Genomic DNA, 288,358 nt, shown 5'->3' with positions numbered 1-288,358 from the left:
TATGGCAAAATGTGGCATTCCTTTCACTTTCAGTCAGAATAAGCCGTAAAGTATCACCTCCCTATTCTGGCAATATAAAATGATAGATTTTTATTTTCCTGTTGGGGGCTGGGTGGTCTTGTGGCCTTGGGACCCCTGTAGATTGTTTTTTTTTTCTTCTCCAGCTGCCTGGAGTTTTTTTTTTTTTTTGTTTTCTGTCCTCCTGGCCATCGGACCTTACTTTATTCTTTGTTACTTAGTATCGCCTAATCTTATTTTTATATTTTTCTTTTTTCTTTCTTCATCTTGTAAAGCACTTTGAGCTGCTTCATTTATATGAAAACGTGCTATTGAAATAAATGTTGTTGTTGCTATTACTAACCTCTGCTCCCAAAGTAATATAGTTGTATATTTGACTTCAATAATCTTAACAGATTCAAAGGTCTCTAGGACGACAAATTTGTTAATGTTAATTCAAAACGAATGTGTTAATCACTGAACATCCATTATTGTTTTGAGGAACCTCAATTCACCTGGTTAACAAATGAAAATTAAATGTCCGGTAAAGCAGTTGACTCCATTCATGAATACTGAATAAATCGCACAAAAGGAAAGTCTGAAGGCTGCTGTTTTTATTTCTGCTTGTAGCGTTTCAGTATAAGAGTAGAGGATGGATGAGAGCTTACATTGTGTGGACATTTCATTTCTGCTATGATGAGAATTGGCAGTTAGTGTAGTTGACAATTGACAATTTTTAGGGTGCGGGTCATGAGGTCGCTGGAAAGGAGTGTGTGGCGCTCCCGATATCTATGCAAAAGGACGAAGGTCCAAGTCTTTAGAGTTCTGGTGCTTCCTGTCTTGCTATATGACCGCGAGACATGGATGCTATCCAGTGACCTGAGACGAAGATTGGACTCCTTTGGTACTGTGTGTCTCTGCAAAATCCTTGGGTACCGTTGGCTTGACTTTGTGTCGAATGAGAGGTTTCTCACGGAGTCCTGAATGAGGCACATGACCTGCATTGTGAGAGAGCGTCAGTTACGGCACTATGGCCATGTGGTGCGTTTCCCCGAGGGAGATCCGGATTGTAAGATCCTCATTGTTGGGGACCCGAGTGGCTGGACCAGACCAAGGAGTCACCCACGTATCACCTGGCTGCTGCAGGTAGGGGGTTCACTTCCGGAAGCTGGGACTGGACCGCATGTCTGCCTAGGGGGGGATGCCAACCGGGATCCTGAGCTGTTTCGTCATGTAGTGGGTGCGGCAACGCACTGTAGTAGTGCATGCTCCCCGACTTGACTTGGGTTAAGTAGGTGAACGACTGCGCAATGCATAAAATTATTCAACTAAAAATTATGTATCGAGCTCATCTGTCTCACTTAAAACTGTCCAAAATGTTTCCAGGGCAAGATCCAACCTGCGAACGCTGCAACCAAGCTCCTGCCTCACTGGGTCACATGTTCTGGGTCTGCACCAAATTAGCATCATTTTGGACAAAAATTTTCAAGTGCCTTTCAGACAGCCTTGGGGTCACAATCCCTCCTAACCCACTAACATCTGTGTTCGGTGTTCTTCCAGACGGACTTGAAGTGGAAAAGGACAAGCAAACGGTGATTGCATTCACTACACTTTTGGCACGCAGACTTATTTTGTTAAATTGGAAGAATCCTAACTCTCCTCTGATAAGTCAGTGGGAAACCGATGTTTTATATTATTTGAAATTGGAAAAAATCACATTCTCAGTTAGAGGATCTGTACAAAATTTTTTCAAAACCTGGCAGGATCTGATTATATCATTTTAGAATAAGAGAAATAACTATTACCGCATTTAATTCCCTTCTCCATCTCTTATTTACAGATGTATTTATTTCTCCTTTTCCTTTGCTTATTGTTGTCTTATTAAAAAGCCCTAAGCAATTATCCTTTAGCTAAGCTCTCCTTCTCAGGGGTGGGGTTTGATTTGTCTTTAATTTGTTTGGTTATAAATTGATCTATTTGTATGGAATGATTACAATAAAAATTAATAAAAATATAAAAAAAAAAAAAAAAGTAGCTGAAAGACGGTAAGTCACTGCACCAGTACCTTTTGTCCTAATACGGTTTGTCCATTCTTACTGTATGCATGCGGAGCAGAAAACACTTTATGAAACTTAACTTTGCTTAGAAGGATCAGTTTTGCCGGGGACGCTGGAGGGTACTTTGCAGGTTTCTCAGGTGTCTGGTTGGCCTCTTCATATATATTAAATGTGTTTTATTTGTAGATGTGGTACTGCTTGAACTGTCATCCCAAGTAAAACCAACCCATTTGCAGACAGCAGAGAAAGCTTGACCTGTTCTAAAGTCTTCGTTTTCTGATCCTCACTCAGAAAGGGAATGTGGATAGAGCTGACGTAAACAAACTTAGAAAGAGTGTTTTGTGGATTTTATTTAATGTTCAGAGGACATTGTGGAAAATCAAATAAAACTGCTAAACATTGCAATGTTGGCTTTTGCATATTGATTTCTTTTTAATATCGAGTCCAGTATGTGATGGCACAGTGGCTAGTGCTGGGCCCACTTGTTGTCTGGCAGTGGAGTTTCCATGCTTTCCCCACATCTCTCTGGGTTTTCCTCCCACATCTCCAACAATGTGCAGGTTAGGTTAACTGGCAATTCACTACTCTCCCAATGTAAATATCATTAGTGGGATGGGCCGTTGTGCTGTCCCTGCCTAGCCTCCTGCTGCTTTCAGTTGATTTGAGAATGTAATGTTCTTCTGCTTGAAGGCCACCTTGTTCCTGTGATGCTTGTGTCTTTTGTTCTCAGTTCTGCTACTTCCCATAAAACTCCTTTGTGTTAACATGACTCCTGTTTTTTTTTTTTTTTTTGTTACAGGTGCCATTTGGATTGTGTAGCACCGGTGCACCATGTATTCGGAGTGGCGGTCTCTGCACCTGGTGATTCAGAATGATCAGGGCCATATGAGCGTTCTGCACAGCTATCCTGAGAATGTTGGTCGGGATGTGGCAAATGCTGTGGTGCGACCACTCGGGCAGATCTTAAATACACCCTCTGCTGTGGGAACTGAGAGTATCCTTAAAACGGATAAAGAGGTACGTACTGTCAGCGAGTGCAGGCATTAGCGGGGCTCAATCAATCAGGCAAACTTCAATGTCAAGCCAAAAAGTATTGTTTTCAGGTTTTGTGTAGATGATAAAATAATGAAGTATGTTTGTTTTATAAAGCTGCTTCTTACATTTCTTTATTGACTACCGCCAGAGTCTATTGTGTTGACAGTTTAAAATACCTGATTTGTGTAAGCCATGTTTAAGGATTTAAAGCCCTAATAAAGCATAAGGCTCATGGTAAGGCAGAGTTTTCACTTATTTATTACATAAGGTAATCAGATACAGGAGGAAGAATTAAAAATATGAGTGTCATGTACATTCAAATTATTTAAATGTGACATATAACACAAATATTTTAAAAGTTCCTTTTACATCTTAATGTTGTTATTCAATTAAATAAAGTAATTGAAGGCTATTTGGATGATATAATTGTGTTTTGCTGTTACTGTGTTTCGAATTAGATAGGATCACCATTTTTTAAAATTGGAGGTCCTCAATAACTTGCTACTATTTAATCTGTTTTTTATATATTCGATATATACTTAATGTGCACCAGAATGTTCTAATTACAGGTCATGTTAGCTTCCTGTAGTCTGGTTAACCATAATATTTTCATTTATATATTCACTTATAAGTATTAGGCTAACTGGTTGTGTATAAAGTCTATTCATCCATTTTCTAATCTCATTTATAATCTCTCAAAATGCAATTATCCCTTGTGTCCTATTCCCCTCACCCATGATATTGCAAAAGTCTACAAATTTGTTTTGGGCACCCCACCTCACCTCCTAATACTGTACTGTTGATTATTTAACATACTTTTTCTGGTGTTCTATATATATTTATATAGTAAAATATGCAATTACTGTACTCTACTGCAACAGTAACATGGAGTCTTGCACCTTCTGGTATAGCGGCAGCAATGGCTTCATGGATGGGAAACGGGGACAGTTATTGGAGTTCACGGGCATCACTGCAGATCTCTGTAGTATTATAGGAGACAGGGTCACTGGTGATATTCGATAATGTTATAAAGCTCATTCAAAGTTGATTTAAAATTGTTACAAATCACGACACTGTATTTGCATAAAAAGTTAAATTATAACTGTTTCATGATAAAAGTAAAACTAGACTAAATATTTACTCTAAAGAAACATTAAGAGATGATTAATGCTATCCTTAGTCATTCCTTTTCTGCCATATTCTGAACATATTTTTAACATATGCCCAATAATTACATTTCATTTTGTTTTTCGTCATGGCCTATCTCATCGCTTTGACTTTTTCAAAAATATAAGTTTTACTTTGATAAACAAATGTAGTGTCATCAGTTCATTTTAGAGTTATTGTCACACGTACACAGTAAGGTGAAATTCCAACATGACCAACATGGAGCAGGCCACCAGTGTCTTTGTCCAGTCTTGCTGCATTAGTTATGTAATATATCCATCCATCCATCCATTTTCAAAATCCACTTTTAACATCACAAAATCATAGGCAGTGCGAAACAGCAGAGTTTCCTGTCACATACAGGTTCATAAAATTGATGCTGACCTGTTTTACATGTGATTTTGCAACTAATTTTTTTAAGGGGTTAAAAGAGAGGTACATTACTAGTTAAGAGTTTAGCAGCACCAAAAGCCCCTTTTGAACCGGAATATCTCTCATTAAAGGGCCTAAGAGAAAATACCTGGAAAGCCACAATGAAACCAAAATGAGATACTCTTAAGACAGCACACTCCTGCTGCCTGATGGGAATTGTAGTCCACACATTTGCACTGGTGTTTTGTGCTGTCCCACTCCATAATAACCCCCCTCCCTGATACATCATATAGACTGTATTTTAAGTTGGTCCCATGACAACCCATGTCAAATCTTGCGAAAATAAGTTCAGCCATTATTGTGTGATTGACAAACAAATAGATTATGATTTTATTTATATTTACTGCAACATTAGTGTTTTTAGTGTAATAAAAATTAAAAATCCAGTTTTATTGTAGTCTGTTAATTATGTTATAAAATATTAACAATGAAAAAAAATAACTAAAACTTTACATTTTTGAATGTGTAATATTAGATAGAGTACAGACAATAGATTTATTTTTAATGTTTTCCACTATAAAAACTCCAGTAGGATTATGAGAAGTCTACCAAGAAATCTATTGTGTGCTGTGGGGATTACATGCATTTTAAACTCAAACGGTTTACATCTGTTTTACCATGTAATTGCTCTCCCGTGGTTAGCTGCAGTTAGGTTTATACTGAATTGGCTTCTGGCTGGCTTGTACTTTGATAAATATTAACATTGGCACAGGATCATCTGGCATTTGTTCATCTTGGAGTCTGTTGTTAGTCCACCACTTAGACTCCTACCAAGAATAGGTGGTACGTGCTACAGTGAATGGATAGATTAAATGGCTTTGCAGGCTTTGTTTAAGTATATTTACTCAAAACTGTGTCCTCTTTTTCTTTTTGTATAGGTTAAGTGGACAATGGAGGTTCTGTGTTATGGCTTGACTTTGCCGCTCGATGGGGACACAGTAAAGCATTGTGTGGACGTGTATACTGACTGGATCATGGCACTGGTGGCTCCCCGAGAGTCAATTCCTCCTCCGGTTATCAAGGAACCAAACCTTTATGTGCAGACTATTCTGAAAAATCTCCAAAACCTCTTTGTGCCCAGGTAAGTTACAATAAGTAGAACAACTTGGATTTATTTGAGGAGAACTTGGAGAGCTTCTGTGTTAAATCTTGTATTAGTTTACACTGCCAAAAAATCTTGTAATTCTTGTCTCCACTATGATAATTTAGGACATGGCTGCACTGTTGTTGTTCATTGTTGGACAGGAGCCTATAGTTCCTTCTTCACTACATTATTTTGGGGATTCCACTTTATATTGTGGAGACTTTCATTGAGTTATAACAATTACAGTAATATAAATGTTTTGTATCTTTAACTAGCTGAAGTAATACAAGATTACTTTTTGTTTAGAGCTGTTCAGTGAGTGCAGGCACAGAGCGGCGTGACAATTTCTCAGGTATAATACAAATCTAGATTATACAAATGACTAAATACGAAGGGGCTTTGCCCCCTGCTCACTTCGCTCGAAGGGGGGCAGGGGGGCTGAACACCCGCTATGGAGATGCGGTCGGATCAGCTGCTGTCTTGCTGTTCTGCTTGTTGCGCTGCACGTCGATCATTTAAAAGCCTGTACAGCAGCTGTCCTTTTGTCACACTGCCTTGTCTCGCAGGACGTTAGTCTCACCGAGAAAATCACGTATCGTCTCTTTTCAAGCCTTCTAAGATTTTTTTTTTTTTATAATAGAGAGACGGAATTACTTCATATAAAAATACAGGTCTGTTAAAACACTCAGAAAACATAGTAGAAACTGATTAACAAAAATGGGCCTGGCATTTAACTTGTTATATCTGTACAGTGGTTTAAGGTACAAAAGCAAATAATTAGGGTTAGGGTTAGGGCAAATATTCTTTTGGTGTATGATAGGTTCCCCTAATTGGCTTGACTCCTTGTGGGGTTGAAACCATGAATGATACTGTTTTGTGTTTGTTTTCTGTGTTTTTACAAAGAGCTGTTTAATCTCACTGTAATAAAATGGATACCTTGAATAAAAGAAGACACTGACATGTAAACTTGGAAAAACTATTTGTTTTTTGTTTTTTTTTTCCTCTGTTGAACCCCTATTCATGATGAGACTATTGAAGCTCTCTACATTCTGTATATTAAGTTGGGTTAATTGTAATATACATACAAATGTCATGAACATCCACAGTAATGTGAAGTTTTTGTGGTGTTTACTCTCTCAGTATGACTCCCCAATGAAACTCAATGAAGCCTGTATTTTAAATTGCATAAAGAGTAATTTAAATATATAATTTTGTGAAATTTGACATAGCCGTTTATTAGTGATTCATGAGTTTTGTGTTGATCACCACACCCTCCACCATCATTTCCATTGCAACTTTGTTGTAAACTATAACCATCACTGTAAGTAAAACCACACTTAAACATTATGCCTCATTCATCACCATCAGCTCAAGTGTTTTGGTGTGATAACATAGTTTTCTCAATTTCTCGACAGTCTTTGAAAGATCTTAAAGTCTAAATTTTAAGTTGTATCAACAGTAATGTGCTTGTAAAATTTCATGAACGTTGACTCTGCTGTTTTGAAGTGATTCATTTTTTGTCCCCAGTCTCACCTCCCCCTTTACTAACCACTGAAATTCTTGGAACGGCTTGTTTTCTGGGTTTTTAGAACATTAGGACACTCTAAACGAGAACAGGCCATTCGGCCCAACAAAGCTCGCCAGTCCCATCCACTTTTTTCTTCTAAAGAAACATCAAGTTTTTCTGTCTACCACACTTCTTGGTCGCTTATTCCAAGTGTCTGTTGTTCTTTGTGTAAAGAAAAACTTCCTAATGTTTGTGCGAAATTTACCCTTAACAAGTTTCCAGCTGTGTCCTTGATGAACTCATTTTAAAGTCACCATCTTGATCCACTGCACTAATTCCCTTCATAATTTTAAACACTTCAGTCAGGTCTCCTCTTAATCTTCTTTTGCTTAAACTGTAAAGGCTCAGCTCTTTGAATCTTTCTTCATCACTCATCATTTGTAGCCCTGGAATCAGCCTCGTCGCTCTTCTCTGGACCTTCTCTAGTGCTGCTATGTCCTTTATGATGCCTGGAGACCAAAACTGCACACAGGACTCCAGATGAGGCCTCACCATTTTGTTATAAAGCTTGAGCAGAACCTCCTGTGACTTGTACTCCACACATCAAGGCGCTATATAACCTGACATTCTTAATGGCTTCTGAACACTGTCTGGAAGTCGATAGCTTAGAGTCCACTAAGACTCCTAAATCCTTCTCATAAGGTGTACTCTCGATTTTCTGACCGCCCATTCTGTATTCAAACCTCACATTTTTACTTCCTATGTGTAATTCTTTACATTTACTGACATAAAATTTCATCTGCCACCAATCTGCCCAAGCCTGTATGCTATCCAAGTCCTTCTGCAATGATATAACGGATTCCAAATTATCTGCTAATCCACCTATCTTGGTATCATCTGCAAACTTAACCAGCTTGTTCTTTATATTCCTATCTAAATCATTTATAGATATTAAAAATAGCAGCGGTCCCAGCACTAACCCCTGCTGGTCACCACTCTTAACATCGGCCAATTCTGATGAGGTTCCTCACACCATCACCCTGTGCTTCCTGTGGCTGAGCCAATTCTGCATCCATCTAAAGACATCACCCTGAACTGCCACTTCTTTTAGTTTGATGCCCAACCTCTCACGTGGCACCTTATCAAAGGCTTAATCTTATCCTTAATAATTCCTTCCATTAATTTCCCTGTGATGCATGTTAAGCTTACTGGCCTGTAGTTGCTTGGATCTGCCCTGTCACCCTTTTTATATAACAGGATGATATTTGCCATTTTCCAGTCCTTCATAATCTCTCCAGTGCGCAGTGGCTTCCTAAAAATATGTGTCAATGGTTTATATCTGTACTCTCCAGCCTCCTGAAGAACTCGAGGGTAAATATTATCTGGTCCTGGTGATTTGTTTGATTTCAGCCTAAGTCATTTTTTCTTTATTATACCTGCAAAATTTCATTAAAATTGATCTCAGCTGTTTAAAATAATGCAGTTTTTTGGTAGCCCCTTTCCCAAATGCAATTTTTGGAATGTCATGTAGCCTGTACTTTAACCTGGAATAAAAACAACTTAATATTTGTGAAAATCAGTCCATCCATTTTTGCGTACTTGGCAGACTAGCAGATGATGCAATCTAAGGGTTGAAGCGAGGTCCTTAGTGAGCAAAAAGGATAAACAACATCCAATGAAGCCAAAAAAATTCACAAGACAGGCCATAGGAATTAGAATTTCTATAGACTAGTAAAACATAACGGTAGTTGATATTGAGCAAGCTGAACTTTTCCATTTTGGCCTCACATTTTGTGTTCACCATGAAAACTTGCCGCTTCATAGTGACCACAATGGTTATCTAAATTTCCAAAGTAGTGTTTGTTACAAGCATCATTAAAAGCAATGCTTTTATATAGTTGGAATTTTTATGTAATTGACGATCTCCTCATTTGCCAGCATGCATTTCTGTCTTGTTCTTGCTCTTGCGTTCTGAATCCTGAACATTTTCTTGCCTGCTTATGAGCCATTGTGTTTGCCTGCTGCTCAGTCGCTCTACATTTAGGATTACTTCTTACTTGGCCAAGTGCTTTAGTGTATCTTCTTCTTATTGGTTCTCATTCTCCACATCTTAAGCAACTTCTGTCATGTGCTTGACTGTCAGTAGATGTCACAGCTCTTCTTCTTCCTGCCATTTTTGGTGGGTAGCAGTTTATTTTGCGAACATTTTGGTTTAAAAAAAAAAAAAACACACGAGCACAGGTCACATTCCCTACCTTGCTGGACATTTTACAAAGTTCGATGAACGCTGATTAACAAATACAAAATGTTTCCAAATAGTATGTTTTTGTTTTTAGAAGGTAAAGGAAGGAGCCCTTCAAGTTAGGGACGGCATTGCATGTCAGAACCAAAGGGCAGTTATAAAGCAGTTGTTTACACAAGTAAGAACTGACACTTGATTGTGAATCCTGAACCCGTGTTTGACGATGTTCTTGATTGTCACCACCCATGGCGGAGTGGTGGCTCTGAGGCTAGGGATGAGGCTAGGGATCTGCACTGGCAATCGGAAGGTCGCCAGTTTGAATCCCGTAAATGCCAATAGGGACTCTGCTCTTTTGGGCCCTTGAGCAAGGCCCTTAACCTGTAATTGCTGAGCACTTTGAGTAGTGGGAAAAGTGCTATATAAATGCAAAGAATTTTTATTATTATTATTATCTTTGTTGTTCTTATGTTCTGTGTTCTGCACTTGTACTCGGCAGATACCATTGTTACTCTTTCTCTTCCTATTATGGTGGTGTTTGCTTGATGCTCATTCTATTTTTTCCTCACCATGTCACTTGGTTTAGTGCTCACTTTGCTCTAATAAACACACAAACACAGGTCACTTTGCTGAGATTGACACTACCTCCAACGTTTCGAATTTCCAAAATATATCCTGTCGGACGTTTTCTATTAAGACCGAGATCAAGGTTCTAGCCCCAGTAGTTAGTGAGTAATCGCGTGACTGGCAGTCAGACTGACCTTATGATTTTATTATATATGATTATAAAAGTTTACACAGTCAATCTGTGAGTTATGACCTCTGTAGTATTTTGAAGGAGACTTGTCACAAGGCCACTTACAAAGCAACAAAATACATGATTTTCAAATATTGGGGAATAATCTAGCCGGAAAAAGTTGGAAGGGTGTCGAGGTTATTAAAGTTAAATTTTTAGATGAACATGCAGCAAGTCACTAACCCAAATCACATGAACTTGAAACTTGTAGGCATGAAATATATTAGTCAAGTTCAATTTCCTAAAATTTCGAATTGCAGCATTTTGGATTCCTGTGAATGTTTTTTATATTCAAGTTTTCCTTCATTTTTGGCAGAGTAAACGGTCTGAGCTTCTCCTTTTTAAGCTAAAGATTTTCCAATACTTTGAAACACTGCATACCACACAGCAATTTTAGCAGCCGGGCTGCTTCTTTGGGATTTCAGTAGTGGTTAATTTTTGTTTGAGGAGTGATTTCAAATTTAAATAACTCTTTTATTTAATATTTTGTTTACAATTTTATATGCATCATTAATGCTCTTGTGTTTTTCATTTTTTTAAGGCAAGATCATGCCCCCAATCAATTCAGGCTATGTCAACAGGTGCTGACAGCAGTGCAGAAGCTGGCCAGGGAGTCTGTCACAATGATAAGAGAGACCTGGGAGGTGCTGTTGCTTTTTCTGTTGCAGATCTGCGATACGCTTTTGGCGCCTCCTACCATGCCAGGTGAGTCTGTCTGTTGTAATAATACACTAAAATAAACTAAGCAATCTCTGGCTTCCTTCTGCTGCCAGCTATACCTATACGTTTTTTTTTCACTGTTATCTGGGATGTTATTGTCACTCAAACAGCTCCCAGGCTCCCTTTTGCTGTCTTGATCCAGCTAAGAAATTAAGCCTATTCTCCTATGACCACGACTCAACTTTCTTCCGTATCCTCTTTTGTAACTCTCTTGTTTCCTCCCCTTCATTTTCTTTATAGTACAACCCCTGCCCTGCCATTCTCCACCTTTTGCTCAGCCTTCCTACACAACTTCAGCCACGTTCTCCTTACTAAATGCTTTCATGTCTCCACATCACTCCTTTATTTATACTCCGGTTTCTCTTACAGAAACCACAAGTGTCTCCCTGATTTATTCCCAGCTGATTCCATCCATCCATTTTCCAACCCACTGAATCCGAACACAGGGTCACGGGTGGTCTGCTGGAGCCAATCCCAGCCAACACAGGGCACAAGGCAGGAACCAATCCCAGGCAGGGTGCCAGCCTACTTCATCTGATTCCTTTCCTTGATATTCGGCCATGTTTTGCTCATCATGTAAATTTATAAACCTTACACTTCAGTGCCCAAGATGTTACTTTAGAAGTTGAAATGTCGAAAGCTCAAGAGCTTATTTATTGCTTCCACCACAGAATCTCCCTCCATTTGTGTTCATCATGTTACCTAACCCTATCTGTTATGTATATTTCCTCTACATTTGATGAAAAATAGTTAAATGCTTCCCTTAAAGCATGACTTTGAAAGCTTGATTAGTTTTAAGTACTACGTAGGTGATTAATCAAGTCTACAAATATTTATGGATGAGAATATGTTGGAGCTCTGAAGAACGGCATCTGCATTACAGATGGAAACTTAGGAACAGCGCCTTTTCAGTGTTTATTAGAGTCCCTGGCTGATTTTAAGCAGTTAAGTCAGAACCAACACCAGCAAGAAGCATCATAAATCGTAGAGAGATGTAATCGTGTCTAATTTGGACGTTTTTCTGATGGTATAACACATTGAACATGTTATACGGTTTCAGTTGAGCTGTGAGCACCACAATTAGCACTAAATAAAGCACAAATATTTTCCAGTCTATAAAAGAACACAGCTCATTTCAGATTGATTGATGTAAAGTGGGCAAGCGTGATTATGTATTCAGGAAAATTCATGACATGGTAAAAATGGAATGTTGAAACTAAAAAAAAATGCTGTCTAGGGCTACTTGCTGTGAAAAATGTTTTGAGTTGTGACAAGCCAGACACGGTCACACACAGGCGGGACACAGGTTCAAGCACAACACAAATCACCAACACTGCAACACACAGTTCAGTCCCTTCCTTGCCGCCAGTCCATCCGCCTCCACTCCCCCTCAGGCTTTGTCTTCTTCCTCCTGACTCTGGCCCTCGGAATGGAGTGATGCGGCCCCTTTTATATTGTCCCCGGATGGGCTCCAGGTGCTCCTTGATGATCTTCTGGCAGCACTTCCTGGTGTGGCGGAAGTGCTGCAGTCCATGGCTCCAGAATCATCCAAGCGCCCTCTTGTGTCCCGAGGGATGTTTTGCCCCTCTCCCAGTCTTCTCATCCTCCAGGCGTCCTGGATGGGCATAGAGCCCCAGCCATCTGCCACAGTTGTCTGACTTTTCTTTGAAGACCAGGTTTGTTGCATTTGTATTGACACATTTTACTGCCTAAACAAATCTTGTGCTACTCAAATGTCTTGAGTTGATCACTCAGTACTGTAAGTACTTTTTAGTAAAACATGTGAGCTTCACAAGCCTCCCCCAAAAAACACTTAGCAGTCTTCTTACAAGATCTGTGTTGTATAAAGATGGCTTTTTTTTTTTTTTTAATTTATTTTATTGAAATCACACAACATTCCATACAAATAAATCAATTTTTACAAAAATAGGATCGAAAATAAATCAACCCCCTGTGGTGTAGCGGGTCCAGAGCTCATGTCAAAGGCCACCTTTTAAATAAATAATTGCAGCACTCGCGGCTTAGAAAGGTAGTGTGGCGGAAGCGGTTCCTGGGGGAGTTTGTGATGCGTCCGGTCCTTGGTTAAGTGCACAGGTGAGGAGTCGTCCGTATCCGTAATTGTTCCCGGGGTCTGCTGATTGCCACAGCTGATCCATGTCCCCGTGATAAATAGAAGCGCGAGGCGGGTAGCAGGAGGAACAAACGGAGGTTGCAGAGGAAGAAGGTTGCTGGAAGGGAGGGAGAGAGAGAGAGAGAGAAGGCAGCTGGGCAGTGAGCCCTAGTGGGGTGTTTGGCTGACACCTAGGGCAGTTGGTAGTGCTTGCTCCCGCTGAGCACTGTGAGGAGCGGGAGTGACCAGAAGAAGGATGGCTCGCCTCGGGATGCTTGGAAGGTGGATTCCCCAACGTGAGTGTCCTGGCCGTTGGGGGAAGCCAAGTCTCGGTCTGGAGAGAGCGGAACCAAAGCCAGGGATCGGGAAGCCTCCAGACCAGTCGAGTAGAGAGAAGGTCCGCTGCATGTAGGTTGGCTCCCCTGGTGCATAGCCTGGAAGGGAGAAGCAGGGGAGTCACCAGTTAAAAAACGCACCGGGCTTTGTGGTACAAAGGACGGCTTCCAGCCATTGTTTTAACCTCGTTGTTTTTAAAGGGATTGTTTTTTTCTGATGGATTTTAACCTCCACTATTTCACCTCTGTTTTTATTGGATTATTTATTTAAAAGATTTTGATACACTGCACTTGTTGTTGGTTTTAATAAAAGCACTTGGCATTTTTTGCACCATCCCCTTGTTTCACTGTTATGCCTCACTGCCAAGCTCATCGGTGACATCACTGACGGTGTCAGTTTCGGGGCTCACAGAAGGACGATGGGAGCGTGGAGCGAACCCGCATCATCACACCCCCACCCCTAAAGATGCCGTATTTTTTTGGTCTTATGAAATTACATTGTGCTGTTTAAGTAGATGCCATTTGATTTGCCACATACAGTGTGTCTGTCCTGATTTCCCGTATTGTTTTGCTTGTTCATAACATTTAATTGTTTCTGCTCTCCAAATAAATTTAGTATAATACAAAACAAAACCTGAATAAACGCAGTGCACACTTTTTTTTAAAAGAACATTTGATTTATTGAAGGAGTAAAAAAACACCCTTATCTCCCATGTCATGTGTTCTGTGTCCTGGGCCTGGCTTGTTCCTGGGGTTTCATTGGTTTGGAAGTCGTTGTCAGAGTAAGAGACGTCAACTCGTCAACTGCCTCTGGTGAATTCAGCCCCAGCGACAACTTTGAGTCCAACTGTGTAATCTGTAGTTTTTTTTTTTTTCTCTACCCCCCCCCACCAAAGAAACCAAATGATTGAACACATTTCTGTTTTCAGTTTATATCTGTAGTAATTCTTGTCTGCCGTATACTCTGTAAGTTAAAGTGTAATCAAACCATTTTCGTGCAATTGTAGTTCAGCTTTAAATGAGGACAGGTAGTTCAGAAATATTTTTTGGCACGTCTAGAGAAAGCGGAAGAGGAATGGCCTTTGATAGCCTAAAAAAAAACCTAAACCTGCCTCCTTTATAATTTGTTCATCATAAGCTACCAGTTTTTCCATAGTTCATATTCTGGCAAAATTCTCCCATCTCTGTGCGACTTACACAGCTTTGTCCTCCTTGCTGTCCTGCTGCACTCTTTGCTGTAAATAACACCGGTTGTGACTTTTTTTTCTGTGTGTTTTAAAGAACTTCAGCTCCCAGATGTTTTCTTTGCAGGTGGAATTGCTGAGAGTTTGGCAGAAAAGCTGATAAGTGTTCTATTTGAAGTGTGGTTTTTGGCTTGCACAAGATGTTTTCCCACACCTCCTTACTGGAAGACTGCCAGAGAGATGCTAGCCAACTGGAGACATCATCCAGCTGTGGTGGAGCAGTGGAGCAAAGTCATCTGTGCTTTGACCTCCAGGTTAGTGAGCTGAAATTTAACAGAGACCTGTAAGGCTTAGATTCAGTGCTGTTAATGTTTTAAGACTGTACTGAGGCTCCACACCCCCAACATAAAAAGATGCACAGATACTTTTATTGTTAACTATATATGAGACACTTCTTCAGCCAGACTTGCACAGTTAATTGAGCAGCCAAACACCCATTTTTATGTTTTATAATTGTAAGTCATATGCTCTGTGTCAATATATTGGCTATTTAAGTTAAACTGGGTAAGGGTGGCGTTTTCCTCCTTCTCTTTAAAACACAACTCTTTGCCTCTAACCCACTCAGTACAATTTAAGTGGAAAAATCGTCACTACATCTGAACTGTTAGTACACGCCTTGAAGCAACTGAAAGTAAAGGGAATTACAGTTAAGATTCAGTTGTGTTACTTAACATGCTAATGCCTTGGATCCTTCTTTGTAATACATTGTTGCAACAAATAAATGTGCCTGCTATACAGTCATCTGGACCAGCTAAGCAGCCTCTGGCATGTCAGAACAATGTAGGAAAGGCGAGTCAACGAGACACATCCATAACTTGAGGATATGGATTAGCTCTGAGACTTAAGGGAGTTCTCCACCGAAAAATTATATTTTTTTAATATGTTACTTAACACGTGTAGTTCATAGTGATGGGCAAGCAAAATATTTAACCTCAACGGAGATAACAAAGTTTCTGATAGAATAGGAGTTTATGGTGAGCAACACCAAACAACAGGAAATAATATTAAAAAAAAAAACTATCATTACTCGTGTTGCCTAATCCACAGTGCCCAATGCCCCTTTTTACTAAAATATTGTTTAATAATAATTAAATAAATGTTCTGGAGTACAATTCCAGAAAGTGTACTCGTGAGCAAAAATGAAATATGCTCAAAATGCAGCTCCACATCCTTGCTGTTTCACAGACTGCCGTTAAGTAATCCCAAGGTACTCCACTTGTGGATGTGTCTGGAAGTGTAACGATGCAAACGAGTCTACAGTTCCAATGCTTGTTTGCGTTTGGTCACATTTAGTTTTTGTTCATGAGATCACTTTACAGAAGTGGTTGACTTAATGGTATCTTTGTAAAAAGTTTATGTGTTTGGGAACTTGTGAGCATTCAACTGGATACCTCGACATGTGAATTATGCAACATTTACATGCATTTATATACGTGTGTGTATAATATATATAATATAACATATATATATATATATGTGTGTGTATCTGTATGTGTGTGTGTATGTATATATATATATATATATATATATATAAATATATACAGTATGTATATGTATATTTGTATATTATATATATTATAGAGTATATATGTATATTTGTATTTATATATGGCCATTGGACCTTACTCCTTTTCTATGTTAACTAATGTTGTCTTATTTTAATTTCTTATTTTGTCTTTTATTTTTCTTTTCTTCATTATGTAAAGCACTTTGAGCTACTTTTTGTATGAAAATGTGCTATATAAATAAATGTTGTTGTATATGTATTTATCTATGTATTGTAACAAAGGCGATATATTGCGGCCGACCCGACACAGATTGGACACGGGAGGCACATATAAAAATAAATGTTTATTTTCTTCAGTTGGAGGGCACGTCTTCCCCGTGTCCCTCAGCCACAACACAGTCCCAAGCACAAACTTAAAACACCAAACCACTCCTCCCAGGCAACCTTGTCCTCCTCCACCCTACTCTGGCCCCTGAGTGGTGGTCGCTGGCTCCTTTTATTGGGTACCCGGAAGTGCTCCAGGTGCTTGATTGCTGACATCCGGCTGCACTTCCGGGTGTGGCGAAACCAGTGCCTAAAAGGGGCCAGCAGCTCCTGCTGCATCTCCCCTGGCAGCGCCTGCGGAACCCAATAGGGCTGCACAGAACTCCAACCCCCATGATGCCCTGGGGCAGTCCGATGCACCACTGCAACCCATGGAGGCTGCCATCTAGCATCTGGGGGGGTAGGATACTGGGTTTCCCAACCTTGTCTCCCTTGTATATATGTATATGTATATGTATATATATATATATATATATATATATATATATATATATATACAGTGCATCCGGAAAGTATTCACAGTGCATCACTTTTTCCACATTTTGTTATGTTACAGCCTTATTCCAAAATGGATTAAATTCATTTTTTTCCTCAGAATTCTACACACAACACCCCATAATGACAACATGAAAAAAGTTTACTTGAGATTTTTGCAAATTTATTAAAAATAAAAAAATTGAGAAAGCAAATGTACGTAAGTATTCACAGCCTTTGCCATGAAGCTCAAAATTGAGCTCAGGTGCATCCTGTTTCCCCTGATCATCCTTGAGATGTTTCTGCAGCTTCATTGGAGTCCACCTGTGGTAAATTCGGTTGATTGGACATGATTTGGAAAGGCACACACCTGTCTATATAAGGTCCCACAGTTGACAGTTCATGTCAGAGCACAAACCAAGGATGAAGTCAAAGGAATTGTCTGAAGACCTCCAAGACAGGATTGTCTTGAGGCACAAATCTGGGGAAGGTTACAGAAAAATTTCTGCTGCTTTGAAGGTCCCAATGAGCACAGTGGCCTCCATCATCTGTAAGTGGAAGAAATTCGAAACTACCAGGACTCTTCCTAGAGCTGGCCGGCCATCTAAAATGAGCAATAGGGGGAGAAGGGCCTTAGTCAGGGAGGTGACCAAGAACCTGATAGTCACTCTGTCAGAGCTCCAGAGGTCCTCTGTGGAGAGAGGAGAACCTTCCAGAAGGACAACCATCTCTGCAGCAATCCCACCAATCAGGCCTGTATGGTAGAGTGGCCAAATAAAAGCCACTCCTTAGTAAAAGGCACATGGCAGCCCGCCTGGAGTTTGCCAAAAGGCACCTGAAGGACTCTCAGACCTTGAGAAAAAAAATTCTCTGGTATGATGACACAAAGATTGAACTCTGTGGTGTGAATGCCAGGCGTCACGTTTGGAGGAAACCAGGCACCGCTCATCACCAGGCCAATACCATCCCTGCAGTGAAGCATGGTGGTGGCAGCATCATGCTGTGGGGACTGGGAGACTAGTCAGGATAAAGGGAAAGATGACTGCAGCAATGTAGAGAGACATCCTGGATGAAAACCTGCTCCAGAGCACTCTTGACCTCAGACTGGGGCGACGGTTCATCTTTCAGCAGGACAACGACCCTAAGCACACAGCCAAGATATCAAAGGAGTGGCTTCAGGACAACTCTGTGAATGTCCTTGAGTGGCCCAGCCAGAGCCCAGACTTGAATCCGATTGAACATCTCTGGAGAGATCTTAAAATAGCTGTGCACTGACGCTTCCCATCCAACCTGATGGAGCTTGAGAGGTGCTGCAAAGAGGAATGGGCGAAACTGGCCAAGGATAGGTGTACCAAGCTTTTGTATACGTGTTGCGATTCTTTTTGAAGTTTGTCCTATGTATACCGTTGAGCAAGAACTGCATAGAGTGCTAAAAACTGTGTTTCGTGTTTCTGCTGTCTGTTTCTTGTTTTTAGCATTAAAGAGGAAAAGAATCGCAACACGTATACAGGAACATCTCCACGCCATCAGAAGAAAGGACTCGCTATCATTGATCTATACGCATACTAAATCAACAGGACATACATTTAACTGGGACAATGTACAAGTAAAATTTAAGGCCAGTACTAAAATTGCCAGAGAGCTGGCCGAATCCTGGTTATCAAATGAAAACGCCATCAACAGACACTTGGACATAAATCCAGCATATGCAAACTTAAGAAGAAAATGTTCATAATAAATAATCTGTACACCCAATACCCCCCCCGACCACACTGACGTAGCCACGTTTCTCAAACGTAATTTTTTGCTATATATTGCCTTTGATTCTTGTATGTCTAAGCATTATCCTCTGATGAAGACCCCTGGCAGGGGTTGAAAGCTCAGGAATAAAAACTACTTAATGATACGTGATTCGTTTTTCTCCCTTTTGTGGATCTCCAGCTGCAAATATGCAAACCGTATCACAGACCTTCTCTTCCATGTATATATGTGTATGTGTGTATGTATACGTGTGTATGTATACGTATATATGTGTATGTGTGTATGTATATGTACATATGTGTATGTGTATGTATACGTGTATGTGTGTATGTATACGTATATATGTGTATGTGTGTATGTATATGTATATATGCATGCATACAGGTTGGCACACAAACATCGTTTGATTTTCCTTTACAGTACATTCCATGGTAGCACCATTTATCTCTCTCATCAGTGGCAAAGTCCAGCCAGATCATTGTCCACAAACATCCTGCCATGACAGAGCTCTGCAGTCCATCTGATGACTGTGGCACATGAAGGAGAGTTGGCCTAGTACATATTGGTTAGATGTGAAATCTCGGGTGGCTTATTGTTTTCTCACATGCATAAACTAATCAAAGGGACCAGTTTTTATTTCTTTTCAGAAGCTCTTCTTTTTTCTGCAATATTTTTCTCACTTGTAGTGTTTTTTGAGTTTTACCTCCTATTGAACAAACCAGTGAATAAACATAGATAAGTTCTGCCTGTAAAAACCCTATTCTTGTTATCAGAGCAAGTGTGAAAGTTACACCCAGCAAGTTATTTGCATTACTGATAAGTCTCAAAGGAATCCATTCTTTTCACAATCTGCAGTGGTCCAGAGAGGAACGAGTGGCCAGTGTGTAAAGGAGTCATATGTCCGCTTAACCCATATTTAGACATCGGTGTCAACTCAGACACGTTTGTCTCAGTTAGTTAGCTTTGTGGGATTGGTCAACATTCAGTGTGCTTAAGCAAATAAAAAAACGGATATTTTGACCTTTTAAAATTTTATTCAGTCAACTTGTAAGTGTAGTTTTGAATTCAAATTATGTTGTGTTTTACCTTCTACTGATTAATATTTGCTCTTTTCAGATTATTGAGATTTACATATGGTCCCTCATTTCCTCCCTTCAAAGTTCCAGATGAAGATGCAAATCTAATTCCTGCAGAAATGGACAACGACTGCATTGCCCAGACGTGGTTTCGCTTTTTGCACATGCTCAGGTAGGATGAAATGTCAGCCTCTCCTGTTTGTTATCACTTTTGTGTTGATGGGGAGGACTCTGTGTTTTGAGGTGCACAAGGGGCAAGGCAGGGCCTCCCGTTTAAAGGTATGGTAAAGTGTGATGCCTGTGCCCTGCTGTTAAAAGGCTTTGGTCTTATTTTTACAAGTTAGGGTGTTCGGTTATTGCCTTCCTGACACTTTGTGATCATAAGTAAGCAGGAAAATTAATATCAATGCACGTAAAAAGCTATTTGTGTATCCTACCCCTTCTGCACATCACCATCAGTGTTTTCTTCTGACCTTCCTTGGCTGTTTTCTGATTCAGGTTTCTGCTTTTTCCCCTGCTAACTTGCAGTTATCAGAGTTTCTTGTGAATAGAAAAACTGAAACATCTCTGCAGAGCTTACTTTCTTCTCATTTAAATTCAGGATTCAGAGCTTAACTGTTTTTGTAAAAGTTATGAAAGGAGAGGAGTTAAAAGGTTTCGTGTAGATTATGGCTACAGGAAAACTGAGTCAGGCCTGTGCTGCCACAGGCACTTTGTTTCATATTGTGTATTTTATAATGGCAGCCACTGGTTTGTATCCCTCTAGCTAGATATGTAAAACTCCAGAATTATTGGTGCCCCTTTCAGCAATGGGTACAAACAAGCATAGGAAAGAGCAGTTCAGATATTCCTTATAATCTTTGGTGAAATTGCTTGCCGGTTATCTAATGAAAACCATTCTTAGAACATTGTTTTATTTTGAGAGCAGTATATTATTTCAAGAACATATAGAGCACCGTTATTGTCCTCTATTATTGCACTGGGAGTTTATCAAGCAGAAATAAAAAAAAAAAAGTGGAAGGCTCCATGTTTACGTTCTTATTCTTCTTTTCCAGTAACCCTGTGGATCTCAGTAATCCGGCCATCATCAGCTCAACACCCAAATTTCAAGAGCAGCTGTTGAATGTCAGTGGTGTTCCTCATGAAGTCATTCAGCATCCCTGCCTCAAACAGTTGCCTCAGATATTCTTCCGTGCAATGCGTGGGATCAGCTGCCTAGTGGATGCTTTCCTAGGTAAACTTTGAGAAGTGTGGAGCCTTACTCTGGCTTGCTGCAGGGCTGGTTAAAAACAGAAGTAGGAAAGAAAGCAACATACTGCTCATTCAAGTCAAAAACATGAAAAATAAAAGTGCTTAATGGGGATTCTTATCTTCCCATAATACTTGGCTGCTGCTGGTTGTAGTGATGGGTTTGGGTACAAAATGGCCATGCTGAATGGATAATGCTTATGCCTGTGGTGTGTGGAGCAAAAAGTCTCCTCCTCAAAGTGAAGCACTTGACATCGGTTTTGTGTGGTTTTAAAACACACTAAAGCAGGGCACCAGTGTATCCTTTTATGTCGAAGAGGAAGAGTTAGAAATTGACGTTTGACCCCCATTTGAATGTAGAAGATGGAGCCCATTCACAAGAATGTAAGGCGTGGATAATTTGTGCACCTTTGCAAGTCCATCCATTTCAATCACACTGATTGTGGTTGAATGGCAGCACACACAAGTGTCCGTCATAGAGAGCGGTGTCAGGCTGGGTCTCTGGGTGTAGAGCCTCAGTTAAATTCAGTGCACAGTAGGCTGTGACCAAAACGTTATTGGGACATTGAAGTTTTGCCAAATGGCATTGTAGCACGCTGCATCAGCTTGTGATGTGTTTGGTGACTCTCCAAAGCATAGAAACTGATGACACCCCAATCATTGAATTAGTATTATATTAAACATGCATTGTCTGGTATGATTTGTTCAACAAAAAAATCAACAATTTTATTAATCTTACATTTGGTGGATTCTTTTGCATGATTACTTCACTCAATTTTATATTATTAAACAAAAATATTAGTGGGAGATACATCTGCCGAGTATGGCATATGGAGGAGAGCCGAGTGCTCAGCAAAATTTTCTGAAACTGGAAAGCATAGTGGGTATCAGGGAATTGTAACAATGCCAATATTAATACAAGAATCGCATCTTCTGAGCCTGCTGTTTAGTTGTGTGGAATTTTATCTGATGAGCATCACATCTGTTTGGCTCAGGTTTGGCTTTGGCCTAGACAGAACAAGAGCAGATTCACGTTGTCTATAGTGCCTGCTGAGAAATACACTTATGGCAATGCTCATTGTCACTCTTTAGCATTTACTGTATATATAAATTGTGTCAGTTTGGCCTTTTTGCTATATTGACCAGATATTCCCAATTATAGTGGCCCATCACTACTCACATTGATAATAAATTTTAGTGTCATAATTTAACCAGTCGTCCCCCAATATGCTGGCTTAAATCAGGTGATGAGAAACCCCTCAGTTTAGCCAGGCTTAGTTCAGAATCCGGGTTTATGGAATGGCTCCTATGTACCTAATGCCAGAATATGTGCGTTGACTTGGCTTTCAGGTGTAGAGTAAGTTAGAGTAACATGGCTGCCTGAGGTGTTGGTCCTGAGACATTGTGTGTCATTTGAATTGCGTAAAGGGTCGTGGGAATCTGAAACAAACTGTTGAGCAATGTGCTTGAAGCATAAACCTTGACAACCTTTAAGAAGTATCTGCATGAAATATTCATGACAGCTTAGCTATTCACTAAGCAAAAGAGCTTGATGGACCGAGTTGTCCCCTCTTGTTTGTCAAATGTCTTATGTTCTAATACAGTTAGTATACACTGGGGAGAATGGGCCTGACCCCTCTGTCATTGGTGGGCAAGAACTCCAAGAGGTTATGAGAATTTGGCACAGTTATGCTGTTTTTTGTTTGTTCATTTACAGTGGCTATAGAAAAGAATCCCCCCCCCCCCTTCGAAATATTCCCATTTTTTTTTGCTATACAGCCTGAAATGAAAACACACACCAATATTTTTTCCAGCTTTACTTACTCAAGACTTCCAATGGCCACTTTGAAGGAGTTACAGGATTTTATGGCAAAGAGTGGTCATATAATTACCGTATTTTTCACTCCATAAGACGCACTTTTATTTCCCCAAAAGAAGGGTGGAAATGTCTGTGCGTCTTATGGAGCGAATATTGCGTCACAGACCGTGATGTGTATTACCTTACAGAAGTCGACATCCAGGGGTAGAGGGCGACAATCAGCTGTTAATGGCAACAAAATGGTACGTTACGTTACAGGCATTCCCTCTCTGCTTGGAGGAATGTTAGACTCATTGACTCGCCATCTAAATCTTGCGTAGTGCATGAGTTATAAAATGTAAACAAATGTAAGCAAAGGCAAGATGGCATCAACATCTCACAAGGGAGTGAAGCGAGTGCAGAAAACAAAATACTCGGCAGACGATGTTTTGCGCATTATTGCTGAGTCGGACTGATTTTTCAGAATCTAATTTTGTTGAGAGTGATCAGGAGATAAAGCAAGCGAGTGAGGAACTGGAATCAGCTGATCGGACAGCAGCCGATGCCGCTCCTGCTGAGCACATTCGCACAGCCGATGCACCTACGGCAAGGTTCGTGTGGGAGGAATACCAAGACATTGATCCGTGGGAGCCAAACTGGCTACCGGACTTCACAAGACAGCATGGCTTGCTGTTGGACACGACAGATTACCAGCCGCTGGACTACTTCAGGCTGTTCTTTCCTGAGGCTGCCTTTCAGCTACTTTCAGACGAGACAAACAGGTAGGCAGAGCAATTTTTTGGAATCGCGGGCTGCACTTGAATCGACTTCTCATTTTGTCAAAGTGGGAACCCACAACAAAAGACGAGATGAAGGGCTTTGTGGCATTACAAATATAGATGGGACAAGACTGGCAATATTACACCCAGGCATGAATGCCAGAAGTTTTGGTCCAAACGTGTTTTGTCCCCTGGTGGCTTTGGACAGGTTATGCCACGCGATGATAGGTACGTGCTCCTGCAAAGTGATCGTGAGCAGCTGAGCTTCATAAATTCTGACACTAGTGATGAGGAGTTCTTGGGGTTTCCAGAAAACTAGAAGAGTGCTTGAACCTTGAAGTCTCTCCTCATTTGTTAGTGGCAGTGATGATGGTTCTTAATACCACTGTTGACTTTACATGGTTGAAATATTCTGCTATATTTTGTTAAATATAGTAGTACACCATTTGTTTCAGTATATTTTTTTTCTTGTTTTCCTCCTCTAAACCTTGATGTGTCTAATGGTCAGGTGCGTCTTAAGGAGCAAAAAATATGGTAATCTATTAATCTCCGTTTGTCTTGCTTTTGATTTTTATATAATTCTTCTGAACTGTAGCTGTGATATCTTTCACCTGGATGTTACAGGTTGCATTGAGTAAGTAAAGCTGGGAAGAAATATTTTTTGTGTGTGTTTTCATTTAGGGCTGTTAAGCAAAAAAAAAAAAGGGAATATTTCGGGGGGGGGGGTCGGGGGGGATTCTTTTCTATGCCCTCTGTATCTCTTAATCCGAGTTTGGGAACATTTTTACTCATATTAGCTTTTTTAACATTAGCTTTCCTATATGCTTTAATATGGTATTTTTGACCATTTGTATTCAGTTGTTTTTATGGAGCTGTTTTGTGCCTTGTGCCTACTACCCCTTAGCAGTTCCACCTGCCTCTAGTTATTTGTGTGTCTAAAATGCCTGTGAACTTGTTCTCTCCATAGGCGTTACCGTCGCTCGGAGCAGTATACGCGAAAGGCTGCCATCTTATGGTATACAAAGCTAATTTCAGCCCCAGATGTAATCAGACGGGAGCGACTCAAAATGATTTGGGCAGAAGGGCTTATAAACCAATGCATTGATTCCACATGGAAAAAGGCAACTGAGAGTCGGCAACAACAGCATTCTGTTTGCGACCCTAAATAATTTAATTTCAGACAAAAATGCCTTAGGTTATTATTTTTTTTCTTTTTCAAGGAGATATTAGTTTCTGAACATTCTGGAAAGAAACAAAATGTGAATTTTTAAATCTGTGAAGCAGTATAAGGGGGAATTCAGGTGCTCAGATTATGTCAAATAGAATGCTGTGAATTTCAAATAGAATGCTGTGAATTGCTCATACTTCTCTAGTTGTGTATACTGACACTTTGGGCTCTTCATTCTTTTTCACAAATAAAACGAGTAATTGCATGCTGACTATTTGAAAACAACTTTTTATAATTGGGAGCACGGAATTGATACCCACTCTAAGTAAGAACTTGTATACATTTTTCCTTACGAATCATCTTCATCACACATGCATGGAAAATTGTTGTTTTTAAGAAAACTAATAATCATATCACTATTTTCACACTTATGGGCACATCATCTAAAATTAATTGTTGGGATTAGATAATCTGGAGAGGAAAAAAGCTTTTCAGCTCTAATGTCATTTACAGAGGTAGCTATTATAATGTAATATAATATAGTCATGTGCACCACGTAGGCTGTGGTTTTGTATTTTTATTTTTTTGCTTTTTTCATTCTTGCATAGTTTTTTTGTGTCTTCTTTTTTCTTTCCCTCCTTCCTTCCTTTCTTTATAGGAATTTCTCGGCCCAGGTCAGACAGCGCTCCACCGACACCAGTAAACAGACTCACCATGCCTCAAACCACTTCTACAGCCAACACTACCCCACCGCACAGCCGGAGACATCGGGCTGTCACTGGTAACAAGACGACCATGAAAACCACTTCAGTAAGTTTCACTTTAGAGATAATCTGACCCCTAGCGTGGGTAGCATCGTCTTTAAAAGTTGATTTTATAAGTTTTTGCTTCTGAATTGGAAACCAAGATTGCACCCACACATTACAGAAAAGTCTTTCAAGGTCTGACTTAGTTTGATCATTTATTTTGGTAACTGAAGTACAATGTAATATATATTTTTTTATTTGAAGAAATTAACATTGCATTCAATGAAGTTACACTTATGCAACAAGTGACTTCATAAAATTAGGAAAACAATAATGAAAAGAAAAAAAAATGGAAAGCAACAGAACAGAATTCAACTTCTACCCAAGAGAAAGTGAGGAGAGCCGACAGCAATGTGCAAATATAGTTAGAAAAAGACAAAAAATGAAGAAGGGAAAATGTCCCCCCGATATAAATGCTTATTCTAAAATCAAATTTGTTAAATCTTGCAATGTTTCAAAAAGGTTTTGAACAGACCGTCTGGAATATTTAGAAACTGGAGTCTGCTCAGGTGGTGTCTTAAAATCTGTCAATGTGCTAATCAGTAAGCAGAGTGCTCCATCTAAATAAACAGCATATAAGCATGTCGACAATAAATTATAAAGGGCCCCCATTTTTGTAATTGGTTTTGGCACGTAGTCAGGTGGCAGTGAGACACACAATGTGCAGTGCAGGGGTCAGATTTAAATAGAAGTGATATCAAAAGAGTGTGTTTAGATTTCTTGTTTTTTATTTTTGGTCATTGTGTTTTTTAAGGGGATTAATAACAGTACAATAAGGGTTTTGCCATTTGACTCTGTAATGTACTAATTGAACTGGGCCTAGCCACCTGTGGTAGTCAGAGGCAGTGTTTTTCAACCGATGGGTCGTGTTTGGTCATCGCAGGGTCTCAAGCACATGAGAACAGAAGGACAAAAAAGCCATTGCATAACCAAAACCAAGTTCTGCCAAAGGAATCGACAGTACTGTGTGTTGTTTCATTTTCTAATCCTGCATATTTCATCGGGCGGGGGGGAGACCACTCTTTGATTTTTATTTCCCTTTTGTAACCATGGTCATCTCTCAAAGGCAGAGCCCAACCTGCTCTTCTGATCGTCACATGTTTCACCAAAGGGAAAAATACCCTCCTACACCCACCCACTCTTCAGATCACACTCCTTTCAACCAAGGGGAACCCTCCCTACTTCTTTAATTTCAGCCTGTGTGTCGTCAGGAAATTGCATTTAAAACTGGATCCTGAAGATGTAAAAGATTGAGAAACACTGATCTAAGGGGGGGGACTGAGATGCTTTAGCCTTGAAACAAGAAGACTGTGTTGGGGTCTTGACACTTATACCAGGTTTTCGCTAATCCAGCAAATCTTAATCTTAATATAAATATACTCGATGCCGGTGAAGTATAAGGTTAACTTGCCACTGATGCTGACCAAATAGGTTCTCTTCACACAAAAGGTCGTAGGATTCTGTATTAAACTGCCAAACTATAAATGGAGTTTGAGGCCTGATGACTATTAAGAACTGTCTGGAAGTTCAGCAGCTAGTTACCTCAGTGAATGTGTATCCTGAATTTCCTTGTAAAATTCTTATCGTTTTGATTGGAGTTATGTAATGAAATTGTTATCCTATTCTTTCATTCATAATTGTACATTTTTGATTGCAACCTTAGTTTAGTTAATAAGCCTTTTTTTTCTAACAGCATTAGACCTTCTTGCTCCACAGATGATGCCTGTTGCAGTTAAGTCTTTCACACCTGGCAAATTTCTCTGTGAATCAATATATTTTTTTTCCCGTCTGCAGGGCAACACCACCCACATTCCAAAAGTTCAGCATCAGACATCAACCAGTTCACCACTGTCTAGTCCAAATCAGACTTGCTCAGAGCCACGTCCACTGCCAGCACCAACAAGGCCAAAGGTCAACAGCATCCTCAACCTCTTTGGCCAGTGGTTGTTTGATGCAGCGTTGGTTCACTGTAAGCTGCATAATGGAATGAACAGGGACAGCAGCATGACTGGTAAGAAAAGGTGCCAAAGTATGTTGTATTGTGCGTGTTTATCCTCTTTCAAATTTCCTACCTGCAAGATTAAATAGTTACATTTACTCAAACGCTTCACAGTGACTTTCCTGCTTTTGCAAATGCTTTTTAGCTTAACCCCGTTCAGCTCAGTTACAATCAACTTTTAATTGGAGAACCAGCATGCCCAAAGCCTTTCTCAAGTCAAAGCACTCCTGGCAGTCCGAACTGCTAATGAAACACTAAATTGTAGTGAGAGGGGGCTCAGAGTATGGGAGGTAAGAGTGTTCAGCCGACCTTGGTGGTGTCTATTGTGGTCCTGGTTACTGATTGCAGGCCCTCATTGTTCTGTTGTCAGTATTATTTGTGTATTTCCTACAAAAAAGTACTTTGCTTTTAAGTGTGTGTCTTTCTAGTTACCTGCGTTCTGACTCTGAAAATGCACGGTTAAATAGCTTTAAGCATGTTTTAAAACTGTTCTGGAATACCAATCAAATTAGATTGACAATTCTTTCAAAACAGTAAAGGTACTGTACTTCCATCACATAGCGATCAGCTACAACATTAAAACCACTCACCGGTGAGGTGAATAACATTGATTATCTCAATACAGTGGCACCTCTGCAGGGGTGGGATAGATTAGGCAGCAAGTGTATGATGGGTTATTGAAGGTGATGCATTGGAAGCAGGAAAAATAAGCAAGCATAAGCATCTGAGAGACTCTGACAAGTCTGTGTCAAGTCAAGTGAGACTCTGTGTAAGGCGGAGCGGTGGCTCTGAGGCTAGGGATCTGCAATGGCAATCTGAAGGTTGCTGGTTCGAATCCCATAAATGCCAAAAAGGGACTCTGCTCTGTTGGGCCCTTAAGCGAGGCCCATAACCTGCAATTGCTGAGCACTTTGAGTAGCGAGAAAAGCGCTATATAAATGCAAAGATTTAACATGGCTAGGCGACTGGGTTAGAGCAGGGTTAGTTTTCCCAGCATGCAGTGATTAATATCTACCAAAAATGGTCTAAGGAAAGACAACTGGCGAACATGTGACAGGGTTGTGGGTGTCCTAGGCTCATTAATGTGCAATGGGAGCAAGGACTAACCCATCTGGCCCAGTCCCACACAGTATTGCAGCTTGCTACCTATAGGGCTGCAGACTTGGCGAGTGCCCATGCTGACACCTGTCCACTGCCCAAAGCGCTTACTGTGGGCACATGAGCATCAGAACTTGAGCTTGTAGCAATGGAAGGAGATGGCCAGGCCTGATGACTCACGTTTTCTTACAGATTGTGTGGACTGCCAGGCTCATGTGCATTGTTTACCTGTGGAAGAGATAGCAGCAGGATGCACTATGGGATAAAGGCAAGCCAACTGAGGCAGTGTGATGCTGGGAAACCTTGGGTCCTGGCATTCATGTGGATGTTACTTTGACACATACCACCTGCCTAATGATTGTTGCAGACCGTGCACACCCCTTCATGACAACACTATACCAAAGGACACCTTCAGAGGTCATGTGGAGTCCCTGTCTCGAAGGGCCAGAGTTGTTTTGATGGCACGAGGGGGGGGGGGGGCAACACTATATTAGGCAGGGGGTTTTAATGTTGTGGCTGATCAGTGTGTTATGTCATACGGATTCAGATAAACTCCAGTAGCACTAAATGTCAGAATATAAGGAGTGCTCCTTGTTTATTAAAAAAGAAGGTAAATGTTAAGTTTCTTTTCTTTGTAACAGTGTTAAAGATTTCAGTTCTGTCCTTCATTTTGCTCCGTAGCTTGATATTCAGACAACTTAGGCACACCAGTCCACTTAAGGAGATTGTGGGTTCGATTCCCAGGTCCTCCCTGTGTGGAGAGCGCTTTGAGTAGTGAGAAAAGCGCTATATAAATGTAAAGAGTTATTATTATTATTATTAACTCTTCACTACAGCACTTGAAAAAAATGATTCTAAAATCAAAGCATTAAAATTGCTCTTTAGCGCGCTGTTTATTTAATTTTAAGGTTCTGAAAGGATTGCCATTTTACAGACTTAACATCAATCGTAAAATTAGCTTAAAATAAATTGTGTAGTTTTTAAGCATTCAAAGACCCTTGCCATCTTAACTAAAAACTCAACTGCCTTGCAATTTCTTATTTAGCATTCATATTGTGATTAGCATGAAAAACTTTATCTCAAAAATAAGGCATACTAAATGAAACGTAAGGTATGTCAGTACACCTGTAGATGTCATTTGTTAGTGTCTCAACACAGGCAGTCCCACCAGGAATTGTCTAATTTGTGTATTGAGCAAAGCATTAATCTGGAAAGTGTTGTGGCAACAATGCAACATGTAAGTCAAGGTAGAAGGCAGGCCAAGAGACACCCTGCGTCACTAAGCCCACTTACCACCTCAATCACATTTTTACGTTTTCCAGACCAGGCTCCATCCAGGAATGGAAGCATCTCGACTGCTGTTATAGTCCTGAATTATTCCTTTCCGTCAGCCCAGGGGATTTTTCTCAGTTGTTCAAGGCATAGCGTCAAGACGTACAGAATGTTTCACACCATATGTCATTGGTGAAAATGGACACTGTGAGGCCTGTGACACTGCTCCGCACAGGACATCACATGTCTAGAATTGATATAAAAAATTTGTAATAGAAGAGTTCTGGTTAGGCTCACTTTGGTGTTTCTGTTAGTTGAGGATGACACCATATTCTAATTTAAGTTAAGAATCATTGAAAAAAATGAGGTTTCAAAATCTTGTGTCACTTTAGTTAGTTGTATGTTTAGAGAAAATTATCAAAAACGCATTTTACTATCCATTTGGAAGCTATTTGTTGCTTTACACCATTTCTGGCTCGAAAAGTGTAACATGCCTGTGATTTCTGCAATGGCAACAATGACTTCCTTTCTTCTAAGTGGTCAGTATTGCAGATAAATCCAACACATAATGTTATTCATATACTTACCACATGACAAAAGTCTAGCAATGCCGCACTCTTCTTAGAGGCTGACACGTAGTGTTAGGATTTGCCTCTTCCAGCACACCACTGTCACACCATGATGTGATGCTATTTATCTACCTGGGATAGGGAAGTGTGCTCATCGTCAATCTCACTAACACCAGTGTTACTCGGTACAGACACTGCTGCTAATAAATGAGAGTTTAAATTAGGAGAAGTTTTGTACATTTTAACATAAACAATGAGAGGATGTGTGAACAATCCTGAACTGACTGATATTCTTGGAACCTGATCCTAGAATTTCCTCAGCCAAGAGTTCGTTTGATGATAGAAAATTGAATTCCTGTCCATGTGTAAGCCATTGTTTCATTGTGAAATCACACCATGACCATTCCTAGCTTGGACATTTGCAATGTGATCACTGCCGGTGGCCAACCTCCTATCGCTCCGCATTAAAGGAGTTGCTTCTGATGTCCTTTGTATTCCAGACATTGCAAGTTCGCAGCTGGGCACTGAGAAGGATTGTGGTGTGATTCCCTGATGAGCCAGCAATGCTGCTAAGCGTCAAAGAGAAGCAAATAAAACTTGTTGTTTGAATAAACCAATCATAAGAGACTTCAGTTCACAACTAGTTGCTTGCTTTTACATGCAATCCCACATGTCAATTATTTTTTACCAGGCCCAACTGAGTGCTATCCACTTTCATTGCTAATAAAGTGAAGTTTTCTTTTAAAGCAATAAAAGAGTTGGCCGTTAAACACTTCATGTGCTTGACTTCTGTCATTCAGTGGCCTTTTGTTGTAGACAAAGCAAAGACATTTGTGATTCTGGGAATTGCAGAATTTCTGCAGATTTCAGGATCTTTATTACTTAGTCTAGGACTGTCATGAAATATAATTAGAAGGAGGGTAGATGTATTTGTAAAGCAGCTATTGAAAGAAGTTGGAATAAGCAGAAATTAATAGCTTAAAACAGGAGCACAATGAATTTGTCGTGAACGAGAATTTCACAGTCCTCCTAATACTTGTCAATGGCAACTACAGACCCCAAAGGGTAGAAGCAAGCCAATATCTTATGAAGCAATGAAACCCGCCTGAGGAATCACAAACACCTGGGACACCAATTGTTCCAAACATTGTGGTGCCCTGAAATGGGGGGGACAAAGTAGAAAAAGTTTTTTGTGACCGAAATGTCCGCAAATCCCCTTAAATGAAAGTCTGCAATGTGCACTTTAATCACGATGTCTGAGTTGTTTAATTTGTCATTTTAAATTGTGAAGCAGAGAGAGAATCAAGGAAAAACATGTCTGTCCCACACATTTTGGAGGGCACTGCATTTCCACATTAGTGTAATTTATTTGCCAGACCCATCTTTCTTCAAAGCTACTTACAAAAAAAATAAAATCTATAAAATGAGTTTTAGTGATTATTAAAAACAAACTATCAAGTGAGCAATACAGAACAAAACCTTAATGTAATGCACATAATCAGACTCGACAAAAAGTTCTATTATATTACAAAAGAAAAAAGAATGGCACTGGTGGGTGATATACCAGATCAGTGCCATTGGCAAGAGCAAGTGCTCACAGAGTAATGTACAGAACTAAACTAAATGCAGTCTCTCTTTTTCTATATACAATTGAAGCAAAAATATAGTACACATGACCTTAACATATTTTTTTTCTTTAAGCCTTATTATTATTTTTATTATAAGGATTGTGGCTTAAGTCAACTAAGAAGCAAACTGCATCTGAAGTAACTAAAATTAGCACTGTCGATACTCAAAATGTTCTTTAAGACCCTTCAAAATGGGGATTTCTTAAGGTAAGACACTCAGTAAAGTGGCGGCATTTTTCCATCATCTTTAATGAGCAAAGGAAGGTAGGTTTTGCTTGCCGTCACGGATACTTGACAGTCCTAACATAAAACGGCAGTAATTCATGCATTTCCAATGAAGAGTGTGTAGCAGTAGAGGCTATTATCGACCTCTTGAACCCTCAGGTACCACGCCAAACACCAGGTAAAAGTCCAAGACTTATTTATTTTATAATAATTACGTGCACAAAGCACCCTCCACTCCACACTACACGTACAATAATCAATACTCTCTACAAATACCAATCCTCTTCTCCCAGACACTTCGCCAGCCTTCCTCCCAGCTCAGCTCAGTGTCTGGGCTTTCCCACAGTCCTTTTATACCCCCCTGACCCGGAAGTGGTTACTGTCCAACAATCCACAAGTCCTCATTAATTCCGGGTCAGAGTCAAAGTCCTTTTCTTCAACCTGGAAGTACGTCATTTCTCCTGTTCATGTGACCAGGATGTACTTCCAGGTTATAGGGCACATAACAGTCTGACAGCCTCCCTACAGCGACTCCCGGTGGCCCCCATGGTATCCAGCAGGGCTGCACATACAAACTACAAGGTCCATGAGGCCCTGCTGGAATTCGGGGAACCTCCATGCTGTCGGGAGAGCTCCACCTGGCGGCCTGGAGGTGTGGGCTGGAATATTTAGCCGGCCATCCATCACAAGTGACTTTCCAGATGCTGGAGAATTATTACTGGAACTGTGTATCAGTGAAGTAGAAACATCCAAGTGTGCTGTGCAGGGCTGTGTTTTAGAAGCAGAAGCCTGTTCATTTTAGTCAATAACATACATGCTAGCCATTCAAAAACACAAGTAGGCTGTTCTTTGAGGTGATGTGCAAAAACACTGCAATAGTGTGTAGTGTGTCCGTATCAAAACAAATCTGAAAGCAGCCTGAGGTAAAACGAACAACCATTCGTCTACATTCAAGTGTCAGTTTTTGCCTTTTTGTTGTATACACAAATTCAAACTACACTCAGATAGCGTCACTCGATCTGACAGCCCTAATGCATATACGTCTTCCTCTGTACAAATAATGTAACACGTCATGTGCTTTGTTTTGTGGTTTCAAGTTATCCCAAGAGTCTGCCCACTTTTTACCATTTTACTTAAAATTCCTATCTACTAAGCTTAATGAGGAGATGGGGAAAAGGCAAAGTGTGACATGAGAAAGAGGCATAGGGAAGCCAGACTAAAAAAACATAGATGTCTGAGCTGAAGGGGTTAATAAGGTAACTCTGTCCAAGCAAGGCGTAAATGCCAATAGCAGCCTACTGTGTGTTTCTCTTCTTCACTGTTCACATTTCTGCATGGAAATGGTGTCCTTGTCCCAGCTGTTCTAACCTGACTGCCAACCTTTGTGTGTGGTTAGACATCCTGCTCCCCCCCCCCCCCCCATAACACTGATCTAATTAATCTAAAAGCTGAAAGACAGCTGCTTTTTTCTTTTGCATAGTGAAACAAAATCTTTTAAAGATATTTATAACTACTGCTCTCCTTTGATTTGTTTCCATTTTTATTTCTGTTATCTTGCAGCATCTTTTATCCAAATTCTTCTTTCTTATAAATCTTGTAAGTAGGAACAGTAGCTTCTCTTTCAACGCAGTCAGTTTCTTATCATTTGTCATCACCCCCTCCCCTTCATTTTTCCTCTTTTAATTTTTATCATTGCTGTCATCTAGTCTTTGTTACTGTTGCACTGTTTCTGAGGAAAGAGACTCCACTTCCTTCCTCTGTTTTTGAATGGGAAAGATTGCTTCTAGTATGTGATCAAACCATAAATCCCAAGACTGCACTAATCATGTTTTTATTTTTCTTTGTAATTATTTAATTTAAAGTTGTCTTTCCCCCAGTTTGTTTAATTTTGTGTGTTTTTCCTAATGCATGAAGTGGATGTCTGTCTAGCAAAATGTTTATGAAAAGGCTCATGGGAAGTGACAGAGAGACTTTGCTGTAATCCTTCAGGCATTAAGTGTTTGCACGTTAGAAACGGCTGAGGTATTACTTTATCTACGCCATCTGAATGCAGGAAGCACAAAGAAACTGTGCAGAAGAATTTTGAAGGTGGGAGGGAAATTGGGGCTATTCATTATGTTGATTTGCTTCCCTGCCAGCTCAGTGAGTCTATGGACATTGTAGATGTTGTGCCAGTCCTGTTACCACTATAGGATTATGATCCATTTAAAACAACCAGTTTGATTTTTTTTGTGCTGACCAGTTAGGCCTAATGCTGTTGGCTTCTCATTTACTGCTTGCACAGCCAACAAAAAAAAAAAGAAAAGTAATGCTGTGTTTAATGGCCAATTGCCCTCCTAGTGAAGGTTACTGCTTGACACCAATATTCACTTTATGGTTGAGTGACTCGACCAAACTGACAGGTTACCTTCAAGTTTATTGTCTTGTGTACAAAGTACAATGAAATTCTTGCATGACTTGTCAGAATAGTAACAGTAACATAGCAAAAAGACACTGTTGATAGCATAAAGGTTTGAAAGGCAAATCCTTATAACACAAATGAAAACAAACACGCAAAACAAACGGCATTGAGGAAAAACGTCTCTTCGGATGCAAGTCTGCATTTTCACTGCTCTAAGATGGCGGATCTTCCAGCTTTGAGGATTTCCAGCAGGAAAAGGTGGGTCCAGGTGGACGGATACCAGAGGTGACGTCAGTTAGTCTCCGGTCTGCCGAGGGGAGGACAAGAAGAGATGTTAGTACATAGCCTCAACCTCTGAAACGGCAGGGTGTTACCATTACTAGAGCCCTTAAGCTGCCCCCGAAGCACACACTTGACCACACACACACGCTAAACATGCATCGAAAGAAACAAATGTGGTATGCTAAAGTAAATACAATGTACACATTTAATTATTTTATCTTAAATTATATTTACACAGTGGAGTTCAGAAAGTATTCAGACACCTTCACTCTTTTCACATTTTGCTATGTTGCAGCCTTGTGCTAAAATCAATTACATTTTACCCCACATCAAGGAACACAGAATTTCCCCAGAATAACAAAGCAAAAACAGGATTTTAGAATTTTTTGCAAATTTATTAAAAAAATGAAATATCAAATTGACACAAGTATTCAGACCTTTTACTCAGTACTAGGTTGAAGCTCCTTTTTCAGTGATTCCAACCTGCAGTCGTCTTGGGTCTGACGCAGCAAGCTTCATGCACCTGCACTTGGGGATTTTCTGCCATTTCTTCTCTGCAGATCCCTTCACGCTCTGTCAGGCTCTGTGGAGGGCACCAGAGGACAGCTATTTTCAAGTCTCTCCATAGATGTTTGGATTCAAGTCCAAGCTCTGCCTCAGAACTCAAGGGCCCTGAGGTCCAGAGCACTCTAAGAGCAAATTTTCATTAAGGGTATCTCTGTACTTTGCTCCATTCAGCCTTTTCTCAAACCTGACTAGTCTCCCGGTCCCTGCTGCTGCTGAAAAACCACCCCACTGAATGCTGCTATCCTTCATGCTTCACTGTTGGAATGGTATTGAACAGGTGACAAGCAGTGCCTGGTTTCCTCCAGATGTGACGCTAATCTTGGTTTCATTAGGCCAAAGGATCATTTTTCTTGCCTTTAAATGCCATTTTTGCAAACTCCAAGTGGGTTTCTATATATATTTTTTTTTTACTGAAGAGAGGCTTCAGTCTCACCACTCTGTCATAAAGTCCAGATCAAAGGAGTGTTGCAGTGGTGATTGTCCTTCCCACATCCACACAGGTTCTCCGCAGCCCAGACAGAGTCTCCATAAGGTTCTTGGTCATGTCTCTTACCATGGACATTCTCCTCTGACTGCTCAGTTTGGCCTGGTGACCAGGTAATAGAGAAGTTGTGGCTGTTCCAAAGTTCACCTGTTTAAGAATTATTGAGGTGACTGTGTTCTTAGGAACCTTCAGTGTAGCAGGAATTTTTTTTTGTACCCCAAAATCTGTGCTTTGACCAAATCCTGTCTTTAAGCTTTGCAGGTAATTCCTTTGACCTCGTGGCTTGGTTTTGCTCAACTGTGGGGCCTTCTGTAGACAGGTGTGTACCTTTTCTGATCAATCCAGACAAGAAGTAGAAACCTATCAATGATGATCAATAGAAATGGGATGCACCGTAGTCAGATTTCAAGTGTCATAGCAAAGGGTCTGAGTACTTGTGTCGATGTGATTATTTAGTTTTTTATTTTTAATAACTTTGCAAACATTTCTAAAACCTTATTTTGTTTTCTCATTCTGGTGTATTGAGTGTTGCTTGCTGAGGAGAAAAAATAATTTAAATGATTTTAGCTCAAGGCTACAATACAGAAAAGTGTGAAAAAGGTGAAGGAATCTAAATATGTTCTGAACCCACTAAATATGCACAAATACACGAACACGTGCATTACAAGAACACCTACAGTATGTGTGAGTATGACTGGCTGCCCCGTGTGTGAAATGTAGAAACACACTCGCCTGTCGCCATTGCAGAAGTTTTCTTCCCTTGGTCTCCGGTGTCCACAACTTACACAGCCATTAAAGAAAAACTAGCCCGGACATTCCGGTTTTCAGTTTAGTTCAAGCTATGTCAGTGTTCAGTAATAGGTGTTATGTTCGAGGAAGCACAAGATGAAGGTGGTTTGTCTGTCTTGCTAAGAAGTGCAGTAATAATTCATCCCATTAGAGCAGGGGTCCTCAATCACAGTCCTGGAGGGCCACAGTGGCTGCAGGTTTTTGTTCTAACCCGGTTGCTTAATTAGAAGGCAATTCTTGCCAATAATTTCATTTCATGGCTGGTTGGTGCTTTAACTCTGCTGTGTCAGGTAATTCTCATATCCTAGATTGTTGTCCCCTTTCTAAGGATATCATCCAAATGATTTGAAGGCTAAAATGGATGACTTAATTCTCAGTCCTTCACTTAATTCTCTTCACTTTCCTTCCAAGTATTTAATTAAACCCAATAGTGCATGATGAATGCACACAGGTGTAAATTGTAACAAGCTTAATGGAGAAATGCTGGTCTCTTTTGTCATTTGCATGTTATTGCTAATTAGGAGCAATTAAAAACCAAGAATACAGCTGTTTAAGACTAAAATAAGCGATAAGGCTTCAAAATCTTAAAGAGCGAGACAACTAAAGTGAAGCAGAAATGTTACTTGAACAATAAGCGCTTCTTATTAAGCAACTGGGTTGGAGCAAACACCTGCAGCCACTGCGGCCCTCCAGGACCGTGATTGGGGACCCCTGCATTAGAGAGAGAGAATCCTCAATTAATGGTGAGAGAGATATCACTTTAATACTGAAGTTGTTTCCATATAATTTTTTTAACACACAGCTATTGCATGCTGAATCAACATCATTAAGGTTATGTGTTCACAAGTGCAAATAAATGCAGTCACAGTAATGACAGGGGTTTGGAGTGGAGTGGTACAGGAGCTGCTTAAATTATGTTTCTGAATGTAATTGAACCCTGTCTTGTGCAAGGATATATTCCTGTATACCCCCTTATGATACGTCTACATTGTAACAGATTTGGGTGTATCCATTCTCTCAGTCTGAGAGTCCTATGTATCTGTCTTGCACCATGTACAATATGCATATACAACAGTGGTTTGAAACACAGTGCACTTGTGTACAATAATGTTGTTTTGTGGGCAACTCAGTCTCCTCACTTAAGCAGAGGCAGTCATAGCGCCTTGTGTAAGTCCAATACAGCCAGAGTTAGGACAGAGCACAGTTTCACAAAAATAAGTCACTCTGGCAAGAGCTACACAATTGAAAATTGGAGGCATACGTCCCATTTCCTCTAAGACTGCAGTGGGTCAGATGGAGTGATTATGTCGAAGGACAGCAGGTCATTCTTTGTAGTACCACAGTGCACAATGATGAGTCTGAAAGAGCAAGAGTACTGGAGGCAGTTGTGCCCCTTTTTGTGTCGTTGCATGCTAGTGCACATGAGACAGAACTGGGAAAGCGGAGAGGAGCACATCTCGCCCTTTTTCATGCCTTTGTTTCAAACAGAGTCGCTTGTTGTATGCCAATACTCATTTAGACAAGCCATATTAATTTTAGAACAAAGTGCTTTGGACTGATGAGACAAAAATGGAGTTATTTGGTCAGAACAAAAAGCACTTTGCATGGCGGAAGAAGAACACCACACTCCATGAAAAACACCTGCTACCTACTGTCAAATTTGGTGGAGGTTCCATCATGCTGTGTGGCTAGTTCAGGGACTGGGGCCCTTGTTAAAGTTGAGGGTCGGATGAATTCAACCCAATATCAACAAATTCTTCAGGATAATGTTCAAGTGTCAGTCACAAAGTTGAAGTTACTTATGCAGGGGTTGGATATTCCAACAAGACAATGAGCCAAAACTCATGCAGAGGGAGAAGTACAATGTTCTGGAATGGTCGTCTCAGTCCCCTGACTTGAATATCATCGAAAATCTATGGGATGATTTGAAGTAGGCTCTCCATCAAATTGAACTGAAGTGGAGAGATTTTATATGGAAGAATGGTCAACAATACCTCCATCCAGAATCCAGACACTCATCAAAGGCTATAGGAGGACAGCGTCTAGAGGCTGTTAGATTTGGAAAGGAGGCTCAACTAAGTATTGATGTCATATCTCTGTCGGGGTGCCCAAATTTATGCACCGGTCTAATTTTGTTATGATGCATATTGCATATTTTCTGTTAATCCAATAAACGTAATGTCACTGCTGAAATGCTACTGTTACCATAAGGCATGTCAGATATTAAAAGGAAGTTCAGCCAATGAGAAAGAAAAATCCAAAGAATTAAGAGGGGTTCCCAAACTTTCATATGACTGTATATGTATATACAGTATATATATATGTATATTTATATACAGTATATATATATGTATATGTATATACAGTATATATATGTATATACAGTATATATATTTGGAAGTTCGGCCATATATTAGTGCATAGAGAGAGATGAAATGACGTTAACTCTAGAATCTTGATACAAGACACACAAGGCCATGAGCACAGACAAAGTTTATAGAGTGTGTTCAGTTTTAATTTACATTCATTCATAGCACGTTATATGAGAGGGTGATGTGACTCAGTACTGAGTGGAGCACACCACACTAGCCCACCTCTGTAATGTTTTGTCTGAGCTGACCTGGTCACCCATCACAGTTTCAGCCTGGGCTGTGGTGGGGAGCTCCACTTGCTCACTCTGTACTCTCAGAGCAGTCTTATTCACTATTTCTTCTCGACACACTCTATTCTTACTGATGCTGAACTGTGCTGTTGTAGCTTTGGCTGAGAGAAAGGAATTGGGGTGGAACTTGGAGGCATTCACTTTTACCACTTCCACAATCCCCCTAAATTTAATTCTGGTGGTGGTTTAGATATTTTGACCTTGATAGTACATATTCAATCCTACAGTAAGCGCAGGTGTGGGGATTTGGTACACTTCGCCATCAGTGTTCATCTGAGAAAAGGTAATCCATACAATTCTCATCTACCATGAAGTGTGAAGGAGAGCATGGTATATATTTGGGACGTTTGGTCATACTGTCACATTGCACCATTGGCCATATCCATGCCCAAGTCCACCCGTCCTAACTTTGCACTATTTTTGAGGCACACTGTCACAGCTGTAAACAAGAGAATGCTGCCATCCCAAGGATGAACAAAGGGCAGTTTGTGGTTATTTTTGCATCTGCCTGGCACTAATTGAAAGAGGAATGTAGGATGGCTTTTCTTAGAGACACACACAGTCCTTAAGCAGCTGCTACTAGATCTAAAGTATTAAAGATTGACAGAGTCTGGTGATAGTGCATACATTTTTAAAATTAAAGACTACATGTGATACCATAGCACTCCCACTGCGTGCAACTAAACCTGCTCACAACATGTAAAACTAGAGACAATGTTCATTTTCAGACAGTCTTCTCATGTTGCCAAGGCAATGGACATTTAACCACAAGGTCGTGGTCCAGTTGTCACTATTATGTGATTTGTCACTATGCACAAGTCACTTAACCTGACAGATGCTAACATAAATAAAATCCATACAAGCAAACACATGTGTTTTAGCTGTGTGCTTGTAAACTGTCATTAAGTGGTGTTGTTCACTAAGTAGATTTGCTATATAAAATACAAGTTAGTAGGCCTTGTGGAGGTTTGACTGTCTCACCACAAAGACATGGCCCTTTTTCTTTCTAACCTGACTTGCCAAGTTGTTTTTTTGGGGGACGGGGTACTGGAAAATATCCATTGGTAGAAGGAAATCTGGCTGAAGCAGTTAAAATGTAAATTTCAAAAATGAGTAGGCATATAAAAAAATAAATGTATAAGGAACACTACAGCAACATATCTGTGTCACCAAAGCTACCTGGATGGACCAATCAGGACGAGCAAATTTGAACCCACATACTCTGCAAACTTTCCAAAGTTTTAAGGATCATTTTCATTGGATGTTGCTCTTCCTAGAAATAATTGGACAGTTTCTGCCCTAGTCAGTTTTCATTCTTTTTATTGGAACAACTGCCTTGGGATAAAGATGCTGCCTTGTTAGTGAATTTTAGGTTAAGAATAATTAAAAGGAGTAGTGTTGAAGATTGAAAGTATTCTGTGGCTGGACGTAACTTCTATGGTTCGGACTCATTTTGTTTTCAGAATAAGCAATGAAGGAAAAACAGAAAAGCTAAAAGATGCTATTAGCCAGCATTTCTTTGAAAGATAACTGTTAAATTCTCAGATAGGAGCAATCTGCTGACACACTTCAAACACAGTCGCCGGTGCCTTTGCCCAGTTGATTTCCTTTGCCGCTGCTTTGTCAGACTCATCTTCCACATCTGGGGCACGATATTTATAAGTAACTAGCTGAAATACCCAGCGTTGCCTGGGAGGAAAATGAAGTGTTTTTTCTCAAAAAAAAAAATATGTAATTAAAAAAACACAACTTTAAAAACAAAAAAAAATTAACAAACAATGAAGACTCACTGTTGTGCTTGTCTTGCGGTCTTGTATGTATGTTATCACCCATTTGACGCTCAGAACCAGCCAACTCTAATTAATTTCAAAAGCAACAGGCGGCCGGTGTGGTGGGGCTCAAACATAAAGAATGCTGGCAGTCACTGCCAGTTCGCCCTCTGGTGGTCGTTCCGAGTGTCAGCTGGATGATAACATGCATACAATAGCGCAAGATCACTCCCCAACCCTATCCAGAAAGGGGGTGAGTTAGGGTTGATTTCACCCTACGGTATTTTTAGTCGACCAATGAGAAACATATACAAACATATTTCATGAATATCGCTCCAGGTGTTCAGAAGTGATGCTGGAACATACATACATACATACATACATACATGCATGCATGCATGCATTAACTTTTATTTATATATATATATATATATATATATATATATATATATATAATACAGTGCATCCAGAAAGTATTCACAGCACATCACGTTATTCACATTTTGTTATGTTACAGCCTTATTCCAAAATGGATTAAATTCATTTTTTTCCTCAGAATTCTACACACAACACCCCATAATGACAACGTGAAAAAAGTTTACTTGAGGTTTTTTATTAAAAATAAAAAAACTGAGAAGCACATGTACATAAGTATTCACAGCCTTTGCTCAATACTTTGTTGATGCACCTTTGCCACCAATTACAGCCTCAAGTCTTTTTGAATATGATGCCACAAGCTTGGCACACCTATCCTTGGCCAGTTTCGCCCATTCCTCTTTGCAGCACCTCTCAAGCTCCATCAGGTTGGATGGGAAGCGTCGGTGCACAGCCATTTTAAGATCTCTCCAGAGATGTTCAATGGGATTCAAGTCTGGGCTCTGGCTGGGCCACTCAAGGACATTCACAGAGTTGTCCTGAAGCCACTCCTTTGATATCTTGGCTGTGTGCCAATTGTTTTATTTTTAATAAATTTGCAAAAACCTCAAGTAAACTTTTTTCACGTTCTCATTATGGGGTGTTGTGTGTAGAATTCTGAGGAAAAAAATGAATTTAATCCATTTTGGAATAAGGCTGTAACATAACAAAATGTGGAAAAACTGATGCGCTGTGAATACTTTCCGGATGCACTTTGTGTGTGTGTGTATATATATATATATATATATATATATGTATGTGTATATATATATATATATATATATATATATATATATATATATATATATATATATATATATATAAGCAGTTACAATTTATATTCTTCAGTTCACTTTTTTTAATAGGCCAACATTTGACGTATACTGTTCATTTAAATATTTTTCACGATCTAAATAAAAACACACTGTTTCTTTAAATAGAAAATAGTACCTTTTGCTTTTTCATATTCAGTCTGCTGCAATTGGTAATAAAGTAATTTAGTATCTATCTATCTATCTATCTATCTATACAGGTTTTAAATTAAAAATGTATTTAAACTCCTTTTTAAATGAAATAAAAATTGATAGTAACAAGACCTCATCCAAACACCCACCCCAACCATGAACATCATTTGTATTATTTGTTTATTTTTTGGCTGGATAATTAAATAAGAGAAACAGACTGCTGACACACCCCAAGTTGATTGCTAGGCTGATCACTGCCAAATCACTTTAACAATTTTAACTTCTAGTTTCCTCTGATTAAAAAGAAGTTTGAAAGCAAGACCAGATCATTTGGTTAATTAGTGATTAGAAGAAGCTTCAAAAAAGCAGGAGTAAACTAACATGTGGTACAAAGTCTGCATACACCTCCCAGCACATAGAACGCTGTCTCCCTGTTCTGTTTTAGTAGTTATCTGTACATTCAGGGGACGGAGGCTGAGTTAGCTGATGAAGTGCCTGCATTTATCAGTGTTCAGTGACTCAGTGTAAATGGAAGTTGGTAGAAGCACATTCACTGTCATTATTTCTGAAGGTTTCTGCCAGTTTCTCCTGGGAAGTTCGATTGTTAGCACTCAACATCTTATGGTCCATAAATCTTCGTAAGCATCAGCTTTTCTATTTGCCAATTCTCAGTGATGTAGAATTAAAATAAAGTTACGTTTTTTTTCTCAGTTGTGCAACATACCTAATCAGGGACGTTCTTTATTAACAGGTCCCTTCAGCCTGTATTCCTAATTATGATATTTAGGGTTTGGTTCAATTAAACAGTGTAGAATTTTGCAAAATCTTTGTGTCAAAGGTCCCATGAGCCATTTTTGGATACTGGCATATCTGATTTAGAGATGCTTTTCTCCCCCTTTTTTTCCAGCTTTAGCAGCCCAGGCTACTGCAGAATTCCGTCGAAAAGGATCACAGATGTCCACTGACACCATGGTCTCAAATCCCATGTTTGATGCCAATGAATTCCCAGACAATTATGAAGCTGGAAGGGCAGAAGCCTGTGGTACACTGTGTAGAATATTCTGCAGTAAGAAGACTGGAGAGGAAATACTGCCTGTATATCTCTCGAGGTAAGTTAGGGGGATGCTTCTCGTTAGCATTAGCTCACCTGGCTGTTTTACTTTCCAAGTCAAGTAAATGATGAATATGAACATACATCCAAGTGTTTGGAGGTTCTATGATCAGCTGAAATGAAATCAAGTTGCTCCGCCATGCATTATCTGCATTGGATTTTCCAGTCACTGGAAGGCAGTGTGTGTGTAGATAATAGACTGTGGCGGACGACTGGGGATCCTAGAAGGACCGGGAGAGGGCAGCTGCCCTGGTTAGCATCGGGGCCATGGGATCAGAGCTTAGAAGCTTAACCCTTTTGGGGCCCCGTGGCCACTGCCAGGGGGCGCCTAGAGGATTATGGAGCCTCAAATGGAAGCGCTGCCAGAAGAAATTTCAGGCACACCCGGAGTGCTTCCAGGTGCTCCTGCGGCACTTCCGCCACACCAGGAAATCATTTACGAAGCACATGGAGCAAATCCGGGGTGTTACAAAAAGGGCTCCCTCACTCCATTAGTTGAGCCGGAGTCGAGAATCAGAGGACAGAGCTTGCAAGAGAGGAGTGGAAGCAGCAGTAAAGGAAAAAAGAGGCAGACAAAGGGACTGAATAAAATTGAGCTGATGGGAGCATTGTGTACATGCAGGAAGAAGCTGAAACTTGGCTGCAAATCTAAGTTTTAATGAGGTATTAGGGGAAAACATAATAGTATCAATTCAGGATCTAAAACAAATAATTTTGTCATAGTGGTCTGAGATTAAAGGGTATGAAAATTTGGAATGGTTTGTGTGAAGGAATGGGTAACATCTCTCCTAGTCTTTTTAATTTGTTCATACTTTTAATAAATATGAACAAAAGAGCCTGTATTAGATTTTTTCTTAGTGAGTGCATTTTCTTGTGCATTTCTGGCTTTTTGCAACCCTTCATACGATGAAAGTCCTCATTATTAAAAGAGAGGGTGAACTCTTGTATAATTAAACTAGATGTGCCACCCGTCTTAGACTGGTTGAAATCTATCTAATCAACGTAGACCTCCCCATGGTCAGCATTAATATTTGCAGTTCAGTATCTATTGAAATACATTTTGTAATGTACTACAAATGTTTGTGATGTGCCATCTGTTGTAATAAGAAATGTGATGCATTTTATTACTACAGATGTTTATAATGCTAGAGACATAGCAACCGGACAGACACATTTTTTTTGTTATGGTGGATTAACCTGCATATAGCTGAGTGCAGTTCGTCACAGTGTAGACCTACTTTGACCAAAGCCATCTTTAAAGCATATAAATATAAACGATCGTAATTCACTAGAGTTGTTACAAAAGTTAACAGTACCACTTTAGTGTAATTACTAAAAAATGCATCTATTAATCATATACTGTTATGTAATAATACCTTAACAAGGACTTCTTTTGGTCTTAATATCACTTACAAAGCCTCAGTAAAGTGGTTATTCATCTCTGTGCAGGGTGGTGTAATGAGAGCCTTTGATATGCTGGTAAGATTACTTGTGAATATAAAGAATTAATGGGCATTATGCTGAGGTATGCAATATCAAGAGACATATGTCTCACTTAAGCCACCCCTGACCATTCCAAACTGAATTTATTTTAGTAGGCCACATTGCAATGATGAATAACCACTTTGATGCTTTGCAAGTGTTATTAAAACTGAAAAAAGCTTTTGTTCAGGTGTTCTTACATCAATAGGACTTTATATGTGTGAATCCCTCCTCAATAGATAGAACTTTATTTGTGTATAGCCTCCTCAGTTGTGTCTGTATATGGTCATCAGTTATGGATGGCCCACGCTGATGGTCTGGGTGGATTTGTCACAGGCTATGCTATTTAAATGGTACATTTTGGTGATGCAGTAGGGATGGTGGTAGGAGAAAGAATGGACAATCTATTAAATTGGTTTAGGGTTTTGGCCTTGCTCACATTTCTTTCTGCCACCTGAGAACTGGATTGCTTGAGATCACTAATTATGCCCAGTCCATTCCAAACATCCTTCATGTTGTTCTGTGTGAGTTTGTTTTCTATTATAGCTCTGTATATTTCCTTCCTTTCACTTACCTTTTTTCTGCATTCTCCATTTGCCCTTTAGAGACTCTCTATCGCCTGATTTGTATGATCTGTTCTTCTCATTCAGATTAGTTTTTTTTGGCTCCTTAGTAATCCAGGGCTTTTGTTTGGAAATCTGCATATTGTAACCATGTGACCGACACACTGTTTAAAGGGCTGTCCTTCGGAAGCCATTTAGAGCCATTTCAGCCTCCTTCCTCACAGTCCTGGTGGTAACAGGCTAGTAGATGAGAATGAGTTGGATCAGGTCAGATCTGCCCAGAGGTGTCACAGGTTTATGTTTAAAAGTGTCTATCATTTGAATAGAGCAGGTCCACCTTAGTTTTCCTTAAGTAAAAAATGAAACCTAGTGATGGAAGTTGTCATAGTTCCTTCCTAGGTCACTACATATTATAACTGCAAGATAAAACAATATAGTGTTATTTTAACAAAGGAAAAAACAGAAACATTTTTAAAAATAGTAAAAGCTTGATGTACAAAAAAATATGGTAGTTGGTGAAGGACCAGAAGTAGTATAGTTTATCGGTTTAGTCTAAACAAAGATTCTTGGGCAGTCTCCAGATCAGCATCCCTTATGTGAGACACTCACTGTGCAGGAAGCAGTCCTCTTACATGATCTTCATCTCTGTGTTTCCCAGAAGTAGCTGGTAATAATATTTTTGAAAAAACTGCACTCAATTTGGACATTTCTACCATACAAATAGATAACGGACATATGGATTAAGTGACAGGAGTTATGGGAGTTTTTTTTTTTTTTTTCTTTTTTCCTTTGATTTCACATCATTTGTCTTCATCCGAAATTGGTCCCTGCTGCATCCCATTGAATTTGATTCTTTGTTATATACTTTATCCACTAAAACATTAATTTAAATTTTTTTCTCCGCTACCACTACAAATTACATATGATTTAGTATTCTTAATAATATCCATTCATCCAGTTTCCAACCCGCTGAATCCGAACACAGGGTCACGGGGGTCTGCTGGAGCCAATCCCAGCCAACACAGGGCACAAGGCAGGAACCAATCCCGGGCAGGGTGCCAACCCACCGCAGAACACACACAAACACACCCACACACCAAGCACACACTAGGGCCAATTTAGAATCGCCAATCCACCTAACCAGCATGTCTTTGGACTGTGGGAGGAAACCGGAGCGCCCGGAGGAAACCCACGCAGACACGGGGAGAACATGCAAACTCCACGCAGGGAGGACCCGGGAAGCGAACCTGGGTCCCCAGGTCTCCCAACAGCGAGGCAGCAGCGCTACCCACTGCGCCACCGTGCCGCCCATTCTTAATAATATGAATAATAATAATGATAATTCTCATGAACAATCTTATATGCTTTGTTAATTGCCTTTATCTTTGCTTAATGATAAGAAAAATATTCACAGCAGTCATTACGTTTCCAACTGATTCTCACATTCACATACAATTGAGCCAAGTTTCTGTGTTAGTCACAGTGGAATACAAAAATTATATTTAAGACATTAGTTGTTTTTGTTTCAAACACATAGTGTTACATTTTAAACATGTTGTCTGTCTGGTACTGTTTGAAAATACATTTTCCACTGCATTGTTTTAAAATATCATGTTAGTTAAAATAATTCTCAGTAAAATAGTATTAATATTGAATTTTTCATCCTGCAAGTATAACTTTATTTATAGTGCTTTTATTACAGTAATTACTGTTTAGAATTCACATTTGTATTCTTATTTTTCAAATGAAAGGTATTTTCTGATGACAGATGTTGCCAGGGTCAAGTTGGTATTCATACTGACCTTGAAAATGAGCCAATGAAAGGCAAAACACAATTTGCGGCAGGAGATGTAATATTTTAGGCTGCCTCTCATTGTTTTGTTCCTGTAAATAGAAAATATTTAAACTGATCCCAACTGCTGCCCACAATCCAGAGCCTGCATTTCATCCACTTAGAACTGTTAATTTTAGAAAACATGACGTCTCCTTCAGACACCGATTTGACATACGGGCAGGCAGTTATCCATTCTAACCTCTTCAGTAGAGGAATAGGTTTGTGGTAAGAGACAAAAAAAAAGCAGCCAAAGGCATGAAGTAAAGATGTCTGTGCTCAATCATTAGTTAATAGATTTTGTGCACAGTATTGGTTTATAACACGCTGCTTGTCTGTAAGGATTCAGCAGCTCACAGTTCAGTAGCCCAATGAGCGTTTCTTCTACACTACTGGACACACACCATTCAATGCACCATACAAGTAATGAGACTGTGAAGTTCACTTTCATTCTTGTGCAGATAATCTGAGTATTAAGGTGAAAAGATGATTAAGAAATGTCCCCTTATTTTTCTGAGTATTACTGACTGTATATGCAGTCTTAGAATTCCAGCTTCTTATGAACTGGAGTCTGCACAATGGCAGAGTGGTCTGTGAGGCTTCCAAAAGGCTTCAGTGGCCAAGCCAGGCCTCCTTTGCCAGCCTGAAAAAGACTTCACCCCAGTGTATGTAAATCCACTTCCATTGACCTGCTTCAGGCTTTGCAGGTCCAGAAAGGAAATAAACCCTTAAAAATAAACTCAATTGTCCTATAAAGAATAAAAACTCCACAAGAAGAGGGATAATCATAAACCCTTGGCCTGTATAAGGAGGACAAACAAACAAATCTTTATAAATAAAATATTTATTAGCAAAAGCAGCAAATAAGGCCAACATGTTAAACAGAACAAGAAAAAGACAAAATGACTTACCCAGAAGGCCATTCACTGCAAACAAGTCCCAATACATGATATCATCTGTCACTCTTGTCTTTTAAATGTCCCTGGCACTTTTCTCCTTATATTTTGGGGCTACCCTCCAGTGTCTGCATTTTGGAACAATGTTTCCGATTGTCTCTCCAATATTCCCCTTTTTGTCTCATAAAATTCTTCTTCTGGACTTCTGATCTCTTACCCTTACTTGTATCCAGCAGAGGTTATTTTTACTGGGTACCCTCTCTGCTAAATTCATCATAGCCTCTTGCAGGATGTCTCCTCACTTACTCTTTGTAAAACTCTGGGAGTCCTTTTTCTTAATCTAACCTTATTTGAACTTTTGGCTGCATGGATCAATGGATCATGTGACTTCTAGGTAAAGAAGTGGCGAGCTGCTGTGCACTTGACTCGGAGCTGGCTGGTGAGGGGTCCGTGCCATGCCACTAATCGTAATCCTTAATGTTTCCTTTTTCTTACTCCTTTTTCCTCTCGGGCTCCTGCTGTCTGTCTGACCTCTCTTGCCGGTCAGTTAGGGCATCAGTGGTTTTAATCCTTTATGGAATTCTTTTTACAGGGCATTTTCAGGAGGATTGGGTCGGTTTATTGTTGCTTAGTTAGTTGTTTACCAGCAAATCTTAAATATGTTTTTGTTCTTATTAAACTTGAAATAAAAAAAACTGTAATCACATAAAAAGTACCAATCAATACACGTTCTAGAAAATTAGAATCCCTAAAACATAGCAAGAAAGTAACAGAAAGCAGTAAAGCCAACAAAAGCAGTAATACTCCGGGGGAAAAAAACAGAAAAACAACTTCACCAAAACCCTAAAGAGTCGTGATATCATGGTGGCCCCGCCACCTTGGGCACCACTCACAAGGAACATTGCGCAAGAGAAACTGTGGCTTCTGCCCATACAGTGGCACCTCAGTGTGTCCGTGATGGCACATATGCACCATTTCTAGGTCAGTTGGGATTTCATGTCAGAATGAAATGCATTCATCAGCGTTGTGATGTCGCGGAGGGCTTTTTGTGCACGGAATTCCGGTATTCATGCTAATACCTTGACTTGATATGGTGGTTATCATCATTTATTTCTTGCAAAGTTTTGCTCATGAAGTAATATCTCTTGCAATGTGTGGTGTGACTAGTCTTTCCGTTTTCTCTTTTCCAGGTTTTACATGGTGTTAATTCAAGGTCTGCAGATAAGTGACTTCATTTGTCGTCCTGTACTTGCCAGTATCATTATGAACTCTTCTGCTCTCTTTTGCACTGACTTGAAAGGAATTGATGTGGTTGTTCCTTACTTCATTTCATCTTTGGAAATAATTCTGCCTGACAGGTGAGTGAACACTGTGTGTGTGTGTGTATATACAAAATAGGAAAAAGTATGTGGATCTAATTATACCAAGTTGCTGCAGTGAGAAATTAAACATTTTACATGGTGCAGCACTTTAATGAGTCTTAGCTATTTTCAAAGACAGCTGTTGGATTTACTACCAGACTATTACAAAGCCTGACTGACTCCACTTCTGTCCTGGATGCTGTGCTTTAAACTTAAAAAACAAGGTAGCAACAACACAATGATAGCTGGGCAAGACTTGTATGATGTAGCTGAATGCAATGCACGTTTCATTTGTAATATTCAGAACTTCAGCAATCTTTCCTAGTACTCTGCGGTTTATTTACTTTTAACGCATCCTGCTGAAACATTTGGCTGGCTGTGGGATTCTGAACAATTGGAACCCTTCGCTTCAATGACTTTGAAGTCACTCATATTTCTTCTAGAAGCAAAGAGAAGGTTACTAAAGGTTCCTTTCATTTAATTTGCATTGTGACTGCGCCAACATGAGCTTTTGCTTTGTGGTTGATTGTTCATAACATGCTGTACTATAATGTGTTGCAACTGTTGTTCATTTTGGAGATTTTCCACGTCTTACTGTATGGGTTGTGCAGTTAAGCTCCTCTTAATATGTGCCGAGCCACTTTAAATTTATTTTTTTTTTTCTGTATTACAGGGAGCTTTCTAAATTTAAGGCTTATGTGAACCCCACAGAGCTAAGAAGATCCTCCATCCTTCTTCTTTTGTCAATGCTTCCACTTCCACATCATTTTGGGAATGTTAAATCAGAGGTAACTGCAAATTCACGCAGCTAATTTTGCAATTGAAGGTCATAATAAAAAAAAAATTAGTGGTTGATACACTTGTTTTTTTTGTTGGGCTTTTGCGTTAACAGTTTTTTTTTTTTTTTTTATAAAGATGTTAATCGATTTTTTACAGACAACACACATTGTTACATGATGTTCAGTCAAATCCAACATTCTCTTCCTTACCCTTCAAGAGAGCAAAGTAATCTGAAAATGTAATATGAAGTAATCATTCAATGACATTTCATTCTAAATCTTAGCAGAGGTTAAGCATACGTACTTTAGGACCGCACTAATAAGTGTCAACCAAATTGTACAGAATGTGTGAAATTTTCTGTTCTGCTATTTTTAGAATTTTTCTTCCTAATCCACCTTAAACAAGGACAAGTGTCTATCTGTGTGCCCATCTAGTTTCTATGTCTCTGTAATTCCTAAAGATGGAGCATCATAAACATTTGTATTAATAAAATGCATTGCATTTGGTATTCCAGCAGATGACACATCACAACCATTAACACTGCATTTATGAATTCCATACCAAATGGCATATAACAGAGAACTACTTACTGCAAATGTTAACATTGAGGTCTGTGTTGATTATTTAGATTTCAACCCGTCTTAGATTGGTTGCATACAGTAGCTAGTTTTAAGCTTAAAAAGACATTTTTTCCCCCATTGCATTATGGTGGATGTGTTAAGATTATAGAAGCAAAGTCTCCAGAGTAAGATAAGGAGACATGTTAACAATGTAATGTACAATACCACAATTGTTCATAATTGTTCATTGTTTATTGTTCATAATAAAGTACCCTAAGTTCTTGTCAATAAGCCGCGGCTTATCTAAGGAAAAAAGTTGTGAAAATGAAAAAATAGAATATCGGCTTATACATAAGTCCGGCTTATACATCCATCGCGGGGGTTGCGTTCCAGAGCCACCCGCGAAATAAGAATATCCGCGAAGTAGAAACCATATGTTTATATGGTTATTTTTATATTGTCATGCTTGGGTCACAGATTTGCGCAGAAACACAGGAGGTTGTAGAGAGACAGGAACGTTATTCAAACACTGCAAACAAACATTTGTCTCTTTTTCAAAAGTTTAAACTGTGCTCCATGACAAGACAGAGATGACAGTTCCGTCTCACAATTAAAAGAATGCAAACATATCTTCCTCTTCAAAGCAGTGAAGCAAACAAATCAATATGTCTGTTTGGCTTTTAAGTATGCGAAGCACCGCGGCACAAAGCTGTTGAAGGCGGCAGCTCACACCCCCTCCGTCAGGAGCAGACAAAGAGAGAGAGAGGGAGAGTTTGTTTTTCAGTCAAAAATCAATACGTGCCCTTCGAGCTTTTAAGTATGCGAAGCACTGTGCAGCATGTCTTTTCAGGAATCAGCTTTACAAAAGATAGCAACGTGAAGATAATCTTTCAGCATTTTTAGACGAGCGTCCGTATCGTCTAGGTGTGCAAACAGCCCCCCTGCTCAATCCCCATACGTCAGGATCACAGATAGTCAGCGCAAGAGAGAGAGAACAGTAAGCCGGGGTAGCTTCTCAGCCATCTGCCAATAGCGTCCCTTGTATGAAATCAACTGGGCAAACCAACTGAGGAAGCATGTACCAGAAATTAAAAGACCCATTGTCCGCAGAAATCCGCGATATATATTTAAATATGCTTACATATAAAATCACAATTTAAATGCCCGCTACGCGCATCGTGTTGACTCGGCGACGCCCAGAGCAGAAAGAACGCGCTCCGGCCGCTCCAACCACGCCATGCGGGGAGTGAGAGAGACGGCAATATCTCACACTCTCTCCCCCCTTAAAGAAATTAAATGGGCACGAGTGAGACCACTGACCTCCCTCCCTTCTATTAGTTATAGGTTATAGTACGTTCGGCTTATCCATGAGTCCGGCTTATCTATGATACGATTTTATTTTAAAAATTCGTATGATTTTTGGTCTCCGGCTAATACATGAGTCCGGCTTATAGACAAGAACTTAGGGTAGTAGTGCCTCGTTGATTATTAATAACAAATAGTGCAGTTTCAAGGTTAGGGATTATTGTGAACTTGACATTGTCTGATAAATAAGCAAAAAAGTTTATTCCAAAGGGGTCTAAGCACAAAATATTCCCAAAGCCTGCTACCCACTGATGGAGGTACCTGATAGCATCGACCATAATTAGAATTTTGACCTGGGTACATTTTACATCATTAAAGTCAGGATGCATGATGTTCAATTCTGAGTTAACTTTCACCCTGTTTCGCACAAATGTATGAGGGGTGTATCAATAGCTTGTGCCCAATCTCTTATCTGTGATTAATATATCTGTTGTTTCTCTAGGTGCTTTTGGAAGGAAAGTTCAGCAACGACGAAAACTCCTCACATGACAAGCCCGTCACCTTTTTGTCACTAAAGCTTAGGCTGGTTAATATTTTGATAGGAGCATTGCAAACTGAAACGGACCCCAGTAATACCCAGATGATTTTAGGTTTGTCCTTTACTTTTTGATTGGCCCAGCATGTTCCCAAAACAATTATATGTGTTATACTTAGACTTGTATAGCATTAAGTAGTTAAAATTTCACTTCCTAATATTCTTGGGGGCAGATAACAAAACACGTAACTGTAAAATTGGAAAATACAAACTTTTGTTGTATTATTAATTTAGTTTGTTGCTTTTAACTGCTGTGCTTAACTTTGAAAATTTAATTTCAGGTGCAATGTTAAACATTGTTCAAGATTCAGCACTCTTGGAGGCGATAGGAGCCCAGGCAGAAATGGTAAGACATCCTGATTTTCTACATTGTGTGGTAGTTTTATTAAAGGTCAGAACAATGTGCTGAAAGAGAAGAAAAACAAGAGAAAAGGCAAATGGTATGGCATTTGGAGGAAATGGGGTGGTGAAAGGTTGCTGCTTGCGGCTACTCCTGGGATTGGGCGTATATATGATGTTATGGAGAAATTAGGTGGGTCCAATTGGTGAACTTTTTTGTACTAATTGGCCTGTTCTTTTCAAATCTTTTCTAGTATTTCTAATATGAGGATGACACCAGCAGTGGGACAAATTTAAGTCAGGCCATTTGCTGTGACTGGCTGAAACTAAAATTTGGCCTTTGAAGGCTAAAATTTTAAAATGAATAGTCATTAAAGATGAGGCCGGTTTGTTTTTTCCCTTCTCTTTTGTTTGTGAAGTAAATGGCAGTGGTCACATACAAATGTGTGCAAAACCTGAACACTCCTGGTGAACACAATATGTCAGTTTGAATGAATCTCTTAAGTGATCAGCAGTTGACCCAGCCTCTTCATGGTACAAAATTAAACATGACTAATAGCTGAAGATTGTTATGCATGTTTACCATTTACATTTTTTACAAACACAAAATAGTTAAACAGAGTCTACAGAAGTTTGGACACTTTAGCAATTCCTGACACCTTTTTATGCTTCCAATTTTAAGATTTTGGATTCCATTTAAGATTTTGCTCCACTTCTCCTTATGTCTTTGTTATCTCATGTGCTTGGTGTTTGTTTCTCTTGTATGCACAAGTATATTTTTTACTAGCTGAAATGCCCAACTTTGCCCAGTAGGAAAATATATATATTTTTTTAATTGTTTGAGAAAGATATAATTTAAAAAAAAAATAAAAATAAATTAACAAACAATGAAGACTCAGCAATGTGCTTGTCTTGCGGTCTTGTATGCATGTTATCATCCAGTTGACGCTCGGAACCGGCCAACACCCTACCCAGAAGGGGGTGGGTTAGAGTTGATTTCACCCTACAGTATTTTTAGTCGACCAATGAGAAACATGTGCACCAAGTTTCATGAAAATCGCTCAAGCCGTTCGGAAATGATGCTGGAACATACATACATAAATACATACACACATTGACTTTTTTATATATATAATATATATATATATATATATATATATATATATACACACACACACACACACACACACACACAGTGGAACCTTGGTTTGCGAGTAACTTGGTTTATGAGTGTTTTGCAAGACGAGCAAAAATTTTTAATAAATTTTGACTTGATAAACCAGCGAGGTCTTGCTGTACGAGTAGTATGTATACACTTTGTCTGCTGAGCGTCATGTGATCACAACTGAGCTGATGGTTCTTCTCTCTCTCTCTGCGGGATTGTGGGCAATCGTCTCCTATTCTTTGTCTGAGTCGGCGTGCCTCACTCATATAGTCAACATCCGTACGAGCGTGTACTGTTTACTGCAGCATTAGCATTGTGACTGTGTGTGCGCGTGTGTGTGTGCTCGCTCGCTTGCTCTCGTGTGTGTGTGTGCTGTGACATGCGAGTCCCCGTGTTGCACCCTAAAACACGAAGCTGAGTCTCAGTACTTTAGCAACACCAGCTTTATTCAGCTTGAAACAGCAACAGCGCAGTTATTTATTGTAGCAGGATCTGCCGCTCTCCTATACACTGACACAGCAGTCAGGCAGGGCCCTGCCAATTTATAATGTTCCTTGTATCACCCATCGATGGCAGGTGCTTATAGCATGTTCGCGACCTTTTTGGATTCGCTTTTACGGCAAACTGCTGCAGCGCTGGGAGACTGTGATTGCTTTGGGATGCTCTTCCGCGTGTCGTCTCGATGGGTGCCATCCCACAAGAGTTTAGAAACTCACTCACACCAGCCATGATTCTTTTCAAAGGTAAAGTGCAGGTTGATTTGTTTTATGTATTTTTACTTTATATTTTGTATTAATCCTTTTTATATGAATAGTTTTGGGTTGTGGAACAAATCATCTGAGTTTCCATTATTTCTTATGAGGAAATTCACTTTGATATATGAGTGCTTTGGACTACGAGCACGAATTATGCTCGCAAACCGAGGTTCCACTGTATGTGTGTGTGTGTGTGTGTATATATATATATATATATATATATATATATATATATATAATCAAGTCTGAGGACCCTCTTGGCTTGACCTAACTCTTTATCCTTCTTTATTGTATCTTGGTGTTGGTGCACATCTATATTTCAGTTATCATCTTGCCGTTTTATCAAACCTTACCTACTTCAGTAGCTCATTATATTCATATCTACAGTTGATATCCATCTGCACAGTTTTACCTGTGGCTTTGCTGGCCACATAACCGCCAAAGTGTTCAAGGCTGTCGCTGTCCATGGACTCTCCAGACTTTGGGCTGCAGCTGCCCGTCTGGTGTTGTACAACTACACTGACACATTTCTAGTTTCTCTTGATGTATATGTTTTGTGTTTAAATACATTAGCAAGTATTTTTGACCACTACTGGGGTTAGCATTACGTATGCCTGGTGGCGGTGGGGGGTTGTTGGGTTTAGGGCTGTCCCGTCAAATATTGGCTGCTACAGCTTTGTGATGTCATGCTGGCCTTGCAAAGCATCATGAGGCTTGGGGTGGAGTATTTAAAGGTTTATTGGTTTGATAGATTGTCTGAGCCCCCTGCATGGCAAATCTCCAAGGAAAATTACTTGGCCAACAAGGTCACTGACAATCAAAGCATATTCACTTGGAAAAACGCTTTAGTGAATTTTGCAAATCAACACTAATTTTGACTGTGGCTGCCCTAATGCTTGTTATCCGCTGTGTCACTGCATTAGCAAAGATAAGGAAACGAGTCCTGAAATTCTCAGATTTATTTACTGGCTAGATAAGACCACTCGTGTTTCCACTTACATGTCTTACCTGTTGAGATGGTTGACATCTTATGTTACCTACTGTGACAGATAGGGGCATTCTCGCTCCCTTGAACCCTCGGACAATACGTCAGACACCGGATAAAAGTCCAAATTATGAATTTATTTGAATAATACAGTGCACAAAGCACCCTCCTCTCCACAATACTCATAAATCACCAATAATACACAATCCTCCACTCTCCCAGACGCGTTGCCACCCTTCCACCCAGCTCAGCTCACTGCTGGAATTTCCCACAGTCCTTTTAAAGTCTTTGACCCGGAAGTGCTTCTGATCCCCCCCAGTCCATGTGATTCCTGGCACTTCCGGGTCAGAGCAAAACTCTTTTCTTTAGCCCGGAAGTATATCATTTCTTCCATTTCCGCGACTGTGAATTACTTCCGTGCTAGTTAGAAAGTATAAGTCCCTGGGCCTCCCTGCAGCGTCCTCTGGTGGCCCCCATGGTATCCAGCAAGGCTGTGACGAAAGACGCCAAGTTCCATGATGCCCTGCTGGAATTCGGGGCCCTTCCATGTTGCAGGGATGGCTCCATCTGGCAGCTTGTTGTTGTATATCCCAGCCGACAACCCCAACAACAACATTTATTTCTATAGCACATTTTCATACAAAAAGTAGCTCAAAGTGCTTTACATAGTGAAGAAAAGAAAAATAAAAGACAAAATAAGAAATTAAAATAAGACAACATTAGTTAACATAGAAAAAGAGTAAGGTCCGATGGCCAGGGTGGACAGAAAAAACAAAAAAAAAACTCCAGACGGCTGGAGAAAAAAATAAAATCTGCAGGGGTTCCAGGCCACGAGACCACCCAGTCCCCTCTGGGCATTCTACCTAACATAAATGAAGTAGTCCTCTTTGTAATTAGGGTTCTCACGGAAGGACTTGATGATGATGATGGTCATGCAGACTTCTGGCTTTTAATCCATCATTGTTGGAACATCACGGTGCTTTGAGTAGATGGTGGTGGCACAAGTCACCACCAAAAGGACACCGGAAAAGGAAACAGAAGAGAGAGTAGGGGTTAGTACAGATACGGCCGGCAATCCCTCACACTACAGAATATTAACATATTTTTATTGGAGGATGGAGCTAGTTAGCAAGAATAAGCTCTTTCAGATGTTTATGTCTGTTCAGGTTGAGCTTACTGTATGTATTTAGTATGCTGTGTGGCTTCTCAGGCTGTCCTGAGAATTTGATTATTTTTTTATGTGTTTGACCTCAATAAGCCGCACTCCTTGTGAAAGCTGCAGCTAAGTCCAGAAAGAAATTTGGGTATCCAAGCAGGAAGGCACCTAATGGTCCAAGTGCTTCACCAGCATTTTAAAACTGAAAGTTTATGAAATGATCCCAAGTGGACTTTTTTTTTTCTTTGTGGTCATTTTAGGGCAGCAGTGATGGAAGCCACGGGACCTCAAAGAGTCACAGCCGCAACAACAGTGGGATCAGTACGGCCAGTGGAAGCAGCTTGGAGGCCATGACTCCAGACAGTGAGAGACCTGCCCAGGCGCTGCTCAGAGATTATGGTAAGTCATTGTAGTCTGCAATCCTGCACTTTTATCTGGCACGTTGTGGTGGCCGAAGGCAATGAAATGCTAGACTGCTCTGGGCTGTAATAGAACCTGTCATCTTGTGAATGCCATCAGCAGATTTGGTATTCTGCTGAATTTTTTATGTGTTTTGACCTAGTAAGATGTGTTGGTGAAAGAAGGAATCAAACTTCAGCTGGGAAGCAAAGAACAGTGTTTGTGAGCACGTAATGTCCTGCTCTGTTCTCATTGTTAACAGCAACATTTGTGCATATGTGTATATGTCTGTCTTATATAACTAAGCTCTCCTTCCAAGTGAGAAATCATTTCAGAATTAAATGTGGTCCGAGACTGCACCTGAAACGCACAGTATTCTGGAAGCATTTGAGTCCTCCTACCTTCCTAAAGTCCTGACTTGAATGCTCTAGCTCTGGTAGGTGTGTAGGGCATTTGCGCAGTATCTGGCTTGTCACCTTACAGCTTCCCACTGAGATTTAAGTATTTTGCTTTTGCTTTTTTATGCATGTTGAGTGCAGTGCAGTGGGAGTAGTGAGTTGTTTTTGAGGTCAGAAACGTGGGCTGCTGGGAACACATCTGATTCAATTGTTCTTTACATCCCGCAGTATTAGAAGAACATTTATGACTAATACATTCTAAAGTGGTACACAAGGAGGCCGGCTAATGGCTGATCAGAGTTCTGGGGGATAAGCTTTTATAAAAGAGAGAGATCTTGGTTATTAAGTTAGCCGAGATCTGTCCTTTGTGATGGCCCCTTATATGCAGGTATTGCAGTGCTTGAGCTTTGCCCCTCAATAACATCACCAGAAGTCTCCCTCCCATGTGTTGTAACATTTCTTGCTCACACTTTGCCCAGGTGGTGTTTCTCCCAAATTGTTGGCCCAGGGATCTGAAACACTGATAGAGATGGTCAGTACTTCATTATTGCAGTTGTTTTCAAACCCCAGAATTTTATTTATTTTTTTATGCCAAAATCAGTTGTCACAAGAGCTGAGCCGATGGTTGTTGATATTCCTCCATTGTCAATTGGCTGCCAATGTGGCAAGTTTTAGCAATCTGTGAGAGAACAAAACTACTGCGTCCCGACCAGAAATGTGCACCATAGTAGATGCTTTCTATGGTGCGTTGGCAGAACAGCTGATTATTCATAATCCAAAAGCATCATTGATTGTAAATGGTCAATGTTTTGAAATAACGATGTGAAATTTTGAGACATCTCACAGACCCCCTGGAATTATACTATCTACTTTGAAAGCATTTGGGTGCCTCAAGATCAACATACAGGGCGTAGCCACTGTGTGATAATTTCTCACGAGTGATTCCTCCTCATCTTGTATTTGGTGTTCTGTACTGGAGACATGACGCGAGCCCCATGGCTGCATCCTTATGTAACGCTTGCTTTATTCATGCACTGGATTCCCGGAGATCTAGAGCTTGCAGTTGACCAGTAGATCTAAAGCAGAGATGAAGAGTGTGACTCTTGACCCACCTTGTGCATCCTGTGGAACAAATCCACAGGAGGTTTCCTGCTGTAGGATCCATGGCAGAGAGAAGCTTCAGCTTCAAAAGTAGTTTATAGAATGAGGTTGGAATTTCCTGCATGGATATTTCTTAAGTGTGAATAGCTATCAATGTTAGTGCAGTTTAGCATAGTTTGCTTAGTTTCTTTTTAAAATAAAAGTCAAAAGGAATTTAGGAACGTTTGTGTTGGTACTGTGTGGTTCAGCTGTGCGGTTCACTGATTCAATGGGTTTTACCCTCAAATCTTTTCACAGAGAGCCATGTTGTTTTCAATGTTTGCTAATACTGTATATTTGCATGAGTGTTAACATTGTGAGCCATGGGCCAGTTGAAAACCTGTCCAGACAGCAATCCCCTTCTTCCTTGCTTGCATTTTGTAGTGCATTCTTGAAAAGAAAAAAAAAAAATAAACAGAAGGCTTGTGACAGTGGATATAAGCTTTTACACTGTAAAAGTATATTGCTACAGAGACCCATGGCTGCATATGACCCTCTCCTGTAGGCTGCATGCATGAAGGGATTGCTGCTGGCAGGGGAGCCTCTGTGTTTGCTGCCTGTCTGTCTTCCTGTTGGACTGCTTTGCTTGTAGTTACTAATGCCTAGTTGTTTTCCCCTCTCTGTGGTGCGTGGTATTGGGGTTATATCCTAGCTCTTCATACAGATACGGCCGCGGGACTGCTGATCCGCAGCATCCATCTGGTAACGCAGCGACTCAACGTGCAATGGAGGTCGGACATGAGCATCTCACTGGCTGCGCTGGAGCTTCTGGCGGGCTTAGCCAAGGTAAGGCTTTAGTTGCACTGCTACTCTTGAATAAACTTGTGGATGCCGGCATGGCTCTGCTTCATTCAGTCTGCTTTTTTCCATCCACATACTTCCCTGCTGTCTTGGGATAAGTGGGGGAGTCCAGAGACATCAGTCTACGTACATTGACTTGATTGTATTTATTAACACACAGACTGACAGTTGTGTTGAAGCACTGAATGCTGCTCATTTTTCTGCGATGTTCAGTGTTATTTTGTTATATGCATTGTTCTATACGCTTATCTATATCATATGATTGAAATTCCCCATTTCATTTATTTTTGCTTTATTTTTTAATGTGTGATAAAGTGTAACTATGGAATTTCAATGAACTTAGTCACACTTGTCTGTTGAAATTTAAAGCTGATCTGTAGCCATCTTCTAAAGGTGAAAAGATAGAAGAGCAGCCCAAAGTAATGACAAGAACGATAGGCAGTGAGTTCAGGGTGTAAGAGGATGAAGCCTGTGATCATTTTCTTGTGTTTTATAGAAATGTTTAGTCCTTCTTTTGCTCTGAAGTTAATAACATCAAATCTGAAAACTGAGCCACCAATGAATCGCAGTATGAACACAGGCCTCTACATTACCCAACTACTGTTTCAACATATCTGTAGAAAATAATTGGATGAAAACAAAACCGACACTTTATTAATATGTTTGCTTTACTGGATTGCACACAGCACATTCTTTTCTACTTGGCTGTAAAACTTAACTGGTATTGAAAGTACTGGAGAAAAATAAATAAAAATCCTTACAATGCTGCCAGCTTTGTCCAGGTGAGAATACATTTTGTGGAGAAAAAGATAATTGCACCATAAATGCCTTGCATGAAAAGTAAGAAGATAAAAACACAGCTATAATGAAAATAACTGAAAAAACTTTGAGCGCTGTTTAAAAACACAAGATTTAAAATGTGCATGTAAAAATACTAAATCTTTACCGCATTCAGGGTCTCTAGTGACCCTATACATTTTAAGCAAGTAAACAATCAATGAAATAATTAAACTATTTTGGCATATTTTTGGTAGTAAATTCTTGCAGACGAAATGTGGAACTGCATCCACACTGTCTCATAGCAATAAGCATGACATCACGGGTCACTAGCCACCTGAGATATGTATTCAAGGGTTAAAAAATTCACAATCCATTCTTCCTATCTTTATCAATCCTGATAGCCATCCTGGTTTTATTGGGTGCACAGCAAGGTTGTTCTCTGGAAGGGGCACCAGTACTGGAGCTGTGAGGTAGCCACACTACTGCACCAGCCAGATGTAAGATGTGTAAAAATTGGCTTTTTTTCCAGCAGTATAAATACGGCCTTTCTTTATCCATGTGATATGTGTAGAATATAGCCATTTGATTTAGTCATAATCTATACTTCATATAATTTTTTTTTCTCTTCATATGTTTCTCTTTTTTTTGCTTCTAATTCCCTTGTAATGCATGAAGCACTCATGACATGCTCTGTATGTGAAAAGTACAGCTTTTGTGAATACACACCAGTGTGTTCTACATACAAAACTCAAGGAAAAGGCTGAATGGGACACACTTTGCGCTGCCTCTTTCTGTCTGCAATGCATAAAATAAAGTAAGGGAAAATGACTTGCATTTGTTTGAACGCAATAAACACTTTTGCTCTGAGAAGACATTAAGTGCCTGTCCTACTCGCTTTTTTTTATGAGGCAGCGCGAGTCTTTGTTCAAATTCAAGATCAAGAGTTTTTATTGTCATTTCATCCATATACAGTAGCACTGCATACAGTGAAACCAAACGGCGTTCCTCCAGGACCATGGTGCTACATAAAACACAGGACAACAAAGAATCCACGACACAACATAAAGACACATAATATTTGTGTTTCACAAACGAAACAACTAAATGTACCAAATGTTGCAGTGATCAGCAAGTATTGTTTATTATGTCGTCATAGTGGCTTAAACAATCACTACATGTTAAACGTCGGAAAGTAATATGTTAAGTAAAATGTATGAAATTTTAAAGCAAAGCACAAAAACATTTGCTATATTTAGATCAAAACTATTCGGCAAAAAAAAAATCCATTGAAATTAGAAGCTTTTAGAGAGCTGAGCTGTGAGTGGCAGTAGGCAGTCAAGAATTAATATGCAGGTTTAAACTGAACCAAGTTGGTCAAAATACCATCCATCCATTCCTCCCTCCCTCCCTCCATCCACTCATTCAACAATCCTTGTATTTGCCTAGCCTGCTGTGTCCAGCAGGGGGCACATGTTCCCTGGGAATGTATTCTTTTCAGAAATTTCAGCTCATAGTTTGAATGTGTTTATATACTCCTTCAGTAAGTACGATGGAAATATTAAGGAAAGAGAAATATGGTTCAAAAGAAAGGGTATATTTAACTTGCTGTACCTTGTAGTGTAATCATTTATTCATACAAATATAGCTGAAGAAAAACCATTGGAACATGCAGTCGTTATTCAGTTCTTCCATGGAAGCATTTGATGACTGCTGTCCATTTGGTAGGAGCGGAGACATTGTCCTTGGCACAGAGTTGATGTCACATCTGTGCTGAGAGGCTTCTGGCTTGAGGCATCTTGAGAGGCCACAATTTTAGCGCGTTCACTGAGCTATTTTTGATCAATACCAGGTATGGATAACTACCAACTGAGCTTTTTGCATATGCTGTGTATAGATTTGGGCCTCTAAGAGCCCATTGTTTCATTATTTGTGAACAGTGTATCTGCTGTTATCACTTAAGGTCCCTGCCTGACAGAACTGTTCCTGCTTCAGCTGAAAATGTATGTATGCTAACATAATTAGGCTCACAAATCATAATATCAAATAGTTACAGTGCCCCCCATAATGTTTTGGACAAAGACACATTTATTCCTTGATTCCCCTTCGGCTCCTCAGTTTAAAAAGTAAAAATCTAATAATTCAGACATGATTGAGGTGCACATTGCCGACTTTACTTTAAGGGGATTTGTGTACGTTGCAGTCCTACAACACAAAAGCTGTGCTAATGAAAGTCCAAGCAAGCCATTATGAGGCAGAAAAACAAGAATAAAACCAGTAGGTACATCAGTAAAACCTTAGGAAGACCTAAAACAATGGTTTGGAATATCATGAAGTAGAAGAAGAAGAACACTCTGGTGAGCTCAGTAATCACAAAGGGACTGATAGGCCAAGGAAGACCTCCACAGCTGATGACAGAAGAATCCTCACTATGGTCAAGAAAAAGACCCAAATGCCTGTCTGACACATCAGTAACAGTCTTCAGGGGGCAGATTTGGATATGTCAGAGACGACTATCAGCAGAAGACTTCATTAACAGAAACATAGAGGCCACATAGCAAGATGCAAATCACAGAAACACGATGGTCAGGTTGCAATCTGCAAAAAAGGACATAAAGAGCCAGCAGAATTCTGGATAAAGGTCACATGGACAGAGGAGATAAAGATGAACTTGCGTCAGAGTGATGTCGAGAGCAAAGTGTGGAGACAACAAGAAACTGCCCAAGATCCAAAGCAGACCACCTCATCTGTTAAACATGGTATTACTGAGGGTGTTATGGCATGGGCATGTACGGCTGCCACAGATCCTGGCACACTTCTCTTCATTGATGTTGGAACTACTGACGGCACAAGGAATTCTGAGGTGTATAGAAACATCTGATCTGCTCAAGGTCCAGTCAGTGCCTCCAAACTCATTGAACGATGCTTCATCCTACAAGAAGGTGATGAGCCAAGCACACTGCTGAGGAAACAAAGAGTTTTTTATCAAAGGTCAAAAATGGAAAATTCTTGAATGGCCAAGCCAGTTCCCTGCTTTAAATCCAATTGAGCAGACCCTCCATATGCTGAAGAGAAATCTTAAGGGGACAGACCACCCCAATAAAGGCAGGAGCTGAAGAAGGCTGCATTTAGAGGCTTGGCAGAGCATCAGCAGAGAAGACCCTCAGCACCTGGTGATGTCTATGAATTGCAGACTTCAAGTAGTCGTTGCTTGCAAGGGATACACAACAAAGTCCTAAAGATGACAGTTTTAATAGACCTGCCATTGCTGTCCCAAATATTATGGGGCCCTGAAATGGGGGGTGCCATGTAGAACAAGTGTTGTGTGATCGCAATGTATGCAGATCTCCTTCAAAGAAAGTCTGAAATGTGCCCTTGAATCAAGTTTGGATTGTTTGATTTCTTATTTTAAACTGTATGTGAATTTCCCCTTGGGATTAATAAAGTTTATCTATCTATCTATCTATCTATCTATCTATCTATCTATCTATCTATCTATCTATCTATCTATCTATCTATCTATCTATCTATCTATCTATCTATCTATCTATCTATCTATCTATCTATCTATCTATCTATCTATCGTGCTTTTCAAATCTATCTGTCTGTCTGTCTGTCTAGAGCAGAGGGGGAAATCAAGGAAAAAAATGTGTCATTGTCCCAATTCTGGTTACACCTGTGTGTTCAGTGATGGGTTGCTGGGAAGCTGAACCCTATCCCATGAAGTAGCAGGCACAAAGATGAGACAGTCTCTGGACAGGGTGGTAGTGCATGTGACCCAAATAATTGCTTTTAGTTAAGTTTTAAGTTTTTAGGCAAGTTTGAAGATAACTAATGCAGACTGTGCGTGAAACTGTGCTCTAGCTGGGGCAGTCAAAATGAGGCTCTTTAAATGGCAATTTTAAAGCAGTTAAAATAACAACAGGAAAAAGCAAATGCAGAATGCAGAAGTGATTCTCTGTTGCCTTTATTGAAGAAAAGAAACCAGCTACCATTTGCCTGCTGTAGTGAATATTTAAAATTTTAGTGTAATGTAGCGATAAGTCAGGAACCTCATGCTGAACTGAGATAAGGAGCGGGATAACACTTTTAGGGTACAGCAGAAGTATTTAAAAATCACTGTAGACCTGAAAAAAGAGCCATGTGGCAGATAAATTTAGGCCATGATGGATTTTGGGGTTGTGTTTTGATTAACTTTTTAGAAAGTTGCGTTTTTTCTAATGGTGATGGAAACTAACCATTCAAATATAGACTGATCTTTCTGTAAAATACTGCAGCAGTGCATGTTGTGTCTGGGCTAACACAGTGCTGAAATTACCCAAAAAAAAGAAACGTTTTTACATTCAGTTTGTTTTTCTTTTCTTTGTATCACCTTTAGCACTTTTGACTTTAATACATCTGATGCCTTTAGTGCTCAGGAGTGTAAGAAGATTTGAGGACACTGTAGCATACCATAAAAGAAGAAACTTACTGTAAATGGCAATGCCTAAATTGAATAGTTTAATGGGAAGAGATGAATGTTAGTTAAATCAGTGATTCTAAATCACTGCTGCCACAAGTAGGTCACAGGTTGCCATCGTTGGGTGCAGCAAAACCCCCCAATGGGTCGTCGGTAGCCTTGCTAAGGTATAACTGGGTCAGGAGGCCATAAAGGTTGTGAAACGTTGAGTTAAATGGTAGTCAGGCAAGTTGAGATGGGCAGTGTCCAAACATCGTGTAGCATCACCTTGGCTGAATGTCTGCTTGGCAAACATCTGCAGTGCTATCTTAGTTGTGTGCCTGAAAATAGTCACCAGTGCCCCACCAGAAGAATTTGTAAAGAAAATGAGCAGGAGGTAAATGACAGATTAAAAAAAAAAAAATGAAGAGTGATGGCTTCTATGTAGACGCCGCATGTAGATTTTTGTTACACTGACTCATATTATTGAAGATCAGCACCACTGGAGTGCAATCTGGGGGTGCCACACTCAGACTGAAAACACAGAAAGCTGTAGGAACATTGTTCTGTCTCTGGTAGTTCTAGTGGTCGAATGACACTGTGGCTTTATTTAATCCTCCTGCCTGTAATGGGCGGAGCCAGAAGCAAAGTGGAAGTGATGCCAGGCATCGTCCTGTTGGTGCTCCTCCATTCTGTAGTTCGGGGTGTCCAACTCCAGTCTCGGAGGGAAATGGTGGCACCGGTTTTCATTCTAAGCCATTCCTTAATTAGTGACCCTTTTATGCTACTAATTGACTCATTTCACTTAATTTTAATTGTTTCTTTTTTCCTTAATTAACAGCCAAGCAATAATTAGATGCAAAACGAGCCAACACATGAGCAGCTAGCCGGTATCCATCATACAGTATATGAAAATAAAGAAAGGTAAAGGTCTCAGGAATGTTGATCTGCTCAGGTCCACAAAGCATCCGTTTTTCTTTCCTTGTCAGCATCTGATGACCAGTTCGCATTGTCGTCACTATCACCCAGTTGAAGCAATGGTTCATGTTCAGTTTGTTCTAATACTACCTTTACAGCTTTTTGTTTGCCATTGTGTTTTTATTTGGAGGCTCCGCCCCACTCATGAATATTGATGCTCATTTAGATTTTCAGAATGAATTCCCTCTGTCAGTTTTGTGTGTCATTTGTTCAAGTATATCATCTTTATTTGCTGGCACTGTTTGCATGAAGATGTAATGTTTGCCTGTCTAAGTATGCTGAAAAAGTGAACAATTTCCATCGAGAGTACGTACTTTTCACATGACTGTATTCCATATGTACAAACATAACACACATCTCCCTGTCCTTTACAGCCTTCTATTCCAGATGGATTAGACCGCGGACTCACTAGCCTGTCCCCATTGCCCCCGACCGCTCACTAATTAATTAGAAAGTCGCTCCATCAAACACTTACTTCAAATACTGCTTAGGCCTCTTCTCTATGCACAGTGCTGCTTGTCTCTTTGTAGTGCTCCTTAGGACTATTCATAAGTGCACTCCATTTTGCAGCATGGGCTGATTAATTTGGTTAATTACGAAGTTCAAAGGGATTTGTTTGGTTATCTTGAAAATATTTTCTTTGTCAAGTTCTATGGTTTCATTATCACTGAGTGGCTGAAATGTCATTTATATCCATCTGTCCTGTCTGTGTCACTGCTCATCAGAATTACAAAACCCAGCTCAGCTCAACATGCACACGCAGAAAGTTGTGTTTCAGTGGCTTCCTCTCTGCCCCTCTGCTCAGCTTGGCACCCTGGCACTTTTGTGTTTTTTCTCGCTGTTCGTCTTTGGTTGCCTGCATTTCTTTCATAGCCAGTAAAAAAAACCAAAGCTGCAAACTTACAGACGCCTGTCTTTGTTTCCTCTCCTAGGTGAAGGTCATCGTTGAGTCTGCAGACCGCAAGCGAGCTGTCAGTTCAATCTGCAGTTATATTGTGTATCAGTGCAGCCGTCCAGCTCCTCTACACTCCAGGGATCTTCACTCCATGATTGTGGGAGCATTCCAGTGCCTGTGCATCTGGCTGACCGAGCATCCTGATCTGCTGAATGAGAAGGCAACTCTTTATTTTCACTTCATTGACTATGCTGGGTGACATTTAAAGAAATGGTTGCCTTTCATGTGCTTAGCATGCCCCTCAACATGTCTGACACATTTGTTTCCTCCTGGCGCTCTTAAGATCCCACTCTCCCATCTTGCACATAACCCTCTTTACATTCTCCAGCAACCCTGAGTTTTAGACCCCACAGTTCAGTTAAGGCATAAACTCGTCCTGACACGAATGTCCTACTAGTATTGACCCACATGCTGCTTGGGCAGCAAGACACAACTGCTTTCTAGCCCCCTCCTATTTGCAGTGTAATTGTAAAGACGTAATATAACATTTTTAGTTTTTAGAAAACTACATTGTTATCATTTAGATCCACAGATTTGCTAAACTCCAAGCTTTGGTTTAACTGAGCTTTTGGCTTTAGGTTATTTAGAACTTACTATGAGTGGATTGGGGTGGAAATCGGTCAATCTCTTGTTAGTTTTTTTCCCAGTCTTTCTTATCCTGTTACGCCAAACTTTAGGACTTTGTGTTTCTGATGGCCACTTTATCTTTATTTCTGTAGCTCCCCCCTCTTGTATACTATTTGCTGTTCTGTGCTGCATTAACAAATATCTTTGAAGTCTTGCGTGCCTGTGGTTTGTACTAACTAACATTTTACTTTTTTTCAGGATTGCCTTATTGAAGTGCTGGAAATTGTAGAGCTAGGAATTTCAGGCAGCAAATCCAAGGTTGGCGACCAAGAGGTGCGCTACAAAAGCGATAAAGAGCACAATCCTGCCTCGATGAGAGTGAAGGATGCAGCAGAAGCTACCCTGACCTGGTAAAGACAGTTAACTGTGTACTCGGCTTAGTCTTAGTGCAAGGTAGCCAATCTGTTTCTCTTTTCCATACTTGAGTAGGTTGCAAGGCAAGCTGCTTTAAGCAAACCCCCACTAGGTATTAATATATCATAAGATAATGTCAATGCTACTTGCCTTATATGTGGCTGACTTAGAAAGATACAGTATAAAATGAGAATTGACACACTACTTGCCACCCTGTCCTTCAGTGATCCTGAAATTTCCTTGCATGTCTTTCTCAGGAATAGGAAACTTCAAGCTAAAGCAAATGAGGTTCTAGGTGCTCACTTGTCAGCGACTGGTCAGAAACAATTGCAGAACAAACCTGTACTCTTTAGTGCCCTCCAGCCCATCAAGTGCATTTTTGTGCCTTGCCTCAGATTGGTTGGTGTCTGGAAATCAATAATTCACTGTGCCCTAGTATGTAAAGTTTACCATTGCTGAGAAGACACAGACAGGACCTTCCCATATGAGACTTGTCAGGTCTCACTGGAGGAGAATTGACACTTCTGGTCAATCCAGAAGCTCTTCAGGTTCCTATCAATTATGGAGAATCCACTGCATCCACTAAACAGTGTCATCTCCAGACAGAGGAGCAGCTTCAGCGACAGACTGCTGTCAATGTCCTGCTCCACTGACAGACTGAGGAGATCGTTCCTCCCCCAAATTATGTGACTCTTCAATTCCACCTCGGGGGGTAAACGTTAACATTATACAAAGATATTGTCTGTTATACCTGCATTGTTATCAGTCTTTAATTTAATATTGTTTTTTGTATGAGTATGCTGCTGCTGGAATATGTGAATTTCCCCTTGGGATTAATAAAGTATCCTATCCATCCATCCATCCATCCATCCATCCATCCATCCATCCATCCATCCATCCATCCATCCATCCATCATCCATCCATCCATCCATCCATCCATCCATCTTCATTGATTATCTTGATTTTCTTGCCAGTATTATGCAGCAGCTGGGAGCCTTTCCTTCACCCAGTGGGCCAGCTTCACCGTGTAGCCTGTTAAATGAGGACACTTTAATCAAGTACTCCAGGCTGGGCTCAACGAGCCGTAGCAACTTCCGCTATTTTGTGCTGGACAGCTCTGTCATCTTAGCCATGCTGGAGCAGCCACTGGGCAATGAACAGAGTGAGTACATTAGAGCCATTGTAGTCCGTGCCTGGGGTTTTCTGCCTTCTTACCATCTTCTCTACTGACACCCTGTTTTATACAGACCCCTGTCCTTCCCTAACTGTGCTAATACGAGGAATGTCAGGGAGACACGCCTGGACTATGCAGCTGTACCACCAGCCCAGAGGAGCTCGAGCCAACCAGAAGGTAGGAGCTACAGGACTTGGTCCTCGTCTGTCTTCCTAGTCTGAAATTGCCTGCCTTCTAACCAGTGCTGTCCACAAACCTGAAAAGTGAAGTTAATGCTCACTGTATAAAGAAACTTTAATCCATGTGAATATTTGGTACCTCATCTCCTGCTGTATTTACTTTTGCAGCAGGTCTTCGTTCCAGAGGGTCGACCAACTCCAAACAACAGTGTTGGCACAAAGTTTAATGTGAAACACAGGCCATTCCCAGAAGAGGTTGATAAAATTCCATTTGTAAAAGCAGATCTGAGCATCCCTGATTTGCATGAGATTGTCAGCACTGAGGTAAGTGGTGCTGCGTTGTCCACATTAGGGCCAAGTGAAAGGTACGCTACAAAGCAGTGACTTGTTTATACTACAGGTACCATGATGCCTGCTGCCTGTCAGCTTTTGTACTACTTCTGCACTAGGGTTTAAATGCATGATCTGATACCTCCACTCACACAGTTCAGAAGTGCACAGCATGGTCAACAAAGACCCCATGTAGTGTGTGTGTATAGCACAGCGCAAACACAGTGAGGTGAGGACTGTTGGGCACAAAACCTTCAGAGCACAAGGCTGGTTCACCTGATCAGCTAAAGTGACAAAGTAGCACAATATTTGCACATTCTACTAGAAGTGATTTGGGATATTCCCATGATGACATGGTCTTATAATATATAGTGTACAATCTTTAAAGAAACTTCTTTTTCTGCACAGTAAAGACTAATTAGACAATCAGAAAGACAGAACATTGAGTACGGTGCGCTTTGCTAGAGTTACTTTTGCATCAACACATGCCTGTTGTTATCGGTCATTTAGGCTTAGCATATATGTCAATTTCTGAGAAGATCTTTTATTATTGGTCATTTGTGTTTTGCAGCTGGAAGCCCAGCATGAGAAACTGAGGAACGTAATGGTGAAGCAGATCGAGTACGAGGTAGCTCTGGAGCAACAGACTGATGAACTTTGGAAAGCCAAAACCTTCCCTGACCCACTGACAGACTGCAAACCACCTGCTCCAGCACAGGAATTCCAGACAGCTCGGTTATTTCTCTCCCACTTTGGCTTTCTCTCCCTCGAAGCACTCAAGGTAAATCCCGTGAAGCCTCTTTGGGTCAGGTGGCACAGTGGGTAGTGCTGCCGGATCACAGATCCAACTTTATGGGTTTGAACCCCAAGACCAAATGTTGCCCGTGTGGAGCTTGCACATTCTCTGTCTGCATGGGATTTACTCCCACTTCTCCAAAAACGTGCAGGTGAGGCTAAGTGGCAAATCCATCTAAGATCTTGTGTGAGTATCTGGGTGGAATGCATTTGTGTGTGAGAGCGTCAATGCACTGGTGCCCTGGCTCTCTCCCAGTATCATCATAAATTGGTTTAAGTGGATTTGAAAATGAGATGACATAAGGTAATGTCTTTGGGACAGTGTGGTTCACAAGGGAGTTCATAGGGGGCACTGAAGGACTGCTTTACTGATGCCACTACAGTCTGGAAGACACTCTCTGTGGTTGAGATCCTGTCATCGGAGTAAGCCAGCTGTCAATCAAAAGACTTGCTTGCAAATACTAAGCTGCAGGTATCAAGTTATTAATTTAACTGAACACCTGATCAGTGGCTGAACCCTTTAAGTACGTGGTGTCAAAGTTTGATTCCTGAGGACCACAGTGGTTGTAGGTTTTCGTTTCAGCCATTTACTTAATTCGTAATCAATGACTGTTGCTAATGGAACTTACTTTGACTTGCTTTTTAAGATTTTTTTACACTTTAACCATCATTGAAATAATAATGAGATGTAAAGTAATCCAACAAATGACCAGCGAACATAGGGTCTCAAAGCCCGTTCCACTATTTGCTCTCTAACCCATTTTGTAATTAGATGTCAGTAGAATTAGTTTAATTGATTTAATCAATAATTAATTTAATTTGTTTAATTGGTACTCTTTCTGGCACGATATATTTTCAAAACTGTCGATTCTTTTGTTTTCTGAAGTCACCATCCAGATGTTTTACATTTCCTCAGCAGAAGCTTGTATCCAAATCGACCTGCTTAAGAGGTCCGCATAATCGAGTAAACCTCAGTCCTGTAGTCTTATAGTACAAGAGTACAAAATGGATCATCTCAAGTGAAGAGCTCAAACCAAAATGTAAGCTGGTAACATTTCCATAGTTACAAGAACTTATCAAAGCCAGTATCAATTAGACAGGAACTCAAAAGACAAGAGATTGTACAAACACGATTTAAACACACTAAGGGGAATGAAGTGGGCAGCTCATTCCACCAGCCAGGAGCTACATGTGAACAGAAGGTCTGCATTAAGATTGGATGTTATGTAGAGGTGGTGTCACCAGACGCTGCTCACTAGAAGACATAAGTAGGAAAGAAAGAGCATAAGACATCATGAGTGTCACCATAAACTTAAGGTCTAACCCACTGACTACTCTGTAGGCATGCATCAAGGAAGCTTGGAGCTGCTGCTGTGTCTTTTGTCAGCATTACTCAGACATTCACTTTTTTATTTCAAATATTTTATTGAAGTGGACACAGTAATGCGAAAAAGTAAGTACATGTGGACACATCAAGAATTTTGATAAAAGGTGATATAACAAACATCCGGCCATATTTACATTTTATAGTCCATTGTATAACTGAAATAAATATAAATTTCACATGTTGAAAAAGTAATAACATCCCTATGTTTATCACAGCATCAAATACATAAAAATAGAATTGGGTGCAAATGATTAGAACATCATTAGAAGGGGGTCTTGTCTTAACCTGTCTAATTTAAACCTCAAGACATTTTGTTTGGTTTACTGCTTGTTGTTGAAGTGTACGTGATCACCTTTCCTAGATCGAGAGGGCTAAGAGTATATGGCAAGGATTTTCAAAAGATCTCCAAACAATTGCAAATCAACCATTCCCCTGTCTGAAAGATCATCTACAAGTGGAAAAGTGTTTAAACAACTGACGACTTGGCCAGGCTAGCATCAGTAAGTTCAGCCTCAGAGCAGAACACAAGATGCTGAAATAAGTTTTTAAGAATCCCACAATTTCATCACAGGACCTTCAGGTAGGTTAATGTCAAAGTGCATAAGTCTGCGATTATAAACGAGACTGTACAACGACAACTACATGGGAGGTATTCCAGGAGGATACGTTTGTTGTCCAGAATGTCTAATGTTTGCCCTTGAACACACTTCTGAGTCAATGTACTCTGGACAGACGAGGCAAAGATAGTTATTTGGCCACAGTACCCAAAGACCTGTTTGGCTTCTGACCGCAGTTGTAAAGCGTGGTGGTGAGAATGTGTTGGGACTACTTAGCTGCATCAGAGCCTGGGCACCTCACTGTCATAGAATCCAGTAGGAAGTCTTCATTGTACCTGAGGGTGCTTGAGGATAGCGTGAGACCATCTGTCAGGAGGTTGAAGCTCAGTCAAAAGTGGACCTTGCAACATGACAATGGCCCCAAACATTCTAGTAAATCCACCGAGGAATGGCTGAAAAGAAAGAAACGGAGAGTTCTGGAATGGCCAAGTTAAAAGCCTGGATCTGAATTCCATTAAATTGCTATGAGGGGATTTGAAACCCCTCGGAACATTGCACAGCTGTAAGAATTCTGCATGGAGGAGTGGTGATGCCAGAGAGTGTTGACTGATCTAGGAAACACCTACTTTGAGGGGGCAAGAGCATCTATGAGAGCCAAGGGTGGAGTTGCTCTTTCCATAGATGGAAATGGCCTATCTGTTGATTTTTCATTGAATACATTTTTTAGTTACATCACTTTATGAACAAGTATATTTTCAAGATCAAATCTTGATATGCTGTATCTACATGTGTTAAAAAAATAAACATTGCATGGGGTGGTCTTACTTTTTCAAATGACTGTATGGTGTGATGGACACACAAGAATAAATGGGGTCGAGTTTATTGTCATGTGTTGGCTAGATCTGCATGTCTGTATTGCATTGTGGCTGGCTAAGAAAAAATGAAATAATTAAGGGTTTTAAGTCGTAAAAAGCAAGTCAATTAAAGTAAAAGAAGTGAGATACATTAGCAATACTAAATAGCTACTAATTAAGAATGTGGCTGAGATGAGAATCTGCGGCAACCGCGGCCGTCCAGCATTTGAGTTTGAAACCCAGTGTTTTAAGCCAGTGTGTCCCAACCTTTTTGGTGTCAGAATCCAGTTTATCACATGCCAGTGTGTTGGCGGTCCACTGGGTTGAGTGAAGGGGAAGGGGGCAGGGTCTCTTCTCTATGTGTTTAGCATGACCCACAATTCCCCCTGTGAATTTAATGCAATCGGTAAAGTGGGATGGTCCCTCTTCATGAATCGAGCCCAATAGTCAAAATGGGGGTGAGGACTTGTCCCGTGCGAAGACCCAGAGCATTAGATAATTCAAGCACAATCAACAATGCTTTTCCTTCTTGCTGATTTTACACGATCGTCAGAGCGGGAGTTCGGTGGCAGGGTTAGGTTTGGGGGCGAGGAGGATGGGTTAGGGTAGATGATGGGTGTTTGCCAAGGATCATCTGTGATCCACCTGTATTGCTGCCACTGCAAATAGAGTATGATAATCAGAGCAGGGGATGGGGGAAGGGATTACATCTGGGGTCAGCCCCAGCCCACCAGTGGAGAAACGATAATTTAAGCAGTCGAAGTCTATCAAAAGCAAGTCACTAAATGGTGATGCTGCCTCATGGACATAGACAACTTTGCTGTGGCTCCATATCATTCTCACAGACTTCTGTTCTCTTCAGGACCCTGGAAACAGCCGCTTACCACCTCATTTAATTGCCCTGGACTCTTCCATCCTTGGCTTCAATGATGATATTGACTACCTGGATATGCTGCCTTGCCGTCCATTTGATACTGTCTTCATATTCTACATGCGAGCGGGACAGAAGAGCAGTCAAGAGGTAAGGGAATGATGGCATCGCTTCGCCTTTGTGAGGCAGTGAGTTGGGTCCATGGGGTCAGAGCCTGAAGATCTAGTGGCCTGTCAGTGGGTCTTGACAGAATAGAATATCATCTGTCTACTTTCAGGTCACACGTATCAGTGCCTCTATGCTTAATAGATCCTTGAGAATTCTAGTTTATTTAGTACAAGTCATTGTATTGGTGATGGCTACTCTGTGCCTTTACAAAATTTGACAGTCGTTACTACAAAATGTAAACCCCAGAATTTCCTAAACTCAACATCCCTTACCCTACCTGGGATTATAACTCACAGCTATGCCATCCACTCTAGTTTCATAACCGCACCTGCCTTTTTCAGACTCTTCGTTTTATTCTTTACTGCACCTTGTTGTCACTAAACCTTTCCCTGATCTTGGTACTCAACTTGGGTAAGTTACGAGAGGAAATAATTAATTGTCATTGAATTGCCAGTTGCAGAGAATCTGATTTGGAGAAACTTGGTATATATTTTGCAGGGGCAAGTGCTCTGTAAAAATTTGTTCTTTTTATGTTACTGCCCGAATGCTGAACCATCACATGCACTTGAACATTAGAGGAAAAATTCCTTTCTAGTCAGAGGGGATATCAAACCTGACCACTGCAGTTGCTGATCTGTTGCCTGGCGATTTCAATTTAAACAAATAGAAATAACGGAGATGACACATTAGATGACCCCGAGATGACTATCTAGCAAAGTTTCACATTTACAGTGTTTCCAAAGCTTGCCCATTTTCCTGATAGTCAATAACTTGCTATATGACGTGTCTAGAGTTGTGGTTAGTCCAACTGGAATTCCTTCTCTTTTTTTAATAGTTATTTCAGGAAAATAACAGTATACAATCAAGCAAATAAAATTTGCAGAACTTATTAAACAAATAACTTCAAAATCAATCTAGAAAAAACATCAGATTAGCAAAGAAAACAGGAAAAATAACAACCCAACAAAGCAAAAATGAAGCCCCTACCCGAGAGAAAGAGAGGAGAGCCAAGAGCACATGAGAAAAAAGTAAAGCATCCTTATTAAAGATTGCTTATTGTAATTTGTTTTCTATTAAGTCTTGTTTTAAAAATTGGGAATTAGATTTTTTACCAATTTCAAATAATCTAGTTACCCACTGAGTTACAGGAGGTGGGCTGGGATTCTTCCAGGTGAGCAAGATAAGTCCATGAGCTAGTAGTGTGGTGTACGAGATGAGACACAAAAATAACTGGACTGGGCTTGGGGCTTTCCTGGAAAACCATCTGGAGGTGGTCCTGACGTGAATCATAGAATTATATCCCCAACTACACGCCCTCTCAAACCGCCGACCGGCTAGGTATATCCTGTAAATAGCCCAGTCAGTATTTGCACAACAATCACTACACGAGTTGCTGCAGTAATGTCGGGTGAAAAAAATCGAACAGCAAGTCAACATCAAATTTCTTGTGAATTTTCTCCTTTTCCGTAAAGCATTTTTTGACTGACAGAAACATTCCTGTCCTCAATCATCCTCTTTATTCGCCCGATTTAGCTCCCTGTGATTTTTTACTTGTTCCCGAAAATCAAAAGTGACCTGAAGGGAACGCATTTTTCTTCAGTGGATGAAGTGAAGACAGAAACGGCGAGCCTATTGAAGAGCCTCAAGCAAGAAGTCTTCCAGCGCTGTTTCAATCAATGGAAAATACGTATGGAGCGGTGTAGAGATTGGGAGGGGGCGTACATAGAAGGTGACAATGTTTAGAATGCTGGAATTCATCAATAAATATATATATTTTTTTTTTTACCAATCTGGTTATTTTTGTGTGTCACCTCGTACATACTCTTAATACAGTAAATTTGTCTCTCATCCACTTTAAGCCCATCTGGGAAGTCCACCAAAATATTATTATTAATTGGTTTGAATGATCGTGACACCAAGGCTGTTTGACTAGTATTCAAAGATCTCTGTCTTAAATTAATGTTACTTCCTGACAGCAAATAACAAGCCATATGAAGGGTTTCTAGTTGTGGTTAGTTCAGTTGGAGACTCTGTCCTTTCTTTTTATCCATTCTGTCATGGTAAGTAAAACTTGAGACAGATGAGCCTCTATCCATTGTACTTCCAGCTGAGCATTCTTTGGTTGTCAGCTCATGCACATGCAAGCCCACCCCTATGACATAAGACAAAGTCAAACATGTTGGACAAATCATGGAGTAGTTGAGAGAGCCGCCCGGTATGCCACACTACATGACCACTGGTCACAGAAGCACACCGCGACTGCACCCAGCTTGCTAAGATAATGTAAATGAAGTCTGCAACTGAAATCATTAGAAAAGTCGCATAATGTGACAGGGATATTTTGCCAAATTTAGTTCCACCCCTGATTACTTTTAATTATGTTTAATTCCGTATTATTAAGGCCACATCATTTGACCAGTTTATATTACCTGATAATTTAAGAAAAGACCCATAATGTTGGTGTCATCGGTAAACAGTGGCCATTCTTAGAGAATCTGCATGTGAATTACAGTCATTTATGTTTACTAAATTAAGGAGTGGTATACTTCTGTAGGACACCAGACTTGGGCTGAGGGCCTTAAAGATGCTGTCCTCAGCGTCACCACCTGCTTCCTGTCACTAAAAAAAAAAAAAAATCCAACAGCCAATAACACAACACTTGACTGACATTCTTATGTGTCAAGGAGTTTAAGAGATAACAGTGCGATAAGTGCAGAGCTGTAGGCAGTAAAGGGGATCTGAACGCACATGCACCGCAATTTTAGATCTTCAGGTTTAATAATATATTTTAAGTAGGTACAGTGGGGGGAAATAATGAAATAATTAAAAATCCTTCCTGAGATGTGTGCATACCTGGTGACCAACTACAAGACACCTCTTACCGCTGTGCTTGCCAACAAGGGTTTCTCTACCATTTTAAACTTGGGTATCAAATACTTATTTCACTCAATGACATGCAAATCAATTTATAACTTTGATGTAATGTGTTTTTTTCTGGATTTTTAGTTGCTATTCTGTCTCTCTCCATGAAAAATGAAACTACCATAAATATGAGAGACTCTTCATTTCTTTGTAAGTGAGCAAACTTACAAATTCAGCAAGGGATCAAATAATTATTTTGCCCCCACTGTAAAACACAATAAAGAGAAAAATCTCATACAGTCACAAAAGCCATAAAAAGTATTTGTACTGAACTTTGTGAATGAACAAATAGCAGATTTTGAAGTGATTGTTGTCAGTTACTTTTTTAAAGCATTTTCTCTTAATGTGTTGCCTTTGATTGTTTTTGACTCATTATAAAGTAAGTAACCATTTGTGACTTTGCCTGCCTTATGTAGTAAGATGGCTGTAGTTTGGCTTCTGGTTCCGGTCTTGGATGGCACTTCAAATTGTGCAAAGCTGAAGTGCATAAAGGCCATGTCACATTATACAACCTTTCCAGTGAATTTTCAGTCATGGGTTTTATTTACATAATGTTACCAAGTCGAGGCAGTTGGCGGTGTGCTCCTGTAATTTTTTGTCATCAAGTTTGAGATACCCATTGACTTGGTGTAACCCAATCAAAATCTTTTCTCATATGGCTGGGCTGTGTGGATGGGAAAGCGGGCAATCAATGTGCACTCACCAAGAAATACAATGCATGCTAAGCAGCTGTGAAGAATTAGGAACACAGGTGGTTTGGACATCACAGACAGAAAAGAGCGTTGTCCTCTGCCTGTTTCATGTTTAACATGCCACCACAGAATGGAAGAAAGAAGAAAATGGACAGAGAATACAGCTGAACTCTTTGTACCTAGCAACCCTTCACACGACCACCGGCTCTGTCAGACCGCACGCTATTAGCTTTCAGATAAAGGGAAGAATTCACAATACTGTGAAAATGTAAAAGTGCTGGCAATTCATTAAGCAGTTGTTTAATTTGACATCATGTCTTGTAATCTGACGTACTCCGGCAACAAGATCAGCAACTTCAGTTGTCAAGTTTGACATCCCCTTCGATTAGACGTTGTGTAATGCGACACCTCCTTAAGTAAGCAACACTGCTGCCTGGTGTCGGAGTCTTGGGCAGATAGGAGCAGGCATCATTGACATCTCATGTGGTGCTCATCAATATTTGAAATGCCTGTTCTGACTTTGTGTCTTTCGTTCCTTTGTAGATTATGAGGAATGTGGAGAGGTCATCAAACGTCCAGAATCATTTCTTGGAGTTCTTGATGTCCCTTGGATGGCCTGTTGATGTGGGGAGACATCCTGGCTGGACAGGCCATGTTGATACTAGCTGGTCAATAAACTCCTGTAATAATGGCAGCGAATCTCAGGTGGCAGGTGAGAAGACACCAAGTACAGGTAGTGTTTTTTGTTTTTTTAGCAAGTGCCAGTTGTATCTGCTTGATTGTTTCCACTTTTTCAGCCAAGGGGTAAAAACACAAGTGTGGTCATCATTGTGATGAAGATGGAACTCAAGCAATTAACAGCTGATAAGTTGCACAGAACAGAATCATAAAAGGCCATTGGTGCAGGATGATGTGCCCTGTTGTTTGTGGGCTTCTCTGTCCTTTTTGGGACTCCCTATAGCCTGTTTACTTAGAATAGCTTCTCCATTTTCTTACAAGTTCTGACAAGAACAAACTCCATGGTCATGTCCAGGAGCAACAAGCCTGTTGTTCTCCCTCTCTCCCAGTCCAGCCTGTAATGGCATTCACTACATAAACCAACATCAGCTTTCAGTCTTTGGGCAATGGAGTGTTTATGCCTTTACTCCTCCTGACCCTCCGCCATACTGTTTGTGGCCGCATAAGAATTGTTTGCTTAGTTCTCTCTTGTAATGATTAGAGGGAAGCTGAATGGTCCCCATTTTGCTTTGGAAATCTGTTCTGGCTGGGCTGTGGTTGCATTTGTGGGCCTTGTGTTGTGTATAGGCCCAGAGCCCCATGGATTGAGAACAATTTTGACAACTTATTGTGCTTTTGCCAGCAGATGATTCTGTCACCTTTGATGACACAGGGGGTGGCATCTTCAATGGAGAACGGAAAGTGCTCTACTATGCTGATGCCCTGACAGAGATTGCTTTTGTTGTCCCAACAATATTGGAGACCTTTCGTAAGTGTTTGAACATAGCAATTGCTGTTCATTTGGGGGATACTTTTAAGCTTAGTCGACATTTTTATTATTTTCTTTCTGCAGCTTATGAAACTATATCTGATGGAGCTCACCTGCTGCTGTGTAAGTGCCACACTTTTACACTTGACATGTCTCTCATCTCATTTTCTTCAACTGCTTTTCCTCGTGAGGGTCACTGTGACAGGAGACCAAGAAGGTCATTCCAGACTCGCTGGGGACTTCCTCTGTGTTCCCAGCCAGCTGAGAGATCTATTCCCTCCAGTGTGTCCAAGGTCTGACCACAGTATCGCCACCCAGTGGGATGTGCCGGGAGCCACCTGCGGGGGGCATTCTTAAGAAATAACCAAACCTCTTCAACTGACTCCTCTAGTGACTTTATTCTGTGGCTCTCTTGAACTGCTGAGCTTCTCCTCCTATCACGGAGTGTCAGCCCAGTCACCGTGTAATTTCTGCCACTTGTACTCAAAATCTAAACCTAAGGCCTTACTCCAGAAGTGGGCCCCATTAACTCTGGCCGCACACCGTACACTGAATGTTTTTTAATTAGTATCTTCATGAGGGTCATTGTGAACCATTCCTTGTCTGGCGTTTAAGCCCAAACATGTATGTCAAGGGATGACCCTACCAGAAGAGTACTTAGCTCCAGACAACCTAGCTGCGAGCATCAGTAATGTGCACAAGCCTCTCCACCATGGCGAGGTGGTGGTCCAGGGTGGGGCACTTCACATGTGTGACTCATTATTTGGCAGCGGCTACTTTTTTGGCTCCCTTTTTTATGAGTTCTTATCCTGTTTCTGGTGAACGGAATGTTTTCCGGTCGGAGTGGACATCAGTGGCATTCAGTATGTGTGGTAATTTGAACTGCCTGTCATTATCGCCTTTTCTGCACATGACACAGCTGTGTAATTCAGGTTACCCCGATGAATGTTTAGCTGTTTCTGCTGTCATGATTGCCATTATAATGAGCAAAGTGGACATCACACTGCCAGAACAACCACAAAACACATCACACCCTTCAATGTAATGTCTGTAAGTGACAGGAAATGATTCTGCTGATCGCCACTGGAGTAAAACTTTATTTAAACACAGTGCCTATAAAAGTATTCATTCCCTTGGAAGTTTTCACACTTTGTTAGACAACTTTGAATTATAGTGGATTTTAACTTGGATTTTTTGACACTAACCAACAGGAAAAATACTCATTAATATTAAAGTGCAAACAGTACTCAGTAAGGTGACCCAAGTTAATTACAGATATAAAACACAAAATTCACTCCATTTTAATATGACACGCCTAAATCATCACTGATGCACCCAGTTGGTTTCAGAAGTTGCTGAATTATTTCAGGGCCAATCACTTGTCTGGGGAGTTTTACACTTGTAATTAATTTAGACCACTTTGCCGAGATCTGTGATCTCTTTGGCATTAGTCTTAAAGTGTCAAAAAACTCCAAATAAACCCAGTGTGATGCAGCGTTGTATAACAAAATGTGAAAAAATTGCTCAGTGACGGCATATGGTTCCTACCAGTGCATCATTAGTTGATTTCGTCATTAAGCGCATTGACGTATATTAAGGGGTTGGGGACATGTCTCTGGGTCTGATGTCATTACTTTGGATACAAGGCGTCACACGTGCATCACAGTGAAAATCGAGCTGCAGGTCAGCAGACAGAGTCATGCCTGTGGGTCTAATGTCATTTTCATTGCGCTGACTTTGGATATAACGTGCTGCGCCTGCATTACTGCATTCTGTGTGCTCATCATTTTTGCCACAATTAATTACACCTCAAATAAATAATAATAATCGTAAAAAAATATCAATAAATGAAATTGAATATTAATGTGTCTCTGTGGAGGCTCCACCGTTCAAGCACGACATCGTTAGCTGGGATGTTGTTAACCCGAGTCATGACTGTATATAAAATCCCAGGCAGGTGAATGCAGGGATTAGCAAGTTCAGATGTTTGCAGTAAAAAAAAGTTACATCAACACACCAAAATATACATAAATATCACTGTAAATCAGGCCTTAGTGTTTCACAAGACTGCTGATAAGAGGACTAGATAATTCACTGATCCGCTCCAACTAAGGGGGCCACTTTTCTTCAGTGGTTTTTGCACTTGGTAGATGGATATTTTAATGGTTTTTCTGCTGATGTTTAACAAGTAAAATTGGTCAACGATGGTTGAGGTGGACAGGGAATATAGAAAAATTGTAACCTCCTTGAACCCATCATTGCTACACGCATGGCTGTTACTGGCTTCTGCACCACCCTGTTAGGTTTTCTTAGTTTCTTTTCTTTGAGCAGTGAAACGCCTGGCAGTAGAAAGAACGTCTCTGGGATTACCCGGTGTTCCACCCACTCAGCTTGATTATTCTTTGCCTCTTTGCTTCATACTGTGTGTTACTGCTTTTTCACAACAAAAAACATCTAGCGTGTGTGTGTGCGCGCACTTGCTGGAGCATACAAAAATGTCTAGACGATCATCAAAAAATGCATAACTCCGAAACTCCTACAGACTACAAAAAAAAAAAAGATTTAAAATCTCTGGCTCCTGCTGACATCTACCTTTGCCCATTTTAGAGGGTGCAGCTGATAAAGAAGCTGAGCTTACTGGTAAGGTGAATGTGTTGAGACTGTCATACTCGTCACACAGGTAGAAGGCTAGGAAAAGCCAGCATAAGCAGAACGTGCTCCTCGCTCATGTGGTTCATTTGTGAACTCTTCTACTTCTCTTTTACTTTTCTCTTCTCTGATTACGGCTGCCTGTCACACTTGAGTTGTCTGCCTATCCATCTATCCATGAAGTCTCAGCGCTTCACTACTACATTTTAGTCTGTAGCCTTCCAAACACCCCCTCCCCTGTGTGCCCTTGTCTGTTTCACATTGTCACCTTTCTTCCTGCTTACGGTTTTTAATTCTTCAGAAAAGAGAAGTTGCTGAAGTTTGTTTTTTTTTCTTTTTTCTTGTCTACAGCCGATTCTTCAGAAAGTAATTTCTCCACTCATGAAAGTGACTCTCAGATGGACCTGTGCTCTTGTCTACTTAAACAGTCCAATCTGACGCTGGAGCTCTTTCCAAACCACTCTGATAGCCTGAGCTCTTCGCAGAGGGTAAGAGGGTTGAGCTTATGTAAGGCCAACCAGCCGTGCTTGTCGTGTTCAGATGTTAAGAATCCTTCTGAGAATGAAGCAGGTCTTTTTCAAGCAATGGTTCTACAAGGAACCACACCACCCGGTAAAATGGCAATAAAGAACCATACCTTCTAAGAGTGTGCAGTAGTTCCTAGGAATTTCACTCAGTGTTACATTCATACATATAACAAGGTAAACACAATTAAATAACCTCAGACAGGTAACGTGAGAGGAGAACATTTGGTCTGTCAGTCTTGTTTGTTCAGCTAACGCTAGGCTGTCCTAACATCTCATCCAGATTCTTCTTAAAGGTTGTCAAGGTTTCTGCTTCAACTCCATATCTTTGTAGATTGTTTCAGATTCCCACAACTCTTTGAGTTAAGAAGAGCTTCCTGGCTTCAGTCCTAAATGCACTCCCCCTTAAGATAACTCTGATGCCCTTGAGTATGTGTTGAAAGAATTCTGCTGGATCTGCTTTATTAATTCCTTTACACTTTAGTTTCATCTCATGTATTGAAGCCCCTTAGCATTTCTTACTTGACATTTCAAGTTCAAAGTTTGTTGTCATATGCACAGTATGGAGACACCTTTACTTGTACAGTGAAATTCTTTCTTTGCTGTCCACACCAAATGACAAAACCAACGTATAAAGATAAACATAAATAATAAGTAGCAGATAGAGAATAAGTAACAGAGGCAGCATAAAGTATAAAAACAGAATAGAAATATAAAGTGTAATGTGCAGGTAGGTATGTGATGGACAAGTCAAATACAGTTACAGTTGTGTGAGGTCGATGAAGGAGAATGAGGTGGCCCATGGTTGTAAACTCCAGTCAGTTATTTAGGAGTCTAATGGCCTTGGAGAAGAAAGAGTTCTTTAGCCTGGAAGTCCTGCATTTCATACGTCTATACCTGTGTGAACAGTTCATGTTGGAGGTGGGTGGCGTCCCTGAGGATCGAGGCAGTTCTCCTGCGGACTCCACAGTTGTAGATGTTCTGCAGAGAGGACAGTGGGGTCCTGGTGATCTTCTCAGCAGTCTTTACCACTCTCTGCAGGTGTTTGTGGTCCATAGCAGTAGTGTTGCCGTACCACACGGTGATGCAGCTGGTCAAGATGCTCTCAACAATGCAGCTGTAAAAGTTGCCGAGGATCTTAGTTGACATACCAAACTTCCTCAGCCTCCTCAGAAAGTACAGCCGCTGTTGAGCCCTCTTGACCAGCTTGTGTGGTGTTAAGTGTCCAAGTGAGGTCCTCACTGATGTAGACGCCCAGGTATTTAATACCGCTCACCCTCTCCACTTTAAGCCCTCGGATGAACAGTGGCCGGTGAGGTCTCCTCTCCTTCCTCATGTCTACTATCATCTCCTTCGTCTTGTCTGTGTTGAGGGTGAGGTTGTTGTCCTCACACCATGATGCCAGACTGTCCACCTCCCTCCTGTTGGCCGCCTCATGCCCACCAGTGATGCCTCCAACCACTGCGGTGTCATCTGCGAACTTTAGGATTGAGGACTTTTTACATGTGAAGGAGTGGATAAACTCCCAGCAGTTACTGGAAACGTTAAGGAAATACTCATTAATTTCGAGTTGAGGCCACCATCGAATAATATTTACTGAGGAGTACACAAGGTGAAATGTGATGACATATACAACACCTTCAGAAAGTATTCAGACCCCTTCACTCTTTTCACACTTTGTAATGTTGCAGCTTTATACTAACATTTTTTTTTTCATTCATTCTTTCCCCCCTCATCAAGCAACGCTCAGTACCCCAGAGTGACAAAGTGAAAACAGGATTTTAGAAGTTTCATCCATCCATTTTCCAACCCGCTGAATCCAAACACAGGGTCACGGGGGTCTGCTGGAGCCAATCCCAGCCAACACAGGGCACAAGGCAGGAACCAATCCAGGGCAGGGTGCCAACCCACCGCAGGATTTTAGAAGTTTTTACAAATTAATTCATAAAACTCGCAGATTGTTTCAGCTTAAGGGTTGAATCACGTACTCAAGAAGTTATTTAGAAGTGCATTTACCACAGGAAACTCTTCTTTACACAAAGTGCTGTGGGAATCTGGAACTGCTATGCAATGTAGTTGAAGCAAAAACCTTGACAAACGTTAAAGGAATACTCCACCTAAATTTTTTTTTGTTTTATTTAAATCTTACTTATTCCAAGTGCTTTATAGTGATGGTTGAGAAAAAATTTTAGTTGAATGTTTCCATGCAGCTTGAAAGAAAATAGGTTCCATTACATAATACACTAACGGGCACCAGTGCTGGACAACCGCAAACAACATTTTAAAAGTCCACAAAAAAAAGAAAAAACTCCACGTTATTTGTGTCGCATAATCCACGTTTGTCATTCAGTCAAATGCTCAAAATGTGCACAAAATACTCATTTTTTGCTAAAGTATTATTATTTACCTCCTGAAAAAGCAGCACGTTTTGTAAACAGTACAATTTTGTACTTTGGTCAAAACTCCTGTTTTCAATTCAAATGAATGAGCCGGAGGGGCAGGTCTCATTCTCATGTGTGTGCACCCATTCCTTCCTAATTCATGAGAGCATTTTCCAGAAGTGGTTTATTTAAAAATATTTAAGTAAAAATACACATTTTGAACATTGTGAGCAAATGGATGACGTTGCATGTGGATTATGGGACACAAGTAATGGTAATATGAGATTTTTTTTTATTAATGGTTTGATATTGTTAGCTGTTGTCTTGCAGTAGCCATCTAACGTGACTGTTGAATTATAAACTTCTTACCTCTCTGAATGAAAATGTGAGATTGAAATTTTTTCACAGTGGAGTAAGTAATATATAAACAAAATACTGTTTTTGAGTGGAGTATTCTTTTAAGATGCGTCAGAATGAGATATTGTCACAGCTTAACTATTGGCTGAACAAAAGAGCTTGATGGTCTCCTCTCGTTTTTCAAATTTCTTATTTTTTTAAACTTTGAAAATTGCTAATCTTAGATTTACAGTGTTAAGTATTCTGGTCAACGACTTATAGCTTCTTGATTCGCTTTATAATCTTAGTGTTTTGGTTCGGGTGATATTTTCTCCTAGTAGTTCTATTTTTGATTTTGCTTACTGTTTAGCCATCTCCATTTTGTATTTGATAGCAATTTTTCAACATTCTAGAAAACTTTATTCATCCAAAGATTGACAAGTTATGTTGGGCTGAATGGCTGGTTCTAGTCAAGTTGCCCATCATTTACTGTCCTTGGCTTTTTCAGTGGGGACCCTCTTGAGGTGTCCTCAGAATAAGTGCTCTTTGTGTGGTGTGAAACATGGCACCCTTACTAATAAATCAATTTATGCCTCTGTCTTTCAGTTGAGCCCCACGACTAAAGCAAAGAAGGTTCCACTGGGACGAGCTATGCCTCCACTGGGACCCGAGACGAAGGTTCTAGTTGTGTGGGTTGAGCGCTATGATGACATTGGTAAGGAACCAGCTGTCTTTCTGACGGAGTACAGCTGCAGTAAAAAAAACATTTGGACCGTTTTCCCAGTTTTATAACCTGTAATATTGAAAAACTGGAATATTTTTAGCTTTCTAAATTAGTGTTTATCAACCTTTCTGGTGTCAGGACCCACTTTTTTTCTCCATCTAATTTTCTTTGTGACCCATCCTTACCCCTTGGTAAGTCGAGCATTATCGTTGGAGCATTGCGTCACCCCTTCGTGAATTGAGCGTGAACATCATGGAAGGATGGGGGTTGAGCACAATCATCTGAGCATTCCGGAATGTCAGTGGAAGCCCACAAGCAAAAAGTGGGTCACGACGCAGTGGTTGAGAAACACTGCTCTAAATAACCTCCTTGAGCTCCTGGTTGTTGGTTTGAATTAATCAAAAAGCGTAATCCGTTCTGAAAGAACAATTTTCTCTGGTGTATCAAAAAGAATTCAAGTTTTTTGTCCAGTGCTGATCAGAACCAAAATCTAAATTAAAATACTGCAGTTTCAGTGTAGAGGTAAAGTTATTAAGCCTTTGTTGAAGGAAAATTAAAAAATACCTCCAGTTGTAAACCGAATTTTAGAAATGGTGTAATGAAAGGTACTCAGTGATCAAATTTATGATCATGTATACGTATGTGGCCAATAGGGGGCATCTTGATATCCCAAACCCCCAACATAACTGCAAAAAAAAAAAAAAAAAAAAAAACATCCATAGGTTCAATAACTTTTTACTTTGAAGATTGCACTTTCAATACACACAGACTTGTCACAATACACCCATCCTCCTTCTTTCCTTTTCTTTCTCCCAAATCACCTCCAGTATGTGGTGTTGTCGTCGTTGTCCGACTTCTTGAGTGAGATGACTAGGAGTACTACTGGTGCCAGGACTTTGCACAAAGTAAGCACTTCCTTCCAGGTCAGGTGGAAGTTCCTCAAAGTAAGGACATGGGTTGTGTGGTATATCCCAAAACCTATGGTACAGCATCAGCCTTAGGGATTTTTGATACCAGGAGTAAGTGTTAGCTTTGCTTTCCAACCTATCTCCCTGCACCATCCACCCCCACATCACTTGGTGGAATAGACAAGGAAAAATGTGCTTAGATGTACTGGTGACATCATGAACCCACATGCTTTGATGAGATAAAGACTTCACAGGGGATCCCCACCTACCTTTATTCCTTTGACTCACACTTTATGCTATCGAGAGAAAATCGTTGCATAGTCCGGTATGATAGAGCCGTGCACCAGGGATGTTGATATCAAATATGGTGGTTTTGGAGTTACCTATTTGCTTTGGAACTGTTTTGGTACTGAGGTCTGAAAGCTGGTATCAAAACCAAAGTCAAATTGTTTGCACCAGTCCAACACTGGTAGGGATAGTGATTCCCTACAACTCCCCTGGTAGCACCCACGGGACCATTAAGGATTGCCCAACAGGACTACAGTCCCCAGCATGCTCTGTGGGCGTGCGCATGGGTGCAACAGCCCAGGAACTCTGCCACCTAGTGAAACCAGGGAAGCACACAGTCCTGGGAGGCTGTCTTCCCCCTGTCCATCCATAATTCCATTCATCCCAGTCAGGACATTAGCCCAGTGTCACCACCTCCCATTACGGATAGTGTAGTGATATTCTCACATGCATGTCTTCCATTGACTAGTAACAATATTAAGTATCAACAACAGGACAAAAAAAAATAACAAATGCATCACCAGATGACCAATAAAAGCCGTCATCATGCGGTTGTGGTGCAAGTGCTGATGGTCTTGAATTGAAAAGGGGTGGGGGGGAGTGACTGTGCAGGACTGATGAGGCCTAGTCTAAGTTAGCATATCTTATAAATGTTCTAAACAGTTTGGTTAACTTCATATAGCGCACTTCACTGACGGCAGGTGCAGGGAGCCGTGACAAATTCACAGGTAGATTTTTACAAATGGCTAATCCCATAGACATAGATTTGTTTAAACAGACAGGAAACCAAATGGTTTGAAAATGATTAACGGAAATGGAACAGAGGAGAGGAAAACAAAACCTCCAGCCAGCAGCCTGCAGGACGAGATGTGTGCTGGTAATATTGACTTCATCATTCTCTGTAGTGTTCTGCAGCCCTGGGCTGAGCAGGTGTCTTACCAGGATATTACATGGCCAGTGAGGATGGACTTCACTGTGTACTTCAGGCTTTGGTGAGCTGTTTAAACCGTAGCTGAAGTTTACTGTGCCCACTTTGTGCCATCCTTGGTGGTAACAACAAGAAATTTAAAGCTGCCACTTCTCTGTATAGAACCTTCCCTGAAACAGAGGCTGGTGTAGTCTGCCCCCCTGCTTTCCAAAAACTGTGATCAGTAGCTTGGTTTGCTGGCATTTAACCCTTAACTACTCACGCTGGTGTGTTTTGTACACCAGTTATTTTTTGTCCAATTTCCTTTTACTTAAACCTACCAACAGCATTTGCCATCTATTCTCAGCTTGACTCACTACAAGTCCAGTGTTGTAGTGATATATAAATGTAATGAATTATTATTATTTCCCTTCAGTGTGCCCCCAGCTGGTTTTATGAATCTATGCACAGTTCCAGTGAGTGCATTTGGTATATCGCGTGGGTACTTGCGTACGTATGACAATGGTGATATGGTCTTCTTGCAATTACTTTTTCTGCAAAGAATATTCAATAACTGTGAAATGTTACATGTACAAATCCTGCAGTGGATGAAAGTGTGACCGGTGACAAATGACCACTGGAGAAGTGGATCAGGTTTATTTTCAGATAGTCCTAGTCTGTGTCATAATATTCAGTAATATGGTATTAAATTACATTAAAAACATGTACAGTTTTGAATTACTGCAATATTTTATATTACAACCTCACAGTGTGCACATAAATAGCCATTTTAACACTGGTGCATAAAGTATTTCTGAAATGAGAAATGGTGTGAGAAGTGTGAAGGGTCATCCTATGCAACCAAAGGCAAATCCCTTCTCAGTAACTCGGCTCATCTTCATTGTTGATCAGATGTACCATGGAGGTGACGTCAGAAAATTTAACAATGGAGTCAGAGCTGGGTTTGGCCACACAGTCCAAGGGGAACAAGGTGTGCAGCCAGGAGCCTTTCTACACCTGTCGGCTCCAGTATGTCACAGGGGAGCACATATTTTGAGGGGCTGGCTTGTATCTGCAGATACTGATTTTTCAATGGCTGGCTGGCTGTGCGAATTTGACAGCACTGACCGTCCAATCAGCAGTAGTGAGTCGGGCTCCTTTGCCACACAACCCTCCCCACCACTGTAGCCTATCGTGTGCTTTGGCTAATGTCTGCTTGTGACTTTTATTTTTCCTTTTGTTCTTCATTACAGAAAACTTCCCCCTGCCAGAGCTGTTAGCAGAAACAAGTACTGGAGTGGAGACGACGTCCGTCAGGTACAGCGTCTCAGGGATGTCTCTTTGGAAAAACACTTTCAGTGTAACTTAAAAACAAAAAAAAAGTGAAGCAAAAGAGACAGCCGTGTCATTAGTTTGTCTTCATAAATTTCTGCATGACTTGTCATAATAATACATACGCAGGCTGTTAACAGTGTAAGGTGGAGCACCACTGGCTCACTTGTTCACGTGTGTGTGTGTGTGAGGTAAGGCTCTGAGGCTAAGGATCTGCGCTGGCATCCCGAAGGTTGCCGGTTCGAATCTTTGTCACTGCCAAAAAAAAAAGAGATGCTACCCTGCTGGGCCCTTGAGCAAGACCCTTAACCTTCAATTGCTCCAGGGGTGCTGTACAATGGCTGACCCTGTGCTCTGACCCCAAGGGGTATGTGAAAAGATGCATTTCACTGCGTGTTGTCCTGTGTAACTATGTATGTGATAAAGAATTATGAATTATTATTTAGAAAGTATTTGTAACACTTCACGTTTTTTTCTCATTTTGTTTTGTTGCAGCCTTGTGCCAAAATCATTTAAATTATTTGTTTTCCTCATCACCAGATTTCAATATGACAAAGTGAGAACAGGAATTTAGGAAGTTGTGCAAATTTATTAAAAGTAAAAAACTGAAATCTCACGTTGACGCCAGTATTCAGACCCTTTACTCAGCACATTTCAGCCTGGAGACTTGACATCATAACCTTCACACACCTGGATTTGTGGATTTTTCCGCCATTTTCTCTTCTCAGACTTTTTTGGGTGGAGGCCATCAGTGGACAGCTATTTGACTGAGTTCAAGTCTGGGCTCTAGGTAGGCAACTCAAGGACATTCCCAGAGTTGTCCCTAAGCCACTCCTGTGTTTTCTTAGCTTTGTAAACCTTTGACTCGCTCTTAAGGTCCAGATTGATCTGGTGCAGGTTTTCATTAAGGAGACGTCTGTACGTTGCTCCGTTTAATTTTCTAGTCTCCCAGTCCCTGATGCTGCTTCACTGTTGGAATGGAGTTGCATAGGTGTTGAGCCGTGCCAGACTTCCTCCAGACATGACATTTAGAATTAAAGCCAAACAGCTCAGTCTTGGTTTCATCAGACCAGCGAATCTTGTTTCTCATAATCTGAAGGTCCTTTAGGTGCCAATCTGCAAACTCCAACTGGGCTTCCAATGTGTCTTTTACTTAGGAGAGGCTGGTGTCTGGCCACTCTGCCAAGCCCAGACCAGTGGAGTGTTGATTGTGATGGTTATCCTGGTTTTTCCAATTTCCTACACAGGTTCTGTGGTGCTCAGCCAGAGTGATCATTGAGTTCTTGGTCCCTTCTCTTTCCAAAGCCTGTCTCCCCTGATTGCTCAGTTTGGGTGGGCAGACTTGGTTGTTCCAAATGTCTTCCATTTAAGAATTATGAAGGCTACTGTGCTCTTGGGAACCTTCAGAGCTGCAGCCTTCCCCGGATGTGTGCCTTGACACAATCCCGTGTCTTCACCTCTGCAGGCAGTTTCTTGAACCTCGTGGCTTTGTTTTTGCTCAACGATGGGGTCTTCTATAGACAGGCATGTGCTTGTCCTAGTCAGTCCAGTCAACTGACTATACGTGAACATATCAAAGAGGATTAACAGAATTAGATGCACCTGAACCCCAAACCAAAGGGTCCCAATGCTTGTCTCAATGTGAGATTTCATTTTTATCTTGTATTTTTAAAAAAATTGCAAACAAAATTCTAATCTCACTAGGGGGCTCCGCCCCCTGCTCGCTTCGCTCGCCAACCCCTGGTGTTGGGAATGACAAAGAGCGTGATGTATGAATGAGATATAGAATAGTGTGACGGTGTAGATGATGCAAATAGAAAGCAAACAATAAAGTGTGTGGCACAGTGTAAAGGTTTATTTGAAAATTTCTTTGTACATGCCGTTTAAGTGTAAAAGGTAATTCCAGCTCAGAACTTGTAAGGTCATTTAAGATGGTTATTGTTGTGATCAGAGTCAAGTTTGTCAGAGCTTAGAAAGAGTTGTCTCTCTCCAGGAAGTAATGGAATGATTTGGGTATTAATGTTTTCCATATTAATATTTTTTGGACATAATATAGTGCGTTGTGTTAAAAGGGGCATTTGGTCTAATGAGATTGCTGTTCGAAATGTCGCAGATAAAGGCTTGAGGAATTGTAATAATATGTGCCTGAAGTCCAGCTGTATTGGTGAGTGTACCATCTCTCAGTTGTAATAAGCAATTGTTATGATCTGGTTCTGGACATCGTATCTTTTTTACTAACTGTATCTTTTGAAAGCAATGCCAATTGTCTGCGTATTTTAAGGTGCACTGAACAATAGCTGAGTGCATGGCATCTGGAAGAATAGCTAATCACTGTCTAAAATCTCCTCCTCATAAAAGTACCTTTCCTTCAAATCGAATATTATTATTCATAAACGTTTGTAGAAGTTTATGAATGGTGTTGAGTAAGTGACTTCATGCCATTGAACATTCATCAAGGATTGTTGTCGCGCGAGCGTCTTCTTTCTTTTTGTGTTCCTGTGTCTTGTTGAATCCCCCTCTTTGTGTGTGTCCCGTCCCTCGCTTGTAGGGTCTGTGGGGTGGTTTTGTGTTCTTTTTTTTGTGTTCCATGGGCTTGTTGAATCCCCCTCTTGGTGTGTGTCCCGTCCGGTGCCTGTAGGGGGGGGGGGGGGTGCCTTGCTGTTGTGCGCGAGCCTCTTTTTTTTTTGGGTCTAGTTTCGTGTGCAATGTGTTTCGTGCTTTGCTTGCGTTTGAATACTTTTTTATGTGCCGTTTCCTTTTTTCGGTGCTCTTTGCGCCTCATTTCTCAATTTTTCCTGTGCTCACTCCTTTTTTCTGTGGTCTTGTCCGCCTCTCGCGGCCCCTCATCCGCCTCTCTCGCCCTCTTCTATCCGCCTTTCTTGGCTCCTCAGCCGACCCTCGCGGACTCTTTTTGCGCCTGCGCAGTATGTCTTTTTGCAGCCGCGGACTGTTTTTGCGCCTGCGCAGTACGTCTTTTTGCAGCTACGGCCCATTGGCGGATGTGCCTGCGTCCATCATCCGGTTTAGCATTCTCGGTTAGTAATATGGATGTTTTTACTTTGTCATTCTGGGGCAACAGTTATTGCTTAATGTGAGAAAAATGAATTTATAAAAGGTTTTAGCACATGGCTGCAGCAACAGAACATGTGAAAAACTGAATCGTGGGGTCTGAATCTTTTCTGATTGTCATATTTATATACAGGCTGCCGTTTTAGTCTCTGTTTGCTGCTACTGTATTGCATCTTTCCCCACAATCCCACTTTTCTTTTCCAGGCCGTCATCTCCGGAAAAGGATGTTCCCATCATCTTTATCCATCCGCTGAAAACGGGCTTGTTTCGCATCAAACTGCAAGGAGTCACGGGGAAGTTCAGCTTGGCCATCCCGCTGGTTGACGGAATGGTGGTCAGCCGAAGAGCATTAGGTAGGTGTGAGTGGTCTGCTGGAGGGGTTCCTGCTGAGACGCAGAGTTTTCTTGTCAAGCCATGCTGGACATTCGATCAAGTGACACCTGAGTGATGAGAGGAAGTCGGTGGTGTGTGGCAATTGGCTCCCACTACAGTCCGATTCACATTCCGTGTGTGAACAGATCATGTGGGGTCCCCGGTATTTGTGTTGGTGCTTTGATTCTACCAGTAGACTCATACCAGCTTTCGATTTGATCACCGTGGTAACCACTTGTTTTTTTTTTTTCTTCTTCAGGATTCTTAGTCCGTCAGACTGTTATCAACGTTTGCCGACGAAAAAGGCTGGAAAGTGATTCCTACAACCCACCTCACGTTAGAAGGAAACAGAAGATCGTCGACATCGTCAACAAATACCGGAATAAGCAGCTGGAGCCTGAATTTTATACCTCACTTTTCCAGGAGGTGGGACACGTGAAGATGAACCCGTGAGGAGGACTAGAAGGAACTCTTTAAGATTCTCTATATTTATAAACCATTTTCTTATTTATATGAGCACTTGGAGGCCACATTCTGTGAATGAGGAAGACTGAGAGTTGAGTGGCGGTCACGTGTCACACTCGCCTCAAATCCCCTCGTTGCAGGGATGCTTTTACAAACCTTCCTTTATGGACATTGATATATATTTTTTTTTGTTTGCGTGTGTTTATTTAAATCTCTATTTTTTAATTTTGAGGTGAGAGTATGTGTGTGTGTGTGTGTGTGTGTCTGCGTGTGTGTGTCTGCAAGAGTTAACTTTTCATGTTTCTTTCCATTTTTTATCACCACTTTTTTTTTTTTTTAATCCTCTTCCTAGTGGCCGTTAGACAAAGGGATTTGGTATGGAAGTCTGGAAAATTGGAGTCCCTGCGTCATTAACAATTCTACAGTCACGTATGCACCTTCAGGTTGTTGTCTTAAGAGGATAAAAGAAATGCGATACTTAGGCTGGAAATGATACAAAACGAATTTAAAGATGGAATGTAATTCGGTGAGCTGCCTTGTTGGGATGCTCGGCATCGTGCTGGTCACGTGAATTCAAACCAGGGTGACAATTCCTACCACCTCCCACTACACGCCCCCACTGCAGTCTTCTGCACGGGTCTGCTAGAAGATGAGGGCGGGCGGTTAGCATGCTTCGTGGTGGAGCCCTCTGGTGGTCAGCGTTACACACAATCCTGTGCTGCCTCATTGTGAGATGACACCAATCCATTGTTTTTTCGACTTAAGTGGCTCCCCAAAGTAGAAAAAAAAATCCGTCTTGAACCAGGGGCTTCATGGGACAGAGTGACGATCGATTGAAAGGTAAAATTTAACATTTGCCACTTGCTGTTTGTTTTTGATTTATTTGCCCACTTGGTTACACACACAGATTCCTCTTTTCGGGTCGTGTTTCACTCCTTGTCCTTTTAAGATTTACAAATGTCTCTTTCTTTTTCATATACCTAATTCATGCCCACCATTCTGAAGACCCCTTTGATATTTTTGAAAATGAAAGAAAAGGCGAGACGGGGGGGGAGCCGCCACTTGTTGCCATTCATGTCGTTCTCATGAAGTACTTAAGGGCTCGACTCAACACCACCGTACGGCACTTTCTGCTCTTGACGCTTGAAGTGTGTTCCTGCCAGTTGGCACCACGGGTGTCGCAGCCACACGACCCATGGAGGAACTTGTGGGTCACCGGGTGACCCTTATCCTCTTGCCTGAAGTGCTTATTTTTAAAAGGCATAAAATCAAAAAGGCCTTGGAAGGACCTGGGATCCTCACACTGATTACATTTGCCTTTATTTATGAAGTGGACCATCCGGCGTGTTGCTGGTGTCCGCCACTTCGTTCCTTCTTTCGAAAATGTTGAGTGCGAGGGTCGATCACGAAACGAAAGGGTAAAATGGAGACGTTTGACTGTGGGCCCACTCGCTCTGTCCCGCTCAAATCCTTGCAGACAATGCGTTTTTTTTTTTTTTTTTTTTTTTGTTTTTTTTTTACCCCCCAAAGCCAATTGAGGAGACAAGTGTACAATCGGACTTTTAGCACGTTCGTCGTTTTCTGTTTGATTGAAATGTTTTTATATTTTCTGTAAATATTTGCAGCCTTTCAAGTGAAATGTATAGAAGAGGAAGACTATCTGTAAATATGAAGATGTTTCATTCCACCGCCACCAAATTCCCACCCCACCCACTCCCCCCCTAGTCTGTTGATTAGGAAAGGCACAAAGGCTTGTATGAATTTATGCTGAACACACAGTATGTGTCCAAAAAAACACGTTGGATATTGAATGTAATACATAGCGATATACTGAATAAAGTTTTAAACTCCTTCTTACTCCACGCAGCTTGCAGCGACCTGGGATTCGCCTCCTTTAATGTCATCGCCCGTTGGCTTACCGGGTTTGGTCGAGGTGTCTCAGATCGTTTTAATCTCCACACGTTGGGGTGACTGACGGCTGGCATTGGGGATTTAAAGCCATTCTCGAGTGTGACGACCCGCCTTCCTGCGGCGTTTTCTTGTTCGTGCGTTCATTTCTTTATGCTGTTCGTAACTGGTAGGGTCAGTGTGATGGTGGTAGGGTGGCACTCCAAATCCGTACATACAGATGAAGCAATAGATTGGGTAAGGAGTCTTGTGAGAACGAAGCTGCTTAGTGATCAGGCCGTCAGAAACGACTGTTTAGAGGAAGTAAAACTGGGTGAGGGACAGCCGTACCAAAAGGGGAAGGCAGCAGTAGATGGCAAAAGTGAACACAGCTACAAGACACAAAGGGTTCATCCTGCGCCGTCGGGGGCCCTTCTCAAGCAGTCGGGTGTTTCCAGACATTCAGTCCAAGGTCTTCTGCAGAAGCACAGATGGGCAATTTTGAGGATTGGAATCACAGTGGTCTGACATGGCAAATGAGAAATGCGTCAAGGTCACCTCCTCTTAAAATCGTCAAATGTCCAGCACTATCTGCTCAAAACTGGCAGAAACTCTGGTACTCCCATCTATCTTTCCATAGAAGTCTTATCAGAAGCCAAAAAGCAGGTTGCCAGAGTTGAAAATTAAGCCAAACACCTCATCTACATATGAAAGCACAAAGAGTGGGGTGCAGGAAAACGGCAGCAGATGAAGTATGGAACAACCAAGACCCTTCGTTGAGCTGGAAGTTTGGCCAAACTGAGCAATCGGGGAGAAGTGCCTTGGGAGATGGGAGAAACTTCCAGAAGGTAAAGAAACACCGCACCACTCCACTAATCTGGGCTTTATGGGAGAGTGGCCAGAAGATGCGTGAAAAGCCCACTTGTAGTTAGCAAAAAAGGCACTTGAAGGACTGTCAGGACTGTGAGCAAGAAGAATCAGTACTTTGAGGAATCCACAATTGAACTGATTGGCCACAATTCTGATGTTCTGGACTGAGGAGTCAAAATCTGATATTTCTTGTCTGTAACAGAAGGTACTTTGTCTGCTGCAGGATTAGAGAATGGTACAAGGATGAATGTCTCCAAGCCACCGTGATGCCTGGTGAAGGTTCCTTGCAAGTCTGAATGTGCATCTTCACCAATGGTCAATGTGATGCTATCAAAGGGGCGTCTCATCGGCCCTCAGCACACCGCCAACATCCTCAAGAGTGGAACAGGGGATCTTACAAAAGATGGTGTGGTGTGATCTCCACATTGTTGAGGCAGTGTGGGACCACAAGTCAGACGGCCCAAAGTCTGCAGCAGAAATGGGACAAGAGAAGAGCCATCTATGTGAGGACCTTCAGAAACTGCAGGACGAGAGAAGGTAAAGGGTGAGCCCACCAAATTTTGAGTTTATTGATTTTTCTGTTTACGTTTTCCATCAATGATCTTATTAGTGATAGGAAAATTGATTTTATTGCACTAAATGAAACGTGGCTTAGCTCTGATGGAGCGGCAGTTTTAATCGAATCTGCGCCTCCGAATTACAACTTTGCTCATGCGGATCACCAAGGTAAGAAAGGCGGCAGTTTAGCAAACATTTACTCGAGCCAGTTAAAGTGTAAAGATGTCAGTTTTGGTAAATTCAAGTCCTTTGAGTATCTTGCCGTTGTTACTCATGGAGATTCTCACTTTCTAGTATTATCCGTGTATAGACCTCCTAAATCCAATGCATCTTTCTTGGAGGAATTCTCAGACTTGGCATCAATTGTAATTACGAACTATGACACGTTCCTAATGGTCGGGGACTTTAACTTTCATATCAATAATCAGTGTGACTTGAAAGTAAAAGAATTTGTGAACCTCCTGGACTCTTTTGATTTGAGGCAATACGTTAGTCCGCTTACACACAAAGCAGGTCACACGTTAGACTTAGTAATTACTAACGGACTAAAAGTTAATGTGAAGCAGATCGTTGGTATTGGTCTATCAGACCATTTTCTCTTACTATGTAATATAGAAATAATGATAGAAAATATTCACGAGAAGCATATTGTTAAAAAACGCTGCTTTGATTCATCAGCAACTTCAAAATTTACAAACATTCTAAGCAACCAGTCCGTTTGTAGTGCTAACTGCAATAATGAGAATAATGTAAATAGTAAGGTAGAAAAATTTAATACTAAGGTGAGAGCTGCTGCTGACAGTCGCACCTGAAAAGAAAGTCAAAAAATCTGCTAACACTGTTATAAAATGGAAGACCCAAAGAGTGTCTGATCTAAAGAGAACATGCCGGAGAGCTGAGCTCAACTGATTATCCACTATGAGATATCGAAGGTTAAAATAACAGAATACAACAACACAGTCTGTCTTGAGAAGCACTGCTATTTCTCTAACATTATTAATAACAATGCTAGTAATCCCAGAGTCTTGTTCTCTACGATTGATCGTCTGCTAAATCCAGAGGTCACCCAATGCAATACCTCCAAAATACATCCAGTGAAACTTGTGAGACTTTTGCTGTATTTTTTAATCAAAATATTAATGATATTAGAAATAATAAAGTACATCTCCCCAACACTGATCCTCTTAAGCCCCAATACTCCATTGTAAACAAATTAAATTCTTTCACCAGGATAGATTTACCTGATTTATATAAAATAATATCTCAACTGAGAGCCTCCACCTGCGTCCTTGACCCAATACCAACAAGATTTTTTTAAAGAAGTATTGGGCGTGCTAATTGATAATCTTGACATAGTAAACTCGTCATTAGATACGGGGGTCTTCCCAGACTGTCTTAAGACTGCTGTAGTTAAACCCCTGCTCAAGAAAAATAATCTTGACTCCTCTGCTTTTGAAAATTTTAGACCCATTTCTAACCTGCCTTTCTAGAGAAGGCCGTCATTATGCAGTTAAATGAGCACCTCAATAAACCTGCTATTCTTGACAAGTTTCAGTCAGGTTTTAGAACAAATCACAGCACAGAAACTGCACTCATTAATGTAGTAAATGACTTGCGGGTCAATGCAGACAGAGGCCATTTATCTGTTCTCATCCTTTTAGATCTGAGTGCTGCATTTGACACCATAGATCATAATATTCGTAGAAATCGCCTTATTCAATGGGTGGGCCTCTCCGGCAGGGTCTTAAATTGGTTTGAATCCTACCTGGCAGGTAGAAAATTCTTTGTTAGTTGTGGTAATTATACTTCAAAGACACATGATATCCTATATGGTGGTCCACAAGGCTCTATCCTGGGTCCACAGCTCTTTTTGATTTACATGCTTCCGTTAGGTCAGATTATCTCAAGGCATAACGTGAGCTACCACAGCTTTGCTGATGACACACAGCCATATTTATCAATAGCACCTGATGACCCCGACTCTCTTGATTCACTGACACAATGTCTTTCTTGTGTTTCTGAATGGATGAGTAGTAATTTTCTCAAACTAAATAAACAGAAAACAAATTTTAGTGATTGGCAATAATGGATATAATGAGGCTATCAGAAATAAACTGGATGCATTAGGATTAAAATTCAAGACGGAGGTAAAGTATTTAGGGGTAACTATTGACTCTGACCTGAATTTTAAATAACATATTAATCAGATTACTAGGACAGAATTTTTTCACTTAAGAAATATAACAAAAGTTAGACCTCTTATATCATTGAAAGATGCTGAGAAATGAGTTCATGCTTTTGTTTTCAGTTGAATAGATTACTGTAACGCTCTCCTCTCAGGACCACCCAAAAAAGACATCAATCGATTGCAACAAGTGCAGAATGCAGCTGCCAGAATGTTAACTAGGAAAAGAAAATCCGAGCACATCACCCCAGTCTGAGCGTCACTGCACTGGTTACCGGTGTCATTTAGAATTGACTTTAAAGTACTGCTGATGGTTTACAAAGCCTTCAACAATCTGCTCCATCTGATTCCAAGATTTTAAGAAATAGTTTTTGAATGTTGATTGATGAAAAGTGCCCACGCTTTTATTTTACGAATGGTGTACGAGAGACTATTACTTTTTAGTACACTTTTTAACTTAATATAAGCAGAGTTTTTTTATAATGATTTTTTTATATATACAGTCATCCCTCACCTATCGCGGGGGTTGCGTTCCAGAAACCCCTACGATAGGTGAAAATCCACAAAGTAGAACCCATATGTTTATATGGTTATTTGTATATTGTCACGCTTGGGTCACAGATTTGCACAGAAACACAGGAGGTTGTAGAGAGACAGGAACGTTATTCAAACACTGCAAACAAACATTTGTCTCTTTTTCAAAAGTTTAAACTGTGCTCCATGACAAGACAGAGGTGACAGTTCCGTCTCACTATTAAAAGAATGCAAACATATCTTCCTCTTTAAAGGTGTGCGGGTCAGTCAGGAACAGAGAATGTCAGAGAGAGAGAAAAGCAAACAATCAAAAATCAATAGGTGCTGTTCGAGCTTTTAAGTATGCAAAGCAACGTGCGGGAAGCATATCGCTTGACAAAGCAGCTGCAAAGAAGCCCAGCAAGGAAGGGAGCAACGTGAAGGTGGTCTTTCAGCATTTTTTAGACAAGCATCCGTATCCTCTAGGGGTGCGAACAGCCCCCCTGCTCACAATATATTTGAGGAGTTTTATTTAATACAGTGGAACCTCGGTTCACGACAATAATTCGTTCCAAAACTCTGGTCGTGAACCGAAGCAATTTCCCCCATAGGATTGTATGTAAATACAATTAATCCATTTCAGACCGTATGAACTGTATGTAAATATATATATTTTTTAAGTTTTTAAGCACAAATATAGTTAATTATACCATAGAATGCACAGTGTAATAGTAAACTAAATGTAAAAACATTGAATAACACTGAGAAAACCTTGAACAACAGAGAAAACTGACACTGCAAGAGTTTGTGCTATGGCGCTACCAACCGCTGGCTAAAAACACTTTTTTTAATGAGTTTTAAGCACAGGGAAAAAAAGGAACATTTGAAAAATCCATAATTTAATAAACCACCAAGAAAAGTAACATTGCAACAATGCACACTACAAACCGATCGCTGTAAACAGAAGTGAAAACAAAAACAAGCCCAGTGCATTCTTTAACTGTCATCTCTGCCCTATGCATCCAGCCCTCTCTCTCTCTCTCGCGCCTGCCTGTGTGTGTCACGCTCTCTCACTCTCGCTGCACAGGGAGAGACTGAACACGTGCAGAAACCGAAAGGGAAACTGGCTTGTTCGTATACCAAGTGTGTGGTCGTGAACAGATGCACAAGTTTGTAAAGTCATAAACTGATTTGTACGTGTTCAGAGACGTTCGTGAACCGAGGTTCCACTGTACAGTGCATCCAGAAGTATTCACAATGCATCACTTTGTCTACATTTTCTTATGTTACAGCCTTATTCCAAAATGGATTAAATTCATTTTTTTCCTCAGAATTCTGCACACAACACCCCATAATGACAACATGAAAAAGTTTACTTGAGGTTTTTGCAAATTTATTAAAAATAAAAAAATTGAGAAAGCACATGTACATAAGTATTCACAGCCTTTGCCATGAAGCTCAAAATTGAGCTCAGGTGCATCCTGTTTCCCCTGATCATCCTTGAGATGTTTCTGCAGTGTCATTGGAGTCCACCTGTGGTAAATTCAGTTGACTGGACATGATTTGGAAAGGCACACACCTGTCTATAGAAGGTCCCACAGTTGACAGTTCATGTCAGAGCACAAACCAAGCATGAAGTCAAAGGAATTGTCTGTAGACCTCTGAGACAGGATTATCTCGAGGCACAAATCTGGGGAAGGTTACAGAAAAATTTCTGCTGCTTTGAAGGTTCCAATGAGCACAGTGGCCTCCATCATCCGTAAGTGGAAGAAGTTCGAAACCACCAGGACTCTTCCTAGAGCTGGCCGGCCATCTAAACTGAGCGATCGGGGGAGAAGGGCCTTAGTCAGGGAGGTGACCAAGGACCCGATGGTCACTCTGTCAGAGCTCTAGAGGTCCTCTGTGGAGAGAGGAGAACCTTCCAGAAAGACAACCATCTCTACAGCAATCCACCAATCAGGCCTGTATGGTAGAGTGGCCAGACGGAAGCAACTCCTTAGTAAAAGGCACATGGCAGCCCGCCTGGAGTTTGCCAAAAGGCACCTGAAGGACTCTCAGACCACGAGAAAGAAAATTCTCTGGTCTGATGAGACAAAGATTGAACTCTTTGGTGTGAATGCCAGTCGTCACGTTTGGAGGAAACCAGGCACCGCTCATCAACAGGCCAATACCATCCCTACAGTGAAGCATGGTGGTGGCAGCATCATGCTGTGGGGAAATGGGAGACTAGTCAGGATAAAGGGAAAGATGACTGCAGCAATGTACAGAGACATCCTGCATGAAAACCTGCTCCAGAGCGCTCTTGACCTCAGACTGGGGCGACGGTTCATCTTTCAGCAGGACAACGACCCTAAGCACACAGCCAAGATATCAAAGGAGTGGCTTCAGGACAACTCTGTGAATGTCCTTGAGTGGCCCAGCCAGAGCCCAGACTTGAATCCGATTGAACATCTCTGGAGAGATCTTAAAATGGCTTCCCATCCAACCTGATGGAGCTTGAGAGGTGCTGCAAAGAGGAATGGGCGAAACTGGCCAAGGATAGGTGTGCCAAGCTTGTGGCATCATATTCAACAAGACTTGAGGCTGGAATTGCTGCCAAAGGGGCATCGACAAAGTATTGAGCAAAGGCTGTGAATACTTATGGACATGGGATTTCTCAGTTTTTTTATTTTTAATAAATTTGCAAAAACCTCAAGTAAACTTTTTCACGTTGTCATTATGGGGTGTTGTGTGTAGAATTCTGAGGAAAAAAATGAATTTAATCCATTTTGGAATAAGGCTGTAACATAACAAAATATGGAAAAAGTGATGCGCTGTGAATACTTTCCGGATGCACTGTACGTAATACGCGCTCTGATTGGGTAGCTTCTCAGCCATCTGCCAATAGCGTCGCTTGTATGAAATCAACTGGGTAAACCAACTGAGGAAGCATGTACCAGAAATTAAAAGACCTATTGTCCACTGAAACCCACAAACCAGCAAAAAATCCGTAATATATATTTAAATATGCTTACATATAAAATCTGCGATAGAGTGAAGCCGCGAAAGTCGAAGCGCGATATAGCGAGGGATTACTGTATATTATTTTCAACTTTCTGGTCTTGGGTTTGTTTTAATTCTATCCGTTACTGGCGCCATCTATTGGTGAAATCTTGAACTATTCTTAATATGAATATTTAATTTCTTAATTAACATGGATTAATTGATCAATTAGTGAAACTGATTCATGTATTGTCATCGCAAGTAAGTGTGCAAAATTTCAAGTCATTTGGACAATAGGAAGTGGGTGAAATATCGATTAGAAGACTTGTACCAGACAAACAGGTGAAGTTAATATAAGCCTGGTAATAATAAAAAATACAAAACAAGCACTGATTGCCCAGGCAGATTTTGTGCTCATGGCTCCCTGCTTCCACGCACTCTTTTTCCCTTTGGAAATCCTTGAAGTCCGTGGGTCCATCCGTTCACATGAACGTCATTGATACCACAGCGTGCCAGCATTTAGGTCCTGCTAACTTGGTCCTCGGCATTAAGAGTCTTGACCCAGATGTTAATTAGTGTGGTGGAGAGGAGGACTTTAGAGACCTCCACATCCCAGTTTGATGTTATTTTGGTGAATTTGATGGACTAGCGTGTTGGGCAGAGTGGCCTGCTCTCGTCACAGGTTTCTCTTGTCCTTATAAATCCAATTGTGAATTCTGACCTTTCCAGTGGTGATCTGCCCGTTTATTAGTTGCAGTCCCCAGCTTCTCATAAATTCTTCATTCAGACAAGTCATTTGTCATCTGATAGCGGTGTGTGGCACATTGCTGGCCAGTGCTTGTAACGTGATAGTTGGCAGTAGGTGTGTCGATTCTAGCATTCTAGTCGAGGGGTGTTAAAACTAAAATAGGAGCAGTGACAGGCAACCCTGTGGAAGAACAGCACTTGTGAATCAGGGGGGATCAAAGGAGGATGACGAGCAAACACCTGGGCCACAACCTGGCAACTCCCATCCAAATTCAACATTGTTTACAGCGTGATGGGAAATGTTTGAAATTACCGTGAGGTCAACAACCAGAAGATGAGAAGAATGTGTGGTCAAAACCAGACGAGCAGAACAATTAAAAATGACAAAACCAAAGGCTAAGAGAGAACTTGAATTGAAAGAAGAAGAAAATTGGGTTGACAACGAGAGCGTTCACCTCCCGAGGGACATCGACCGTGTCGCACACCCCACCATATTTATACCGGATGGCTGGATGATGTCATAGATTGTGGCGGGGCATGAGACGTGATCGGGAGTGATAAACAAAATGGCATCCCGTCAGAAAATGAACAAAGACATTAAAAAGTTCTACATGTACAGAACCCCTGCATGGTAACAGGAAGGTATACAAAGGACCTTCCAAAGTAACAATAATTAGACAAAACTATACAACCACGACAAACGGAGTGTGGAATGTCACCTTTGAACGCACCACTTGCTGGATCTTTTTGGGCGCTGCTGTTGTCAATGAGGAACAAGAAAGTACGTCTCCAGTGGGGACAGAGGCATCAAAGCGGGTCCTGAAGGTGTAGGAAATCTTGGAGAATGGCAGGAAGAGAATTTGGCGGAAGCAACCAGAGCCTGTGGAGCCGCCTTGTTGAGTGTGAACAGTTGGTGGTGGTGGTGTGATGGCATGGCACATATTAAAGTCCCCGTTGCCCACTGAGGAACATCTGAACAGCAAAGCATATCTGACCAGGGCCCGCATCTTCATGGCTGCAGTTTACGAACGCCTGACTAGGCACTTCCATCGTGATCACAAGGCACGTCTCCACACAAAATAGTTCCCTATTTTTTTAATGGCCTGCACAGTCTCCGAATTTTAACTGTATGGATCATCGTTGAAATATCCACCATAGCAGTAGTGTATAATCGTTCATCTCCCGAGTAGATTTTGGAGAGCGGTACGAGATTCACGGCCTACACGTCAAGTGGAAAATTTTAAAATGTCTAAAATTACCTGGAAGCCAGTGTAACAAACCGAGACTTGGGCTCGTTTGAATCAAACGTCTCGGAACAACTCCTGGGAATCGCACTAAAAGTTGGAGAAGGGTTAAGAGTTTGTCCCACCTTGGTGTAGACCATGTGAAGTAGTTCTGAAGCGTCCTAGGAGGAGGAGATCACATGTCTGAGAGTGAATGACGTCACAATTCACAGCACTCTGAACCACAAACGACGTTTTGCAGTGACCTTGGAAGTCATAATGACTGATAACTACGGCTATGGCTTCATGACAAACATCATAATGATGTTTGAAGAACATCATAAGGTAAGATGCTGTGCTAATAATACAGTAACACACACGGAATGGGAGTAAAGCCCGATGGCAGACACGTTTATTTAGCGATGAATGACACTTCTAGAAGAATCGCCTTCCCGCTGTTATGGCCATGGGAAACCCCTCCTAAACTAACCACTGCTGAAAGCAGCCGCTGCTTTAAATCGCATTCACTCTTCCAGGGTGTCGTCGTGTGCCGTGCCTCTCTCTGCAGCGCCTTTATGATGCCCTGGGAGTCTGCACCTGCTTTCTAGAACCTTCCCAGGCTAATAAAATGTAACGGGAATGTTCCAAGGGTTCATGGAGTGCAGCGTCCAGTGTACCTGTGTGACATCTGGCTGTCAATCACCCGGCCAGCCCCGCCTATCTTCATGGTGATAGGCTGGCTGCATCCCCGAGCACCTGATCCGGTGATGTCACTTGTGATTTGCATACTGTGTGTGTTCACCCACACTTTGTGGGCGTGCCATCGATCTCGCCAACAATTCCAGGAATGGCAGCAAGTCAAGTCAAGCTGGGGAGCCTGCACTGGTACAACATGTTGCCACACCTACCACATGATGAAACAACTCGGGATCTCGGTTGGCAACCCCTCCCAGACAGACATGCGGCCCAGTCGCACCCCCCGGAAATGACTCTCTATCTGCCGCAGCCAGCTGTTACGTGGCCTGGTCCAGCCACTCGGGTCCCCAACAATGAGGATCTCACGAGCTGATCACCCTCGGGGGAAACACGCCACATGGTCGTAGTGCCGTAACTGACGCTCCCTCACAGTGCAGGTCATGTGCCTCATTCGGGACTCCATGAGAAACACAAAGTCAACCAGCGGGACCCACGGATTTTCCGGAGAGAGACAGTGCCAAAGGAGTATGCGATTTGCATAAATGCAGCTTGCTTTAACGTTGCCTCACGTGGAGAAGTGTATACGTCTGCGTTTGACCTCTCCCGTTGCAAGAGCGTTCAAAGTCTGGGGCAAAAATTCAAGAAATGGCTGGCTGAGACACGCCTGAATCATTGGCATCGCAAAGCTGCATTTTATACGTAACGTCACACCGACACTTTCATTTCATCCACCACCCCATGGCTTCTCCACACAGACGAAGTGGTCGGGTATCGTATAAGATTTGTTCCCGAATAATACTCCGTCTCTGTCCGGTTGGTAGCTTGTTTTTCTACGAGTTCATTCCGTCCATCATTTGTGAAACATTTGGCTTTCCCGGGATGTGTGTTTCAATCTCTGTCTGAACTTCTGGAAGCCCCCAGCGAGTGTGGACGGCTCATGCGCTCTCCTAAATTAATAAAATTGCTAAAATGCTTGTTCTCGTACTCCTCTAAGTGTCGGACTGAGTAGGCGTCACTCGGAGACGCCGAGGCTGTCCGGACCGCTTTCCTGCTCTGAGCGTCACACTTGTTAGTGCGAGTTATGATACTGTTTTGAATTAACCGTCAACTCGCAATATCAGTTTATTTACGCAGCACTTAAATGTTAACTAAACGCTTTACAAACTAAAAGAAACACGAAGGCACACGGAGTCACTAATGAAAGGCAGCACAGAACAGTTGAGGACCCCCCGGTCACTAAAGGCTGACTCTCCATGCCCGAGTCCACTAGCTGAATGACGTGACCCGCCTGGCCATAAAGCGACAGGAGAGTCCACTCTGCTTGAAGCCGACATAAGGGGCCGACTTACTGTACTTCTGTTTCCTGCAAATTGTGAAATTGCCTTCATGTTGCAACAATCTGAAGGAGCAGAACGGAGATTTCAGAACGCGTGGAAATGTGGCAACCACACTGAAAATCGGCGTCAGAGTTAAGTCGCCTCAGTCACGGATGGACGGAGCCCCTCTCTGAGAGAGCCCCTCAGTTGTGGAACTGGAGTCGCGTCACATGAGCTTCCTCACGGTGGTGGGCTGACTCAGGGTCCATGGTTCAAGTCCCACAGGCCGTCACTGCTTGCATCCTGGTGCTTTGTTTTATAATCGTGGGCTCCACCATTGTGTGTATTTTTCAGTGGCTGTGGCCACACAGATGGATTAAGAAAGTTTTGAGACCCCCTTCACTTTCCGCACACTTTTTCGTGTTGCGGATTTCATTCAGTCTACCCTCAGTAACCCAGAATGGCAAAGTGACAACATGTAACCAGAAAGGTCTGCAAAAAAAATAATTCAAAATCCAAAAGTGAAATCTCTCAATGCGTATCTTCAGACCCTTCATTCAGTGTAAGGAGCCCCTCTGGCAGCTTTGAGTCTTCTTGGGTAAGTCTCTACAACACCACCATTTATTTCTAGAGCCCGTTTTCATACAAATGATGAAGTTCAAAGTGCTTTATGGGATGAAGAAAGACAAAATCTAAAAATAAAATTAGCATTCCATCTGACAGATCCCCTCAAGATCTGTAAACTGGGTGGTCTCTCCACGCATGTTCAGTGGGGTCACTCCAACATTGTCGTAGCTTATGCCTGCGTTTCTCAACCTTTAAGTATTTGCGACCCGAGTTTTCATAACAGTTTTAATCGCGCCCCCCCAACATTTTTTTGAAAGGAGCCCACTAATACCAATTTGTTCTTTTTTAATTAGTGATATATCATAGATGCATATTTTAAAATACCTACTTAACTTTTATCGACATTAATCTAACTAAATTTATTTTTCTAGTATCAAAATGTAGTTTAAGTTGATTTGTTTTGGTTTCAATAGATGGATTTTTCATATTTGCGATTCTTGTTTTCTTTTTTTCATATCTCAGAGTGGTGGCTCAGAGGTTAGGGATCTGCACTGGTAATCGGAAGGTTGCCGGTTCGAATCCCGTAAATGCCAATAGGGACTCTGCTCTGTTGGACCCTTGAGCAAAGCCCTTAACCTTTGAGTAGTAAGAAAAGCGCTATATAAATGCAAAGAATTATTATTAAAGAATTATATTTGCGCCCCCCTTTTTATTACTTCGTGCCCCCCTATGGGGGCCAGCCCCTCAGATTGAGAACCACTGGCTTATGCTTTGGATCATTGAACCGTCATCCCATTCTGAGATGACATCAACAACAACATTTATTTGTACAGCCCGTTTACATACAAGTGATGAAGCTCAAAGTGCTTTACATGATGAAGAAAGAAAAAATATAAAAATAAGATTAGACAATACAGTGATCCCCGCTATATCGTGGATTTTTCTGTGGAACATATCTAATGTTATACATACATTGTACACTATGGTAGACAGAGTTTCACGTTACAGTACTCCGATGATCTCTTACAAGGCCCGTTATTGGCTGAAAGAGGAGACTCGGCCAATCAGAGCGGGATTTTCATTCTCTTGGGCTCTGATTGGCGGCTGCTAACATGGTGTAATCTCACAAGAACAGTGAGTGTGGGTCCCCAACGCTTCTCAGTTCTCTGCGTATCACGTACCTTGCTTGTGGTCCGATTGTTGTGAGCAAACTTTTCGCTTTGTTTTAAGCTCTACGACGGCTCGCAAGCGTCCTGCATCTTCTAAGCCTTCTGATAGCAGTGAGCGTAAGTGCCAGAGGAAGACCTTCACCATTCAGGAGAAGGTAAAACTCCTGGATATGCTTCAGGAAGGAAAGCGTTACATGGACATTGCTCGCCATTTCAAGTTTCCATGTGTTTAAAGTGTGTGGGAGGGTTATTTTATGACTTAAACTATAAAAAAAAAAAATGTTTATTTATATGGTCTTTCTATATCGTGGATTTTCACCTGTCGCTGATGGGTCTGCAACGTAATTTCCACAATGGGCAGGGGATCACTGTACTAAGTATCCAAGAATAAAGTAAGGTCCGATGGCCAGGGAGGACAGAAAAAAACGAAAAAAAACTCCAGAGGACTGGAAAAAAAAATCTGAAGGGGTTTTTGAGACCACCCAGCCCCATAACATAAATGATCTCAGTCAGTCCTCATGGTTTTCAGGCTTCACGTGGAAGAATTAGATTATGCTGGTCATGTGGACCTCTGGCCTACCATCCATCAATGTAGGGGACAGCATGGCGCCCTGATTGGGGGGAGGGGGGGGGGGGGGTGCAGATCGCCACAGAACAGCAGAGAAAGTAGGGGTGAGTACGGCTTGTGGAGCCAATGAATTTGTATGTGAATTTCCCCTTGGGATTAATAAAGTATCTAGAGACACTATATAAGATAGATAGATAGATAGATAGACATCTTATATAGTGTCTCTATCTATCTTATATAGTGTCTCTCTTATATAGTGTCTCTCTAAGATAGATAGAGATAGATAGACACTATACAAGATAGACAGATTGATAGAGACACTATATAAGATGTCTATCTATCTATCTATCTGAAAGCCATGTTACAGTAATGAGTTTATCAGTTTTTTTTAAAGTGCTCCATCGTATCAGCCTGGCGACTTTCGATCGGTAAACTTGTATTCCAGATTTTAGGTGCATATCCACTTGTTTGAAGTTTAGCTGTTGGAATAAAAAAAAAAAATATTTTTTGTTTGCTACTGGGAACTTAAGAGCAGTTTTTTTACACTCATTTCATATATGAAATCGGAATTAAGCTAGCACGTCAGGTTTTTGAAATACACATCATTGACATTTTGAGACTTTTGAATATCAATATAATATATTAACACGATATCTAGAGTTTGGACTCTGTCCCACCAAAATTGTTTTAATGTTTTTATTCTGAAAACAAACCAGAAGACGATACCAGAGACACGTTAAAGCATATTTATGTCAATTTACCTCAATATAAAAGTGAGGTCAGCGTGCCCAAAATTGTTGGAGGCCCTCGCTTTTACACTTGTACTGCACATTAAAGTACAGATGAAAGAATCCCAGTAGCAAAATGCTTGTTGACCAGTGTCATGGTCCAATTCAGGGCATGAAAACACTGGGAAAAGGGTTGGTAAAGGGTACTAATGCCTCTGTCCTTCTTCCCACAGTACCATGGACGGCTACGTTACTTTCCTTCCTTCCTGATGACCTCACTTCTGTCCCGCCCTGATGACCTCACTTCTGTCCCGCCCTGATGACCTCGCTCTATTTCCGGCCGCCTTGATATAAGTGCTCTGCGTTTTCATTGACCGTTGATCTTTGTCGTCGTTTACAGCACTCCAACCTGCCTGACAGTACACGGGGGGCCAATCCCCAAATCTTTATCTTTGTTTTTTTTTGCCGTTATTCTACACTTGGTTTTTTTGTCCTGACATGCAGTGTGCATTGTGGGACTTTCTATACACGGGGTCTCACACGTGTGTTCCTTTCTAACCGATGTCCCGTCATTTCAGTTTGTCACCGGTGGGCTCCCAATCGAGTTCTAGAAACCTCTCCAGGAGAATTGAAGCAAACCAGAGGCACCTGAGCACAACGTGGTGGGCCACAGCAAAGGGTCTGAATACTTCAAGGAAGGAGAGACTTCAGTTTTCGACTTTTTGGCCATCCTTCACACGGGTGCTCACTCTGTCATTATGGGTAACTGAGTATCGCTGGGTGGGTCACAACCTCCGAGGACACGCCCATAACAACTAGCAGGTGTCCTAACAACGGGCGCCCATCAGCTCAATTACCTGTTAAAGGATCATTCTGAAGATGACCGCTTATGGCCTCCACAGGACCAGAAGTGACCTCCCGCGCCTGACTGGCTTGCAAAGATTTCTTCCGACTTCTCTCTGCTTGTGGGTTTTTTAAGCCTTGAAGTTCCCGTTTTTCCGTTTTCCTTCTTCCTCTTCTGTGATGAGTCCTTGGGGCTGTCAGCACGGTCACCCGAGAGAGACAGAGAGCTGAATGGGCCGCGTCTACAAGTGAAAAACAACGAAAAGCTCACTTTTGCTTCTCAGACTCCCGAGATTTGCCCCCGGGTGATGCAGTATGGATGGCGCCCAGCTGTTCCCCTGTGCCTTCTCTCTTCTCCTGAAGCGTTGCCTCACAGCTCCCTGACATGCTGACGCAAGAGACCCTCGGGGGGACGTTCTGTTGTCCGTTTTATTGCTGGTTTTGTTTTTAAGAGGGAAAAAGTGTGTCAGGAGTGCAGAAAGCAAAGCACTAAGGGGACGGCGTGCTGGAGACGAGCCCCTTTTATGTAATCAATTACTCAGCAGAAAGAATGGAAGGACTTGACTTTAGAGAGCCCTCACTCTCCCGAGCCGGACTTACAAGAAGTGCTTATGAATTCTTAATGGTCTTTGATCACTCAGACGCAGCCGAGATGGCTGACTTTAGAGTTCTGTCGAGCGCTCAGTGCTGCGTAACGAGACAGAAACAAAAGACAACAAAAAAGGAAGAGGGCGGTTAACAGGAAAAAAAAAGAAAAGTTGGTGCCAAAGTAACTCGAGAGAGGACAGCATCTGCAAGGCACTTCTTGTTTTTCTTTCGGTTGTTTAAAAACGGGGAAATTCCTAAAATCTGAAAGTCTGGAAATGCTGTGATCAGGTTTTTAAAAAAAGAAAGAAAAAGAGAGAAGGCAGGAAATCGCATCTCTTCGCTCGACTTGTGTGCAGTTTTCAAAAAGTGACGTCGAGAAGCAGGGAGTTGGCAGCTGTGGACTTGATTCCACATTTTTCCAGTCCTGACACTGACAGGTACAGCCGTCAGTGCTCGGCTTCAGAGACCACCATGGTGACCACCGAGACCACAAGCCAACCCTTGAGAATTCGTACACGGCTGCAGCCTCCGCCTTAACATCTCGTGGAGACCACTGCAGAGTACGTCTTCCTCCCATCACTAGGACAGCATTTCTTCACTTATGAGATTTAACAAAAGTTTAGACCCCTTGTAACTTTGCCAGATGGTGAAAAGTGAGTTGACGCTTTAGATTACTGCAACGCACTCCTCTCAGGACCACCCAAAAAAAAAAAAAAAAAGACATCAAGCGAGTGCAGAATGAAGCTGCTAGAATCTTAACAAGGAGAAGAAAATCCGAGTCCTTCACACCAGTTCTGACGTCACTACACTGGTTACCTGTGCCATTTAGAGTCGACTTTAAAATCCTGCTCATGGTTTACAAAGCCTTCAATCATCTGATATCTCAAAACGCCGCTCACCTTACACTCCAGATGGTACCCTTAGATCTTCAAGTGAGGGTCTGCTAATCATTCCAAGAGCTAAACTTAAAAGAAGGACTTCATTGTGTTGTAGATTTCATTTTGCCATTTTTTCTCCATCAGTCTACACTCAGTAACCCATAATGACAAAGTGACGACGTGTTTTCAGAAAGGTTTGCAAATGTATTACAAATCAAAAACCGACATCTCCCCTTCCTATATGTATGCAGACCCTTAACTCCGTTTCGAGTCTCCTTGGGTAAGTCTCTACAAGCTTCACACAACTGGGTTTGGGCCATGTGTCCCATTCATCCTGGTAGATCCTCATATCTCAGAGTGCCTCTCACCTTACACTCCAAATCGTACCCTTAGATCTTCAAATGAGGGTCTGCTTAGAATTCCAAGAGCTCAACTTCAAAGAAGTGGTGAGGCGGGCGGCCTTCTGCTGTTAGGCACCTAAAATCTGGAATACGAGTTTACCGATAGAAAATCGCCAGGCTGATACGGTGGAGCACTTTAAAAACACTGCTCATTATTGTAACATGGCTTTCTCAGAGCTTCATTTTAGTGTCACTCTGATATTCTGTATATGCATTGAATTATCATTTTTATCATATCTCCGCAATCCGTACTCACCCTTTACTTTCTCTGCTGTTCTTTTTCCGGTTTTCTGTGGTGGCGATCGGCACTAGCTGTGAATCGAAGACTTCAAGCAGTCACTGCATGCTGGGATATGCGACAAAGGACTAAATATGGAAATGGCTCTAATGGACCTGCCGTTGCTCTGTCCCAAACATTATGGTGCCCTGAAATAGGAGGGGACCGTGTAGACACAGTGTTATGTGAGCAAAACATCTGCAAATCCTCTTCAATCAAAGTCTGCAATGTGTGCTGTGATCGCGATGACTGAATGGTTTGATTTGTCACTTTAAACTTTGGAGCAGAGGAGGGAAATCAAGGAACAAATGGGTCTTTGTCCCAAACTTTAATGGAGGGCTTTGAACATTACACTGATAGATAGATAGATAGATACTTTATTAATCCCAATGGGAAATTCACATTCTCCAGCAGCAGCATACTGATACAATAAATAATATTAAATTAAAGATTGATAATAATGCAGGTGAAAAACAGACAATAACTTTGTATAATGTTAAATGTTAACGTTTACCCCCCGGGTGGAATTGAAGAGTCGCATAGTTTGGGGGAGGAACGATCTCCTCAGTCTGTCAGTGGAGCAGGACAATGACAGCAGTCTGTCGCTGAAGCTGCTCCTCTGTCTGGAGATGATCCTGTTTAGTGGATTCTCTATAATTGATAATTGCTTCTTCTTCTTTCAGCTGCACCCATTAGGGGTCACCACAACGGATCATCTTCCATATCTTTCTGTCCTCGTCATCTTGTTCTGTCACACCCACCACCTGCATGTCCTCCCTCATCACCTCCATAAACCTTCTCTTAGTTCTTCCTCTTATCCTCTTGCCTGGCAGCTCTATCCTTAGCACCCTTCTCTCATTATACCCAACATCTCTCCTCTGCACATCTCCAATCTTTACAGGGGGTTTTCAACCTGAAAGGCACTCTATAGAACGGAGACTGACCGAGCAAAGAAACAAACGGATTATGGAATAGGACAGAAACTTCCTGCCATTCTGGGCGATGATCTGCTGCTGGATGGGTTGAAGTGATTGGTGCTCTTGCAGGAGCCTGCGGTGAGGCCCACGTCTTCTCGTCTGCCTGTAAACAGATGTTTGCCATCGAATTTCTGGATGATTACGATACTTTCCCTACAAGAAAGTAAATTGGACTCAGGGAGGTCTAAAATGTCAACATTCATCTTCTTTCAGCTGCTCCCATTAGGGGTCACCACAGCGGATCACCTTCCATATCTTTCTGTCCTCGTCATCTTGTTCTGCCACACCCATCACCTGCATGTCCTCTCTCACCACATCCATAAACCTTCTCTTAGTTCTTCCTCTTCTCCTCTTCCCTGGCAGCTCTATCCTTAGCACCCTTCTCTCATTATACCCCTCATCTTTCCTCTGCATATCTCCAAACCAGCGCAATCTCGCCTCTCTGACTTTGTCTCCAAACCGTCTTACCTGAGCTGACCCTCTAATGTCCTCATTTCTAATCCTGTCCATCCTCATCACACCCAACGCAAATCTTAACATCTTTAACTCTGCTACGTCCAGCTCTGTCTCCTGCTTTCTGGTCAGTGCCACCGTCTCCCACCCATATAACATAGTTGGTCTCACTACCGTCCTGTAGACCTTCCCTTTCACTCCTGCTGATACCCGTCTGTCACTAATCACTCCTGACACTCTTCTTCACCCTGCCTGCACTCTCCTTTTCACTTCTCTTCCACACTCCCCATTACTCTGTACTGTTGATCCCAAGTATTTAAACTTATCCACCTTCGTCAGCACTACTTCCTGCATCCTCACCATTCCACTGACGTCCCTCTCATTTACACACATGTATTCTGTCTTGTTCCTACTGACCTTCATTCCTCTCCTCTCATATCTCCACCTCTCCAGGGTCTCCACAACCTGCTCCCTGCTGTCTCTACAGATCACAATGTCATCATCAAACATCATAGTCCACGGGGACTCCTGTCTAATCTTGTCTGTCAGCCTATCCATCACCATTGCAAATAAGAAAGGGCTCAGAGCTGATCCCTGATGTACTCCCACCTCCGTCACTCCTACTGCAGACCTCACCACGGTCACACTTCCCTCGTACATGTCCTGTACAACTCTTACGTACTTCTCTGCCACTCCCGACTTCCTCATACGATACCACAGCTCCTCTCTCCTCACCATGTCATTTACTTTCTCCAGGTCCACAAAGAAGCAATGCAACTCCTTCTGGCCTTCTCTAAACTTCTCCATCAACACCCTCAGAGCAAACATCACATCTGAACATTACACTGTAGGGCGGAGTGGTGGCTCTGAGGCTAAGGATCTGCGCTGGTATCCCGAAGGTTGCCGGTTCGAATCCCCGTCACTGCCAAAAGAGATCCTACTCTGCTGGGCCCTTGAGCAAGACCCTTAACCTGTAATTGCTCCAGGGGCGCTGTACAATGGCTGACCCTGCGCTCTGACCCCAAGGGGTATGTGAAAACTAACAAATTCCTAATACAAGAAATTGTATAAGGCGAAATAAAGAACAAAAAAAAAATGTACCGTATATACCTGTGGAAAAGTCGAGGTTTGATTTTACTGTATACTTTCTGGTATTTTCTAATGTCGGGCGTATAAGTCGAATGTGGAGAACTCACGCTATTGGTCCAAGAGATTACGATATGCTAACGCCCACCTGAGAGAGTAACCACGGAGCACACGGCCTTTGTTTTCTATGTATTGTGCCTACGTGACCACACGGTAATACCCAAACTATTCTGAAGCGACGTTTGCACTGATTTGTGTGTTTTGTATCTCACACCCTCACACACCTTTATCGTAAGAGCATCCCTTATCTACGATGGAGCGTTCGATCAAAAGAAAATAAGAAGCTGGTTTGAAATTAAAAGTCGTTGAAGTAGCAAAAGAAATTAGTAACCACACTGCTGCAACAAAATTCGATGTGTCTGAGAAACTGATGAGAGATTGGAGGAGGCAAGAAAATATATAAAAAAAATAAAAAATATTAAGTGTTGCATTTTTGAACGGGCGTGTAAGTCGGGGGTCTGATTTAATGATTGATTTTTCGGGTTTCAAGATCAGACTTCTATGTGAGTCTATACGGTAGTTAACCCGCTGCGGTTTCAATAGGAAGCTCATCAGAGAGCCATAGCTGGCGATTTCTAGTCATCCTGGGGTGACGGGATCAGCAACGGCAGTCGTCAAGTCCGACATCCCCTCCAAGTAGAAGTCGTCAGCTTTAAGTGCAGACTCTGTCCAGACTGAGCGTGGCTGTGTGTGTCCTGCAATCGACTGGTGGCCTACGCTTGTATTGAATGAAGGGGGATCAGAAACTGAATGTGTGGGCAGATGCTTAACACCATCAGGGTACAGAACGACTTACCTGCGGACCTGTGGAGTCACGGCGTATGTGTGGGCGTCGTGTTTCTGACATCTTGACGACCGGTCTGTGTGGCTGACTGGCAATGTGGACTGCCCTGAATTCTTCCCAACCTCTGTGTTCTTCTTGGGTCTTGTCAACCGGGTGGAAAGATGGTGAGCCCCCTCTCCTCATTGTGCTTCCAGACTAATCTGAAAAGAGAAAAGGAAATGCGTGTGTATCACTCAGGTGGTCTTTACAGGGGGTTTTCAACCTGAAAGGCACTCTGTAGAACGGAGACTGACCGAGCGAAGAAACAAAATGGATCATGGAATTGGACAGAAGCTGCCTGCCATTCTGGGCGATGATCTGCTTCTGGATGTGTTGAAGTAATTGGTGCTCTTGCAGGAGCCTGCGGTGAGGCCCACGCCTTCTCGTCTGCCTGTAAACAGATGTTTGCCATTTTCCATCCATCTGCTTAAAATCTGCAGCTCGTCTTGACGTAAGAGCAAAGTGAAGAAAGCAGGAAAGGTTAATCGCATTAGAGTGGAGCAGCAGTTATCTGTGGGCAGCGCGCTGGAACTACAGGGTGTGCGCAACGCTAAGTGATTTCCAGGAGTTTGGGGCTTCTGTGGCTTTGAGTCACCAATGTGTCCTGCGCCATCTTGTCTTTCAGGTGCTGACAGAGGACACGTACTGGTGGGCCGCACTCATACGGTGTCGTAAAACCATACGGCAAAATCAGCTGGGAATTTTCATGCTGGTTTGCTGCTCTCATCTCTATATCTATATAGAAAAATCCAACGTCTGTATGTCTGGCTGCTTTCCATGAGAGAATTACTTAACGGATTTAGGTCGGGTTTTTGCTGTCATTTGCTTGAACATTCCAGTTGACTTTGCGACTTCTCTCATCGCACTAAGAATCAGAGTTCGGGTTGCAGCAACGATTTATTCGAGGGGGAGGCAGAACCTCAGAAGTAGGGAGCTGGGTGGGGCCTTCCTCATTCACTTGTCAGCCTCCCGCCACGTGTTGGAGCGCACCTCGCCTCCGCTTAGCGAGTGAGACCTGTTTGTTCAGCAGACGTTTTCATCTACAGATTGTTAAGGAGTGACGTTTGACGTTTTTGAGAGAGAGATCAGAGCTCCATGTGTTTTAGTGGGCAGAGATATCATGGCCATGCATTCTTCTCCCCACCGGGGGGACGCTCTCCCGTCAGAGCTGAACATGATCAGATACAGTGGCGACTTTCTGCTTGGCCAGAGATACAGTGGGTACGGAAAGTATTCAGACCCCCTTCAATTTTTCACTTTGTTATATTGCAGCCATTTGCTAAAATCATTTAAATTAATTTTTTTCCTCATTAATGTACACACAGCACCCCATATTGACAGACAAAAAAAAAGAATTTTTGAAATTGTTGCAGATTTATTAAAAAAGAAAAACTGAAATATCACATGGTCCTAAGTATTCAGACCCTTTGCTGTGACACTCATATATTTAACTCCGGTGCTTTCCATTTCTTCTGATCATCCTTGAGATCACCTTCATTTGAGTCCAGCTGTGTTTGATTATACTGATTGGACTTGATTAGGAAAGCCACACACCTGTCTATAGAAGACCTTACAGCTCACAATGCATGTCAGAGCAAATGAGAATCATGAGGTCAAAGGATCTGCCTGAAGAGCTCAGAGACAGAATTGTGGCAAGGCACAGATCTGGCCAAGGTTACAAAAAAAATTCTGCTGCACTTAAGGTTCTCAAGAGCACAGTGGCCTCCATAATCCTTAAATGGAAGACGTTTGGGACGACCAGAACCCTTCCTAGAGCTGGCCGTCCGGCCAAGCTGAGCTACCGGGGGAGAAGAGCCTTGGTGAGGGAGGTAAAGAAGAACCCAAAGATCACTTTGGCTGAGCTCCAGAGATGCAGTCAGGAGATGGGAGAAAGTTGTAGAAAGTCAACCATCACTGCAGCCCTCCACCAGTCAGGGCTTTATGGCAGAGTGGCCTGTCGGAAGCCTCTCCTCAGTGCAAGACACATGACAGCCTGCATGGAGTTTGCTAAAAGACACCTGAAGGACTCTGAGATGGTGAGAAATAAGATTCTCTGGTCTGATGAGACCAAGATAGAACTCTTTGGCCTTAATTCTAAGCGGTATGTGTGGAGACAACCAGGCACTGCTCATCACTTGTCCAATACAGTCCCCACAGTGAAGCATGGCGGTGGCAGCATCATGCTGTGGGGGTGTTTTTCAGCTGCAGGGACAGAACGACTGGTTGCAATCGAGGGAAAGATGATTGCGGCCAAGTACAGGGATATCCTGGACAAAAACCTTCTCCAGAGTGCTAAGGACCTCAGACTGGGCCGGAGGTTTACCTTCCAACAAGACAATGACCCTAAGCACACAGCTAAAATAACGAAGGAGTGGCTTCACAACAACTCTGTGACTGTTCTTGAATGGCCCAGCCAGAGCCCTGACTTAAACCCAATTCAGCATCTCTGGAGAGACCTAAAAATGACTGTCCACCAACGTTTACCATCCAACCTGACAGAACTGGAGAGGATCTGCAAGGAGGAATGGCAGAGGATCCCCAAATCCAGGTGTGAAAAACTTGTTGCATCTTTCCCAAGAAGACTCCTGGCTGTATTAGCTCAAAAGGGTGCTTCTACTAAATACTGAGCAAAGGGTCTGAATACTTAGGACCGTGTGATATTTCAGTTTTTCTTTTTTAATAAATCTGCAACAATTTCAAAAATTCTTTTTTTTGTCTGTCAATCGAAACGAAGAAGGAAATTGTGTGGAAATATGAGAGTGGTGTTTGTGTGACCGATCTCACTAATATGTACAGCATGTTGAAATCCACCATCTCGACAAATTTTACAAAGAAAAGATTTGTATAAGGAGGCTCCTTCCAAACAATAACCACCTTACCATTTCATTCTTCTCCTCCTCCCTTCCTGCAGCCCAAAGATGTCAAATTAAATGGTGAGTACAGTATGAAATTGTTGTTTTTGGTAACTAGGCACTTTTTATAACTTTTTGGTTAGTACATTAGAAAAATTATTGTTTTGGTAAATTATGCACATTGTACAACCCTTTTTTTTTATTATGAAAAGGTTAAGTAAGTGTTGCTGTGGGAGGTTTGTAATGCATTATGGGTATTTCCATTATTTCTTATGGGAAAAAAATTAGTCTCGACTTACAACCACCTTGAGTTACAAGCAGCCCTCGCAAACGAATTGAGTTTGTAAGTCAAGGGTCCACTGTATATATTATAGAGAGAGAGAGTGTAACCATAGGGGGCACCACCAAGTGTCAAACACCAACATAGTGCCAGGTTCAAATAAAGTTTTTTGTTTATTACAGACAGTACCTTTACAAATGAAGAAGGTCCTCTTATTCAGCCACCGATAACATGCTGCGCTTTTCCCTCCTTCCACTCCTCCAGTCTCTAGTAGGTGAGCAAGTGACCACGGATCCTATTGAGGACAACCCTAGCAAGGACCTTCCCCGGCACCGAGATCAGCATTATTGCCCTGTAGTTGCCTTTCCTGATAGGGACGGCGAGTCCCGTTTTCCAGTCAGTTGTGTTGACGCCCGTCTCCCAAATGGAAGCAAAGATTTCTTGCCTTAGGCCCAGCCTGGAGGAATTCACCCGGGATACCACAGATCCCCTCAGCTGGTTGACCACCTGTGCCATCTCAGTGATCCACAACCCTTAATTATTTCTGATCTTGAAGCACATTTAGCATAATAGAGCAGACTTATGAGTAAACACAAAACACATTTTGATTTACGAAATTCACACAAGTTGCATCCGCCTGGGATTTCATTTCTTGACTCCGATTTTCGGGGTCAGCCCTCACCAGGTCGGTGATTTCGGTTTCCTCTGACTGTCGTTGCATCATTTTGTTCTCAGTGAATTACACAACATTACTCAGTAAAGGTTTTCCACTTGAATATTTCATTCATCGAGCTCCGACGTGTGACTTAAGCGTCCCCTTCATTTTTTTTTTTTTTTGGAGCTGTGTAGTTACTTCTGTTCATCTGTCATAAAACAACCCGAGTTTAATTTTGGTTTCGCTGAGTGAAAGGAGTTTGTGTAGAAGAAGGACAAGGGTGTCATTCAAGAGGGGGCTTGTTTTGAAGGACCTTCAACAAAATAGCTTTGAGTTTCCAAATTCTGAAAAGCGACCTCATTTGGAGGGGTGTTTTTTTTTTTTTTTTTTGCAATCAGGGGGCCAATCACGTTTGGTTTTTTTTTTTTTTTTTTACACGCTCTGCTCCCTCGGTGTATTTTTGACTGTGGGATTGAAATAAGCAGCTCCTGGGACTCTCACCGGCCTCAAGACCGCTCTGTCAGGCTGAGCTGAAGTGACAGTTGATAAGACACCATGAGATAAGTGACTTGAGATAAGTGACGCTTCCTGGTTTGCCACAGAGAGACCTCAGTTGTATAAATAAATAAATAAATAAATAAAGAATCGTCCCACAAAGCCAACCCACATAGCAGATTTAAAAGCAAGTCAGGGGTCCTCAATCCCAGTCCTGGAGGGCCGCAGGTTTTTGCACCAACCCAGTTGCTTAATAAGAAGCCCTTACTGCACCAGTAACACTTCTGCTTCACTTTAGTGGTCTCGTGTGTTAAGATTTTGAACCCTTATTGCGTATTTTAGTCTTAAACAGCTGAATTCTTGTATTTTATTAGCAATAAGGTGACAAGAGAGAGCAGCATTACTCCATGTAGCTGGGTACCACTGACACCCCTGTGCGTATTTCTCATGCACTATTGGGTTTAATGAAATACTTGGAAGGAAAGTGAAGGACTGAGAATTACTCCTCCATTTCAGCCTTCAGATCATGTGGATGACATCCTCAGAAAGGGGGAGAAAATCCAGGATATGAGAATGAGCTGACATGGCAGAGTTATAGAAAATAACAAAAGCCATGAAATGAAATTATTGGCAAGAATTGCTTTCTAATTAAGCCACCGGGTTAGAACAAAAACCGGCAGCCACTGCGGCCCTCCAGGACTGGGACTGAGGACCCCTGACTTAGTTGATCTTCTGTTGGCTCACTCACGTCACATTTCATTTCTGTTTAAGGAATCAAATGAAACAATTCATAAATTCTGGGGAACAAATCTTGAAAAATAAGTCAATTCAAATTAATTCAAAAGAAGTTAACAGGGCACTAATTAAGAAAGGGGTTCGAATGAAAACCTGCAGCCACTGCGGCCCTCCAGGACTGTGATTGAGGACCCCTGGTGTTAGGTAAACAGCATGCCGGCCCTAAAATGGTGAACAAGTAGCAAATTAAAAAATCACCATGGAGAAGGCCATGCTGAGAGTCACCAGAACTGAGTGAGGCGCGCTGTCCGACTTTATCGTGCTGCCAGGTCACTTATCAGTTAGTGATATGAAAAGAATCCAGCAGCGGCGTACACAACTGTCACCTGTGCTGTGTCCTCTTGGGGGTTCCTTGCACATAAAAGGTGGGTGACTTTTTTTTTTTTTTAACAGAACGGAATTTGGACCTTGCATTGACCTCTCGTGAGGGGCGAGGTCTAATATTGATTTTTGTGCTAAGCCCCCATCGGGAAACGTCACAGATTTTGAGGTTGCTTTGACATTTTTACCCAAAGGGGGACTTGCATTGGGTGTGACGCCTGCTGCTTTACACTCGGCCCGTCTCTCCTGCTGGCGGTCCGGACAGTAGTGTGGCGCATGTTTTTTTTGAAGGGCAGGGCAGATGTTCGCAGGAGACAAAGCTCATTGCTGCTATGGGGGTCTCCAATCCCCCAAACCCCTCGATCACTGATCATGTGCCATTTCCTCACAGTGTTTGATGCGTCACCGGATACCCCAAACCCCTGGTTCATTAATCGAGTGTCTAAACTTCACGGTGGACACATTTCCAAGGTGATTTGAGATTTATACATTTAAATTGCTCAATTTATATTTAAATTTTATGCACCGAGTTAAAAGCTCATTTTTTTTGTGTAATTTGTTCACCCGCAGTGCTGTATTTGCTTCAATTTGTGGTTCAAAATCGAGAAATTGACTTCTTTGTCTTCAGATGTGATATTACTTTTGTAAGGGGGTGAAATAATAACTCAAAAACATTTTCTAGGGGTGTGGGGAGCTACTGACCCCCCAGGTGGGTGTGCGGTGTGTTCACCCTGTGATGGACTGCTGCCCAGTTTTGGGGATTTTTTTTTTTTTTTCTTACCTTGCCCCCTATGCTTGCTGGGATAGGTTCCAGCCCCCCTGTGACCCCACTCAGGATTAAGTGGGTTTAGAAAATGTCCCCGTAGATCTGTGAAGAGGATTACTTGTGTTCTGATTTGTGTGTTGTAATTTACGCAATTTTTTTTTTGTCACCCATTGTATGGCCAGCCTGCTTGGAAAGGGGGTCTCTCTCTGAATTTTTTTTATGGGCGGAGTCTTTTCTTCTTAGGGAGTCAAGGCTGGGGGAGGGGGTGTCAGTTAAAGCCCATTGAGGCATCCCTTGTGCAATTTTGGGCTACACCAGAAAAAAAAAAATGTTTTATGCTGTGCAATGTGTCGATGCGGAAAAAAATTGTTAATGTATCCATTTTGAAAGTAAATCGACAACACAATAAAGTTTGCAGAAAGTGTAGGGTTCAGGGTACTTTCTGAATCCACTGCATGTTTGTAAGAGCAGCAAGACTGCGTTTCACAAATGATTAACAAGTCCGCTCAGCTTCACTGTCTTAATCTTCTTTATTTATTTATCTGGTTTGTACAATGCTATATACTGTATACGCTGCCGTTCTTTATTATATTCTGTAAGTGCCTTGAGCATGGGAAAGGCGCTATATAAATAAAATGTATTATTATTATTATCCATTGGTAGGCCTGTGTTTGGAGTTGGAGCACAGGGTACCTGCCTTTAACGCCGCCCTCTGAAATAATGTGCGGTTTTAAGGCACATTGCATTTGATTGGTTACCGTGCCTGGGCGTAGGGGCACTCGAGGTATTGATGCCCTTGGGCACCGTAGTCTTAATCCGACCCCGCCTACCCGAGTTGTGAATCAACACGCGCTACTGAGAAATGGCGTCCCGGCCGGGCTTGGTTGCTGCTTTGCTTTACACGCCTGTGTATTCCAGTCCCGTAACATCCATATATTAATTTAATTATCGATTTCGATTCGTCACGCACTCTGGTGGCCAATAAGCGGCTTTTTTTTAAATTTATTTATTGTCTTTCCCCCCGGCAGCCACGCGTGCGTTCGGGGGGGCTTGTGTATTGCGTTTATGCGGCGTCAGGTCCTCGCTTGCTTGTACTCACCGGTTCCAGGGCTCCTCGTGAGAGGCGCGTGCAAATCCCTTAATGCGCGCAGCACTCGAGGTGTTAATTAGAATTGAATTAGCGGCTCGCCTGCAGACTCCGACCGGCCCGCCATTCACGAAAAGCTCGGCTTGGCGGCACAGCGGTCAGGGAGCGTCCCTAAAAACCTCACCGCAGACATCAGCGTACGGAGGCGAACGGTGCGCTCCCCAAAATAACAAAAGAATGTCGTTTACGTGGATAACGTGCTGTCAGTGCAGCCGGCGGATGGAAACAACGGGGGGCCCTGATAACAAGCAACGGATCCCTTCAACTACAACTCGGCGTGTCATTTCCTCGACAGCCTCTTCTTTGTTGTGAATGGGGCGAGGACGCGCCAGTTTGGCTTTTTCTACATTTTCCTAATGTAAATATCTTTTCAGATTCCTGCAGTCTTATGTCACCATACCGGTGACTTCTCCGCAGACCGAGTGCGACAAAAGGAGCCCTCTCTCTCTCTCTAGGTGACGCTTGCAAACATTTTGTCGACGCCCCCTGTCTTCCGGGGCCGCGCAGCGCGAAGGGAGGGCGGACTCGCGCACGCGTGCGGGCGGACTCGCTCACGAGCTCCAGTGTGAAGCCGCCTTCTGTCTGCGCCTTTGACACTTGAAAGTTTGTCCGCCGCTCGCGTCCTCCTCACTCAGCCATTCGAAGCGAGCCGTCGGGCTGGGAGCGTGGTTAGGTGCACTGAGAGCAGCACGGGAGGGATGAGCACATCGCGAACCTTCGGGTAACGGCGACCCCCCCCACAGCATTAAAGTTCCCGCTGGAGCTAGCGGGATGGAGTAGGCTGGAGCGCTTGGCCAGCGCGTGCTCAACTCAACCGTAGGACAGGAGCGAAGCGGAGAAAAGATGACCGAAGACGCCGTGCCGGACGCTTCTCTGCAGGCGCCTAAAGATGTGGAGCGGCAGCTTCGACTGCGACTCTGTGTCTTGAACGAGATTCTCAAAACGGAGAGAGACTACGTGGAGAACCTGCTCTTCCTACAGTCGGTAAGTGTCCCGGCCGCGAACGAGCGGGTTGGGTGCGTAGGTGGGTGGATGCAGACCCTGTCTCCGTTAGGGCTCCGGCAATCCCCGGGGTTGCCCTTGTGGTTGGGGACACTGGAGAGTATGAGGCGAGCTCCGGAGGGCGAGTCATCTGCCTCCATTGTCCCGTGCGCAGCGACCGGCTACAACTCGGACGACAAACCGAGAGCAGATGAACTCCAGGTTGGGGGTGTCCGCCGCGGTGGGCGCCCGCCGTTTTCTTTCCAACACACCTGCCTGCCTGCCCGCTTTTTGAATTCGTGCTGCTCACGGCACTTGTCACGGGGGTGTCGTGGTCAGACCGGGGCAGCTTTGTCAAGTAGACGGGGTGGCAAGAAGATCCTCCTGTGCCCTTGCGCACACAGAGGTGGGGAAAGAATGATGAGGTTCTCCCACCTGGTGGTGTGGGCAGTGCCACCCACATGGTGAGCTTGTGGAGAGCAGCACGACACTCTTGTTGATTCCGAACTGCTGTCTGTGTGTTTCGAAGGTAAATCACTGCTTGAAATCGTGAAACCGCCACCAGTTGACTTTCCCTGCACAGGAGAGCAAACTCCTCACTGCTGTGTTTTGTTAATTCATTGAATAGCCATGGAAACAAAAAAATACGAAGTTTTATATACCTCGGCGTTTGGTGCTCAAGTGTACATCTGTTACATTTTTTTTTAATATACCTTCCCACTTAATAAGTTAAAGTGCCCGAGTGGTCCTTCAGAGTGGTGCCATAGGGGAACCATTTTTTGGTTTGCAAAAGACCCATCCACAAGAAGCTTCCAGAAGGAACCTTTTATTTAAGTAGTCATGAATAGATAACAGATTTGTCAAACGCTCGCAGGTTCCTGCTTTTAAAATGACTCTTGCTTTTTTTTCCTTCTTCTGCTTAACACCCATTCAGCTCCGTCTTTCTTGATGTGTTGTCTCCTGCCTACCAGATAGTGGGCACCCCTAAGAACTCTCTTCATATTGCAATGGTTCTATGAGGATAACCCTAACCGTTATTTATTTATTTAAAAAGTGTACTAAACGCAAGTGTAAACTCCTTTACTGACTGTGAGGCAGCCGGACTAATCGCTGCCCTCCCGGGTGTAAGTTTAGCATCCACTCTTAAAAATGCCAAAGCGGGTTTATTCAGAGCGATGCCATAAGAGGAAGCACCATGTTTGCTTGCCAAATGAACTGTCCATGTGAAGGTTCCAGAACTTGCCTTTTATTTATTTAGATCTGTAACATGTTCCATGAATAGATGAAAACCTATTCTGTGAAATAGCAGTGACTTCCTGAATTTTATTAAAAGGACACCAGCCGCATGCAGTAACACGAGTTTTACTTTGGGTTTGCCCGTTCTGCCCGTATACATTAAAGATTTATGCTTTTTGTCCAAATCTTTAGAGCCTTTTGAGAATCCTTCTTTGTCACGCAGTAGTGTGTTCAACACACTCGAGTGCCATTGAAGAACTGTTATTTTTACGAGGGCAAGGTAATTTGCACCCTTTCTGTTCTGCTCATTTATCTCTTCTCATATAGTGTCTTTCACGGCTTGCACCAGCCTAAATCAGATTACGCAAACCAGCAGGGGCGAATGTTTCCTCACTTCAAGCATCTGCAGTTTAGGAAAGCTGCTGTGAATCACACAGCGTGCCAGGGGTGAGATTTCCAGCTGGCTGTCGCAGCTTATCAATATAATCCCCTTAGCTACTCAGCCACCTAACGTGCTGGCCATTCTACAACTGGCAGAGGGAATATCACCCAAAAAAAAAAAATGCATCCACACCTCTGTTTCCTCCATTTGCATTTTCCAGTAACACCTTTTCCGACACCGTGTCTCTCCTAGCAAGAGTCTGTCACCAGTGAATAATGGGGGGGGGGGGGGGGGGGGGGGGGGGCACTCTTGGTTTTAATTAAGCTAATTGAGAATTGCCAAAAAAACCAAAAAAACAACCACAGCATTCACGTCTTTGGTAGATGGCGAGGGGAGCCAGATCACCGCTCCTGGGAAAACCTACTGGAACAGTTCATTCCGATCATTAAGAGTGGAGACCATTGTTCATCGGAGGTGTTCAATCGGGCTGTGGTTCTTCATTACTTTCTCGCATAGGGAAAGCATTGGAATCATCCAAAGATTAGATTTTGATGAATCTTGACATGTTAGACCTCCCCAAGTCCGATTTTTACTTTCTCGTAGGGAAAGTATTGTAATCATCCAGAAATTCGATTTTGATGAATGTCGATGGCCTTAGAGAAGATTTATGGATGTGGTTAGAGAGGACATACAGGTGATGGGTGTAACAGAACAAGATGCAGAGGACAGAAAGATATGGAAGAAGATGATCCGCTGTGACAACCCTTAATGGGAGCAGCCGAAAGAAGTTGAATGTTGACATTTTAGACCTCCCTGAGTCCGATTTACTTTCTTGTAGGGAAAGCATCGTAATCGTCCAGAAATTTGATTTCAAGATTATGATGAATCTCAACATATTAGACCTCCCTGAGGCCGAAAATACCATTTTTTTTTGGAATTATGTCTCTGTGTGTGTGTGTAAACATGATAACTTGATTACGCTTTCACTTCGGTCAATCAAATTCTGCATACAAGTATTAGGTTCAAAATGTAGATTTCTATCACTGCGGTGGGTTGGTAGTGCTGCTGCTTTGCAGTAAGGAGACTGTGGAAGGTTGTGGGTTCGCTTCCCGGTTCCTCCCTGTGTGGATAGCGCTTTGAGTACTGAGAAAAGCGCTATATAAATGTAATGAATTATTATTATTACCCAGGATTGGTTCCTACCTTGTGCCCTGTGTTGGCTGGGATTGGCTCCAGCAGACCCCCGTGACCCTGTGTTTGGATTCAGCGGGTTGGAAAATGGATGGATGGATTTCTATCAACTTTTGGGCTGGACAGTTTGACATCTGTGGCAGAACGACGGGCGCTGAGCAGACTCCTGTCAATCATGGAGAATCCACTGAACAGGATCATCTCCAGACAGAGGAGCAGCTTCAGCGACAGACTGCGGTCACCGTCCTGCTCCACTGAGACTGAGGAGATCGTTCCTCCCTCACACTATGCGACTCTTCAATTCCACCTGGGGGGGGTGGGTGGTAAACGTTAACATTATACAAAGTTATTGTCTGTTATACCTGCATTGTTATCACTCTTTAATATTGTTTCTTTATCAGTATGCTGTTGCTGGAATATGTGAATTTCCCCTTGGGATTAATAAAATATCTATCTATGTAATCCTGCCTACTACACTAAAAATTAATTTCTATCTATATTTATGTATATCTATCTTACAGCACATTATCTATCTATCTATCTATCTATCTATCTATCTATCTATCTATCTATCTATCTATCTATCTCCGCTAACTGGAAGTGGTACTTTGCCTTTTATTCCTGCAGCTGCAGAGTCCGATTTATTCAACTTGTATAATAATCGTTTGATATATTATTAATTTGATTTGTTGTTGATGGTTCTTTAATGTACGTAATATAAAAATATATAGTTGTCTTGCGGTTTACCCCTCAAGTATTCATCCCCATGTCTGAGTATATGAGAAAATCGAGGGAAGGCCACTCCTGATTATTATGTTGGTCTTTTTTTTACTTTGATGAACGGGGGGAATGGAGAAGAAAAGTAAAGACCCACCATTTCCGTAGCAGAAAAAGAATAAATGAGCAAATGTGACTAACGACTGACCAGTGGTTCCGGTCCAGCAGACAGATCTCCAAATGCAAACCCAAACTCTGCCGGACTCGCCTCCATTGCTTTAAAAAAAAAAAAAAAAAGTGAAGGTGCATAACAATTAGAGGATGAAATCCTCTTTCGGCGAGCGCCCGTCACATTAGGTGCTTGTGGATTTTCCGGGTTTTTGCGTTGCTGTGGCCCTCTCTGTGGGTGTCTATAAGTTCAGCCTGTATAGGCCTTGTAAGATTTCGGGTCCATATCCCTAACCCTTATCACGTGTGTCGCTCACTTAGGAGAACTCTGAACGCTTTTCCTTGCCTCACATTTGTGTGATGACACCGCCATAGCATCTCCACTTGCTTCCCCCCCCAGCCCTGGTCTCTCAGATCAAATATAAGCCACATGAGCTGAGGGCAAGTCGCTGTCAGTTAGCACTTCTGAAAGCCGCTCTCCGGGGTTTACAGCTATTTTCAGAATTTGTTGGTTTTTGTTTTTTGCCTATTATTATTGCCCATTTTCTTCCTCTCCCGTCGCATTCTGTTGAATTTGTGATTCTTTTGCTATTAGCGGGTCAGATATTTTGTGTCATTTCCATGAATTCTAGCACAGCCTCTTTGTGCGTGGTAGAATTGTTTTTTTTATTTTGTGTGTGTGTGTGTGTGTGTGTGTGTGTGTGTGTGTTTCTTCTGCTTCCCCTTTACTTGCTTGCATGTAAGAAGCCCTCGCTTCGCCTCGACGCTGTCTCGGTGACTGACAGGAAGCCTGCTGGCCTCTTCTGTGACCCGACTGGACACACATGAGGAGTCAAGTGCTTGTGTGGGCCAATTTATTTTGTGCTACCTGAATGCCATTAGCTCGTCTGACGTCTCTCGTCTGGGCTGGAAGTGAAGTGCGTCAGATTACATTGTGCTGTAAGCGGGCGTCTCTTTGTTATTGTGTAGCAAAAGGAGCAGGAAGTGCAAAGACATTGTTGGGCGCTGAGAGGGAACTGTGCTGCACTGATGTGCCTGTATCGGTGGGCTGATGAAACAGCACAGCAGCGAGTGGTGAATAACACGCACATGTGGTAACCTGAATGTTTGCAGTCGCATGTGGATTTACCAGACCAGGCTAATATATTCATTTATTTTTTTTTTCCCACCATTGTCGTACACTATGTCTTATAAACATTGCTGTTCCCAGATCAAGTGAAGGTATTGACACTTGTGTGCCCCTTTGCATCCCTTTTTTTTTTTTAACTGGCTTATTACTGTTACTAATGAAGGTAGCTTGGGGTTAATTGCTTTCTGAGTCACAGGATAGATTAGGGCAGCAGTAGCGTGTCGCTTGAGCAGAACAACATTCTTGAAATGTTTAATAGCCGGTGGGTTCTGAATTCTGTCTATTCGTGTGCAGCCTGCTCCCGCAGAAGGGATGTTTCTTTTTCTGTTTGTTGCCATTTTTAAGGATGGTTGCCTTTTAATAGCCTATTATCTACACCTCTGCTTTCTGTCTCTATCTATTTCCTTTGCTTTTTATGTATCACTAACCCCCCCCCCCCTCCCCACCCCCCTCCATTTACACTATGTGAAATCCTTTTATTCATTTTCCTTCCCCCCCCAGAGATTCAGGGAGGGGTGTTGGTGGCAGCGGCAGAGGGCACAGCTGTATTAGGCATTATTAACACTTTAGTGCTCTGCTTTGAGGCCGGAGAAGCCGTGTCTGTCAGATTATTTACATGGAGATTTAGTTCCATGTGCAGTTTTCATCCCTTGGGGTCAGTCGAGTAATATCTGTCCTATCGATCAATCGATCAAGTCTCGGTTTGGGGGGATACTTATGCGATTTGGATGTTGCCACATTCTTAAAATTGAATTAAAAATGTATTGAAATATGTGACCAATATATTAGAAGTTAGACTAGTTTCATGCCAAATTTAAAAAATTGAAATTAAAAATGTGTTTAAATATTTGACCAATTAAACAGGTAAGCATATTAGAAGTTAGACTAGTTTGTTGCCAAATTTTTAAAATTGAATTTTAATATAGTGAAATATTTGACCAATTAAACGGGTAAATGTCTTAGAAGACAGACTAGTTTGTTGCCAAATTCTTAAAATTCAATTAAAAATGTTTCAAAATCTCTGACCAATATATTAGAAGTTAGAATAGTTTGTTGCCAAATTTTTAAAATTGAATTTTAGTATAGTGAAATATTTGACCAATTAAACAGATAAATGTCTTAGAAGACAGACTAGTTTGTTGCCAAATTCTTAAAATTCAATTAAAAATGTTTTGAAATATCTCACCCATATACTAGAAGTTAGACTAGTTTCTTGCCAAATTCTTAAGATTGAATTTTAATGAAATATTTGACCAATTAAACAGATACATGTCTTAGAAGTTAGACTAGTGTGTTTCCAAATTCTTAAAATTGAATCTCTCTATTATAAAAAAAATCTTGAGACGAGACTTTTTCAGAGAGGTAATTTCAAGTCCTGCGAGACGAGACTTTTGTGCCAAGAGATGAAGTGAAAACCTGACCGGTCCAAGCGGGGTGGAAATAAAAGACAGAGTAGAAGAAGAAAAGTCAAAGAGTAGAACACAAAGTAGAACGTCGTTAATGAAAGTACTAAAATTTGAAAGTCTCAAAAAATGATAGTAAAGATTGCATTGGCACTAACGGAAATTATTACTCAGTGAAATAACGGAACAGCGAAAAGAGATCAAATATATGGACATATGTGGTATGACAGAAGCATTTAGATATTGTTCAGCTTTAAAGTTTAAGTCAGAGACTTGTAGATCGTCTAATTTGTGTTGTCATCAGAGAAAAGTAGTGTTCCCAATGAAGAGGCGTATCCACGTGAATTAAAAGTTTTGGTGTTTGGTGAAAGTGAAATCCACATACGCGAGCGGCAGAGACACAAAGTTGCTGGCACGGCCACGGTCCACTCACTTCTCATTCTTGTGAATGCTGTTGTCGGGCACACAGTTCCTGTGCTCTCTGCTTCAAGCAGGGTTGAAACTAAAAGACGAAAGAGTAGAAGACAAAGTAGAATGCCGTAAACAGGTTCAAAAACGTTGGCGCGATGCACATGCAGAGCGTGTTACAGATAATTATGAAAGTGCTAAAAATTCGAAAGTCTCAAACTGATAGTAAAGATCGCGAAAGTGAAATCCACATACGCAAACGGCAGAGACACAAAGTGGCTGGTGTGTAGCACAGGACAGGGGGTTGGCGAGCGAAGTGAGCAGGGGGTGAAGCACCCTTAGTTTTAATATATTGAAATATTTGAACAATTAAACAGATAAATGTCTTAGAAGTTAGACTATTTTGATGTTTTAAATTGTATTAAAGTATATTGAGATATGTGACCGTGTGTCTCATAGGTATGTTTATGCATTTCAAAGAAAAAAACAGAGCAAAAGACCAATTTCATGTCGTTTTTAAGTCTACGCGTTTTTCTCCATCCATCTCTTTTCCCCGTGAGTCATCCTGTATTGACTAGGCCCTTTTGCTATTTTGGACGTTCTAACAGAACTTGTCGTGTGAAGGCCCAGTCCAGTGCTCATTCCTGCTTTGCGCCTGTTAACCTCCAATCGCCCCTTACTGCATAACAAACAAAAAGCGTTCAAAATGCAAATAGTTACCTTGGGTCCCATCCTCACCACTTCAATTTCATTTAAGAAAAGGAGACACTAGTCTCTTATTTTGCTCTTTCCTCCACACCATGCCGGTGTTTTGCAGACTCTCAAGATGGAGACTTTTTGAAACGTTTACCAGAGCCATATGCTTATGAAAACCCAGTGTTGTAATGTGGACGGGCAAAAACGCAGACTCGAATCGCGCTCTGATTTGTCTGTGCTTATTACGTGGCCCTTGTAATGAGCAGAAGCCAATCAAAGCAACAGTATGCTTCATGGAAGGAAAATCTTATTTATTCCAAAAAACGGACATAGAAGAGTTGCTTTCCATGACGCTTGTTGTGTTGCTTACCAGTATGTATCTCAATTGGAGTTTTACAGAATTTGGAATCTGTATAATTGTGCAAAAGACAAATTGTTTACTGGTCGCTATAGTTTTGTGATAATGTGCAGTATGTTCACTGTAGGCGAACGTCTGTGTTGTATAAATTTTCGATCGTTTTACTGTGAACAGAGACCTTTTGCTGGTATGGATGAGATTTATTTATATTTATACATATATACATATACTGTGTTTGGATTCAGCGGGATGGAAAATGGATGGATGGGATGGAAAATGGATGGATGGATATATTACATATATACACACACATTATATATATGTAATATATCCATCCATCCATTTTCCATCCCGCTGAATCCGAACACAGGGTTTTTCATAATCTGCTCTGCATGTGTATAGCGCCAATGTTTGTGAACGTGTTTATGAAGTTCTACTTTGTCTTTTACTCTGTCTTTTAATTCTGAGCCCGATTGGACGTGCTTTGTTTCAATTACTTTCCTTATTTTCTGAATTTGCACCTAGATTATTTTTTCTTTTTTGCTGTTTTTTTTTCTCTCCAACGCTCTTGAGTCTCTTTTCTCCGCGCTGCTTTCTTCTTCGTGTCGACATTTCATTTTATAATGTATTGTCCTTATACGCTTTATATGCGCCGAGACCCTGGATCTGCGTGTGCTCAAATCCTTCACAAGACTGAATGTTCTGCTGCCCCGTGTCTTACTTGATATTGACTATAAGTAGGGTGTGTCTTACAAGAATCTCATGTTCTACGTCATCGCGAGACGGTCCTGGGTCAATCTCTTGGCACAATGTCTCATGTTTAAGGTCCTCCTTTTAACTGTCTTCTGTATTTCTTAACGTGAAGGTCGCATCTCGACGCCCTACTGTTTCTCTCCAGGATTTTTTTTTTTTTTTTTTTTTTATAATTGATTTTAAAAATAGCATTTTTAAATGAAAACATAGTATTGTGGACATAGCCTGAGACTTTTAATGTTTCTAAAGTTTTAAAATTGTATTATAATATACTAAAGTATATGACCATTTAAGGAATTTGTTTTTGTTCTGTTTTGATTCACACAAAAATTACTTCTAAGATGCTTAAAGTTCACGTGTTTGTCGGCATGTATCGGCCCATTTGTTTTTTTCTGGTGTTGTAACAGAACTTAATAATAATTCTTTACGCTTACAGTATTTAGTGCTTCTCTCTCTTCTGAAAGCACTTTTTCATAGTGAGTGGGGGGGGCCACTTGAACCACCACTATTGTGTAACATTCACCTGGATGATGCGATGGCAGCCATCTTTGCGCCAGTATGCTTGCCACACTGGTGCTAGTAGGTGGTGAAAGAGAGAGAGTGCCAGTTAGAGACTGGGGGATATTTGGGGGGGTCAGAATAACAAGGCCATGGTGGGTAATTTAGCCAGGACCTCTTTATGAAGGATGGCCATTGATCTTTTATGACCACAAAGAGTCAGGACCTCGATTTTATGTCTCCTCTGAAGGATGGCGCCATTTTTACTGCATTGGGATCCCCATTCAGACCACAGGGTAAGCGCCCCCTGCTGGTCTCACCAACGCCTCTTGCAGCAGCAACCCCAGCTTTTCCTAGATGTTCTCCCATCCAAGTACTTGCCGGACTTGAACATGTTTGGCTTCAGGTGTCTGACGTCTTGTAACGTGCTTGTCTTGTGATTGCCCGGTGCTCACTCCAGCACTGGTTCCTGTGTTTCACTTGATATTCCAGATAAAGACTCCATCCACACTACTATGATCTCATTTAAAAACCTTTCTAAACAAAAATGATTCACACTAGCATGTTTTCAGCATTTATTCTGTGTCCACACTAAAATAACTGAAAACGCATGTGGCGTAGACATTCGCCAACACTGAGCGACTTGGCGGAAAAATCTTTGAAGGGATGTTCTAATGCCACCGACCACTGGATTTGCTTTAATCTGAAATCTTTAAATGATTTGCCTTTTGTGCATGTGTGCTCCATTCATACGGTACAAAACACAATAGAGATGCCTACAGGGGAAGCATTACAACAAGCGCCATGGAAAGCAACTCCTCTGTGTCCGCTGTGTTGGAACAACACAGTAGACGCAGAAGCGCCGGAAAAAGACGAGGACCAGAGGCGTGTCAAGCTGGTGAGGAATTCGGACTGTGCATCAGCGGGGACAAATCAAAAGTGATGGTGATGGGTAACGACAGTGCAGCCCATGTAGACCTAAACAACAGATAACTGGACTGTGTAGAGCAGTTGATATACTTGGGGCATTTGATAACCTGAAACAGTGACTGCAGTAAAGAAATAGAGTGGAGAATTGGGATCACAATATGGAAGAGCGAGAATATCGGCGTAACGAGCAAAGTGCGGATACTGGATGCATGTGCGTTTTCCACGTTGCTACATGCATGTGAATCCTGGACTTTAAAAGTGGAGATGTAAGGAGGTTAAATGCATTTGAAATGGGGTTTTATAGGTGAACAATGAGAATATGCTGGAAGGATATGATGAGCGGTAAAAAAAGACTTGTGAAGCTTTGAACAGAGGAATAATGGCGGTTGACATCATTAAAGCAAGGAAACTGCTGGGTGAATGTGCAGAATGGGAGACAGCAGGTTGATAAGGACTGCAGTGCTTGGTTGCCTGAAAAGAGGAAGATGATGGCTGGATGATATCAAGAAATGGACCGGCTTGTCCGTTCATCAAGCAGTTCATATGGCTCTGGAAAGTTGGCTTCAACCATCCATAGGCCCTGCGGGGTGCAAATAAAGGAAATACGAGGTGAGGAAAAAGTCCAACTTGGCTGATTCCAGGAGTTATGAGGAAGATAAAAGGAGTTGGGCCTTTACAGAAGATGAAGAGGAGACCTGACTGAAAATGATGAAGGGAATTAGAACAGTGGATTGAGATAGTGACTTTAAAATGAGTTCATCAAGGACAACTCGGTCACTTCGGTGTACTAATCAGTTGCTTCTGGTGGTCCCTAAATCAGATAGAGATAGATAGATTATCTCTCTATCTGTCATTTCAACACATTATCACAATGTACATTTAGTCGGAGTTGTTACCCAATAATTGCTTTCCACTCCACGGCCGTGTTCAAAATTTGACTTGATGTTGTTTTGGAGGAATTGGGTGGGCAGGACTGGTGAACTTCATTGGGGCTGAATGACCTGAGCTCTTCCAGAATGTTCTAGTGAGGACGTCGCCGTAGACTCCCAATCTGTGTAACGGTTTGATTGAGAGAGCACGAATGACTTTATTATAATAATAATAATTCATTACATTTATATAGCGCTTTTCTCAGTACTCAAAGCGCTGTCCACACAGGGAGGAACCGGGAAGCGAACCCACAATCTTCCACGGTCTCCTTACTGCAAAGCAGCAGCACTACCACTGTGCCACCTTTATTAGTACTCTTTAGAGTCCTAGGATGTTGTACCGTGTTCGCCATTATGGATGTAGTGAGCAGCCAAGCAAAATGACACCTTTCATTGGCTAACTAAAAAGACAATTACAATATTCAGGCTTATGAGGCAACTCGGGCTCGCTTCTTTGGGGGGGGTTAGGCCTGAAGAAGGGGCCTGAGTTGCCTCATAAGCTTGCATATTGTACTCTTTTAGCTAATAAAACGTGTCATTTTGCTTTCTTCTCACTTAGCACTATGTAGTAGAGTTACCAGAGGTCCACTTCAGTGTCTTCAGTAAGTGTGTGTAAAGTTTGGTACCCTCCTGTACACGGGAGGTTTTGAGTGTTGAAAGTTGGTGACCCTTGTCCTTTGTCCCAGCAGGACAGATTCTTTGTCTTACATTGCACTTTCTTTTCGTCACATTGTCGTTTTTTCCTTTCACCTGAAAGCCTTCCTTCGTCTAATTTTATCCCTGCGCTCACTAGTGCGGAGGAGAGACACGACCAAGTCGTCGGCAGCAGGCCTAAATGAGTGGGTGCCGGTTTTGGGTAATTATATGCCTTTTTGAGCACTAAGGGTCTCCACCCTGACAGCTGGGCACATGCCGCTGTTAGTGCTGCTGCAGTGGCACTTCGCTTTAAGCTCGGATGTTCAACACAAATCCCCAAAGGTAACTCTGTGGTTTCCCGCGATTGCACGCTTTGAAGGCTCATTTGGTCTCGTCTGGCTGCAGGCTAGTGCTGTGCCGTGCCATATGCTTGGTGGGGGCGGGGCTAACCTCATGGTGGAGATGCAGACGGCGGCGTTTTGGGAGTGGGGGGAGGAGGTGGAGTCGCAGTCTGGATCTGTCTGTCTTGGCTCTGACACCTCCTTCCTCCTCCTCCTCGGACTGAATGCTTGAAGCACAAGATCCGCCTTCCTTATCTTTTATCTCTTTGGATGCAAGATGATTTCTTTTCTCTGCAGTGGTGATGAAAGTTGGGGGGGTTGGTTAAAAAAATGAGATAAGCTTTGATTTCAGATAGCTTTTTTTTTTTTTTTTTTTAATTTAAAGCTGTTATCTTTGGTTTCTTTCACAAGCTGTAGATAATTGTTTTCTTTCTCCTACTGCTGTCAGATTTGAGATTAGAGGGTGTGCACTTGCGAACTTTGTTTTATCCTGGGGCTGCTTTAGCTGACTGAGGGGAGGTGTTTTTGTTGGTTTTTTTTTTTTTTGTCTTCGTGTTTTTAGAAGGTGGGGCAGCAGGGGTTACAGGATCCTTTACCACATTCCTCCGCGGAGAAACCGAACGAGTCTTAAAATAGGACACGTAGTGAAACCAGCTCTGCCTAATATTTAGCATATTTTTTTTCTTTTTACACCAAGTTATGATGCTCACGCTTTATTCATCAAAGGCACGAGGAACACTTGAGTGGTGTGTTGGTAGGTTGCCATTGGAATATTACAGGCTCACCTCACTTTATATATCTCCAGGCCTCTGGCATGTGCTCAGATGATCATTTTACATGCACTACCCGTCAAAAGTTTCACAACGTGCATGCGGTTTAATGTCTTCATGCTTCATGAAATCAAGACCTAAAAAAAAAAAAGTCAAGGAATCATTGAGTGTTAAACAATTTTTATCAAAGTAGCCTGCACCTTTTGCTGAACTAACAGCCGAACTGTGGTAGCCCTTTGGATTCAGAATGCCAGTCACTCTGTGCACGTCTCCAACAGACGAAGCAGCCCATACCATCACACTTCCTCCTCCACGTTTGTCATTTGGTGTCACACACTGAGGAACCATCCTGTCACCAACCCAACGGCGTACAAACCCCCCGCGTGATGAACCAAACGCTTCAGCTTTTTTTTTTTTTTTTTTCTGCCAGTCTGCAGTAACCCACAGCCTGGCATTTCAAGGCCCCTATCTTGTCCTTTAAGGAATGGCTTTCTTCCTGCCACTCGCCCTGTCACACCTGCAGCACAACATCTCCTCTTCACAGAAACAAACTGCACTGTTGAGCTGTGAGGCGCCTGTGATCACACAAGAAACCTGTCTTCTGATTGGCTGGTGACTTTGGCTCTGCCAGATCTCGTCCTATCAGAGTTTCTTGTACTTTCCAGTTGTCTGTGGATTGTGTAGGACACCACTGGACTCTTCAGTTTCTCTAAATGAAAGGCCTTCACTTCTTAAGGGTACTGATGCTCGGTCTCATTTCATTTGTTAATTGTCGTTTTCTTGCCATTATCACTGGAATGTCATCCAAGTAGGACCTCCGAGGGTGTACTAACACAGGGTGTTCCAACTCTGCTTTAAGACAATTGGAGGGCTTGAAAGTAATCAACACAAGTTGGGACACCTGTGCAAATTGTTTGGTTCAACTTGCAAGAGTTAATTTACTTGAATGGATTACAACCTCCAGATGTTCTGCTGCAATTAGTTTTTCCCCTGAAACCTGCTCACCTTTCCACCATTTTATATCATTCATTGGATTTCATCGGATGAAATGTGAAGAAAACCTGGAATTTTTTTTTTTTTTTATTTTTTTTTTTTTCCCCCAATTTGGAAGGCGGCAGCCTGAAGTTTTCAACAAGACACCTGAAGGACTGTCGGAGTGGGAGAAACTCGATTCTCTGGTCTGATGTCCCCAAGATTAGCTGAGGTCATGTCCAGGCACTGCTCATCACGTTCTTACCCTTACCTATGGTGCAGTGGCGTGCAGAGGGGGCAACGGCCCCAGGCATCCATATTTTGGTTGGGGTTGGGGGGGGATTCAATGCAATCCAATCCAATCCGTGTTGCGTTTTTGAACAGGCACATGCAGTAAGTCGGGGGTCTTATGATCAATTTTTTTTTTTTTGGGTTTCCAGACCCCACAAGTATATAAGGTAAGTTTCTTGCTTCCTCTAATCCAGTGATGGCGAATTGTTTAGAGACCGAGTGCCGAAACTGCAACCCAAAACCCACTTATTTATCGCAGTGTGCCAATATGGCAATTTAACCTGAATATGGCCCTAGTGTGTGCTTGGTGTGTGGGTGTGTTTGTGTGTGTCCTGCGGTGGGTTGGCACCCTGCCCAGGATTGGTTCCTGCCTTGTGCCCTGTGTTGGCTGGGATTGGCTCCAGCAGACCCCTGTGTTCGGATTCTGCGGGTTGGAAAATGGATGGATGGATAGTGAGGTTTTAGTTTAGAAAAAAACCACTCGTACATTAACATCTTTTTTTGTCTTAAAGGAAAAACACAATAAGAGCCTTCAGTGATACAAACAGCTTTTTATTGAAAGGTGAAAGTTTGCATTTGGCATGCTTTTGAACAATTCATGTAATTTTTACTGTTGTATGCATGCTGATAATTTGTCTAACCTTAGCTCATACTTTGTAAGTTTGAGAGCAACACGTGCAGCACTCCGGTCATCTGTTTCTGGTGTCGGATTTAATGTAATTCAAAGCTGAAAACCGCTTTGAATTAAACACAGTGTAAGTTAAAAAGTGCGAGGCAGGTATAACAGACAAGAACATTGTATAATCTTAACGTTTTCCCCCAGTAGCGCAATTACCAATTTCTTGTGCCCACTTCAACAACTTTTAATTTAAAACCAGCTTCATATTTTCTTCTGATCGAATGCTCCATCGTAGATAAGGGACGCTCTTACGATAAAGGGGTATGAGGGGGTGAGATACAAAACACACAAATCAGTGCAAACGTCACTTAGGAATAGTGCGGGTATTACCGTGTGGTCACGTGGGCACAACACATAGAAAACAAAGGCCGTGTGCTCCGTGGTTACTCTCTCAGGTGGGCGTTAGCATATGATAATTTCTTGGACCAATGACGTGAGTTTTCCACATTTGACCTATAACGACAGACATTTTAAAATACCGGAAATTATACGGTAAAATCAAGCCACGACTTATATGTAGGAGAACTTAACCATAAGTATATGCGGTATTTGAAAAAAGTGTTCATTTCTTATTTAATATGCCTTATCATATTCATATGCCTTCTTTACCGTTCACTTTGACAGCACCTCACCTTGGGGGGGGGGGGGGGGGGGCGTACATCAAGGAGTTTGCCCCCGGGTATCTTTCAGCCTCTGCATGCCACTGCTATGGTGACGGGCTGTGGGTTGTGACGGACTGAACTGAAGTGCAGATACGAGACGGATCTTAAATTCCAATTCTCGGTTGCGTTCAAGCGTGTTCCATTTTTGTTCTCCAGAGTGTGTTCTGAAAGTGGTTTATTTAACCATATTTTCGTAAAGATGCACGAGTCCGTGACGGATGACTTGACATGTGGGTTGAGCGCTAGAAGTAACGGGAGATTTTTGAACATGGAAGCGTTGGTCACCGTAGACCCCCAGCTCTTTTATCTCCTTTCTGCATGAAAACCGTGAGATTGAAAATTCTACTCGGCCATCACTACCAGCGTACACGGGGGTAAGCAAGATGAGATTTTTGAGTGTGGAGTGTTCCTTTAAATCGTACTTGTAGGCCTTCGGCAGGATTGCAACTTTGGCTTCATGCTGATCATGACACCTTGTTTTCATTATTTATTTCGCTTTGTTGAATCGTAGAAGCGCCTGATATTGTTCCTGACGGCCTGTGCGAAAGAATTCATAAGTAAATGTATGCTTTGTGTGGTTCCAGCACCTCCAGTTACGGTTACAGTCTGTGCTTTCTGTCCATTTCACATTTTCACCTGCCCAGACATTCATAAAATGCATGATTTGAGAGCGAGACGTGGGATTTCACTCTGTCAGGAGGTTGACATCTGCACATCACAATCCAGAAAAAATAAAGGCCTCGGGAGCGGAGTGGGCCAGGCAGCATTAGACGAGAGCAGTGTGTGTGTGTGTGTGTATAAAGGAGCTCAAAGTGGAGAAGTTGCTCTTTGGACTGGGGAAAAAAAAAAGTGACAAAATCTTGCCATTTTATTTTTGTCATGCAACAGAGACGTTGTCGTTAAATTCCCTTTCTTGTTACTCTGATCTTTTTGATGAGATCCCCTCACTAGGGGTTTAACTGGCTAAAGAGCACACTGCACTTGCCAGCTCCCATATGCCTCAGGGGCTTCTGCCTGTTTGCAGTTCAAAATCTCACTCCATAATTTGTCACGTCCATCCATTTTCACACCATGAACGGCTGCCTGGTAGCTCGAGTCTTCTCAGCGGAGTCTCGTTCAGGGTGAGATGATGCAGGGCAGTCGTGGCAACGCCGGATAACGCTGACTCTGTATATCCCGTCATTTAAGAACTGAATTCAGTTTCAGTTCTTTTCCGTGTCACTGTAGGATGACAAAAACTTTTCCTGATAGACGGTGTGCCTTCCCTGTGTAGCACCTGGTCACATTAATGAAGATCGCCTCCCGCCTCCTCTTCAGTGAATCTCAGATTGTTTGTTTGTTTGAAAAGGATCCGTCTGTTTAGCACGTTCAGCCAATTAACAGCGGAGTCCACCTTCCTAACCGCGGCGATGAACAGACCCAACTTGGTCCTCACACGACCGATTTGCCCATCTTCTCGCCCCCTAATCCCCTGGCACAGACCGTGAACTTTAACTGAGGCTCGTTCATCTTTGTATTTCCTTCTTTTTTTGCTCCAAGTCTCCGTCTCTCTTGGTTTCAAGACCACGCTGACCGTGGCCTCTCTCCTCTCGCTTCACTTTTCATTTTTTTAAATCCTTCCATTTATGATGTTTAACAGTCTCTGCTGTTCACCAAGCCTGGACTTCCACTGCCATGCCTTTGCTGTTCTATCAGCTTGGTGTACTAGCCGTCAATGCACGGCCCAAATGTATTTCATTTTTTTCCAGCTCTGGCACTTTCTCCGTCACCCTTTAGTTAGGGTAGCACGGTGACGCAGTGCGTAGCACCATTTCCTCCATGCTCGGCTGTTGTCCCTGTCCAGGTCTGCATGAGTACCATTTGTTTTTCCTCTGATTCCTGTGCTATTAAGTGATTCTGGGAATTTTTGTGTTCCCGGCCCGTATGTGCGAGACTATCCACCGGTGATTCTCCACCCCATCCCCCCGCAGGTCCCAGTGATGCCAACCTTGAACGATAACTTGAGGAGCCGGAGTTGAAGGATTTGCGCACCGACTCCACAGTCCTGGGTTTTAAGTTGGCACGGTGTGTGGGCCACTTCATGTCTTGAGCCAGATTAAACTGGTTTGCACAATGTTATGTTATCTGCACATTGCTCGGTGTACATTTTACTTCCTGAGCTGACTTAAAACATTTGAGATACCGTTGGTTCCATTTCCTTTGTTTCTCCAATTGGCGTGCAGGCAGATAATGTGATTGGCTCAGAGTCCCCACACTGGTGTCAGCAGTGGGATCTGACCCCACGACCTCAGGGCTTTTAGTTCGTAGCGCTTGCCTTCATTACTACATCACCTCTGGATACCCCAGCCTTAAAGGTTTGTGCACACTCCCAGACTCTTCCTTGTGTCTTTCCAGTCTGGCCCTCTCGTTGGCCGAGACGTTTTACTGATGTGTTCCTCTGTTTGAGTCATGTTTTGCTCAGTGAAGTACCTTGACAGTGGCGGATGCAGCTAATGGTGACATGTAAAATAAACACCCATTGATGTGGCCTTGCTGCTCGCTTGCTGTCTCGTGACCTGATTTCCTACCCGTTCAGAGGCTGCCTCAGCGTTCTTCTTCACACTCAGGTGCTTTGTGGTTTTTACCAGCAGAAGTAACTGCGAGTTCTGAAGAGTTTTATGGTCTTTGAGGCAGGCTGGTCAGTCCTAACATTTTCCAGATCTCTCATTCAAAAGTTTTCCATTTGGCTTCTTCGGTTAACTTGCATTGGTGTCTCCTGCAGCAGCACAATGGCTTCAGTCAGACACTCTCGTTGGATTTGATGTTACTACGTGGGTGAGGTGATTATTCTGTTTTGGTGTCTTTTAAGGTTTTGCATGCTGTGTAGCCCTCTCTTCCCGGTAGCCATGGTGGAGCTGGTTGTCTTAAGGCCGCATTGCAATTAGACGACTTTTCCAGCAATTTTCAGTCGTAGCCTTGATTTATGTAATCTTAGCAATGGCAGTCGTGCTGTGCTGCTGTGAAGATGAGTCCCTCAATGTGACATACCCAGCGACACACTCCAGCTAGAATGCCAATCGCCTTGCCAATGTCATACAGGTGGACTGACAACCAATGAACGCCTCATCGGAATTACAAGCATAGAATGCAGTGACTTGGATAACGGAAAGGCCATGTGTAGGACCTCAGAAACAGAAGAGAACTCCGTCTGTCTGATGTCTGCTGTTTGACAGAATGGGAAAAAGAAATAACAAAATAAAATTACAACTCACCTAGCCACGATTGTTAACCCTTTGTACAGCACATTATTGGCTGTCAGTAAAGGGGGGTCGAGCATGACTGTGCTGCCAAAAGTCATCCACGGGGTCGCCAAATGTGACGTGGCCAAGTGATATTCAGTTTGAGGGAATTGATTTCAGTTAGGCAAGTCTGACATACCCTCTGAGTCCCCCCTAAGTCATGTAGTGTTCTGCTCACCCTTTATAACACACTGGTGAGGCCTCATCTGGAGTTCTGGGTGCAGTTTGGGTCCCAAGGCTACAAAAAGGACAGAGCAGCACTGGAGGAAAGTCAAGAGAAGAGCGACAAGGCTGATGAGTTATGAGGCAAGATTAAAAGTGCTGAACCTTATCAGAGACTAAGAGGAGACATGACTGAAGTGTTCAAAAATTATGAAGGGAATCAGTCCAGTGGATCGAGACGGTGACTTTAAATGGGTTCAGCAAGAACACAGTTGGAAACTTAAGTGTAAATTACACACAGACTTTAGGAGGTTTGTGTAAGAAGGAGAACCAAAGAGACATGGAGTAAGTGACCAAGTAGTGTGGTGGACAGCAGGACCTTCAAAACTCAACTTGATGTTATTTTAGAAGAATAAAGTGGATAGGACCGGCGAGCTTCATTGGGCTGAATGGGCCCATCCTCATCTAGATTGTTCTAACTTAAGTGCACAATGGGAGGTCAGAAACTTAAAAGTATCCCTCATGAGTAGGACTTAGGGAGTCGTAGTCGTCTCAACACTATCTACTGCCATTAAGGAGGCAAACAGAATGTCAGGTTATATAGCGCCTTGATGTGTGGAGTACAAGTCACAGGAGGTTCTGCTCAGCTTTATAACAAGCACACTGGTGAGGCCTCATCTAGAGGTCCTGTGTGCAGTTTTGGTCTCCAGGCTACAAAAAAGGACAAAGCAGCACAGTTGAGAAAGTCCAGAGCGAGAGCAACTCGGCTGATTCCAGGGCTACAGGGGTGAGTTATTAGGAAAGATTAAAAGAGCTGAGACTTTACAGAAGATGAAGAGGAGGACCCTGACTGAGTGTTTAAAGTGATGAAGGGAATTAGTGCAGTTAGGTCAAGATGGTGACTTTAAAATGAGTTCATCAAGAAACAGGGGGACACAGTTGGAAAGTTAAGGAGAAGTTTCACACAAACATTAGGAAGTTTTTTCTTCCACACACAGAACCAACAGAGACATGTGGATTAAGTGACCAAGTAGTGTGGTTGGACAGCAAAACTCAACTTCATGTAATTTTAGAAGAATTAAGTCGATAGGGACTGGCCAGCTTTGTTGGGCTGGATGGCCTGTTCTCATCTTTCCATCAATCCATCCATTGTCTCCCGCTTCTCCGAGGTCGGTGTCGCGGGGGGCAGCAGCTTGAGTATTTATTTATTTATAGAAAGTGGACCCATTTGTGTTGTTTAGTTTTCAACAAGTGGTGTTGTGCCCTGTGGCATGGACCACTGCTGCTTTAAGGGTCTTTCCCTCCATTTACATTGCAGTCCACTGCTGCCTTCATGTTGAGATGACAAATGGTTAATCCAAACTTTCCTGACCTTTCAACTCAGTCAGTTGTGTACAATAAAAATCGGGTGTTTGGAAGCAGCGACGCACACCTTTTAATGTGTTTTTAGTTCACTTTTTTATGCAGTTCTCATCATGAATTGTTTTTATTTTGATCTGCAGAGTAACTAGCCGGCCTCTTCTTTAACTGTAAACAGCGAGAGTCAGTCGCCATAACGCACACAGTGGGAAGGTTGAAATGACAGAAAACTGCGATGGCGCCTGAAGGCCACGCACCCTCCATACCGTACCTGCCTGCCCTGGCATTTTTCCGATCATGTGACCCAAATAAACCCGTCTTCCCACCTGCAGTATTTGAGGGGCACAGTACAGGATAACCTAAAAAAATATTAAGCAAGTTTAGGTAGGACTAGGAGGGCTGGCATGTCTCACGTCATCCAGTGTATAATGAAATGCTTCTCACCCTGACCCTCAATCAAAAACCGGAAAGAAGAAGAAGAAGAAGAAATGAACTGAAGCCAATTGTAAGCGCTTGCTTTTGCTCCGGCTCAGGATTCCAGCCCTGTTGTTTGTGTCCATACAAGTGAATGAAAAAGGTGTAAATGGCTTCCGCTTTTAAAACCTTGGCAACTTGCTGACTCGATGCCCAAACTGTATGTATGTTGCTGAGAATTTTTACCAATCTTTAAACCCCCACCACACCAAACCCCCCCATTTGAAGCAAGAGCGAGCAGGAGGACAAAGTATTTCCCTGTCACCACTCCAAGTCTTTTTTTTTTTTTTTTTTTTTTTTTTAGTGGAGCCTCTTAATCTGAGGGCCGCTGTAAATGGTGCCAGGCTGACCACTTTTGTCTCTCCTTTAATTGTTGTGTGTTTTTTTTTTTTTGCGAGTGCCCGCTTCCTTGGAGCAAATCCCTGCTTTCCTCTTCCTCCCCATCACTCATTCAGTAATTGTATGTGCGCCCGTGTAGAACGCACTTTATCGTGGTAAACCCCCCTGAAGTTCTCCTCCAGGTGTCATGTGACACCTTCCTAAGGAAATGTGGCAGCGGTTACACTTTGCGGCCCCTGGCTGCTCTCGCATCGCAGTCTCACTTTTCATCTCCTGGCAGGGTGAGAGCCGTACCTGGATGGCATAATACCAGGGCTCCTCACTCATTTGTTAACTGCTGCAGTGCGTGTGGATTGCGATACCCAGCTCTTCTGGTCTGATTCTCTCTAATGTGAATGATAACATACGTAGCTGTAGAGTTCGTGTGCTTTACCTCTCTTGTCCTCATTTTGATTGGTTTGTCACACGCCACCTGCTCTCTGCTGTCGATTTTATAAATTCTTCCTGTCCTGCTCCGTCCTTATTTACACTCACTGAGCGAATTGTTAGAAACACCTGCTTATCCATGCAATTATCTAATCGGCCAATCGGGTGACAGCAGTGTGTAATGGTCTGGCGCCGCTCAGATTTACCCTGTCAAGGGGACGGTGATTTATTTATTTATTTTTTCACCCAGCCTTGGCACGACCCGCACTCGCTCACCAGACAGAGACACGAAATCCAATAAATCAAATAAATGAATAGTAATAATTATACTAGGGGGCTTTGCCCCCTGCTCGCTTCACTCGCCAACCCTCCCCGCCTGCGCTACGCACTAGCAACTTCGCATCTCTGCCCGCTCATGTAGGTGGATTTCACTTTCACCAAACAACAAATCTTTTAATTCTCGTGGATACGCCTCTTCATTGGAACACTACTTTTCCCTGATGGCAACACAAATTAGCCGATCTACAAGTCGGCGACTTAAAGTTTAAAGCCAAAACAATATCTACATACTTCTGTCATATCACCTCTGTCCTTGTATTCGATCTCTTTCCTCTTTTACCTTTTCGTCAATATCGTATTGAATTTTGATTCCGTGTTTGGACTTACCGTCGTGACAACACAACGTATAACTGCCCGTGAGTGAATATCATTTCTTTCTCTCTACACGAACTGTGTCTGACAATAGCATTCACACAAATGAGAAATGACTGAACCGTGGGCGTGGCCGTAAACGTTTTGGATGTGGGCGGGACTTTTCCAAATCTCTTTGCATAAAGTTTTTGTCTCGCAGGGCTTCAAATTTTTCTTCCGCGGGATTTCACTTTCAACAATCAATAAATCTTTTAATTATCGCAGATACGCCCTCTTCATTGGGAAGAAAACACTACTTTACCCTGATGGCAACACGAATTAGACGATCTACAAGTCTCCAACTTAAACGTTAAATCCAAACAATATATTTGAGTAATAATTTCCGTTTGTTTGCGCTAATGCGATCTTTACTGTCTTTTTTTTTTTTTTGAGACTTTCGAATTTTCATACTTTATCTCTAACGTGCTCTGCATGTGTATCGTGGCAACGTTTTTGAATTCTTTGACTATCTACTGTATTTTTATTTCCGGCCCTGGCCTGATTAAATCTCATGAACAAAGTCTCGTCCTCATGGGACGTGAAAGTGTCTCTCTTCAAAAGATCACGTCTTATCGCAGGATAAAAAGTCTTCTCTCCCAAGATTTTTTTATTATAATAGAGAGCGATGAAATGGAAAGTAAATATAAACTACTAATGACCAGGTAACCCTCGCCTTCCCCTATGGCGGTAACAAATACAACACATGATGATAAACACCAACGACCATGTCCATGAATCAGTTCAAATGAAGCCATGTTGGTGACAGATCCAGTGAACTGTAGAGGGTGAATGTAAAGTTTGTCGTACCGTGTCTGAAGTGTTAAGCGTTGAGATGTGTGGGAGCGCTCCCTCTGATGAAGACGATGCAGAGGGGTATGAGACGGAACTTGAGTCCAATCTTTATAGAGAATACGCTACCGTGGCTGTCCGTTTGTCTGTCCAGGATTTTAAATCGCCTGTAGCTCGCAAACCGTTTGAGCTATTTCACCTGAAATTTGGTACACATGTACTACGTGACGTCTACTGTCGTCTTTCTGGGTGATGATTAACCTCCAAGGTTATTCCTTTTTATATTATTGTAGAACCAACTCTCGGCAGTGGGCAGCAGGGTGGCCGTGTGGCCACATGCATACGGGCGGCGTTCTCATCCCTACCACCTTCACCGTCACTTCCCCGACCTCTTCATATCTTAAATCATTCTTGAGGCAGATTGAAGGCTTAAGTGAAACATTAAAGAAAATGCAACACAATCTCTGACTTAATCAGTTTTAACGCAAAAAGATGCCGGACAGAAGAAGAGAAGAAGCGGACTGCTAGGACGGAGAGGAGGAGAGCTGCTCAGGAAGCAGCAAGCGCATCAACCTGAGCAAATGAATGCTAAACGTACAGAGAGAGTGAAAACTAGGAATGCTAACATGCAGTGAATCTACTTGATTTGATCGTTACAACAGTAATGCAGGACAAGCACAGGCAAACGGCGACAGTGCTGACAAATGAACAAACAACGGGGCTCCTTTCTCAGTTTAGCCGGCTCTCTTTTAAAGTTCCTGCTGTCCCTTATTGTCCCCCAGCAGCCCCCTGCCCCTGTATGCTGACCACCACCTCAGCTATTAGGTGGTAAAGGAGAGAGACAGCCAATTAGAGGCAGGGGCCAGAAATGAGTAGGCCGTGAGGGGCAGTTTAACCAGGACATCGAGATACACCCTACTCTTTACAAAGGGGCCTTTAATGAGAGTCAGGACCTCGGTTTTTTCCATGTCCTCTGAAGGATGGCACCATTTTTACAGCACAGTGTCAGTGTGCGCTGGGGCAATCAGATCCACATTCACCCACACCTCTTCCAGAAGCAACAACAACATTTATTTCTGTCTCACATTTTCATACTAATGATGAGCTCAAAGTGCTTTACATGATGAAGAAAGAGAAAAAAGACAAAATAGATAAGAATTAAAATAAGGGAACACTAATTAACATAGATAAAAGTAAGGTCCGATGGCCAGGGAAGACGGAAAAAACAAAAAAACCTCCAGATGGCTGAAGAAAAAAATAAAATCTGCAGGGGTTCCAAGGCCATGAGACCACCCAGCCCCCTCTAGGCATTCTACCTAACATCAATGACCTCAACCAGTCCTCATTGTATTCAGGGTTCTTATTGAAGAACTTGATGATGACGGTCACATGGACGTCTGCCTTTAATCAATCAATGGAGGGACATGACGGTGCTTTGATCAGGTGGTGGGGGCGCAGATCGCCACTCCAGAAAACTGGAAAAAAGAACAGACGAGAAAGTAGGGTTAGTATGGATTTTGAATATGAAATACCATGAATAATAATGATAATTAATTGAATATACAGAGCATCGGGATTAAACTTAGATGAAGCTCTGAGAAAGCATGTTAAAGTAATGTGTTTTCAGGAGTGTTTTAAAGTGCTCCACTGTATCAGCCTGGCAAATTTCTATCAGTAAACTCGTATTCCAGATTTTTGGTGCCTAACAGCAGAAGGCCGCCCGCCTCACCACTTCTTTTAAGTTTAGCTCTTGGAATTCTAAGCAGACCCTCATTTGAAGATCTAAGGTTATGATTTGGAGTGTAAAGGTGTCAGACATTCCGAAATATAAGATGGAGCAGATTATTTAAGGCTTTGTAAACTATAAGCAGGATTTTAAAGTCAATTCTGAATGACACCGGTAACCAGTGCAGTGACGCTAGGACTGGGGGTGATGTGCTCGGATTTTCTTTTCCGAGTTAAGATTCTAGCAGCTCCATTCTGCACTCGTTGCAATCGGTTGATGTCATTTTAGGGTGGTCCCGAGAGGAGTGCGTAAAAAAACAAAAGCGTGAACTCATTTCTCAGCATCTTGCAATGTTATGAGGTCTAACTTGTTGCTATATTTCTTAAGTGGGAAAAATGCTGTCCTAGTATGTGATTTAATATGTGATTTAAAATTCAGGCTCAGAGTCAATAGCAACATCCCAAACTTTTCCAGGTTGGTCTCCCATCCACGTACTGGCTGGGTCCCAAACATGCTTAGCTTTCAGGTTGGATGACCTCTTCTGAAGTGCCAGGGGTACAGCTGCTGGACACCCACTGCATGCCGAACCTGCCTGGGTGAAGGGGGGGGGGTCGCATCTCTCTGTCTTCCCTTGAAGTGTTTTTTTTTTTTTTTTTTTCTTGTCGTCTTAGGGATCCAAGGCTGCGGGGGCCCTGTCACAAAACTGGGGCCTGTTAAGCCCGTTGAGGCCTATCTGGTGTGATTTTGGGCTATATAAGAAAAACATTATGGTTGTTCCTGTTAGTATGGTGGTCCTATGCTTAGTGAGTGTAGCTCTTTATTGTTCTTTCCTACATGAGGGTTCGGACCTGCCTGGCACAAGTGCTGGAGAAAGACCATCCAAACACCTCCTGGCTTCAGAAAGCTGCATAGGCCCCAAGACCTCCCTGATCCCGTCTTCCTTGTTTGTTTGGTGCCTTTTCGGTATGCTGTACCTGCAAACGGTGGTCCTTTTGTGCTCCACTTCCACCTCATATTCCAGAGTACTTGGTAGGAGTTGGCGCGAAGCTGAAGGTGGCTGCTTAACTGACACCCCAGCTGATTTGATCTTTTTGGCTACGGGCAAAATAATTTGCAGGTCATCACTCCGTGTTGTTTTTTTTTTTTGCTTTCCAGTTCTATAAATAACTTGAGCCCGCTAAGTGCGTCATGCACTGAAAGCCCGATTTATTCCTCATTCCCTCTTTCCCATGATTAACCAACAAGGCCCGGTCATAGATAATTAAATTAGCGATCCACAGAGGTTCCAATTTCATATCCTGTCAGAGAGGCACCAGTAGCAGATGCGTGTTTATCCACCGCTAATTACCCGAGTGCTCGCTCTTCAGCGTGTCTTTTCTGCCGATGGAGTTAGTTGGGTTTGGATTTATTGCCGCCTGCTTCTGTGTGAACGCAGATGCTAATGAAAAGAAACGTTAATAAAAGAGGTTAACCCCGAGTGACGGGTGTCTGCAGTCGGAACTGCAGAAATTTACCAACATTCCCGTGTTTTTCCACTCCCTCCCGTCCCAAAAGTCCGGAAGTGGACGGAGGCCGCACCACTTTGACCTCGCCAGTTCCTATTAAGCTGCCTTGACCAGAATCCTTTTTATTTATTTATTATTTTTATTTTGCACTCACCGGATTACTGGCCTCGAATCACGGCTGCTCCATTATGCCCTTGGGATTTGAGCTTTTAGACAAGACAAGCCGCTCAGAAGGTTTTAGATGGGCCTCCATGTGCTGCTGCTGCTCCTCGCTTTGTGAATTTTTGATTCCTGCTCCCAAAAACTCTCAAAATATTCTTGCTGGGCTTTTACACTTGGCAGGTCTCCGCTTCTGGAGTGTGAATCCGATTATTTGCAGATGGTACTGTGGAGCTGCGGCTGACCCACACAAGAGGTGGTGGTCTTACTTGCCTGTGAGCCATGGGTGTCCAGCTCACTTTGTTCAGACCCCTTTTCTTCTCCCACGATAAATCCTTCGACTCCAACTCCTTAGTTTCTGGTACTTCTGACTCCGACCTCCTCTAATAATAATAATAGATAGATAATAAAGTCATTACATTTATATAGCGCTTTTCTCAGTATCTCAAAGCGCTATCCACACAGGGAGGAACTGGAAGTGAACCCACAATCTTTCCACGTCTCCTTACTGCCAAAGCAGCAGCACTACACTGCGCCACCTGTGAGGACAATCCCTGTATTTAATATCCATCCATCCATTATCCTAACATTATCTGCTGGAGCCAAATCCCAGCCAAACACAGGGTGCAAGCAGGAACAAACCCCGGCCGCAGGGCACCAGCCCAATGCAGGCACACGCACACACTAGGGGACAAGTTAGGGATCGCCAATGCACCTAACCTGCATGTCTTTGGACTGTGGGAGAAAACCCACGCAGACACGGGGAGAACATGCAAACTCCACACAGGGAGGACCCGGGAAGCGAACCTCAGTCTCCTTACTGCGACGGCAGCAGCGCCTCTACTGTGCTACCGTGCTGCCCCCTTTATTTAATATGTAATGTATTTTCCATGTTGATTGAAGGAAGGCAACACACACGTCGTCACTTAACTACAGAACTACTGGCTAGGAAGCGGCCTCTCTGTCGTTTTGGCCAGTTTAAACAAAAGACAAGAACCCCTGAACACACTCATCAGGCCATAGCACACACCCTACACCTACATCATTACACTTGTTTAAAACATTAGATGTGAAATAAAATAAAACCTAATCCAGATTACGACATGTGAACGTCATGTTGTATAACTCGTGTGGAACGTTCACATTGTAGAAACACAACTAGGCACTCGGCTTACTCATATATTACAGAAGTATTTAATTAGGACTAGTGTTTTTGAAATGGGATATTGGAACTTGCTGTATTTTTTTTCATTACCATTTAAATTTATTAGGAGTCAGTGTTGGTACATTTTTGCCGACTCCGACTCCAGGTACCCAAAATTAGTAATAATCTCTTTGCAATTTATATAGCGCTTTTCCTCACTACTCAAAGCGCTCAGCAATTGAAGGTTAAGGGCCTTGCTCAAGGCCCAACAGAGCAGCAGTCCCTATTGGGCATATACGGGTTCGAACCGACAACCTTCCGATTGCCAGTGCAGATCCCTAGCCTCAGAGCCACCACTCCGCCTCATAATAGTCTCGACTCACACAGCCCTGCCTTCTCCGTATCTCATTTTGCGCTGCTGATGTACAGACGTCATTCGCCATCATTGTGGACTGACTTGAATTTTGACGATTCGGAGTCTTGAATTGTTTCTTTTTGTTTCTTTTTCCTTCTTAACCCGGCAACCAAAAATGAATGAGATGTAATGTGAGGTAACCAGAATGACAGGTGGATGCAAATACGCAAATTTTGGGGGGCAAACCCGGCTGTCCCATCGTTTACTGGAGAAGGATACAAAATCAGCATGAGCATTCAAAAATAGCTGCCCCCCAGTAAACATCGGGCAAGCCATTAGAGCGGGCTGTGGAGCTCCTCTCCTTACGGTGACTTTGATCCAGAAGTACACACCTTCTCCCTGGGTGGTCTCGCTTTTATGGCCCGGGGCGGAGCAGGTTGCCCTCACTGAGCAGTTTCCTCTTCACCGTGGAGAAGAGAAGGGCAGTTGGCAGCAGTGCTCCCATCTGGGCTCGGGGGTGACCCTGTGACACCAGCTAACTTACCAATCGCAGACTCCGTTCCTTGTGGACCTCCATTTTGTATTTAAACTGACCGATGTTTCTTACTAACATGCCGGGTTCTTGACGTTAATGAACATTTAATTCGGTGGCCTGTCAGTGCTCTCAATCTACCACCCTGGACAATTTCTAAAAACTGTTAACTTCTTTTCTTCACATCACCCCTCCCAAGGTTTTGTGCACCTGAGTGGGCTTTCTTGGATCTTCACATTTTTATTTTTATTTTTCTGTTCAGATATTTTTCACTGGAAGACAGATTTTGTAACTGATGGGCACACAGGTGCAAGTGGGATTAGTGAGGCCCACAGATGTCCAGCTTCACATTATTGTTTGGATGCCGGTTATGGAAAATTTAAGAAACAATTGAGGATTGTGAATCCTTTAAAAAAAGGAAGTCCTTTCAAAATAAGACAAAAGAATGAAATCCCAGTACACTCTTTTAAAAATAAAGGTGCCATAGGGAAACCATTTTTGTTTCCTTAAAGACCCCGTCCACTTGAAGGGTCCAGAGAGGACTTTTTCTTTTATTTCGCTCTGTCACAGGCTTCACACAGTAAATAACCACAAATAGACGGTAACAGACCAGTGAAATACCAGTAGCCCGTTGGTTTAAAAGGACCCCCACTGCATACAGTAAGACAGACTGTGTTCGGGTTTTCTTAATCTGTCAGGCAGCCTACCATATATTGAAAATGTGAGGTTTTTGCTACATATAGGGAATTTTTCAAAGCACAGAGAATCAACTTCATCACAAAGCACTCGTCCCAGAATGACGTGGGGCTCGGTCAAGCAATGGAACCACACAACCCAGTAAAGAACCATAAAGGAAGCAGGAGTCTGAAGAGAGGAGTAGCAGGAGTGGCCTGAACTAAAACCTGCAAGGCCCTCGAGGATGCGAGTTTGACACTCCTGAGATTAGACAGGTCAGCTGATTAAAGAAGCCATTGGGCGTTTTGTTCAGGTGTCTGTGCCCTCCCTAATGTTTGGGACAAAGACACATTTGCTCCCTGACTTCCTCCTCTGCTCCACAGTTTGAAATGACAAATAAAATAATTCAGACTTCTTGATTCAAGTGCACATTGCAGACTTTCCTTTTAGGGGATTTGCATACATTTTGTTCGCACATCACTTTGTCTACACGGTCCCCCCCACCCCACCCCATTTCAGGCCACCATAATGTTTGGACACAGCAGTGGCAGGTCTATTAAAGCTATTGTCATATGTAGTTCTTTGTCACATATCCCAGCATGCAATGACTGCTTGAAGACATCGGAGGTTCTTCTCTGGTAGTGCACTGCCAAGCCTCTAATGCAGCCATCTTCAGCTCCTGCTTGTTTCAGGGGGCTTGTCCCCTTACGTTTTCTCTTCGTCATATGGATGGCCTGCTCAATTGGATTGAAATCGGGTGACTGACTTGGCTCTTCAATTATTTTCCATTTTTTTTAGCTTTGATAAACTCCTGTGTTGCCTCAGCAGTACGTCTGGATCATTATTTTCTTGTTGGATGTCTGGAGGCCTTTTCTGGAACTCTAGCAGATCAGATGTTTCTACACCCCTCAGAATTTTTTCTGTGGTTTAGACGTAGTGATATTATGGTATGCGTCCATGCTGCCGTTGACGGTCAGTAAGAACACCCTCCTTAACATAAGTAAGAAGCAACCTGCCTGCCTCCCACTCGCATTAGGAGGCCCGACTTTATGAATCGTCTCACTTGGAAACTGATGCTGGGCCTGCTGCCAGCTGCTCCGATCAGGGCGCCGCTGTAGGACAGTCAGCCATTACCTCGCCGTCTGTGTGACTCGCAAACAAGACCAGCTTGACTCGGAAAGCGCTCTCCGATTAGAATGCCGCTCGTGTTTCAGTGATTTCCCCGGCCTCGCCCACCTGGCAAACTGAAGGGAGCTCTGGCACTCACTTGCTGCATGTAAAGTGATTTTGATGGGCTTCTGCTGCATCGGTGCCTCCCCTTGGCCCGTGTGATTAGACTTTGTCCGCGTCCCCTGATCGTCATCCCGCCGAAACACCGGTAATAGTGGCTGTGTATTTTTTATGTTCTGTTTTCCCCAACATTTCTCTCTTACTGCTGGACTCTTTCATGATGTCGTTTGGTAGCCATGGGTGTAACGATCGAGACGGTGACTTGTATGCTCTGTCCTACTTTGCCAAGCTTATCTGACACCTGGCGTCTTTACAAGGTGACAGCTATGCCACAATCCAAAATGTGCATCTCTTAAGCCTGTCGGTGGGCTCTTCATTTAGGTCTTTTTGAAGCGTTTACAACCCAGCATCATTTCCTTGGTTCAGGAAATGTCATCTTGTGGAAGCAGGAAGCACATCCTCAAGTATATTTACATTCGGTGACAACAAAATCAATGTTCCCAACCTCCGTTGTTCTGCATGGCACTGTGTTTTAGAAGACGATGAGGTTCTCATGTCAGTTAGGCTCACGACCACCATGTTTGCACAATACTTGAGGCGCGCAGAGGACTGGACTGGATTGGATTGGACTGGACTGTTGTAGCCTTAGAGGTATACGAGGGAGAATCAAAAAGTAATGCCAACTCACCCTGTGGGCTGATGAACATACAAGTTCTATCACTTCCCCAATATGGTCTCCCTGCACTTCTTGTGTTGTTCTACTAAATTCTTCATTCCTGAAGGTCGGTCCCCACCACCTCCTTAATCTCCGGTGACCATGTGCTCCAAAACACTTGGATGTTCTTGATAACGTTTCAGGAGCTGGGTCACAACCTCTGTGTGCTGTTGCCTTGGCAAGTCAGTATGCTGTTTGGGTGCCCATCTTGTGCTAACTTCATGGTACCCCAAGTCGTCCTGTGCAGATCCATAGCCAACATCCAAATGTGAAGCATCAGTGGACCATGTAATCCGTCAATCTTCTCCGATGAAAGCATTCGCCATGTCGACGTGGGCTTGTGTGTGCGATGTCGCTGGTCGACCAGATCGAGCTTCGTCGGCTCTTCCCGCATTAAACCTTTCTACCTATTCCTAAACTTTTCGTTGTCTCCTGCTGTTTTCACTTCCGAAGTGAGCCAACATCCTTTGGTGAATTTCTGCAGCTCTGCCCAAAGTAATCTCACTGGGTCACAGTGTTCAACAATGGCGTAATCCCAGAGAGGAGTCTTCATGTTCAGCTGGATTAATGACAGAGTGCTGTGCTGTGTGTATGTTTGATCTACCCATAAGCCATTGCGAACGTGTTGTTTCGTGTCTCCTTCCATTCGTTGCAGTGATGGCGTGATTTTTCAGATCTCCTTTACTTTTTGATTTATCCTCTGTAAGAAGGAAAACACAAACTGAATTGTGAATTGTATTAAGAAGAAGAATTTTCAATATGGTAACACAGCAAAGTGGTCTTGAAAGACCGAATCCCAAGCAGAACTAAAGGAAAGGTGAGGTGGTTGGACTTTTTATAATAAGTGGGCAGGAAGAGGCGGGTCTGTGAGAGAATGGACAGACGTGACGTCAGTAGGAGGGTGTGGTCTGGAAGGGGATGTGGAAGTTGATCGTGGTCCCTTCTGATGATCTGCACCTCATCAACCCTCAGTTAAGCCCTTTGACTGCCTCCTATGCACACGTGTGTGACACCACATACTTGCAGAAGTTACCCAGCTGGCATTGCACAGGAAAGAAGTAAATAAATGGGGGGTAAAAAAAAATCTTTTGGAACTTCAATATGATATGCATCTGCTATCTTCAGCGAGTTCCTGCTTTGGTTGGCTACAAAAGTTTGTGCAGGCTGATGACGATCAACTCCCATGAGCCCCGGTGCACTCCTGCTGCCTGATGGAAATCGTAGTCCTGTGGCGGTGCTGGTTTTTGGGTTCGTCCCTTCCTCTTACAACCCTCTCCTTTATTATAGCGTATGTTGGATCTACGACATATACGTGCAAAAGGTACGTCAAAATTGAGTTACCTGTTTTTGCTTGTCAGACAAACGAGCAGTTTAATTTATCGACAGTGCCCCCATGATGTTTGGGACAAAGACACTTTGTTCCTTGATTTATTCCTTTGCTCCACAGATTAAAATGACAAATCATTTCAGACATTGCGATTAAAGCGCAGATTGCAGACTTTCAATTAAGGGGATTTGCACACATTTCGGTCACACAACACTTTTTCTATACAGTCCTCCCAATTTCAGGGTACCGTAATGTTTGAGAGAGTTGGCGTCACAGGTGTTTGTGATTCCTCAGGTGGGTTTCATTGCTTCATCAGGTACCTCGGCCTTCTTCTACCCTTTGGGGTCTGTAGCTGCCATTGTTCAACATGAGGACAAGAGCTGCGCCAGTGAAAGTCAAAGAAGCCATTATGAGGCTGAAGTACAAGAATAAAACCATCAGAGACATCAGGAGAACCTTAGGATGACCAAAATCAACTGTCTGGAATATCATAAAGAAGAAAGAACACACTGGTGGGCTTAGTAATCACAAAGGGGCTGCTAGGCATTGACTGTTTCTGATCTGTCGGACAGGCCTTTGGTGGGCTTCTTCTTCATCATAGTGAGTATTCCCCATGTCATCAGCAGGGAAGGTCTTCCTTGGCCTACCAGTCCCTGTGATTCCAGGCATGTCCTACTAGGCGGAGACCCCGCAGAGGAGGGGTAGATCTGCGTTTTAAGGTGTTTTGAGTTGGGTGCCCATGATGTCAAGGGGCCTTTTCACCAACTGCTCAAGCCAGACGCCCCCCGATGAAACAACTAAGTATCCGTGAGTCAAGATGATTAAGTCTCGCGGCCAAATCAAATGTGAGAAATACTCTGCTACATCAAACAACCCAGTATCCATGCTTTTCATGAACGTTTGTTCATCTCCCTGTCGACGAGTTAATTGACACAGGGGCCTGTGAGGGGCTTAATCTGACCTCGAGACCCGGGATACACTGGAGGGATTAGTTCTCCGATGATTTGGGCACAGCTGGGAATTTTCTTGGTAGATCTGGAATCTGTAGCTGGGGACAGGGAAGTCTGGGCCTGCTGCCACCACAACCCTCACTGGGAAAAGTTTCTGAAAATGATATGACTGAACCAGTGTCCTTACTGGAATATGGCATTGCTTATCTGCCGATTCCTGCCTTGCACACAGTAACGACCCTGCTTCAGGCTGTGCTAGCCCGCTCTTGTGGTAGGTAGGCTCACCATCCTCCATGATCCCAACACCACGGTCTCGTAGGAGTTTGAAGCAGATGGCTGTGCACTCATTAGGCTGTGATGGCCGACTGCTGGACACTTCCGAGGCTCCCATTCCCTTCCAGTGACTTAACAGGTTGCCTTGCGAGACCCGATACAGGCGCTGCCACTCAGTTTAGGCAGTGCGTCCACAGATAGAGGGGTTATAGTGGCACAGAGCAGCACACGAGCACTGGAAGGTTTGCTCTTTACGTCTGGGGCCGCGTTCCAGACTAGCCTGTGGTGTGTGTGTGTGTGTGTGAGTGAGTGTGTGTTTTACTTTCCTTCACATCTCCATTAAAAAGAGCTAATTCATGCGCTTCCGAGGCTCAAAGCGTGTCTCTGTTTCAGGCTGCAGAGCTGATGCACAAGTCAGGTGCTCCATTTGGCCTGAGAAGAGAATGGGCCGTGTGTGTGAGTGAGAGTGAGAGCGAGAGTGAACACTGGCCTCGGGGCATGGAGGAATAACGGTGGCTTTCTGGACTCCCGTGCCTCGTTTTGATAAGCTCGAAAAAAACACGGAGGTCTCACATGAGCCTTTAAAGGAAGAACACCACTTGCGTTCGATCTTGAACTCTGGAAGGGATCCCGTGCTCCGTTGTTTGCTTCACCTCGGTGGATGGATGTTTCTGTTTTATGTCCTGGGCCGCCATAAAGAGTGAGACGAGGAGTTAGAAATGGTTGGGAAGCTGGTGGAGGGAGATGGGTCCAGCTGCAGACCCTCCGCTTTTTGTCGCTCGAGTCTGATGACCCTCACCCATAGTGTGACCAGGTGTTCTCACAGATGCGTATAACATAAAGCTCTGGAGGGTCCTCAGCTGGAGTTGGAGGGGCTATGTGCTGCCCTGATGATGGACGTGGCAGACTGCTGATGGACGTGTGCTTTTGACACTGACATACAGGCTTAAGGAGTCCACCTTCCAGACTTGTTCTCTCTTTTGTGAGCCGTCATCTTCATTGTTTTGGTAAACTGGACGACAATAAATTTTAATTGGTTTGGGGGGGGGGGGGGTTTCATGGTGAATTTACCCCCTTAAAGTGTTCCCTCAAGGCGGCCCTAATTCTATTTTTTTTTTTTGGTTTGAAGGTTATCCAAGTCGAAGGCCCTGCTGATGTGTGAGCCTTTGCATGTTTCCTTGAGGGGCTTTAGCGATGGGGGGGAAGAGGGGGGGCACCGCAGCCTGTAAGCTTTCACAAGTGTTGGCCTGTGAAGAGACCCAGATGGCCCGTGCTGATCTGTCACCTCCTGAGCCTCTCAACTTGATCCTTGGGCGAGCCACTGGGGAGTAGAGAGCTTCGAGGATTTCATTTCAGCTTCGGCTCCTGCTGACAAGACCGCCTGAACATGCCGGTCGGGCTCTAAAGGGAGCTGACGTTGACAATGACGATGATGACAGGATCCCTATGTGCCGGCTTGTTCATGGGGAGGGTCGCCTGCTATCTCTTTCAGGTTCGCTAACACCTAGGAGGCAACTCTTCTGCTTGAGGAAGACCCCTTGAAGATGGCTGGTGTTGGGCGCTTGTTGGAGAGCGTTAGGGCAGCTGCTGCAGACGTGGGAAATGCTTTGGGTTGCTTGCCTTTTTGGCTTAACGAGTTGAAGCGCAGGACGGATGCCCAATTTGGAGGGTCTGTTTTGCCTTTTTTTTTTTTTTTAATGTTGTGGAAGGCAGCAGATTCCGCCTGTGGTTGGGCTTTTCGGACAGGTGGGCACTACAGACAGGGCCTTAATGTCTACACTCCCATACACCATCAATGTTCTGAGGCTCCTCCTGCTTACAGTAAACATTTACAAAGCCCACGCTGTTCCTTTCCAGCAGAACTTGACCCTGCACCTTATCGATTTCATACTTGCTGACACGATGACTTCAGCACGCCTGCCATGCTAGGATAAATCGATACGGTGCGTCTGTAAGGATTAGAGACGGGGGAATAATAGGATGTGTCTGGCGTTAAGCTCTCCTTTGCTAGATGTGTGGACCACATGGGGTGCCCTCCGAGCCCCAAACCTCAGGTACAACAGTACCCAACCCCAGTCCCGGGTTCAGTTTTATTTCCACAAGTAAAGCAAGCCAACCACAGTACGATCCCGGGTCTCTCATTTTCTCTCCTTCCTTTCCCTCGTTGAGCGTCTCCAGCTGCCTTCCGACTCGGACTCCCCCCCAGGTTGAGGCAGGCGGGCTCCTTTTTAAAGCTGGACCCATGAAATGCGTCTTCTGGTGCCCCACAGTGTGTCGTCTCAGAAAACGCTCCCTACCGGGTCATGTGTAAAGCCAGGGAGGTCTCTCCACCCCCCCCCCCCCCCCCCCCCAAAAAAAAAACCGAGCCCTCAATCGGCACCGGGGACCCTGACAGGGCTGCACTACCAGACTCCGACTCCATGTGGCCCAGTGGGTGTCCTGACTGGGCCACTGCGATCTGTTGGGGGATTGAACTGTTCCTGGACCTCCTGGCTTCTGCTGGTCCAGCCTTTATATATGCCTCCAGCTGGGCAAGACATCCTTTTCCTGTCCAGCCAGCATACCCGTCTGTCCTTTGTGGCACTTACAGGTGGCGATTTGAAGAAAGGGCTGCTGTTTCTTAAGGGACAATCTGAACCTGTGCCCGTATTTATCAGGCGTCTCCGAATTACACCTGGGAGTTGAGCTAAATGTCTGACGGGATAAGAATTTGCCGTACCCGAGAGTGGGTCATGAAGAAGTAGTTATGAAGACACTCCCAGCAAGGATTTGTGTGTAAATGATGTCACCGTTTTGTGGTACCCCGAACCCTCATGACGTTTTGTAGTCTCCTTGGAAATTGTGATGGTACCTTGTAGTTTTCTGATACTAACGCTGAGGCTTGGTAATTGTATTCAAAGGAAAGGTTTATGTAATTGTCATGAAGAACTTTGCAACAATATCAAGAACATTACTGCAGTGGGCACTGAGATGGAAAGACTGAGGCACACACACACTGAATGAGAGTTGCACCCACTGATGGGGCTGGATGTCCCAAACAGGAATGGTGCACGACCCCTTTCCTGACTGGGAGGCCATTGTACTGAATGGCCAAGAAGGATGTAGCAGAGTTAGAACCTCAGCCAGAAGGTTTGCAGATGCCATCTGAGGAAGTGGGTACAGATCAAAGATCCTTACCTGGCCCACGAGGCCAGAGTAATGGAAGGATGAGGGAGATGACTTATTCGGACCACCCTGGCTTTACACTGAGCCAGGGGAGAGGATCTTGGCAGTGCTTAATGGAGTTTGTGGACCACATTTGCACCGTTGTAATTGCACATTGCTGGAGTAATTGAAGAGCTAAGGCAGATCCCTTGCCCCCACTGTGTGATGTTTGTCTCAAATTTATGAAGAAAGTGGTACAGAATGGCATCCGTTATTTGTGTGCCTCTACTAGCTGTTCAGGACTAAGCGGGTTACAAAATGACATGATGGAGATAACAAACTTGGTGGTAGAACGGCGTCTGTGGAGGCCAACCACTAGAAGATGGCAAACAATATTAAGTGAAAAAAATATCCTGTTGCTCGTGTCACACGATCCACTTGTCACGTCATCCCGTCGTATGCTCACAACTGGCAAAACACGTGCAGTTTGTGCTAAGATGTTAAATAAAGAGTTGCAGAAAAATCGGAGCGGCACTTGTAGAGGAGACGCGTTCCTGTGGGATCGAGCCTTTGAATGAAAATTGGGACTCTTGACCGGTGAATAAGCAGGAACGTGGTGGGTCTTCAATTTGAAAATCTCGGCCCAATGTGAATGCGTTTCTTCCCACTCTGGTGTTTCCAGAAGTGTTCAACGTGTGATAATTGGGCAAAGCTTGCAAGCGTTTTTACCAGTTTTGAACATACGACTGGGGTGACTTGACGTGTGGATTATGCGATACGAGTGACCTGAGATTTCTTCTTTTCCTTTTATATTGTTTGCTATGGTCCAGCCCATGAGATGCCCATTCTGTTAGAAAGTTTATCTCCGTTAGGCCTTTAACCTGAGAATTGCTCCAGGCGACACTATACAATGGCTGACACCCTGTTCTCTGACCCCCCCCAAACGTCCTGCGAAGAGATAATTAAAGATAATCTCCATGAAACATGAGATGAATTATTGTAGTCGGCCATCACTACAAACATGGGGTAAGTAACAAAAAGAAAAAACGTTTATTGGGTGGCGTATTCATTCAGGTCTTAGAGTGCCGGTGTACAGACTTTTCTTCACCTTATGTATGGACGTAGCTGTGGTTAGATGTTTATTATTTAAAAGAAGAAGTGGAGGTTGTGCTTTTTGTTTCTTACGTCATAATTGCTTAAAAAATGAAGCAATTGTCCTTTGATGCCATCCATGGTTTGCTGCTTCCCTACGATGTGCCGTTCCTTTTTGCCTGTTGGCTACGTCTATATTTTGATGTCTACAAAAGTGCAGGTGTTGCTCCAGAACACTGTGGACATGCTCCAGAACAGAGAGACCACTAACAGAATCTTGCTGCAGACCCTTCTGTGGTTGCTCAGCCGCAGGACTCCTGTGATGTCATTCAGTGGCCTGAGGCTGGTGGTGTTGAGCAGAGAGTGTAGAAATAAAGCTGAATATCATAAATTACTACATAGTTGCATTGTGTTCGTGTGTGCTTTACCAGCTTACACAATGTTACAGGTTTAAGGTTACCTTAGAGTTTGGCGGCTTAATATTTTCATCATACGCACTCAAGAAAAGATTAGGAAAATGCAGCTACAAAACGTAATTGTAAAGAATTTGGTAGAGTCTAGCTGCAGACCTGCAGTTGTCAGACCCCATCAGGGCCTTGGCATTGTCTCATTGGAAATAATCCATATTACTAACCGAAGGTCGTAAAACCGGATATGGACGCAGGGCGCATCGAGGCGCACTGCCGCACTGCAACGAGCCCCGCTCCTGTAAACTAGACTTGCTCTAATCCACTGTGCCAGTAATGTAGATCACATAACGGTCATTCAGTGTGGCGCCCGCCCCCAGGGTCCAGAGTCAAACGCAGCGGCGTCCCAAAACGCATGTGGCGCCTGCCCCAGAGTCAAACGCAATAACTTCCCAGGGTCAGTAGGTGGCGCCCCAAATAACACAACGTAATGCGCCGTGGCGCCCGCCCCAGAGTCAAACGCAGCGGCTTCCCAGAGTTAGTATGTGGCGCCCAAACAACACAACCTGTTCACTACACTTGCTCTAATCCACTGTGCAGTAAGTATAGATCACATAACAGTCATTCAGTTGTGGCGGCCTGGTCCAGAGTCAAATGCTGCGGCGTCCAAAACGCTGTGGTGCCTGCCGCCAGAGGTCAAACGCAGTGACTTCCCGGGGTCAGTAGTGGCGCCCAAATAACACAACGTAATGCGCCGTGGCGCCCGCCACCAGAGTCAAACGCAGCGTCTTCCCAGAGTTAGTATGTGGCGCCCAGACAACACAACCTGTTCGCTACACTTGCTCTAATCCACTGGTGCCAGTGTAATATAGAATCACATACGGTCACAGACTCTAAGACCCAGCGGCTCTCCCAGACTCAGTGGCTGGCACACGAACATCAAAACCTGTAAACTGAACTTGCTGTGCTCCACTCTGCATGCAGTCAGTGTCAGCAACGGCAACGGAATCACGTCTCCACAAAACGAGACCGCTTTAACTACAGATATGCTTATGTAGTTTAAATGACATTTCCCCAGACACACCCATCCTCCATGATAGGTCATCCATCCAGATATCGGACGGAACAGAAACTGATTGCCATTCTTGGATTTCCGATTCGCTAGCGAATCGCGGGCTTACTTGTCATAAGAGATTAGATGAGAGGTCTTTATTGTCAGATGTACTTTAAGAGCATAGGGACATTCTTGTGCCTCAGTTACGGTGGTGTATATAATAAATACAGTAAATACAGCAACAGAAGATTAATAGCATAAATAAAAAAATAACGAATAAACAAACGTGGAGAAAAGGGTAATGTACAGTACAACTGACCCTGCGCTCTGACCCCTCAAAGGTCACACGAAAAGGACCGTTTCCCCTCTGGGACTAACAGAGTATATCAAATCAAAATTCCACATAAACCAACAGGTGGGTACAGCACACAGTGCAGGGCACGTAGAAAGAAGTTACTGGGGGTTCAGTGACCTTATGGCCTCGAGGGAAGAAGCTGTTCCTGAAGCAGGTGGAGTGAGTGGTGAGACTCCAGTGAGGATGAGCCCTGGGTGGCTGTCATCCGAGATGATGGAGGGTTGGAGTAGATGGTATGAAGCTGTAGGCATTCAGCCCCAATGATTTTTTAGAAGGAGATTTGTGATCCTGCAAAGTCAGGTTATCAAACCACACCGTGATGCGCCCGGTCACTATACTTTCAATAGTGTAGCTGTAACAGTTCACTAGTAGTTTGGTTCCCACCACAAAGCTCATTGGACCCCCTCAGGGCAAAAAAAAAGTGCCTTTTTGACTATACTGGTGGTCTTGACTGACCACCGAATGTGGAGGCTCAGGAACCTGAAGCTGAACCGTTTGGATAGGGGAGCCATTGATATGGAGTGAAGTGTTTACTGCCTTTGTTCTTTCTGAAGTCAATGATGATTTCCTTTTGTTTTGCCGACATTCAGGGAGAGGTTGTTCTTATGTCACCATACAGTCAGGTCTTTTTTATTTAGGTAGTTTTTTTTAAAGATATTAACCTTATGACATTGTTGTACAGAAATAGTGTTGAAGGAGCAACCTGATTTAGATGGTTGGAGCTTGGATGCCCAGGTGACATTCAGACCAGTCAAACAGGTACCCAGAGCAGCACACTCCACGAGTTTCAGAAGGTTTACCCTCCATTCTAGCAAGCCCAGAAGATTCAGGAGTGGAGACCTTCAGAGGGAGAGAATAAATAACAGTCCATGCAGAAGGTGAGGACGGCCTTCGGTGGATTGCAGGGGAGACTGCGACGGTGGGAGAGACTATTGGAGGGACAGCACAAGAGTAGCTGTATCTGGTACAAGGGTACATTGGTTATTTTAGGAGGTGTTTCTCATAGGCCCACTACAGCGGCCCGTTGTGCTTCACAAAGTACAGATGGCACAATCGTTCTACAGTATCTCGGTGTTTGTTACGCTGTATTTAAACACTAGACACACTACCTGGTGTAGCCTGGGTATTACACTACCGGTTGAAAGTTTTGGAACACCTCCATTTTTTTTCCCAGTTTTTCTTCACGTTTATTTCGGTGAAATGCAAAGCATGACATAAAGAGGTGTAAATGTGAGCAGTAAACTGCCAGAGGTTTAAATTTAAAGTTTGGGTTAGCAAAACTGGGGGGAAAAAAAAAATTTGAGAATATTACAAATGTCCCCTTCTTCAGGGAACAACTAATGGGTTACAACCCACAGATGTTTTGCCACAATTAAAGTAAATTAAGTCAATTTGCACAGGTGTCCCAACTTCTATTGATTACTTAAAAACTCCCTGTCTGTCTTAAAGCAGAGTTGGAACAGACTGTGTCAGTACACTCTCTCAAGTCCTACTTGGACGATATTCCAGTGATAACGGCAAGAAAGTGGCAATTAACAAATGAAATGAGACCGAGCATCAGTACCCTTAAGAAGTGAAGGCCTTTCATTTAGAGAAATTGAAGAAAAAACAAATCCAAGTATGAGAGAGTCCAGTGGTGTCCTACACAATCCACAAGCAATTGGATCCTGGAAGAAATTCTGATAGGACGAGATCTGGCAGAGGCAAAGTCACCAGCCAATCAGAAAACAAGATTCTGAGGGTCACCAGCTTGCGTGATCACAGGCACCGCATAGCTTAACAGTGCAGGTCGGAAAAAAGCGAGCGTCAGCTTGTAGTGTGACGAGGAGACGTTGGGGCTGCAGGTTTGACAGGGCGAGTGGCAGGAAGAAAGCCAACAACAGGGGCCCTTGAAATGCCAGGCTGTGGCCTACTGCAAACCGGACAAAGGAAATTAAAATGAAAGGATTAAATAGTTTGGTAAAGCTCCTACTTTATTTACCTTGCCTTTCTCTGATGTAGGAGGAGAGTCTCCAGCCATTAGATGTCTATCAAGGTAACTGAAGCACACTTGTTTTAAGAGCTAGAAGAATGGGTTATAAAAATATGATAACTGCGTATACAGTATATAGTGACATATAAGACAAGACATGTGACACAGACGACTTTGTCTTTTCTCTTTGCGATGTGGTCCTTTGTTCGTGACATGCTGTTGGTTTTCTCAGCCTGTCGATATTTGACTTGGTCTTCTACAGATTCATAGGGAAAGCTTTACTGTCTCCGGTACAAGAGCTTCAGTGCTGAAGTTCCACCTTTTTGAAGTAATGGCTGCTTCTGAGACTTGGCTCAGTTCCTGGCACAACTTGGCTGGGCAGAGTGGATCTCGGCTTTCAGGTCTACACAAATGGAGGAGACTGTCGGCTTCAGCTCCCAAAGAGTGCGGCTCATCAGTTTTTAGGTTTCAGAGACAGAGAGAGTCCCTCAGAGATTTCCCCCCAAATCTGAGTGCAGCTAGTTTTTAACAGGAGGTGTGGTCTCTTGTGATTGTACAACTGGGAGAAACGTTCATCTAATCAGTGCCTGCTTATAGGACGGTTAGTTTGTCCATCACAGTTGTCACTCATTATTGAATTGCAGCTCTTTTTTTTTTTTTTTTCCTCTGAGGTTTCTGCAGTAATACTTTGGGGAAACTCTGAAGGCTTTTTTTAAGAGGACGGATTATCTCATACCTTTCCCACAAAAATAAATCTGAAACCAAGAAGACATCAGAGTTAATCTGAGAAATTGCCAGAACAGATCAAGAACACGCCAGGTCTCCAGATGAGGCACTGAATAGGAAAAACCCAGCTTTGCAATCTGAACTCAACCTCTCGACAACAAAAGAAACAGAACAACCCATTTTTAAATCGTGACGACATTATTACGAACACGGAGACCAGGCTAACAAGATCTTAGTGCAATAAATCCATAAGCAAGAAATTCACAATGCAATATCAGTAATCACGAACACAGACGGAGAAAGAATCATTGCTGTGAATGTATAATGCACACGTTTACTACAAGTCCTTATATTCTACTCCGTTTAAAGAATTGCAGCTCTTTGTTCTGCACTTGGATGTCTGTGTTTGGCATGTCTTGGTCTGAAGGGGCCTTTGCAAAGATCTCATTTCAATTCCTAATTGACATTTTTGTTATCCGATGAAGTTCAGGGCCAAGATTTGTGCAAACGGCAGTTCATCATTTGGGATGTGAGTTGGGGTTTGGTAAAGCTGGATTTCTGCTTCTTTGTTAAATCTGCTGCCTTAACACACACATTGTGTGCCACTAAAGCCTAGCAGGATGAGCAATGCCCACTTTGTCCCACACCGATAAGACATGTAATGTATATTTTAAGATGGGCTAATGGCAAGGCACTTAAAATTTCATAAAAATAGGTTCAAATGTTTCTCTGTAATTAGCGAACACACACATACCTACTGTAATAGGCTTACGGCTTTATTTATATAGATGAGAGTATTTTTAGATATTCGCTGGTTAAACACACATGTGGTGTCACTACACTATTTATAATATTAGTCTTTATTAGTGAAATGTACTTATGTTGTGAATTTTCCCTTGGGATTAATAATAAAGTATTCTATCTATCTATCTATCTATCTATCTATCTATCTGTCTGTCTGTCTGTCTGTCTGTCTGTCTGTCTGTCTGTCTGTCTGTCTGTCTGTCTGTCTGTCTGTCTAATCCTGCCAACTACTCTATCTATGCACAAATATGTTTATAAAGTAAACCTAAGTTTTACTCGCACTACATGGCACGTTTTCAAGACTCTCCACCTAACCGCTCCAGCCTCGGACCCCTGAATGATGTTACAGGGTTCTGTGGCTGAAGCCTCCATAGGGATGTCTGCAGCTAATAACGTAGTTGATGAAATTGACACTTGACACTCTCCTCATAGGTGGGACCCAGACAGAGGATAGATGCGCTTTCTCAGTGGTCCATCATCCAATAAGGCACATTTATATAGTGAATACTTACCAGTCCTAGATTGAGTTGAGGGGCCATCAGCTACACACAAATGAGTGGCCTCCGTTTTAGACCTGCTGTTCGCTTTCATTTCCGTCACCGTGGTTTCCAGTTTCTCCTTTTTGACAAGAGCTGCCAAGGCCGAGATCTCGAGCAAGTGTGCTGCTGAGAGGCCTTGTCCGGAGAGCAGACCACACTGACAACCTTAGTCCCCTGTGGACAGAGGAGGGCGGAGAGCTTGTGGTTTCTGTGTGCACGTGAGCCCGTCGCATGGATCCTGGCTTAGCTTTCTGCTGTGCATCATTGGCAGACTTCACATTCAGTCCACTGTAATGGCCACAAAAGAGGGGAGCAGTGCTGCCAGATACCTCTGTCTTTTGTCAAAATCATTTTCTATACTCTCCCACCTTTGATATGTCAGGTCTCTGTCATGTACTGATGTCACATCTGTGTCTAAAATGTGCTCTTTGAAAGTTAATGGATGCTCGTGTGCCTCCTCTCTGACCGCCCCCCATAGTGATGGGGCACTTTGCAACGCCTAGCCTGGCATGAAGTGAAGATGCTGGTGGACCTCAGCAGGAGAATGGTAGGTGGCTCCTGACTATAGGTGGTCAGGCCGAGTGTGAGCCCCTAGTACAGGGGTGGGTAATGTCGGTCCTGGAGAGCTGCAGTGGCTGCAGGTTTTTGTTCCAACCCTCATTCTTAATGAGAAGTCAATTATTGCTGATGAAGCACTTATTGCTTAAGTGACATTTTGATTCTTCATTTTAGGTGGTCTCACTTGTTAAGGGTCCCCGACCTTAATTGCTTATTTCAATCTTAAACAGCTGCATTCACTGTTTTAATGGCTCCTTATTAGCAGTAAGATGTAAATGACAAAGCAGCCAGCAGTTCCCCACCTCGCTTGTTTCTATTTACATCTGTGTGTGTGTTCATCATGCACTGTTTGATTTAATAAAACACTTAATAGACATTGTGACAGACTGAGAATGATCTGTTTAAGGATATCCAGATCATTTGGATAATATCTTTGGAAAGGAAAAAATCTACGATATAAGAACCTTACACTGCAGACTAACAAGCCATAAAATTAAATCGGGTCTGAGATTGGAGGATTGGTTTATAATTAAGCAATTGGGTTGGAATGAAAACCCGTAGCCACTGCGGCTCGCCAGGACTCGACGTTGCCCAACCCTGCACTTGTACACTCTGCTGGAATGACCAGTCTAAGTAGTTGTAGAACCACCATAGACACGTGGGTTTTTATTTGTTCTTAGCTGCGGTTTCATTGTTGAGAGAGATGCAACTCTTCTGCCTTTGTAGACCATACCCACGTTCCCCTTCTGTGTGTGAAGCATGGTGGGCTGTTCACATCTCCTTTCGTCCTAGAAGGGACACCGTGGCTGCACTTCCCTAATTAGAATTCGTATTCAAACTGCACGGCATGTTGGTGCTTTCATTCATCTAAAACAAATTTGAATTGCATTGTGTGGTTTCCTTTTCTGAGAACATTATCAGTATGTTTTGTGGGCCGGAATGATTTGTACTGTTCAGTCCTTCCCTTTACTCTCTTTTATTTCTAAGCAATTTTTTTAACAGAGAATATGTCGTGAAGCCTAGTTATCATTGTAAATGGAGCCAAGATAGCTGGAGAGCAGGTTGTCTCTTGGTTCCTTGCATTTAATCATTAACTATTGGCTGGTCTAGAAAACTGGACACAATTAAAACCTACATGCTGCGTAGTATTCTGATTATTACACATAAATTATGCTGAAAAAAATATATTCATTTAGCAGCAATGGAATGGCTGGCTGAAGTGAAAACTTGCAGCCATTGCTGCCCTTCATCACCCTGAATGAGGATCCCTGTCATAGAATGACTTGCACAGTCTGAAACACTATCTGATGCAGCAAAGTAAATGCAATCATAAAATGGAGACGTTGAATAGCGCTTTTCAAGACAATCGGGGTGGGGGGAGACTCCAACCGACTTCAATGTACAGCATCCACCTGGATGATGCGACAGCAGCCATTTTATGCCAGCATGCTTACCACACATCATTAGTTATTAGGTGGTGAAGGGTCATCCAATTAGAGGATGAGCGGGGAGATGGAATGACCAGGCCGTGATGGGCAATTTAGTCAGGACATCGGGCAGCACAACACTCTTCTCCCTATAAAAGACTCCCACAGAGAAGTCAGGACCTCGGTTTTATGTCTCATCTGAAGGGACTCCTCCATTTGTGCAGCACAGTGTCCCCATCACTGCACTGGGGTTTTGGGTTCCACCTTCAGACCACATGGAAAGCACCTCCAGATGGCCTCACCAGCATCTCTTCCAGCAGCAACCCAAGTTTTTCCGAAATGGTCTGCTATCCAAGTACTGGACGGACCCAAACGTACTTAACTTCAGGTGGGTTATCTTTTCTGAAGTGCAGGTGGTCTGGCTGCAGACCAGATAGATAGATAGAATGAGTCACCTTTCACAAGAGAATGAGGTACTGGTAAAGGTGATGTCACTTTACGGAACTTCTCATTGGAGAGGATGCCATAATCAGCAACTACAGCCCAAGTATGTCATCATACTCTGCGATTCTAGTCACGTATGTTAAATTAAACAACTATGGGATGACGTTTCCTATGGAGACCCTAAAGCTATGTGAGCAAAAAAAAAAATCTTATTTCTCTTGTGAGTGGGAGATAACAAGATGGTCAGAACCGCGGCCGCAGTCATACTGGTGTTGTACCAGTCAGTCGTGATGAAGAGAGAACTGAACTGAAAGGCAAAGCTCTTAATTTTCCAGTCAGTCTATGTCCCTGTTCACATCTGTGGTCATGAGCTTTGAGTAGTGGCTAAAAGAACGGGGTTTTTGGGTATAAATGGCAGAAATGATCTTCCCTCACAGGGTGAGGTGTTCAGACATTCAGGAGGAGCTCAAAGTACAGTCGCTGCTCCGCCACATCGATAGGAGCCAGCTGAGGTGGTTTGGGCATTTGTCTAGAATGCCTCACTGGGAAGATGCTTCAGGCATGACCAGCTGGGAGTAGACCCCAGGGCATACTGGAGAGGTTATATCTCTCGGCTGGCCTGGGAACACCTTGGTATCCCGCGGTAGAAGTTGGAGGAGGTGGTGGGGAAAATGGCTGCCTGGGTGACTTTGCTCAGACTGCAGCCCCCACGACCCAGACCTGGATAAGTGGCAGAGAGTGGATGGATGGATCAAACAACACTCGATACCCCAAAATGAGAAAGCAACATCGAAAAGAGCCAGTTGTGGCTTAAAGATGAGATCGTGGGTGCAAAGTTTCATAAGCTCACAAGATCTCTTTGCGTTCACACTCGATAGTGTTTCCCGGGGTACGTGTCCCCCTTTAGGGGGTCTGATTATTTCTGGTAGACCAGATCGGCGCCTGCTCCTAACCTCTGTCTCTGTCAGGAATGTCGACACAGAATTTGTAGACCTACTGTATATTTTACGCTGGGTCTTTCCCATAAAGGCATGAAGATGCTCAGTCTCTTCCTGTGAAAACTTTCTTGACCTAAGAAGATCTGTAAAATCCTCTTTTTCCACCATGTTGTAGGAGTCAGTATCACAGCTCCTGGCTTCTGGGATTGACTGGATGAGGCCCTAAAGCAAATACATTTCTGTTCTTTCTTTCCTAAGCACGCAAACTTTTCCACATGGAAGACTTTCTCGTGCACACACAATAATATTTCCTGAGCACACAGAAAGGTCTCGTGATCTTATATCCCTTTAGGAGCTCTGTACTTTCTAGCACATTTCCATGTTTCTGAGATCTTATAGGCGCCCCATTTTCTAACAACTGATAGCGTGTTACCTGACGGACCTGGTTCCCTTGCAAAAGCTTGACATGTATGGCGAGTTCAGCTGCGGTCTTGACCTGTGTTCCTTATTCATCGTTGCTACATTATATGCATTGTACGGCTGGGTGAGCACTCATTGGTTGTCAGCTGTCACATGCACACAAGTCCTGCCCCTATGCCTTAAGACAAAATCAAACCCGCTTGATTTTTTTTTTCTTCTTCTGGGCGAGTTGCAGGCTGAGTATGCCAGACTAGATGACCGGCAATGACTGGAGACCCTCTGACTCGTTAGATTATGTAAATCAAGTCTGGGACTGCAAATTGCTGGAAAAGTAATCTAATTGGATGGGGAATTTTAAAGAAAGAGGTGCTGTTTTTTTGAGGAGATGAATAGGCATTCTGGGCCTGCTCATTGCATGGGTGGTGTTTGCCCATTCTGCCCATGTCTGTGGATTTTCTTGTCATGTCATGTGACACACGGCCTTAAGTCTCATTGTCATCATGTTCTGTGAAAGCGAGGAGCCTTGTTAGCAAGTTCACTAAGTTAGCTTATGTTGTGGGCTGTATGGACGTGACATGACAGACTGATGTTTCCTGTCTTTAGTTTTTTTGTACTTGGAGACGAAAGAGAAAGAGGGGGCACATATGTAGTTCAGTCTGCTCAGAGGTCTCTGTAAGGGCACCGAGCCCTTCAACGGCCTCCCCGTCTGGAACATGTCAAACACCCGCAGGCCACAGGAACTTAGGAGGGACCCACGCCTTGTTTGCAGATTGTCAGCTCTTCTTCCTCACCACCTGCCTGTGTTGTTGATCTGGGTGGACCTCACATGTGCACATCCTTCCTGCCGAGTGTAAGCAGGGATCAGAACGGCTGCTGTTCTTGGTATGATGGCCTCGTCTGAGCCGAGAGGTGGGGCCTCGGTGGTTAGCTCACTGTTTCTCACCACTGATAACAACATTGTGGGTAAGTCGTGAAGCTCATCTACTGTCTTGCAGCTTTCTGGACCAGATTGACTGTCGCAGAACAAGGCCCGTTTTAAATAGTTCCTAGTATTAGGATGCCTCCAGTGGATTCAGAAAAGTTCTCAGACCCCTTCACTTTTTTTTTTCACATTTTGTTATGTTGCAGCCTTGTGCTAAGATCTTTTAAATCCATTTTTCCTCCACATCAAGAAACACCTTGAGGATCAGCACCTACAAGTCTGAGGTTGTGATTCTCAGCTGCCCTCTCTCCATGATTTCGGTGAGGTGCTGCCCCAGCTGGAGAAGCTTAGGAATCGTGGGGTCTTGTTCACGAGTGATGGAAGAAAGGAGTGGGAGATCAGATTAGCATCCGCAGATGTGGTGGCGTTGTACCAGTCAATCGTGATGAAGAGCAAACTGAACTAAAGACAAAGCTCTTGATTTAACAGTCAAACAATGTCCACCAATCAGAGCGTCCAGACAGAAGACTCTCATCAGTAAAAGACACATGGGAGCCTGCTTGAATTTTACCAAAACACGCACCTAAAGGACTCCAACTGTGAGAAACACGATTATCTGGTCTGATGAAGCCAAAACGGGGGTCACGTCTGGAGAAAACCAAACGCCGCCAATCACCCGTGCAATACCATTCCAACAGTGAGGCATGGTGGTAGTACCATTTTGCCATGGGGTTGTTTTTCAGGGACTGGGAGACTAGACAGGGTGGAGGGAAAGCTGAATGGAGCAAAGTATAGAGCTATTCTTGGGGAAAATCTGCCCAGTGGGCCAAAGGTTCACAAAGCAAGGACAACATGGGGAATGTCCTTGAGTTGCCCATCCAGAGTCGGAACGTGAACTCAAATGAAGATCTCTGGAGAGACCAGAAAGTAGCTGTCCACTGCCAAAGCCTGAGAGGATCTACAGAGGAAAATGGCAGGAAATCCCCAAACCCCGAGTGTGTGATGCTTGTGGTGTCTGACCCAAGACGACTCCATCGCCGCCAAAGGAGCTTCAGCTAAGTTCCGAGTAAAGGGTCCGAGTACTTAAGTCCATGCGATGTTTCAGTTTTTTGTTCTGCGTAAATTTGCAAATGCTTTCACTTTGTCATTCTGGGGTGTTGAGTGTTGCTAGATGTGGGGGTAAAAATGAATTTTTATGATTTTTTAAGAGAAGGTTGCTATATAAAATGTGAAAAAAGTGAAGGGGTCTGAATATGTTCTGAGTCCACGATATAATATCTCTACCTATGAATGCCGTTTATGGGTCAATCTAAACCTGACGCTTTCCTCTGCTGGTTCACAAAATGCTGTCCCAGCAGGCATTCTGGCAGCAGGCAGGCAGACGGAATGCAACAACATGACTTTTTCTGTGGTCATGTGACACCGTTGTGCTCCTGCTGGGTGACCTCCTCTTGTCGAGAGTTCTTAAGCTGTTTGCAGCACAATTAATTCAAGATGCTGGCGGCATTACCCAGACCGAAATCCCAAGTGATGAAGCAAATGAGCAGGCGGCATATTCCCTGTTACACGTGGAAAAGAGACGTCTCCGAGAAATGATTGATTAGCACGTGTGACGTCGCTTAATGGACACCGCTGGGCTGTTTCTCACGTGATTCAGGCCATATTTTCATCTCTTTTCTGTTGATCATTAACATTTATGTCTGGCTTTTTTTTTTTTTTCTTTAGGCAAGCCAGGGAAAGGGTTGAGGGCAACATGCAGCTCTAGTGACGGATGAGTGTGAAATGCGTGGCGAGGCAATTTAGGGCATCAACACAAAAGGCAGTCTGCCCTCCAGCTGACGCCGTCTGCCTTCTCATGAAGAGTAGCCGTAGTGTCAGTAGTCATGAATCAGAGAAGATCAAACTAGGAGTCGACCTCTTGTACTAATTTGATAAAGCTGAAATTCCTTGGAGATGTCTGGCAAGTAACACGTGGGCCTGAGTGAGAGGCGGTGGGAAGGGGCATTGATAAACAGTGTTGTGAAAAAGTAAGTGCACCCCATGGAAACTCTTGACTTTTTTTTTTAACCATATTTGGACATACAAACATTAGATCTTCATGCAGACAATGTCTCCAGATAAAGGCGCTACACTTGAACAAATCTCTCTATTATGAAATGAAATGTTGGAAGGAGACGAGACGTGATTTTCTCGGAGAGACACTTGTACATCCTGTGAGAGAGAGAGAGATTTAACCATGCCCGCGGCCGGAAATAAAGGACAAAGAGGAGATGACAAAGTAGAACATCGTAAAGAACTCAAAAATGTCTCCATGGTACACAAGCAGAGCAGGTTAGAGATGATGGAAGTACAAAAATTCAAAAGTCACAAAAAAAAGGATAGGAAAGATTGCATTAGTGCAAACAAACAAAAATTATTACTCGGTGAAATAACGGAACAGCAAAAAGAGATCGAATATATTGTTTGGATTTAAACTTTTAGTTGGAGACTTGTAGATCGTCTAATTCGTGTTGCCAGCGAGAATTAAAAGATTCCAAAAATGTTGGCACAGTATGAAGTCCCGTGAGATGGAGACTTTTAATATGAGATTCTTTCAAGTCACGACACTACTTACAGCTGTTTTCAAACAAGACCACGGCCATCTAACCTCAGTCGTGTGAATGCTTTTGGCAGACACACTTCCTGCGCTCTCAGCTCTTATAAATATTATCGGGACAATAATTTTATACGTTCTAGATGACACATCAATGATGAATCGAAGAATAAAGAGCATGGCAAACATTCGAAAAAGTCATTTTATTTGAGAGAAAGAAACGATATTCACTCACGGCCAGTTATACATTGCATTGTCACGATGCAAGTCCAAACACGGAATCAAAATTCAATGCGATCTTGAAGAAAAGTTAATTCCAAATATTGTTTTTACTAAAGTTTTAAACTAAAAGTGAAAATAATGCATATGTAACAATTCCCACGAAAATAACTGTAATATAATCTCTCTTTAAATTGTATAAACTAAACCTGGGGGAGGCCCCCTAGTCTCTCTCTCTCTCTCTCTCTATATATATATATATATATATATATATATATATAATACACACACACACTAGTCATTAAGCCTGTTACAATAACGGGCGCTAGAACAGTAGTGCATAAACATTAGTAGGAACAGTCTATATTAAATGGCAAGGGACTTTGACCTCATTCTTTTTGTTGGTCGTATTTTTTTCTTTTGTTGATGTTTACTTGCTGAGCTGACCGTTCTTCATGGGCTGCCGCCGTGTATTGTGTGTCTTTAATCTTCTGTGACAGTAATACTGTTTTTCTAGGTCCACTGCCTTGTACGTCCGTAATATACCTTTAATTTTCTGTGTAGGTAATACAGGCGTGCGCGTCGGTAATATGCCTTTAATTTTCTCTGACAGTAATACTGGCTTGTATGTGGCTGTAATATGCGTCACTGTATTGTGTACCTTTTAATTTCCTCTCGCAGTAATACTGGTTTGTATCTCCATAAAACGCCTCTAACTTTCTCTGACAGTAATATCGCGCATCGCAGCGTTCCCCGCGCATGCGCACTTCACCAGAAGACACACACACACGGACACCTGGATGCGCAGAGGGATTTTATTAGAGGATATATATTAATATATCTATCTCTTATATATGATATAGATATATAATTATATATATATATATATATATAATAATAGATAAAAATCCATCTTCTGTACATCTGTCTGCTTTTCACGAGAGAGTTACAGAAAAAACCCGATCTAAATTCATTAGGTAATTTGCTTGGATATTCCGATTTGATTTTGCGACTTCTCTCATCGTGCTAAGTATCATAGTTTGTTTGCGGTACCGATTTATTTGTGTGAGTCCGAATGACACACAGCGGGCAGAGGCCCTCCTCACTCACGCTCCAGCCTCGGGGAGTACCTTACCTCCACTTAGCTAGCATACGAGAGAACTACTTAATGAATTTAGATGGTTTTTGTTTTTTTTTTCTAGAATTTGCTTGAACATTCCGATTGATTTTGCGACTTCTCTCATCGTGCAAAGTATCCTAGTTTGCTTGCTGGAGTGATATATTCGCTCTAATCTGAGACACAGGCTGCAGGCCGAGGGGAGGGGGATGCGTGATGTCAGGAGTGGAGAGCCAGGCAGGGCCCTCCTTACTGTTCTGTTTCACTACTACGTGGGCGTAGCCTCAGGGGACGGCTAGTTATATACATAAAATTGTCATTGTATTGTGATGCCCTGGACATTGATAGTCATAGCTGAAGATGGACTAGGGTGAGTGAGGATGTTGATAAAGATCCAAAGCACACTAGCAGATCTGCCGAGGAGTGGCTCATACAGATGAAATGGAAGGTTATGGACTGATACGAGTCAAAGCCCTGATTTGAGACCCATTGACATGTTGAAACGGGTGGGATGTGCAAGAAAACCCATAAACATCTTGCAGCTGAAGGGATTTTGTTCAGAGGAGCAGTCAAATATTTTGCCTAATCGAGATGTAGAGGACAGGAAGGTGAAGGTGATCCTGAAAGAAGATGATGATGTCAGAGACTGGAGGGCAGTTACACATGTCTACTTGATGTCATTTATGCAGTGCCAGCTTGTGAAGCCAAAGGTGGAGTAGTTGTTACGTTCTCCTTCAGTAGACCAATTACATCTATTGATATCATCGTTGTGTTTTAAAGTGCATCACCTTCTTCTGTAGGCACTGCCTGTGTGAAGGTCTACTGTTTCGGCCTGCTCAGATATGTGGAGGAAGCCAACAACTTCCATGGGGTGTCCTTACTTCTTCACATGAGCGTAACCCTGAGTTACATTACAGTTGAGCCTTTTCGCCACCGTGATTGCTTTCACGTGGACAACGGGTGACGTTTTATTTTACCCTGACCGATCAGCGAGGACTCTTCTTCCTGCTTCGTGTCACTTCCTGGCTGAAGTTTCGACAGGAGGAACTAAATATTTGAAAAAATAAAAAAAAAACGAAAAGGGGAAATGGAATAGGAAGCTCACATTATGCAAATGTGGCAATTTCAGAAATGCTTTGGATAAGCACAACTGGCCCGGCTTCTGGATTTTGCAAAAGTGCTTACTGGTGACAATTTTTTTGCTTTTTTTTTTTTTTTTTTGATGCATTTGTGGATGAAAGATTTGGGAAATCACGAGACAAAGTCAAGAAGCTTGCGTTGCTTCTGTGCCAAGTTCATCCTTCCCTTAAGTGCCCTCTGGAGTGGGAGCCTGATGGTAACCTATGAAGTCTGCCTTGCAAATACTGGGTCTGCCTGCCCGATTTTTTTTTTGTGACTTTTGGGGGGGGTGGGGCGGGGTTTGGGTAAAGGCTCCAGCAGTAGAGGGCGCCATAACAGCTTCCCGAATCAGCAGGCGTCTGGGAATTTGTCGTCTCTGCTGATGACTGACAAGTGTGTGGGGCCGCAGAGCTCCGGTCGAAGAGGAAACTGGCCCAAGACCTGTGATAAGAAACACAATTGGGTGCCTTGTTTCAGAATGAAACGTCTCCGCCGTCCCCCATTTAGTGGCTTCCTGAATTGACGGTCTGTTAGTGTTCTGCCGATGAGGTTGGATTTAATGTGTGCCCGTTTTAACGTTTGGGATTGTCGTCTTAGACTCGTACCTTCTGATTACCAAAAGACAAAGTGACATCCACCGGGTCATTTATCTTGACAGCCATTCAGACCATCACATGTTCTGTTTTTTTTTTTTTTTTTGTTTTTTTTTAAGCTGGAAGTCATGTGAGCTTGGGTGGGTCCAAAGCCAGCAGCCTACTCACTATCTTCTGAATGAAATGCTTCCTCTATCTCACATTGGCCAGCTCATCGCCTTTCCTGTCTACAAATCTTCATCTCATTGCTGAGATTGCTCTTTCAGATTAATGGCCCTCAAGTCTCTCTGCTCGTTCAACGACTTCAGTTCATCCTCCAGGACCAGATAGGAAAGTCGGAGACTGCTGGGTGTCGGTTCTTCCACTTGTAAATGCGTGTGCGTGAACGCGCCTCGGCCGCTGCTCTGAAACATCCCTGTATTATAATATGCTAATCGGCCTCATGCATATGCAGTCACAACGCTGCAGAATGTTATTGGCTCTCCCACCTGACACTGCGAAGACCGCCCCACCAGCCTTCAAGAGCATCCGGCTGTGGTCCACACCTGAGAGCGTAAGATCACGCGCTGCATTCTAGGACAGGCAGGTAAACTGGATTATGTAGAGCAGAGTTTCTTAAAGCAGGGGTCCCCAACTCCGGTCCTGGTGGGCCGCAGTGGCTGCAGGTTTTCATGCTAACCCTTTTCTTAATTAGTGACCTGTTTTTGCTGCTAAACTTTAATTGAATGTAGACTCGGACCCCTTAATTAGATGCCAAAACAATAATAAGATACAAAATGAGCCAAAACAGCCGGTGTCCATCATACAATACAGTATCTGAAAAGAAAGAAAAGTGAAGGTCTCAGGAAAGTTGATCTGCTCGGGTCCCCAGTGCTCTTAGAAAAAGGGAAAATCCACAATTTCAGAAATGTCTGCTATTGCACAATGAGAGCAGCAACAAGCCACAGAATTAAAGAACGGGTTTAATTAACAACACAAATCGGCGCCTAATTAAGCAAGTGGTTGGAGTTTGAGGCCCTGACTTAGGTGGTCTTCTGTTGACTCACTCACTTCACATTTCATTTCTGCTTGAGGAAAGAAATGAAGGAATTCAGAGGAACAAATCTTAAAGAAACAAGTCAATTATAATGAAAGGTAAAAGAGCTAATTAGCAGCAAACACTGGTCATCAACTAAGAAAAAGGGTTAGAATGAAAACCTGCAACCACAGTGGCCCTCCAGGACTAGAGCTGATAGACAGATAGATAATTTACTAATCCCAAGGGGAAATTCACAGACTCCAGCTGGGGACTGCTTATGGATCATGGGTTGGCTGGCATTGGGTCACAAATTGGTGCCGGTCACTGTTGTATTTATCCATTGAGAGAACTACTTAATGGATTTAGATCGGGTTTTATTTCTGTAATTTGCTTGAACATTCCTGTTGATTTTGTGACTTCTCATCGTGCTAAATATCATAGTTTGCTTTCGGTACCGATTTATTTGCGCAAATCTAAGAGACACGCAGCGGGCCGAGGCCCTCTGGAATGGGCAGTGTTATGGTTTGCAGAGAGTTCTGCTGGTGGGTTGCCGCCGGCTGATTAAGCAATCCACATTGCTAGGCTTTTTAGACTTCCAGGTAGAAAGACCACAGGCATTCCACATTGACAATAACATCTCCAGCAAACCTAACAGTGAGCACTGGAGCCCCCCAGGGATGTGTGCGAAGCCCACTTTTGTTCATGACTGTACTGCGACATACAGCTCTAATGGCACGGTCAGGTTGGCTGCTGATGACATGACTGCCAGACTGACTGCTTCTTCCCACAGGCCAGGCAGATTCTGAAGGATCCTGTGTCCTTCTCTTTAAAAAAAACTTTGCCTGGATTTGAGTTTGAAAATACGCACACAGCATTAAAAAAAAAAAATCAGTTTTATATTTTCTGTGAAATGTAACTTGTAAATGTGCGTACGTGAACGCGCCACAATCGCCGCTCTGGAACCTCCATATCTACACTGTGCTGATCGACCTCATGCATATGCAGTCACGACGCTGCAGAACGTTATTGGTTGGTAGAGCAGCCTCTCCCACCTGACGATACATCGAGACCCCGCCTCCTGCTTTCGAGAGTATCCGGCTGTGGTCCACAGCTGAGAGCCCACAATCCAGTGCGGCAGCTTGTAACGCCATCGGGAGTTCTCAGAGGGTTCCTGGTGGCCTTACTCGCACGTCGTCTTCAGCTTTTGGGGGGACACCGTTCCCTTGCAGACTTGACCGCTCTGCCATGCTCTTTCCGTTTCTTCACGATTGATTTAATTTTCAGTGAAATGTCCACAAATCCCCTTTCATGAAGGTCTGCAATGTGCCCTGTGATCACGATGTCTGAATTGTTCAATTTGTCATTTTTAAACTGTGGGGCAGAGGAGGGAGATCAAGGAACAAACATCACAGAGGGCGCTGTATTTCCTTTGTTTTATTTATTTGCCGCCTTTTGGATTGCTGCAACAGAATGGCAAACACGCTTCAAGAGCTCCAGTGGGTTGATTTTGTTTTGACCCTCGTTGAGCGACTTGGACATCCCAGCATCCTGAATAAGAACTTCATGTTGAGCCTAATGGACGTGAGGATGAATGCTGACAGGCCACACTTTGTTTGGTGTGTCCCCTTCCTGTCACCAAGCGACTGCCTCTGTTGATGCCTGTAACTTAACATGGCAGGCTGCACTCTACACGTCTTTTGCTTTTTTTTTTTTTTAAGCTAATTGCACGGCTTCCGGCAAGTGTTACTGAGGAGGCTAAAGATGAAACGTGACAGCCTGTCATTAGCTACACCTCCAAATGCTGATGCTTAGCATATGGCGTGTGCCAGGTCCATCTGCTTGAAGACTGGCATCTTCCTGTCTTTGCCTTTTATTGTGTGGACACTTAAGACTGGGCTGAGGCTTTATAATTAAGTGGGCACCAATGCAAGCGAAGGCACAGCGGTGGCATCTTAGCATGTGATGCATTCGGAAGTTCTGCATGTGTTTGTCTTTGTGCTTTTTGTTTTTGTCTATGACGTGTGACCACCAAGGGGCGTAGTAGCACCCCAAACCCCTCCCTCGAACACAACTGCACAACACAGTCCTGGGTTCAAATACAAGATCTTCTTTCTTTTTTTTTTTTTACTCTCACCATTCTTTAAATTCTCTTTCACAATAACACAATCGCTAAAACAGATCTCTTTCCTCTTCATCCACACATCTCCCGACTCTGACGTGACTTAAGCGAAGTGGTGAGCTCCATCTGGGAACTGCTTCTGGTGTCATGCCCAGGCTGAATAGAAACCAGAGCAGTGCCACACACCCCAAGCAGCACCAAAGACTCCACCAGGGCTGTATTTCCAGACTGCAACTTCCATGCCACCCTGCCTTGAGAAACACTGCCACCTGTTGTGTGGGGGAATGAACTGCTCCTGGTAGTTCCATTTGCCCAGTCTCCGTTCATTATGGCCAACTGGCTGTGTATCCATTGTTTATTATTTGAGAATGTGAAATTTTGGAAATCAAATAAATAATTGATGATAAAATGATAGGCTCCGACCCCAGTTGTATTCCCTCAACTCCCATGGGTAGGACCCAGGAGTCACAATAGGGGGGTAATAAATTGTGAATTTCACATTGGGATTAATAAAGTATCTATCTCTCTATCTATCTAATAAGGTGGCCTGGGCAGACAACACAGGAGAAGGACCTCTTGGCCTCTTGTCACATTACACTAAGGCCAGACTCTGTGGTTCCCAAACTCGGTCTTGAGGACCCCCTGTGGCTGCAGCTTTTTATTCCAGCTAAATTCACAATTAGTGATGATAATTAGTCTCATTTATTTCAATGGTCTTTTTCCCCTTCTTTTATTCTGGCCTTTAGAAAAGCACAGCAGTATGTTTTTACATTTTATAAGACATTTAGAATTATTTCTACTTTTGCTTTAAACGCTTACCTCTCTTTTGTTGTTGTCCAGTTGTTGTTATTTTTTTTTCTGCAGTTTGTACCCTTCATTGTATCCTAATAATGATAATTAAAAGAAACAGAACTAACAGCCAAGAAAACAACACTGAATGATGAAAGGCTGCAATAACTTTAGTGTCAGACCCACTAATTAGTAGATAATAAATTAAACAATCAAAATACCGGGAGACGCAGAATGAAAACCAGGCTGAAAATTGTTAAAAAATTTAAAAAAAGAAAACTATCCCCTTATAAGTGCTTAGTACATTTTAATAAAAATGTACCACAGTTAGTTTTCTCATTTCTCCATTGACTCCAAAACACAGAAACTGGGAAACACCGTAACAGCTCGCTTAATTGGGCTAGTGGACTAGGAGTCCAATTAAAAATGGAAGTTGGTTGGAACAAAAACCTGCAGCCACAGGGTGGGGGGTTCCCCAGGACTGAGTTTGGGAAGCGCTGGCCTAGACCAGGGGTGGGCAATGTCGGTCCTGGAGGGCCTCAGTGGCTATGGGTTTTCATTCCAACCCAACTGCTTAATTAGAAACCAAATCCTTGCCAATCTTGCACCTTACAATTTTATGGCTTGTTAGTCTGCAATGTAAGGTTCTTATATCGTAGATTTTTTTTTTACTGTCCAACTATATCATCCAAATGGTTTGAAGCCTAAAACAGATAATTTTCAGTCTGTCACATTTTTCTATTAAGTGTTTTAAAAAAAATCGGACACTGCTTGATGAACACATACATGGAAATAAAATAAAATACAGTAGACCCTTGACTTACGAACTCAATTCGTTCGAGAGGGCTGGTTGTAAGTCAAGACTATTTTTCCCATAAGAAATAATGGAAATGCCCTTAATGTGTTCTGAACCTTCATAATAAAAAAGGGTTGTGTAATGTGCATAATTTAACAAAACACCAGTCATTTTTCTAATGTACTAACCAAAAAGTTATAAAAAGTGCCTAGCCTACCAGAAACAACAATTTCATACTGTACTCACCATTTAATTTGACATCTTTGGGCTGCAGGAAGGGAGGAGGAGAATGAAATGGAAGGTGGTTATTGTTTGGAAGGAGCCTCCTTATACAAATCTTTTCTTTGTAAAATTGTCGAGATGGTGGATTTCGACATGCTGTACATATTAGCGAGATCGGTCACACAAACACCACTCTCATATTTCCACACAATTTCCTTCTTCATTTCGATTGCGATCGCTTTCTTTACCTTCGTTACCTTCTCTTCCTTCCTTAGAAATTATCGAAAAAAATTATATAAATCACTGCACTGACCGAAATTACGTCCACAAACACATGTATCTGGGCTCCGACTGACGCTTACAAACGCTCCCGGCTGTTTGTTTACAATCGCGCAAGCGGATACACGTGAGCGCATTCGGGTCGTAACGCAAGATGTTGGTCGTAAATCAAGTTGTTTGCATGTCAGGCCGGTCGTATATCGAGGGTTGACTGTAAATGGAAACAAGCTGGATGGGGAACTGCTGGCAGCTTTGTCATTTACATCTTACTGCTAATTGTGAATTTCCCCTTGGGGATTAATAAAGTATCTACCTACCTACCTACCTACCTACCTACCATTAAAACAGTGAATGCATCTGTTTAAGATTGAAATAAGCAATTAAGGGTGAGAAACCTTAACAAGCGAGACCACTAAAATGAAGCATCAAAATGTCACTTAAGCAATAAGGGCTTCATCAACAGTAATTGACCTCTCGTTAAGAAACAAAAACCTGCAGCCACTGCGGCTCTCCAGGACCGACATTGCCCACCCCTGGTCTAGAGGGTGCAGTGAGCGGGTTTTGTGTGCGCCGATCCTGGCAGCTTGGATTTCAGAGTTAAGCCGGTATTAAATAAAAATCGTGCTGGTGGCAGGTGAGTGATAAAGGGTAGCAGAGTGTGTGACACAAATAGCTTTAGTGCTTAAAGGTGGGAGGTGAGTATGCTGCCCTTGAATAATGGCGTATTGCTTAGTTTGAGGCTTCTCCCTGTGATCATCCCTCCCGACAGTATTTTATCATTGACTTTTGTTTTTGGGTGCTCATCTGGATGCCCTTGGCTAAATGAGATGCATCACTTACAGGATTCTTTAGGGGCTTAGAGTGGCCAGTGCTGATGATGGGGGGGGGGTTGTGTTGCGGGAGGTTGAAAGGAAGCTGATGAAGGCACAGGCCGGAAGCTGTTCTCTTTGAAAGGCTCCATTTCTCTTGCTGATGTTCGCTTTAAGACGGCTTTTGACCAAACTAAAACATCCTTTTATTGTGCAGCGATTGCCTTCCTGTTTGCTGCGAGGGGCAACACACACTCAGCTCTGTGAAATCCGCTGCTGATGCTGTCAGCTGAGCCAGCTTGAGAACCCAAGCGCTCTCTGGGACCTGGGAGTGGGGAGGTCTGTCCCACGTCTCTCTCAGTTTATGTGCAGATTCAGATGCATGTGTTCTTACATCACCCTCACACATCCAACGACTGTCCTTTGCTTTAATTCTGCCCTCTGCCCGGTGTTTCTAAATGTCACACTATGTTGTCAGCCATGCAGTAATAAAGCAAATGAAAAGCAATGCGTGTAGGGAGCTGCCTCGGTGAGGCTTTGCCTCATTTTATGGAATGTCAGTGGGCTGCCCCTTCCAGTTGGTATAATGGGGCAGAGACATGCCATGGAAATGAGACATCGGGTTGAGTGTGGAGTCTTTGTGGTGCACCTGGCAAGCGGGAAGAGAGGTCACTGATGGGAAATACTGTCACTTACACTCTGTCTTTCTTTTTTACAGGCTTTCCTCTGCCGGATTCGCCAGACCCCCGCTGACCAGCAGTGCCTGTCGGAGGACAATGTTAAGGTAAGGGTGCTACGGGCCATGATTTGGAGCTTTGCAGTGGTCTACAACAACGTCACCGTTTACTTCTACAGCACATTTTCATACATACGATGGAGCTCAAAGTGCTTTACAAGATGTCTTAAGTAGTGACGTGCAAAGAAAACAACATTAAATAAGATACAACAATGCATAAATAGTATACAAAAAATCAATAATGAAGAGTAACATAAGATCTATATTTAAGGACTCTTTCTCTTAATTATCTAATTATATTTATTTTTTCATTTTTTCGACATCCTGCCTCGTAGTAAGGAGATCAGGGTTCACATCCCGGGTCCCTCCCTGTGTGGAGTTTGCATGTTGTCTGCATGAGGTTCCTCCCACAGTCCTAAAACCTGCAGATTAGCTGAACTGACGTCGTTAAATTGGCCTTTGTGTGTCCTTTCGACCTGAGATGGACTGGCGCCCTCTACTGGGTTTCTTTCTGCCTTGCACCCCATGCTAGCTCGGATAGGCTCCAGCAACCGCCATCACGGCCCTGTTCAGGACTAAGCAGGTTAGAAAATGACTGACTGACTAAATGAGAGCCTGATGATAAGGTCAGATTGCTGGGGTGGACAGAAAAAAATTTTAAAACTCCAATTAAGCTGGAGGCACAAAATCTGTAGGGGTTCCAAGTCAAAAGTCTGCCAAGAACTAGGCGTTCTGCCAATTATAAAAGCTCTGAAGTCGTCCTTTATTGTTTTTTGCTGTTTTGTTTTCTAACACTTTGTCTTAGAGGATTGGACACAGGGGTCTCGTGGCAGGGTGGGGTATTCCCTTTCATTCAAACATCCCAGGTGACTGCACAGGACTTTGATCAGGTGGTGGTGGAGGTGCAGAAAACCACCAAAGAAGAATTGGAAATGGAAACCGAGAAAAGTAAACTGAGTTGCCTTTAACTCCATTGACATTTCGGTGGTCCCGGGACACGGCTAGTGTGTTAGATGCATGGTGTGGGGTGTGTGGAGAGTGTTATGGTTAAGGTATTGAGTCCTGGATACAAGATGTCAGCATGTGACTTAGGAGTTGGGGTCATCTGGCAAAGCCACAAAACTGCTTTTTCTATTCCGTTCAGTTTATTTTTGTATGGTGGTCTTTTACTGAGTGCAGGTGCAGAGTGCCATGACAAAGACACAAATACAAACTTTACAAATCACTACTTCCCGTAATGAAAAACACAGACAAGCATAAAGGTTTTGGACACCCGCAGACAAACCCCGTATAACTGAACATAAAGACGAGTTATAAACGTATTGGAAAGGGCAAAAAGACATCTTAATAGACGCAAGTCTCAAAGTGACTGCTCCGAGATGGTGACACTTCCGGTTAAGTACAGGCCTGGCAGGAAGAGGCGGGTCCAGAGGGACGGACATTGGAAGTGACATCAGAGGTGGTAGGGCTGTCAATCGTCCGGTCTGTGGAGGGAGGGAGGAAAGAGGCATTCTGTGAAAATGACCTCCATCAGAGCCTTTACGGTGTCCCTAAGGTGTACGTGTGTGACATTACATAATGACCACCCAAAAAAGGCACAGGTTTGTTTAAGCAGACAAGAAATAAAATACAGGGTGGCCCATATTTATGTATATGATTGAAAAGGTGTTATTGTCAGGGAAACTACCAATGTTATTATCGAGTAACCTAATGGAACATGAACATTAAGAACCAGAAATGTTTCTTCATCCCCTGTTCTTCATGGTGTGGTCCACCAATGCGCCATCCAGATCGATACACACCTGAAGATGAAGAGCAACGTTGTCACAGGCGGATTGGCAGGTCTGTACTGGTATCCTCTGAAATTCTTCTGTGATAGGCGCACTTAGCTCAGCCACATTGTTGATGTGATGTCGACACACCTTGTCTTTTAGGTAACCCCACAGGAAAAGGTCTGGTTGGGAGACTGAACCGGCCATTCCACAGGTCCGCATCGCACTGGTACAGCATAGTGTGGCGGTGCCCCATCTTGCTGGCACCACAGATCAGGAATTTCCAGTCATCGTTACTCTCACTCTCAGGCTACATAGTGATGCCGTTTTCGATACTTTTGACACTACAGTCTGTGAAACGTCATATACATAAATATGGGCCACCCTGTAATTCGTAAGAGATTAGCATAAACGGAACCTAACAATATCTCTCCATTGTTGAACTACAGCCAGTTGACAACATAGTGGAGGAAAACAAAATCTCCATCCAGCAGCACCCCTGGAGAAAATTGAGCTTCTAATGGGTCCACACCATCTGGACGTAGAGCAGTTGGCACCAAGTGCCACCACAGGAGGACACAGTGACACAGTTCATATCCTGAGTATCATTCTTTTTCTTTTCCAGATTCTCTTTTCTAACATTGAGGACATCCTGGAAGTTCACAAGGAGGTGCTGTCGGTGCTTAACTGTAGTCTGCAGCCCGAGCCAAACGCCAACCATTCCTTGGGCTATGTGTTCCTAAAGTTTGTAAGTAGGCCAGTCTGTGTCTTATCTTCATCTTGTCTAGTATCCGCAGGTCTCTTGTAGTTTCCACGTTAAAGCGTTTGAGTGACCTTCCAAAGACCAGGACGAGCCCCACGTCTATTACTTTTCACTTCTGCACAGATGCATTATCCCTTCTAATCCTAAATGTTTGTGGTGTTATCACTATTGGTGCCTTTTAAAGCCTGTGATTCTGTTGTCTTTGGTGTTACTTTCTCTCTAAAGCTGTCCTTCTAGAGCATTGGTGGACCAAAGCACAAAGAAGGTCAAATGTAAGAGTGATCTAGCTGCAGACCTCTAGAGCCGTGCTATTCCAGACCTCCACTGAACAGCCAATCAAAAACTGCATGTTTATGTCACAGGATTTACAGTACACAGCGGAAACCTTGAGAAGGTTCTGGCAATGGCACACAAAACTATACAACCAGAGAGATAGAGTCCTATTACATGACTCCTGAGCAAAATGGCCCTCAGCACAACCGTAATCTTTATGATAGTCTTAATGTATATGAGAATGAAGAGTAAGGTACGCCTTGAGATGGGCATGTGGAAAATGACGTGACTGCCTGGGTGTATCGCATAACATCACTGACTGCTAAACATTGACAGATGTGCGTAATCTTATTGGATCTTCAATGGAGTGGACTGCTGGAGGTCCGCAGCTAGACTCTTAGAAATTTCTGGAAAGGTCTCGCTGTAGACCTCCAGTGTTCTTCAACTTAGAACTCTGAGAAGGGTCTGACAGCAGTACTACACAACACTGGCAAGCTACTCCCGTAATGTATGAGACTCGATTGCTGTTAATACGTCCGAGTAAGGAAGCCCTCTCACAACAGTAAACGTAACCATAGTGTAAAGGCGATTTATGAGAGTGACTCACGGGGTTATACCTTGAAATGGACGTGTTGGGGGAAGACACAAATGACGGGGCATTTCGTGTACCATAACTGATGCTTAATACAAAAGGCAGCTAAAACATTATTGGACATGTGGAATTGAATTGGCTTGTCAATGGAGTAGAGCTGTGGAGGTCTTCAGCTTGACTCTGTTGTTTCTTCAGGACGGTAAATGTGTCTTCGGTATCCACTTCATACGCTCATGTGTTGTAGAATCTATGAACTTCTTAATGCATGCGGTCAGATTACCATTTTAATAAAGGGCTTTTTCACGTTGGGGTGTATACACGACTCACTTTTCATAATAAGGAGATGGTGACAGTGACTGGGTGGTAGAGCCCTGAGTGACAGCCAATGGGAGAAAAAAAAAAAACAACACTTTTGTGCGCACTGATGGGGCAGCTGAAGTCTCCTGAAGCTGTGCTGTCTGGAGATGACGGCCTGTGTGCCTCCTGACAACTGGTTGTGCGCACTTCATCTTGTTATGATTAAACAGTCAGCTTTGCCAGTTAAAGGGTGCTATCCACCCCTTGCTCTTTCTTTTTGGTTGAACAGTGTCCTTCTGGCCACTTAGTGTGCCAGCTAGGCTGTCAATCGCTATACTGCTTTTTAATCTGACATCTTACTCAATTTATGTTTTCTTCTTAATTCCAGAAAGAACGATTTTGTGTTTATGAGGAATATTGCAGCAATCATGAGAAAGCACTGAGGCTGCTGATGGAGTTGAATAAGATCCCAAATGTCAGAACTTTTCTACTGGTGAGTTGCTCCTGCCACCTCCACCAGGTATTCCTGTGAGAATGACCGTGTTAATTGTGTTGCGAGTAGTGGAGGACGGGGAGACATTTTTTGCTTAACCGCGAAGTGATCCATGTCTGTCGAGCAGGGTGAGTGACTCAATTTCTGCTGACGGTGGCCTGTGAGGAATCGTGTAGTTGAATTTCATGGTGTTGTGCTCCTACCTCGAGGCAATGTCTACCAGCTTGCCTGAACCTCGCAGCAGAAAAAGCATTAATATGACTGATGAGCAGTGATTTGACGTACAATAATTTTCTATGTCTTGCTGTTCCTACAGCACTGCATGCTGCTCGGGGGGAAGAAGACCACTGACGTTCCTTTGGAGGGCTATCTGCTATCCCCAATCCAGAGAATCTGCAAATACCCTCTTCTACTTAAGGTAAGCACGGCATTTCATTTACCCAAGCCAGTTAGATCATGTGCCATGCAACTGTTGGCAGGCTGTGAACTCTGGGAAGGTTAGATCTTCCCCTTTAGTCACCCTCCTGTTTTGCCCAGGATCCTTGTGCTGCCACATTTTCAGTGATCCAATTGAACACATAAGGGTTACCTACCAGCAGGCATACCACCAGCACTTCACAACAGGTCATCCACCTGAAGCTAAGCATCTTCAGGCCCAGCCAGCACTTGGATAGGAGACCAACCTGGAAAAGCTTGGGTTGCTGCTGGCAAAGGTGTTGGTAAGGCCAGCAGGGGGCGCTAACCCATGTGGTCTGAAAGTGTATCTCAATGCCCCAGTGCAGTGATGGGGACACTACGCTGTTAAAATGGCACCGTCCTTCAAGTAAGATGTAAAACTGAGGTCCTGCATCTCTGTGGTCATGAAAGATACCTGGGCATCCTTTATAAAGAGTGGGGGTGTATCCCAATGTCCTTGCTAAATTGCCCACCACAGCGTAGTCATTCTGGCCCCATAAGCATACCCTGTCTGTAATTCTCTCTCTCTCTCTCTCTCTCTGTATCTCTCTCTCATATATATATATATATATATATATGTATAATCACCAATTCACCACCTAAATAGCTGTACTGGCTCAAAAGTGGCTAACATTGCATCATTCAGGTGGATGCTACACATTAGTGGTGGTTGAAAAGACTCCCCACTCACTATGTACAAGCTCTTTGAGTAGTGAGAAAGCGCTATATAAAATGATAGATTATTATCATTTTTTAAAAGCCTGTGTTTGAAATGAGCAAAAAGCAAGTCACACGCAGAAGGGAAGAAATGGTTCTGTGAAAAAGACAGTTCAAGAGCAGCATGTAGGTTTTCACCACATCAGGTCGTCTGTTTCTCATTCACATTATTGGCCAATTAAGGATAAATTAGTCATCACCCTCAAGGGAAATGCAGCAAAGAAGTGAAAACTGCCCACCATTTACCTGCAGGAGTGAGCATAGTGTCCCTCCAATCACCATCGAATTATCTGGTCCTGCATTTTTTTTTTTTTTTTTTTTTTTTTTAACGTTATTTGGCAGCATTAGGTGTAAGGCAAGAACAAATAGGTGAGATTCCAGTCTATCACAGGCCACACTTTCCTATACACCCATGCTTTTGCCTGACCTGTTTATGGATTCTTCTTGAAAAAGCAATATGGAAATTGAGGAGAGAAGCATGCTAGGAGGGTCAGCCATTTTTTTTTTTTGTTGGTTTGTTTGTTTGAACATAACAATCTGGACGAGAACACAACAAAGCTCGTCCACATAATTCCTCCAAAATAACATCAAGTCGAGTTTGAATGTCCTAAAGTCCTGTAGTCCACCATACCTCTTGGTCACTTATTCCATGTGTCTGTGGTACTCTGTGGGAAGAAAAACCTCCTAATGTTTGTGAGAAATTGTTGGTGATGGAACTCATGTTAAAGTCACTGTCATGATCCACTGTACTCCCTTTATAATTTTAAAAACTTCTATCATGTCTCCTCCTAATCTCAGTCTCAGCCCTTTTAATCTTTCCTCATAACTCACCCCCTGTAGTCCTGGACTCAGCCTCGTCGCTCTTCTCTGGACCTTTCTCAAGTGCTGCTTTGTCCTTTTTGTAGCCTGGAGACCAAACTTCCACCCAGTACTCCAGATGAGGCCTCACCAGTGTGTTATAAAGCTTGAGCAGAACCTCCTGTGACTTGTACTCCACACATCAAGGTGCTATATAACCTGACATTCTGTTAGCCTTCTTAATGGCTTCTGGCAGTTGATAGTGATGAATCCACTACGACTCCTAAATCTTTCTCATAAGGTGGGCTTTTGATTTTCAGACCTTCCATTCTGTATTTGGACCTCACATTTTTACTTGCTATGTGTACACGAGTGCTAGTCCAGTCTACCAGCAGACAATGTGCATTAAGGATCAGCCTGCCCCGCTAAGGATTCTCTTGCCAGCCCATACTGGGCTCTGATACACATGGTTTCAGATGGTAGGCCAGCTGGCTGAAGGGGTCAAAGGGAACCTACTAACATTTCAGGTAAAAAGAGCCAACATAAAGTCTATCATCAGCTTTCCACAATTCTTTTGGAGTCCTCAACCCTGCTTCTTACCCCAGAGCAGGTCCTCACTTCATCTGGACGGTTTTTCTTCCATTTTCTGGGATGTTGGTTGACCATGTATTCTGAGCTCACAAGACTCATTCTTAATTGTGCATTATGTTACCGTTGATGAGCTTATCCCTGCCATGACCTTATCGCTCCTTTTACTTTGCTCTCAGTTACATTGATTTGTGCACTTTTCTGGCTGCCCAGTGAAAGTTGGGTGGTCCTGGACTGATGGACTATCTGGCCTTTCGATCAGTTCAGGCATCAGTCCTGCTTCATCTCTCTGCACCTGTTGGGTGGTCCTGGGCTGATGCACCACCTGACCATCTTGATCAGTCCTACCTCATCTTTGTGCGCTTTTGCCTGTTCCACCATTCAGTGAACTCTGGTCCCTTCTCTGTTTAAAGCAGTGTTTTGCCTTTAAACGATTTGCCAAAGGCTTCTGCTTACAAAGGTGGGTGCCCAACCACTCTAGGGAAGTGAGGCAAAAGCTGATAAGGCACAGAGCGATCCCCTAGGCACCCCCCAAGTCCTCTTCCTGCCAGTGAGAACCACCTTGGTGCTGGCGTCTCTTGCAAAAAAAAAAAAAAAAAAAAAAATAAAGGTGTCGTCCGCTGCATTGTTGTAATTTCAAAGACACAGTGAGCAGCAGGAAGAAAGTGCAAAACAGGAAGCATCCCCTTTCTTTTTGCCCCAAGCATGAGCCTCAGTGTGTAGCCCGGCACTTACTTAGCTTTTTGCTCTTTTTGTTATTTATTTTTTTTCTTTTTTCCTGTTAACTTGCTTAATGGAAGTCAAAACATGAGAAGGCTTTCCATTGAATGCCAGATTGGTAGGATGCACTTTATTTGAGAGTTGACCATTATTTGTTGAGTGAGTCCCGGGCTGTCTGTTGAAATGGGTGTCTGCTTTTAATTGTAGGGTCTCTTGCAGTTTCTCTGCTTGGATTATTGGCTCAGTGTATTTTTTCATTTGTTTTTAGCTTTGTGCGGCTGGATACTTGGTGGTCAACTTTCTTGCCAAACTAAACAATTCCACCCCCCTACCAAATAAAACACTTTGCTATTGCATTTGTGGAAAATCACCCACTTCACAAAACAGAAGTACAAGCTTTGTTGTGATCAGAACTTCATGTGAGAACCCCCAAAGGCCCACCCCAGTTATAACTTCTGCATGATGGGGAATTCATAGTGGACCTATTGTTTCAGTATGACCTGGACTTCACATGGGACCACCTTAGTCTTTTGACACAATCGGGACTTTATGGGGGACTTGCCCCACTTTTTGCTTTGACGTATTCAGGGCCTCATTGGGAACTACACTATGTTATTGCTGTGATGCAATCAGGACCTCATGAGGGGGATAAACAAACCCCCGTCAATTATGGGTTTGGTGCAATGGGACCTCAAGGGGCAAACCACATTCCTGCTTATTTCCTCATCGCAATGGGGCTTCACAGGGGATACAACGAACCACAATCCCCGCTACTTTGACACAATCGGGACTTTATAAGGACTACCCACAATCCCCACCTGGTTTGACGTGGTCAGGACTTCACGCATGACCCAACCCAATAACATCATCCATTGCTACACCGCAATCAGAACTTCATGGGTAAACCTCCCATCTTCATCCCACCAAACCCAGTGCTCCAAAGTGACCTCAATCACTCTTCCCCCCCCCCCCACACCTTGTTTCGACATGATCACGACCTCATGGGAGACTACCCCCCCCCCCTCCATTTCTTTGACGTGATCAGAACCTCATGGAGGATACCACCACAATGCCTATTTCCACACATCTCGGGGGATACCCGAACCACCCCTATTGCTTCAGTGTGATTGAGACTTGATGAGTGACCCAACCTAACAAAACACAAATCCCCATACCGATCCTCCCACCCCGTCCATTACTTCAACGTGATCATGACTTTAAGGGTGACCCCTTTCCCGTCCCACCAAACCCTTTGTCTAAACGTGATTAGGACTTTGAAGGTGACCTCAAGAAGCCCCTTTGTTTCGACACAAAAGGTGACCCTATTACCTAACCCGATTGCTTTGATGTAATCAGGACTCCACAGTTATAAAAAGGGAAGTGGTGTATAGACTGGCACGATGGCACGGCCTACCAGGGAGGCTGGACTAAGACAGAGGGATTTGGAGTTATCCGTTATTAGCTTCGGAACTGTTTTTGCCAGCAGTACTGTAATCCGAAAGCTGGTATTTGATACTGAAGTCAAAATGTCAGTACTGTGATCTGACATTAGTGTGGAGAAGAACACTTAGGATATCAGCTCTTATCACCAGAGTGGCCCTGAATGAAGCTGTAAATGAAAGTCTTTCCAGTTGCCCAGTTGTGTATCGAGTCCGTAAGCAAACTTGCAAATGAAGGATGTCTTAACATTCGAATTCTAAAAATCCACTTTTGGCACAGGTAGGCACAGTGACCCAAAGAATGCCACGAGGATGACTTCTCTGCGAGCAACGCCTCAGGCAAATGCTTAGATGTCCTGTAATAAACAAAATGGAACGATCCAACATTTCTTAAGGCCTCAGACTGTCTTGACCTGTGTGCTACAACTGTTGGCCATCCGATTCGAGTGACACATCTGAGCTGTTTGTCTCACAGCACCAGATGTGACTCTTGAATGAGAAGGGCACATTTGGGGACATCTTGCTGAAGAGTTTCTAGTTAACAGCGAAATCCTCCTCTGAAAAGACTTCGCCCGCAGGCTTTCCTCCTCGGATTTCCTCCAGTCTGCACACTTTTAACACTCAGAGCTGCAGTGTCCAACAACAACAAACAAAAATCTGCTCGTGTATTCCACAAATATATAAAACAACTACGAAAACACAAGGAGAGAGCAGAAGAAACTGAACAGAAGGCAACATTGAGAGAAAATTAAAAAGAAGCTAAAATTGCTGTTATCAATTGAGAGCCGATGCAGCACGAGGTAACAACTTAATGATTAATTTGTACTTTGTAGTGAGCTTAGCAACAGAAGAGATTGCTGCACACACACATGTAGACCACTGAAGGTACTTGACCCCACATGTTTGAGAAGTGCTTCTGTCTGCAGATATCTTGCTGTCATTTTAACTGTTGCATAACAACAGGAAATCTAATTTAGATAAGCATCGTGGTCTTGGTGTGTAAGACACGTTAAAGCGCAGCGGCTACATTCTGGCATGGCATGTTTGCATTTCCAGTTAGACAGTAGTGTTAATTTAGTTATTTGTGTAGACGTGTGGTCAGAATTTGGAAGCTGGAACGAAATAAAAACCTTAGCCACTGAGGATCTCCATGACTGTTATGGCCTAGCAGAATACATCTGTGAAGCTGGAGACATCCATTGTAGCATTTAGCCAGCCTGGAATGGCCACTTGTTTTTTGTGGGCCCGTGTCTCATTGACTGGCACCCTATTTGTTCTCCTAACTCCATCTGTGGTTTCAAGCTGTGATGTGCAGCAGACCCCATTAAAAGGGTTACCAGACTGGGAGTGACGTGTGGTGACAATGTGTCATCTCCTCATCATGTCAACTGAAGCAAATGGAGGGAACAATTGAGGGTGCCACTAGGGCCTGCCCACTTCCATTACCTCAAATTCTTGTCTGTTCTCCATGCACGTCTAATCTGGAATAACTCAGTGGTTGAACTGGTCTAGGGTCCAGGCCGTATGCAGTTTGCCAGGCCTATCTGGATCATTTGGCTGCTTGCTCAGTTGCGTCACTGGTAACGTCTGTGTCTCTGTTTCTGTCTTTTTTTTTATTATTATTAATTCAGGAGCTTCTAAAAAGAACCCCCAGGAATCACCCTGACCACTCGGCAGTAGAAGAAGCACTGCAGGCCATGAAAATGGTCTGCTCCAATATCAACGAGACCAAGAGGCGCATGGAGAAGCTCGAGGCTCTGGAACAACTGCAGTCGCACATAGAGGGTTGGGAGGTAAGACGTTAGGAGGTCTTCATTGAGCTTATTAGAATTCACCACAGCCATAGGACGTAAGGCCATGAAAAATGAGCTCTTTGGAGGACAGCTTAGCATTGCTATTCGATTAGATTACATAAATGTTATTAATCACATGGGGAAATTCAGAAGCAGAGAGCAGCAGAAACATAAAAAAACAAGGATGCAGACACATAGGACAAATAATACAGCCACTCAATCAATCAATCGCATTAATAAATGCTTAAATAAATGTATATTGTGCAGATATTTCAAAAATGGTATTTCAAAAAGAACTTGAGTTTCTCTGGGAGGAAGCCTGATAGCAGTGGGCTGAAAACACCCCCAGAGGCGTTCCTTAGCACACTGTGATGGGATGAGCCTTTGGCAAAAAGTGCTTCGAAAGAGCGTCTCCTGAAGGGGATGGGGGGAATTTTTTTCATGATGGTGTCCAATTTTGCCACCATCCTTTGTTGTAGGAAAAAAAAAAAGTTTCCAGTGTGTCCAGGGGTCACGCAGCTCTTCCTGATAAGTTCGTTCAGGCATTTTGCTTCTTTTGAGCTCAGGTTGCTTCCCCAGGAGACCACAGTGTACACCACCACACCAGCTACTAGAGACTGGTAGAACATTTCCAGCAGCTTGTTTGCACACATCAGCAAGTCCAGTTCTTCTGTTGTCGGACCAGTCTAGTTCACTGGTACTTATAGCTCTGCACCATTTCCCCATCCTCCCCCTGGAGGATGACTGGTGGTCTCAGAGGTTCCTTGGCACGCCTAAAGTCCACCACCTCGCTGTATTGTCTTACTGATGTTCAGTTGCAGGTCGTCCTCTGTGCACCACCAAGGTCTTCCACAACCTTCCTGCACTCCATTATCAATGCAGCCTACGATGAACGAGTCATCTGAAAGGTTCTGTAGATGGCAAGCGCTGGTATTGTGCTGGAAGTCAGTTGTGTAGAGGGGTCAACAGGAAGAGAGACAGTACAAGCCACCTGAGGTGCCTCCAGCATGACACACCACCATTTCTGACATGCAGGCCCTTGGCCTCACAAACTGCTGTCTGTTGCTCAGGTAGTCCATAGTCGAGTGAGATTGTGGGGGCATTGAGATTCAAAGCCTTGAGCCTTTTTCCCCCCCGAGTCGATGAGGCACAGTTATGGCACAGAATCAGACAGATGATGAAGAACTGACTGGGCTATCATTATTTAACCCATGTCTTCTTTGTTGTCTTCGGGGCGGAGTGGTGGCTAGGAGGCTAGGGATCTGCGCTGGCAATCAGAAGGTTTGCCGGTTCGAATCCCATAAACTCCAAAAGTGACTCTACCTCATTGGACCCTTGAGCAAGGCGCTTAACCTGCAGTTGCTCGATCCTGGGTATGACATTAATCTGCATCCAGCCCTCTCCAGCCACCATAAAAAACGTTGCACTGTTCCACTCCATCTGAACCTGTGTAGTGCTGAGGCTGCACTTGGGTCCTAATGTGGGATCCTGAGTTGGTTTGTCATGTGGTGGGTGCGGCAATGTGCTGTATCAGCGCCTGTCCTAACCTCTCTCTCTCTCCTTCCTTGTTGCAATCCACATCAGCGTCCATTCTCAAAATCATCTAAAAAAAATTACTAATGATGTCATCATAGCTATAATCAAATTATGCTTTACTTAGATACTCTGTTTATTTTTTTGGCTTCTGCTTTTCTGTCATTTTTCTTCTTAAAAAGATCCAGTGGCTGCCAAGAGTCTGGTTATTAGCCTCTCGGCCTTTAGTCAGCTATTGAAAATAAGGCCACTGTAGTCTCGCCTGCGAAGCCAAAGGTCTGCTTGACATTTATCATCTTTCATGTTGGTATCACCGCGGTCAGACAGCTTTTCTGAGTCTCATCAATGCCCCCGTGTCTGTGGGGTTGGGGCACTCTATTCCACGTCTCCTCTCTTAAAGGGTTCGGTCAGGCCTTTGTATTGCTTGGGAGCTGTTGTAATCTGGTGTGCCTATTCCCGGCCCACCCCACCCCACCTCTCAAAATGTTTCATTCTTCCTGCATATCCCACTGAGTCTGTTCAGGCCGGTCACTGTTTTGCCTACTTAGAGGGGGAGCAGGGTTACACTTCCCCTTGTGTTGCTTTTGATGTCACCAGAGTCTGACAGCTCACGCTGAGCCTGAACAGGCACTTGGCTTGCGTCACTCACCCGTCTCCCGACTCTCGCATATTTAGTTTTTCTTCACATCCTCTCATTTGGTATGACCTCTGATCGCTGGGGGTTTTGCTTTCACTGTTCGCCTGCACCCTCATGTTTTGCCATCCTGCAAACGTGGACATTTCCTACTTTCTTTTTAGACCTTAGCAGAGGAGCACCAGTCCACTGTTAGCTTAATCTTTCAGCTTCCATGAGGATTCAGTTCTGACTGAACTGGTGGTGTGGGTCTTAATGGTCTTCTATCGTTAGTTCTCTGGTGGTGTTGTGTGCCATCAGGTTGAGCTTAGCTATTTGATTTTTGTAAAGTAATGAGACAATAAGTCAATACTTCCCTTTCTCTAAAAATAACATTGAGCTTGTGAGCATTTGTCTTGCCACTTCCTTGTCTACTGAGCCAGTGGAAAGTCAAAAGCTGGTGACACCACAGCATCTAGATTTTCACGGTGCTGTCCGTTTCAGTCCACGCTAGTCATTTTGTGTTGTCCTGGCTTCATTCATCTCTGAAAAGATGCCAGCTTGTGTTAGTGCCGCCGCCACCGTAGTGCGACGTGACAGCTCCACGTGCCTCAGCAATTGGTTCCACTATGAAGATGAAAATGAGTGTTGGCACAGTAAGCTGTATCATAGTCAGGTGAGGTGCTGAGGTCGCTCCTTCCTGGACTTTTTAAGGAGTGCCACATTGGACAAAGACTACCCAAAAGCTCATTTTACAGGAGAGCGTGAGGTCCTCCTATACAGCCAGGATATCTGATGTGTAGTCTGCCCTTGAGCTTCATTTGCTATCACTAAGTACCCAGACGTCAAGCCCCAAGGTTCAGGCCAGGTCAGGTTGGGGAGCATGCACTGGTGTACAGAGCGTTGCCGCACCCACCACATGACAAAACAGCTCGGGATCTTGGTTGGCGGCCCCCCCAGGCAGACGCGCGGTCCAGTCCCACCCTCCGGAAATGACCCTCTATCTGCCATGGGCATCCCCTTGGCCTGGTCCAGCCGCTCAGGTCCTCAACGACGAGTATCCTTGGGGAATTGCACCACATGGCCATAGTGCTATAAGTGATGCTCCCTCACAATGCAGGTAATGTGTTGCTCATGGAGTCCCGAATGAGGCACAAAGTCAAACCAGTGGCACCCAAGGATTCTCCAAAGAGACACAGGAGTCCAGTCTTTGTTTCCGGTCACTGGATAGCATCCATGTCTCACAAACAGGGAGCACCAGGAATCTAAAGACTTGGACCTTCGTCCTTTTGCAGAGATATTGGGAGCGCCACACACCCCTTTCCAGCGACCTTATAACCGCTGACCCCCATGCTCCTTCCAATCCGTCACCAGAGACATGAACGTCAAGGTTTCAGTAGCCTTAATTCCTGTAGGACCTTTGGCTTCTCTTTGAGCGATTGCAAACTAAGCAAAGCTGTTTGGTGTCAGCCAACTGCACTTATTTCATAAGACTGAGCATGGCCACTTCCCGAAACAAGATCAATTTAGTGTCTCTTGAACAGCAGGGCCTTATGGGTAGCCCACTGCAACCGAGTGCAACAGCTTCAGAAGGGAGTGGCACTGTGTAGCTTAACCTTTTAATGAAAACTAAATTGAGCTAATTGGTGGCCGTCTATTCATTTGACTTTTATGCACCAGTCTACAACTACAGAGTGATGCCAATTGGTTTGCCCGAGGAAAATGGAAAGTCATGTAAAGCTTTGTAACCCCCCCAAGGAGATGAAAAGTCATGCCAAGTATTGTGCAGATGTTTTTTTTTTTTTTTTTTTTTTTTTGTCTGTTAACTGTTCTTTTCTGATTTGCAGGGTACAAACCTGACAGATATTTGTACAGAGCTGCTGCTACATGGTACCCTGCTGAAGATTTCCGCTGGCAACATTCAAGAGCGAGTCTTCTTCCTGTTTGACAATCTGCTGGTTTACTGCAAACGGAAGTCGAGGTAGACCTCAATGTCAAAGGTTATTTTCTACTGGGCAGTAGGCCGAGATGTGAGCTGGAACATATTAGTTACCGTCACCAAGTGCACAGACCTGCAGCGCAGAGTCACGTCCCAGGGCTTAGTAGCTTTCATTTTTCTGCAAACCGAGCAAAGCCATTTGGTGCCAGCCAACTGCACTTATTTCATAAAGCGTGAGCAGGACCACTCCCTGGCACAAGAACAATTTGGGTGCCCCCGTGATCAGCTAGGTTATGATGCCTCCTCTCCTCTCTCTCATACAGAGTTGCAGGAAAGAAATCCACCAAGAGGACAAAATCTATAAATGGGCCGCTGTACGTCTTCCGAGGGAGGATCAACACAGAGGTGATGGAGGTGGAAAATGTGGAGGATGGCACAGGTGAGCCACTTGCTGCCATGCTTTTCAACTGGCATTGTGTCTGTACTGCAAACTTCTATGGAAATATGGAATGCCAAAACCGGCGGGTCTGAGACATTGGTGTGCTCTGGTAATACTTTGACGTTTATGTCTCTTTATGGTTGGCGCTCAGCGAATATGATAGCCCAGCCATGGCAGTCATCTTATTCCTCGTTGGCTGTCCTGCTTTTCAATCGGGACCCCCTTGGTATAACTAAGCATGATGTGTGGAGATGCTGTTCTGTGGCTGGAAACATGCATTTTTATTTATCCCCATCTTTGGGGGCTATCGGCTAGCATTGTATGTCAATCCCTCGCACTTTAAAATAAAAAGTAAAGCCAACCTCGGCGACCTATGAGGTAGTTTAGTCACCTTCCTGAGCTCACATGCCCTCCATAATATGGTGCTTTCGCCTTGTTGCTGTGCCCGCTGTGTCACCTATGATAACAGTAGCAGAACAAATCCAAGTTATGGTTGTCCTGGTGTCCAGTACGCCCTACAAGCAGTTGCATAACAGTCTCGGCAACGTGACCTTCTTTATTTGGACATTCTGTAGGAAAGATTTCAGTTCAGAATGTAAGTGGAGAGCATTTTTTGTTAATGTACCTCTATGGTTTGACTTATGAAGTGCCTATCAGTGGTGGTCACTGAGAACAATAAGTTCACACTTGGAACTGTTCTTCATGGTCTTGTCCCTCATTTGCCCTCTATGGAGGCCTCCCCCTCCACCCTCAAACCACACTTATAGGCCACATCTGACATCACCTACTCATGGACCTAGGGCTCAGTGCTTGTAGTAGGGTCACAAGTGTCCACTTCTGAGAGGTGTCCTTATTTCCTTCCATGTTTAAGAGAGCAAGGGCACTCCATCATAGTCTCCATATTCTCAGCACACAATCCCCAATCCAACAGTCAAGAACGCCACCCCGTCACAGTTCAAGCACTGGTGGAATTTTCTCTCGAGTGCCATCGTCCTTATGGCTAATAATGGCTGTCCTGTAAGTGTCACGTAAGCATCATGGAAGTACTCTGGTTGGTTCATGTCTTCCTGTTGCCTTATAGCGTTATTTACCATACTGTTGCACATGCGACATACGTTTTTCCTTTAGAGTCGCCCAGTCTTTGTTATATGTGGTGGTCTTTGATTCCCTTAATCTTAGTCTTGTTCCTCATTTACCCTCTAAGTCACTTTAAACTGATGTCACATTACGTGACTTTTTGTCATAAGAAATTTGACAAACGAGAGGGAGACCCTTTGGTCCACCATGCACAGTTTGTTTAGTTAATAGCTAAGCTGTCCCAACATCTCGTCCAGGTTCTTCTTAAAGGTTCTCAAGACGTGATCTGAAACATAACTTTGACAAACGAGAGGAGACCCCTCAGTCTGTGAAGCCCGTTTATTTGACAAGTAGCTCAGCTCTCCCAAACGTCTCGTCCAGAGTCCTCTTAAAGGCTGTCAAGGTTTCTGCTTCAAGTCCATGACTTGGTAGTTTGCGTAAAGAAGTGCTTCCTGGCTTCAGTTTTAAATGCTCTTTCCTTTTAATTTCCACTGATGATTCACCCGTAAGCTGACAGAATTCAGCTGGATCTACTTTACCATTGCCTTTGAGGATTTTGAAGGTCTGGATCAGGTTGCACGCAGTCTTCTCTGCTCGAGACTAAACAGGTTTAACTCTGATTCTGGCCCGGTAGGACATGCCCTTAAGTCATGGGATGCACTTGGTGCTACATCTTTCTTGTACCATGGTGACCAGAACTGCACTCAAACACCAGGGGCCTGATGTATAAATGGTGCGTACGCACAGAAATGTTACATACGAACGTTTCCACACTCAAATCGCGATGTATAAAACCTAAACTTGGCGTAAAGCCACGCACATTTCCACGGTACCTCATACCCTGGCGTACGCAATTCTCCGCTCAGTTTTACAGACTGGCGGCACCCAGCGTCAAAGCAGTGCTACTGTTCTTGTGTGGTTACCCTTTCTTTTTTAGATCCACATCCCTGACGCGGCTTTATAAATACACTGAAATGAATCGCATATTGTTTATTAGTTTAATGCATCTGATTGTAACTAACCAGTAACAATATAATGGACCACGGAATGGTCAAACTATTCCAAATCCCTTAACTGCTTTAGTGTTGTTACTCTCACTTGACCTTCTTTTACTTCATTCAGCTGCTCCCGTTAGGGGTTGCCACAGTGGATCATCTTTTTCCATATTACTCTCACTGCACCACTCGGAGCAGCTGATCGGAAAGAGAATTATCGGTATACAGCATCAAGCACATGCTGCCTCAACCATGCTTCCTATTTGAACTGCTTCTCACACGGCAAGCGCTTCAAAACCTTTCCTGTACGGACCTCGCGGTTCAGAAAGAGTTTCATCCCAAGAGCTCTAAACGCAATCAATCAGTTCATCAAGTGCTCCTTGTAAGAACTGTTTGTACTTATAAGTACAATCACCTCACTGTAAACTTGCACTACAGTTATAATATTGCACAACCTGAGCCACTTTATAAAGTGCATGTTTACATATGATGATGATATCATTTTTAAGATGAAATGCAGCAAAATATGTTTATCATATTATACAGGTAAAACTTTAACTTCATTTAAATAATCTATATTGTTAATAATTACAGGACACGGTGTCACTACGGTAGCAAGGATCTGGCGCTCCGTTCACGGATTGTTCCTGCCTCGCACTGTATGCTTGACTGGGACTGGCGTGAAGGATAGAATAATTAAACATATACTACGAAGATATTTCAATGTTCCTTAAAAGTTTTGAAGAATTGGCGTTCTAAGCTTACAGATGGCTTAACGTCTATTACAGAGCTGATTGTGTGGCGATTGGGTATTTGGAGAAAGAAAAGGACGGACAGGAATTGGGGGTTAGTGCATTTGAAAGAGAGAGTACTGCTACAACATCATCGATATTTCATCGAAGGTCGTGCACAATCACTGCGCCATCTTGTTTCCATGTTTTAATAACATGCTTTAACTCCTATCATCATGAAAATAATATCAAGTATACATCTCAGTATTTTAATTATTCAGAGAGCTGTAATATTACGAATGTAATGGATTTTGTGCCCTGTTGGAGGAAGAGAATGCTGGTAAGCACGTAGTGATTCACACACATAAAGCACATAGAAGATCAAATACAAAACAAAGCATTTAATGTGCTACTTTAGTTGCGATAGAATTTGAGAAACTAGTAAATTAAATGATTTTAAGATAAAGTTTATGATGTTCTACTTTTAATGACAAAAGAAACTACGTGATCAAAGTGGAAATTTCGAGATTAAAGTTGACATTTCGAGCTGTTTTTCCCACTGTGTGCCTATTTTTTTTTTCTCTGTAACCTAATAAGCTTTCATATGAAACTCAGACGGCGGGCTAGGACTCGGCTTTTCACGGCGAATTTGATATCTGACAACTTCTTTTTTGTTTCAGGCACTGTGCGACTTTGTGAACTTGAGCTTTCGAGTTTCTCTGACACGCTATGTCACTCAATCAACTTCCTTTTCTTGTTTATACCACTGTTTACACCAAAAAATAGTACGTTTTTCCTTGCCTCCACTTGGTATTCGCTGAAATTCTTATTTTCCCCTGTCTTTTCACAGAAGGCTGAGCTTAAGGGCTATTTATATTGATTTGCATATTCAAAGAGGCGTAATTCTGGGAGGAGTTGGGGTAGGACAGAAGACGTGTGCACGTGCGTTACTTTTCGGGATTTATGTAGCGGAAGAACGTGGAAGTTTGCGTACGCACAGATTCCTGCATCTGGATTTTTCTGTGCGTACGCACATTCCCGCTTTTGTGCTTACGCCATGGTATAGTGTGAGTTCTACGCACAGCGTTATACATGAGGCCCCAGATGTGTGTTATACGGTTTGTGCATAAGCGGGATTTAGTCTAAAAATCAATCAAACATTATACGGAGAATGACCCTCCAAATGTTAATTTCTATCAAGGCATTTACAGTATTATAATATTTACAAGGTGGTGTGGTGGTTCTCACGCTGAGGAGGATCTGTACTGGTATCTGGAAGGCTGCCGTTTCAAATCCCATTACTGCCAGAAGGGATTCTTAACCTTAACCTGAAAATTGCTCCAGGGGGCGATGCACAGTGCTTGGCCCAGTGCATACCCACCAAAAGTTGTAAAAAAAATTTCCCTCTGGGATTAGCAAAGTGTATATATAATATATATATACACACAAGGGGGTACCCAAAAATAACCGGAATCTGTACCTAGTGCACAATCTCGACTTTGTTGTGAATTTCGCCGCTAGGTACAGCACACTTACAGTATTCTGTGGCAGTCCATCAAGTGCTGTTGCTCTGTGTTGTTCGCACGCCATTCCATGTCGGTTTTTCATGGTGTTTATTAAACGTGTTCTGCAATTTTTGTGATGGGCGATCATAAAGAACAGCGAGTCTGCGTTAAATGTTATTTTCTCTTGGGGGGGGGGGGGAAACAGCTGCTGAAACTAAGTGATGCTTGAAACTGCTTTTAAAGAGGAAACTTTAAGTCAAACTCAGGTCTACGAGTGGTTTTCATGTTTCAAACGAGGCGAAATATCACTTGAAGACCAACCAAGATCTGGCCAACCTTCCACAATTAGGAATGACGAAAATCTTAAAAAAAAGTTTGCAGTGCAGTTTATGAAGATCGTCGTCTGACTATTGAAGAGATTTCAGAATTGACTTGTGCGTCTTGGAGTTCTTGCCACCCTCCCTATTTGCCTGATCTTTGCTCCGTGCAACTTTTTCTTGTTCTCACATATGAAAAAAGAACTCAAAGGAAAGCGTTTCTGTACCGTGGAGGAAGTCCAGGAAAAATCGCTGCAGGCCTTGGGCAACGTTCCTCTTCAGCGATTCCAAAAACGTTTCTACCAGTGGGAAACCATTGGGACGAGTGCATTCATTCACATGGAGAGGACTTTGAAGAGACACTGAAGTTTCAGTAAGTAAAAATTAAAACTTTTTTTTTTTTTTAATTCCGGTTATTTTTGAGTACCCTCTTGTATGTGTGTGTGTGTGTGTGTGTGTGTGTGTGTGTGTGTGTGTGTGTGTGTGTGTGTGTATATATAATAAAATATACTAGGGGGCTCTGCCCCCTGCTTGCTTCGATCCCCAACCCCCTGGGGGACGCTACGTGCTAGCCACTTCGCGGCTCTGCCACTTGCGTATGGTGAAGCGGATTCACAATTTAAACAGATTACTTTCTTTGGAATTGTTACATATGCATAATTGAACTATTTTACATTACAGCGAGTAATTAATCATAGTGAAAAAAAATAGTAAGACATAATAAATTGAAAGAAAATTATGTTTCATGTTGCGTTAGAGGTATTCGTTGCATTATACGGTTTTAGTTTTGTTTGGCTTTGAAATTAGCACACATACTTTTTAAACTTACACTTTTACTGTAAAACTTCAGTAAAAATAGTTTTTTGAATTAACTTTTCATCAGTAATGCATTGAATTTTGATTCCATGTTTGGACTTACATCGTGACAACGCAACATGTACTGCCCGTGAGTGAATATCGTTTCTCTCTGTAATAAATAAACCGACTTTTTCGAATGTTATTTGTTAATTGTCATAGCAAAAGCTATACTAACAGGAAACTGTTAACATTTTAATACGAATGGCATATCAAGATCTCCTTTGGTGTCTAATGTTAGACGTACTACATTACCTTTCTTTTCGCCTGTTAAAATTTTACATGTTAGAATTGTTCAACCAATTCTGAATACAACTAATCTTGTCCTATTGCATAGCCCATCACTCAGACATAAATTACGCAATAACATTACGACACATCCTACTTTCAACAGTAATTCGGCCGGTGGAAGACTGAATGGTGTTAACGGTTATAAATATTCTACGGGATATTGTAACTTGATGTTTTCATCTTCCGCACCATCACCACCAATTGTTTCAGCATAGTCTATTGATACGCATTTAATCAATTTTCGCGTTTGACTTCGTTTCTCGGTGCTAGGATTGTCCGTGTACTCATTTCTTCTGTTGATAACCCTTCGTGATGAAATTCTTCAATAATATTTGGACATAATACGTCGTCTTTTATTGGGAACTTAAAATGAGGAAACGGAGAGCGCAGGAAGTGTCTGACAAAAGCATTCACACGAATGACCGATGAGAGGACCGCAGGCGTGGGCCGTTAACCGGAAATGGTTGAGAGGAGGGCAGGACTTGAATAAACCCCTTGGCAATAGTCTTGTCTCGTGGGACTTGAAAATCTCTTTTGGAAATAGTCTCATCTCAAGATTTTTTTTTTTTTTATAATTATATATATATATATATATATATATATATATGATATACACACATAGGTAAAACAATTTTCTATATATTATTAGCAATCAGCCTTACCCTTATGAGACTGGAGTACACAAATGCAAGAGAAGCACCACAATGGAGACAGAAGGCTGAGTTACTAGGACTGAATGACTTTATCTCGTTTGTCAAATCTCTTAGGTTCTGTCCATGTTTTGTAGGTTTCATCCCCACCTGCATTCCTAATTTTTCCATCTGCCTTCACAAACAGACAGCCAGGATATTTTTGGACACAAATTAATAAATACACAGATAAATTCATCCGTTTTCCAAACTCGCTTAACCAGAGCAAGGTTGTGGGGAAGTTGGGTCCTATCGAGGCAACTGTCAGGCTAGATGGGATGCCAGTCCATCACAGAGTGAACACACACACACACTTGCGCCAATTTAGTGTTGTCGGTCCATGTAACCAGCATGCCTTTGGACTGTGGAAGGAAATCTACACCGACATGGAGATTTTGTTGCACAATTAGTTTTTTATGCTCACGTTTCATTTTGTGGTTGCTTTGTTGTCACATTGCACTGCAGGGTGATACCAAATGAGCCCTAGTCTCTGTGTGTGTGTGTGTGTGTGTGTGTGTGTGTGTGTGTGTGTGTGGGTGTGTGAGAGGGTGAGTGTGTTCACCCAGCATTGGAATGGCACCCCGTCCAGAAACCATTCATGTTTTGTGCCTGTTACTGGCCAGAATGGGCTCTACTCGGGGTATGTAAGCTTGGAAAATGGATGGATTTATGTGTGTATTGCTTAATTGTTTGTCCGAAATATCCCTGCACATATTAAAATATAATATGTGAGAGCTGTGTGTGTGTGTGTGTGTGTGCGCATACTTACAGTGCAACACGTGGCTTCCCAGCAGACTTTTAAACACTTCTAATAATACGATGTCTGTAAAAGTAGCTGCAGCTTCTGCTAACTTGGTCCTGTGTTTCCTGTCTTCACGTGGCACAGAGAAGCTTCATCTCTGTTCAAAGTTTGGGCGGAGTGGTGGCTCTGAGGCTAAGGATCTGCGCTGGTATCCCGAAGGTTGCGGTTCGAATCCCCGTCAATGCCAAAAAGAAATCCTACTCTGCTGGGCCCTTGAGCAAGGCCCTTAACCTTCAATTGCTCCAGGGGCGATGTACTATGGCCGACCCTGCGCTCTGACCCCAAGGGGTATGAGAAAACTAACAAATTCCTAATACGAGAAATTGTATAAGGCGAAATAAAGAACAAAAAAAAAAAAAGTTATGATTGAAAACAAAGCCGTTAGACCAGCAGATATTTGAGGACCTCCGACCTCTTACAAAGATTCTCCTCATTCTCGTGTACTTATCATATCTGGCCATATTGCTCACCTGCGGGTTCAATGTTGCATTTTAGCACAGGGTGCTGTGCTCGGCCTGGTCCTGCGTGGCCCACTTCTGTCCAAGGGCACAAAGCTGGAAAGCTCTCCTGCTTTCTCCTGGCCTGGCAGCCTTCTCTGCCCAGTTTCTGTCGTCTCCTCTTCCTTGCAGTTGTGCACCTCTTGTGCTTTCCTTTAACTCCGTTTCAGTAGCAGCAGGATCGGTACCTTCATGTGTACATTGTGCAGTAAAATTCCTTCATGTTGCCACTTTCCGGTGCTATGATAAATAGATAATCAAGAATGTATTAAATACATAACTTCAGATGGTTTTTTTTTAATAGAAAATACAAACTTACCTGATGCACTCCTAACACTTGTCCTCTTGCTCAGTGCGGCCATTTTGCACATTCAACACCTGTCTATATGCCCTCCCGTAGGCCTGCTTCACCCTGTTCACGATTTGTCTTGCAGCGGATTACCACAGTAACGGGTACACGGTGACCAACGGATGGAAGATCCACAATACGGCTAAGAGCAAGTGGTTTGTGTGCATGGCCAAAAACCCCGAAGAGAAGCAAAAGTGGCTGGACACGATCTTAAAGGAGCGGGAGCAGCGAGAGAGTGAGTAGAGATTTGTGGTAAGCCACGCTAGGCCCCCCCACATATCAGAGGGACTGGGCCGCTCCTTTGCCAGCACAGCCTGGGACTTGTGCACACCAGTGCTGCTCTCTCATGCTTTACAAAACAAAAAAAAAAAAAAATGCAGGAGGTCAAATCCATCGGTGAGCTTCAGCCCCTCAGTCTGGTGAGCAATGCACTCTGAAAGCTTATAAGAGAAAATATTCGAGAAGCTACTTGTTAAAGAATGTCTGTTAGGTGACCCCTGAGGATCACCGCTGTGGTTCCCCGGTTTCGATCGCAGCAGAAAAAAGCCTGACAGATGCAGTTTTTCTAAATTTGCTGATAAAGATCTTGATGGCAGCTGCTTCCATGGAAATGACAAGCTGCATCGCACTCACACTCTTACAGGGTGGCAGATGAGCTCTCGAGAGGCCAGGATTTCAGGAAAGAGAGGCAGATGTGAAGGGCCCCACCCCACTGGGCCAATGCCAACCTCCCTTGCCTGGCCAGACTCTGATATATGTGTTAGTGTGTTCTGTGAAAGCACATTGACAAGTCAGGTGACGGCTTGGCCTTTCACTGCGTGCTTCTTCAGCTCATTAAAATGAGCAAGTGATCCAAGACATCCAGGGTTAGACATGAAGGCAATGGGAGATTCTCCAGCCTTCTCAGTCACTAAGCAGCCACACCAACCTGGAAAGATGGAAGGAGAGAGTGGCAAGTGTCCTAAAGCTGACTGTTGGCGGGGGCCTGTGACGCGTGGCAAGAAGTCCTCTACTTAACACAACCATAACCAGTGCTCATCAGTTGTTTATCTTGACAGGTCTGAAGCTGGGAATGGAGCGTGATGCTTATATGATGATTGCCACAAAAGGAGAGAAACTTTACCACCTGCTGATGAGCAAAAGCCGTCACCTCATCAAGGATCGGCGCCGGAAACTGAGCGTCGTCTCCAAGTGCTTCTTTGGCAAGTAAGAGCTGCTTTGGGGAGGGTGACAAATTGACGGGGAGGTTCCCACATTGACACACCATACACTTGGCCAACATGGAGAGTTGTACCTAGGTCAAAGTCAAGCCAGAGAGCATGATGGTCCAGGTGGCACTGCTCTTTTGAGATTTTCAAAAAGTCAGGGGGCTTCCGACTGGATTCAGATTCATTATTTTTTTGGTTGTGCTGTGCTTCTGAATTAAAGTGTTACACCTTGGCGTCTTTGGGAAGACGAGTTCTGTCTGTCATCTACAGAGGAGCCAACTTTTAGTTTGGGGCAGAGATTGAGGAAAGCCTTGATGTGACCGATGCTTGACCTTAACACAAAAGCAGTTGCTAAGAGTAGGTGCAACGTTCTTTAAATGGCCATCATAGTTTCATTTTAGCTACATGTAAAATGTTCTTCAGATATACAGAAATGAATCTCTCTGTAAGAACAAAACGTAGAATCAGTACTAATAAAATGTTGGGCCAAAACTAAGGATCTGCTCTGATATCGGTCAGGTTGGCGGTTCAAATCCCGTTACTGCCAGAAAGGATCCTACCCCATTGGGCCTTTGAGGAATTGTCCTTAAGCTGGATATCACTCCCGGGGTGCTGTCCCATGATTGGCCCTGCGCTCTGGCACCCCCTAAATGTCATGTGAAAAGATGATGTTCCCCCTGGAATTAATAAAGTGTATATCAAAAAGACTGTAGGCAAGAGCAGACACCTGTACAAATAAGGTCCATAATCCTCCACACTGTGCGTCTTCATTCAGTACCCTCCTGGATGAGGGGCTATGACCGGGCGTTCTGTTGGAGGAGTGATGGGACAGTCTGGAGCCCCCACCTCCTTACCTGGCAAGGCAGTCAGGATAGTGAATGGACCGGGGGAACACAGCCCCCCCTCGAGAGTGTGTGCTCCCCCAGTGCGCTTGGTGGCAGCATTCCTGGACCAGTGTGCCTATTTATATGGTCGCACGGCATGTTGGGAGTCACAGTCCCAGTGGGACTACCCCGTGGGGGCCACTGGGAGGGAGCTGTTCCTGCTCCTGACCCAGGAGTGCTTCCTGGTTATGGTGTCCTGACGCCGGCTGTACTCCTGGGGCCTCCTCCAATCACAGCGCTGGGAGAGAAGTCGAGCGATACTCTTCTGGGACTAAAGGAGGAGAAAGTAAGTGGACTGTTAAAATGGAACAAACCTGAGAGAGGTATTTGTAAATAAAATGACTGTGTTTGCACCGAACCTGTGTTAGTAAAGTTGTGTCAAGAGTTTGAGGAACATGAGATGCCCCCCTCGAGAGTGCATACAGGCCACATCTGACATCACCTGCTCATGGACTTGGGGCTCAGTGCTTGTAGTAAGGTCACAAGTGCCCACTTCTGAGAGGTGTCCTTATTTCCTCCCGTGTTCAAGAGAGCAAGAGCACTCCACCATAGTCTCCGCATTCTCGGCACACGATCCCCAATCCAACAGTCAGAGACGCCATCCCGTCACAGTTCAAGCATTAGTGGAATTTTCTCTCAAGTGGTGGTGTCCTCGTGGCTAATAACGACTCTCCTGTAAGCGTCATGAAAGTGCTCTGGTTGGTTCTTGTCTTCCTGATGCCTTATAGCGTTATTTACCATACTGTGGCCTGGCAACATACATTTCTCTTTTTGATTTGCCCAGTCTTTGTTATATGTGGTGGTCTTTGATTTCCTTAATAACAGCTTAGAATGTGGGTGGGAGAATGAGCTCATTAGGGGGTTTCCCAATGCCCTGCCAATTCCTTTTTTTTTTTTTTTTTTTTTTCTTCTATGCCGGGGTAAGTGTGAGAATTGAGAATTTTTAGTTGGCTCCATTCAGCACTGAAGCCTGATTACTGCTGGCACAGTTTCTGCAGGACACATGATGTTGCTTTCTCAAGCCTGCAGTGATGCCCAGTAGGTTAGGAGGCATAAAACGCTTCGTTCTTAGCCAATTATGTTATATAAAAAAAACAAACCCAAATGCACTCTGAGACACTGCAGAGCTCGAGGCCGAGGCAGAGCCCCTACTGAACTGCTGTGTCACTGCGCCTTCCTGCCAGCTGTTTTGCAGTCTCTCTTAAGAGTAAAGTCAGTTTGGAGGCAGCGTTTCGTTTTATGTACCGGTTGTGCAGTTTGAATTGTTTTCATGCTGGTGATGATGCTGTGATACCGTCACTGTAAGGGAAAATCAGGACAAGGGGAGACAAAAGAAAGACGACATTTAGAATAAGGAGCTTGAGGTGGGGTGATGTATTTAAGGGGGCTCATTTTTCCCCTTCTGCCATGTCCTACTTTGCCTTTTCGGTGTGTTTCTCCACATCTGTTGAATCTAATGTAACCACTTTGGGGGGACAGGGGGGCTCCCCTGAGCCCCAAAGCACAAACACCGCAATAGGTTCAAATAAAGAATGTTCTTCGACCCTTTCATGCAACACCACCAAACTTCACCACACGCACTTCCCCTTCCTTGTCCACGAGAGTGGTTGCCTCCTGACGCTGAGTCAACTTAAGCGAGGCAACTGACTTTCTTTTAACTCGACCCAGGAACTACTTCCAGGCTCCTGTCACCAAGTTCTCTGGAGCATTTCCGGGTTGTGCGGAAACCGGGGCAGTCGTTCCCCGCGGCATTTTCTTCTGGTGGTTTGCAAAGACCCCTGGCAGGGCTGTTTCTGGACTCCCATCTCCCATGATCCCCTGCGGCTGTCTTAAACTGGTCCAGCTTTGAGGAACACTGCCACCTGTCGTGTGGAGGAATGAACTGCTCCTGGTAAGCCCATTCATCCAGTGCATCCATAATGGCCTCTTGGTCGGTTATAAATCCATCCTTTAATAATAAATTCTTTAAATTTTATATGGCGCTTTTCCCATTGCTCAAAGTAGTGAGTGGGGGAAACACTTCAACCACCATTAATGTGTAGCATCCACCTGGATGATGTGTTGGTGGCCAACATGCCAGAATGTTCACCACATATGAGCTTTTAGGTAGTGACATGGTGGGATGGTTAGGTGAGGAGGACAATTTAGCCAGGACATTGGGGTACACCCTACTCTTTACGAAGGATGCCCAGGGATCTTTTATGATCACAGAGAGTCGGGACTTCATTTATATATCTCATCTGAAGGACGGCGCCATTTTTAGAGCACAGTGTCCCCGTCACTGCACTGGGCCATTGGGATCCACATTCAGACCACAGGTAAATGCCCCTCGTTGTCCTCACCAGCAGCAACCCAAGCCTTTCCTAGATGATCTCCCATCTAAGTCAGTTGCACTCCATGCTGTTTCCTTCAGCTATTGGACCTGTAGGTTGTAAAAACGTAACCTGTAAATGTCGAGGCCTTGCCCGCTCTGCTCTTGGCTTACCTGGCATCTGGCCGGGATGGCCGCTAAAATGCATTGCATTCCACCACTTTAGATCTTGGGTAAGACTATATTCCCTCTTGTTGACTGGTGATGTTTTTACTTTTCTTTCTAGTGAATTTGTATCTTGGTTGATTGAGATGGGCGAGATCAGCAAACCAGATGAAGGAGTCAATTTAGGACAAGCCTTGCTGGAGAACGGGATCATCCACCATGGTGAGTAGAGCCAGCACTATAGAGACGTGCCATCAGGAGGGCGTTACACCTCAATAAGCAGCCTTCCTTTAAGCAACAAACTGTGTGAGTCTAGTGTTGTGTTTCACCAACCTTTTTTTTTTTTTTTTTCCTGTGGTGGCCCACTTTTTGTAAACAAAATCATGCCAAAGCACACCACTGTTCTACTAACCAGCAGCACTTTTGAATTTCATACATGTGCTCAGTTGTCCGAAGTGACAGGATTACCAAAGAAACCAATAATAAAGTAGTTTGTAGACATGCCACTTGGTGAGCACTTTGGATGGCATCTCCCAGCTACTTCATCCGTTGCAGGGAACCCGTATGCCCACTATCCACTGGCACTGTGAGGCTTGCTGGCGACCACACACCCAGGCAGATGGACTGTAGCAGCCTGGAGACACGTCCAAAGTACTCTTTAAGTGCTTTATCTACGACATGGTGGGCGCTGAGCTGATTTTGTGCCAGCTTCTCCAGGTAGTCATGTCCTCCTCAGACAGGTGTCAAGCTCTTGGTTGCGCTACATTATTATTTCCACAGCACACTGCTTAAAAAACACCAGTCTAGTGCATGTGGCAGGAAACCAATGGTCCTTTTTTTCTGGCCTATGACTGCCCTCTACTGGTAACTGTTTGTAGCTGCACAGTAAGCAGGCTCAAGGGATCTTTTACTATTTCACCGAGTCCTTAGCTTCTGCCCTTTGGCTTTTTCTGCATTTCCTTTTGTACTTAGTGCATTTGTTTTGATCCCCAAAATGCGGATTACTCTTGGCTTTCCTGCTGGGAGACCCTCTTAAGTGGCACACAGCTTCAAAATGCGTCTTGCTGTAATGGGTTTATCACATTTTTTATCTGCTTTAGAGAGATTAGCCTCAAAGCCAGGAGATTTGAGTAGGAGTCGGGTGGCTGGCCCGCTGAGCGGGAGCGCGGCCTTATTTCTCACTGCTCTCTCGCACCTGTTTACTCTCTTCACAGTGTCGGATAAGCACCAGTTCAAAAACGAGCAAGTGCTCTATCGGTTCCGCTATGACGATGGCACGTACAAAGCAAGGCGTGAGATGGAAGACATCATGTCAAAGGTGAGTGTCACTTGAGGGGGGTCTTTGATGTATTTGCCCAACTAAGAGGCCACAAAGTAGACCATCTAGTCAGTCAGTGCTGCCAGGTTGGCAGTTTTCTTGCCCAATTGGGTTATTTTTGATTGTTGTTTGCCTTGTTGTGTTTTATTGGGCTACTTTTTTTTAAAAAAGTGGTATTTTGGGCTATTTTTCAAATCACACACATTCTTATCCTGTTTTTCTCCCATCTGACACCCCTTACCCTGCAATTCACACTTTGATATGTTCTTTACCATTGTAAAGGCTGCAAGGGGGACCCGTTGTATGATGGTATATAACAATTCTATCGCTCTGAAATATCTGAGGGGGGACCACCCTGGGCTTTAACAGGATGTACCAAACACCCTCTCTCTCTTGACCCCCACCACCCCTCAACACGCTTTCCGCTGTGTCATTTTGTCTACCTCAGGCATTGCTCTTGTCATGGGTGGGTGTCCCGGCCCTAACAACTGGCCCTAAGGTGGCACAAGATACAGGTCCAAGATCGCCCTGCCTCGGCCAGAAGACGGGCAAAAGTGGCATCCTGGCAGGGATGGACCAATGAACAGTACCTGGCAGGGAGGCCAGTGTAGTGGAAGGTCAGGGGGAGACCGCCTGGCAGGATTATATGCTCCCCCAACACGTTAGGTAACAGCCTCCCTAGGAGACGATACCTGTATGGACACACCTGCAAGACATGCTGGGAACTGTAGTTCAGTAGGACTGGCCTTGTTAGATTATGGGGGTGTGGCAGGGATTCATCATCTCTACTTTTATGGACTTCTGACTGACCTGGAAGTGCTCCCATGGGGCTGTGCCCTAGCACTAGGAATTCTCCCAGTCCAGCATAAAAGAGCTTGTGTCATGGTGGTTATGGTGCTGAAACACCCCCTGGTGATCACAAGCAATGTTTTTTTGGGGCAGATTTGCTGTTTTAAAGTTGTCCTTAGGCTGTACATTTTTTATGAACCTGGCACCCCTGCAGTCAGTTGATTAAATCTTTTTCTTTCTGTTCTTGCAGGGTGTGCGGCTCTACTGTCGACTTCACAGCCTGTTCACGCCAATAATAAAGTAAGTGTCTTCCAAGTTGTTATTTCTTCTACTGCTACGATAAACTAATCGGTGGCTGTTCTGGTGCAGCATCCATGACAGTAATGCATCTCACGCACCCCCTATGGTGCTCCTCATATGAGTGGTCTGTTCTGCTTCAACTGATTTTATAGGAACAATACATTATGAGAATTGTATATAGCTCCCTTCACGTCATAATGACACGCATTTCACTGTGGCTAATGGAACTGTAATCCTATGTAGTATCGGTCACAAGTTGTTTTTACTTGAGTAACTTGACTGACGTGTCATTTTTGCTTTTACTTTCACATTTTCCCCCCAGTGTCCTGTAAGACACTATTGTAAACTTCAAAAATAGGCATGGTACTTCATAAAAAAAACAAATTGAGTAAAAAAAGATTTCACAAATGAACGTGTATATAAAACGTATATGTGAAGCTTCTCCGCATACAAAGGAGCCAGTTGAGGCGGTTCAGGCATCTCATTAGGATGCCATCTGGGTGTCCAACTAGGGGAAGACTCAGCGCGCAATGGAGAGGGTCTCTTGGCCAATCTGGGAATGCTTTGGTATCCCCCTGGAGAAGGAGGTAGGGGGGAGAAAGGGATGTCTGGGCATCATTGCTTAGACTGCTAGCCCTGTGACCTGGACCCAGATAAGTGGAAGACCATCCATCCATCCATCCATCCATCCATTTTCCAACCCGCTGAATCCGAACACAGGGTCACGGGGGTCTGCTGGAGCCAATCCCAGCCAACACAGGGCACAAGGCAGGAACCAATCCCGGGCAGGGTGCCAACCCACCGCAGAAGTGGAAGACCATTTAATGGAAATTAATGTAATATATTTTATATATAAATTTATAAAAAAAAAATCCTGGAAAGGAAAAGCAGGGTGACGAGATGTGATCTTCTCAGAAGTCCTCGGAAGACATTTAAAAGACCCACGAGACAAAAAAGATTGGCCACGGAGTGTCTCGCGGGGACCGTAAACATGAGACTTGGTGCCAAGAGATTGTCCCAGGGCCGTCTCGCGGGGTTGTGGAACATGAGATTCTTGCAAGACACGTCCTTCTTATCAAATAGATAGATAGATAGATAGATACTTTATTAATAAGAGCACGGCTAGCAAAACACTCAGTCATGTAAAGGCACGTAGCACACACAGATCCTGTGCTCTCAGCACATATAAAGCGTGTAAGGACAATACGTTCTAGATGAAACATCAACGACTAAGCAAAGAAGAAAGAGACCCAAAAGCGATGGAGAGAAAAACGACAGATAAGAGATTATGAAAGCAGTGGAATTTGAAAGGCTCAAACAAACGATGGCATGATACACATGCAGAGAAAGGTACAGAATATGAAAGCAGTAAAATTCGAAAGTATTGTAGCGTTCCAGCCAGTTTGAAGCCTTTTTTGTTTTAAGTGACTTAGGTCCGATTGAGGGGGGGTGGAGTACAGCACGGAAGACTGATAGAGGGGTATTGATTGATGCGGTAAGGGGGGGCGAGAGGAGGGGTTGGAGAGGGTGCTAGAAAGTTGTGTTTGGGGTAACGAAGTTGGCGATTGTTCAAGTAGAACTTTTGCGACACTTTATTACGTCAGTCGCTACAGTATCAAAAAAGATAGTAAAGATCGCATTACCGCAAACAGAAGGTAATTAATCATCAGAACCAGGTGTAAAAAATAGCAGGACAAATCGAGGTCAGAAATAAAAGGTAAAGAGTGGAAAACAAAGTCATTTCGCCTTCGCAGCTTCATAAACATGTTAACAAACATTGGCACTATATGCATGCAGAGCAGATTATGAAAGCAGTGGTATTCGAAAGGCTCAAAAAAAAAAAGTGTGCACGATAAAAATATGGAGAAAGTTAAAGAATATGAAAGTAGGAAAATTAGAAAGTATAAAAAAAACAAAGTAAAGCTCGTAGGAGCGCAAACAAATGGAAATTATTACTTGAAAAAGGGAAAATAATCATCATGGACCAGGTGTCATTGAAAAAAAAAAGCAGGACAAAGCGAGGTCAGAAATAAAAGACAAAGAGTAGAAAACAAAGTAAAATGTCATAAAAAGGTAAAAAACAAGGGGGCCAAACAAATGCAGAGCAGGTTGGAGATCATGAAAACTGGAATTCAAAAGACTCAAACAAAAAAAAAAAAAACGTAGGTACGAAACACATGCAGAGCAAGATACAGAATATGAAAGCAGAAAAAAACACAGTGTCAAAAAAAGAAAGTAAACATCACATTAGCGCAAAGAAAGAGAAATTATTACTCGGAGAAATAACGAAAAGGTGAATAGAGATCGAATATATGGACACAGGTGATATGTCAGAATTATGTAAATATTGTAAGGCTTTGAAGTCTAAGTCAGAGAATTTCAAAAACGTGTTTTACCTCACATGCATTTATTGGTTACTTTGCAAAAAAAATTATTAACTGCTGATGATGAAGATCAGAGACACCTATCCTGAATTATGGTACAAAGTCATTAAACACATGTCTCACTGACCTCATTTAAAACATTCAGCATATTAGGACTCGAAAGATTCCAAATATCATTGTTACGGACGTTCTGAAATAAAAGTGAAACTAACGAAATAGCAACAATTCAAAGAAAAATAAATCTTAAGTGTGTATCCGGAAAACCAAACACGAGGTTGTTTTTATTTATATATATATATATATATATATATATATATATATATATATATATATATATATATATAATATAAAATGTCCCCGCTCATCCGTGACAATATATATAAATAAACTAGCTGTCCCCAGCGGTTCCACCCATGTAGTAGTGGAAGAGGAGAAGCTTTAAAAATCAATAAAAAAAAAAATGTTTAAAAAATGTAATAATTTGTATTGAGAAAAATTTACATTGATATCTTTGTATCCGAGGGCCTCTTTGTATACAGTTGTTTTGTTTTTTTTGGTTTTGCTATCGGGGTGAGAATGTAGCTGTGATCTCTTTGCCAAAAAATGTAAAAAAAAAAAAAAAAAATTGGCAAGGTATCTCTGGCCAAGCGGAAGGCAGGTACACTCCACTGTCAAATGTCGCCACTGTGTCTGATCGTGTTCAGCTCTGACGGTAGAGTGTCCCCCGCGTGAGGAGAAAATCACGTGGCCGTGACATCTCTCCCCTCTAAAACAGGGGTCGCCAACTCCGGTCCTGGAGGACCACCGTGGCTGCAGGTTTTCATTCTAACCCTTCTCTTAATGAGGGACCTGTTTTTGCTGCTAATTAACTTCTTTTGAATTTAATTTTAATTGACTTGTTCTTGAAGACTCAGACCCCTTAATTGTTTCTTTTTCCTTAATTAGCAGCTAAACAATCATGAGATACAAAATGAGCCAAAACAACTGGTGTCCATCATACAATATCTGAAAATAAAGAAAGGTGAAGGTCTCAGGAATGTCGATCTGCTCAGGTCCCCAAAACATTTTCACAGAAAAGAGCAAATCAACAATTTCAGAAATGTCTGCTAATGCACCACGAGAGCAGTGACAAGCCACGGGATTAAAGAATGGGTTTAATTAACGACAAGAATCAGCACCTCATTAAGCAGCTGGTTGGAGTGAAATTGGTTGGAGTTTGAGGCCCTGACTTAGTTGATCTTCTGTTGGCTCACTCACTTCACATTTCATTTCTGTTTGGGTGCCGTTTATGGAAAGAAATGAAGCAATTCAGAGGAATGATGAAGAAATTCAGGGGAACAAATCTTAAAAAAGCAAATCAATTCAAATGAATTCACAAGACATTAATTAGCAGCACAAACAGGGCACTCATTAAGAAAAAGGGTTATAATGAAAACCTGCAGCCACAGCACCTGGCAACCCCTGCTCTTAAACACACATTGCTGTGATCTCTCTCTCAAAAACGTCAAACATTACTCCTTAACAAACAGGTGTTGCTAGCTAAGCGGAGGTGAGGTGCGCTCCAACACGTGGCGTGAGGTACAGTGACTCGAATGGAGGCTGGCGCTTGAGTGATGATGGCCCAGCCCAGCTCCCTGCTGCTGAGGTCGTTTACCCAAAATTACCAAAATTCTACAGCTCCAGCTTGTAAATGGGATTCAACAGAAGACTGAGGTTTAGTAAAAGAAATTCAAATTAAAAGAGTTCACACAAAAAAGAGAAAATTGATATAAGAAAAAGGTTTTTGTTAAGAAAAGTTCCGTTCAAAACTTAAATCTTGTTTCATTTCTAATCGTTACAAATCACTTCTAAACGTTTCTGAACCATTTCAAAATGGTCAGAAGCCTGTATGCCTATCCCATTTCTGTGTTGAAAATGTGTCTTTTAAGGACCTGTTCTAAACAACAGCTGACTCAATGAACACACAGTTATCTTAGTTATAGCAAGAAAGTGTTATCTCTTATTAACTTAGAGGGTTAAAGGCTATACCATTGTCTCTGGCTATGGCTAACCAAACACTAATATGAATTTAACTTACAGTAATTTAAAGCATTACTTTCTAAGATTAGCCCTTACAGTCAGCAAACAGGCTAATGTCAGTAAAGTATGACACGTGTTTAGTTAAAATGTGAGATTTGGATACACAATGGGGAGGTCTGACCATCAAGAGTCCTCCTCATGAGAAGGACGTAGGAGTCGTAGCGGACTCGATGATATCTACTGCTAGACGGTGTTCAGAAGGCTAACAATGTCAGGTTATATCGCGACTTGATATGTGCAGTTCAAGTCCAAGGAGGTTCTGCTGAAGCTTTAGAACACACTGGTGAGGCCTCATCTGGAGTCCTGTGTGCAGTTTTGGTCTCTGCATTACAAAAAAAAAAAAAAAGACATAACAGCACTTGAGAAAGTCCAGAGGGGGAACAACAAGGCCGATTCCAAGATTAAGAGGTTTTAGTTATGAGGAGAGCCTAAAGGAGTTCACTAAAGTGTGCAGAAGGTGATGGCTTCGGAATACTCTCTGAATCCACTGAACTTCTGTGAAGGTGTTAAAGCAGAGATCAGACTACTGACTGATTATTATTTTATTTTTTTTTATATAACTTTGAAAAAGAACAATATATTCCTTGTTTGCTTCTCCTGAGAGAGAAGTGGGGGAGTCAAAATGTGTCGCTTTATGCAACACATCCTATTGAATGTCACTAAAGCTCTGCTTCTTCCATTGCAGGGACCGCGACTACCATCTTAAGGCTTTTAAATCTGTCCTTCCAGCCAGCAAGTTGGTGGACTGGCTCATAGCTCAGGTGAGTAAAGTGGGGGTCTTTTGAGTTTTGGAGGGTCACAACCTTGTATTACGTTACTCTCACTATGAAGGGGATAAGGGGAGTGCGTTTCTGAAGCTCCTGTGATGATGTCTTACCACCCACCTGACTCGTGTAAATGGCTGTTTTTGTGTACATCACCTGAACTATCGCATTGTATTTTTTTTTTTTGTTGGTCGTTGGTGTCGTTGCTCGATGCAAGTAACGCTTTCTCTGTACTATTCAAACGTTAACAGTAAACCTGAACTTCAACGCAAGTGTTGAGAAGGCCATTGCTATCTTTCAGGGTGACTGCTCCAATAGGGATGACGCTGTCACACTTGGCGTGGGGCTCTGCAACAATGGATTCATGCACCACGGTAAGCTGTTTATGAAGAAATGTCACCAAAAAACTACAAATAGGCTCTGGAAGTGTCAGTGAGGATCATAAACTTGACAAATACAAAATGCACCATTTAGACCAGCAGCTTATGAGCAGCCAGAGCAACGAGGAATTGTCACCAGCACAGTTGTCAGTGATTTACGTTGCAAGCTTAACGTCGTGCTACCTCAGATATGGAGGAGTAATGGGCACCCTGGAGGTTGCATTGTGGCACATTTGACCCCAGGGTTCCATTTCCCCAGGTCGGGGATTCATTTCTCTGCACTTGCCACTTCATTAACTCAGGGTTTTGGAATTCTTGCCAAGCTCCGTTAATGCACATATCCTTGGCTACTTTGCTGTATTTGTAATTTAATACTGGCAAACTATGAAGGAGAAAATGCCACACTATAGCATTTTTGTTCTTTTGGTATATCAGAAGGATTCTTCATCCATCTCCGAATTAGTGGCAACTACGTTTAATTGAGCAAAGTGAAATATTTAACTCAGGGTCATGGACAAACTGAAATAAATTAACATGGCATAGAGCAATCTATTTAGGCAACAATCCTTTGCAATACGCTTATGTTTGTTTTCTTGCTGCTTTTCCTGTCAGTCCTGGAAAAAAGCGAATTCAAGGATGAATGGCAGTTTTTCCGTTTTTATGCCGATGAAGAAATGGAAGGCAGCGGAAGCAAAGGCAAACAACTGCGCAGTGACTTCCGGCTCATTGAGAACATCCTGGCCAAGTCTCTGCTGGTAAGGGCCTATGCCAATGTCGTCTTCTTGGTGGGTTGTGCCACTTGCCTCCAGAAAGTGTCTGTGTAGCTCAGGTGGCTTAAACTTTTTGTAGCGGAGGCAGTTGACTTACAGCTCATGGCTCCTGATGCTTCATCCCATACTTGGATGTCGTTATTGGCAGGGTGGCACAAGTCTGGTGGGTAGTCAAGGGAATATTAGTGGCTTAGGGGATTTGATGAAGGTTCTCGTCTTGCCGTCACACTCGATTCTCACCTTTTTCTCTGTCTTTTAGATCCATCCCCTGGAAGAAGGCTATGGCTTTGAGATCGAGGAGAGAAACAAAGCCATTGTGGTGAAGAGCGTCTACAAAGGTTCTCATGCTGAGGTATACTGAAGGTCTTGCCTTCCGTAAAGAAGCTCTAGCTTTACCAAGAGTGGTGTTTATTTATTGCAGTGAAGCATCCTGGGAAAGCATCATCTTTTGTTTTGAGAACATCAGTAGCTTTCTCTAGATCAGCTTCTTTCTCCTGTCCACTTTGCACATAAACAAATGCCCAGTGTCACTCCAAAAGAGATGGCACCAGTGACAAAAGTCACTTGGTGTCATTGGCATGGTGTCTCATGATACCTTAAGAGAGTCAAATTGCGTCGCTAATAAATTAACCAAAGCTAAGAGAGACGTTTATTTGACCCTTTTGTACGCTGCTGTCACAAGCCTTTGTTCAATGTCTGCTGGTGTTTTCCCACCGCTGGCCAACATGTGGATGATATGTTACTATAGTGCCATTACTGTGCATCCTTGGATCTACAAATGATGTGGCGGAGTCAGCTTCCATTGCTTCAACCTGTTCCAGATGTTTGGTATTTTTCATATATGTAGGGCAAGTCAAAATTATGTTAACATTTGAATGGCGGAAGCAATTTGTTCACAAAACATACTTCATATTCTGCGAGATGATTTACAGGAATGTCTCAACCTGTTCACCATCATGTTCAACACATGTACCATATGTGGCACATAAATTGTCCACAAAAATTGTGTGTGTGTGTATATACCATTAGTGTTAACATAATTTTGACTCACCCTGTATATGTACTGTAATTGCATATAGAATATCCAATCTGTGTGTATGTACTCGGGTTCAGTTCCGTTAGAACGAAGTGCATAGGGCTGAAAAAAACAATTGGACATATTGTATATTTAAACAAAAGGCCGGTGTGTGCTCATGCTCAACCACAGCCACTAGATGGCGCCTGCGTGCACTTTTACATTTTTTCGGCACTTACATGCACCTCACTTCTCACTACGAAAGACGTGTGTGCAGCAAACGTCGGCACGCAACAATAATGTCGTACTAATGACACAGATGAGGAGACACAAAGTCGAAACGAAGCAAACACCACAGCTCAACATCATGCAAGTGAAACACCTCAGCAACGGAGAACAAGTCTTGGCGTTTTCACTAAAAACAGTGTCTATCGGGAGGTATTTTGCCGAGACACCAATTAATAGGACTCGTATGCCAGCGATATGGCTAAGATATGGCATCACCAGTGTCGTCTTACGAAAGCCAGCGGGGCAGCAAGCACAGGTGGGTCCACGTCCTCTGCACTGGGTCATCGTTAAGCGATAGCTGACGCCACTCCAAGTTCTCAAATATAGTAAAATTGCTAGGGAGTCTTCAGGTTGTTTTTTTTGTCCTGAAGACCACACACAGCTAGTTTGTTATAATGGGGATTTGCACATAGTGAGGTCTTTCAGCATGTAACGGTTGACAAAGACTCGATGGCAGCATCTTTTATTTCATTTTGCCAGCATCAATGGCAGCGAGAAGATCCAACTTTTTCTGTAAATTGCTGCCATCACTGCCCGGAACACACGCCACTTTATTTACAAAAAATGGCGCCCCTCGGTGTACGTAACACAGAGTTTTTAGATACCTGCTTTGAGTTACATAAAGGGTGCGCCAGGTGACCACCTATGTCATCCTAATGCAGCGTTTCCCAGCATTGTGGGCTGCGGCCGGCCACCCCATTGTAGCACCTGATTCACTCCGCCGACATTGTGGGTGGGCCGTGGACGACCACTCCTCACTTTATCGAACACACTCTATTAACCAATGGGAACAACGCTCTGATCATCGCACTTGTTGACCGTGGCCAATCCCAGACGACCTCCCCCAATCCCCTCTGCAATGATCGCACTCAATTTACTGATAAGAGTCCAGCAGTCCTCCTGAACTTTGCAAGTCAAATTTGTTTGGTGTTGGCCCCGCCCCTAGAACCGCCCACAATTTCTCCAGCCTGCAGTAATGCTTTATGGAGCTCCACTCCCCTACAAGAGCAAGACGAATGTTGAGTAAAACCATGTGACACAAGTGTGCAATCCAATTGGCTATTCGGTGGAACTCCTGAATCACAAATGTTTTGTTTTTTTTTGGGCCAAGGCCAGAAGAAATGTGTGCGTTTGCTGTTGTTTTTTTTTTTTTTTTCATGGAAAATGACTTAGTTGTAATGAATTTGACAATAAAACTGAGTATTTTTTTTTAACAATTTGACCATAATGGTAATATAATGTTTAATTGTATGAAAACATAAAACATATGCACACATGTCTATATATTCCCAAAAAAGACTATGTCAAATGAAATGAAACTGTAAAAGAAATTACAGAACTTGCATCTTCCTTGTGCAGCTTTCTCAGGTTAATCCTAAATAATGAGGACCACAAAATAAATGTGAAGATGAGGCAACAGACTTCATCTACGGACCTCCGCCGTGTCGCTCCGCTGATCAAAATGCACTTAACTTTGGCACAAATGATTAACGTCACAAGCAGTAAATATATTCTCAAAATAAAAGATTTACACCTCCCGTGCCCCCCAATAACAAGTGATTATCAAAATAAGTTTCCCTCTACTCCATTATTAGGTTAATGTCCAGAAAAAATATATTCTGCTAAGCTGTTTTTAAAATGATTCTATTTCTACTATGACCAAAAATCAAGGGTCTGCCATCCAGACTTTGAGAGAAGACGACGCTGGGCCTGAGTCACATGCTGCGCTTGCTCTGATTGGCTGATGAATAATGCAAGCTGTGATAGACCTACGTGTGCTTGCATGTTTGTATGCACAGACATCGGTACATTTGTGTGCATTTATTTGTACACGTTTATTGTTTTTAATCCTTGTATTTATGTGTTTTACTGTTTTTCTTTATTATTTACATTTTTATATTTCTCAGCTGCTGCCCATTCTTCCTAAAGTCTTTTTCTCAGTGTTAGTTGCTGGAGTTCTGCTATATTAGTGAAGTGGTGCTGACCTCCTCCAGTGCCCTGCCATGGTTTTTATAATTCCATGCCACTCTGTATTTAGTGCTGGCCTCTTGTTCTTGTTCTGATACAATAATATTGACTTTAATTGCATGCCAATTTAATGTCCTCTTCCCTCTCATTACCGCCACATTGGTTATTACTGCAACAAATCACATGTGATGATTTGGGACATGTGACCACTGAGCCCCTCCCATTTTTTTCCCCATGTAGATGGCTGGGCTTGTTGCTGGCAGGAAGATTTATGCCATCAATGAAGATCTGGTGTTTTTGAGGCCTTTCCAAGAAGTGGAGACCATGATCAATCAGTCCTTCTGCATCCGCCGGTCACTGAGGATGTTGGTGTCGATCAAAGGAAAAGAGTGAGTTTAAAGTCCTGAGCAGTCTGTCTTGGAGTTCAGACTTTGCCTGTGCTGCCCAAAGAGTACCTCCTGTTAAAGGGTCTGATGCAAAACCTCAAATTAAAACTCTGAAAGCTGTGCTAGCAGCAGGGCTGTGCCACTGTCGTCACCCGCCACCGTGCTCACTTGCTGCCATTCTTCCAAGTGGTTTTGTAAAGTGTAGTGGGAGGTGGTCTGATACCACAATGTCAGGATGCGTTTCTTTATATGTCCTCAGCTTTCCTTTGTCATGGTACGCTTTGCTGTGCTGGTTTTTGGGGGATGAAAATGGAATATGATCCATAAGTATAAGCGGTCTTTGGGCTTTATAAAGAGAGGCACAATGCAAAGACTCCAGGGGTGCCATTGTTGGGAAGTCCAGATGCGTCCTTCTTATTAAAAAGCTTTGCATCGTGATGAAACAAAAGAAAATGTCATCTTTGTTTTCTTTCTTTTTAAGAATTGTCAAAATCCCCGACCACCCAGAAATGATGTCCGTCAAGATACGTGGAACTTCTCCTCCTTACATTCACAGCATAAGAAAAGGTAAGCCACCTCCTTGGCCAACAAAAAAGTCAATTTAGGCCCACTTTGACCCAGCAGTGTTGATTTGCTGCCAGTCAGATTGCTTTGGATGCATACCTTGTGTGATCTCATTAAATGGGGAGTTTCTTTTATGTGCTTCCATTAGGTAGGGATTGGTGGGATCGGATTTGACAAACTTTAGGAGAATTGGGATATCGGTCAGGAGCCCACCAAGTGGTCAAGAATTTGCCATCTCACTCTTCATGTTTTATTTTTTTCAGTCACTTGAATGCCACGACCCATGAGAACGCTGTGTAGCTCACACACTTCATAACCACATGTGTACAGGATCTCTGTTGCCCCCCACTTAGCTAACATCCTCGTTGGTCAGGAGTAAACAGCGGGACCACAAACCTAAGGAGCTGATCAAAGTGAATTGCTTGATTCTTTTCATTGCTTTTAAGGATCAGCGGTGATTTCTGCAGGCCTTCAGCCAGGCCAGTGTGTCCTGAAAGTGAACGGCAACAGCGTGAGCGGCGAGAGTGCCACCGAGGTCCTGGATCACTTTACTGCTCACCGTTCAAGTCAAGATGAACCCAAGCCTGTGAGTATCCTCGTCACATTAGACTCTTGTTGTTTTTACTTCTGATTGATGCCAGCTGCTTCACCCTCCCTCTTTCAGTTCATTTCTGTATTAATCCACACTCACTCATCAGATTCTTAGGACCACTATAGTCATACTGACTAGGGCCTCCTAATGCTCTGAAAACGGCCTCAGTTCTTCATGGCATGGATTCCACAAGAGTCCTTTGAGATTCTGGTCCATGCCGACATGATTACATTGTACAATTTCTGCAGATTTGTCGCGCACCCATTGAGGCTGCAAATCTCCCGTTCTGTCACATCCCAAAGGTGGTCTACGGGATTCTGATCCAATGACTGGGAAGGCTTCTGAATAAGATTGAACTTTATGTCATGTTCATTAAAGCAGCTGGATATGACTTCTGCTGTGTGACACGGTGTATTAACATGCTGGAAGTAGCCATTAGAAGAATGAGCCATGACCAAACAGACAGTGTCAGCGACAATACTCGGATCATTCAAATGATGAGCGATTGATATTAACAGGCTCAAGGTGAGCCAGGAAAACATTCCCCATACCTTTACACCACCACCGGTCTGGACTGTTAACACGAAGCAGGTTGGGTTCATAGATTCACACTGTTGGCACCAAATTCTACCCATGCCATCAGCAGAAAAGGAGGGAGATTCATCAGACCAGGCAACGCTTCTCTAGTCTCCAGCTGTCCAGTTTTGGTGAGCCTGTGCCCACCGCAGCCTCAGCTTTCTGTTCTTGGCTAACAGGATTGGAACACGACGTGGTCTTCTGCTGTTGTATCCCGTCTGTCTCAAGGTGTGATGTGTTGTGCATTCTGGGATGCTTTTCTGCCCAACCACAGTTGGTTAGCTGAGTTACCGGAGCCTTTCTGTCATCTCGAAGCAGTCTGGCCGTCGTCCTCTCATCAACAGAACTGTCGCTCACTGGATAATTGTTGGGTTTCCCACCATTCTTAGTAAACTCTAGACCAGGGGGTCCCCAACTCAGGTCCTGGAGGGCTGCAGTGGCTGCAGGTTTTCATTCTGACCTGTTTTTGCTGCTAATTAACGTCTTTTGAATTTATTTTAATTGACTTGCTCTTGAAGACTCGGACCCCTTAATCGTTTCTTTTTTCCTTAATTAGCCGACAAACAATAGCGAGATACAAAATGAGCCAAAACGGGACCAGCAAACTGTGACCATCATACAATATCTGAAAATAAGGAATGATGAAGGTCTCAGGAATGTCGATCTGCTCAGGTCCCCAGTGCTCTTAGAAAAGGGAAAATCGACAATTTCAGAAATGCCTGCTATTGCACCACGAGAGCAGCGACAAGCCATGGAATTATTCTTTTTTTTTCTCTTAATTTTATTGTAATCATTCATACAAATCAACCAATTTTTACAAAAAATAGGATTGAAAAACAAGTCGACCCCCACCCCTGAGAGAGAGAGAGATCATGGCCAACGGGGTAAAACTTACGGCTTGTAAACATACCTAAATTGATGAGTTTAATAGGCCAGTAGAGATGAATGGAGAAGAAAAAGAAATGCGGAGATAATTACTTCCTCTGTGCTTTAAGAGCTTATTCTAAAATTTTATTGATTATATCCTGCCAGGTTTTAAAAAAAATTCTGTACAGATCCTCTAACTGAATATTTGATTTTTTCCAATTTCATCCATCCATCCATCCATCCATTTTCCAACCCGCTGAATCTGAACACAGGGTCACGGGGGTCTGCTGGAGCCAATCCCAGCCAACACAGGGCACAAGGCAGGAACCAATCCTGGGCAGGGTGCCAACCCACCACAGGACACACACAAACACACCCACCCACACCAAGCACACACTAGGGCCAATTTAGAATCGTCAATCCACCTAATCGGCATGTCTTTGGACTGTGGGAGGAAACCATAGTGCCCGGAGGAAACCCACGCAGACACAGGGAGAACATGCAAACTCCACACAGGGAGGACCCGGGAAGCGAACCCAGGTCCCCAGATCTCCCAACTGCGAGGCAGCAGCGCTACCCACTGCGCCACCGTGCCGCCTTTTTCCAATTTCAAATAGTATAAAACATCGGTTACCCACTAACTTAAAAGAGGAGAGTTAGGATTCTTCCAGTTTAGCAAAATAAGTCTGCGTGCCAAAAGTGTAGTGAATGCAATTGCAGTTTGTTTGTCCTTCTCCACTTTAAACCCATCTGGAAGAACACCAAACACAGCTGTTAGTGGATATGGGGGGGATTGTGACCCCAAGGCTGTCTGAAAGGCACTTAAAAATTTTGGTCCAAAATGATGTTAATTTGGCGCAGGCCCAAAACATGTGACCAAGTGAGGCTGGGACTTGATTGCAGCGTTTGCAGGTTGGATCTCGCCCTGGAGACATTTTGGACAATTGTAGGTGAGACAGATGTGCTCGATATAGAATTTTGAGTTGAATAATTGCATGCTTTGCGCATATGGAGCTCGAGTGAATTCTCTGCATTGCTACTTTCCACTCCCTTTCTGATATATTAATTAAGAGATCTTTTTCCCATTGTCCTCTTGGATCTTTGAAAGGGAGGGACTGTAAAATAATTTTATATATTGCAGGGATGGTGTCTAAGTCCCTGAAATTAAGCAGTATTTTTTCCAGCATGGACGAGGGTGCAAGATGAGGAAAATCGGAGAGGTTCTGTTTAACAAAGTTCCTAATTTGAAGATAGTGGAAGAAATGTGTTGCTGGAAAGTTAAATTTGGAATGTAATTGTTTGTAGGATGCAAAGATGTTGTCTATATAAAGATCTCTGAGCAATTTAATCCCAAATCTTTTCCAGATATTAAAAACTGCATGTGTTTGCGAGGGTTGAAAGAGGGGGTTCTCATGCAGAGGTGCCACAGATAAAAGATTCTCCATCTTAAAATGCTTTCTACATTGGTTCCATATTCTGAGTGAGTGAAGCACAATTGGGTTATTAGTATATTGGTGATAACTTGCATTTATTGGGGCACAAAACAGGGAATATAAAGAAGTACTGCAGGATTTTACTTCTATTGTGGACCAAGCCTGTGTATGTTCATCTATTTGTGTCAAAAAGCCATGGAATTAAAGAGCGAGTTTAAATAACGATGAGACTCTGCACCTGATTAAGCAACTGGTTGGAGTTTGAGACCCAGACTTTGTTGGTCTTCTGTTGGCTCCCTCACTTCACATTTCATTTCTGTTTTGGGTACCGTTTAAGGAAAGAAATGAAGCAACTCAGAGGAACAAATCTTAAAAAAAAAAAAAAAAAAAACAAGTTAATTAAAATGAATTCAAAAGAAGTTAATTAGCAGCAAAAACAGGTCATTAAATAAGAAAAGGGTTAGAATGAAAACCTGCAGTCACTGCTTCCCTCCAGAACCAAAGTTGGGGACCCCTGCTCTAGAGACCGTCATGCTTTGAGAATCCCAGGGCATCAGCAGTTACAGAAATACTCAAACCGGCCTGTCTGGCACCAGTAATCACACCAGAGCTGAAATCGCTGTGACTGAGAATTGAAACTCCTGCCCTTTATCTGAAGGGTTTAATGCATTGCACTGCTGCCACCTGATTGGCTGATTAGTCGCACAGATGTTCCGAATCATTGTCTTGGTGAGCGTACAACAGCATCATCTCTTCTTCAGCGTTCTCAGATGCTGTCATGTTCTGGCAGAAAACAAAGCAAACTAAAAAATAATAAAAGCTCTGAAAGCTGGTAGGCATAATGCATACTAAAAATCATTTCAAGATGACCTTGATTCGGGTTACAAAAGTAATAATTAAGAAAAATAAGAGCAACGGTAGCCGGATGGAACAGTAAACAGCAGAGGGTGTAGCTTGGGTGGGAGGCTGCCAATGGGGCATCAGCATGTCTGCTGCCATTCCTCAGGGGCACACGTGTTTATTTCCTGGACACCCGCTACTCATTTTCGTCTCCCCCTCATCTTGTAGGCCTTGAACCAGTGGGTGTACCGGACCTTTGAAGACGCAGAGGAGGAGCAAACCTTGGGTCCCAGCGAGGCCTCTGTCATGGAAGAGGACGACAGCATTCAGCCAGGGGCAGGTATGTCACTCTCTGTGTCCTGTGCAACTAAAATTCAAAATCTAAATGTCAAGGGGAATTACAAACTGGACAAATGAATTAGGTGCAATTGAAGATCGTGTAATTATGGGCTGGTAGGAAAACTCAATTCGTTTAAAGCGTTTTTTTTTTTTTGAGGGAGGGTCAGGTCTTTTTAAGTATGCAGTTGTCTGTTAGAGATCCTCTGCTGGTGTGTAGCAACAGGTTCATGGCAGCACTGCCACAGGCGACACAAACTGATCAGGGAGGCCCACTCTGTCCAGGGAGTTAGTTGGGACCCTCTGGCTTCAGTGATGAAGAGAACAGCACTTCATATACTACCAGCCCTCCATCATTGACCACGACATCCACCCTTGTGTGTACCATTCTGGCCTGCAGAGGAGTTGCTTTCGCCGTCTACTGATGGCCAGCAGCCTTTACATTTCAAAATGAGCTCCAAACTGGTGTTCAGTTCTTTACTTTCTGAAGACTGTTGAGTTGTTGCTTGCATTTGCAATTGACCCGTGTGTCACTGAATTCTCCTTGTTGTACGACTGCTGCTGGAACCTTTGCAGATTCCTATTGTGTTTAGGAAAATTTCAAACAAGCCACAAACCATTGGATCAGATTTAGAAGACAGCACAGGGTGACCCGGTTTGCCTGATGTTCTATAAATTTACGATGTGGCAGCGGTAGCAGTACGTTTAATGAAAGACGTCATCACATGTCAAGCAGCCGAGATTCCCAGAAATTAACAGGTCATATGGTCTTGGATCGTGCAAACATTTCAGACATTTTCTACTTTCTTTCTTTTTTCTCGCATGAAAAGAAATTAAATTCATCTCATTTTCTAACCTGCTTAGTCCTGAACAGGGTCACAGGGGGGGTGCTGGAGCCCATCCCAGCTAGCATAGGGCACAAGGCAGGAACAAACCCTGGACAGGGTGCCATTCCATCGCAGGGCGAACACACACAACACAACCTTCGCCAATCGACCTCACCTACACGTCTCAGGATGGTGGGAGGAAACCCACACAGACATGGGGAGAACATGAAAACTCCATGCAGGGAGGACCCCCACTATCTGTTATAAAGTACCTTTCATCTTTCTATCTATCTATTATATAGTGGCTGTCACATAGCTATCTATCTCTCTCTTTCTCTCTCATCTGTCTATCTCTGTATTATACAGTGTCTGTCACTTATCTATCTATCTATCTATTATATAGTGCCTTTAACATCTATCTATCTATCTATCTATCTATCTATCTATCTATCTATCTATCTATCTATCTATCTATCTATCTATCTATCATATAGTGCCTTTCATATCTATCTATCTCTGTCTATCTATCTCTGTCTATCTATCTATCTGGTTAACCTTTCATTATTTTGCACAGTTACTTTAATGTAGATTGAAAATGTATCCTGGGTTTAATAACATATTCTTTTTTGCCTGCCTCTCATGTCCTTAACTATAACAGATGTCTGCGTCCACTTTCATCCTTTGATCACAGTTTCATGTCACTTTATCCAGGGGAGTTACCATTGATTACTCTGACAGTGGACAATGTCCATTTGGAGCATGGAGTCCTGTACGAGTACTTCAACACAGCTGGCATCAAGACTCACGTTCTGGAAAAAATTTTGGAGCCAAAAGGCTGCTTTAGCCTGGCAGCCAAGGTAGGTAGTTTGGCAGGAACGGCAACTTTTCATTGTGTAAGGGTTACAGTTCTGCATAAGCATTCATTTACAGCATAAATATTTATGTGTGCGAGAAAAAGATTAATAAAAACCAGTTCAGTTAGGAAAAAAAAATATATGTGTGTGTGTAATAAATATATGTATGTAGATATATATGTGTGTGTGTGTGTATGTGTGTGTGTGTGTGTGTATATATATATATATATATATATATATATATATATATATATATATATATATATATATATATATATATATATATATATATATATATATATATATATATATATATATATATATATATAATAATTATAATATAGCAAGAGATCAGCCTCGGCACAGACAGACACGAACTCCCGATGTACAAAAACACACCGTTTATTATACACCACACACAATATTGTGCACAAACCCAGTACTTTTCTCTACTCTTCTTCTGCCACCTCCACTCCACTCCACTCCACCCCTCGCAGCTCCGTCCTCTTGCACCCGACTCCGGCTCCTTGAGTGGTGGCCGCAGGCTCCTCTTATAGCCCACCTGGAAGTGCTTCAGGTGGCAAATAGCCTAATTAGGTTGCACTTTAGGGTGTGGCTGCATCACAGCCCAAACGGGCTCGTTAAGTTGTTCCGCTCCCCCTGGCGGTGGCCATGGAGCCCAAAAGACATGAGCTCCGGTGGTCCACGATTGTGGCCCCGATACCGCCCGGGGGGCTGCTGTCTTGTGCACAGGGAAAGTTAATGCCTCTCACCCGGTCCGTCCTCCTTTCAGGTGTCCCTCTCCCTGGTCAACTGCCACTAATATATATATATATATATATAGTATCCATCCATCATCCAACCTGCTATATCCTAACTACAGGGTCACGGGGGTCTGCTGGAGTCAATCCCAGCCAACACAGGGCGCAAGGCAGGAAACAAACCCCGGGCAGGGTGCACACACACACACACACACACACCAGGGACAATTTACAATCGCCAATGCACCTCACCTGCATGTCTTTGGACTGTGGGAGGAAACCCACGCAGACACGGGGAGAACATGCAAACTCCACGCAGGGAGGACCCGGGAAGCGAACCCGGGTCTCCTTACTGCGAGGCAGCAGCGCTACCCACTGCGCCATATATATATATATATATATACACACAGTGGAACCTCTAGATACGAGTTTAATTCGTTCCAGCACTGAGCTTGTGTAGCGAATTTCTCGTATCTAGAACAAACTTCCCCATTGAAAATAATGGAAATCCAGTTAATCCGTTCTGCACCCCAAATATATTAACATAAAAATCAATTTTCCTAACAAATAACACTGATAAATTATATATACTGTAGTCTACCTTTAATAAATAACACTGGTAAATAATATAACTGATTATTAAAAGAATCAAAACAGGTGTCCAAAGTGCAGTAGAGCATTCAATAAATCTTTAAATAAATAATCCTTAAAACAGTTGTGAAGTGGAGGTTTAAAATACACAAGAATAACAATCCTTTAACACGAGGTTAAAACGTCAAAAGGATGCCGTCTTTAAAAAACAGATGACAATCCCCGGTGCTTCTTCTCTGTTAGCGTCTCACCTGCGGGCTCTGCAACAGGCGAGACACTCTTAATGCAGCTGACCTTCTCTACACCGTCCTGCTTCAGCTGTTTGGCTCGCCTGTTCAGCTACACGCGAGCCTGCACTCACTCGCCTGCCTGCCTGCGCTCTCTCTCTCTCTCTCTCTCTCTCTCTCTCTTTTCTTTTACTTTTTCTCCCCCTTAACCGGCTCGCGCTTCTCTATATATGCGGGGAGGACATGGCAGCTGCAGCCCATCAGCCACAGGAACGATCATGGATGTGGGCAGTTTCCCACCTGTGCACTTAAGTGAGAAACGCAGACACCGCAGATCGCGGCTCGCAACTGCTACCACGCCCCCTTGCTAAGCCGCGAGCTATACCCACAGCCTGGCTCGTGGCTCATTACGCGAGCCAATGCTCGTATTTAGATCTGAATTTTTCGCTCATACTTTCCTCGTATTTTGAATTTCTCGTATACAGAGGTGATCGTATCTCGAGGTTCCACTGTATATATATATATAATATGAGAGAGAGAGAGAGAGAGATGGCTTTAGGTAAGCAATGTTTCCAAATATCCATGCAGGTTTTAGTGTTAAAGTGAGAAGCAGTTCCTTCCTCAAATGTCTGACTTTCTGGTTCATCCTGAGAATGACAGAATTGCGCTGCCCTCATTTGTTCCCTCTTGTCACAGAAAAATTGCGGCACTGACCATTCCTACCTGAGCGGAACTTGTAATTCTACTCTCTCTGTTCAGATCTTAGAATCGTTTGCGGTTGACGATGAGCACTTTGTGAACACCTGCCGACTCCTCATTGGCAGCAGTGGTGCGCTGGTCTCCATGCCTCAGTATGAGTTCCACAGCATCTGTGATACCAAACTGGAAGACATCGGCAGGCGTATCATCAGCTACCAACAGGTGAGTATTGCCCAGTCCTGCCTACAGAGTGGCACATTGGTGTCACAGCTGAGGGCCTGTTCAATTAATTTTTCTGTCAAATCTGAGTGGAGTAATATTGACTCTTCTTTCTGTAAAAAGCAGTCTGTAAGTTTATCCTCAAGCCTTTTATTTTTTTTATTTCTTCATTTAAAAGAAAAGTTATGCCATACCAAGTTATTTTGTCTATTAGTCTCCATTGGAAAGCACCAGTGCCAGCAAGATCATTTTTTTTTAATTTGTAGAAAGCAATAAATGCACGTACACCACGTTTGTGAAGAAATAACTTTAACTTGAATAATTCCAAACTTCTCCTACCGTTTTTGGAATGTACTACTCCTTATATTTTGGAGTACCTGCCCCCTTGACTTGACAGATACCCAACTTATCCTTTAAAATCGATTTCTGAAGGACACAGGTAACCAATGTGACGAAGCCAAGACTGGTAAGTTGACGTTGCACTGCAGTGTGACGGCTCGGTTCAGTTCCACTCTTTCCGCCTGAATGTTTAAGTATAAATGTTCATCAAAGCTTTATGAATAAAAGGCTAAAAACAGGGAAGGGGACACCGTGCACCCCGTGATCTTTTCCATTTAGTTAACTAATACTTAGACCACAGACACTTTGTTTTTGCTTGAGTAACCCTACTATTGTGTCCTCTATGAACTTTACAAAATGCTAGGAAAATATTATGGTGAGAAGTTCTTATATTGAATTTTGCCTCATATGGCAAGGATATGCTGCCAGATTCAGACATATTCAAAATAGCGTATTTACGTGTGTACCACGCACACATTTTTTCCCAAAAATTAGCATTAGAAAATCGGGTGCACGTCATACACGAGGAAATTTTTTTCTGTAATGTTTACTACTTCTGCTTGCGCTCTCGCTCTCTCTCGCTCGTTCACTCACTCACTTGCACACTCTCTCTCTCTCGCGCTCTCTCGCTCGTTCACTCACTTGCACACTCTCTCTCTCGCTCACTCGCTTGCTCTTTCATCATGCAACAAAAACAGAAGGGCATCTCGCGGAACACGTGCCCTAAACGCGTCCTATACAATCGCAACGCGTGTCGTACACGGGGCAAATTTTTTTTGCGATTTCCTTTGTAAAAATTAGGATGCACGTCTTACACGAGGGTGCTTGGTACACGATTAAAAACGGTAATGTACATTTCTGTAAATGAAAACTCTCCAAGTTATTAGTTGACGGTCCTACTACAAGCTTAAGAGTTCATCTAACAAAGTGTCACCCAGTGCTAAAGTTAATGTACTACTGTAATAATTATGAATTTGTAGTCTTAAAGATGCATGAAATTCATTTACACCATTAAGGGAATCCCTTAAGGAAATTCAGGCCACTTTTTTTTTTTATTTGACGTATTTTTGCTCATTGGGGGTCTGGTTTAGTATTATGTTTAGTTTAATAAAAGAGGGTGTACTTCATTTCAAAGCGTTATGCAATTTAAAATACACCACATCCCGTTACAGTACTGTGATCCAAATATCGAGGTAATGTTGCATCTTGGGTTGAGTGGTCTGAGCCAACAGACCTCCTTTTAGCATGGCAGCCACGTCCTTTGACATTTAAAGCATGACTGGCCATATTGCCCTTTTGCTCATTTTAGTCCTCTTAAATCACAACGGGCAGAAGTGAAGGTCAAGGAGTGGCATTCATTGGACCTTCCTGATTATTGTGTGCCTGGCAGGGCTGCACCAGTGGCACAGTCTGAAGTTTTGTTTTGTTTTTTTGTTCAGTTTGCTCAGGAGCTGAAGAGCAAAGCCTGGCCAACCTTCAAGTCGGCTACAACAAAGAGTCAGCCACTGAGTAGTCTCGATTTCTGCCCCACCAACTGCCACGTCAGTGTCATGCAGGTGTCCCACCCAAAAACCTCTACCTCAGCGGGACGCGCCTTCAGCATCCGGTTTGGACGCAAAAATTCATTCTTTGGATTAGACCCCGATCAGGGTAAGTGGCGTCTGGAAGCCGAGACCAGGGGACCAGCTACTGTTACTTCAACCGAAATGAAAGGGCTTTATTTGATTTCTCACCCATCTTCTTGATTGTCGTTATTTACTCACACCTCTGTTTGCCCACAGCTAATCTGAACCCGATGTCCCACACACAGCACTGTATCACCACCATGGCGGCCCCCACATGGAAGTGCCAGCTACCAGACAGTGACGATCCAGAGTGTCTGATGGGTCAGGATGAAGGAGGGCTCAGTTTCCTACTCAAGCAGCAGGACCTGGAGACTCAGGAGGCCTTCTTGCAGCTCTTTACCAAGATGGACTTCGCCGTCAAAGAGATGAAGCAATATGTCGCCCAAATTGATGTGTATGTATCACTGCTAATGTTTGAGAAATGCCAGGGTTGTTTGTGCCCTGTACCCATCACCAGAGGGTAACATTTGGGACAGTGACCCAGAAATGGGTTTGGGTTAACCTCCCTGATTGGAGCAGTAGTTCTACATGGAGCGATGGGCTTCTTGACCCTTCAGATCATATTCATCAGTCTGAAGAGGGGATGAATCCTGTTGGTCACTTCAAAATGGCAGCTCAGCGATTGGTGCGACAGTGCTTTATGTCTGGGACTTCAGAAATAAAGAGTAGATGTTTGATTTACTGGTTAAAAAAATACTTTTGTGGCTAAGGGCCTTGGGACAACCCCTCTTGTATGTGCAGGACTTGGATGTGCAGGCCGATTAGCATTTATACATTCATTTTCCACCGCTTATCTGAAGCCGAGTCTTAGCAGCGAAGTCCATACACCCCTCTTCCCCAGCGACACTTGCCAACTCATATTGTGGGGTCCCAAGGCATTCCTGTTCAATCCTCCCAGTGAGCCCAGGGTCTCCTCCCAGTTGGTCATGCCTCTAAAACAAATTTCCACAGGTAGGCACATCAGATGTCTGAACCACCTCAACTGGCTCCTCCCGATGTGGAGAAGAGGACGGGCCTTGAATTGCTGTTTGTCTGACGTCCTTCATATGGGACCAATTTGTGTTGGGAGGCTCCACAAAACATAGCTGTCAGGGGCGCACAAACCCCCTTCAGATCACCTAACCCTAACCATCTCCACCAGCATAATGTGGAGATTCAGATGAGCAGCAGCTCTTATTTAAAAAAAGAAGCAAGTCCTCGTAAGGCAAGATGGTATAAAAAGTGCAGACCTTTTCTCATCACATATTTCTCGCCATAGCCTCCTCTCATCGATCACTGAGCCTACCCAGTCGGAAGAGTGTGAACCCCCATCTTCAGAAGAAGCTCCTACCTCTGCTTTGGTGAGTGAAGAAGGAGACCTGGACAAGGCCGAGCAGGGCGGGAGCAAGCGGGTCTGCTTCAAAGTGTCCGAGGACGACCAGGAGGATTCTGGACATGACACCATGAGCTACAGGGATTCGTACAGGTACGAGATGCAGCAGGATGCTAGAAGAGGCACTGGGATGGCCCGAGAAAATAGTCAGACGTGTGTTTGGGGTCACATCTTGGTATGTTCTTGTTTTTCCAGTGAATGCAACAGCAATCGGGACTCTGTGCTCTCATACACCAGTGTGCGCAGTAACAGCTCCTACCTTGGCAGTGACGAAATGGGATCAGGTGAGCAGGCAAGAATGAGGGATCACTAAACACTCTTTTTACTTGGGGTTGTAATGCAAATGGCATCACCGCTGTAACACTTAAAGGGCAACTCTGTCTCAAGTGTGTTAGCCAACATTGAACAATTGGGTCCCCAGAATAGAATTCTGAAGACAAATGTAATTACCTGGGAGAGGGGAACTCTGGTGCACCAGGTGCAGTTTGTCACCCAAGTCCATACCTGAATCACTAATTGACTTTCACAGATAATGAATTGCCGTGTGACATGCGGATTTCCTCTGACAAACAGGACAAACTGCATGGCTGTCTGGAGCACCTCTTTAATCAGGTAACCATCGCCTTTCATCTGTGCTGATGAGCGTGCTCTCGGCCTGATGGCGTGACACATCTCCATCTTCTGCTTTATCCAGGTTGAGTCCATCAACTCTCTCCTCAGAGGCCCGGTTCTTACCAAGGCGTTTGAAGAAACCAAGCACTTCTCAACAGAGAACAGCACACAAGGTGAATGCCGAACGTGACCAGGCCACTAACACAACTTGCTTTAAATGCAGCCAGGTTTTTTTTTTAAATTAGGTGTTACCTCTCAACCTTTTCTCTAAATTCTGCTTTTTAACATTCCAGAGCTTCGACACACAGATGACTGGACAACAAAATGCCGTTCCATCATACACAAGAACATTCAGGAGGACCCGTGGAATCTTCCCAGCTCAATCAAAACACTGGTGGAGAACCTTCAGAGTCTGGTGGATAGTATGTGGCACATTTTCTCTGTAGCTCTTATAGGCCACGACCTGAATCTGCGACCTTCTGGATGGTTGAGTGTCCCCTAACTTTAACTGACTGAAATAGTTTGAAGTCCATAAGAAGCAATTAGAAGCAAATTAAAGCTTGGGATCCTATGAGCATTTCTAATCGTGTTTGCTGTATATAAAATGCTTAACACTCTAGTCAGGTACTTGATATCTATCTATCTATCTATCTATCTATCTATCTATCTATCTATCTATCTATCTATCTGTCTGTCTGTCTGTCTGTCTGTCTGTCTGTCTGTCTGTCTGTCTGTCTGTCTAATCCTGCCACCTACACTCTGTCTGTCTGTCTATCTCTCTCCATCTAATCCTGCCAGCTATGCTATCTATCTATCCTAACCTAAAAACTGTTCCAATGGCATAGTACAATGGCTGACCCTGTGCTGTAACCCCCCAAGGGTTATATAAAAAGGCAGTCTCCCCCTGGGAAATTTTAATAAATACCAAAAATGATGTAGCACTTTGTCTTTTGGTGCCATGCCATCCTGTAAATATGGTGGACATATGTCATACTTTTAGGCCTCATTGGTGCCACACATTGTTTGTATTTGGTAATCTTCTCACCAGTGGTGTCAAGATACATGAAGAGTGGCTAAAAAATATTCATGCAAGTACATTTCAAAATCTCTTATCGTTAAAACAAATCCAGACCAGTGAGTCCAGTTTGTGAAATCATATACAGAGAACTCTATTGCTTGCCATGAAAAGCAGACTTTTACACTGTGAGGAAAATTTCTGTAGAAATGTCATCACTCGAGTCTGCCTCTCATCATTGTTTCCATTCTGGATGGCTCTTAACCTCATCTTGATTAACCCTAAGTGTGACTCGTGTTTGGAAATTCTGTGCAATTCCGGTTAAACCTGAGTCACGCTTGGGGAGCGACACATAATCGTCTGCTTTATAGTGTTAAGTCAGAATAACTCTTAGGAAAGTGTTCTGGGCAGCGCCGTGGCACAGTGGTAGCACCGTCGCCCCCCAGTAAGGTGTACAGGATTTGCATCCCAGATCCTCCCTGCGTGGAGTTTGCATGTTCTCCCCATGTCTGTGTTGACTTCTTCCCAGGTGCTGCAGGTTTCCTCCCACAGTCCAGTGACATGTAGGTTAGGAGGACTGGCAATGCAAAGTTGACCCCAGTGTGTGTGTGTGTTTGCCCTGCGAAGGACAGGTGACCTTGTGCCCTGTGTTAGCTGGGATAGGCTCCAGCACCAAACCCTAGCCCAGACAGGTGACCCTGTTCAGGATTAAACAGGTAAATAAATGACACGAAAGTATTCTGCTGCCATCTAGTGGATGAGATAACATCATACTGCCAAAAAACATGAATATTTCTGTTTCCTTTCACTTTATGGCAACTCTAAGGTAACTCATCAATATTCATGACTGGGATGGAGCCTTCAACAATCAAACACTGTTAAAGCTGCTTTAGAACGAACTGAAGCTGAACCATTGCTAGAATGGAGCGGTAATGGTGACTACGTGAATTGGTCATCAGACATTGATGCCAAAAGTGAAACAGATGTGTTAAACGTCACCATACGACCAAACTGCCATGATATGCCCAGTGAGTTCGGTCTTGTGAAGCTTCACTTTTTTGTGACAGCACCTGCATGACAGAAAAATAAAAGTAATTACGATAAAGTATAAAAGATGAGCAAGACGTCGGCCCCCTAAGCGCTGTTCACCGTGTGGCAAATGTCTATGTTTGTGTCTGGGCCTTCTGCTGCGTTGGCCCACAGTAACACAAGGGGCGCGTTGATCGTGTGGGTTGGGCATGGTCATGGTCATCCTACCCTCTTGAATGCTAGCAGTATAAAATATGAGAAAAGTGTGTAAAGAATCGCGTGTCTGCTGTCATAATCTTAACACTGGGCGGTGTGTTGGCGACCGTCACACAATGGACGTGTACTAAATCAGTGGACCCTGCTCTCCTACTGTATATGTTGATGTTTTAATATTTATACATTTCTGTTACACAACTTTTTTTTCACCAGCGTTTTTGATTCATTTCTCTTGGAGTGAGCGTAGTGCTAAGGAGGTTGAAGGCCTACAGTTAACTATGGGATGCTGTATCCTGCATAGATCTGGCAGATGACGATTATGGCCACAAATACACAGAATGAAGCACGACCCACTTTGTGCTCCCACTACCCCTGAAAATCTCGTAACCCGTTTCTTAATTGTTTTTGACAGATGGAAAGAATCAGCTGCTTCTGGCGCTGCTGAAGTGCACGGGTAAGTGACAGGAGTGGGCAGAATATGTCACTGTGGCTTGGAGTGAAGGGGGATCAGCGGGACTTGATTAACTTAGCATTAGGCCCGCTTCTGTAACTAGTGCCTGGCACAGAGAGCCTAGTGCCATATGGGCATAATAAAAGTAACATGGCATCTGGAAGTGGCAGCACGTCAAATTGGTGGTGACAGGTGTCTGGTGGCAGCAGCAAGCCATGAGTTTGGGGTCTGCTTGAGTGTCTTATATGGATATGTTGAATGTTACAGATACCAACCTGCAGCTGCGCAGGGATGCCATTTTCTGTCAGTGTCTGGTGGGCTCCATGTGTGCCTTGTCGGAGCAGCTGCTGGCAGCCCTCAACCTTCGCTACAACAATGGCGGTGAATACGATGAAGAGAGCAAGGAAGTCAGCAGGAAGTGGCTCGAGCAAATCGCTACCATCGGCGTCCTGCTCAATTTTCAGTCCATGTTGTCCCCGCACGTGGTAAGTAACCCACCTGTTCAGTTATTCTGCACCTCGCTTGTCTTTCTTTTAAGGGGAAAAGAGCGTCGAGTGTGAATGAAGGGTCCTGCATGCAGGTCACCTCCTGGCCAGTGTTGTTTGAGAGGGTCTGATCTGCAGCAAAATAAACGAACCTCACACGTGTAATGCTAAGCAGCTGACGTGTGACCGGAGGTGCAGCCTTTCCTTCTTCAGATGCTTAATTATACTTGACCAGCTGTGTAAACCCGTGCTGTAAAAAGCCTGGGCTCCTAGAAACTATTGAAATCGTCAGAAAAAAAATTGAAATGCAGAGTCGGCGGTTTCGTTTTGCAGATGTGCTCACCTTCATTGTCTATCAGCCGCTAAGCGAGTTTCACTCTCCTCGAAGGTTTCGTTTTGCCAATGTTCTCGCCTCACTTGTCTATTTCCCATTAGGATTAATAAAGTATCTATCTATCTAATCTAATCTATCAGCGGCTAAGCGAGTTGGTCTTTCCTCGGCTGCTTGACTTTGGCGACGGAGTCACTTTCTTTCAGCTTGATGCTGTAGCCTCACACTTGTTTCTTCTTCCGACACGTTAACTTGGGCACACCTTGCTGGCTCTTTGAGCGTCATGCTGTAGCCTCACTTCCGAGACAGACGGACACACTTCCACATATAGACGTTTATATATAAGATATGCTCAATATCCATCAATCAGACCACCTGCACTTAAGAACAGGTCACCCACCTGCAGCTAAGCATGCTCGGGCCCTGCCAGTACTTGGATGGGAGACCATCTAAGAAAAGCTTGGGTTGCTGCTGGAAGAGGTGTGGGTGAGGCCAACAGGGGGCGCTGACCCTGCGGTCTGAATGCGGATCCTAACGCCTCAGTGTCGTCCTTCAGATGAGCCTTTAAACTGAAGTCCTGACTCTTTGTGCTCATGAAAGATCCCTGAGCGTCCTTCATAAAGAGTTGGGTGTATCTCGATGTCCTGGCTAAACGGCCCACCACAGCCTAGTTGTTCTGGCCCCCCAATCATCCCCTGTCTGTAATCGGCCGTCTCTCTCACCACTTCACCACCTAAAAGCTGATGTGTGGTGAGCGTACTGGCACAAAATATGGCTGCTGTCACATCATCCAGGTGGATGCTACACATTAGTGGTAGCTTCGTAATGTAAAGAGTTATTATTATTACTATTAACTCATACCTTGCAATCTTTCAGAAAGAAGAACGCATCATGCTTGAAGACATGAAGGTTGCGCTGTTGGACTTGAGTAAAGTTAGTATCTGCTTTCGTCAGCTTGAAGACGAGTGGCGGGTTGCCAGTAAGTACGCTTAGGTTGGATGACCTCAGCCTTAATCTGCATGGAGGACCAAGAAAAGCCCCCCATTGCTCTCAACTTCCATTGTCTGCAGATTAGGCAAGAGTTGTGATGTGATGGCATCGAGATCTCTGGGTGGATTTTTTTATTTGTCCTCCAAGTCCTCTCGTTTTTATGAAGGTGGCTAGTTTCTTATGGTTGTTTTTGGTTTTTTTTTTCCTTATTCACCAGACACCTCAATCTGTTATCAAGTCGAAGGGGGACGACAGGCTTTGAAGATCATCTTTTACCTGGACAGTTGCCACTTTGCTGAGCTGCCCACCAAGTTTCAGAACGGGGGCACTCTGAGGCTGCACACTGTGCTCTTCACCAGGGGTATGTCTGTGCCAAATCCACACACCTCATTAGGGGCTGACATTGTTACAGCTACTTTCAAAATGGCCACACCAAAACTCACGTGACGTGATGTGAACAAAGAAGCACTCGGTCGTATTCTGTGTGTTTCCAGTAGGCCTGGAGAGCAGCGTAGACGTAGTCCACTCTCTGAGCACATGATATTTGTGTTGTGCAGCCAAGAAGAGCCTGCCTTGTGAAGATTATTCTAGTGGCTAACAATCGGCATTTACGTCTTGTGAAACCAAAAGATTGGGTAGCAGTGCAAGTATGACGCCATACGTAGTTCCCTCGGTGTGTCTGCCATCTTGTATTTCTGGTGCAGCCAATGGTGACGACACCAAAACATTGGATAGCAGTGCAACTATGAAGCCGTAGTTTCCTCTCTCTGTGTCTGGTGCAGCCAATGGGAAGTGGCGCTCGGTGTGGTGGCCAATGGGAAGTGGCGCTCGGTGTGGTGGCCAATGGGAAGTGGTACTCGGTGCGGTGGCCAATGGGAAGTGGCGCTCGGTGCGGTGGCCAATGACAACTTGTGCAAAGTGCAATTTTTGGAACTTGAGAGCTGTGCAAGGTTTAGGTTGCTCATAATCAACTGCTATGTGTGCTTCTCGTGTTTGACAACAGAATGTTAACGTGTCACTCGTGTCTTTTTAGCTATGGAGAAACAAGAAGCTTCTCCAGACGTTGCTGCCTCAGAGGAGTTTCAACAGCAGATCAACGCGGCCTCCATGGAAAGGCTGACATCTTACTATCGCAAGCTCAGGTAAAGATTGTGAAGTTTGGACCTCATGTTTCATCCTGGCAGGTTTGTGAAGTTAGGATGTTGGGGAGTTAAGGTGGGATTTGCCACTGCAGAGCACAGCACAACACATAATGCCAGTCAAAAGTCTCTTCATAATTTACGTGGGCTGCATTATACTTCCAGAGCTGACCATCGTTGCTTCCCATCTTCTTCCCAACACTCTGGCCTGATGTTTCTTGAGAAGTATTGAGTATTCTCAATCTCTTTCAGCACTTTAGTCTCACAATGCGGCCATCACGCTTGACGTCTGCTTGTGTTTTTGTCTTGCTGCAGGGGCTTTTACTTGGAGAGATCAAAATTAGCCACAGACTACAACACCACCGTTGTCAAAGTTGATCAGGTAGGTGGCACGCTCATGGAGCCCACCTTTGAGTCTGTGCTTATGCTTCTCAAACACACTCCTTGAGGTGGCTTATTGTGTGACAGTGTGTGTGGCGTCTGTCACTGGGCAGTCGTGCCGACGGTACATAAAGTGCATTAGTCTGGCAGGCTGAAGTTTCAGCTTTGTGTAAGAATGGAAGTTTGACGTCCGTGAAGCCAAACTTGTTTGAGAGCTTTTAGGTTTGCCTGTCTGTTCACCGGGTGACGCAGATTTCTCATAACTTACATGAATGGGGGCTTTGAAAGCAGACCAGTCTCATTTCCACGTTTGGTAAACTTGCCCCCTAATCTGTTTCTCTTACCAGCTGCTGCGCCCCCTTAATGCCATGGAGGAATTGTTCAACCTGATGCAGTCATACGTCGGTGTGAGGCAGGCCTCAACAGGAAATACGAGTAGCCAGCCCCCTGGGATCAGCCTGCTGCCCATCTCCTCGGAGTTCTGTAACCGGCTGGGAGCGTGTCACATGTCCTTGTGTGCAACGGGGATGCAGAGGTAAGGGTGACGTCATCACGTGTGCTATACGGCCCTCCAGACCACTCGCTCCCTCCGTTTTCAATGTTGTTACATGTACAGTGCCCTCCATTTTGTTTGGGACAAAGTCGCATGTTTTTTTCCTTGATATCCCCCCATGCTGTTCAGTTTAAAGTTACAAATCAAACGATTCAGACATCGTGATTAAAGTGAACGTTGTAGACATTCATGTAAGGGGATCAGCACACAGTTTGGTCGCACAACACTTTTTCTACATTGGGGTGCACCATAATGTTTGGGACAATTGGTGTCACAGGAGTTTGTGATTGCTCAGGTGGGTCTCATGGCTTCATCAGATACCTCGGCCTGCTTCTACCCCTTTAGAGTCTGTAATGGCCATTACTGAACATGAGGCTGTGCCAATGAAAGTCAAAGCAGCCATTATGAGGCTGAAAAAGCCATTGGAGACATCAGTAAAACCTTAGGATGACCAAATCAACTGTCAGGAATATCACTAAGAGGAAAGAACACACTGGTGGGCTCAGTAATCGCAAAGGGACTGGTAGGCCAAGGAAGACCTCCACTGCTGAGGACAGAAGAATCTTCACTATGGTCAAGTAAAAGCCCCCAACACCTGTCTGACAGATCAGAAACAGTCTTCAGGGGACCAATGTGTGTGTGTGTGTGTGTCAGAGACAACTATCAGCAGAAGACTTCATGAACAGAAATACAGAAGACACACTGCAAGATGGAGACCACAAAAACAGGACGGGCAGGTTACAGTTGGGTGGGGGTGTGGGGGGGGGGGTTGGTTAAGGAGCCTGCAGAATTCTGGGTAAATTTCATGTGGACAGACGAGACAAAGACGAACCTCATCAGAGTGATGGCGAGAGCAAATTGTGGAGACGACAACTGCCCAAAGATCCAAAGCAGGCCGCCTCATCTGTTAAACATGGTGGTGCTGGGGGTGTTATGTCTTGGGCATGTATGGCTGCCACAGGTCCTGGCAAAATTCCTTTCATTGGTGATGTGACTGCTGATGTGAATTATGAAGTGTGTAGAAACATCTGATCTGCTCAAACACAGAGGTCACGCTGTAAGATGGAGACCACAAAAACAGGACGGCCAGATTACAGTTTGGGGGGAAAAGGACTTCAGAGAGCCTGCAGAATTCTGGGGAAAAGGTCTTGTGGACAGACGAGACAAAGATAAACCTCATCAGAGTGACGGCAAGAGCAAAGTGTGGAGACCCAAAGCAGACCACCTCATCTGTTCAACATGGTGGTGCTGTGGGGGTGTTATGACTTGGGCACGTATGGCTGCCACAGGTCCTGGCACACTTCTCTTTATTGATGATGGGTCTGCTGATGGCAGCTGTACAATGAATTCTCGGGTGTGTGGCAACATCTGATCTGCTGAAGTTCCAGTAAAGGCCTCCAAACTCAGTGGATAGCACTTCATCCTTCAACAAGATGATGAGCCAAACAGACTGCTGAGGCCACACAGGAGTTTATCAAAGCTACAAAATGGAAAATTCTGGAATGGCCAAGCCAGTCACCCAGTTGAGCAGGCCTTCCATATTCTGAAGAGAAATCGTAAGGGGACAAGCCCCCCAAAACAAGCAAGAGCTGAAGATAAATAATGAATAATAGTAAACATATTTTCATTGTAAGTGGGGAGCCACTTCAGCCACCACTAATGTGCAGCGTCCACCTGGATGATGAGACGGCAGCCATTTTTGTGCCAATGCACTTGCCACACATATCTGTTAGATGGTGAAGGAGTGAGAGAGAGAGAATTATGGACCTGGGACGATTAGGGGGCCAGAATGACCAGGCCGTGGTGGGGGGTTTGGGGAAGGACATCGGGATACGCCCCACTCTTTATGAAGGATGCCCAGGGATCTCTTATGACCCCAGAGAGTCAGGACATCGGTTTTTACGTCTCCTCTGAAGGACAACGCCATTTATTTTTTTATATATATAACCGTGTCCCCGTCACTGCACTGGGGCATTGGGATCCACATTCAGACCACAGGGTAAGTGACCCCCTCCCACCCCGCTAGCCTCACCCACACTTCTTCCAGCAGCAGCCCAAGATGTTCCTAGGTGGTCTCCCATCCAAGTTAGCTGCCCCTTTCCATGCCTGCTTTTCTTCTTCTCCATGTTTGGTGTCGGAGTAGCCCCTTATGTTGTGTGTCTTCATCCCTGCCCAGGTGCAGCCTCAGCGTGTCTCTGGAGCAAACTATGATACTGGCGCGAAGTCACGGGCTGCAACCCCGCTGCATCATGCAGTCCACCGACATTATGAGGAAACAGGTAAAAAGCACAGGGTGACGGGGTGTGTTTGTTCGGCCGACATCTTCTCGATCTCGCATGATTAAAAAACACATTGGGGGCTACGGTGAAATTCTAGAAAGTTGCTTTGAGTGCTGACAGAATCAGGACAGCTGCTTGAGATGCCAAGGCTTTAATGGTGCCAGGTAAAGCTTGTGCTGGCATCTTGGCCTACTTTTTTTCTTTTTCGCTTCTTGACTCATTTTCTTTCATCCATTAGGGTGCCAGAGTGGAAATAACAGCCAAGAACTTGAAGGTGATGGACCAGCTGCCTCCCAATGCCCCCCGGTATGTATTCCCATTTAGGACAGGCTGTCCAAGTGCTGGTCAGATCCGCTCCTGTTCTTTCATGCTTGTTAGGTGCAGAAGGGGACAAAGAGTGCGTCCTTGGTGGGGCGCGGGTTGCAAGTGGTCTTTCTGCTGAGCCTACTGGCCCACCATGAGATGCCCTCTGACTTGAGTTCTCCTTGTTCATTCTCCTCTGTCTTTCATCTTTCAGGCTCTTTCGTTTATGCCTGCCCCCCGTGGATGGAGATTTGTGAAGGGGGCTACGGTGGACTTAGTAGTGATAAGGAGAGGCGTCTTGGGGGGGCAGATCGAGGCGCACACGTCCTCTTCTGCTGCGGCGGCACTGAAGACGAGCTCAGCCCGGCCTGCATCCGCCGCTGTGATGCGCCATTGGGCGGGTGCCCAGAAGGCCTGGCCTTGGCCCGAAACACTTAGTAATCCCCACTGGTGTCTGCAAAATGCTTGACATATTTATTTGGACTTTTATTTAATTTTTATTTTAGTGTTTTATACTAGGAAGTATTCTTAAACAACATTCCATTTAAAAAAAAAAAAGAAAACACTGGATAAAAGAAACGGGAAGAGAAAGACGGGACGGGATGAGCTCTCAGGTGGATCTTGAGAGTTGAAGTTCACACCGAGACGTCACTGACATTTCGTTTCTGCGCAAACCCTAACTGCTTGTCTGGTTTTGTTTAACAAGTTTGGACTGACGGCAGGGGTTCCTTAACTTTAGTGTTCTGCTGTCAATGGACGATGTTCTCACCATTGGCACACCAGGGAGGAGAAGGGCACAAGTGCCCACTGTTTTCCATGTTTGTCACTTGTGCCCCCCTTTTGGGCCTCGTGCCCATTTTTTTTTTCTTCCCATCCTGTTGGCCTCACTCTTTCAGTTCATTCGAGTTTCGGTTGGTGACGGCCCCCGTTCTCACTGTTTTAGATGTCAAAGTGAAGCGAGTTTGGAGAAGAGAGGACAGAACGGTGTGAGTGGATGGCATGCCATCGTGCTTCAGTTTCCTCCCATTCGAACCCTCACGTGCCTTAGCAGGATTTTAGCCGAGCACCAAGTGCCTCCTGCCAGCTGCCTTCTCTGCAGGACATTTCATTTCAAAGGGGTATGGAGGTTCTGGGAGCTGTGATGTTTGCTACTGTACCCTGCTGTTCACTTTTGCACGTCTTTAGCTTCAAGCCGAGTCTCATCATCTCGTTTTGGGGTGGTGATGCATTGTGTTGATCCCTCAAGAGCTCTGCGCTGTGGGTCACACGTGGTGGCGCCATGTGGATCACTCGGGACTGAGTGGGCCGGCTGTACGCATCATCACTCTGGGGACCTCGAGATGCTGCGTTCGACATCCTCATGGCCGTACTGTATAAGGGTATCTCTTCAGAAGTGACAACTCGGGGGACACGTCCGCCAATTCGACGCTTAAGGGCATTTCAGGACTTGCGTTTTACTTTTGTAAGGCCGCCTCCTTTTGCACAAGCACTGTGACTAACGGACTTTGTGTTGGAAACTTCAAAATTCAGCGTGGCTCGCGTGGAGGCAGAGTCGGGATTTTAGTTTTCTGGTTGCAGTATTTCATCACTAAATACGTTTGTATATTTTTTTTTCATCAGTTGTAACCTTTTATGTGCATTCCTAAATTTTATTATGTTCTAACATTGACTTTTTATTATTGTTATTATTATTTTAATATAAGACATATGAGGCATTTCTTTGTCTAGTGGGTGCTGGCAGCCATCGACACGACTGTCCGGCAGAGCACTTCTGACAAAGCCAGAAACGGGGCGGACGCGGGGGCTTCAGTGTCTTGTCTTGTTGTTGTAAATAAGGTCGCCGCCCGTGTCGCTAGGCTTTGATTTGCCCACTGATGCTGTACAGAAAGTTTCTATGTTTTCAAAACTTGTAACGTGTTAAGTTAACTTGGTTTGCTGGCTAATAAAAAAATTTATTTAGAGACGTCAAGGAGTCACTTTTGGGAGGTTTGTCCCCTTTTAAAAGGGGTTGGCGTCGGACCCCTTTCAGATGTGCGGTCTCCGCGGCAACGTCACTCCGCTTGGGCGATCCCATAAGAGGAGGGTCTTGGTATTTGAGTGCTGGAGCTGTGCCCCCCCCCCCCCAAACTCCTAAACACAGTGGTGATCGCTAGTCTCGTCTCTGGTCACTTGGTGACCTAACTCCGGTCCCTCATATTCTTTAGTGCATTTCTATCTCTCTCTGTATACAGACACATAGAGAGGTGAAAGGCACTATATAACATACAGTAGATGGATAACAAAGCAATATACGTAACAGACGGATAGAAAGGCACAATTTAACAAATAGATGTGAAAGGCAGTATATAACCAGCATATTGATTGAAAGGCACTATTATTTTATTTCTACTTATGTTTTATGTTAATTTGTTCAATTTTTGTAAAGCACTTTGGCCACAGCATTACTATGTTTGTTTAAATGTGCTATATAAATAAATTGACATTAACACTATACAGACACAGATGTGAAAGGCACTATATAACATATTTACGAGGGTAAACCAAGAAGTAAAGGCATTTTGCCGATGACGCGGTAACCACAACACTGGCGAGCTGACAGAACACGAGACGCTCGTGGTGGCTTATGGGTAATGTGGACAGGCTCCGCGCAGCGCTCTGCCGTTACTGTAGTTGACTTCAGGGTCAGATGAAGATGGACGCTCCGCAGCGGGACTTGCAGCTTTGTTGAACAACACGCCATCGTGAGATTTCTTTGGGCAGAGCTGCCGAAATTAACTGAAAGATGCTGGCTCAGTTACAGAAGTGAAAACGGCAGGACTCGACGAAAAGTCAATGAGTGGGAAGGAGGAGTGTAACCGACGAAGCTCAATCTGGTCGACCATCCGCTTTGCACACACGAGCCCACGCCGCCAAGGCGAATGTCTTCATCACAGAGACCAATGGCTTACACTGCCTGCTAAGTGTCCGCACAAGGACTGGAGGGGGGGGGGGTACCATAAACTTTATGGAAATGTTTTGATTCTGCTTTGCTGAACTTTGTCACTCCCCAAGGGGAAGTTGTCCTTGCGTGTGACTTTTTTGGGGGTCCGAGGGCCGACCTGGAGCAGTTTTCAGGTTATAATGAACGTATACTGTATAAGAAATTCAGACCTTTTTTTTGGCCTTGGCATTAAATAATCTTCATTTTCTTCTCAATGACATTTTTTCAGTGCCATTTCCTTTCGGTTCTCTCCACATACTGATGATCAGTGGCGAGGACTGCAAATGTCACACAGGATGTTAACTTGTGTGCTTATCGGCAAGTAACGGCTTCATAAACCAGTAATGTTAACAATGAAGAGTCGATTAAGCAGCAGGATAAAAAGAACAAAGTCCGTGCCATGTAAATAGTAAGTCCCCACGCTGTAAATCTCACAACTACACGATACTCAATACAAAATAGCAAAGGAAAAGGGTCACCTCATTAAATGATGGGACCACCTAAAGGCCAAAAATGACAAAACAGACCGAAACCTGCAGCACTTTCAAGATGAGTAGGGTGGTCAAGCTGGATTGGCTGAAATTGTTGTAATCTAATGAGAGGGGTGTGGCCACCGCTCAGGGGGGTGGGATGGCCTTTCGCTCAAGAAATCCCAGAGTGAATTCCGCCCATCACTTTGGACGTTTTCTTTAATCAGGTATTTCCCTTGCTGTTCGTGTCACGGCTCAAAGCCCCCTCAGGAGCGGCCGCAATGTCTTTATAGTTGTTGACTGCAATTTGGAGTTCTTTGCACCAGAAGGAAAAATCAAGAATCCACCTCAATGAATAGGTAAGTTACTACATGTCTGTCTGTCTGTCTGTGTGTGTGTATCTGCCCTGTTGCTATGTCTCGGTCATTCCAACAGATGGCGCCTCAAACCTATTTATAGTAATAAAATACATTGCATTTGTCATTCCAAAAGATGGTGTATTGAACATTTGCAGTAATTAAATGTATGTCATTCCAGCAGATGGTGCATCAAACATTTGAAGTAATGGAGTGACAAGTGCAATGCATTTCATTACTTCATTATAAAATAAATTCCAGCAGATGGTGCACTGCAAATGTTTATGCTGAAGAAGCCGAGCTCTGTGTTGATTACTCAGATTCCCACCCATCTGAGATGGGCAACAGAATTAGTCTGCCTTAAAGGACAAGTGTCGGGAGTGTCTGTCTGGTTGCTATGTCTTTTTCATTCCAGCAGATGGTGCATCACAAACATTAACACTAATTTTAGGAATCCCATACCAAAAGGCATATAACAGCCTTGTACAATCCAACAGATGGCAGCACAAAAACATTTGTAGCAACGCATTTCGTCACTGCAAATATTTGCGAGGTGCCTTCTGTTGGAATGACAAATCCAATTCATTTTATTACTCCCTGCATTTCAAAACACATTCCGAAAGGTGGCGCACTTGAAACGTTAACGCTGAGGTCGCCGTTGATTTCCGCTCGTCTCGGACAGCAAGCGCTGCTACTTTTGTGTATTCAAACACCTCCCGAAAATAAGGAGGTTAGATAAGCCGCCATATTTCTTCCTCTCCTCCTCCTCTTCGTCATCATCACTTCAGTTGAGAGTGAAGCCCCTTCCTTTGCTGATGACCACGTGCAGGTGAGACTCCCACTGTACTCTGCACGTGTGGCACTGAGGACCCCCATACAGCAAACCTTCATCTCCTCCACGCTTTTCCATGTATTTGCTCAGCGGACAGATTAAGCCAAAGCGATTTACAAAAGGGGTCCCCCACCCGGACGTGTCTGCTATTCGGGAGGCGTCACCTTTAAAAGGCACGTTAATGGGAAACTCACGTGGCGCAGAGAATGGGCTTCGTATACTGTTGCCACATAGAAGAAGAAGATGATGATGATGATGGAGGATTTTGTTTTACCCCAATAAGCTAACACGTTTATGGAATGGGAGGTCTCAGATTGCACATTGACCCCCAGGTAGAAACTCGGGCTGTTGGGTTGAACGGTGTGAAGGCCTGCGTGTGTGCGAATGTCTTTATGTGACAACTTTAAGAAATGTAACCGGGACACTGAAGCCCTAAGCGACTATACATGACGTGTGTGTGTGTTTTCAACTTTATATTTTTGTATGAACTGTTTGCTTTGAATTTCCCAAAAACGTTTGAAGCAAAAACACTTGAACTGCGATTTGTGTTGTACGCGAGTCGTCCCTTTATTTGCTCAAACCTTTCCAGTCGCAGCATTTTGAATTAGCTGGAAACCCCTCGGCGAACGCCGCGCCCCCTCATAATGTTTTTCTGTTACTGCATTCCGAGATTTGGCAGGTAAGAAAGACCGCAGGTTTGAATTAACGGTGTCCGCCTTTCTGATCACGGGGCCCGACTGTGCCGATGTGTCGCCTGCTGACTGACCGCGCGAGCTTCTCCTCTCCGTTCTTGACACAGACGCCGTTGTGCTACAGGATCGCCACCAGAGGGCAGCAGATCGATAAAATGACGGCTTCTGTTCGACTGTCCCGAGCGGACTTGAAATAAAGGGGGGGGGAGGGGTCTTAACAGGCTCGTCAGGCCTTCAACGTTTGCCAGAAAACTACGACAACCTGGCAGGGTTAGGTCAGTGTGTGCTGTCCTCTCTGTTTTGTGTGTTCGTGGCAAGATGTCGCTCTCCTGCTTCAGTCTGTCAGGAAACAAGCGGGCTGAGGCTTTGGACGACTTGACCTTTGGAGCCGTTTGCGCTTCCTCGCCCTGCCGCTCTCTTGTTTGTTTACCCAAATCTGCTGTTGGCCTACAGATAAATGACTTCATTGGCGCTGCCACTTGTCAGTAAAATGTCACAACCCAAAGGCAGTGGGGGTGACAGCTTGGCAAAGTTAGGGCACAGCTCTCCGGCCTGTAATGTCTTACAGTTTAGAGGCCTTCACAGAGACTGATATCCAGATAGATAGGAAAGGTGCTATATAATATATTTACAGATAGATAAGTAGAAAAAGGCACTAAATAATAGATAAACTCAGATAGGTGTCAAAAGGCGCTATATAATAGAAGTGACAGACTGACAGATATGCTTAAAAGGCGCTATATAATAGAAGTGACAGACTGACAGATATGCTTAAAAGGCGCTATATAATAGTTTGATATGAGTCAAAAGGAAGCATAATACTGTAGTAGCTGTAAAAAGGCACTATATAAGAGATAAACATAGGTAGCTGTCTAAGCCCCCATATAGAAGTGAAAGTCTCTATAACAGAGCAGGGCACGTTAACAGATATGTAGATCTGCCCATCTTTATTTGTCCCAAAAAGGAACTTTATTTTTATTTTATAACTGCAAGCAATGAGAAATAAGAAACACAATCACAACACAAAGAAGAAGTGGAGAGCTGATTGAACTTCATCCTCAAGCTAAGATGTCTGGTTTGTGAACTGGTAAAGAGGCGGAGCCTGAGTGCAGCGTGGGCCGATTGTGTAATATCATTGGTTGAGGCTTTACGTCCAGTGAGACGTTCACTAAGAAGAAAGACAACACCTGGACAGACTGGTCTTTTGGGGGGGGGGGGGGGGGGTTTGTTGGCCCCTACTCTTTAACACCCAATTGGCCCAAAAATGTTACAGGTAAATGTGAGAAAGCCACAAATGCCCAGGCAAATGGACAGAAGGCCTGAGCAGCCCCCTGCGTAATACAAGAAGACCTGGGCAATGAGGTGAAGCCCTGGGTGCCCACCACCTTGGCATCTTCAGTCTGCCAGGATATCGATAGTCGTAACCAGGGAGGGGACGAGTGCACTGAGGACACGAACAGCAAGGCTGGTACAGAAGAGCTCAGGGCTTTTATTTTAAACAGTTGTCGTCCAAGAAAGTGCGGGCGAGTCTTCAAATAAATCACAAAAACACCTGGGTGTCTGCGAAGGCCGACGTCAATCAAGCACAGGCAGAACGGGGCTCTCGTCCCATCTTTGCCCTCTCGTCTCACCCTGTTTACCCACTGGGTCTCCTGAGACCCCAGCAAATGCGGTGGGATTCCTCAAGTCGGACTCCGCAGACCCCCCAGACGCACTTCACCAAGACTGGGCCACACTCCTGGGATGAGAAGAGCATCCAGGTTCATCCTGGTTGTATTTGGGGTACACGGCACGCCAGTCATATTTCAGCCGGTGCCCCCCAACGCCCCCATCCTGTTTCATGTCCCCTTTCTGTTCACGTTTGAGTTATTTTTTTAATTCTTTACATTATTGCTTGTTCTTGGTTTTGTTCTGCGTCTTGTGTTCCATGGATGGTTCCCCAAGTGGCAGGACCACCTGCCAGTCACCGTTCCGGGTGGGCCATTAGAATGTACTCTGGAGTTGGTGGGTTTCCTTGTTGTGCTTTCAGGACGTCCCCGGACCCTCTTCTCTGTTTTCTGACCCCTCTCTGGATTTCTGCCTTTTGTGATCCACAGAACTTTGTTGTCTTTTATAAAATTCCGGTCTTCGTCCTTCTGTCTAGCCGGGGTTTGACAGGAAATCCCCCTCTAGTGGGCGTTCTTGGGATTTGGGGCTCTCCGTTCATAACAACACCATTGCTTGTGTGCTTGGAATGAAACGCTCATTGATACCAAATGAGAGGGTGGGCATCAAACTAAAAGAAGTGCGAGATCAGGGTGTGGCGTGTCGATGGGGGCAGAACTGGCACAGACACAGGAATTGAGGGCGATGGTGGGAGAGAAACCTCATTAGAATGGGGTGATGTTAAGAGAGGTGACCAGCAGGGAGCCACCGCTGTTTTTAATATTTAGAAATGAATTGGATGGGAATATAAAGAAGAAGCTGGTGCAGTCTGTGGGTGATGCCAAGTTGGGTGGATTAGCAGATCATCGAGAAGCCATTGAATCAACGCAGACGGGCCTGGCAGAGGAAATGTAACGTCAGTAAATGTAAAGAGAAAAAAAAGTGATGATGTGAATTAGTCCAGCAGGTCGAGTCTGCTATTTAAAAATGAGTTCATCGAGAACACGAGGACACAGTTGGACACTTGATGAGGTTGAATTGCACACAAACATTAGGACGTTTGTCTGTGGTTCTCTCTGTGTGAAGACACATGGAGTAAGTGACCAAATAGTGTGGTGGACAGGAGGACTTTAGGGACCTTCAGAACTCAACTTGATGTTATTTTAGAAGAATTAAGTGGCGAGCTCTGGTGGTCCCAGTGGCCTGGTCTCATCGTGTGTGGCGAGGTGGCGTTGCTTTTATTGTCTTTTTATTCCCCAAAGAGGAGGTCTGCCATTCAGCCTTGCGATCTCCCGACTCTCATGTGGACCACTCAGGCAGAAACAGCAATTTCACACGAATGGTTCAGATGAGCCCAAGATGCCACTCAACTCCAACTTCATCCACATGGCTTGCTGTGCCAGTGGGCATCTAATACCCTTCCTTGGACTCGTCACACTGAGATGACGGTGCGCCCCCCCAAGTCCCACACCAGCTGTCTGGTGTGACCGGCTGCCCCCCGTACCGCGTGTGCTGCTCCAGTGGACGACTACCACGATTTGTAGAACATCAGCGAGCCGACTGAGGCCTGAGTTGGTGTCGGGGAAACGGCAGGCAGACGGCGGGCTTACGAGAGGACGTGGTGTGGGGGCTCCTCGTGTGCCTCGTGACAGCTGGTGGCTCTTAAACTTTGAGTATTTGACTCTTATCTCCTTGCTGGCCTGCAGTGTGGGGGTCCTTTAAGACCTCCATTGTCATTTCCATGGCCTTGTTGGATTGAGTCCTCAACTTCACAAAGTCCTCTTTCATTATTCACATTTTTTTTTCCTTCCCCTCATCAATCAGTCCCCAGGATGACAAAGTTCTCCAACTGGCACGCGTACCCCGACCCTTTGCTATGACACTCGGGAGGGTCCCATTCTGTTGGTCATCATTGAGATATTTCTGCACCTTGGTTGAAGCCCACCTCTGGTCAATTCATCTCATTGGGATGACCACCTGTCTCTAGCTGGTCCCAAGCCATGAGCTGGGGGGAGGCACCCGAGGGTCACATCTGAGGAAGGCTACAGAAACGTTCTCCAGCTCTGAAGGTCTCCAAGTGCACGGCGGCCTCCATGATTTGGAGACAACTATGCGTTGGCAGCCCAGGAAATCTCAGAAATTGTGGAAAAAGGGGTCTTCAGAAGAGGGGGCACCAAGAACCTGGTAGTCACTCTGCCTGAGAACCTCTGCGGAGATGGAAGAAACTTCCAGAAGGACAGCCACTCCACCATTCTGGGCTTTATGACAGAGCCCCTTACGCGAGCCCACTTGGAGCAACTGAGGGAGAAGGAGCTTAGTAAGGGTGACCAAGAACCCGATGGTCCTGCCAGCGTGACTGGAAATGGGAGAAACTTCCAGAAGGCCAACCACCACTAATGTGGGCTTGACGGTGGAGTGGCCAGATGACACATGAAAGCGTGCTTGGAATCTCCAAACCAAAAAGACCCCAAACTGACTCTCAGATTAGGAAAAACAACACTTTGTGGTCTGAAGAACCCCCCAATTGAACCGTCTGGCCTCAGTTCTAAGGGTCAAGTGCGGTGGACACCAGGGGGCGCTCGTCACCTGTGCCATACCATTCCAGTGGGGAAACACGGTAGTGGCGACATCAGGGACCCCGAGACTAGACAGGGACACGCTAGCTGAGCTCCTGAGAAGCTTCCAGAAGGACAACCACCACCCCTGCAACACTCCAGTAATGAGTGGCAGAGATGGCACATTAAAGTCCGCTTGGAGTTCACAAAAAGGGACTCAAAGGACTCTCTGGCCCGATGATGCCAACATTGATGCCACGGTGTGGCCTCGATTCTGAAGGAAAAATGGGCGCAGCTCGTCACCTGTGCAGCGCAACTCCAATGGTAAGTCACGGCGGCCGCAGGGCTGAGGGAAAGTCGAATGCAGCGAAGTCCAAAGGTGGTCTTAATGGTGGACGGCAGACTGGGCTGAAGGTTCACCTCCTAAGAGGACGACCCCCTGAGACGTGAACCCACGTAAACGTCCCCTGGGAGAGACCCGAACATGGCCCACCAGCGACCTGAGGGACCTTCAGAGGATCTGCAGAGGAGGACGGAGGGAAATCCCCAAATCCAGGTGAGTGACGTCCTTAGCCTTCCCATAAAAGGGCGTGGTTTAAGGCCACAGCTAATTTAAATATGCTAATAGCCAACAGATTCTGTCATTCACAGTCGCCTATAAAACAGAGAAACATTCATATTGGGACAGACATTTGACTCCTTGTCACGTCCGATGAATGCTCCTCCAGTCGTGATTTAGTGTGAGTGTGACGAAGGTGCCACTTGTCCACGTCACAGCGGCCCCACATGGCGGTGGTCTGAGCAAACCTAAACCGGACGTCACACACCCCGACGGGACAAAGTATGTCATGTCAGGTCATTCGCTAACCCACATAATCCTGACCAGGGGCACGTTGGGGGGGGGTCTTCAGACTATCCCACCTAACACAGTGTGCCAGACCATCACAAGGCAAACTAAACACACACTGGGGGTCAACTTAATGTCACCAAATCACCTAAGTGGCATATCCATGGACAGTGGGAGGAAACCGAAGCACACGGAGAGAACACGCAAACTTCATACAGGGGCGCAAACCCGGCCCACCACCCTAAGTGCCACCGCGTCTTCGACAAAACACGGAATAAACTAAAACGTTTGTATGGGGTTGTAAATCAGAAACTGAGTAGGAATGCCAGGGCGCTGGAGCCAAACCGGGTGGGCGTCGGGCGCGAGCTTTCTGTCATTTCAGTGCCATTCGTGGATCTTGTGTGGCTTCTTCTGAATTTCAGAGTTTGGAGCGGGCGCTTGTGAAGTGTGACTGCGCTTCTATTCTAAGTGTGTGTTACGAGCAATTTATGAGGTGCGACTCCACGAGAAAAAAAAGAACCCACAATTGTCACACACTGTTGACTTCGGGGAATCCTGTGGGGGTACTCCGAGAGTATGGGGTACCGGCCCCCCTGATAAGGGCTGTTCAGTCCCTGTACAATTGGTGCCAGAGCTTGGTCCGCATTGCTGGCAGTAAGTCGAACCTGTTTCCAGTGAGAGTTGGACTCCGCCAGGGCTGCCCTTTGTCACCGATTCTGTTCAGAACTTTTATGGACAGAATTTCTAGGCGCAGCCAGGGTGTTGAGGGGGTCCGGTTTGGTGGGCTCAGGATTGGGTCACTGCTTTTTGCAGATGATGTTGTCCTGTTTGCTTCATCAGGCCGTGATCTTCAGCTCTCTCTGGATCGGTTCACAGCTGGGATGGGAATCAGCACCTCTAAATCTGAGACCATGGTCCTCAGCCGGAAAAGGGTGGAGTGCCGTCTCAGGGTTGGGAGCGAGATCCTGCCCCAAGTGGAGGAGTTCAAGTATCTCAGGGTCTTGTTCACGAGTGAGAGAAGAATGGAGAGTGAGATCGACAGGCGGATCGGTGCGGCGTCCACAGTGATGAGGGCTCTGCATCGGTCTATCGTGGTGAAAAAGGAGCTGAGCTGTAAGGCAAAGCTCTCAATTTACCAGTCGATCTATGTTCCTACCCTCACCTATGGTCATGAGCTATGGGTAGTGACCGAAAGAACGAGATCGCGAATACAAGCGGCTGAAATGAGTTTCCTCCGCAGGGTGTCTGGGCTCTCCCTTAAAGATAGGGTGAGAAGCTCAGAGTAGAGCCGCTGCTCCTCCGCATCGAGAGCAGTCAGATGAGGTGGCTCGGGCATCTGATCAGGATGCCTCCTGGACGCCTCCCTGGTGAGGTGTTCTGGGCAGGTCCAACTGGAAGGAGACCCCGTGGAAGACCCAGGACACGCTGGAGGGACTATGTCTCTCGACTGGCCTGGGAACGCCTTGGGATTCCACCAGATGAGCTAGAAGAAGTGGCCGGGGAGAGGGAAGTCTGGGCATCTCTGCTCAAGCTGCTGCCCCCACGACCCGACCTCAGATAAGCTGAAGAGGATGGATGGATGGATGGATGGATGGACAATTGTCACCGAACTCACTTGTAGCTGACAAACGTCATCGGCACCCGCCATTGTTTACTTCGGACTTCACACAAATCAGACTTTGCTTTTAAACTTTGCCATCCAACAGAACATTTCAAGTAATAACACAAGTGGGCACAAATGACGGGACCCTTCACCTCCCGTCTGGTGGCACAGCCTTTGGAGTTTATGATTCCTGGAGCTCTCGGTGAGACGTCACCACAGGTCGGTCGTTCAGCCCCCCGCTCCGGCTGGGTCAGCTTTGACGGGGGGTCTTCTCCAGACAGCAGGTTTCAGTTCTCTCCATAGATGGTCGATGGGATTCAAATGAGAAGGCCCCTTCAGGACAGTCCGCAGTGTTTTGTTCTTCACTCTTCTTGGGTGCTTCTCGCTGTGTGTTTTGGCCCCTTTACACTGTTGGGGGGGTCCATGAGGCCGAGTGCCCTGGACGTTCTGCTCCAGATTGTCTCGATGGTCTTGAGATGTCATTGCTCCCTGCACAGACTCGAGGTGCCCCCAAGTGATCCTCCTTCATGTCCCACAGCAGCTCTGCTCTTCTTTTCTCTGACAGCTTCGTTTTTTGTTGTCATTCACCTGACGTGACTCACCAAAAAGCTCCAGTCGTGGCTCATCTGTCTAAAGGACCTTCTCTCAGGAGCGCTTTGGTTTGTCAACATGAATTTCAGTCTGGCTTTTTAATGTCGAGTCCTCCTGGGTGTCGTCTCCCATCGAGCCCACCGTCACTCAGACACCGATGCTCCCCCACCTTGGAGTTCTGCTTGTCCCTCTTTGGAAGTTTTTGTCCTTCTGTCCATTCTGGGGTCGATTTTCCTCTTGTGGCCGCGTCCAGGCAGGTTGACTACAGTCCCATGGACCTTCACCTTCCTCATAATATTTGCTGCGGTTGTCACAGGAAGACCAAGCTGCTTGGAGGTGGAGGTCTTCTCGCCTGTGCCTATCATTTCTTTCTGATCTCCTCAGACTGCTCTCTCCTTTGCTTTTCCCGGTCCACGTTGAGCGTGGGGCACACGATGACCCCAAACAGCAGGGTGACGACTTGTCTCCATTGAAATTGGCCGAGTGACTGACTGTCTGATCGGAGACATGTGTGTGTGTGATAGGAAATGAAGAAGACGGCGAGTTTGAAAAATCATCCATCCATCCATCATTTTCCAACCCGCTGAATCCGAGCACAGGGTCACGGGGGTCTGCTGGAGCCAATCCCAGCCAACACTGGGCACAAGGCAGGAACCAATCCTGGGCAGGGTGCCAACCCACCACAGGACACACACAAACACACACTAGGGACAAGTTAGGATCGCCAATCCACCTAACCTGCATGACTTTGGACTGTGGGAGGAAACCCACGCAGACACGGTGAGGACCCGGGAAGCGAACCCAGACGGGTCTCCTAACTGCGAGGCAGCAGCGCTACCCACTACGCCACCGTGCCACCATTGAAAAATCACTCGAGTCCAATTATTGAAGATCTTTCCTAGGGGTGCCCACAAATGTGTGCAGGCCATTTCAGAAGATCTTTGTAGAATAAGCGACACTTGACCTCTTGTCACACTTGCTTGGCTTTACTCGATGAGGTACACAGGGGACAATTGCTTTTCATTTTGTCACTTTTCAGGAGGCGCGCTTTCCCAATGAGCCACACTTGTCTACGTGACGTTTGTGTCTAGCATTACGATTGAGACTTTAAAAACGTCATTTTATTTTTTATTATTCGTCCACACCAAGTAAATAGAATAAGAAAGGAATGGGGGGGGGGGGTGTCCAACGCCTCCCCCACTCTCAATATTCCCCGCATTTCTTCGGCAGCCCGTGATTAAGGACTGGCGTTAAATGAAGCCGTGACAATCCGTCAAAACGCGCTGAGACAGAGGAAGGCTAACGGTCTATTAGGGGAGGGGCTTGGGGTGAAGGCTGACCACACCCCCAAAACAAGACGTCGCGCGCTCCCGAAGCTCCCAGTTCCCTCCAGGCTCCTCCGTAGGGCGCAGTCCGTCTGCTCTAGCGCGCGCTGCCCTTCTCTAATATTAATCACCGTGAGCTCCCAAACCGCTGCCAGGGTTGATGGTGAATCAGGTGGCCGGAAGGAGAGGAGGTAGGGAATTGGACTCGTTGCAGATTCCTGCGTACGTTTCAATTGGCTTCCAAGCAGCAGCAGCAACAGCGGCGGCAGGCGACGAGTCTGCACTCCGCGCCGCGTTCCCTGCACTGCCAGCCTTGAGATGCTCGTACCCGGCAAAGGGTTCGCTTTCTCCCGAATCTTTCCCCATGACGGTAGGATTTAACCATGGTGCAAAAATCCCGCAACGGCGGCGTCTACCCCGGGCCCGCCGGGGAGAAAAAACTCAAAGTCGGCTTCGTCGGCTTGGACCCCGGGGCTCCAGACACCAGTCGAGATGGGGCGCTGCTTATCACCGGCTCAGATGCCACCAAACGCGGTAGTATCCTCAGCAAGCCGCGCACCAGCATCTCCGGCCCCGGAAAGCCTCCCAAGAGGAATGCCTTTTACAGAAAACTGCAAAATTTTCTCTACAACGTCTTGGAGAGACCGAGAGGCTGGGCGTTCATCTATCACGCATATGTGTAAGTAACGGCCGTCCGCTGCCCTTAAGGTATAGCGCGCGCGTGTCACGCATTGTACCTGCCTGTGACCGTCACGCATCCGACATGTGTGTGACTCGCGGTGCGGTACCTGCACATCGCGGGGTGCAGGTGACAGCAAATGTGCAGATCAGCGGCAACTTTAGGAGAAGGTCGCGATGTTCATTTTTGGTAGGATGACCTGAAGGGAGGCAGAAGTTGATGGCCATTGTGTGTAAGACAAAGGCTGCTCAGATTGTGCGATGTGGCAGCATTAAGAATTTATGAATCGCACGGAGCTCCGAGGCAAAAGATTGTGTGTGTGTTTATGGGCGGGGGTTGGAGGGGGTGGTCGATGGAAGGGCTTACGCACTGTATACATATTTTAATAGGTGAGTGTGGTGGGCTTTCAGCAAATAGTCTGTTCATTAAATTATCGGGATACGCGTGGCGCTATTGATGGTGCGGCTACACGTTACGAGGCAAAATAAAAAGTAATCGTTTGATTGGAAATGACCGAAATTTCTAGAATCGGGGTATTACATTGCGTTGATGTTTTAAAAAAAAATGGAAATCGTCAACACAATTAAGGGATCAATCGGAACTCAAAACGGGTGGAAGCGGGTGTTGACTGGGGAGGGATGGGTGAGCTTCTGTGCTGGGGTTCTGAAATGTTCTCCCGATGGCCCCCCGATGACTGCGTATTTGCTCGTCGTCACGCCCAAACTCCGTGGCCTCTCGCCGGGAATTCTCGCCTTTCGACGGCTGCGAGTCTGCGCGGCGGCGGCTTCAGGAGGCAGTGCTGCTGGACAGCTCCGCGTGCTGAAGTCGCAGGAAAATGAGAACGAGCCTTCCAGAAAACAAAATAATAATAAAGGACAAAGAGGGGGATGACAGAGAAAAGCCACGGCATGTGCGGCTGTCCGCCTTCTTCTCCATCCAAGTCAGACCATCGCCTTGTGATTGAACTCCTTACAGTAAAGTCGGCCGCGCGCGAAGACAGCTGAACAATAAAAAACCCAGCGATTCAATTCATTCAATTCCATGTAATGTGTTCCTGCAAATGAATCGAGTAATTCCGGCCTCATTTAATGTAACAGCCAGCATGACCGTTAGTCCAAATGTAATGTGCCTGAGCGGGTCAGCATAGGATGCGGTAGTTATCCAAACTTTTATTTTTATCGATCCATCTTGTGATAATCGGGTTAGACAAAAGTACTGGGCGTTAATAGATTTTACCAACCTGAAGTCGAAATGGTTTCGTTCTGTGAGGGTGTCGTGGGGTTTTTGAAAAGTCGCCTAATTGGTGGACACAACGGAAGTCTTGAATGTACAGGCGGGCCGGGTGGCGTAGAGGTGAAGGCTTTGGGGTTGTGGGTTCAGATTCCGGCACGGACATCGTGTGACTCTGATCAGGCAGGTCACTCCATCTGTTTGTGCTCCCAATGGAAGAACAGAAGAACCGTAACCAGTTGTTCTTGTCACAATATTTCTAAAGTGGTGTCTTCGGCGATTCTAAATTGGCCCTGGTGTGTTTGTGTGTGTCCTGCGGTGGGTTGGCACCCTGCCCGGGATTGGTTCCTGCCTTGTGCCCTGTGTTGGCTGGGATTGGCTCCAGCAGACCCCCGTGTTCGGATTCAGCGGGTTGGAAAATGGATGGATGGTGTCTCCATATATTGCATTCCATCAGCCTGCGTCCCACCCTTTTTAGCTCGTATCGGTCACTACCTGCCACCGGTTTACTTTTAGTCCTACCGTTTGGTGTCTTAGTGGCGCCTGCAACCTTTCTTAGCATTTTGTCACAGATCTCGAGAAGAAATGATCCTAAAAACATTGTTTTTTTTCTCACCTTCCTAGACAAAAGGCTCCAGAAACACCCGGCTCCCTTTTAGCAACGGAGGGAAAGCCACCCACCCGACAGCCAACCTTACACTCGGGCAGTGCGGTGGCGCAGCGATGAGGAGTTGAGCCGCTCGCTTTCGATAACACGCGTGCAACGAACGGTTCTTTAATGGCACTTCTTATACTCGACCAAAAAACGATTTCGCTCCAGGAAGGCGTCTTTGGGTTTTGCAAAGGTGTCTCGTATGTGAACAAAGCGGAGATTTTGAATGTGCAGGCAGGACGGTTGTGGCGTAGTAGTGATGGCCTTGAAATCCTGAGGTTGTGGAGGTGTGTGACCCTGAGCAAAGCACTTCGACGGCCTGTGCTCTAATTTTACAAACAAAAGAAATGTAATATCTTAAATGTTATACGGCTAATGGGATAAAGACGTCAGCCAAATAAGTAAATTACAAAAGCATGAAAACTCGAAATGCGTCTGCGATCTTCTGAAGCAGGAGTTCTGAACCCATTGGCATTTCACAAATCTGTTATCATTGATTCATTGTTATTTATATAGTCTGTTACGAATTTAAATTGACAATAAAGATCTATCTAAATACATTTAGGTTCTTTTTAGGAACTTTCATGTGGACGGTTCTTTTGTGAGAAACTAAAAATGTTTCCCCTATGGCATCGCCCCGAAGAACCTCGTTGGCACTTGTATCTTGAATGTTAAATTTACACTTGAGCAGCGCGATGGCGCAGTGATTAATCCGACTGCCTCACAATTCCAGGGTCTGTATGGAGTCCGCGCTCATACCTCCATTAGCTCTGTGAACTTCTTTCCGGGTGCCCTGCCGTCGACTGACTGGCAGTCCTGCCTTGCGCAAGATGCTCTCCAGCCGCCGTGAGCTGAAAGTTTGGGATGAATTTACATTTTTGTGACAGGCTGCTTCCTTCAGGCCAAAAGAGAGATCTGGGAATAGTTCCTAGCCAACAATTAGTCCTGAAATGTTTACTGTACTTTCAGACACCATTAGAATATTGCAGAATGCAAACAGGCATCAATAACGCGCTTCTGCTTACCTCGCGTCATTCTTTCTCATCCTTAATTAACGTTTTTAATCTCACTGCTTTGTCAATCAATTCAAACCCACTCATGGAGATTAAGATTCAACAACTTCGGCTTTCGCTTCACTGTCCTACGCCGGATACCGAATCCGATCCCATCTGCACCGGCAGCCCGTCTGTCCAGCCAGCTGCTTTGGCTTTCCTCTTCGGTTCTTCACACCGCCTGTGTGTGCGCCGCTTTATCTGCGAGCGACTTGAGAGGCCGACCTGCTCTCATGCAGACACGCCCTTCAGAAACGGACCACGTTTTTATTTTTCGGTTTGTCTTTCATTTGTTAACCCCGCACTTTGCGTCTTCTCTCTGGCACGAGACAGCAGAGCTTAGGGCTTCAACTCTTTAATCGGATATTCTCCTTTTACTTTGGGCGTTCATCGCGACTTAACATTCAAGGTGGTCTCGTCTTCTTACTTAAAATGATTTCCTCCTCTCCACTTTCCGTTCTCTCTTTGTTCCTTCTAATAAAGTAGGCGACTAACTGATTACTGAATAATAAAGTTAAATTCAAAACTCTTCTGTCTGTCTTGGACAGTACTTTATATATCTAAATTTATATGGTGTGTTCCACATCTGTCTATTTATCTATTATACAGTGCCTTCCATATCATTTTAGCTATTAATCTATGATATAGTGCCTTCTATATGCATGATATAGTGCCTTTCATGTCGAATATCCATCTGTTATATAGCATCTTTGATATCTATTATTTAGTGCCTTTTACATATATCCATATATTTGTTATAGTGTCTTTATATCTGCTGCGTATTTACTTTCACATTTATTTATGTATGTATTATACAGTGTCTTGTTACATATACATCTATTATATTGTGTTCATATCCATCTATCATAAAGTGCCCTTCCATCCATCCATTTTCCAACCCGCTGAATCCGAACACAGGGAACGGGGGTCTGCTGCAGCCAATCCCAGCCAACACAGGGCACAAGGCAGGAACCAATCCCAGGCAGGGTGCCAACCCACCGCAGGACACACACAAACACACCAAGCACACACTAGGGCCAATTTAGAATCGCCAGTCCACCTAACCTGCATGTCTTTGGACTGTGGGAGGAAGCCGGAGCGCCCGGAGGAAACCCACGCAGACACGGGGAGAACATGCAAACTCCACGCAGGGAGGACCCGGGAAGCGAACCTCAGGTCTCCTAACTGCGAGGCAGCAGCGCTACCCATTGTGCCACCATGCCGCACTAAAGTGCCCTTCATATCTATGATCTAGTGCCTTTCACATCAATAATACAGTGCCTTTCATGCCCATTATCTATTATATAACATCTGTCATATCTATTATATAGTGCCTTTAATATCTATCTATATATTTGTTATATATTGTCTTCTATATCTACCTGTTGTGTGGTGACGTTCAAAGTCACTTATCCATCTATTATGTAGCAGCTTCTATATCTGCTTCACCAACTATCTAGTATATACTGCCTTCTATCTATCTATTATATAGTGCCTTTCATTTCTATCTATCTGTCTAATCCTGCCAACTACACTATCTATCTATCATATAGTGCCTTTCATTTCTATCTATCTGTCTAATGCTCCCGACTACACTATCTATCTATCGTGCCTTTCATTTCTATCTGTCTAATCCTGCCAACTACACTATCTATCTATTATATAGTGCCTCTCATTTCTATCTATCTATCTATCTATCTATCTATCTATCTATCTGTCTATCTATCTATCTATCTATCTATCACATAGTGCCCTTCTCTAACAGTTATATTGTGCTTTCACGTCTGTCTGTCTTATACAGTACCATATCTATCTATTATACATTTTCTTTCTTTCCCAGCACCATTCTGGAACCTCTCACATATTGGGAGTTTTGATTCACACTTTGCAGATTTCCATCTTTAGCCTCAGCCTTATGTCTTTCTATTCTTCATTTCTTCATTTTTGTATAATTTAATTCTTAATGGCCCATTTGCTTCCAGTTACACATAGAATAAACAACAATGCTCTGCAGATGTTGAGGGAGCAAAAGGCATGGAAGTCCACTGACTGCTAGCCGCCTCACAATCTCCTGACGCACACAAATGGTTTTACGCTGATTTAACGAGGGTGTGCTGTGGTGCTGCCCTGACATCCAGAATGAAAGGATGGTGGTTTGGGGCCATTAAGAGTTATTTATTCCTTTATTTATTTATTACACTTATATATTTCTTATATTTAAACCCATTGGGAAGTCGGCGTTCAGTTTGGGTGGGTGGCCACGTGGGTCTCCATACCAAACCCAACACTCCATTTCTCTTTTCTCCTCCCTCGTCTGATTTCTCCTTCTGAGCCCAAGTCCTAAGGGGCTGCTGCCACTATGAGTTCAGATTCTCCAAGTCCTTCTAGATCTTCTTTATAGAACCCCCCAAACTTTTAAAAATGACTGGTTCTTTCTTGGCTCTTTACTGGGTTGGGTGGTTTCATTCTGGGAAGGCTTCTTCGTTTATCAAATGGGGTCTTTGGAAAAGTTCTAACATGAGAGAAATCTCATATGTCTGGTAGGCAGGGAGCCACAGATCAAGAAAACCTGAACCTCTACAGCACACAATGACACGGGCGGAGGCTTTTTAAAAATCACAGAGGCACCGGTTCTTCACAAATCTGTTATCATCTGTTCATTATGGGGCCTGTCGTGAACTGGAGGTTCTTTCTGGAACCTTCACGTGGATGGCTCGTTTGAGAACCACAATGATTCCTCTATGGCATGACTGTGAAGGACCTGCCTGAGGTACTCCTGCTGCGTTGACTTTCAGCACCTTTTTAAAAGGGGAGGAATCCCTCAGGTAGCCCACTCATCACTTGGAATAAATGACCAGGGGGTTTGGTGGGCAGTAGGACTTTTAAGACATTGAGAAATTTTGGAGAAATTAGGTGGGCAGGATTGGTGAGCTTTGCTGAGCCGAATGATCTGCTCGTCAAAACGTTTCTAGTGCTCTAAGGTAGGGGTCTTCACATATTTAATTTAATTAGCTCACTTTCCTCATCACTCTTCCTAGTAAACGTACGTCTCACCCTTTATTTTGCCCAGTCTAGCAGTTTCAGTCACGACCTCCCTGGTGTTTAGTTTCCCTCCAGCCATTTGAAGTCCCATTGGCTCCTGCAAGTATTTAGTGACAGATCACGAGAAACGTTTATCCGAATACACGTCGGTGTTCATTTTCACTTTTCTCTCCAAGAAACACTCCAGAAACGTCTCGGGGGGAAGAAAAGGAACCCACCCACCGTAAGCCACTCTCCTTCTGTTGTGGGGAGAAAGCCACCCACCCAGCAGCCCCCGTAAGAGATGGTGTCAAACGAAAAGATCCAATGGCTTTGATGCCTCAAAAAATGAAACCTGTTAACATAACATCAGATTAAAGTTAGACGGCTCCGTGTTCCTTCTCAATCTGAATGCGACATCCTTTAAAGGAAGGAAGGAACTTCCTCGGGTTACTCAGGCCAGAGTTGGGGGAGACAAACCACTAAAAATGGCCGAGTCCCAACCTACATACTGACATTACATCCCAAATCAAATCTGCAATAAATAACAACAAAAATCTCTCAAGAACACGTGGAAAAGTCTGAAATTACAAAAAAGTACAAAAGGCCCGTTAATGATGTTTAAAAAAACATGAACAATATTTTTTTTTAAAGTCTGCCTGGTTTTTTTTTTACAGAAGTTAATTAAAAAAAAGTTATTATATATATATATATATATATATATATATATATATATATACATACATACATACATACATACATATATACACACACACACAGTCAATCTCGGTTATAGTGAGTTTGACGCGACAGACACGATTTGCTCGTTATAAGCGGAATTCGCTATAACCGGGAAATGTGAATTTGACAAAAACTAACTCAGTCTATTAAAGTAAGTGATTTATTGGAAAAAACTATACATTTAGCCCATAATGAAAACATCCATTAAGTACAATATACTATTTTCTAAGAAAGTCCAAAATACTTGTTTGTTTTAAACTTTGTAATCTACAGTCACGCAGTTTGCTTTTTCGCGTCACTCCCTTGTTAAAATGCCATCAATCTATTGCAGGCGTTTTCGGCATCAAACAATGTCGGTAAAATCCAATATGCCAGCGGCGTCTTCCTCCTTGTCGTCTTCTTCTTTTTGAAGCACCGTGTTTATGATTTCGTTTTCAGTAGGAATTTCGTGTGAAACAATTCGTCATCCACGTGTTGATAGTTGTAATAATTTACATTATTAATTTCAATATTGTTTAAGTGAACCCGTGTTGATAATGGCAATTCGTCCTCTTCTTCAAAAATATTAGATGTTGATTTCCTGAAGCAATTCTGTTTGGTAGCAGTCGTCACATTGTTCCAGGCAATAGATTAGAAATTGCATTTTGAAATGTATTCGGCTAGTGGCTCGCAAAAGTCCAGGATGTGGTCAAGTGTTCGTAATAACCGAGATTTCGCTCGTTAAAACTGGGTAAATTTACATGCGAATAGCTGGTATTTCTTTCAAAAATAAATTTGCTTCATTATAACTGAGAAATTGTTATAACCGAGCTCGTTAAAACCAAGTTTGACTGTCTATATAAATATATCTACTCTCTACTGTATATATAAAATTCTAAGCCTAAAAGTCCAACGATTTTATGTGATGTTTTTTGTCACGCTTTAAATCGGCTTATTTTAAAACCTACATATATATGTTTGGTATCATTCTTTTCAGAATTTCTCGAAGTTTAACGTGATGTTGTTAGATTTTCAGATTCTTATTCCGTTTTTAAATTATAAACTAGGAAATATCAAGAACTCTTTCTGCCAAGACATTTAACCAGGCCAGCGCAGGAAATAAAAGACAAAGAGTAGATGACAAAGACAGCTGCTGTACAGGCTTATAAATAGTTGAAGTGTCACGCGAGATGAAGATCACGTGGCACAGCAGTGGCTGATTGAGCAAAGAGGAGGTAAATAAACACAACTGTATTTGTTTCCCATTGTGTCAGCGTTTAGGAGGAGTGACTGCGTCTCCTTGCGGTGCGTTCAGTCCCCCTCTTCACAACACGAGCGGCAGAGACTCGCAGTGGTTGGTGCGTAGCACAAATTGGGGGGGGGGGGTTTGTGTGGTGGTTTTGAGTGAAGCAAACAGGGGGTGAACCCCCCCCAGTATATATATTTATATACTGTATATATGTTGCTGTCATTGACCAAGGGGCTATACTGGTCACAGAGGAAGTATTGGGCCATCAACTGGCTCGCCCCTTTTCATGTTTACGGCATCCATAAACAGACAAGTGCTTGATGGCGCATCAAATAAGAGCAAAACGTAAAGCAGTGCAGAACCACAAATAAACCTTGAGGGTTCCAGGTACCTCTCGAGTGGTCCGTACTCAGCCTTTTTGGGTTTAGTTGGAAGCGCCGTTCTCCAGTCTGCTCTCTCCAGAATCAGATGACCTTTGTTGGGAGTGCCGCGGAGGGACCAGAAGGGGCGGAGTCAGTTACCCTTAGTGGGCGGTTCCTCAGTGAACCAAAAAAGAGATGATTCTCATTAGCGCCAGCGCCCCCTCGTGTCCCAGAGTAGTGGTGCTTACCGCCGATGAGCCTGGATGGCAAACCTCAGAGGCGCATGTGTGACAATTACGTTATTTTGCAAAGCTACTGCCTCCTGTTGAGCGTATAGAAAAATGTATTCTTAAAACTGGTAATATCTACCGTATGTATTAGAAGAGTAGACTCTATATTTTATTAAGCGTTAAGATGTAAGACTCAGGATTAAAAAGATTTATGCCTACATATATTTTTATTTTTCTGTATGAGTTAGAAACCACCAGTAGTTCATGAAGCCAAACGTTAGACATGCAGGAAAGTCGGAGAAGGATGGACCCCCCGCTTAGAGTGGGAATGTGAACTCCTTGGCTGTAAATAAAGGTAGCAAGCAAGAATAGTCATTAACAAACAGATAAGATGGACACCCCTCAGCTGAGAATTATTATTTAGGATTCAGGACTACAACAATGGAATGTTAGGCGTCAGATGAGCAAGAATAACGGGCTTAAATGATAAGAATTGTAATAAAAGTAGAAGGCTGGACGCTCATTGTTCCATCTGAGCTGAGTCTGTATGTGCGCCGTACAGTAACGCCTGATTCTGCTGCCTGCCCCGAGACTCCGAGTGCCTCCTTTGGGGCTGCCGTGTCTGCCTGCTTCAACGGAGCACACAAGCGAGTGACAACGAGTGAGGAAGAGGTTTAGTATGTGCATGGTGTGCAATCAAGTGACAAGAAAATATAAAGGGGCCAAAATGACGTCCGAACTCGCTGTACCTGTAAAGCCTCTGCATGGGCACTGGCACGGTCAGACAGCATATTATTATTATTGGACAAGCTCACAATAGGCTGGAAATGTGAAACCCTGTGAAGCAAAGTCACCATGCGGTCGTGGAATCTGACACCCCCTGTGGTTTCTGTTTGCGTCATCTGACATCCTTAATTGGACGAAATCAGGGACTGCAGTCCATGAAGTGTGACCAGAAGTCGTGTGATGTGACGTCAGTTTAAGGGAGACAGAAATTTGTGTTATGTTCTGTAATAAACAAGGGGGACAAAAGTCCAAGAGTTGGGGGTACCTGCTCGGTGACCCCGTTTAATGGATAAACAAAAGATATGAAATTATCGCTGTGATGGTTGGTAGAGAACAAAGAGTGAAGAAGCAAAAACCGCTGAGGTACCAAACTGGTAGCCCCGTTTAATTAAAGCAAAAGGCTGCCGAAAGGCACAATGAAAAAGACAATGAGACTGAGTTCTCCGCTCTTGTCTCTCGATGTTACCAAGTCCTGGTTGTGGGTGGGACGTCATGTTCTTGGGCATCCCAACTGGAAAGGGACAGAGCCTGCTCTGCACGTTATGGTTGAGTCTATGTGTCCTTGTCTTCTCGATGCCGTGGGAGAAAGACAAGATACCCTTAGCGACGGCGCCCCCTCTCACCCCAGAGGGCCATTGCTTACCTCAAGTCTGCCTGGTTCAGCTATGTTACCGGAGCTCTGCCTCTGTTGCCGTTAGGTCCTGGAATGGACGACCACCTCCTGCGAGTGGTCTGATTGCACAGAACTTCTCCTGGAAGGGATGACAAGACTTCCGGGCCATTCTGGAACTGAGGTCAGGCATCTTCTGGACTTTGTCCTTGAGAACTGTGGATGGATTAGAAATTAGCGCCCGAGGGTGGAATCACTTACCTTGTAGGAGCCTTGATGGCCTCCCTTAAACGCACATATGTGACAAGCCACCAATTATGTCAAAGGGGAATGGCGGCATGTTGATTAGCGCACAGAAGGACAAATGTCCACTGTGCAGGTGACAATAATGACTTTATAAACCTACACAAATGTAAGACTGCTTATATAAATGACCTTCTTGAATTAAAGTCACCACTTTGTGTGGACGTTCTGGACAACTGTTTCTTTGCCTTCAAATCCGCCATGGATGTGCACAGTCACAACGACGATCATACACCAATCAGAACAGAGGACTCCCAAGGGAGACAAAGCACGTGCTCAAAGTCATGACCGTGTGCGTCCGTGTAAGAAAGCGTCAGCCGGAATGAAAGCGTCTGCAGCTCGAGACGCTCCGAGTTCCTCGTCCTCTTGGAAGTCTGCGTCTAAAACTGTCATCCTATAAATGCGCATCCAACCAGCGATTCACCAATCAAAACGCAGTACTCACTAGAGCCCGCCCTCTCTGCCCGGACGGGTGAAAATGTCAGCTTTCATTTCTTTTGCGTGTTCCTCGTTGCATGTGGCATCACACGTACAGGAGTGAGCAACAAAAAGCATATCTTATTACTGTATTTGTTCCCACATTTTATTGTGTTTGTATTTCACTTTAATTTTTTTGCGTATTTATTTATTTCATTTTGTCAGAAATATTCCTGCCACTGCACCGTGATCACAGCAGTATGAGGAGAACAGGCCGTTCAGACCCTACTCACCTCGTTTCCACGAAGCATCATCACGTTTCACATTTAGTTATCTGAGCATTTGTTTATTTCATTTTTGTCTGACATGTTCCTCCATACACCAGAGGAAAGATGGCACGGCGGGCACTTGTGACCACTACACACCAATAAACTATTCAGGGCTGCTTTCTCCCCCGAGACAAACCCGATCTGGCTTTCATGCAAAAGGGACCACCGAATTGGGTGACCTTCTAGGCGAACACCTTGTAACGAAACCCACAATGCCACTATACTGTTGACGTGTTTCCTTAGGGGGCTACCGAGCTGTGGTACTGTAATAACTGGAAGTGCCCACCAGAGGCAGACTCTCTCATTCATCTTTGTTTATCACCGGGTGGGTCCGGTTTGAGCTGGAACAATTTGTGATCCTTAGTAAACAAATACGATAAACCCATTTAAAGTACCCCTTTCATTTAATAAGAGCTGAAGTGCTTTAAACCAACAATAATTAATTAAATATAAACTACGTAGTGAACATACAAGAATTCACAGAGAATGCCTGAATAAGAATAAATGATTACAATCAGATCATCATTTCCACAATCCACCTTAATAAAAGCATGTATGTTCGTTTGATTGCTGTGTCTCTGTTATTCCTACAGATGGTGCATCACAAACATTAACACTGCTTTTACGAATCTCATACCTAATGGCTTACAACAGAGGCTTATACATCGCATTTGTCATTCCAACACATGGTGCATTATGTAGCGCAACTGTCTGATTGAAACTACGCAATCAACAAGGACTTGTGTGGAATGGGGTGTGTCCAAATGTAGGCGTGGTTAAACATTTTAACTCTGCCTGCAATTCATTGACGTCATGTGTTTGGGTCCTCCATGACACGACAGACGTAACCTGAACTTGTGATGAAAACTGCAAGTTTATGTAATGTGGTTTACTCAACGCCAACCTTATTTGAGTCACGTAACCATCCTAAAACCCAAAACACAACCACAGTGTAACCAGGGGCATGGGGCGTGGCACATGTGGATTGTGGGTGGAGTTAAACAGTTAACTAACCATGGATTGTGGGTGGAGTTAAACATTTAACTCACCATTAATTGCAGGCGGAGTTACACTTTTAACTCACTGAGGATTGTGGGTGGAGCTAAATGTTTCATTTTCTGTGGCTGATGGACGGAGTTCAATGTTTTAACACCCGTTTATACTCAGGCATGGGCAGCTGCAGACGCGGTGGCACACAGAGGTCGCTCACGCTGGTCTGTTTGTAGTTCAAGCATTTCGTGTGTTGACCCTGATTGGGGTTCTAACTCATGGCTTAGGTCTGTTATGTTCATTTTGGATTCTTTTAGTTATATTAAGGTTACTTTTGTTGATTATTCTTTGATGGTATCTATGAATGTAAGTTGCCTGGGTTGTGTTCTCTGTGTTTTGTGGGTGGTTTCCCAAGGGGTGGGGCCACCTGCCAATCACTGCCAGGAACTGCCCATAAATCCTTCGGGCCTCCCACATTCCCTGGCAGTTGATTGTGAATGCTCTCTGTTGAGTTATTTTGTTTTTCTGTGCCTTGTGCTTTTCTTTACTGGAGTTTTGAACCTTTGCTCTGTTTTTGACTTTGCCCATTTGGATTGTGTTTTGAGACTTTGTTTTCCTCCATGATTTAAGGAAATTCCTTTGCTTCTTGTGCTCTATGGAGATCCACAGTGCGACAATTCATTTTGTGTTTTCCTGTTTATCTTTCCGGGGTTTATCAGTATGTCCCCCTCTAGTGGTCATTTGTGAAAGTGCTTTATGGGATGTACATGCCTTGGGACTCCTAGTCATAGCATGGTGGGTGGCACTACGTGACACACTTTGAGTTTCAGAATCCCCCCCCCAACCCCCCTTTTGTCCCAAAGTTTTCTCTTTGCCTTTGTCGTACAAGGCTGGGGGTCAGGACCGGGTCGTGGCATATTCGTCCTCCGGGCCATGAGGGGGCAACCACCCTGGATTAGAAGAGGCCCATGGAAGGGGAGCAGGGAGGCTCAGACCCGTTGGGCCCTGTATCCACCACCAGGGGGCGCCCTGAACCTCATGGAGCCCGGGACATATTTACTTCCGCCACACCCATGGACGTTCCTTCCAGGGTCACCCGGAGTGCTTCCGGGTGCTCTCCTGACGCTTCTGCCAGACCAGGAAGTGACATCAGGCAGAGCACCTGGAGCTCATCCAGGTAAAGATAAAAGGGGCCGTCTCCATCCACTCAGTGAGCTGGAGTCGGGAGCGGGAGCAGGACGAAGCTCCTGGAGAGAGAGGACAGGTGGCCCACGGACAGTGAGAGAAAGGCCCGGTGAAAAGGTGATTTGGGCGAGGAGCGCAGTGTGTTGTGCGGGACTGAGTTGAGTTGTGCGGAGAATAGCAGAAAAAAAAGCATGTCTTTTATAAAGATGCGGTGTCCGTCTGGTGGTGACCGGGCAAATATCACACCTTTACGTATCGATCTTACAGATATTTCCTACTCCAGCTCATTAGTTGTTCTCCATTGCCACTTCGTTCCACCTCCCCTCACACACTGCAGCCACCCACACTCAGTGTCATTTCATTCAAGGTGTTATCTGTTCTCGTGTTACTCACCATGGTCACCGTTCGCTGTAGACTTGGGGTAGCCGTCCATTCTGATGTTTCTGGGACGAGGCTCAAGTCAGCGATGGATTCACGCAGCTTGGTGTTCACTGCAACATATACATGAATTTGCATAATAAGATCGACCCGTTATTTGAAACAAATACATATGTCACATGACGGACCTGCATAGTGTCATCAGTCGAGGGAATCGCCGCAGGCAAAAGAAATGCTGAGACACCCACCGGACTGTCCCGTTTAATTCTGTGAAAAACTTAAAAGAGAAACCGGATGCTCGTTGGTACACAAAACACAACTTTCCGTAGCCCTTGGACGGCTGTTGTATCCGAGCTCAATCATGCGGTGGGCTCATTCCACAAAAACTGACGCCACCTTTCTAGGACTTTAGAGAGGCCGGACCAGAAGGGGGCGGAGTCAGTCCTACTCATTGGGTGTCTTCTCAGCACTGTGGAGGGAAGGGAAGACAACTGAGTTAGCAACAGCGCCCCCTCTCGTCCCGGAGTGGTGTTACACACCTTGGATGAGCCAAACAGGTAGAAAAGACTTGGATCATATTGGGCCAACCCAGCACACGTTCACACCTCAGAGAAAAGGATGACTCCATGCCCAACGAGGGTACCTGGATGAAATGGATTGGTAAAGTTGGCACACTCCTATGTCTAATGAATAAGATTCACTGTTATGTTTAAAATGGCATTGGGCCCCCCGCCCCGCAGTTTTGCATAAAGACAAATTCATTTGTAAAATTGCAGTTGAGTTTTGCCCGGCCCAATGAGGGTACCTGGATGAAATGGACTGGTAAAGCTGGCACACTCCATAGTCTCCTGACTCCTTACTGTGATGTGTAATGGGCACTGTAAAGGGTTAAATAGTATTGGGCCACCCTAACGTCTCAGAAATGTGAGAATCAGGATGCCCTAATCTTCATGGCACATGATGTCAGCGTCCCCAGCAGAGACAGCACTAACCTGACCTCTAAAAAATGACAAGACTTGGCACTTAGGACTTGAGCCTGTGTCCCTGTATGGCAGCAGTACTAACTGCTGTGCCATCATGCCACCACTAGTAAAGTGACCTTGTGCCAGCCTCCAATTGATGCAAGTGAAAGTTTTATTTTTTACATATTGGAAAAAAATGACCCATCTGTTGATTAAAAAATTTCTTTCCTTTTTTTGCCATCCAGTGTTTAATTAGTTAGCAATAAGCAGACTCACAATGAAGAGTGCGCATGTTGTTTACAATGTTATTTGGGTGGCACGGTGCCCCTCTGGTTAGCACAGGGTTTCTGCTGGGTACCCCAGTTTACGGGGCAGGCTGGCACTAGCATGATTGAGGGGGCTCTAGAATGAACTGGTTGTGCCCAATGCTGCCTGGATGGGCTCCAGCACATGTGCTTCTGAATTGGATTCAATGGGCACTACCAGTTAGTAACTGGGTAAATATTGTGAAACAAAGACGTGTCGGGCATAGAGTGATGGGAAAAGGGCTCCGTGGGAAGAAAAACTACACACTGGTGCCAATGAAGAAATTCTAAAAGGATGGGTACCAGATTAAAAGGAAGTGCCATGGAGGATTCTCATGATGCCAGCCTTATTCTCCCTGGTCACTTTAAGTCTAGAGGAGGCAGCTTTATGAGGCGCAGCACCACCAGGAGGCACTCAATTCTGATGGCCCCAAAATTTGAACTGGCATTGCCTGGGCTTAGAGACGTGACTTCATTTACATTTGTTCAGGGATATGCCACTCAATATGCCCGTGTGCACAGTCTTACTGCTTCATAACTCGAGAGTGTACTTGTATTCGAGTGTCACGACTGCCCTCGACTCGTGTCATGTGACGGGCAGGGACCACACTTCCAGTATTGGCGGTGTGAGCTCTCCTTGGGTGCAGTGAGACCCTCTGGAGCAGAAGGAGCTGCAGAGAGATGGCGATATCATGGATGTCAGAGCAAGGAAGAAGCAAACTGAACACAGCCGTTTGCTTGGTGCCTGAGCTCTGAAATGCCAGGGATGTCCTTGAAGCAGTGCGGCTAGAGTTGTGGGGGCGGTGGGTGTTGCCGTGTTTGGGGGGTCTTTCCAACTCGATTCGGAACAGGTGCATGATGGGAAGGCGCCAGGCCGCTCTTCCACGCTGCCATCTGAGCCTTCATCACATCGCACTCGCCGGCCTGGTGGGCGGCCTCGCAGACGGGCTGCTAATTGTATGTAAGTGGAGCGGAGACGAGTTGGCCTCAGCAGATTGTCGGCTGGTGAAAGTGAGCGGCATTACGGCGGAAGGCGGCTTGGAACTTCCCACTACCAGCATTTGGGGGGGGGCGTTCGGCTTTGGTGTGCCGTCTGTGATGTCATCCGCCTGGCATCGGGCCCACTCTACGGACAGGGGAGCCCGTCTTTGGTTTCTCCACAGTCCATCCACTTTCTGTTTCTGGAAGAAGGTCATGAGGAGTGGCAGCAGACCTGGCAGGGACCAACCCTGGACTGGCCAGCAAAGAAAACACGCGTGGATGTGCAGACTTGACAGAGGCCAAGCCAGGATTTGAACCTGGGTCTGGGAACTGTGAGGCCGCTTCCAAAACCAGCGTGCCACCTGCTTTATAATGTGCCAAGCTGATTCATTATAATTAATCTTCTTAACTGTCACTGTCCAGAGGCGTTTCTTCTTATCAATTGTGCTCCATTTTGTGCCCTTACTTTCATTAAAGCAAATAGCGAGAAAGAAATTTTACAAAATGAATGTACACCTACCTCTGTTAACGTGGGTGGCACAGTGGTGCGAACTGGGTGCCCAAGTCCAGGGGTCTTGCTCTGGTGTGGCGTCTATGTTAAGTTCGGGTGTTTTCCCCGTGTGTGTGTGTACCTGCTTTCTTTGGGCTGACTGGTGACTCTAAATGATCTGGGGTGTGTCATGGTGCCCAAGCGTGTGCCCTGTGTAGGACTAGCATCCTGTCTGTAGAATTGTTAGGCAGTCCTTAATATGCCATCAGACAATTTTCTAAATGAAACTGGGCATGGACACACATAATGGAGCAGTAAGACACTGCTCCATTATAACTCCAGAATGCCCACCAGTGGTTGCTGATAACTTGTGCCGTCTTGACTACTTGATGGCAGTGAGATTAGGGCACCAGCCCTGAGTGCAGCAAGGCTGAAATGGAAAACGGCTGTTGTGAAAAGAAGTTAAAAGCCCAAATGGCTACCAGAGAGGGGCCTGTTCTGGCTTAGCAAGACTGGCAAAGCTGGCTGTAGTCTGCGCCACTGGAATTCACATCCAACAAGGATGTGCAACTGAGAGGGGTGCCACCCGAGAGGGGCACTGGTGACAAAAGACAGTCTGTGATAGACAGGTAGGTAAGGAACAACACAGAAGATTGATAGATACGAAAGGCACTATATGGTATGCAGACTGAGAGACAGATGGAAAACAAAGATGTAACAGGGGGCTGCAATGGAGGAAGCCCCCTGTGAAAAGAAGATGCCCTTGCAGTATGAAGCCTGAATGGCAACCAGAGAAGGGCGAGGGGGGCTGTTATGGTTTTGTCTGACTGGTTAAGCTGGCTGTAGTCTGCAGACTGAGTCGAGCAACGGGAGTGTACATCTGGGAGCTCCAAGTGAGGATGTGTAACCGTGAGGGGTGCCACCTGAAGGGGGCATTGGTGACAAAAGGCAGTCTGTGATAGACAGATAGGAAAGAGTCAGTGTGGTAAATGGGTAATGATGAAGGGCATTACATGGTATGCAGAAAGGTATGAAAGGCACTATATAATTGATAGATAGATAGATAGGTGAAAGGCACTATATAATAATAATAATAATTCATTACATTTATATAGCGCTTATATAATAGATAGATAGATACCTTCAGCTGAGTTTCTGACCTCGACTCCTGCTGTTTTTGACTTCCCAGTGTTGACCTCTGTTAGTCTTTTTCACCGTTTTAGTCTCCTTGTCCTGTCCTGTGGTCTGTTATTCTCACCCAGCCGTATCAGAACAGGAGGTTCCCAAGTAGATGCAGCAGAGTCGGTTCACTGGAAATGGTACAAATATTTTGAGACATTACTCAGACAAGACCAGACTCCCGTCCACAATCTGACAAATACTCCGATACCTTCAGTCCACTTTAATGAAAGATCAAATCGGTCACAACAGCCACACTTGTGCCTTTGCCGTGAAATGCCGCTCCTTCTGCTGACGTCCATTCTGTGAAGTGCAATTTCTCGACTCTGATCTCTTAATGAGGGGTCACTTGTGGCCTGCGGCTGCTCGGCCTGCCTGTGTTTAATTGCTTCTGCTCTCCGAGTGTAGAATCAGAAATGCACTTGACAGCAAGAATTACTCTTGGTAGGATTTAGCAGACATCTGCACTTTGGTCACAGTTTTTAGCACACAAAAGCATTAGTAAAATAAAATGTATTGTTATTATTAAAGCTGCTCTTCTGTAAATGTATATATTGTATTATATTTTAATATATGTTTATTCAAAATTATATATTATGTTCTTATTTCAGTACTGAATTATGAGGAACCACACCCAATTATACGATTATTGTGTCAGTATTGTCATGCGCAAACCGTACAATGAAATTCTTCCTTGCATGTGCTAAACAGCTTTCTTACCTTAACCCATTAAGCAAATATAACTGGGCATAACTGGGGACTTTGAATAATATAATACAATACAATTTGTTAAGTGTCTGGGACAATACATAAATAACAACAACAGCTTTAAAGCATCACATACCAAATGTCATATAACAGAGGCATATACATTGCATTTGTCATTCCAACAGATGGAGCATCACAAACATTACCACTTCTTTTAGGAATCAAATTCCAAACAATATGTAACAAAAATGTATGTGTTGCATTTGTCATTCCAACAGATGGTGCATCAGAAACACTTGTGTAATGCATTTTATTTAAACAAATGTTTGTGATGCGCCATCTGTTGGAATGACAACTGCAGTGACTTTTATTACTACATGCATTACAAAATACATTCCAATAGACGATGCACTTCAAACATTAATCCTGTGGTCCTGGAATGCTAAATGCAAAGCATTTTATTACGGCAAACTGTTTGTGATGCGCCATCTGTTGGAATGACATTATTACTACATGCATTACAAAATGCATTCCAATAGATGATGCACCGCAAACATTAACACTGGGTGGCTCCACTTTGTCTCTAAGTGCTGTGTCCTGCGGATATTTTGCACCATGCGACTAAGAACTGCTTCAGCCTGCTGGCTGCTACAGTGTTATAGCCTAACCAGTTGTGCTAAAATTTAAATAACCAATGTTGACCTCAGGGTTAATATTTACAGTGCACCATCTGTTGGAATGTATTTTGTGATGCATGTAGTAATAAAATATATTGCATTTGTCTTTCCAACAGATGACGCATCACAAACATTTGTCATTTGCCAGTTTCTCACACTTTATATTCTTCCCTATATGTGTGTGTGTGTGTGTTTTTTCTGAACCTTTGAATCAAACTGAATTATTTGTTGCTCAGCAAAAAGCAAACAGCCAAGAACGTGTGGAGAGTTTCCGACTGAGTGAAGTGTGCTGTTAATGCCAATGGTGGTTTTAATTCCTGAATTTCTTTTGCTTTTAGTGCAGTGAAGCGGACGAGTGCTGCTTCCCGCCGAGGGAGAGACTATGCCGTCTTTTTAAAATGCGATCACGCGGAATGAAATACAATTAGATGAGGTGGTTTTAGTAATTGATAAAAAGGATGCTCTTGTGAGGTTCTTATTTGGAGTTTAGTTTCACAGCTTTGGGTGATTTGTTATTTTGTCTCACATGTGACTTCATGACATTTACAAATGTCTAAGCAATCCCCGCGCCACTGTCAGAGGCCATTAGGAACTCCACCCAACACAACAAACACACTCCCTGCCCCTCAGCTCACACTGTCCCCTCCGCACAGACACTGCTGGTGTCCGCCACGCCGTTCTTCAGTCACACACCTGCAGACTTGTGGCCATCTCTTTGTGACGCCTTGTCAGCGAGGCTCCAGACTTCCACCTCCTCGTTCACTCTGCCCCACAAAATACTTCAGCTGCTCCATCAAGCTGATGTGATCCACCCAGAGGTCCTCCTCCATCATCATCACCTGCCCTGGAAAAGCCAGACCACCCTGACCCTCGTAGTTCTCCAGTTTAAACAGCGCATGCCGTTGGACAGCAGGGGAGTTTGCTGTCAATCAGGTTTATGCAGCACCTCTCACTGACTGGCATCGCTGCAGCATTAGATTTAAGGTGGCAAGAGTCATTTAATTTAAATTAGAAACAGAAGTGCCAGAGAATATCCTGGCAGCACTCGGCACAAGGCCGAAAACAGCCAGGGTGCACACAGGCTCAAAAGCTAACATAACCTGCATGTCTTTGTGAATGCAGAAGAAAGAGGAAAACTCCCTCGAACATGGCATCAATGTGCAAAAGCCAAAATGTTTGGGTGAGGCAGCAAAATCTGTGAGGCGGCAGTGCTAACCACTGCACCATCCTCACATTATGTTTCATTCGCAGACTGTAGTCTGGGGTCACTTAACGTGAGAGGGAACTATCCACATTAATAAAAGGACAAGTGTCTGGGTATCTGTGTGTCCTGCTAGTTGCTATCTCTCTGTCATTCCAACAGATGGTACATCACAAACATTTGTATAGTAATAAAATGCGTTGTATTTGTCATTTCAATAGATGGGCGCATCACAATCATTAACACTGCTTTTATGCATCCCATACCAAATGTCATATAACAGAGGCATATGCATTGCATTTGTCATTCCAACAGATGGCACATCAAACGTTTGTAGTAAAGCATTTTATTACAATACTAGCTGTGTAAGTTCTAAAAGCTATTGAAATCGTCAGAAAGAAAAATGAAATGTAGAGATGTCAGGTAATTGAAAGGAACTCCTCTGGGTATCTCTCTCCTAGGAGGTTTCGTTTGGCTGATATGCTCACCTCACATGTGTATTAGCTGTTAAGCGAGTTTCTATTTCCTCGGAGGTGAAACTCTTACCTCGACTCCACCTCTCACTTCCGGGCCGGACAGACAGACACACACACTTCCATGCACAGACGTTTATATATAAGAAATGTTTGCAGTGTGCCATCTGTTGGAATGGCAAGTGCAATACATTTTATTACTACATGCATTACAAAATGTGCCACAAACATTAATGCTGAAGCCTACATTTGTCATTCCAACAGATGGCACATCAAACGTTTGTAGTAAAGCATTTTGTTACAATAAATGTTTGCAATGTGCCATCTGTTGAAATGGCAACTGCAATACATTTTATTACAACATGCATTACAAAATACTTTCAAATAGATGGTGCGCTACAAACGTTAATCATGTTGATCATTTCAATTTCAACCCGTTTTAGACAGATATCCTTTTGTTAAAGTGGACTAGCTGTGCTAAGTGTCTTAAGTGTCTGCCCATTTGCTTTGTCTCTGCTATCCAACAGATGGCGCATCAAAAACATTAGCACTGTTTTTATGAATCCTTTACCAAATGGCATATAACAGAGACACAGCAACCAGACGGACACACTGCAATGCAAACCCTAATGCCGAGGTCTACGTTGACTACTTAGTTGGGTAGCACAGCTAGTGGAGGAATATTTTGGTAGCCATCAGTAGAGCGGGCATAAATTTTGTGCCATCAAGTGCCACTTTCACACAGACACACTCCTCATGATGAGTTTTGAAGCTGCCACTTTGCACAGTAATTGTAATTTCTTGTACTCGTATCTGATGCACACAGTCACAATGTTGACCTTGTGCATATGAGGGTTCCTGTGTCAAGCAAAGCTCATGCATCCACTCTTCTAATTCATTAATCAAGAAACAGTACTTACTGGAGCCCTCCCGTCTTTTCTTTGATGAGTGAAAACGACATTTTTAATGTCTGGTTGTATTTCATGTTGCATATAGAAGAATATTTTAAGCAAAATTAAACAAATAAATATGCAAGTAAATAAAAGTACTGTGAAATGGACAATAAATAAATAAAAACAACATGAAATGAGAATATAAGCAGTTAAATATGTCAGGAAACATATTGTTGGTACTTATTTCTCTATGCGTGTATGTATTTATTTAAGTGACGCCAAATTGGAGAGGGCGGGCTCTTGCGAGTATTGACTTTTGATTGGCGAATCATCCGTAGAGTGGACTTGGGAATCCTGTTCCTCATGCGCATGCTTAAAGTTGTGACGTTCAAGAATGAGAGCGCGAAGCGACAAATTTAATTCAGCGAACTCCAAATTCATCATCACGAGCCTTCTGTAAATGTTGGGATGTGATGGCCGAAGGTTTACGCCCGCTCCAATGATGATTCACCAATCATAAAGCAGTTCTTGCTAAAAACCCGCCCTCTCAACTTTGACGAGTGTAAGTGACATTTTACATTTCAGGGATTGTTTCATGTGGCGTATTGCGTCGCTGAAGTAAATTAATACATACATAAATAAAAGAGTATGCAACAAAAATATATTTCGTGACACTTTATACAGACACAGATTTCATGTTGTCATTTATTTATTGTCACATTTTGCAACATTTTTATTTATTTATCTATCACAGGATAGCACCGGAGAGTCAGAACCAGGTGTTCTTAAATTTTCAGAAAGCGGTTAGATTTACTTATGCAAATGCATTGTACCCAGGAACATTTAATTTGGTCATCATATATACAAAAATATTAAAAATGTTTTATGGGGACAAAAATCCTTTTTTTTGTGTGTGTTGAACTCGCCTCTGTTGCGTCTATAGCACTAGTATCATGCATGACATTGAAATCAAGTCGTTGTGGTAAGTAGGATAAATGTTATAATTCATTTAATTAATAACAATCATCATAATCAAAGCGCTTTACATACAGTGGTGTGAAAAACTATTTGCCCCCTTCCTGATTTCTTATTCTTTTGCATGTTTGTCACACAAAATGTTTCTGATCATCAAACACATTTAACCATTAGTCAAATATAACACAAGTAAACACAAAATGCAGTTTGTAAATGGTGGTTTTTATTATTTAGGGAGAAAAAAAAATCCAAACCTACATTGCCCTGTGTGAAAAAGTAATTGCCCCCTGAACCTAATAACTGGTTGGGCCACCCTTAGCAGCAATAACTGCAATCAAGCGTTTGCGATAACTTGCAATGAGTCTTTTACAGCGCTCTGGAGGAATTTTGGCCCACTCATCTTTGCAAAATTGTTGTAATTCAGCTTTATTTGAGGGTTTTCTAGCATGAACCGCCTTTTTAAGGTCATGCCATAGCATCTCAATTGGATTCAGGTCAGGACTTTGACTAGGCCACTCCAAAGTCTTCATTTTGTTTTTCTTCAGCCATTCAGAGGTGGATTTGCTGGTGTGTTTTGGGTCATTGTCCTGTTGCAGCACCCAAGATCGCTTCAGCTTGAGTTGACGAACAGATGGCCGGACATTCTCCTTCAGGATTTTTTGGTAGACAGTAGAATTCATGGTTCCATCTATCACAGCAAGCCTTCCAGGTCCTGAAGCAGCAAAACAACCCCAGACCATCACACTACCACCACCATATTTTACTGTTGGTATGATGTTCTTTTTCTGAAATGCTGTGTTCCTTTTACACCAGATGTAACGGGACATTTGCCTTCCAAAAAGTTCCACTTTTGACTCATCAGTCCACAAGGTATTTTCCCAAAAGTCTTGGCAATCACTGAGATGTTTCTTAGCAAAATTCAGACGAGCCCTAATGTTCTTTTTGCTTAACAGTGGTTTGCGTCTTGGAAATCTGCCATGCAGGCCGTTTTTGCCCAGTCTCTTTCTTATGGTGGAGTCGTGAACACTGACCTTAATTGAGGCAAGTGAGGCCTGCAGTTCTTTAGACGTTGTCCTGGGGTCTTTTGTGACCTCTCGGATGAGTCGTCTCTGCGCTCTTGGGGTAATTTTGGTCGGCCGGCCACTCCTGGGAAGGTTCACCACTGTTCCATGTTTTTGCCATTTGTGGATAATGGCTCTCACTGTGGTTCGCTGGAGTCCCAAAGCTTTAGAAATGGCTTTATAACCTTTACCAGACTGATAGATCTCAATTACTTCTGTTCTCATTTGTTCCTGAATTTCTTTGGATCTTGGCATGATGTCTAGCTTTTGAGGTGCTTTTGGTCTACTTCTCTGTGTCAGGCAGCTCCTATTTAAGTGATTTCTTGATTGAAACAGGTGTGGCATTAATCAGGCCTGGGGGTGGCTACGGAAATTGAACTCAGGTGTGATACACCACAGTTAGGTTATTTTTTAACAAGGGGGCAATTACTTTTTCACACAGGGCCATGTAGGTTTGGATTTTTTTTCTCCCTAAATAATAAACACCATCATTTAAAAACTGCATTTTGTGTTTACTTGTGTTATATTTGACTAATGGTTAAATGTGTTTGATGATCAGAAACATTTTGTGTGACAAACATGCAAAAGAATAAGAAATCAGGAAGGGGGCAAATAGTTTTTCACACCACTGTAGATAGTGGGTAATAAAACACCGGGTCAGGTCAGGTCGGGGAGCCTGCACTGGTACAGCGAGGTGCCGCACACACCACACGACGACACAGCTGGCAACCCCACCAGGCAGACACGCGGTCCAGTCCCACCCTCCTGAAATGACCCTCTATCTGCCGCAGCCACGTGTTACGTGAGTGTCCCCTTGGCCTGCTCCAGCCACTCGGGTCCTCAACAATGAGCCGGATCACCCTCGGGGAATCGCGCCACATGGCCGTAGTGCAGTAACTGCTGCGCCCTCACAATGCAGGTCATGTAAGGAACAGCACAAAGTCAAACCAGCAGGTAATTTGTAATGTTAAAAAAAAAAATCACCAACGCCATGAAAAAATCTGTGTGGACGAAATCGGCGGAGATCGTCTGTAACGGAGCCGTTGTGAACACCCAACTTTTATTTTCATTTATAATAAACAGTAAAGGAGCAAGGAATCCTGTGTACTAAAATGTATGCTCTAATATCATTCTGATTCTTTACTTGACATTTGCCATTCATAACCTCCAATTAAAAACACAACGTAGTATGGTCGTATCTTTGACTCCATCCAACATTCACCTCCCATTGCGCATTGGCACAACCCGAGGAAATACTCTTCACAAACCACGCCTGATGGTGGTCCTCGACTCGCTCTACAATCCCCGGCAGCTCAGCTCCTTGGCTAGCTGGAGAGTCAACACTTCGAGCTCAGGGGTAAAGAAATGTGCCTACCAGCTGGGTGGCTTCTGTCACTCCTGTTTCATGTGGCGCACGTTTCGCGTCTCAGCCGGGAGCGCCAGACCGAGTCACGTGGCTTCTCTTCAATTAGCGGCCACGGAGCCACTTGGCGCGCCTCGCTTCATTCCGCAATGAATATTCACGAGTCGCACTTCAGGTTTTGGAAGTGGGCAGACGGAGAGGAGTGCGGATGAGTGGCGGGGGTGGCCGATCTGCTGACATGTGAGGTATGGCAGAAAATCTCGCAAAGGGCTGGCTAGAAAGCTCGGGGCTTCTCTGTGATCGCTGAGTCTCCACTGCTGGGTGTGCGACCTTCAGCTCCAAGTGGTAAAAAATAAAGGAAGAAGTGATCTGTACCTGTAAATTATAACAGGATGACACTGACTGTGGGAAGGTGCTAGATTGTTATTAATGGAGGATGTACCAGTGACTTAATGTGCAACTCTGAGCACATCCATGAACTTACAACACAACCAGCTGCACAAGTATGCAAACGGGTGCTCTACATCAATAAACTCCCTTGACACGCCATTCTGTATTCATTTTATTAAATCCCATATGCGCTGATCAATTAAGTACTGACACTCTATTTAAATAATTTTTTATCTAATTTGATCTATTTCCAGATAAATGCACTACACTCAGAGCTATGATACAACAACAAAACACACTTCTTCATACTAAACTTTTCAAAGTACTTCATATGCAAAGACTTCTTACCGCAATGAAAAGGTTCTCGGTCAAGCAAGGAACCACCAAATCCAATAACGAACCATAAAATGCCATTGAAGAAGCATTAGTTTTTATGGAGTGTAGTTCTAGAACTATGACAAAGGCATGCTGTAGATAGATGACCTATGGAAAGGCACTGTATACTAGGCAGCCATATCTGCTTACCCTGTGTGACCACGAGCACAACACACAACCTCCTGAAGTTCCAGTGTTTGAACTTCAGAAAGAAAAAATTGCTATCATTTTGGGATGGGATATATGACTGTATGGGAAGACGCTACTTAAAATCACAAAGCTGCTTTTACAGACGTCCTCCCAGTCCGGTTCTGATGGAGTTGC

At 43.5% G+C, this 288,358-nt stretch overlaps 3 protein-coding genes across 20 annotated transcripts in view; all 3 read left to right on the top strand.

The window, feature by feature from the left end:
* The window catches only part of ralgapb (Ral GTPase activating protein non-catalytic subunit beta), a 113,649-nt gene extending 17,882 nt beyond the window's left edge, over positions 1 to 95,767 (top strand). For 2 of the 13 annotated variants that reach the window (XM_051932622.1, XM_051932623.1), the window contains exons 2-32: positions 2,854 to 3,071; positions 5,567 to 5,769; positions 10,856 to 11,019; positions 14,791 to 14,977; positions 19,906 to 20,037; positions 20,921 to 21,099; positions 25,517 to 25,668; positions 27,459 to 27,675; positions 34,016 to 34,051; positions 43,696 to 43,897; positions 49,862 to 50,029; positions 50,706 to 50,820; positions 53,180 to 53,327; positions 53,554 to 53,618; positions 57,933 to 58,071; positions 60,262 to 60,395; positions 67,536 to 67,718; positions 68,384 to 68,535; positions 69,515 to 69,702; positions 69,788 to 69,891; positions 70,062 to 70,217; positions 70,795 to 71,004; positions 74,679 to 74,837; positions 79,013 to 79,202; positions 79,830 to 79,955; positions 80,040 to 80,078; positions 82,956 to 83,092; positions 86,452 to 86,560; positions 89,926 to 89,989; positions 93,278 to 93,426; positions 93,705 to 95,767. In XM_051932622.1, the coding sequence (XP_051788582.1) occupies positions 2,886 to 3,071; positions 5,567 to 5,769; positions 10,856 to 11,019; positions 14,791 to 14,977; positions 19,906 to 20,037; positions 20,921 to 21,099; positions 25,517 to 25,668; positions 27,459 to 27,675; positions 34,016 to 34,051; positions 43,696 to 43,897; positions 49,862 to 50,029; positions 50,706 to 50,820; positions 53,180 to 53,327; positions 53,554 to 53,618; positions 57,933 to 58,071; positions 60,262 to 60,395; positions 67,536 to 67,718; positions 68,384 to 68,535; positions 69,515 to 69,702; positions 69,788 to 69,891; positions 70,062 to 70,217; positions 70,795 to 71,004; positions 74,679 to 74,837; positions 79,013 to 79,202; positions 79,830 to 79,955; positions 80,040 to 80,078; positions 82,956 to 83,092; positions 86,452 to 86,560; positions 89,926 to 89,989; positions 93,278 to 93,426; positions 93,705 to 93,898 (4,587 nt within the window). In that variant the 5' untranslated portion in view covers positions 2,854 to 2,885 and the 3' untranslated portion in view covers positions 93,899 to 95,767. The remainder of the gene's footprint in view (positions 1 to 2,853; positions 3,072 to 5,566; positions 5,770 to 10,855; positions 11,020 to 14,790; positions 14,978 to 19,905; positions 20,038 to 20,920; positions 21,100 to 25,516; positions 25,669 to 27,458; positions 27,676 to 34,015; positions 34,052 to 43,695; positions 43,898 to 49,861; positions 50,030 to 50,705; positions 50,821 to 53,179; positions 53,328 to 53,553; positions 53,619 to 57,932; positions 58,072 to 60,261; positions 60,396 to 67,535; positions 67,719 to 68,383; positions 68,536 to 69,514; positions 69,703 to 69,787; positions 69,892 to 70,061; positions 70,218 to 70,794; positions 71,005 to 74,678; positions 74,838 to 79,012; positions 79,203 to 79,829; positions 79,956 to 80,039; positions 80,079 to 82,955; positions 83,093 to 86,451; positions 86,561 to 89,925; positions 89,990 to 93,277; positions 93,427 to 93,704) is intronic. The other 11 variants (XM_051932624.1, XM_051932626.1, XM_051932629.1 and 8 more) reach the window with 11 other exon arrangements.
* Positions 95,768 to 123,514: 27,747 nt separating this feature from the next.
* On the top strand, positions 123,515 to 249,876 carry prex1 (phosphatidylinositol-3,4,5-trisphosphate-dependent Rac exchange factor 1). Its single transcript, XM_028812388.2, has 40 exons — positions 123,515 to 124,600; positions 185,048 to 185,113; positions 187,463 to 187,585; positions 189,151 to 189,255; positions 189,572 to 189,673; positions 195,605 to 195,766; positions 199,760 to 199,893; positions 200,175 to 200,290; positions 208,484 to 208,633; positions 209,457 to 209,604; positions 213,088 to 213,188; positions 214,181 to 214,284; positions 215,324 to 215,373; positions 220,522 to 220,597; positions 220,902 to 220,974; positions 221,593 to 221,735; positions 222,010 to 222,102; positions 225,262 to 225,410; positions 225,889 to 225,974; positions 226,418 to 226,557; positions 230,508 to 230,619; positions 232,154 to 232,299; positions 234,635 to 234,796; positions 236,572 to 236,782; positions 236,914 to 237,151; positions 238,016 to 238,222; positions 238,325 to 238,413; positions 238,659 to 238,741; positions 238,824 to 238,914; positions 239,035 to 239,163; positions 241,414 to 241,455; positions 241,720 to 241,937; positions 243,145 to 243,247; positions 243,476 to 243,619; positions 244,292 to 244,400; positions 244,713 to 244,779; positions 245,126 to 245,313; positions 247,508 to 247,610; positions 247,849 to 247,916; positions 248,128 to 249,876. Exons 1-40 carry the CDS (start codon positions 124,460 to 124,462, stop codon positions 248,168 to 248,170), a joined length of 4,815 nt encoding a protein of 1,604 aa, XP_028668221.2. The 5' UTR covers positions 123,515 to 124,459; the 3' UTR covers positions 248,171 to 249,876.
* Positions 249,877 to 261,838: 11,962 nt separating this feature from the next.
* LOC114659748 (potassium voltage-gated channel subfamily KQT member 2) overlaps positions 261,839 to 288,358 on the top strand; it is a 127,325-nt gene continuing 100,805 nt past the window's right edge. For 3 of the 6 annotated variants that reach the window (XM_051932651.1, XM_051932650.1, XM_051932649.1), the window contains exon 1: positions 261,855 to 262,487. In XM_051932651.1, the coding sequence (XP_051788611.1) occupies positions 262,192 to 262,487 (296 nt within the window). In that variant the 5' untranslated portion in view covers positions 261,855 to 262,191. Of the gene's footprint in view, positions 262,488 to 288,358 lie in introns of all 6 variants that reach the window. The other 3 variants (XM_051932648.1, XM_051932647.1, XM_051932646.1) reach the window with 2 other exon arrangements.

This window comes from Erpetoichthys calabaricus, chromosome 10 (genome assembly GCF_900747795.2).
Source record: "Erpetoichthys calabaricus chromosome 10, fErpCal1.3, whole genome shotgun sequence".
NCBI lineage: Eukaryota > Metazoa > Chordata > Cladistia > Polypteriformes > Polypteridae > Erpetoichthys > Erpetoichthys calabaricus.
This window is presented reverse-complemented; position numbering and strand designations above follow the sequence as displayed.

Excerpts from the sequence above, each read along its gene's own strand:
- prex1 (XM_028812388.2), top strand. The coding sequence starts at position 124,460 with ATGACCGAAGACGCCGTGCCGGACGCTTCTCTGCAGGCGCCTAAAGAT. Across the intron at positions 208,634-209,456 it reads GGAGCGGGAGCAGCGAGAGA|GTCTGAAGCTGGGAATGGAG; the intron begins GTGAGTAGAGAT and ends TTATCTTGACAG. Across the intron at positions 222,103-225,261 it reads ACAAAGGTTCTCATGCTGAG|ATGGCTGGGCTTGTTGCTGG; the intron begins GTATACTGAAGG and ends TTCCCCATGTAG.